This window comes from Hippoglossus stenolepis, chromosome 3 (assembly GCF_022539355.2).
Source record: "Hippoglossus stenolepis isolate QCI-W04-F060 chromosome 3, HSTE1.2, whole genome shotgun sequence".
Taxonomy (NCBI): Eukaryota; Metazoa; Chordata; class Actinopteri; order Pleuronectiformes; family Pleuronectidae; genus Hippoglossus; species Hippoglossus stenolepis.
Genome location: NC_061485.1, coordinates 6,111,710 through 6,395,006, shown reverse-complemented (window position 1 = coordinate 6,395,006; position 283,297 = coordinate 6,111,710). Strand labels below are relative to the sequence as shown.

Genomic DNA, 283,297 nt, shown 5'->3' with positions numbered 1-283,297 from the left:
AGATGAGCATTGTTTTATTTTGTCTGGGAAAAAACTTTCATTATCTTAAAGAATGTTTATTCAAAGACATTTTGACCTGCTTTATAAAAGTGTGGCTCTTGTTCACCATCTAGTGGTAGACACGCAGCGTTGCACCGTGTCTCGTGTTCTCTGTCGTCACGTTATCAGGTCAAGTCAATTTTATTGATGTGACCCAGATTAGTTGCACAGGACGTCACAGTCTGAACGCTCTCTGTTCTCATACCTGCAGTTCACATGAGGAGAAACTCTCCACACAGGGAAACTGATGATGTTAAGTGATTTAACATATATAAAGAAACTGGATCTGAGAAGATGTCACACATCAGTTTGGACCTGGGAGACTAAAACATTCCTCAGCCTCTAGTGACCCCCAGTTGTGTGAGATGGTTTTATTTCAATTCAGTTTTATTTGTAAAGGGAATTTACATGGTGACGTGGAGACGAGACAATATGACGGGAAGAAATAAAAGAGTAGAGAAAAGAAAAACGTCTCAGGAAGAAACCTCCAATAAACCAGACTCAGGACTGGTGAGAGGATAAAGATGGAGCCAAGAGAGGGAGGAGAAAAGGGAGAAAGGGGGAGAGAGGATGTGAGGGGACACAAGCATCTATTATCTGAAGCAAAGAAAACACAAAACTTAACTGGTTCAGTTTCTCAAATGTGAATATTTGGTTGATTCTTCATTTCCTCACCTGATCTCCTCAACGTTTAACCTCAGTGTCGTCGACTGACCTGAACCTTTGTGTCGTAACTCAACCGGCAGTCACTTTGGATAGAAATCAAATTAAACCAAATAACTTCTAAATATATATATGTGATTCCAGTTTTCCATGATCATTAACTTTCAGGGTTTTGTTGGTCAGATTTTAAAAAAAAAATCTGAATCAACTTTAGGAAATAAGCATTTTTCCCTCTTATTCTTATTCCTGTTTTTCCCTTCGCTTCAACTTTAATCAGCTACATAAAAGAATTGCCTGGTCTACAGATATAATAAAAACAATCCGTGTGTGCAGTCTTGCATTACTGCTGTGATGGAATAACTTCACACAGTGAAACATTAAGACATAACTCATAAATGATTATAAAACACAACTTAGTAAGAAATGTGTTCAACATTTAAGGTCTTAAAACTAGATTTTACAGAAACGTGATCAACAGAAACAAGTTTTTTGGTTTAATAGGTTTTTACAGGTGAAACATTTCTCTGATATTGAACAGGAGGAAAACGCCACAGTTATAAATAAAGGTTTTCCAGTCTGCAGCACAGTGAAAGATGTTTAATCCATAAAGGGAAGGTCACCTGTCAGAGTTAGAACATGTGACTGGCGGCTCCATGAGGCTCAGGAAACCGTCCTCGTCAAACACAAGTTCTCACAGCGAATGAAGCATCGGAAATAAATCCTGAGTTTAATTTCATTTTATTTTTATTTCATGTAGAACAACAGGGAAAGTGCTGCTGTGTAAAAGAAGGAAAATGTTCATTTATGAATTTAGGGAAAGAAACTACCGACCCAGTGCTGAGAATTTATTCATAATTCAGTCACAAACACTTATATAAACGAAAAAATTTAAAATTGTTGTGATTTTTTTCATACACAAAAACACACATTTAACTAACGGTCTGAAATTATGTGGATTTTATATTTGTAGTTATTTCCTTTTTATTTAATTTGCATTTTTAACCTTTGAAGTGTCTTTAAATAAAATACATTATCAATATATTATTATTACTGTTAACAGAAGCCTCAGAAGCAGTAACACGAACAAAAATAATAACAGAAATGTATAAAATCCTTTGAGCGGATCCCAAAACAAATAAAGAAATAAAGAGGAAAAAGAAAATACAGAAAAAGAAGATACGATTAAATGTAATATAACAGTTTCAAACACATTCCTTTCAATAAAATAAGATAGAATAGAAACAGTGATATTCTCTCACTTCTCCTGATGGAGTTTAAAATGTAGCTGCTGGTAATTCACTTTGCATGTTACTGCCCCCTGGTGGTAACATTTGATACAAGGTTAAATCTTTCTGCTATTCAAAATGATCCTCAATTAAATGTACGTACAATAAACACTTTAGGTTCTTTTGCTTCACATTATATGTAAAAAAAAAAACTTAAATTAAAATATATCCAGTTACATTATCACCACATGCTTTAAACACAACTGAGCTGTAAGTATGTTCAGTTGTTCTGTTGCTTTGACGCTTTTCTGCTTTGGGATATTTCTGCTCTTCATTCATAACTGGAACCGAATTTCACTTCATTTCTCTTGAATCCAGACTTTGTCAGGATCTGTTTTCTTTTGTTTCGTGCCAGCGAAAACATATGATCTGTTTTTAATCTGTTTGTATCATCTCGATCAGTCGTGTTCATCTCAACATGGTTAGAAACCACAGAACTCAGTTTCAAATCTAAATGGAAATCGCATGAATTTCACATGAGTGTCACACGTGGACACATGTTTTTCACATGTGACCACATGTTCCAACAGATGGAGCACATGTGGTGTGTAGTGCACATGCTATCACATGGGTGTCTTCAGGTGCTTCACACATTTTACCAATGAAATGTTCCAAAACAAACAGAAATTCATTTTTTATTCATTCATTCAAAGTTTAGATTTAATTTGGAGAAATGTGTCTAAAAATATGTGAAACATCCCCAATAATCCATCTGACAGTTTCATCAATTAGTTAACAAAAAAACATTTGAATATTTCACATTATTTTAAACATCAAATAACTTCTTTAATGGAAAGCAGAATATTGCTAAAATGGAAATATAAAGAATAACAGAAATAAACGAATACATGTATAGATAGATACATAAATAAATAAGGTTGATAATATGTTAATAAACAGACAAATATGTAATAAAAGACGTAGAATTATCTATTTTAAATAAATAGATAAATACATTGACAAAAATATAACTATTAAATAGATGATTGTAGAAATACAGACATAAATAAATAAATAAACAAACTTTAGAAATAACTGTAGAAATATAGAAATAGTATTTTTAAATCACCAAATAATATCTATTTATTTACCATATATTTCATAGTTATTTTTTCATTTACTTATTTATACTCATGTCATTTATTTGTCCTTCATCTGAGCAAACTTCCCACTGACAGAGAATATTCTGCTGCACAATGGAGCCCTTTGTCCACAGGGGGGCAGTGTTTGACAGCTGGTGGGCCTGTGTCACGCTCCAGAGGACAAATGTCCCTCCAAGGTCTCAGCCTGTCTAGACAAGGAGACAATTCTCCTCTCTTTCCTGAGAGAGAGAGGGAGAGAGAGAGGGAGAGAGGGAGAGAGAGAGGGAGAGAACATCTCAGACGATTTACAGCTCGTCCACGTTTGTCTTTTTCTGAGCTGATGAAAATTGTCAACAAACAAAGTGGAGCTGAAATTGGGCGACGGGCCTCTGAGCCCTCGTTCAGACTGAGCTGATAAATGTCAGCGGTGTAATATCTCATGTCTCCGTCTCTCTGGTCGAGCAGAGACGCCCCAGGAATGTTTTAAGATGCAGCACCCCCCGCCCCCAGTCTCAGCAGATTACCGGGTCTGCCTGTAATCCAGGAAAGGTCACGGCGCACGTTTAATCTCCTCCCATGTGACGCCACACAAGCCGCCATCTCTACACCTCCTGAAGTGATTGATTGGAGGACGTTATTAACATGGCTGACACGCCGTCCCCTCTGTTCACCGTCGTCCCACGGACGAAGACGAGGCCCAGGATTTGATTCACTGACTCTCTGGGAAACCTTCATCTTATTTATTTGTATCGAAGGTGTGAGCTGAATTGCAAATGTTTCCAACGAGCTGCTTCACACGTGTTGTGGCCACAGTGTAGAGACAGGAGCTGCAGTGGAGACGCTGCTTTAACGTGAGACAAGTTCCGTACAAGTGAACCAGGAGACGTGTGTTTACTGAACCAGACGTTTGGACCCTCAAGGTCTTTCTCAGGCAAAGATCCACAACAACAAAAAGCTGCTGTTTACAGACAAGGTCAGAACATCTGTGCTGCTTCACCTTCCCTGACGTTGATGTTCACTCTACACACAAACACACAGCACACGGCGCCTGAGCCTTTCAAGAAAAACGTACATGTCTTAAAACCACGAAGGTGAACGGATGAAAGGAAGCTGCTCAGCTGAGGGACGTCCTCCGTCGTCCTCTGCATCCGACGCTGTGATACTTCCTCTGTTCTACTCTGTTCATCATCAGATCTCACGAGTTCCCAGGTGAGAGAAAGTCCCTGAGATGAAACCTGAAGCTGGGACCTGCTGGTGTCTGATCATCAGACTGAAGGGAGATGTGTCTCTCACCTTCTGGAACATTCAGGGGATTCGAGCTAAAGTTATTATGAATTAATGCTGAGGAGACGAACATTGTTCAAAACCTTTGTCCCCTGTTTATTAGCCAGATTGTGGTTTTGGACAATTTCACTGATTCTCAGGGAATAATTTATGGACCTTGATGAAAAATAAGATTGAATTTAAGTTATGTGTTCTGCTAAATATCCTTCTAGTTATTATCCTGATCCAAGCGAGGTCTCTCAGCAAAACAGTGACCTTAGCGGAGGTAAGTGTTCTTCAAGTGTTTCTTTCTAGTTTTAAATGCTGGTATTAATATTTACAAAGAATTTAAATGTGTTTTGGCGAAAATTCATTAAAAAGACATTTGATGGAGGCTACTTAATGGAAAAATATACATCTTATCAAGTTTAGATAAGTATAAACCAAGAGGACCCAAGAAATGTTTTTGAAGCTCACTCATCTTTGAATATATGAAGATCCAGGATTGTTAACTTTTAACTTCTCTTCACACAGACAGACCCGGTGGAGACATCATCTGGATCTGTGTGGATCTGGTGGATTTCCATGTGGTTTCCTGAGGGAACCAACAGGTGGAGGTGTTTGCTTTACTTCTCTCATGTTTACATTCGAGTGGATCCAGATAAACATCCAGACACGTTTTCACTCTTCCTCTAAAATGAGGAAATGGGACCTTGACCTTGTCTCCAAACGTCCTCCAGTCACATTCTGTGTTTCTAAATGTCCCCGACATCTGCTGCCTCAACACAATTATTACAAAGACATGTTTCCAAAGTGTCTCTGCTTCTTTCGTGGAGCTGGAATAAACAGCGAGTGGAGTTCATCCATCACACTCAGGATGTCAGAGAGACGAGTGAGGAGAGGAGGAGGAGGAGGAGGAGGAGGAAGGAGGGAACTGCTTTGACTAATATGGACGAAGGGAGATGTTTGACAGTATCTGTCCCCTCCACCCTCACGACGCTGCACACACACACACACACACACACACACACACACACACACACTGCTGAGCCTATGACATGCTGACACTTTACAGACAGGAAGGTGTTCAGACTGAGAGGAGAAGGAGGTTTGAGTGATCGTGAAACTCCTCAGAGACGTTTGAGTATTTTCCTCAAATCATGGAGACTCTTGGAGGAAGGAGCAGCAGCAGCAGCAGAGGGGGGAGGGGGGGGGGGATGTTTCCTGTCCTGTCCTCTCAGCCATGTGCGTCTTCAATGACCCGTCTCTCTCCTGTCCTCTGTCCCGTCCTTGTGATGTCGCGTCCTCCGTGACACTTTCTGTCACGCCGCGTCTTTGTGCATTCGTAATCAGAAAATCTTTTGTGGACGCTCATCATTGTTTTTCACGTTCACTTGGTGGAAAATGCAACTTTGCGTTTTTTCAAATGTGTCTCATCTGCAGTTTGTATATTTGACGACAGGCAGTCGAACTCAGTGTCTGTCCAACATTCTTCTAAAGTTATCACCTCCGTCACAGAGGTTATGTTTTCACCTCTGTCCATTGGATTCTTTGTTTTATGTTTTATATTTAAGTCTTTTTCCCGACTTATCGAACAGTCCAAGTCCCATTCACCCATTCACGCACACATTCATACGGTACATTCACTGTATATACTGTTATTTTCTATTGCTCAGGTTAGCAGTCGTGTCTCTACCCTCGAGCCACAGCCAGTTGGTTTATTTGTCAGTAGAATTATGCAAAAACTACAAAACAAATGTACAGGAAACTTGGTGGGAGGATGGAACATGGGTCAGGAAAGAAACACATACAATTTGGGGCTGTTCCAAGAATTCGACTTTATTCAACTTTTTCAAGGATTTGCCAGAGAAAACTTTTCCCAGGGACATTTAGGGAACTGGTTATTATGAGTGTGTGTAGTTTGGTGCAACTGTTTGAAGTAGTCAGTAGCCACAACTATTAATATACAGATGTTTATACATCATTTTGAGGCTTGTGTGAATTTGGATTAACGTACTTCAGCATGTAACCTCCCATTTCCGCTAAACTTAGTGGAACCAATAAAATGTTGATACGATCAGGGGACAGATCCAGGAATATTTTTTGGGATATTTTCCCCATTTTCCCAGGGAACACTTCATGGATCTTGTTGAAAAAATAAACAGGCATCTTTAGGGAACTAATATCTACGAGTGTGTGAAAGTTGGTGCAGCTTGATTTAATGAAATTGACTCTTGGGCCTCGGTGGAGGTTGAACATGTGAGACCGACAGCTAGGGTTCTATTATTAATGTGAAAAACAATAAAGTAGAATTATTCACTTGAAACACGTAAAAAAAGCCATTAAAAACAAAATTATAAAAGCAGGTTGTATTGTGTGTGTGTATTGTGTGTGTGTGTGTGTGTGTGTGTGTGTGTGTGTGTGTGTGTGTGTGTGTGTGTGTTGTTGTGTGTGTTTATGCTCAGAGTGACATGTGTCGACTGCACATCCTCGACACTTGCTGACTGACGAGATGTGAGCGGAGGAGGGGACATGTCTTTGGTGAGCGTCACACGTGAAGCCGTGACTTTGACGGTGATCTTGGAGGGAGAGAGGAGAACAAGCGAGGCCCCCCCCCCCCTCACCTACGTCTCCCTGGTGATGGTGATGGTGGAGCTGGGACATGATGTCTGACGCTGCAGGAGGGACGGACTCCAGTGAGGAGAGGAGGCAGGAATACTAAATGACAGAAAGAAGGAAAAAAAAAAATAACCATGACGCAGAAGTCACACCTCACGGGACTTATCTCCGTGGCAACAATCCCCCCCCCCGCCTCAACTCGCACCAGTTGAAACAGTCTCTGTGTTTCCACCTCTCATCGGCAAAGTTAATGTGCCTTTGACTGGAATTATGAATTCTGTCTGAGAGGCCCTGTGTCGTTCCGTCCTCCTTTAGACGGACGTGGAGCAGATAAATCACGGAGCTTCCAACACAAACATTGTTGACCTTGGACTTCAACACCCCCCCCCCGCCGCCTCCTTGGACACGAGCGATGAGATGCGACAGCGCTCCACCGCCAGACTCCATCTGACGGCAAAGTGCGAGATGGAGAACGCTAGCATGTTTTCCGACGGCCCGGGCAGAAATGAACACTGGTGTTATTTTTGTCCTGCCCACCCCGCGGTGCCCCCCCCGCGCGCCCTCTGCCTGTCACCACGCTGCCCGGTGGCACTGCGCTAACGATGTCATCATTTTAAGCCATTTCTCTCCGCTGGACCTCTTGACCCCCCTGAGCTTGTGCCGGACACACATTAGTGCTGATGTGAGCTGTGCAGCTGTGGACACGACACAACACGGCTGCAGATGTTTGAGGATGTCAGAAATCCTCTCGACTGGTTTGAAAAGATCGTCGTTATCTCCGAGTTCGTGCGGATTCGTGTCGACAGGCCTGCGAATACAAAAACCCTGAAACCCCGACGGACTGAGCTCAACCCCGAGATCAGGGAAAACGGCTTCACGTTTTCAGCTGTAGAGAGAAATCACAACACGTCTGGTGATTCATGTTTGGGGTTCGAAGACGCAGTAACTTACACGCTGCCCTCTGGTGGACGTGACCTCTGCCTCCTCTAATAGCTTTGTCATAACAAAACAAAAACATGGTGGCTTCCTGTGACGACTCGTCCACGTCCTCACATTCTCCGTGATAATGAAATCTGCTCCTTGTTTCCGTCCAGAGGAGCCGTTACTTTCAGCTGCCGGGGTCGAGGCGGCAGCTGTCAGAGAGAAAGAGCCGTCAATCAAGCCGTCCCTCCGGCAGCTGACAAGGTCATTAGGCTTCGTGTGACTTTCACGTCCCCGCATCAGCAGATTGGAATCCATTCAGCTTTGTTTACGCGTCTTCATAAACTCTGGAAGCCTCATGTAGTGTCTTGGCTGTCATGTGTCTCCCTGCACCACACACACACACACACACACACACACACACACACACACACACACACACACACACACAGAGCGTTCACTCAGATTGAGCCTCACTCACCAACTGCTCTTAAGAGGAAATATCTTAAAATCCACTTGTGCCGTTTTTACAAAAATCTCTGTGCACTCAGAAAACTCATTTCTCTTTTCCTTTTTCCATCTCTCTGACAATATTTGTTCAACTTCAGATCTGAGATCAAACCACTTTTTTTTTTTACGTCGACTCTTTTTTCTTTCTTCCTTCTCTGACTGTGCATCTACTTCCCCATGTAAAGTTATTTTCTGTTTTCCTGTTTCACATACTTTTTTCTCACAATTAAATCTTATTCAACCCTTTGTATTTCACACTGATGAGCAACAGGACCAAGAACTAAATTAGAGCAATAAAGTCTTAATAAAGAGAAAAAGGAAAAAGATATGAAACAACCACACATGTAACATGTAATGTTTTGATGTGCAAAGTGGGAAATGCACCTTTTCCAATTCACTGGTCACATTTTAGGATTTTAAACTAAAGTGAAGAACATGCAAAGAGTCAACGATCCAGATCAAATCAATAATTAAATGAATAATTTAAAGTTTTATTTAAATCATGACCAATCTGTAGGGTTAGGATTTTACTTCAGTCAAATTTCTTCACGTATGAAAGGATATGTCCAAATTTCTGAGATGTGTGTGTGTGTGTGTGCACGTGGTGCTGCAGTCTCATGCACTTTTATGGACATTGACTGGGTGTTGATTTTTAGCATTATACTAATAACTGGCACCTGCTTTCAATTTATAAAGACGATAGCTCTTATCAACATAACAACACAGTGTGAACTGTTCTGCAGTTAAAGAAAACTTCATGAATCTGACGTTGACTTCGGAGAAAACTCAACATCATCACTTTTCACTCTCTGAATTTTCGACATCTGCCTCTCAGCTGTCAGTGGACGTCCCTGGTTTGTCTCAGCCCGTCGATCACAGTAGATCTGTTTCAGGTCTGTCGTCACTCACTGCTCCAAATATGAGACACACTTCATGTCTCTGCACTGTTTCTGTGGAGGATTGAAAACCCACAGATCCTCAGCTGCATGAAACTAATGAGCTCAAACCGTTTCCGAAGCACTGATGTAGATGGTGACTGCATTATTCATAATGTGGTAAATAGTCTGTATTTATATAGAGATCTTCTAGTCTTGATCACCACTCAAAGCTTTACTGACATTCACCCATTTACACACAAATTCATACAGTGCATCTATGGGCAACACTTTTTCTATGAGGGGAAATTTGGGGTTCAGACCTGGTCAGATTTAGTTTTTCCATTTTGTAACATGCACGAAGCCTAATTTAAATACATATCAAATTTTATGGTTATAAAAAATTATTGTTATGAAAAGGGGGGGGCACATGTGACAAAACTTTAAAACATGAAACACAAACATGATTTACAGCATAAACCGATTCAAACTGAATGTAACTGAATATTACAGCAAACTGCCTCATACAATATTATTGACCTGTCACTGCATCAATCAACTCTTGCACCTAATCAATAATAAACCCCAAGAACTCATTCATTTCTTTATTATCAATATTTTCTACCACTGAATGGTTTTGCGATGTAAACAGTTCCTCCAGCTGATCATTGATCCACTGCCTCTTTTGGCCTCATGCTTTGTTTTGACCGTCTCTGTTTATGAAGCCTTTTCGCTCTGCAGACAGAAATATCACGACTGATAAGAGAAAATACGAAGCACAGAGAAGCAATAAAACATACAAACAAATCTATCGATTACAATGTGGACAAGTAATGGTTAAAATGAACAAGTTTAAGAAGCTTTGGATCAATATTTTGAAAATTGCAGATATATTCTTCTTAAAGATCAGACGGTCATCTATTCAAATATATTTTATACATATAAAAGGCAACATGTAGAAAGATGCTAGTGAACACATTAGATCATAAAAGTTGTTTTCCTGTCCTCCAAACTGTTTCTTATAACTCATCTTATTTAGCAGAGCAGCCGCAGTGAGGAACACTATTAAACTAATGTTGCATAACTGATGCCCGACTTGAAGGTGATGCTGCGTAATGATGCTGCTACTCAGGCATGTGACTGACAGAGGACAAAAGAAGCAGCACACACACACACACACACACACACACACACACACACAATATGACACATCTTTCCCAAAATATAAGAGGGCCACGATTTCACTCCATGTAAGTGCTGCCCAGAATCTGTCCTGATTATTTATGTTTTATAGAGCTATAATTACAAAGGTAAATCCATTAACATAAAAAAGTCTTCATTCCCCACGACATGAAACAGATAAGAACGAATTACGATACAAGATAGAAGAAGAAGAGAACAATAAGAAAAAGTAAATGTTTTTTATAGTTATAGTGAAACTACATATTTACCATAGTGGTTTGTTCTTTTACCAGTAAATAGTCAGCACCATCAAGGAAGGTCATCTAAAGCTGCCAGGTAGTGTTGACGCTGCTTGGAATTAAAAATTTAAAATCCTATAGTGGACAGATATATACAGTATGTGTATAAATATGTGTATATATACATATATATGCTGTTCAGCCACAGTCTTCATAGGGATTCAAAGCTCAGGTTCTACAACAGCAGAGCAGCGATCTCTTTGTTTCCAGTTACATGACAAACAGATGTTGTTCTAATCTGAGGCTCATGGCTCCGTCTGTGCCTCCTGTCGTTGTGTCTGCCGTCACGAGCAGCACTTATATTTCTGCTTTCCGTCCCCAACACGCGCTCGGCAGCCAGACTGAGGGCAAAGGCAGAGACTTCACTCTGAAAGCCAGTCACGGTGCCCTTTCCTCTGCTCCGCTCAGCCGGAGGGCTGCAGGGTGTGAGAGGCTGCCCTTGTTTTCTGCTCCTCTGCAGATCCATTGTGTGTTTGTGTGTCTCTGTGTGCGTGTGTGTGTGTGTGTGTCAGAGTGTGCAGACAGACGGAGACAATACATGACTGATAGTGTTGTGACGCTGTAGCATGGTCAATCATCTCAGTGTCCCAAAATTCAAAGCGGTGTAGATACATGGAAAGGAAAGATGAAACTCCCAGAATAGAGATGATTGTTATTAGTGTTATTATTAACACTCAGTCTCGTTTGAGCTCTGTTCTGCTCTCAACCGGCTCCTGAGGGAAATGTGTGCTCAGCTTTCTGATGACCACTTCTCTGTACCACTAACTCTGTCTTTCTGTTGTTGTACGAATGTTTTTCATTTCTGTTCATTACTTTATATATTCACTCCTGAAAGCAGCCGCACGTTGTGGCTAAGAATGAGGCTGATGAGAGTGGGACCGGGAAATAAAATGATACGGAAATAATTATCGCCACATTGTTTTCACCAATAGCAATAAAACATTAGTCCAACATCTATTGATCTAATGCTGAGGCAGTGTGTGATCACAGTGAGGAGGTGAAACACTCAGAGTTCAAAACCACAACCTTCACTCAGGAGCTAAAATCTGTCTCCAAACTTAAAAGAAACAACAAAGTGACATTTATCTTGATAATTATTGACATCGCCTGAAATAACATGTTTATCTTGATTTAATATTTGGCCTTATCATGGAGCCCCAGCTGTCAGGAGTGAAGCTGAACAGTAGAATCTGGTGATAACAGATTGTTTGTCACCATGGCAACACATCCAGTGGTTTGATGCATTATTGATGGGTAAATATTGATTAGTGGATTAGCTCTGAAGGATTTAAATCCACTGTGTGTAGACTTTGAATATTACTTACCAACATAACGTGTGTTTAAAATGTGCTTCATAACTTCTGTATGTGCTGAGAACGTGGAACATTTAATTTAGAAATGCAAGTCAGAGCATATTCACAATTAAGAACCCAATTAAATCGCACCCAGTTCGATTCCAAGGACGTGAACCCGATTGGGTGTTAACACTTAGTTAAGGTAAGAAATATCTGATGACACCTTTCAGACGTCGGCTAAATCCGGTGGCGAGAAACTAACATGAATTGCGGCATGTGTGGCCGTAGTTAAAACTCTGGTTGCCACATAAACACGTCCCTCTATGAGAGATCTAGCTTCTCTCCCCCGTTGCAAGAGGGTAATACAAACCCTCGGAGAGAGATCAGCCGACCATCTCATCCGCCCTGGCAGTTGGCACGGCGAGGGAGGTGTGTGCTGGCGCTTGACGAGTCCGGGGAGAGTCCCGGGTTGACAGGGCACACTCCTCGTCAAGTGGCGGACCACGTGAGGGGAGGGAGGCGAAGGAGAAGTGGTGACAAACGTGTGTGTCCCTGGGTTTATTCTCCTTTAATCGCGGAGCTGCAGCTATATTTAGGATTACATCTCTTTCTCAGTCTTGATCCTCTTTTTTTAAATATTTTTCTTTCAACATTCACTCTTCTGCGTTTCATCTTCTCTCTGCCTCTTTGTGTCTTGTTTCTTTCTCTCACCTGCTCTTCCTCACGCTGGGAGATGACACAGTTAGGATGCCGTGGTTAATCAGGGCGGAGGGATGTTACCGCCATGTTTCCCTTCAGTCATGATTTCCACTCGCTTCATCGTGACAAGGCCTGCAGGCCGAGAAGGAAGGAAGGAAGGAAGGAAGGAAGGAAGGAAGGAAGGATAGACAGACAGACAGACAGACAGACAGACGACAGATAGTAGATAGATAGATAGATAGATAGATAGATAGACAGATAGATAGATAGATAGATAGATAGATAGATAGATAGATGGATGATACAGATAATAGAGAGTGATACGAGTGAAATATTCTCCGATATTCACTCTTGTTCAGTTTCTTACTTCCTCTCTTCCTCTTCGCTTCGTTTGACGATGTCCTCTTCGTTTTCTTTGGGGCCATTATGTCCTCACAGATGACGGCGACTAGCTATGTCTCTTACTCCTCGCTGCTAGCTCTGGTTGTTGGTTTGTGACGTTTGCTATAACGCACGTCGTTCCAGCACGGTGCACCAGAGTTACATAGTGTAGTTCCGGGCCTCCAGGGGGCGCTGTGGCAATGATATACATACCATGCTGCCTATTATAAGCTTGTGTTGCGTCAAAATCATTTTGAAGTTGTTATTTTCACATGTAAAAACTACCTAGTGATGCTTTAATGCTATTAGTGTTCAAATGAAATTGTCATTGCATGTGTTTACATGATCATAACTTGATTTTTGAATATGAATCCTTGGAACACTGATAACTAACAGTGGATTTGGATTCTCTGTGTGTTTAGTTTTTCTAATATCCTCATCATTGCCATTAAACTTGACAGTGTCCCCGACTGTCAATCAAGGGCACAGAGCAATGATCCGGTTTGTGCAGCTCCGTCCTGGTCGTGTTCCCTCTGGTGCTCAGACAGAGACCAGCTGACCGGAGCAACAAGGAGCGGTGACGGCTCAGATCTCCCAGAGACACTTCATCCCTGTGAACAGACTGTAGCAGCTGCCTCCAGCTCTCCAGGTGTGGACAGACATGGAGGAGGAGGCTGTGCAGGGATTATCCTCACTGAGTTACCAGAAGAACTGTACCGCAGGGCAGACATGGGGGACATTAAGGTCCCTGTAAGAAATGCATCTCAGATTATTTGGATAAAATGACAAATGCAGTAATTAGTTGATAATAAAATAATAAGTGAGTCCTGATTTCTAAGAGAGGAGGATTCAGGGAAAACAGTTTTCACTCAGCATATTCCAATACAAGTTATTACTGTACACAACCAAACTATGGAGTAAGGAGGGACAACTCTTTTACAAGATGAGGGAAGGCTGTAGGGGGAAAAGTGGGTTATCCACAGCTAAGAAAGTCGGTGGTTCGATCCCTGGTTCCTTCGGTCTGCATTTTGAAGTGTCCGAAAGAATTGTAGCACTGTATAAATCTGAATGACACCAAGAATACATAGTTTTACTATTTTTTCCCTTTTCCCAGCTATGATCATAATATGTTATTATTCTTAAATAATGCTCATATATATAAGTCATAGCTTTTGTTCTATTTAAATGTTGCCAACAGGTTTTAAAGAAGTAGTTTTTTATAACGAAGTATTACAGTAAATGTGTATTTGTGTACTGGGAGTAAAATAGTATTAATTGTGGCCTAGATGAGTATTTTTCGATCTAAATATCAGTTTCTATGAAATGAAAGTGTTTACCAGGATTATTCATTTGGGGGAAAACTACCTTGTAGATGGAAAACAAGCTTTTTTGAGGATCTATCATAGCACAAGATCTGTTATGGCCATAAAACACTGAATACTGATGTAATAGTGAGTTTAGTATATTTTGTACGACCATCAGCTCCGTTGTTTTGCGTTCTCAAAGGCCCTGAAGCGTACATCTGGCCGTCTCTTGTATTATTCTGCACCGATCACACAGCTGATGTTTTCGTGTTTTGGACTTTGAGACAAACGCAGAACGACATCAGAGCGGATGTCAGGCGAAGGGAACATTGCTTCTGTACCTGTGGCTCCTCCGCTGCAGCTCTTTGTGACTGACTGCTTTTGTTTTTAAGGAACAATATTGTTGTTTTTATTTTACTTTGACCAATAACTATAAGTTTGAATGTGGCTGTGACAAGCGCCAGAGGCAGAGAGCGTTACTGAAAATAGCTCTAATCTGTGGGACAGTCAGTTTTCTGCTGCGCCACCATGTTTCTCTCCGCAGCTCATTTCTTTCTCTCTGGATGAAGGAATCCTCTTGACACATGGCTCTGATGGATTTCACTCATATTCTGCGGCACAGTACTAATGGCTTCTGCTGAGAGGGAATGAGATCATGTCACTCTTAAGTCTAAAATATTACTGAGACCTCAGAAAGTGGAAATGTCAAAGTTTGGATTTATTATTATTATTATTCTCAGTAATCACCCGGTTGAGTGCGAAGAGACAAGATGAAGTAGAGGGTGAGACTTTCTGTACTAGATTGGAAAACACATGTTTAAAGCTCATTTTGTCGGGGGGGCGGAGTAACTGTACCTTAGACAACACACAGACAGGTCCTGCAACAATAACAACTGTGACTCATCTCCTTCACCTCCAGCTGGTAAAATTGGCAAAAGGAGGAAAACCTTCCCACGACTTTGTTAGATTCTGCGAGTCATGGAACAGTGATATCACCACTGTTGGTTTGTGGCACAGTCAAATAAACAGAACTAAAACACAGTAATGTGGGAGACACATGTCATCTGAGGACAGGAAATATATCTCGCAGTGAAAAGCTGTTGCTCTTATTTATAAAGGCACATTATCATTATAGTGAGAGGTGAGAAAACCATTTCCTCCTCTGTTACTACCCTTATAATAGCAATCGGCCAATGTGCGAGTGAACCCGGCTTGTAAAGGGAACCGGAGATGGCCTCTGATTGGTTTATTGTATTCTGCACCAAGCACAACCATGAATAATTAAGAGACTCAATTCAATCTTTTTGAAAAATGTGCCTGGTGCTGGAAACTTTTTACCAGTTCAAGTAGCAAAAATGTCTCTGGAGCCAAGTGCTTGAGATCATAACTCTGGAACCCGCTGGTGTTACTTTGTCAACTTGTTCTCAGATGTTCTGCACTTTTCTTTAACCTTTGGAAAGTTGTGAGATGAAAGAAGAAAACAACGTGTTAAGTTACTGATACTGTTCGGTGCCACTGTGATGAAGCCCGGGATCAACCTGAGCCAACCCTTCCACTGTGCCCTTGGCTGATAGAGAACACCCCTCGTCCCTCATCCGGCTTCCTGTGCCGGACCGGGGCCGACTGCCCAGAATCCCAAATGTCATCGGATGGCTTAAGAAATGACAGCTGCCGCTGCATCTTGAATGTCCACCGCCACATTCCAAGAAGTGTTGAAAGGGACGAAGTGACATTTGCAGCAGGGTCCTCTGAACATCCCCTTGTTTCCTCTCTCTGTGTTTCCACATTCCCTGTTTCCTGCCCTGCTGTGACCATGGATCTGCGTAGGTTACTCGTCTGCTTACCAGGCCAAACATCACGCTGTGCTTGACATTCATCATTTATTGATGGGCCGTTCTTTAATTGCAGCGGGAGAGTGCTTAGCTTCCCCGCTCTCACACTGGCCGATCCACGGGGAGGGCCCTCCTACTGGGGGCCCACATTTAACAAGCACACTGGGAGCACCACTGTTGACTTATATTGGTTGTGACACACAAAAAATAACCTGCAGGGATGTTTTTCTCTCTTCGTTTCACTTTGTTCGCTCTCTGCTTACACTTCTTCCGTTCTCGCGCCGAGCTCAGACCATAGGTGGGTTCGGGGGCTTTAGAGAACTGACCACTAAGAGGAAGTGGAGCCACAGAGGGAATGAGAGACCCTTCACCCGGATAAACAATTATCTGCAGTGTATAAACTACGGAGATATATGCGGGACTGGAAATCCAAATGATAATCTGTGCTGATAAAATTGAAAATCTTCAAGATGTGTCTTATACAATTGGAGTTGTGTCAAGATTAGTTTTCTGATTGCTGCTGTGTAAACCTTAAACTAATCCCCCCCCCTATGTCCTTTTGTCCTGCATCCTGGTGCTTTTTCTTGCATTTGCAACCACACACACACACACACACACACACACACACACACACACACACACACACACACACACACACAACGATCCCCTCCTCATCTAATCTCAATCGGGTTCTGGGATTAATTTGCCTCCATGTGCAGCGGCAGTTGGACATTTGGTTAATTTTGGCTGCAGCAGGACAGAGATTGAATTGTGCCACTTTGACTGGTTGGATGACAGACTCCAGTTCAGTGATACACGATGCATGGGAAACAGCAAACCTCAATGTATAGTTTGCCCAAGTCATGATCTGCTTGGACTCCCTGTTTTATTTTGAAAATCTCCTTTCTTCCTATATGTCTCATACGTCAATTAGCCTTCAGTGTATTTATGACTGTGATTCCACCTTTCAACTGTCATATTTATTTATTGTGCCACTGCCTACTTCTGTTTTCTACTCTCTTGTACTTTGACTTTTTAATTTGGTCCACGTCCTCCCCATTAAAATGGAGGAGGCAGGATTTATGACCCGTACTACATCCAGCCACCGGGTGGTGTTCAAGACGCTTTGGCTTCACTTCTGGGGAGCGATCAAGTCGTCCATCTTTATGAACGACAGCATTGAGAAACAGGGAGAGGATAAAAATGGGTTTTTATAGGGAACAAATGCTCAATGTGGACATTTAAAGCCACTAAAATGTCTCCCTATCAAATTAGCTTTACAACTAAAGTCAGTCAGCAGACTCCAACAGCAGAAACTAGCAGCAGCACCAACATTAGCTTAGTTGAATATGAACAAACTTCAGAAATGTTTTTATTTCATCACATTTCTCATGCAGCAAAAGTCTCATTTCCCACTTTAAAATGAGTGCTTATCCCGGATGATAACCTGAGGACACGTCAGGAGATGTGGACAGATGCTGCGTCTCCCCTGACAAGGCCACTAAACCCTCCAGCTCTGTCCCCTCTCTCGTGTTACACCATTAACGCTTCTGCTGCAGAGACGTGGACATCCGTTTGTGCAACAGTCCCACCCCCATTCCTCTTGTGGACACTCAATATAATTGTTTTCCTCAGGCTTCCGAGGCCACGTCGAAAAAAAAAAAGGAATTTTCAATCTTCCCTCCTCTGGAGCCAAACATTATTACTAAAACATGGATAAAAATATAGCTCGACGTTGTGTTGAAACTCGTTTTTCTCTGTCCTGAAGTTGTGTGTCAGACATAAATTGTTCTGTATCTCTTAGGGATTCAAGCCACATATTTTAACGTTTTAAACCAAATCGGACGAATACCGCTTGAAAAACTTATCTCATAAATGTCTTCATGTCGTATAGGAATGTCAATTAAAAGAATATAATCATAATTACATTTTAATTACAGACAATGCACTTTATTTGACAATACTATTATTTTTCATTATGTGATTTAAATTAGTCAGTTTTAGCCAATGGGATGTATTTATTTTTTATCCAGATTAACTAGGGTCATACAGATGCTGTGCACGCAGTGATGCCACAACACATTGCTCATAAAACTTCTGTAAATTTAAGCCCTAGTAATTAAACTAGATGCATAAAGTTTACTGTAGCAGAATCAAATCGCTGTGGCTCTATTATCAGCTGCGTCCCGAGTGAAAGCAGCGAAAGCATTAATGAGGCGTAAACTGTTGGTGGAAAATAAACATGAACTTTCTGAGGACGACGACTGAGACAGTAAAATTTAATTTTGAATAATCTTTATTTCAAACTGTAGCTTCCTGCCTCGTTTCAGACGAGAAGATCATTAACTTTATTTAGAATCAGAGTCAAAGGTTTTGATTCTTTTTCAGTGTTGAGGAAATTAATTGGAGGTGAATGAAAAAGATCTGATTTGGACACCAGGGGCCAAAATGAACCTCCCATCTCCCGCCGATTAATGTTCGTCCCATTTAATTATTCCTTCCACCTCCAAAACCCTCCCTAACCTTATTTATATAGTTGTGATTAAAAAGTTGTGGTTCAACAGATTAGATGCTCACATACATCCAGTGCTGCCAGTTGCATTAAAATAAGAAATTAAAATGATTTAATAACTAATAAAGCAAAGTAAATTTAAGTATCATTATTTGGCTAAGCACAAAAATCTGCTATAAGCTAACACTACAAATAACATTGAATTGAATTGAATTACAGTATTTTGTCTGATCAATGTCCGTATCAAATAAACTAAATATTGTCGTTTCAAATATATACAAGCAAAGCCAAATGAATGAGAAGTTGCAAAAGTGGAATTTTTCAAAGCTAAATTAAAGTGATTGTTAACACACCTCAAATTTGCCACAATTACAAATTTACTAACAGACAAAAAAAGGTTTGTTTCATACAAACACGTCCTCCGGCCTTTTAATACGGACACATTGTTGTCATGAGTCGTTTGTTATCACTTTTGGGGATTGGACATCTGCATGAGGACCCTCAGCAACAGAGTGGCCATCGTTAACTGCCAGTGTCGGGGGCGCTCGTTGCATTTCAATGTGAGCCATCTCCATTTTAAGTATGTGTGCGTCCATTTTATCTGAACCACTTTGCAATTCATCAACTGACGGAAACCGTTCAGAGGAGACTTGTCATCTTGTTTAACATTTACCTCTAAGACAAAACGTGTAGCTACAAGTAAAACAGGGAAGTCCAAAGTAAAACAGATGCAATAAATGTTGGAACACTGCCTCTAAATGTCAGCTGGGGTTGCAAAAAAATATCTTGTTTTAGAATATTGTACAAACTTTACTGTAAAAATTGACAACGGGAGACGGATGAATCTCTTCAGCAGCATCAGTCATGTGAGGTTAAAGTTATGAGAGGAGTGAGATATGTCCTCTTCTGTCGAGGTTATCTCACTAAACTGCCCCCGAGGCAACAAATATCTAAGTCAGGGCCGGGGAACCTTTTTCCCATCAAGGCCCATTTCCATTTCCACACCATCCTCTGAGGGTCATAGCAAATTATTGAACCCATATATCACACCAGCCTCTTCGGTTCGATGGCCGGAGCTGCTTCCTGTTGAAGACGTTAGGAAGCGCTGGTGATTGAGCGGAATTGAGTCTTTGCAATTATCCCGTTTTGAAAAGAACTGCTCACAGCTGCAGGTCGTTCCCAAACGGAGATGAGAACTTCAGTGCATGTTGCCTCAGGACGCGCAGTTCGTAGAAGTCGAGCAGAGGGAGGTGGTTGCACCGACCGGAGCTCTGAGCTTGTTGTTGCTTTTACAGCTCAATGAGTTTGTGTTGCAGTACATCATCAGGTGCTTGTTGGGCAGTGTTCACTTCATACAACTCATCCAGTTTTGCTGAACGATGCTTGACGTCCTTTCTCCTTCATGTGAGCACATCCCTGCACAAACTGGTTTGTCTTCTACTTCAGCAAAAAAAAGAGAAGTTTAATCTACTTTTCATTCCCTGATTTATTCTCTAAACTGAATTATCATGGTGACGTGTACATTTGAAATGTGTTTACATGGAACCGGCTGAAGTTGCCTCAGCTTTAAGTGTCTTTCAGCTAATATATGCTGACTGTGATTAAAATCTCCCTTTGTGATGAAAGTGCTCCTCTTCTCCCCGTGGCACGAAGTCAACCTCACGCTGCAGACTCATCTGACTTCAGTGAGCGCCGTGAGCAAGGAGCGGTATTATTAGATTACCTGTGATGAAGTGAGTTGGATTCTGTTGCCAACTGTCTGCTTGTTATGAGGCGCGGATGTGTGTATTTGTAATTCCATCCCCGTGTGTGCACTCATGAAAAACGCGCGTGAACTTATTAATGTATTGAATTGAACATCCTCTGCTTGGATTTTACACAATTAACCATCCATGACAATGCTGCTTTCTTGGAAATTTCATGCCGCCTCATCTCCACGGATCTAATTCACCGGCCTCCTGCAACAACCTTGGTCTGATTTCATTTGCCCGTTAGAGCAAATCCCATTTGGTGAAATTCAATACACTTTCTGAATCTGTTGTTTTATGGTCTTAGACTCGCTGCACCTCTGTTTTACTGTCCAAAATATTGAGGTCATGAAAATAAAGGCATGACAAATGGAGAGGAATGTTTTTTTCTAATTGGACAGGTGATATGCTGGGGATTTCTTTTATTTCGTACACCAAAACTCCATGCATGGCATTGTGGGAAATAGATAAGTACATAAAAGTTAATGCTGTGTAATTAAAAAGGTTGCATATCTCGGTGCGACATCCTCTGTTCTTCACCCTCAACAAGTCAGGAAAAACTACCAAAAAAACCTTTTAATATGGGAATAATCTTAGAAACTTCAGAGAGAGGAACATGTGAGGATCTCTCTCCCAGGACGGACGACGCCGTGTGTAACCGAACACATCAACACAAACCTGTTGGAGGTAATCAAGAGGACAGACTGTTCAATTCATAAAACCATTAAAACAATGAGGCTTACAAAAGCAAGGCAAGTTTATTTGTACAGAACATTTTAACAGCAGGGCAAACCAGAGGGATTTTCATAAAATATAAAAGGCATCAGGACAAATTGTAAAGCAACCAACAATGCAATAAAAAAAAAAAAATGAATGAAATAAGAAATAAAAGTGTAAAGGTAACAAAAAACAAGTAAGTATATGATTCAACCAGCGGTGCGGGCCCCACTAGGCACCCATAATAAAAGGCTGTAGCAAACAGGAAGGTCTCATTATTATTTTAAAGAGTTGCGGACCTGTTGCAGTTCTCTGGGTACGGCTCAGGGCTGTTTCACACCTGTGGAGCATGAAGTCTGTTTTGACTCCGGCTGCAGACGACGTCCTGGATGGTTCATAATTTATCAGTAGATCAGAAATGTAAACTGTTCCTTGCTTTATAAACCAACAGCAGTATTTTGAGGTCAGTTCTCTGTCGGACGGGGAGTAAATATAAATATATTAAAGCAAAGGAAAACATCAAATATCTTCCTATACTTTGCCTCAATATTCCTTCATGTTTTCATTTTTTTTTTTTTTTGCAGATACAACTGATCATATCACTTCTCCACACTGTAGGAAGTGACATCACAGTGTTGACAGTGTGGTTCAGGCACGCCTCCCTGGAAACGAGCAGAGGGGGAGAGGGCATGAGATAAACCATGGTAGATTCAGAGGCAGACATTGGACTGGCATGGCTGTGTGCAGCTCACTGCGCTCGACATCCACCAGGCTCCTTCCTGGACTTTGGGATTCTCCCTCCTCAGCCTGGCAGCTTTGACACGCCGCTGGATAGCGTAACATTGAGCTGTGCCGTGTTTTCACAGCATGTTGCAGGGCATTGGGAGATAGAGAGGGAATAATCCAGGAGGGGGCTGGGGTGGGGGGGGGGCACCTTACCACACTTGAGCGAGGGTCCGCGGGCTTCCTCTCTCTCTCCGTTCATATCGTCTGCCTTATCTGCACAGAGACCTGGGAATAATGGAGGGATGCATCGGGGTTGCTCTTCGCCTGTCATGCTTGAATCACAGCTCCATTTATCCTTTTGTGTCACAGACCTTATTGCCTTTGTCTGTCACCTCCGCCAGATCAACTGTGGGGTAGCGTGGCGGACGGAGCCTCCTCCTCCTCGTCCCCCCGCTCCCTCGTCTGTGCCCCTGGCTTCTCATCACTCCCGGCTCGCTCGTGTCTCTTCACCTCTCGTGAGCCGCCCTCCCCTCTCTGTTGAGCTCCGTCTTTCTTGCTCTCCCGCTCTCTCCTCCTGCTTTACTATCTCCCTCTCTTTGCTCTCTCAAAGCAGGCGGTCTGCTGCTCTACCCAGGCAGCTTGCTACATGATCTCCTGGAGAACAGTTCTCACCGCTGCTCTGCCGCCTCACAGTTCCTGAGACGATTTTCATCTCCACAACGGCAGGATGCTCCTTAACGAGGATTGATCCCCGTTCGCCCCCTTTCACTTTCCCCTTCCCTTCCCTTGTCCTGATCTCCTGCCCTCTGACCCTCACCCTCTTGTTCTCTACCCCCACCTTCACCTCGTCACCCTGACCCGAGCCTCTTTCCCTCCTAATCCACCCACCCCCCTTGACCATGTTGCCATGTGTCTGCTGGCTCCAACCTATCCTCATCTTGTTGTCCTCTGTCTTATGGACCCGGGGGGAAAACTGCCCAGCAACCTGCATGTGCCCGGATCCTCACACCGTGGACTGCAGCGGCCGCGGGTTGACCCGACTCCCCAATGAGATCCCCCTGGATGTACGCAGGCTTTTGCTGGCGGACAACTGGATACCCCGCATCCCCTCGGACTTCCTGGTTCTGTACAGCGACCTGGTGTACCTGGACCTCCGGAACAACTCGCTCTCCCTCATAGAACCGGGGACACTCAGCACCTCTTCCAGGCTGGTGTTCTTGGATCTGGGCAGCAACAATCTGACTGAGATCCCCAAGGGGACGTTTGGGGAGTCCCGTAGCCTCATCAAACTACGACTGGGCAACAACCCGTATCTGAGCATGGTGAGTGAGGATGCTTTCCTGGGCCTCACCTCTCTGAGGGAACTGGAGCTGGAGCGTAATGCGCTGTCTACCCTAAAGGTGGGGGCACTGAGTCAGCTGCCCTCCCTGCGGGCGGTGAGGCTGGAGGGCAACCCCTGGGTGTGCAACTGCAACTTTGCCAGCCTGTTTGCGTGGCTGATGGAGAACAGTCACAAGCTTCCAAATGGTGAGTAGCATCATCCGAGAAGCGTTTGCTCTCCATGCGTTTGACCCAAATAAAAGCGTATCTGAGCACAACACACAACAGAATTATGGCAAATCCATTGGCATCACACTTCTCTGGTGTATTTATATTTTCCCTGTAGGAGAGGGAACCCCCTCCGCCCCCTCCTCCTCCCCTGTTCTAATTTTGGTCTCATTCGCCGTCCACCCCCATAGCTCATCATGTGTGAGACAGTGTGTGTAATATGAGACAATAGCACTCGTTTGAAAGTGGAAATTTGGATATTTGGATATTTCTTTACGTATTTGATTCATTTTGAAAGTCAAAAACCAGGATCTGACTCAAAATGCAGCGTTAACCAATAAATGATGTGAACCAACTCACATCAGGAATCTGTGCTCGGAGTTTGTTGTTTTTTTGGTTTCCACATTTCAGCATAAAAACCAAGCTTTGACCTCTATCTTGCGTGGTAGTCGAATCGATCAATTTGCGGCTTATATTTATATAATACTTATATAATACTTTGCTGGACAATGTAATTCAACGATATTCTCAAGAATTTCTTGCCTTTTTCCAATGGAAGTCAAAGCCTCTCATTCCTCTGTCCACGTGAAGCTGTGGGCCCCGTACGAGTCTATCACTGTGAATCAGCCTGGAGGCTCGAGTTAAATAACAGGGCTGAAATTTGAGTGTGTTTCAGTGCACGAGGCAAATCTCTGTGTGAATGCATAAGTGAACCACAACAAAAAGACAAAGGGGGATTGCCATGTCCCCGTGGAATTATCATGTGGGTGAGATCCGGTTACTTGCAGCCTAATTAGCTCAAGCAGCATCTAAAGCTACAGGAGGTAAAATAAAACGCAAAGAATTACAATTGTTTCAACCTCTGTTAATATCATGTGGTTCGGTAAAATATCTGCCTGACGCCACTTATCCTCTTTCTGCTCAGAGGGAACCAGAAATGCTTTTCTTTTAAGGTCAGTCGTTTGTTTATTACTATAAATGTCCTCACAAAGGACACAGACAGCAGTTATCTCATAAGTGTGAGCCAACACGTGGGAGCCGAGGAGGCAAAAATAAACAGAACTGACAGCTCAGCCGCACATGACTAGTAACTTGCGCTGTTATCATATTTACATTGGCTCATTTGGCAGAAGCTTTCATCCGAAGTGACTTACGACTGGGAGACAACACTGGAGCTGCAGTACAGTGGGAGACCTTGAATTAAGAACTACATCTGTTGTCAGGTGAAGAAAAGCAGCAGAAATAAGAGTTATTACGTTGCATTAATGTCAGTGTTTATAGCTTTGATGTTATTTGGGCTTATTCTGACTCCAGAGGTTTGTGTTGTTTGCCTGGGCCCATGTACAACGTGTATTTTAAAATCCTGATGTAGTTTATAAATAAAGTACACAATGTTCAGGGTGTTGTATGAACGGAACAAGAGCTGGAGACATTTATTTCTGTCACTGTTCCAAGGTTGTTGCAGGTGAGAAATGTTGATATCTGCAGTGCATAGAAAGAATAGTTTGTTGTTCGAAGCATTGGCCCAAAATCTTCCCACTCGATATGTGATTTTTTGAGACGTGAGAATGATGTGCATCGGATATGAAACCAAACATTCATGGGAACTGGCATCAACCCACGTGAAACTGATAAGGCCAAGCCTCTTTGAATGGATTTCCTTAATTATATTATAGATCTCCTCACAGAATTGCCTGTTTTTCCATTTGCAAAAATAAATTGAAAATCCAATTTAAATTCTAATTGTGATCTGGCTGGAAAGAGGTTTAATTCAGCTCCCCTAAAAGAAAACTAGCTGACGGTTTGCAAACTGCTGACACTTTCACGAAAGCCCACAATGAGGCCACGGTGTGCTATTGATACTGCTTCTCCTTCCCCCTCTGGTCTTCCTACATCCGCCCGAAAAACGCACAAGTTTGGGCCCGCGAGGAGGCAAAGTTGATAAACTAGCAGGAAAAACTAATTCCCTTCAGTTCAAGGCTGCAAATGCATGAATCACGAGGTCTAAGCGTTGTCAGCTGCAAGGCGTAATGAAGTGCGTTAGCAATGCCGGCCAGGCAGACATCAACAACAGGAAGACACCAAGGGCCTAGCCAAGCCCCTGGTATGGCTGCCAACTGGCCCCAGCCTATACACACTCTCAAATTGAGTTAGTAAGGCATATCCCACCTCACATGCAGCTCTTATATCCCCATCAGTAGGTGCTTGCTTTATGAACCTCAGAGATGAGTCCACTAGCTTGGGAAATGCACATACATGCGATTTTGCATGGAACACCTTACGTCGTCTGGAAGGTACTTTTTTAATGCTAAAAGTGCTGGGAAACTAGACGACAAATAACATTTTAGCAGAGGGAATAATAAGTATATTTTATCACAGGCCCTTCTCTTCATAATGCATATCCTTTAACAGGTCAGAGAGGACAAAGAGTAGTTTTGCAGAACTAATAATGTCCCCAGAAACAAGACTTCTTTCCTTTCCTTGTTTTTCATAGTACAACACTTTAAATTCAAGGGTGACATACACATGCCAATAAAACAGCATGTAGTTAAGAATTGGAGACGTTGTGGTTGCATGTGTGTGTCTGTATCCTACCTGTGAGTGAGTTTCAGAGGAGAACTCTGCTGTCAGGGCCACAGGATGTTCCACGAATCCTTCAAGTTGCAACCTACGTTATCAAAATCCACAACACGCCCCTCTGAGCTGCCAGTTGTGACATTTGATGCTTGTTTGCTGTGGACATTTCCCTTTCTCTGAACTTGATGTTGAGTGCAGTTGTGTCACCCTGAGTCTCCGTGGATCCCAGAATCTACTGCTGAACAAACACAAACTGGCAGGGGCGGCTTTACAGTGAGACGGATTTACAAACACGGCAAGTTCACACGTGCGAGCATCATCACGCCAGACCTAATTAACGTAATGGCTGGGTTCACTGTCATGGAAAGAAAAAAAAAATGAACTGGATTCCTGCATCAGAAGTGGTTACACAATAACAGATGGGCACTCATTAGTGAATGAGGTCGAACTTGATAAGCTTTTCAATATGTAGCAACTCCAACGACGAGCGGTGGGTGTTTCAACTTAATATCTCATTCATCATAGAGGAAAATCAATTACCGAGACAGAAATGACTCTTTACGCTGCAGATGAGTGTGATCCTTCCATCGGTGTGGGTGATGCATCCTCATGTCGGGTTCATCATATAACTGGAATGTCACTCAGCTGAGCGCAAAGCTCCACCACCAACAGCCCCCTTGAATTCAAATGAGCCGTAGCAGACAGCACTTACAGTTATAATTTCCCTAAATGGGTCTTATTTCTTTCAAGATCTATGCATTATTTGCTTTGAAATTGGTGAAAGTGTCAAAAAAAATGCTCTGAATCTTATCCCTCTCTTTGCCCCAAAATGCAATGGCCCATATCCAATCTTCTGATATACAAACCAACAGACAGGGTGAAACCATAACCTCCTTGGTGGCGGTAACTATGGTGAGACACTCCTAGCAGAGGCAGACAAAGCCGAGCGCACGGTATTTAATCTTCAACAAATATTTGCATGAGTAATTAAAGTCTGAGTCAGAGTGCTCCTTCACCTAAATAAAATAACTCCATAAAAACAGTAATGAAGAATGAATATATGCAACAGAAAGACGGTGAAAGGCTGGTTTGACTCAAGGGATCCTCGGTTGTCTTCTTAAAAGGCTTCAGCAGATGAATGTAAATCAATAGGAAGAGGATGTCATCCGGTTGAAGTCTGAATCACATCATTCAAATAACAACAGTACATAGAACTAAATGAATTGACCTTTTTGACAGGACATGACAGGAAAATAAGGACGAAGGAAGAAATGAAAATAATGAAAATTAGCTAGAAAGGTTTGCTCTTTCCTGCTTTTGGTTTGTGACCTATTCATTAAAGTTAATCACAAACTGTATTTAGCAAAGCGTAAATATATATTATACTTTAAAAATTGACAAAACATCATGGCCAAAAAACGCACTCGTATTGAAGAGAAGTCACCCAGAGAGCTCTGTGGTTCTTTCACCGGTGGCCTGCATACGGTAGCAGCTGCGGAGAGCCGGTGCTGTAAAACCCAATTCCCATTCCATTTTTCACATCTTGATTTCCCCTGTGATTTCTGAGTTCACGACGCAGCACACTTTTCTGTTTGCATAACTTTGATTACTGCAGGTCAGCATGATGAGTGGGAGGAAGATGCTGAAATCCAGGACTTTTCTTTTTTGGATAAGGGAAAAGCAGAGCGCTTGGCTTGTGGCTGTATAGCTCGTCTCCTATATGTGCGCCACAGGGTACGATGGTTTCAAAGCCTTATCTGACAGAATACCTTCACAGAAGTATTAATACTGGAGGAACATTTCACTGCTTCTTTGATTGTTGTTTTTTATTTGGTACCAATTATATTTTTGGGGGGGTTTAGCCACCAATCAGGCTCATGAATGTTTTAATTGGGGGATGAGTGTAAACACGATCCACTGCTGTCTCCACTGCTCTTGGGTTAAGGATGAACAAAGGCCATGTATAATTCAGAGTGACACAGTTCTACGGCACATTGGCCGGGGTAATTGGAGCCAGAGCCTCCTACAGGGCAGAGCAGGCCGACTCCCCGGAGACACTGAGGCTGGAGCTCATCGTGGCATCGCCGTCAACACCAGTCTTGACCTGAACAGTTTCAATACAAAGTACCAGTTCATGTGACAGGGTCCAAAGTCTGAATTTTCCTTCACAGCCTATCAGGTTGCTCCCAGGAGACCTGTTAGCGCCCCCGGGCACAATCAGCTCTGAAAACATGATGCCGCTGACCAGCACACACTCGAACACCCCACATGACATTACTTGCTATCTTCACCACTCATGGGCAAGAGATGAGGAAATGTCTATTCCATTAACGCAGGCTGGCAGCTTCTTTTAACTTGGCCTAATTTAATGTTTATTTAAAGTCGGGATGTGAGTGAGATGGAGCCGGAGAGAGGGAGAGCAGAGTGTGAAAAGGTGGACGGAATTACATCAGCTGCTGCGTGTACAGAGGCAGAAAGGGATAATCTGCCAGTGTCAGATATAAAAGGTGAAAAGGCAAAAAGCTTTAGTTTCGCTGGCAGAGTGCAGCACAATGCATGATGGATAATTCCCTCTGTGCCAGCGTCTGGTTAAGTGTGAAGCACAGAGTGCTGAGACCTGCACATTTAGCTGTTCCATCATTATGAATTGTAGTCACTATTCCAAACTGCTTCCTCTCGTCATGGAAAAACAGACGGTGCGAGACTTGACATCTCTTATATTTAGGAATAACAAGAAATCTGTGTGTGAGCATTGGGGCTTTTGTGGTGAGGCATTTTGAACATGCCCGTGGTACAGTGATGTCAGCGAGTCTCCACGCAGAAGGAATCCCCTCCTGAATGAGTCACCCTCGCCCCGCTGTCACATCACTGCTCATCATTTAGTGCATTCATTTCACACATTCTCCACTCGGTTCCTCTCCCAGCTCCTACTCCTGCTCTCTTCCCGTATGAATGTCCCACCGTTTGTTTCATACTCTGAACCGAACTGAATAATGGTTCTTTTTTAGATCTACTGAGCATCGAACTCCAGTGGCACATTCGTCTCATTTAATAAAGTAGGGTAGAGACAGTTTTTGCGAGTCATTATCAGAGCTGGATTATTTACGGGGAGTGTCTAGACACCAGTGGCGACTTGAGCGTTAATGCCAACTCTGCGTGTTTGTAAGATTGTGGTGATTTTTGCCTTCACTAGTGGTGCAGAGATCAATCTGGACAGACACTGAGAGAGGGAGGACAAATAAGCCTCCAATACCGGTCTGTCACAGGAAGGTAGATCAATCACGGCCGGGACAGCAGATAGCCTATCCCCTCGGCTGGCTGTAATCCTGAATGTAATCCATCAACTGTCTGCGCCAGGAATGTAACATAGCTGTGCGGGCCGACATACCTGATAGTGTAAGGCAACGATTTGTGTTAAATTATTGCACAGGGGCCTGCTCCTCACTGTGATCATATTTGTCTCTGGGGACTTATACGAACTCTATCAGTTTACTCATTTGCAAAGCTCATATTCACGATCTGTTGGCGTTATTAAAAAGACATTTGTTGAACTCGTAAAAAAAACCTTTTCAAATAATGTAATGCTTTTCTTTCACATATGTTCTTTTAGTGCCTGCGTCCATGTCCTCTGCCTCTGAACGGTGTGCGGTAACAGTTAAATAAAAAGAAACTCGGTTATACGTCCTAATGGAGGGATGCTCCTTTCAGGGAAAACCACTCTGCTGTGAAAGCACATGTTCAACCTGTTATTTATCAGTTTATATAATCCATGGACATCAAATCACGCCAGAGATGTTCAAACAGAGACACCGGCATCGTAAATACTTCTGATGCTGCCGGAAAATTCAGGGTCGGGCATCAGCGAGTGTGCGAATGTATACAGATCCAATATCACATCTTTAGGTATATTTCCACCCAGATAAAACTGCAAGTAGCTACAAGTGCTTGTTTGGAGGTAGTAAATGTTTTAGCATTTTAGCTTGTAAACATCAGCTCCAGTTAGCATTGTTTGCTACCTTGCTTTGGTTCTTCCTGTGTGTGGCAGCTGTTACTGGGATTCATTCAAGTGAATATTATATTTGGAAAAGAACTACGTTGTAAGAAGGAAAACATCCCTGTGGTGAAGTGCGCTGTGTAGAGCTGGTTAGCTACGTAAAATGTCAGACAACCAAATGTATTTTGCAGTGTTCTGTGATGCAGAAGTTAGCCTTTTAGCTGATGTTTTGTTTTACATATGGTCGTTAACAAGTGAAACCAGATACTAGCTAACAAAATTAAGATATCTCCTTTTTCAGCTTAATTGATAGTTTGTAAAAAAAGACTTAATTGCTGTCGTTTTAAAGCCAGTTTGTTTCGTAGCTTTCTTTGCCAAGTGTCAGATATGTCAAACAAATTAACATTTTCACAGCCATCAGTTTTGTTAGCTGTTAGGCTATGTCTGTTAGCAGAATTTAGTTTGACATGAAGCGGCCCACAGTCAGATTTCTGTAAACATGGCAGCGCTTCCACGTCGGCCTCAGGCCTCCTCGGGTTTCTTGCATCTCGGATTCGAGGCCCCGTGTTCACTGTAAATCTGGGAATCCTCTCTCCGTGGAAGCTGTGCATGTTTAGTCGCAGACAATGTGATTCTGAGGAACTATTATTATGGTGGTTGTTCCAGAACATTCTGCTCTGGGCCAAATAGAACAGCGTTTCAGTAATTCCTCTTTTTGTCAGGCAGGGGAATAAGTCTGAGCCTTGTTGGGTCGTTTTAGTTCTTAACGGCACCATTGTAATTTCAGAGGAAAGCTGCACTATCCCTCAAAGATTTGTACATTTTTCTTCGTATTTGTATTAAACTAAATGATAATTAGAATATTGATTTCAGACGTGCAAAGTTTAACTTTTGATACTTTCTCAACTGGTCTTATTTAGACTTATATAAAACTTTAAAATCTGTAGAAAGAACACAAATAATTCAACTGACCTTTTTGCTAACTCTGGTCTGCTCATGATAAATGTGATAGTGCTGTAAATCCTGCAGCGCCACGTGTTCACCGGGATAATTTCATTCTCAGCGGTTATTAATCAAGTACTCAGGACAGGCAAGACCAGACAGAACTGTCTCCAAGGCAAAGGCTGAGTCTCTGAGGTGATGGGTTACTTTACTTTACTACAAGTGCACTGTGAATATGAATATAATACATTCATCTGAGGCACAAAAACAGACAGGACAGACTCTCCAATATATCGGATTTTCAGATGTGGTTAAACTTGTTGTCTTTAGTAAGTTTTGTGGCATTAAAGGTGAATTTTGTGTGTGACTGCAACTCTCCCAACCCCTGATATAGCAACTACGGAAATAAATAATTGCAAATATTACAAAATTGTTTTATTGTGAAGGAAAAAAACTGCTTGTATAATTTATACAACACAAGGCCAAATTACCACCGTTCATAACGAGCTGTGAGAGACTTTGGAAACGATGCAGTAAACAAATAACAAAAATAGAGAAAAAGAGAAAAACAAACAGACAAATGGATAAAAAGCCCTGTTGAGTAAAACCAGAACTTGGAAACAGAACTGATGCTTTTAAAGTGTGAGCCATATGGTTAGTTACACAGCACAATTCTCCCGATATCAGATTTTTAAAAAACACAACAAATCATAAGTTAACGTCTTTAGCTCATAGACGTCAAACGGACATTAGCCATCTCTAGAAGTCTTGTGCACTTCTTCGTGTGTCCTGCAGGTCAGCGTCGCTCACACAGTTTTCACTGAGCAATGTCCTCACACGCGTTTTGGGCTGTGAGTTTGTTTTCATCTGTGATTCCCCCCCGACATACGGCACACAGGCCTCAATAATCCTGCCAGGAACCAGTGGGCTCCTCTCTGGCTCCATCAGGATTGTTGGTCCTGGCTCCTCGTCAGTTTGGAGCCACTTCTTTCTTGATGCTGACTCACTTGATCTGAAGCCGATCCAAAGCTACTTCAGTTTTCTGTGGAGTTCGTCCAGTTAGCTCTTGGATGCTTGTTCCAGTTAGCTCTTGGATGCACGCTGTGAGAGAAGCTATGGGAGAAAACATTATGATAAACAAGTTGCATAAAATGAGGTGCAAATCATACTTTTAAACAAAATGACTAAAGCTGGACTTGAACATGACATTTGAACAATTTTAATTTAAAGGTTAACGCTTTGATACACAACGCGGGTCAGAAGTGACCCGACTCAGTTTATATTTTCTATATCTTTGCAGTAAATTTATTTTGTCATTCAGTATTTCAGGTATTCCTCAATTAACTTGTTTCTGATCATCACAAATCCTTATTTAAATGTTTCCTTTCTTACTTTTTGAATAGAAATCCATTTTGTATCACTACCCTTCTAATGCACAACATGGGTCAAAAATGGCCAGTATTCATTTCCTATATTATTTCATGCATGGTGTTTCTTTGCTATATCTTTGAAAAATATGTATTTCATTATTTAATATTTCATTTAATATCTTGTTTTTGATTAACACAAATCTTCTTGCTCTTCCTGCAGCATCTTTATGACCAGATGCTGATCACTCTTATCTGTCCTCATGCATGCTTGTAGTGAACCCGGTATATTTAACTTTTAGCGTTAATAATTATATCCTGGACAGGGAGACAGATATTTGATATATATACCTCCTGTCCTCAGTGAACTGAATGTTAAGGGAAATGTGAGAATCTGTATCTTGTATTGAGGGATTAGTGTCACTAAGTTTTATCAAGCTCCTTAGGAGTTCAGTTACAAACCTAATTAATAGTGTAGAGAGTCAATGAGAGGAGCATGGAAACCAATTCCATGCCATCCCTGATTTCCATCATGTCTTTTTCCATTGCCACCAAACACGTTTGAACTGGTTTCACATGATTATCTTGCCAATTATTTATACAAATATAACAAAGTTTTATCATATTAATACATCAAGTATGTAATTTCCTCATTCTTTCATTGTTAGACGTTCAACAGTTCATTTTCTATTTAAATTGTAAAAAAAAACATGGAACAATTATGTCTGATATCTGATATCCACAGGAATCATAGATCTTAAGGCTGAATTAAGGTATTTTGATGAATGATTGTATCCAGTCATAAGAAAAGCTGCTCAGTTCTGTTGTAGCGAAGCTGTAAATTGTGCTGAATGTTGAGCAAAGACCCAGAATTTATGTACTGCCAGGTTTTTACATTTGCATGTGCAGCATCGGTGGAAAGTAGCCACCCACATTGCGATGCTTTATTTTCCTCCCACCTTATAAAGCTCACATTCACATCAATATGTCTAGTTTTTTCCTAAAGTACATTGGCAGTATGAAGATGAAATGTAGATGATCATCTAAAGTGTTTTCAGTGTTGGGAGTATGTATAATTCACTGGCCTGGAGCAGTGCATGATTTAGCTCTGGTATCCAATGATATTCAAAGTTTAATAAAGTTGTCAGTAAAACCAAATGAACGTGAACACCGTCTGCTGTAGTTATGAGGTCTCACGAGAGTTAAAACTGGCCTTAATGATCCGCTGCCGTCTCATCGTGAGTTGGAAACAGAGACTCACTGGAGGACCTGTACCCTTGAAATCCAATAATCCGACGTCATTGTCCTTTTCTATTTAAATGATGTCTTAACGATAAACTACGTGAGCGTGGCAGACGTGCGGAGAGAGCGGCACTCGACTGATTTATCACGCTCTCATCTTGAGATGGGGTTTGGTCAAGGTGCCCCTGTCTCAGCGGGTGTCCTTTTACTCAGGCACGGTAAATGTTTGCGATGTATCGGAGTCATATTTTATGAGGACGTGTTATAGGGGTTAGGTTTTGTGTGGCTGAGCGATAAAAAGAAAAATGGTTTTATCTTGTGTTTATTCCAGTCTCCAAACTCTGATGCAGAAGGAGGCGTTACTGTCGGACAGTTGATATTAACTGTAGACTGCACATACTGTGTCACTCTGCTCCTCGGTTTCTTATTTTGACTTCATCCTGCAGTCATGCTGTGTGGGGGTGTACTTGTACACACGGTGCATCCTTCCTCTCACAAGTGAAGCCTTCTGATAAACCTTACACTTATTAGATCAGCGCCCTTTCTGGGGCAGAGCACCACACCGCCCTGTCGAGTGCAGATCTTTTACAACACAACACTGTTAGAATGGAAACGCTGTGGAACAACAACACACCTTGAAGTGACTGTGCTTTGTCTTTCTCCAGTAATTTCAAAACCTCTGGGCGAGTGTGGGTCGTGTGAATTATATAGGACAGGGAGCTGGGTAAACTAGAAAAGAAGTGGAGTTAAAAGCCAGCTGTGATAAGAGAGGGGAAACTTTTTGAAAGTGCGGAGGAAGACATTCCTAGTGTTGCCCTTAAAAGAGACACAAGTTCAAAGCCAGCGTCGTTTTTCACCCGTGCACAGCTGGACCCTCACGGCATGAAGTGGGTGTGAATGTCAGATCATCAGTTTTTTGGAGAGTTACAGAAGTGGTCGGGCAGCGCTTCACTAATCCAATGTTAGGAAGGTGTGGGGTTTCTGTATAAAAGTGATAAGTCGTAACCGACACTGTCCACACGGCTCTACCCGTCTTTTCTGGGAAGGACAAACATGGCGATAGTGGAGGTCGGAGCTTGGGATAATGTTCCTCTTAAGAAAGGGGCAAATGTTTTTTTTCCCTGTGTTCAGATATAGCAGCACCACAGATGCTTGTTGTTTAAGTTCTGCCAATGTTGAAATTTCTCCCTCGTGTCTTATGATTGTCTCACTTTAACTATTGGTTACGATTTCTGGTGGTACTGCCTTGGTAGCAGCTATGAATGTTATATTCCTAAATACACAAAACCGACCTTTTACGACTTAACTGCACTGATATGATGTAATTTCTAAATGGCCGTTTTGGTAAATCTGACTAATCTGGTTTCCTGTTTCCGGTGCAGGGGTGGAAGGCATGGAGTGCTCCCTCCCTATGGACGGCAGACGCGTGTCGCTGACCCAGCTCTCGCAGGACAGCTTCCGGGAGTGCCAGGCCAACCTGACTCTAACAGACCTGCTCATCATCATCTTCTCCGGCATCTCAGTGTCGGTGGTGGCCATCATGACGAGCTTCTTCCTGGCGTCAACTGTCCACTGCTTCCAGCGCTGGAGCAAAGGCACCAAAGGGGACGAGGAAGAGAGTGAAGAGTGAGGAGGATTTTACTCGTGTTTTTCGCGCCTCCCCCACCGTGGGACGGGCACTTCAAACAATGAGGGGATTGAACCGCAGAAAGTGCAACATGTGACAAGTATCATGCTGCTTCTGGTGATGAGGATCTCGCCCCTGGTACGGTTGAGAGTTGTTGTCTTTGCACATGGAGAAGTCTGAAATATGGGAAACGAAAGGACCTTCCCAAGGAATGAGCCAAAAATTAGTGAGGCCCAGCTCCACGGCACAGGTGTGAGAGTGTGTGGTTATACTTTATGGCTACTGGCTCAGTATTATAGGCCTACACAGATAGAATAAGGCTAAATCCTTTATATTGACAGAGTTAAAGTTTTTTGAGAAGTGTTGCTGCAGTGCTTGCAGAGCTGTTGCTTTAGTCTTAATAAGCCAATAACTTATCTTATCACACAAACGTCCAACAGTAGAGTCTGAATACTGTAACGTGACATCAGAGTTTAGTAAATCAGTTTATTGACCCTTTAAGAAAAAGGATGTCACACCGACCAGCAACCTCAGTGTTTAACTGCCTATTACATGATATGCTGGCATATCCTGCCATTCACAGTGTCTTTTTCTGGACAGATTCACTCACCGATATTCAAAAGTCTTTCCCCAGCACCGAGCAGGCAAAATGCTGTTGAAGGGAAGAGATGTTTGGTAGCTGATTTACCGTAGACAGGTCGAGTTGGTGTCTACACGCAGTATATTCACTATGTAATCCAAAACGTATGTACCTAAAGAAAACAATGTACAGTCAAACAAATATATAAATCAAAAGGATATACTGTATGTTCCTTAGGCTGATTACAGTGAACTGTGTAGAAAGAAGATCACAAAATGTTATATTGAAAGTTATGGCAAATATACGATTTTAAACTAGAATCTATATGTAGAACTTGTGTCAAACAACGCACTTTAAATGGTGAACCTAATTTTTGGCAAGCCCCGAAAAAACACCACGTAGACTGGTGTTGTTGTCACCTGCCAAAGATTAGGTTTCAGCGAAGGAGAGATTGGTTGTGAGGACTTTGTTGTGGGTGAAGTTTGTATTTAGAGGGTAGGGGACATAGCTCCTGAATAGAAGGCAGCGCTACAGCCAAAATCACACTCTGTACACTCACATTGTTCTCATGCTCTCCAAAGCTTTACATTCTCTCCTCGTCGGTCTGAGACTGAGCCAGCTGTCGTACTCAGCGTCTTTCTTCCTCATTTTACAACACATAGTTAAGTACTGTATGATTAAGGTTGGGTACCGTTCACATTTTAATCAATTTGATACCTGGGTTCTGGTATTGGTATCCGACGGCAACGAGGATTTGCTCTCTGCAATACCAGAAAATGTAATTCCAGCCGTCACAGTAAATAGCTTTTAGAAAACACCGGTATAGTAGATGGTGGTATGCACCTACAAGTTGTTTGTGATCTGCTGGAAAAAAAGAAAATGCTAAACCAAAGTACAAGCAAACCAACAGTGAACAAGAACGTTTTCTCCGGCCATGACGCATCCAAATGGCAAATTAAGTACGTGGAGTCTACGTCGATGACGCTGTCAAACAAGGGTTCAGCTTCTTTGTCGCTGGCTGCAGGCGCGATGCTAACGTTAGCTGCAGCTGCTGCCAGGTACTCGACTTTCAGGCTTTTAAACACGATGCACTTTTTAGCTTTTAGATGCGTCTCGTGTTGACTGGGTGTCTCGTCAGGTTAGATGTGTTGCCATGGCCAGCTTCGCATTTCTCTATACAAATACTGCAGTTACCAACACTAGAGCCTGATGCACACCGCCTCAGCAATGTAGCATCACTTGATACGCAGGCACATTAACGCACTAGTATAAATATGTAGGCCACTTGCAGAGGCTCTCCACGGATTCTACTTGCTCTCGCAACCAGATGATTTGACTTGCTGTCTTGCAGACGGACTTAACGTGAATCAGTGCTCAGTTTTAGAAAAGCACGGTACCCAACCGTATGTGTGACTGTGGCTAGCAAGAGATTAGTTTCTTGAGGAGTAAATAATTGTCTATCGTTGTATTTGAGACATAATCAATATGTAGCCGACATCATGGACTCTTTGGGCTTTTTTTGTGATTTTACTAAAGATCTTCCGATATCTAAAGCTGCTGATGTCATATCCTTGAGAAGTCTCATAACACTGTATCCACATCTGCATTCACAAGAGCGACACTTCAGTAAAATTAAATAAACACAGTGCCCTGGATTTTTACAGGTTTCTGTTTGTTATTTGCCTCCTTTATATTTAAATCCTCCGTGATTTGGAACGCACATAGCTGAAATCTTTGGATTTTTCTTTCCCCCCCCCCCTAAAGCTAAGGTATGTTGCATTGCTTCTCCATTTGCTTCATGTAAGGCATGACTAATTCGGCGGAATTGAGATATGAAGCAGAAAGAATGTCAAGCCTTCTAAATGCAAACAAGCGGAGGATAGAAGAATAAAAAGAGCCGTGGACAAATACTCATCGTTCCCGTGTGCTTGACGACAAAAAAAAGGAAATCCAAAATGCTTATGTCCCGTTAGAGCAAGTCATAACCCTGAGTGTGCTGCCTCCCCGAGCACATTTTGCAGAGATGACAATAAATAAATGTGGCCTTATTTTTTAGTTTTTTTTCGTTGTTGTTTTCATCATTAGCATCAATAAAAGCACAATGATTTCACATGTAATAAACGCGACCCTAGGTCACTTTAAAGGATGTGTCACATCACATGTTGGTTCCAGCCTGTATTGTCACAGTATGTTTTCATTAATGTGAGTCGTCACACGTTGTGCTGAAAGTGCCACATCCCTTATAAACAGAGTTAAGAATTGTACCGTGTAGATGTTATGTATTTGCCAGAATTCAAACCATGCGGGACACTTCCAGGACACATTATTAATTAACAAATGATTAATCATTCATACGAGCCGGCTGACCTTTCTCCAACCCCCCCACCCCCTCGTAACCGTGACTCAGTGTATATGGGCAGGCCTGTCAAGATTTTAGATTTCTCCATTTCAATTCTAGCATCAGATAAAGTGTGATCTTTTAAAGGAGACGTGTTCTGCTCATGTTCAGAAAACACATCACAGTCCTCAAACTGTCCATCGCTGCTGCTCCTCTTTTCAGCCTCTGTCTGAAACAATTGGTTTTAGCTCCTGTGTCTTTAAGGCCCCCCTCCCACTAGCCGCTGGGCCTGCGTTATGGAAATGTGGAGTGTTGTGGTGTCACGTGACATCACGATGATGCGGGAGTGACAACGAGAAACTTCAGGAGCTTCAGGAGCTGTGTTTTCTTTCGAGGCTTTTTTTTTACCTTTGTAGAACTTTTGCAGGACCACCAGAAAACACAAGGCAACCCATAAAACACACTGGAGGAAAGTGATACTCCCTAATTCGTCTCCTTTAAAGGGGAATGGCAGAGAATTTCATATTTAAACTCAACCATTTGTCTCTTAGTTTTATTTAATTGCTCATCGTCAGAGGACAGACGCCCGGAGCAGAGAGAACAGAGGGTTTGGCTTTTAGGAACTCGACTCCCATTGAGCAGAAAGTGAGTTTCCAGTTGGTGAAATGACAAAAAGCAGGTCGTTGTGTTCAGAAGACAAACCTTCGACGGCATAATACCTCAAGAGTAGCTGGACGAATTATATGTGTTTTTGAGAGTTTTCCCCTTGAACAGAGGAGAAGCTGGCTAGCTGCTATGTGGAGGTTGCAGGCCTGAGTCCAGGAATCAGAGTTTTTATACATATCATTATCATTTCCAACTACTGTGTAGTTACTGTATATTAACAAACTATTCTGTTCGCTTAGCTGTTAGCTTGACGCATATGTTAGCATGACATTTTCATTTCTCTTTCTCATTTTATTAAGTAACAAATATCCGCACATTAGAGCATGCACCTTTGAGTTACCTGCAGTATAAAGCTCAGATTCATGTCTATTTTTCTATTAAACCTTTCACAATAAAGCATTTATTTACTCTGTCATTTTTATTTCGGCCCGGAGAGCAGAGACACGGGCGACTGCTTTTTCCTACGTTTCGTCCTGACATTGCTAAAGAAAAAGAAAAATCCATGTTATGTTTTGTCAGATAAATGTCAGAATTACTCGGTTCTAAATTAAGTGACAGAGGAGTGTGATGTTGTTGCTGCAGCTAAATGCATTTCCAAATGTCAAACAGACACCGTCCAACAGACCATATGTGTAGCTGTATATTGATGTTTGGTACAAAAAAATAAATACATTTTTCTGTCCTCTGGTCTACGTTTGTACAGAATCAGTGTGTGAATACAGATGCTGCAGGTTATGTTGCCACCTCTGTCCCTTGGTTTGTTTGTTTGTCGGCAGAATTACGCACGAAACTATAGAACCGATTTTTCATGAAACTTGGTAGAAGATCCAGAATTGTTTTTGTCTTTCTTTAACATTGCGAAACACTGCTTTTAAACATCTTTTACATTGATTCCCTAGGAAATAATTCATGGATCTTCATGAACTGACATCGATGAATGTGTGTAATTGGGCGCACCTCGATTGACACGTTGGGCCTCGGCGATGGTGGTGGACAGTTTGGCCTTTTGAAACCACTTTGAAATTAACTAGATATGAATTTCAAATTTGAATCTGCCCCAAATTGCACAAACTCCTAAATATCAGTCCCCTAAAAAAGCAATTCTTTTTTCTCTGAGAAATTAATGACAATGTTGAGAAACGCCATATCTTGTGATGTAAAAGAAAGTGTAAAACAAATCCACCAAAATGTGTGGACCTCTTCCCTGACCATTACTGAATCCTTCTACCGAATTTCATGGTTTTCTGTTTAGTTGTTTTTGCGTAACACGAAGTAAACTATGTCAACATACATCGTGAATGAAGAACAAGGCAGGAAAACATTATTTAAGGTCAACAATCAGCAATATTCACCTTTAAATCAGTGCTTCCTGCAGTAAATGAGAAAACAGCAGCACAGCGATATCTCCTCTTAATAACGACGCATGAATAACGGTGAATCTCAGATTTTTCCCGAGCTGACAGATTTCGTCTCGTCACGGCAGCAGATGACGGAGCCTCATCTGCAAACACTTCGCAGTGCGTTATTTCTCACGGCCCCGTTATCACACTGCAGGTATGCAAATGGAGGCACTATTTTTGGAAAAGGGTGTTCGAGAAATTGGAGATCTTGACAGAAAAGAAAATCAGACACCATCCCCTTGCATAACAGCTCCCCAGGCTGTTAGAGGACGATTTCTTTCGTTCAGAGCCGGGAGCATTTGGACAATCTCTGCGCCTCGTGATGAGAGGATAAACAAGTCAGAGGGAAATGAATAGAAATGCAATTGCAATCTCATTGCAGCCAGGCATTCTCCTGCCCGTCTTTCTGCATTGTCAAGTTCCTCAGCTCGCATGAGGCTCTGCATGGAGGAGTTGCTTCTTGGTCTTTTTCTTTTTCCAGCCCTCGTGCCGATGATTCATTTCCCCACACTTTGTCCCAGCATGTGCCTTTGTTAAGTGCTATTATGAGACTTTAAGAGGTGGTTTAACATGATAGCTCACTTTCCGGAAGAAATCTGAAGTCGGCGAATCGTAGAGATGAAAATATCCCTCGGCCTCGGGGCATTTAACGCCGGCTAGAGACGACAGCAGAGAACAATGAGCGAAGAATAATTTATGGAGATATTTGTGATTCTGAAGAGGCTCTGCTGCGATGGACTGGGAATAACATGCAAGACAGACTTGCACATGTTACATCTGTGCGCGGCTGAAAAGAGTCCTGTGAGGGTGGTGGTCGTGATGAGGGTTCTCCTGCAACCATTTACCTCATTTGGTTGTCATGGCTACACAGCCGGAGGCCCGAGCTCTTGGACGCCGAGGCGGGAACATGTAGAGAGAGAGAGAGAGAGAGAGAGAGGGATGCTGGGAAGCATGGCCCTCAGTGTGGCTGCCTCGCCTCTTTCTCCATGCATCAACTAACTGGACCTGGCATTTAAGAAGAAAAAAAACAAAAGTCCACAGCCGTGTGAACCCCGTGAACCAATCTGTGACTTTCACATCCTTCCTCAGTGTTTGAATTGTTCAGAAAAGACAATGTGACGGGTCACATGAGGACATCCTTCATTAATGGTGTCAAATACAGGAGCGTCGTCTGCTTCTGCAGAGCTGAATACGTTAAAATATTATGTACAAGGTCTTGAATACGTTTCGGTAATTCTTGGTTATGTTGATGTTCATTTAAGGCTACTTCTGTTATTTAGATTTCTGAGAGATTTTTTTTTGTCTGTCACCTTATCTTCAATTATGAGGAAGTGTAGGTGATGTTGTGACTCTGATGTTCCTTCATATCTGTGACCTTAAATGTGATCTTAAATTTCGTTCATTAATGTCTCAAAGATCTTAAATTTAACCTGTGAAACTAGCTGCGTCTTAGCATTGGTCAAAATGTCCCACTGTGTTGAGAGAAAGTAAATAATCAACACTTATGAACTCTATTTAAAGACCGTATGAAGATTTCAGAATATTGGTTTAGATAAAACATCAAGTAATAACACTTAGATTTAGAAAATAGGTGAATTGTGTTTAGGAAAAGCTGCGTTTATTTGTCTCTGTATTTATTCGTTGAATCCATCGTTTGCTTACCGCCTGTCTCTCATTACTGTCAGCTCCTGACCTACAGAGACAGGAAGTGAGCAGGACACAGAGGAGGGTAAGACAAGCCTCCGAGAGGAAGCGTTGAATGAATAATGGCCTGGTGCTTTACAGTGGGATCAGGGTTTGGGGGGGGGCAGAGGGCTCAGGTTGCAAAGGAGCCACACCTGATGCTTCTCTCTGTGTGAACCATGACTTCAGGGATGGTGGGGGGGTTATTTCTTCTTCTTCCCATGCACCATCTTCTCTTTCTCTGCTTGTCGTCGTGAAACACTTTCCACACATCAGCACTTCCTGGTCGTCTGTGATCAAAGGGATTTCATGGCTGCACTAATTGGTGGACTCACAAGAGGCCGATTGACCAAAAGGTTAAAATGTGAGACACCCTCTAATCCCCTGGTGATGTCATGTGGGTTTTTTTTTTTTTTTAAACTGTGGAAAGCTCCTTTCAGAGCAAGAGAACACGTTATATAACTGTATTACAAGCGGAGAGGACGTATTTTTTTGATAAATACACTGAATTTGATTCGGAATATTGGGGAAATCCTAAATGAAAATGAGTAGAATGTGATAATTTCTGACTTTGGCGTACCACAGCGGGGAATATACTTATATTATACTTACAATATTACATTTAATATGCCCTAAATTTCACCAAACAGCCACAAATGTGCCACCAGAATTAGCCACTGTCTCATTTTCCTCTGTGTTACTGAGCTAATTCCACGGAGGAAGATGAAGATGCACGTTTGCCAACGCCCGGTCACTTTATTGTGGGCAGCACCATGGAAATAGCCTTCAAAGCGAGGAGGGTGAGAGGTGAACCGGGGACGCGGCGGCCGTGGGTAGCCACGAACATCAATGCATGCTTCTGGCAAACTGCTCATCCATTGCATCAAAACACAGGCTGGCAGGCTGGCGGAGTCAATTACCCTCAAATTGCATTTCCTTCATACGCACACACACAGAAAAAACTAGCAACCAATATACGTCTGAAGATGGATGTGGAAATAAGTGTAATAAAATAAGTGATGATAGCAACAAAATCTGCCTTGTTCATCAAGAGCACGGGTCTTTAACGCGGCGTCGTTCAGGTCATGTGAGTTAATGTACGTCAGAGTCTGATTAGGACAGTGATTTATGTTGCATTAGGGAAAAGCATTAGTTTCCACTTTCTGTCCTTGCAGTCAGGAGACAGATGCTGTAGCTCAGAGTTCAGCTCGTCCACAGAACGTTTGATTAACTTTAACATAGAATATTACTGCTTGTGTGTTTTATTAAATCCCTGTGACTCCCAAGATTATCAATTTATTTTTCAAGTGAGAGAGAGATTTTATTTATGCAATAAACTTTTATAGAGAATTATCATTTACCTGCAGCTGATATTTCTCAATCCTGAGAATTGAATCCAGCAACGATCGATGTTTGAAGTTTTTCAGCAGCTCGGTAAGAAGCAACCCGATTCCTACATAAGTGTTTCAGCTTAGAAAAACAAAAGTGTTTATTATAATCGCCCAGTGGGAGTCAAACACCCAGTGGGAGTCAATCACCCCACCCCCCCCCACCCCGTGATGGATGTGTGTTGAATGGGTGAATTACTCCAGCGCAGCAGACCCAGAGGAAGTGGCAGGAGGGGGACGGATCTGAGCGTTGCTCATACACTGTCGCACTCCAGGGCCTAATGAGGTCAATACATTCCACATTCATCAGGTTTTCAGCAAAGTGACACATTTGCACAAAGCACCAGTGATATTACGTAAACAGTTATTAATTACAGTGAAACGATGGCATCGGGACACACGGTGGAATTCAGTGATGGTGGCAACATCTGGAAGCATCTGTGCGAACTCATTCGTCATGTTCGTGCTCCAGTAATGATCCTGAAGGACGGTTTTAAGGGTTTTAGACATTTTCTGTTTAATGCAGCTTTTCGCAGTTAGAGCTTTATTATGTAACATTTTATTTAACATTTATAATAATAGTTTTTTTTCAAGACAAGTACTCACAGCATGAATCAAACTTAAGGGTCGCGAGGAGCTGCAGCCAATCCCAGCAGAGGAGAATCGGGGTTCACCCTGGACAGATTGCCAGTGTACTGTATCATGGGGCCGACATAACAAAACCATTCGCTCTCACACCTACACAAACTTCAAATTTGAATTTACAATATCTGCTCTTTCAACTCCTGAGCCAGAATCAATCCTGCATTGGCTGAAATCTGCAACTGACAGCGAGAGAGAGAGAGAGAGAAGGAAAAAAAACTGTGATAAACTATGTACGAATCGCAGAGAGAACATTTTATTTTGGTGATGTTCTATAAATAAGTATAAGCTTCCATACGGCCTACTTTAACTTGAGAGATGAGTTGAATTGAGGCGGCCGCAAGCAAAGTAAATGGAACAAAAGAAGACTGGGGACAGGTCACATTTGTTCTACTCTGCGCTTCACTCAGTGGAACATCCTCCCTGTTTACACTTCTCTCCGGCAGCGTCATAAATGTCAAGGTAAACTCTCAGCTGTGACAGTATCTCAAACACGGCGTCGGCTGCCTGTCCCGCGCTCTGACGACAGGGCACGTCCACCTTTTTTTTTTTTAAAACCACTTTACCTCGTGATGAATTGCTGCTGATGGATGAAAAGATAAAGCCTCGGCCTCATCCTTCAAAGTTTTTCGAGCCGGGCCCGGGAAGCTCATTCACAGCGCTGCCAAGAGGACGGAGGGAAAGTGTTATGTGTAGTCACCTGGAAAAGGTCGGCCTTGTTTGTCCTCCTTTACTACGTCCTTGTGTCTGGAACAATTAATACGAGCGAAGGTGACGGACAGACGAGGAGATAAAACCTAAAGGACTGTGTCTGTTTACGCCTCTCTGGTAAATCACATCAGAGGTGATTATGCACATTGATCTGAATCAATATCCATCTTCTGTCAAAATGTTCTCGACACTAAACAATCGACTTGTAGTTTAATACGTCAAACAAGAAGATGTCCAAGTGTCCAAACCATAGACTGTAAATAAAGATGGACGACACATGTCCACTTCCTCCCTTTGTATAAAAAAAGAAGCCAAAATAACCCCGGATGTGGGCGCCGCCATCTTGTGCTTTATATCATTTAGAGTCTGCAACGGACGAGATGATAAAGATCATCAGTGATACAGTCAAAAGTTCCAGAACAAGAAAGTAAGTATGTCGACCTTGAGTTAACATTGATTTTCTTAAAGTATAATACAACTGTGATTAAAAGTTTTTGGAATTATTTTACACACATATTTAGTAATATAACAAATTTAATCACAAATTTTAACATTGAATGATCAATTTGAAACGTTTTTTTCTTTAGATAATAACCCAAAATAATATAATTTAAACATTTTTTGGGGGGAATATTTTTGTATTACTTGATAACAGTTCACTACCAATGGGTGAAATAAGTATATAGTGGTACACACACCAGACTACACCGAAATAAACACGAGGAAAGAAGATGTTCTTTCTTAAACCATTTTTTTATGTAACTTTAATCAGTTTCCTTGATTTTATAGAAAATACAAAGACCTGGGATCATTACAATCCACATTAAGCATTTGACAAATAAAAAGTACCACAACGCTTGACTTGAGATCAGTGTAATCTCCGGCCCATCCCCGGTTCCGACACTGATATATTAAGACCGTGAGGCTTGATGACGGGCTGTTAAATCCTCGCCGCTCTCTCGGCTCCAGTGATGGAGAGCGAATACAGAGGGGATGTAAAAACGAGGAGGACGAGAGGAGGGGCCGGCCGGGCTCCAGATGTGGAGGTTTGCCCCGTCTCAAACAGAGAGCCGGAGCAGAGCAGATGGTGCACTCTGCCGTCACAGGCTGAGATTAGATGATGTGAACGGGGCCACAGCGCTGATGGAGGATGAGGGAAGTCCACATCTGTTTGGATTATCCGAGCAGGAGGAGGAGGAGGCCGTGCATCTCTCACAGGAGACAGGAATACAAAAAAAAAACAGGATTTACACCAATACACTCGACAAAAAAAGGGGAAAGGGAATTCAACGTTTTAGTTTGAATCTTGAATTTCAGACAGACTGGAGACCGAAGCCAAAGATAGCAGGACCGCCGTGACTCGCTCTGACTCGCTCTGACTCACATGCCCAAAGTAGAGAGGAAGATGTCAAATGTTAACTCACAGGTTCAAACCCTTTTCCCCTCGACGCTCGTGCTAAAAGGATGATTCCCACTCAGGGCAACAGTTCGGCTAATTGTGACCAGTTAATATGAGACAGTGCACGCTTGCTCAGCGATCACTGCCAGTTATCCCACAGCGGGGAGGACGTGATGTCCTGCAGGAGCAAAGGGGGGGGGGGGCTGCTAATGAGAATGGAATTGACACCGTGCACAGGTTCTGCTGCCGTGACGCACTTCACTGTCAAATATGTGGAAAGCGACATGTGATTTATTTATTCTTTTTGCAACTGAAGAGTAGATGATTAGATTGTAGGTTTAAATGATTGTTTCAGATATCGTGCTTCTTTTCCATATTAACAAACAGAACTTCAACCAAAAACTACAAAAACAAGTAAATGAACAAATTTAAACAAAGGACCAAAAAGACAAAAACACACATTCTGTTGGTTGCCAGTTTCTCTCAGTCTTTTAACTTGTCTTTGATAATAAAACGGATTCTCTCCAGGTAAAGTGTGTTCATTAGCTCTTGTCCCTGTTGGTACTTCATGTGTTTCTTTGCAGGAATAAATCAACATGTCTGGATGCATTGTTGTCATTCTAGTAGGAAGCGTGTTAAGCAGCTGAGGTTCAGGATGTAGAGACGGTCGTGCACTGACCAGAAGGTCGGTGGTTCGAAACTGAATCCTGGAGTTTCCTTGGGCAAGATACTGAACCTCAAATTGTGCCTGAAGACTTTTGTGAACAGGCTTAAAACAAGAAAATAAAAGAATGGAGAATAATTATAGAAAATAAAAAAGTTTAACATCATCAACAACATTTGAGAGTTAAAGTGGGTTTTAAGTAATGATTTAAGTATTTCCAGGGTCTGAGTGGTTCGCACATGAAGCTGTAAACTGTTCCTCAGCCGCAGACACAGCAAAGACCTGCTCTCCTCTATTCATGAGCCGAGATCTGGGGACGTCCAGGAGCATCAGCTGGGTCGACCTCAGTGATCTGGACGACGAAGGTGCAGAAGTTCAACTAACTACGGTGGTTTTTAACATTTCAAACCTTAAAATCAAGCCGTCGAATCGAGGTGAGTTTCTGAAGAGGTTGAATGTGACTTGTGCTGTTAAACGCTTCGAGTGGCCGATAAAACTGGAAACGCTCTGAATGCAAATCTGACATATCGTCATATCTTGAAACTCCTGATGCTCCGTCAATCTGTGTCGCTCCTTCATGACTTGTTCCTACAACAGTTCATAACCACCATGATTATGTAGGGCATGCTAGTCCCATCATTTATTCATGTGCTGTGTGCTATGCATGCAGGCCCCCGGCCTCGCTTTGCCTTTAACTCATCTCTGCTAATTAGAGAGTGAATCTGAATGCCGTTCAGACTGTGTGCCTGACTGTGTTTTTTTTACAGTCAGGGACGAACCGAGTGTCATTCAGACGCTGGGTATCGAGCTGGAACACGTTCACTACAGATCGTTTTGTGGAGCGATGCTCGATGATGAAGCAGTGCTCAAAAACCCAATCGTCACCTGAGAGGATTCTCTAGTGATTCCAACCTGCAGAGAAGCAGAAGGTGCGAGAGAGAGAGAATCCAGCCGGTGTGACGCCGAGCTGCTCACTCAACTGATGAGATGCAGAAAACCTGACAAACACAACAAACTGTGTGTGGGAGCAGGGACGTCTGTGCAGCTCGATCAAAGGGGAGGAGCCTTTGTGAAAGGTTGTTAAATCTGAGGCGACCAGTGACTCAACCGCAGCTGAAACACATCTTCATCACGATCTGACAAACTCTAAAAACTCCATCACCACCAGCAGAGCGAAGGTTGTGAGGCTGTGGTGGGTTTTCATGTGTTTACCTTGATGCAGATGATGTTGTGTTTTCATCTGTGTTGGTTTGTTATTTCGCAGGATTACGTCAAAACTACCCAAATGATTTACGTGACATTTTGTGAAGGGGTGAAGGTCCTAGATTTATGTTTCACCTTCACTTTGTTTCAATAATCACATTATTCACACTCATGTCACTTAAGGTTGAATTTATTTTGGTACAGTTAGTAATTCTTCAAGTTTTTCAGCGTAAAAAGGATTTCATCATAAATTAAACCTTTTAATAGATTACCATTTGCACAATCGTATTGGACTGTGATAAAATATTCAGAATTAATCTCTTGACCTTCACCAGGGAGGTTGTGGACTCAATCCAGTTTTGTTTGTTTGTTTGTTTGTTTGTTTGTTTTTATGTTTGTTTGTAAGCAAGAATAAATGGTTTTGGGGGTTTATATTTGGTGCAGATCAAGGACATGTTTTCCTAAATTTGACGATTATTGCACTGAAAATACTTTGCAACAAAACCAAGCAGACAAACACACGCTGCAAATATGCACAAGACAAACTGCAAATCCAATGCTTTGAAGATATCAAAGCCATCTTGTCAGTGAAAAGAGAGGAACTCAGCTTGGTAACTTGCATTATGTTCTGAGATCCGCCTTCTCCTGCCTCTGATTGGCTCAACCTGATGTTCTTACCCTAATCAATCATTAATCTTTGCCCACCTCGGGTGAGGAATTAATATATGTTTTGTATATATTTCTGTTTATTGCTCTTTTATAAAATATGCTTGTGTGCACTGATCTCTCAGGGTCACCATATGGATAGAATTATATTTAATATACTTGTTAAATGTGTCCAAAATCACAATTAACAATCTTCAACCTCGATTTGCAGACGTAAAATCCTCCCGATATAAGAACTGTGACTTCAGTTCAGTGACAGGTTCATAACGGTGACATAATTCCTGAATGAATCATCACCTGTAGCAGCAGCATTACACATTCATGTGCCACAATGTGACAGCGAGCTTCAGGAGCTAAAGGTCTTCATGAGCTTTAATGACGGCTCCTTTATCTCCTTTGTGATTGTGTCAGGAATACGTCATCGGAGAATTAAACTTTCATGGTCAATGTGGCACATGAATAAATAAACAGGTTGGAGCAGTCAACACGGCGAGAATATATGATCCTACAGTACATAATACCTTACGTAATACACACATAACATAGGATCCGGCTGATGGATGATGTACTTGTGTTATTGATAGAAAAGTTCCATTAAAAAGGTTATTATCATAAATTACAGGAGCTGTCAGAATATATATAAAAACAATGGACATAGCAATTAACTCAATAAAATAGTGTGAAAGTTCAGATACAATCTATAATTCATAATGTGATGAATATTTTATTTTGCACATTATTAACTAATTTATATCAGTAATTGGGGACTTTTATTCTGAAAGGCTCATAATTTGAATCTGGTCTTTCAGTGAGAGATTTTCTCTGTAATCGTTTCTCTTGAACTCACAATATCAACTTTAATAACTTCTCTGATGTCACTTTATGTCTAATGTGATCATTTGGTTAAATAATCTGAAAGAATGTTGTTAATTAATCCACTGAGATGAAGGCACTGAGTCAGCTCAGGACTGCCACCTAGTGACGGATCCGGGTCACTGCACCTGCCCTCTATTTATGCTGAATACTAAAAAGGTCGATTTAAAGGCTCTTTTAAACCTGATAAAGATATAAGAATAAACGTTTTCATTGATTCTGAATGTTTTAGAATATAGGTCTCACTTTGTAGAGCCTGCCTTTTAAAGGGTGGTTACTCATATTAGAATTTTCAAATCCTGTCCCCTATTGAATAGTTTGTTTATTATACATTATGTGCTTTGCTTTTATTGGAAAAGGTGACTTAGAGGAAACATTTTATCAAACAAGCAAAAACGTATGAAATTAAAACTAAAAAAGATGCTGTACACTGACTTTTCAATCTGTAATTTATTGCACATAATTCATTTAATTGTATTTATTTAATTATGTTTTTAATTGTATAACATAGTTTTCTTGCTTGCTTCTTAATGTGCTTCATCTCCCCCTGGTTTTCTTTGTCATGCACCAAACTCCAAAGCAGATTCTCTGCCTGTTGGAAACCTGCACGACAAAGAGTCTGAATCTGATGTGAAAGACATGTTCGTGGGGCCTGAGCTCGGCTCCGGTGCAGGAGATGTTATTTCAGTGTTTATATAAGTCAGAGGTTACTGCAGTTCAAGTGTGTGACGTGAGCAGGGAGAATGAGGCTGTTGCAGCTCCTGCCAGTGACCAGCAGGGGGCAGAGGTGGGTTTAAAAGCCCAGTAAAGTGTAAGTAAAGTTTATTTGTAAAGAACCTGAACAACAAGTTTTATCCTTAGATGTGAAAAGCTTAAGACGGGAGCAATATTTCTCTTTTTAAACTTTGTTAATACAGATTCAGAGACATGTGTGAAATTACCATAAATCCCTCTATTCTTTTTTAAAGGTATTTATTGATATTTATTGCTTTATTTTTATTATTTGACTATTTTGAAAAGGTTACAAAGAATAATGGAATAGGATCATCAACCTAAATTATCCTAAACATACTTGTTCTTTTATCTATTCTTCTCTGAGCAGGTTTGTTTTCCTCCAATCTTCTCTCACATCAGAACGTTCAGTCGGGGAGCTGCGGTTGCCAGGTTGAATGCCATAATCCCCCCTTTTCTTTCCTTTCAATGTGCCCTTTAACTCAATCGAGATCCATCTGAGATTAAAGTATTATCCGTCTCCATCAACCCACAACCTTGCGCTGAGTGGGTTTGGACAGCAAAGTTTTTCCTTTATCTTGTTACACATTGACATTTTTTACTTGTAATAATCATAAAATTCACAACAACAACTTCAACTAAGAACCTTTAGTCATGTCTATTTTAATTTAGGGCCTATGTTTGACTAGTTAGAGCAATTATTTGATTTATTTGACTGCACTAAATTACGATCCTAAACTATTTTGTTAGTTAGTTGCATGGTATGAATGTTTATTTCCAAGATTACACAATAACTACAGGACGGATCGTCACTAAACTTGCAAGATAGAGTGTTTTCCATCATTCTTGATTTCTCAGAGAATAATTCATGGGTCTTTATGAAAAAAATCAAGCATTTTAAGATATTTACGAGTCTGAAAGTTGGTGCGGATCCAAATAAAATCTGGATCCAGTGAATTTAAATGTGGATTCATAAGGGCACTGTTGGGCCTTGGTGGAATTATGCACTCTGCGTTCTCTTGCATTTTCTTAAGCTTAATTTTGTTCCCGTCCAATACATAGAAAAACAAAACAAAGCCAAGAATCACTCATCCAAAAATAAAAAGATATTAAATTATATCCTCTGTAAATATTCATGAACAAACCTGTTTTTTGTTTTTTTTAAAGTGACGACCCAGAGGGATAAAAACTGAGCTTTAATAAATTGGAAAGTGGACGATAAAAGAATCTGTGAGAGCACACGCTTTTTAATCCACACAGCTATAAGGAAACATTTTCCTGTTCACTGGTGCAAACAATTGTAGAATCAAATTCATTTTCATACAAAAGCTCAAATATGCTGCGAGTCTTTAAAAAAAATGCGGTCCCGGGTTATTGTTAATGCAGCGGCGCCGTATTCTACATCTCTGTGTCAGCTCGGTGACAAGCACATGGTGGTTTCTAGCCCTTTGAATAAAAGCCACTTTCTCTCAGATGCACCGTGTTTGACACCAAGTCGAGATGTGGTTCTCAAAGGAAATCAGATCAAATGAAGAATGTTTCTTTCTGCTTTTCATAACTTCATCAGCCGCTGCAAAGAGTCGAGTCAAGTTAGTGTGAATGTTCCCAGAGGGCTTCGCCGAATAAGCACTTGGGAAATAAATAAATAAAAATCACCAATAGATCATGAGAGAGAGAACTGCTCCCATGACAACCACGATGGATCCAGTGCCCGTTAGCAAATGTGTAACGACACAAATGCACCACATGGGGGTGCAGAGGCATCACTCTTTTCTGATAAACTCAGAGTGTGTGAATAATCCTGATGTGTTTCCTGCTGCTGTCACTCAGATGCTTTTGGTTTGCTTCTCTGGGAGCTGATGCTAACTCTGAAACAAACGCCTGATTTGCATTCAAATGAATCCTACAGCAAAAAACTGAGTCCGATACATGAACACACTTTCAGGTTCACGCCCACGAACTCCAAGAGGGAAACAAGACTGGTTCTTCCCCACAGCGTCCAATAAAGATCCAGTTTTCAATTTGCATTCCTGCAGCTACAGATGGTGAAATAGACGCTGGACTACTGAGGTGAGGATATTGACTGTTATTGACTCTATTATGTAAAAAATCATGGCAGAAGTCTGGAGCTCTCAGTCTGTGTGTAGCTCCAGTGCTAATGTCTGGTTCCCCCGCCAGCTGCTCTGGCTCAGCTCAGTGGAGGAGTCAGTCAGTGGAGAGTCAGGAGCAGAAGATTTGAGTTTTTCATTAGAGTTTAACTTTCGACATCGGACTCAGTGTTTCGAGGAACTCCTGGAAAAAAAAGAGAGAAGCGGCAATAAATTTCCCATTTTACTGCGTCTTGTAAAAAGTAGATGCTCTGTCTGATTGTGCTGCTGTAGGTCCAAACCACTGATAGTAAAGGATATATGGTGAGATTTGATAGAGCAGCTTTATCCTCTTTCTCTGCAATTATCTTCTGCAACAATGATGCAACGTGTCCGATCCCTATCTTGTTACATAATCACAGGAGAGTTGTCATGTTTTTACAAAACTACACACACACAATGAGGGATTGGTGCACGAATGTCACTCAGTAGAGTTCATATCTCCACCAAGGCCCGACAGCCCCCTCGACTTCTCTTTAACTGCACCGATTGCTGAACCAGTTGCAGGATCAACTTCTGAACCAGCCTGATTTAGTTTCAACAAGATCCAGGAATTATTCTCTGAGGAATCTGAGGAAAATGTCAAGAAACGCTCTTTCTGTATATCTGTACTGTGAAGAAACGAGATCTGTGCAGATCTGGGCCTTTGTCCTGATCCGTGCTTAACTTCAAATGGATTCTTTCTTGGCCCACGTCCCGTCCTTTCTGTGGAAATCCATTCAGTGGGTTTTGTGTAATCCTGTCGACAAACAAACAAACACACAAACAAACATACAAACAACCGATAAACAAATGGACGGGGGGTGAAAACATAACCTGCAGAGGGTTTTAACATCTTTTAGCATCTTTTAGCTCATTTAGCTTTGATTTGGTTCTGGCCTGCGTCGACCTCAGTTCCAGCAGCGGGAGGCAAATGTTTAAAGCCAAATGTAAAACACTCAAATAACCCAGATTCTCCATAAGCAACCTAAGAGTCTTATCATGGTCGGGATCAGCGACAGACTCCCTCTATCTTTCTCTCTTTGATTCAAAAGTGCAAAAACCTACACGACGAGGGCACAATAAACTCCTCGTCTCCGACACTTTGGGATGACAGGTGTAAAGAGGAGGAAGCATGTGAAGCCATAAACTTGAAAGGCCTTTCCTCTTTCTGAGCTGAGCAAGAAGAATTAACTAGGTGACTCTGTGCAGGAGGGGGAGGAAAGGAGGATGGGAGGCAGGAAGGGGGCTGGGGGGGGGGGAGATACTTCTCTGGAAAATGTATTGGTCTAGTTGGAATAACAGGTCCCAAAAAAAAGAGAAAAGAGAAAAGCAGGGAAATTTAGGGTGAGGGGAACCGGAGCTGTGGCCTGCGGATGAACCCATCGGGGACTTTGCTTGGAGGGGTCATTCCAAGTTCAGGTCTTTCCCTCGCTGACTCTGCGAGAGCGGAGGAGCTGTCCGTGGCTGAAGGGGCCTGCTCTTGACGGCCTCCAGCCCCTGCTGCGAGCCTCCCAGGGGCCCTGTAACACAAACCCGTTTCCAGCAGGAGTTCTGTGGGGCGTGCGGGGAACGGGGGGCATGCCCTGGGTAAACGGAGGTCATACCGGGGGTGGGGGAGGGTGAAGATAGCCACCTTCGCCAATAAATATTTTCCTGACAGTCAGATGAAGGTTTGTTTTCAAAGCTCTCGTCCCCGTGTGTCTTTGTGAGGGCTTGTGTTACTATTCTCACTGGACGCAGAAACAGCTCTGCGGTGTGAAAACTGAACCACGCAGAGAAAACACGCTCGTCAGTGAAAGTGAAATCAAGCGCTATAAAAGAAACCGAAGGCACTTTATTTTTCCGGGCATTAAAAAGCTCTTTATTGCACCACTCAGCAACGACAAACAACGGCAGCGCCAGGTGGAGCGTTGTGCACACGGAGCATGCAGGCGCACATAAAGGCTTTTGAAAGAGACAAATGAGGGACAATCTATCATTTGACACTCACAGACCCAACAGCAAGTCAGGGGTGGCCAACTAATCAGGCAGTTTGCACAGGCAGCACAGCATGGGTCCTTTGAGTGGATAAGTGGTCCCTCCCATAATGTCAAGAGTAAAGCCTGTACCAGGGGTTAGGGAGAGGTTGGCAGGGAGTTAATGAGATGACTGGTGGGGTGATCAGGGAGAGGGGTTTGAAGACCTATGACACCGCACGGCACAAGGCCCACATTGATAGAGATGGAATACTTTGGAGATTTATGAAGTGTTTGTTTATCGGCCCTCACATCAGGCGGCCGCGAGGACGTACGACCTGCAGCAACGGCCTGTTTCCACTCCCCGCACTCATTTAGACGACATCTTAATGGCTCCTCTCATTGTATAGCTTGCGACTTTAAACCAAACAAACCTGAAATATTAAGTCATAGGTCAGCGTGTGCACGATACTGAAACACACACTGAATCATCATATTTCCCTGCGCGGGCTACGTGAGCGAGATCACTGAGGGCTATGTTGAAATTGCCCGTGACTCATTGAGTGGGGGAAAAAAACAGTGTAATGTTATCCAGAGCAGATCAAGTCAACATCAGGACTTGTGCTCTTTGCTTGGAGAAGCATAACAACCATTCACTGCTAGTGAGGAGTTATCCCTATTTACATTTGGGCTGATAATATTTAATGAAAAGTGCAAATCTTGATTTACGGTAAAGCGTCGTGTTTTATTCAGGTCTGAAAGTTTTTTCTGAACTAGATAAAGCTCGAGGAACTTTATAAACCACTTCTACCACATATATCCTATCTTGCTACATCATGCATGGACATGTGCCCTGAACTCAGGAGAGGAAAACTCTGGTGCATCTGCAGATCCACTGAATTTCATATATAAGCTATATCTCAGCAGCCACTGCAGCAATCTTACAATTCAATCTTATAATTTAAGTAACAGTGCATAAATATATTTAAGTACAAGTAACTCAAACTTGGTTGAAACCTACTCATTGTGCAGAAAGATGATTTTTTTATGTTACTGGATCCTTAGTTCAATATATCCCACTGAAATCATGTGGAGCACAAGAAGTAGCGTACAATAAAAAACACTCCGGTAAAGTATCTAAAAATTGCAGATACTCCATCACTGAATTAAATACTAAGCAAAAATACAACCAAATAAACCATATTTTTTTAATCTTTTAGAGGTATTTTATTTTCTTTAAATTCCCAATGTGAATCCATCCCGTTGTCCTGAAAACCGCCACTTCTGAGTCAAGGAATATTTGTGTTATCCACAAAGGGAGCTCATTCCACACGCCTGATAAGGACGTTAAGAGAGTCTGTTATTTAAAGGCATTTTGTCTCCATTGGCAGGTCTGCAGGACCTGTCTCAGATGCCGGCAGACAGTTTCTGTCTTGTTGACAACAGTGTGATAGAAATAGAGGGAGAAGGGAAAGCAGGAGGGGTTGTGAAAAAACACAGCATGAAGGCTGAGAGACTGAGAGAAGTTGAGAGGAGAGAGGGAGGGAGGGAGGGCAGAGCGGAGAGAGAGGTGAAGGAGGGTGCAGGGGGAACCGAGAGGGGAGAGAGAGAGAGAGAGGTGGGAGTGGGAGGCGGGGGTGGCTGTGCGTGAGTAGAGGACCTCCCCGTGAACTGTGTAGTCGCGAGCCGGGTCATTGGGGCGAGGTTGTCAGAGCGTGCCTGAAACAGTACACCCAGGGGTTCAGCCAGAGTTCACACACTCAGTGTGCAAGATCCATGTCCCTCAGTCAGAGCTCGCCAGCCATATACACAGCAAGACGGGGGAAAAGCTCATGTGTACCGTCTCACACACGCATGCACCGAGGCCCCGTCCACAGCAACAACACACAAACACAGGTGCACTCGGCGAAGACACACGTGGGGACGTTTAAAGTATGATCAATCTCTTTGAGCCCGGACCGATTGGGGGATTCACACAGATGAGTAAACAGTGGAGAGCCTCACGGAGCGTCTCTATACGCTCTGTGACATATTGTTTTCAGATCAGCGCACGAGAAGTTCACCCAGAGGAGACGCGTGCAGGGTAAACACGTGGGAGGACGAGAGCGGAGAGATTTAGTGAAGCACCGAGACGGTTGCTGATAGTGTCCGTGGCCGGCAACAACAGCAGCAGCAGCGGTCGGGTTCGAACCTGGTCGAACAGTGAGAGAGATTTTCTTTAATTCCAGTCAGTGTGGTTTAAATAGGAGAGGCCACTAAGCCAGAATCCCCTCTGTGTGACTGAGCTCTTTGTGGGAAAGCTGTCTGCTTTACTTCCATTGAAGACTGGTTGGCCCATTGTCAAACCCAGAGCTTGACCTGGTGTTGAACCCAATTGTCAAACTTGCAGTGTAGTGTGGGACCTTGATGGGGGGGGGGCAGCCAGAGTGTGGTTTAGCTGACTGAGGCAAGCGTTTGTCATCTCTGCGTAATGATTTCATCTGCCTCCGCTAATGTAGTAAAAAGCTGTGAAAAGTGGAATTTCCCGTCCAAGCCTCCCCCCCCCCCGATATAATTAATGTGCTGATTTAGGCCCTAATGCATATTCTCACATTTCATCCCAGCCCCTCCAGTCCTGCGGTGACCACCCCGATCTCCCTCCCGATTCTCACGCTGCGCGGGGATAACTCCGTCTTGTGTGTCACATGAGGCTTTGACAGACAGGCCCAGCTGTGGCAGTCAGGCGCCAGAGCACCACGCCCTCCGAGTCCGAGGCAGACGAGGCCCAAAACCCCGAACAATTCACTCTTTGTGGATCTACTGGAAACCAGCAACTGCATCCAAATGACCGTAAGCTTTAGATACAAGCCAGATGTTGGAATTCCTCGGCTCAGTTCAATCTCAGTCCAGTCTGGCTCATCCAAGCCCGGCAGCAGAGCGGTGGCAGGAGAGGGGGGAGGGTAGTTCTGATCGCTGGGTTATATGAAACGCGGCCTGATCGCGCAGGAGACGTGCGTTTCAGCCGTGTACGGTAGAACCGTCTAATTGAACAATTGTGCAAAACTGCAGCTTTCTTACTTGGGGCTTTGTGACAATTGAAAACAGGTTGCCGTGAAGTTTTCATCATTTTGCTGAAATGCTTTACAATGAACCAAACCCAGTCGCGTCTCACGAGGGCAGCTGTGTTGCACATTACTTTATGTATAATTCCCTCTTTCAAACCAAATGAACCCCAGATGCCCTCGTCGAGATTAGTTAGACTCTATGGAACGACTCTGCGGAGCACTGAAACCTATTTGAACTGATTTTGCCCACCCGAGGCTGCCTGAATAAATAGCTGCTTGTCTGTGGGTGTTAGATAACTTCTTGTGCAGCGCTCGGAACGCCAGATCGAAGCCGCGCGTTCGCTACGACCGCTCCCCCAAGGAATTTCCATTCTCATTTCAAAAGCAGCCTATCGTGTAATCGGGCTCCTCAGAAGGCCGCGATAATATCTTGCAAGGTCCAGATCTGACGTGCCCACAGCGATCTTGCGGGAGCCTCATTTGTCCTTTTGTAGGCTAATTACAGCAGGCTGTGCGACCACCCCCACACACACACACATTCCCCGCCAACCTTTCACCTCCGAGGTGTTGAGCAGGCAATTACTCTTCTTGGCTTCTGTGTGAAGGGTACAAACACAAACTGGCTCATTTCTCCCGTCGACTCTCCTTACAGTGTTCACGGTGCTTGGACAACACGCACTCATCAGCAGGTTCAGCGGCGTGTCATGTGTGGGAGGACAGCCTCGGTGGTTCTGCCTCCCACATCCTCTCTCGCTCGCTTCCTACCTGAGCTGTGTGGGGATGTTTTGGTTAAAGAAGCCTCGGTTGTAAGAGCGTCGAAATACCTTCAGCTTTCAGAGGAAAAACACGGCTGGAGGGAATTTACAGTGCTGCACGATTGTACTGATTCGATTTTCAGTTGGAGGTGTAATTATTCTTCGTTCCTCCGACCTCTGTGTGATCAAATATGATATATGAAAGCAGCCCGTATAGTTAAAAACATGAAAACCAGTTTAACGATGGGCCCATTAGGCAGAACCCCGTTTAATACAGCAAAGAATTAGGTGCAAGCTGTACTCCTGCGACGTGAGGTTTCTTCGAGTGCGATTTCTGCTCAGAAATATAACTAAGCCCCGTGCTGACTCGCTCGTTGAGGAAAGTTCTTGTGCGGCTCTCCTGCGCCGCTTGATAAGCCACATCCTCTCCCCTCAAAACCCACAGTAACAGCTCTCCAGAGGGATGCTTTCATCCTGACGCACACTGTGTGTTTGGTCTGTTTCCATTTAGCTAAGTTCAGGTGTAGTTCACAGAGGCCGACCAACTCTGGTCACATGACTTGCATGCAGGCTGTGGGCTTGGGAGCCTTTGTTTGTGTAATATAGCCCCGTGATAGATCGAGAGCTTCTGTGCCAAGAGAACCGAGAGCGAGTGTCTTAACTGTCAGCTGTTTTAAATAAGCCGAGGAAATATGCTTGATATTCCATCTATTTTTGTTCCTGTCAGTTTTATCAGTGTTTCTGCTGGTTTTGTCTCCGTTGGACACGCGGAGGGCAACGGCGCGTTCAAAAGGTTGCCTCACCTTTTCGATATCTGCTCAGTTCTCCCCTGATGAGGGCGCCGAGAGGACAGTGCCCTCCATCTGACCCACATCTGATTCACCTTGAGCAAGGCAGGCAGGCTGCTGGCAACGGACGCCGAGCCACAGAGTTCACTCGTGCTGCGACGCCGTTGTGTAACCTGCGAGGAAGCTGCTCTGCAATAAATAAATCTGGCTGAAACGGTCCATCTGGGAACAACATTTTTCAGCCGAGCTCTCCTGACGTGATGCCTGGTGGGCTTTATAAATATCCTGAGCCCATCCGCGCAATGTGAACTGTGTTTCACCTCCCACACCCTTCCCCTCGGAGTGTTTGCCTTCTGCTCGCAGTGAAAAGCAGGCTTTACTTTGCTTTGTTTGTCCCTCAGCGCTTACCTCCCACTTTCTCCCTGTTAACTGTCAGCGTTCAAAAGCAGAACACTGGGAACCACATGTGAAAGAGAACTCTCTTGGCTCCACAGTATAGGTGAATGACCCAGAGGGATTTTTATATGGGAGCTCAGGATGACAAAATTGCTCCTTTCAAAATCACTGGTCGGTTCTGTAACTTCCACATTTTATATAAGATCAGGATAAAAGAAACAGCCACAACAAAAGCAGACCGAGAAAAAAACAGTTTCACACTTGTCCCTTCCTGAACACGTCCAATTGGCAAGAGGCTCCAGAAACAAACCTTAATGAACAACGTGCGATAGCAGAGACAAAGTGTTCCTCTTACCCTGCAGAGATCTGCATATAGATATTCCACTCTTCCCTGCACGGAGCAGATAGCGCTGGCAGCAAGCGATGAACAGAATTTATGGAGAGTTATGCCCCAACTACCAAGTGCTTGACCTTGTTTTGTAGAGCTACACCTCCATCCACCCGATGCATATGGATGAGGCATCTACCTGTAACGTCTGCATTCTCTAAACAGCCACCTCTGCCTTCAAGCTGCAAATGTTCAAAGTTATTTTACGTCAAAAATCACATCTGCTGTTCCCCTTTTACCTGCAGAAACGTGATAACAGTGTGGGATCCACGCTGCAGACAGAAACACTCGTGCGCCACACATTCGATTCCCGACGTGTCCCCTCTGAGTTGAGCGTCTCAGAGAATTCGCTCATTCATGAACTGCAGCTCATTCCCCCACATTTATCTCCCGAGCCCTGTTTGTCCGTGTGAGTGTGTTTTTGAGGACTGACACCCTCTGTGCTTGCTGCTCCCTTTGACCTTTAACACCACAGTGTATAATAACTCTTGCGGTTTGACAGGTCAACTGAGGCGTCACGGCTGGCTCCTTGCTGTGGGTTAGGGCTGAACCTTTTTATCATACTAGCTACCCTGTGATGGATGAACCCGGCCACAAACTGGCGAGAGGGCTAACAGTATTGTTGGGAGAAAGCGGATAAGGCGTTGTAACAAATAGCGCCTCGCTGAACTCCACTCCTTTACCTTCCTCGTTGCCCCTGGCCTCAGGCTCATTCAGCTATTTGCCTTGGGCAGCATCTACTGGTTCACAAAGCACACAGATTTATGGGCTTTATTACAGGTAATAGTCCACCGCTCACACAGCTGGTTTCTGATAGTACCTGTTTTGAGTGTGCAAGAGGATTTATTAGGAGCTTTAGTGCAAATGTGGGGAATTCTGCATTTTGACCTACTGCACGTGAATGACAAAAATGTGATATTTATAAAAGAGAGCACTTGACAAACATTTTGCACAGTTTGCAGATATAAAAACATGAACAATGAGCGAACGTGGAAAGACAGTGTGTTGGAATGCATGTGTCATACGCTGCAGAGCCTCGCTGAGCTTCAAAGTCACAGTGAGCCATCTGCCAGGAAACAGGGAGTCACAGAATCCGTACGTGTATGTGATGTGAATAATGACAGAATCCTGCACTGGCTGAGGCTTTACATGCATTCAGCATCACTGCACAACAAGCCAAATGGACTCCAGATCCGGGCGCCTATAATATATTTAACGGATCATTGGACTTTCCGAGCCCCTGCGTTGGGATTACGAATCGTTGGACTGCATATAGGAAAAATACACTCAGGCTTGTTGCTCTCTGTTAGAGTTTAGAGGGAGATTCTGTGGTGCTCAATGATGGGTCATGATGCCTGATAATAATTTAATAAACTTCTATGTGGTCAGTGTCAAAGGGGATGAATCAGTCTTTTCAAATGAACCACACGGGTAAGAAAAAAAAAAAAGCTTGTCAACTTCCTGTGACGCATTTGAGTTCGTAGAACAAAATAAAGCTGAACACAACTGACACGTCCAGCACAGACACCTGGGAATGTGGCCACAGCTGAGACAGCTACACCCTCTGATTTCTCCCCACGAGTCCTGTGCTTCCACCTGCGCTTGGTCAGTCACCCTGGAGCGGACCACCTTCAGCAGGGAGAGGGCCGTCCAATCCCCCTTTGATTTATTCAGTATTTGGCTAACCTTGCTCTGAACCTGCCCCATGAGATCTCTAAGCATTCTAGCCCTCCTCTTCCAGCATACGTGCACTACATGCCTCCTTGACCTAGTTCCATCCCAACATGCTTCTTCTCCCTCCGCTTTCACAACAGCCCACTCAGAGAATGAGAAACAGGCCCTTGAAGGAGGCTGGGGTTCAATCCTGTCAATAAGCTCGTCCCCCTCCCCTCCCAGTGCGGGTCACCTACTGATCACAATGTGCGGCCCTATCGTGAGCGCACAGGAGGGCATTTATGGTTCGCTGGGATTCAAATGAATGTTTATGAGCCTTGTCAGGCAGCCAAAGGGCAGCCGCTATCCCAGCTTTTACAGCCACTCATGGGTTCCGCCGTTGGTTAAGTGTGCTTGCTTTGACTTGTGCTCAGATGTGGGGTGTCTGCGTCTGTGATCTTCAGATCCCTTCACGTGTTTATTAGTGGAGGTTGAAGAAGAAGAACTCCCAAGGAAGTAAGGGTAACGTTCTTCGGGAATGTACTGTAAAGCCTTTCACACATTCTCCTTTCACACAACACAGATATCGATTTCTCCTGGATTTCTACGGCTTTATACTAAGAGGCCAGGTGGATGAAGGCCGCAGAAACTGCAGAGCGTCTGTGTGTTTGTAAGAAGTTTGTACAGCCAGCACACCTGCTCCAGACAACACAACCCACCTGCCAGTATGATTAACACCATGCCAACAACATCATGGAAAACCGAGATGAATGTCCCTGGGCAAGTAGCAAGAGATGTAAGACACCTGCTTGCTAATTGGAATTAACTATAATAAACATTAGCAAACATGGCAAAGCCAAACTGACCGAGTGACTCTGTGAAACAAAACTAACGATCCCCACATGTCAAACAGAAACAGATCAGGCATCTGTCCTCATGCATTTCATCTCTGGGCATAGTGGGACAATCCATTGGGAGAGATTCTGGTGGGCCCCCACATCGATGGGTCGTCAACCCTCCAGCAGCTTTGCCGGGTCGGTGGAATCGTAGTTTTATCGGTCACGTACTGACCCTCTCTCTGTGCCTGTCATTTTTGCCCCAGTCCATCCAGGCTCAGATCTCTCCATCGCTGCAAAGACTCACTGATGTCAACGTCATTTCGTTCTGACCTTCTCCTGTGTGGCTGTTTTTCTCGACCGTCTCCCCCAGCAGCTTTTTAGCATGAGCCAGATTCACCATCTCTCTCTCTCCCAGTGCCCCTTTCCCCAAACTCCCCTCTTCTTCTATCCCCAGCTCCATATGCACGAGCACGGACGCCCCATGTTCTCTAGTATTCAGTCTTGTTTGTTTTCCCATTTAACGAGCCAGGGCTGTGTGTGTGTGTGTGCGACATAATTTTCAGCACATATACTAAGAGGACAGATATTTGCTGAATTTGACAAAAAGAGTCACATTTTACTCGTGTGTCTCTTCAGTATGAGCTGGTTTTAAGCATTTAGTAAATTTGCATCTGCGTTTATTCTTATGCTGCACATATACCCACATTAAGAGTACTGGCCTCATGATTAATCTCACAGCCAGGAAGGAAACAGTAATGCCTACAGATAAGACAAATGTGCACTTGGTTGCATTTTTACTGAACATTGCTCTTTTCCTCCTGATCTAAATTTACGAGTTACAGTCTCGGGCAGAAGCACCATAATTTGTCAGCAAACGGGGAGAATTAAATTATTGTGACCTGCTGCAGGTCTGTGGAAAGGAAAGTACTTTATATGTTGATTTGACAAGTCATCACATATCCAATGTATCTGTTTCACGTGTCGTAGTTTTTTTTTAAATAACATGGCATGCTGAAGGGGATTTTTACTGGAGACGGATGATCGTTTTACCAAATGCAACACAGCAGTAACATCATAGACTGTGGTAGTTCTGAATGATGCATTATTGTTGTTTCATCTGAAAAAGCCATTCTCCAGCAGCTGAAAGGACAGTTCCTCAGGTCCAGGCCAGTTCAAGTTGATTTATATCTGTATGTTTTCCCAATTCAAACATGGACAGCGAAGACCATGATGCTCAGTTTATTAAAAATGAGACTGTGGTATTTTCAGCCCCTTCTTTCACTGTGATCGACGTCACTGTGGTCGGGTGAGTTCAGATTTACTCTCTTCCATCTATGATGCGAAAAAGAGCACAAACTGTACAGTTGTTTCATTCCACCTCATGATTCAACAGCTGACTAATCTCAGAATTACAGGGGCCACACACATAACTGCAAGGACAGCAGCTTCTCACCAGGCCGGCTTTGTCTGGTTACACACACACACGGGTCTCTTAGTCACTAAATAACTCATACGGTGTTGTGTAAGTGAGATTCAACGATACACAACAAGAGAAAATACTGCTGAGGTGTCTCTGCTCTATCCAGGATTACATAGTCTTGAATAAAATGTCAAGTGGTCCTTGACATGTAAACCGCAAACACACCACACAAGCAGGACAACAAACTTTCTGACACCATTACCTCACTGCATGATACTCACCTCCTTGCAAATTCCCTTTGGCTACAGACCAGTGTTGAATTAAGGTCTAATCTTTATCTCTTCTTTGCTTTTCTCGTTTGTAAATGATATCCTCGGTGAAGAGGTAATTATGAGACTGGTATTAATAAATCTCATTTTCTGTAGATAAAGCCCAAGAGCATGATCAGATTCACATGCAACTCAAATGAAATTCAGAGAGCACGTACGGTACCTTCGCCAAGACCCAGCAGTGTCCTTATGAAAGCACATTTAAATTCACCAGATCCAGACTTTTATTTGGATCTGCACCAAATTACACACACACACTCATAAATATCAGTCCCCTAAATATGCAGGATTTTTTTCACCAAGTTCCATGAATTGTAATCGGAGAAGTCAACGAAATGTGTTATACGAAAGTTAAAAACAGTTCTTGGATACATTTTCTGAACGTAACTTTACGGTGAGTCACCGCACCACCACGAAATTTCACGGGAATCGGTTGGGCAGTTTCTTGCGTAGTCCTTCTAACAAACAAACAAAAACACAACCTCTTTGGCGGATGTGTAATAAAGTGAAGGAGGCATCATATTGTCCCAATTCCGTTCCTGGAATACGTCTCTAAAAAGGTTTTACGAACACAAACGTGGAGCAGCTGAAGCTGAAGCTAATAAAAACCTTCATGACAAACAGTTTACATGTTTTTTTAGGAGTGTTCTCTAAACCGTCGTAATTGAGGCCTCAAGATAACCCATGTTCGCTGAATCGGGGTGGGGGGGTGGACAACTCTGGATGTGGGAGGTCCTGACCAACAAGTTCATTATGTTTATGGAGAATTGCACCATCCCCCTGCACCATTTACCGACAGCATAGAACAAACAGGAATACACATGCCCCCACCTCCAACTGTGTGTTTTATGTTTTGACAACATCGTCTGTCACAGTCAGTGATCTCATGCTCGGAATAAATCAAAGGTGTTATCACGCTGCCATGGGAGTCGAGATCCAGACACAAAACAACGTCTACCTCCCAAGGATTGTGTCCCCCTTTCTATTTTCGTCATGCACAAAGAAACACAGTGTGTCTCTAAAACTCCATTTTATTACTTTGCTTTGATTCAAAGACACATTAAAAAAAAAAAGGCAGATAAAAAAAAAAAAAAGTGTAAAAACAGACTAAAAGTGTCACAAAATCTCCCAGAATAACTACTGGTACACACCTAAGCATGGCTTCTGTTCAATGTGAGAATGGCATTCAGTCCTCCATACTATACAGATATGCACTCACACTTATAAAATGGGACCAGAGGGTATCCTGCAGTTTATCGATTAATTCTACCTGCAGGAGTGAAAACCCTTGTGAACATCCCCTAAGTATTTCTCTTCACACTATCATGGGGCCTCCTGCACCTCCAGATGTCTTTAGGTCCATATTCCCTTCATTGTGCCCCGGAGACGTCGAGGTCACCCTCACGTTCTGTGAAGTCCAGGTTCATGTCCTCCCTTTGAATGTGTTCATGCAGGTATAACTCCCAGAAAACCGGTGGATTTCTTCCAGTGCAACTTGTGGCATGAAGCTGAAAAGAAAGACAAGAGACAGAATGTTAAGCACAAGGCACAAATTATGTTGAGAGACGAGACAAAAAACTAAACTAAGGAAAAGTTAAATGTGAGTCGTTTACCTTTTTAGAAGGACGAGAGCGTGCATGGTCCAGGGCAGGTAGAGGAAGGCCTTGTCAGCTCTGACCGCTTCCACCGTCCTCTGGGCAACCACCTCCGGTTTGAGAGGAGGAAAGAGCTGAGGAAACCTACGGGAGAAAGTAGTCCGTGGTTAGAGATAAAGTGATGATCGGTCGGATCGGATTAAATTAAAAATGCATTTTCAAGGGGAATCCACTTCCCACTTCTTTGGTTGAGATTTTCACTTGAAATAACGGTGTAAACAAAGCCTTCGTAGCATCGTGTGCTTTTTTATGGCGGCATTGCAAACTAATTATTCACTCAATTAGCACTTTATGAGCAGCACCATGCTAATTGTGGGTAGTGGTCCTCTCTTCTTAGTTCTGCATGGTGCATCTTGGCTGTAAGTAGCCATTAGAAGATGGGAAATGTAAGCCACAAATGGATGCACGTGGTCAGCCACTAAACTCAGATCAAACGATGATTGATTGGTTCTGAGGGGCCAGAAACACCACAACATCTCATCACCGGCAGCCTGGACTGTTGACACAAGGCCGGTTGGCTTCATGGATTCATGCTAATCACACCAAATTCTCAGGCTTTTTTTTGTCCCTCAGCAGAAATCAACACCAGGCTACATTTTCCCAAGTCTCTAACTTTCCAAGCTCCATCAAGTCTGCTCTCACTGCAGCTCCACATTTACACTTGGTTGACATGAGGGGAATCAGACGTGGTCTTCTGCAGTTTCCGCCCACCTACCTCAAAGTGGTAATGTGTTCCAAGAAGCTTATCTGCTCACCACAGTTGTAAATGGTGGTTATCTGAGTTACTGGAGCCTTTTGACAGCTTGAACCAGTCTGGCCATTCTCCCCTGACCCCCTCTCATTCACATTAAGACTGTATTTACTGTAGTCACTGAGATCACACAGCCCCCTTTGCTTTGTTAGATATGAACATTAACTGAACTTCCTGAACTGCTGCCACACGTCTGACTGTACATTTGCATAAATAAGCAGATGTGCAGGTGCTCCAGAAAAAGGTGTGTTCCAGGTGTTTCAAAGGCTATTACATAACAATGTGAAAGGTAGCGTGTGCTTATCCAGTTGTACGAGAACACTCTGTGACATAGATGCCTAACGCCGGAGTTCAGCTGCTTGAGAAAGGTCCAAAAGTCAAAGCAGACTGTCTTCATTAAGGACCTAAAACGGCCACTAGGGGGCAGACAGACTGGCCTTCTGAGGTGCTACTATCTTTGACTTGTTTTAAACTCACCTAAGGGCGAGTTGAGCAAGAATATTTTGAGTTTTGTTACAACTAAACCATGAGGGAAGGAATCTGCAAAGTGCTGGTAGGTTGTACAAAGCATTCTAATGTCCTTTGGAGGTTCCCTAGTCAGTAGGGTTGATCCTGAAGGGACTTTTAGAGTACAACTTATGGCAATTTAAATTGTTATTCAGTCAGAAGCTAAGTGATGGACTTAATAACCTGAGGACCAACATTACAACCCCTACAATCATGTATGGAGCATGTGTCCTAAAATCTCAGATCGTCGAGGAGGATACACCTTCACTTCCTACTTCTAGGTGCGTTCTCACCTGACTCTCATTCCTTGGAACATCTCTGTGTTGGTGTGGAAGGGAAGCACCGTGGTGCAGCCAACACCGGGGCAGTCCAGCAGGCCCAGCGTCAGGCTCTCCATGAAGGCCAGCGACGAGGCCTTGGAGGTGCAGTAATCTATGGCCCCAGGAATGGGCGACTGGGACAGAATGGAGTTTATGCAGACCACATGGCCGTGCTGCAGCTCCAGCATTCGAGGCAGGAAGGCCTTTGTAGTCTGAGACACGAGGGAAGACAAATAAGAGGAGAATGAAGGAGTGAATAAAGACAAAATGGAAAGAGGACTGGTAATAGAAGGTGAAATGGTTCCAGCAGCGTAAAAAAAGACGAGCAGACACGATAAACAGGCCCACAATGGAACCACAGGTTAAATTTCCATTTCCATTTAGTTGATAATTGCATTTCTGTCTGCTTATAGAAGAGTCTTTTGATCTCCTTTCAAAATAAAAATGCCATTAAACCCTTCTCACGTTTCACAGGCTGAGAAGCAATTTGGAAATACCCCACTTAACCTGCCATAATAACGACAGCAGACGGGATTGGCATGTCTGGCGTTGCCTACTGTGTATCCCTGTCGTGCTATAATCAAAATATGAACATGATAAGGCTCATTTGTTTGGAATTCCCCCACATCTGCATGTGAGCTGCGAGGCCTCACTGCTACAAACTGCTCCTAAGACAAAAGTCTTACCCAGAACTGTCCCAAGGTGTTGATGTGTTGGGATTTCAGAAGGGCGTCGTCGTCGCTGTCCATCAGACTTTTGCCGTGGACCACAGCTGCGTTGTTCACTAATATCGTAACATCTCCCACCTGAGATTAAAAAGCACATCAGTTAGAAAAAGAGGGGGAGAGCACTGGCAATCGTATTATGCGTTTTTCTGTCTGCTTTCATGAGATGATGCAGTTGTTCTGCACCAGAGCTGTCAGGAATATTCCCCGCTCTTATACAGATATTTCAGATGAAGTGTAATCTATACACCAGATGGGAGACAGAGTGGCTCGGAGCCAATACATTACGGAGGAGACAGCGAGGCATCCAGGGGAAATATTTTATGATGTGTTGCTCTGTGTGTGCGCAGAAAGACATTTCTCGTATACGTTCAAGTAGAAAAATATCTTTATAAATATGAAACTGCACGGCGTACCTTTTCTCGAACCACCTTGGCCTGCTTGTAAACCTCCTCCCGATTGGCCACGTCACACAGGAAGTAATGGCACTCGGTTCCTGAGAGAGAAATCTCTTCACTCGTTTCTTTGAGGCATTTTTCCGTCCGGCCCCACAAGATCACCTGGTGAAAGAAAAACATTTGCAAAGGTTAGAGAGAAACATGGAGAATCTTCTGTGATGAAATCAGGAGCAAATCAGAGGGAGCTGTTGCTTATAAATGGAACAAAAACCGTCCGTCATCAACAAAACATTACACGTGTTTTTGTGCAAATTCTTTTCTGGCAAGGAGACGTGAAGATCTGTGCTCAGCACTGCTCTTTTCATTCAGAGAACAGAGAGGCCATTTTCACTCCAACAAATAGTTCTCGAGCAAGATTAAAGGCTCGGGGGGCTGCTGTGTGAATGAATTGTCTCTTCATCCACCCGGAGACTAAATGAAGGCTGGTCATTTGAGCAGGGAACACGGGGGTTTGGACGGAGGGGGTGGGGGGGTAGTGATTGGGCAATTAGATCTGTCAGTCTCTGGGGTCAGAGAAAGGTAATGAAATCAGGGGATGAGCCCTCCTCGTCCCTCAAACACAAATTCTCAAAGAGATTACACGGCCTGTTGGGCAGATGAGCCCCGTCACTTCTGGTCAGGGAGTCTGAAAACATAGCGTGTGTGAAGTGCTGAGAACGCCAGTGTGGGATTTGGCCGGTCGCCCGTGACCAAGGTTAATATTTGAGCAAAAAGTCCTCTGGAAAGTGATCTTGTGTATCGGAGAGACAGCGAGCGAGACTACCGTGTGTGCACGTACACACACACACACACACACACACACACACGTGTCTGTCTGTTAGCCCACGAATCATCAGAGTCCTTCCCATTGTTTTATACCAGTGTTATACATAAATCTACTCAATGGGCAGCATGGATTTTAAATGATCTATTAATCATGACGAGAAAGATGAGGTGAAAATAAAGTACATGTGCATGTAGAATACTGTGCTGCACATCCTCTGCCTTTAGGGATGATGAACTGAATCTGTAGGAGAACTTTTACTCAGCAGCACTTTCAGCAAGCCTGCAGGATTTTGTGCATTAGCCACTCTTAAGGGATCCATTGCATCAAATGATCTCTAATTTGCTTTTGCATTGAACATGCAGATTTTTTCCGACACAGACAATCTTTCAAAACGTAATCTGCTGTATTTAGCACTGAAACTGTTATTTAGTGTTAAATTATTGTGGTTTGGGTTTGGTTTCATTGATGCAATTCTGTCGTTTGGATTTGTTTCGTGTATATGTTAAACAGTTAACAGTTTAATATGTTAAATTTAAACTTCTAATGTGCCTCAGCAAAAATAAAGTCGTTCGAGTATCGGTTCCAAGTATCTGGAAATGTTTAGGCACCGGTACCGTTTTTAAAAGTATCGATTTAGCACCGATATCAGAAAAAACCCAAACGATGCCCAACCCTACTCTGCACACAAACATAAACATACTGGCAAACACAGTGTAATTGCTAAAATCCTTAAAAAACAACCGGATTGCTGCATTGCTATACGTTTGAAGCCATGGTAACAATGACAGAAGTGAACCACAGATAGAGCCCTGACACTGTTAAGCTCCAGGGACGTCACAGATTACAGGCCGGGATGTGTTCTTTACTTCTTTATCAGATCCGGAACAGTACTTCCTCTGTAAACGGCCCTTGTTTGACTTGCTGGTGATTGGTTTTTTTTGTTTGCTTCATTTGCAAGCCCATTTAAGTAATCAGCGAAGGCAGACAGGTCTTGATAAATAACTGAAAGCTTTTAATAGGATTTGAAGCCTTACAAACAAAGCTGACAGCTCTCATTAAAAGGCGGCACTCAAACTGTGCTCTCTCCCGTTACAATGTTATTTAATTCATTAGGTTTATCACCCGTCACAACACACAGGACCCTCAGAGCAAACAAGCACCGGCCAAATTGCAATGTGGATGGAAACGGTAAGAAAACAGGTTTTTAAATTGACCTTGCACAAGCCCCCTTCACTATCAGCGATAAATCTGTGATGGTTCTAACTATAGGGATCCCCGACAAGACTCGACGTCAACACGTGCTGCGAGTAAAAGATCCCCAATCGACAAATTCATGTTGCAAAGCTTGAAACGAGGCCAAGGGGAGAGGAAGAGTGCAGATGCCGCTCGATACCGAGATGTGCTGTACGTCTCCGTGACCCCGGTAGCTGCAGCTGAATTACAGTGATACGCTGATACTCTATCTCTGGAGGTCTGAATGTATGGGTGGGTAGGAACCCTCCTTTTCACACCCATTGTACGGGCCAGCGGAGAGGCAGCACACAGAGGGGGCAGCAGGAGTTCAGGAGGCAGTCGCCTGCCGCTGTCTAATTACTGCAGAGACAGCAAGGTCAGCTGCAGGGCAATACCCAGCTGGGAGTGGTGTGCTTCCCGCCTCCAGCACAACACACACACACACACACACACACACACTCACACACACACACACACACTCACGCATGCACACACAAACCTGTTGTCAGTGTCTGGTTCGTCTAAAGTGATCTCTTTACGCAATGTTAACAACCACATAAAAACCGGGGCTTTATGCAAGCTTGCTGTTTTTTGCACTGAAAAGAAAAAATACTCGGAGAAACAAGCTTTGAAGAAACATGTTGTTTAAAGTTGCAAACCATTTCCAGGGATCGCCCTCTCGCAGCGCCCTGAACTTGGATGTTTGAGAATGCTTTGGTTCAGGTTTATTGTTTTCAGAGCTTATTGTTTTCAGAGTTTTCAGACCCCCCCCGTGTCCCCGGCTCTCCAATCTCACCGGATTCTTCTTTTAAAATCAAAGCCACAGTTAGTCTTCCTAGCACCGTGAAAACACCAAAGCCCGAGCAGAGGGGAAAAGGAAATTCCAGCTGCCAATCACAAAGCGGCTCGAACCAGGGGTGAGCACAAGTTCACGGAGGTTATTTCATAATTGCCGTCCCATTTCCTTTTAGCATCTCTTCAGGCAGGGAGTAATTGTCATACACGTTACCACAGGTGTTGTTTTCAAAGCCTTCACACCTTGATAATACCCAACAATGGGGTGCTGAAAAGCACGGTGACATCCTTTGTTGTGCAGCTGCAGAGTAAAGCTTTTAAAACCCACCGGTTTCTTCTTGCTCGCTCCCCGAGGAGATGGCATTGAAAGACAGGGGCAGGCAGTTAGTGTTTCATTGAGCTTTTAGCAATGTTTTCAAGCTGCTAAAATTGCGCCTTAAGAGAGGGCGAGCATCCAAGATGTGGAGTGCATGTCGCCCCCGAACAGATAATTACTACCGGCAGCCTTTCAGCTGGGCGGCTCAGTGGCTTCCTAGCGGGGGAAATTACTTACATTTTCTTCCATGTGTAATGATGACTCCCATCTGAGGGTGATAAAAAAATACGGCGGCTCTGTATTAACATGTTACCGCTAAAAGGGACACCGGTGGCCCATCAGGCACTCGGCTATGTAATGTTCACCCACCGGATCGGTTAGAGTAACGGTGGACGGAGATGATGATGGGAACGGAGGTGAGGCTGATCTGCAGGGATGAGGAGCTGTGGGGGCAGTTCAGGCCCAAGTGATGGCTCCTTGTTAGGGGGAGAAGGATGATCGGGGGGTGAAGGATGATCGGGAGGGTGGAGGGGTGGAGGGGTTCTCTGAGAGACTGGACACATTACATCTGCAAAGAATATGGATTTGAAATTAAAGAATTTTGCAAGCATGGCATGGATTGATAGATCTAGTTTCTGGATCCCCCGACTTTTAAGATCCACAGATCACGATTTTAAACCTCATTCGACTGAATATTAAAAACATGAGTTTGTAATGACGTCAGTTTCACAGTAAAAGTGACCACTCATCATATTTCTGAGCTCATCAGCCTGTGCCGTGTGTTCCTGTGCGAGATAAGAACTTCTACCTTTGTATTACACTCACTCAAGATAAAGTAATCTGTTTTCCACCATGACTCTTTTGTGTTGGGATCACTTTGTTTCGCACAAACTCCAGCATCTGAAAAAGGATTATGCAACATTTTGTTGTGTTGTTAAATTGCCAGATTTAACAGAACAGTGCAAAGGCTCAAATATGGCAATAAACTATCAGAGAAGTTATTATGAGAATGAGCTTTGAAGCAGTTTCAGTGCAGCTTTGTGCGCATAGTAACATCCCCCCACCCCCAATAAATGGGTTTATCATGTGCTGATTATACACGTTTTATCCATGTCAGTCACACCAGACTCACTCCAGACCTCAGCAGAATAAATGCGAGCCCATCGTGCGTAATCACATTCATCAGCCATAAGAAATATCCAGACCTGTCCTCTGGTTGACCTGTGCTGTTGTGCAATACTTAAACACACACACACACACACGCACACACACACACACACACACACACACACACACACACACACACACACACACACACACACACACACACACACACACACACACACACACACACACACACACACACACACACACACACACACACACACACACACAATACATCTGAGGGCTGTGTCTCCAGTCTCACTGAACACAAACTAGGCCAGTTGCATGTCCTGATCAGTGCATCTCTTTTTAAAAACACATGGAACAAGTTAAGGGAGGGGGGGGGGGGCTGCCCAGGTTACCTGAGGCTGCAGGAGGGAGGAGGCAGCCCCCCCCCCAACTATACAGCTGCTTGTGACACAAACTGAACCCGTGCCGTGCCAAAACAACCGCAACGATTCCCTGGTGTGCGTCTGTGGAGAAGAGTTGGCGCAACAAGTTGGTCTGAAGTGAGGTGAAATTACCTTTCTGGCTCCCTGCTTGGCAAACTCTTTGGCCAGATGACGTCCGATGCCGCGTCCTCCCCCGGTGATCAATACCACCTCCTTGCCCAGGTCCTTCTTTCTGCTCGGCAACAGCGAGGACAAACTCGCCTTGGCTAAATAGTACAACATCTGAACCGGGAAAAGCAGCATGCGACACGCGCTCTTCAGCTCCATGTCGGAGACGGTGCTCGCGGGCGCAGCAGCCGCGACAAGTCTGTGATGTTTTACGCTGCAACTTTTACGCGCAGTCTAGCCTGGACACAGATACGCGAGCACTTCACAAACACCGACCCGAGAGCTGCTGCAAGTTTGTCCGCATGCACACAACAACAAAAATGATCATCTGCAGCCTGGGGAGGTGTTGCAGGAGTAATCCACTGGAGAGGAGGTCGGACAGCGGAACCGTGCCACCACCGCGAGGAGCTCTGACATGTCCTGGTCGACATGCATCAGGATCTGGGAACGTGTGAGTGATCACTCATCACGCCTGGCTGTCAACTGCTGGTGGAGACGTGAAGCACAAGTCCAGACGACGCTCCGTGCCGTGCGCTCCGCTGCGCTCTGGCGTCGTGTTGCCGTCCTGCCTTATATCACCGCCTCTGCTCTGCCCCTGGCTGCGGCGCTTCCACCACTGAGAGGACCCGGGTGAACCTAAAGGGGAGGTTTGCACGGGCATTAATCCTGATTGACGTGATAAGTGGGGATGAATACTTTGCTCCAGTGCCAGTCTGCGCACTCGCACTCTCCCCCACCCCCATTTGTCCACAGCGGTGGTTCCCAATCTGTGGTCCTGGGTCCCCCACAGCCATCGCCCCACTGTGCCCCATGGCGGGGTGCCCCAATGCATAATTTGATCAACTGGAATTGAACCTGTGTGCTCTGCATAGAGAATAACACTGGTGTCACAATCACACTGACAGTTATAAGTCAAACAAATGTATTCTCATATAAGAGCTGGTGTTTCACAACTTCACCCAAATGACTGAGAGCTCCACTCATCCTCAGTCCAGCCCCTTAATTAATGAAGTAAAACAAACAAACAATCACAGCAAATTACTGAGCAAACACAACTGAGAAAAGACAAATGAAATCCAAACACCCAAATGATTAACTATAGACAGATGGATAGATAGAGAGATAGATAGAGAGATAGAGAGATAGATAGTCAGATAGAGAGAGAGAGAGAGAGAGAGAGAGAGAGAGAGAGAGAGAGAGAGAGAGAGAGAGAGAGAGAGAGAGAGAGGATACCTCTTTAACACCTAAATTAGTGGGTTTAAGTGGGCAAACCATTAAAAAAGCTGATTGACTCCTTTTCCATGGCCAGTAGAGGAGTTTGCCTCTACTGTTTTTTCCCCCAGTGAGTCCAGTTCGATGTCCCACACATGTCAGAGGCTCATGTCTCTTGCATAGTATGAAGGAAAAATCACTTTTGCATGTTGTTCCCAAGATGTAAAAAAGTATGAAAACCTACATGGACATTTACTGTATTATTTATGTGCGTCATAAGGCCTTGCAGAAAAAGTGAAGCGGAGAGACCGCCAAAACAAACAAGAAGGAGAAATTAGCACATTCACCTGGGTGTAATGTTTTCATAGCTGCGGATCGGCGCCAGGGCTGAAAACATTGTCCACTACAGGTTGGTGGTTTGATCCCAGCTCCTCCTGCCAGTGTGTCCTTGGGCAAGATACTGAGCCCTGAATTGTTCTGGACTCCTGTGCCGACAGTGTGTGAATGGTGAGTCACAGAAAAAGTGCTGAGCTGTATGAACGTGAGTGTGAACGGGTGAATGTAACTTTGAGTGGTTGATACAACTGGGAAATCGCTTTATAAACACAGTCCATTTATCATAGATAGATAGAGACTTCTTTTCAAAATAAAAGATACTGGGAAAAAGTTTTCTTTGAAGTCATTACCTTTCTGTAAGAGAACCTGGACTCAATCCTCATAATGACAACCACAGCTGCTGATGTGCCCTTGAGCCCCTCTGCTCTCTTTTCTCTCCATATTAAATTTTATGACATTGAAAAGCCTGAAAGAAATTTGCAGCCTCATGATTCACAAGTCCGGGCGCCTCACTGAAGCAGGCAAGCTCACATAATAAACACACAGTAAACACCACCTTCAGGTTTAGCATGGTAGAGTTTTCTAATCCTGCTCATTGAGAAAGTCTTTGCTGATTTGTGGATGTGTGCCATTGGTTGTTTGCACCTGATTTCTCGTGGTGACGGTGTTTCTGCGGCAGGGCCACATCTTTCTGGGCAGTTTGGGGAACTAGGTCACAGAAGCTGGTCAGGGTGACACACTGAAAACTGCATGAATGCCTCCCAAACGTGTCCTGTGTGAATTCATGGGCCTCAGACAAGATTCCAGTCTGTGATTTTTGGCCCTGGCGCTGTGATTTCTACTCGCTATCGCTGAATGCTGAGCTCTTTTTCAGCGACTGGGGGAAGAGTTTAAAGAGCAGCCTCACAATGGTGGCTTTGTGCTGCGGCTCAGCTACTGAGGGTCGGTGGAGAGGCTCTCGGAGACTGCTAACAACTCCAGGACAACATGACTCCAAACGCTGTCTTCATGTAGGGACATTTCTGGGATTTACAAATTGTAAATCCAAAGTCAAGTTGGTCTGGGAACTCTTATACCTGTGCATTTCCAGCTGTAGTAAAATAATAAAGAAATAACTTGTTAGATTTGCCAAAAAAAACTGACAAAAGATTGAATATATGATTTGCAGGGAGCTGCAAATGGCTTCAGGTTGCAATGCAAAATGCAAAAAATGTAAATAATACATTTGAGAAGGCAGTGTTTATTTATGCTCATGCTATCACTGCCATCTACAGATCGGCAATGAAAGTTCAGATGAGGGTGTCCTTGGTCAGCCTTCACTAAAATCTCACTACATTTGCTTTTCATTAGACACCGGGCGACAGGAGCGTGACTCTGAGCCTCGTGCAGCTGTAAGCAGGAGACATTTCCTCCATAAAACCACAACATCCCTCAAATATTTGTAAAAACCATTGCTCGGGCAACGAATGAGTAATTAAAAAGCTGCTGCCATTAACATAAAATGTTTTGTGAGTTATTTTGGAATAGCTTGGTTTCTTAGGGAAACATGTAGTTAATTTGATTACATGTCCATAAAATATGTTGCAGGATATAATTAGTTCTTTATTTCCACGGGCAACAGGCAGCCAAGCATGTCATTAAGTGAAACCAAGGTCAGAATGCGTTGCATGCAGATGTGGGAGGGGTAGAAAGGCTGAAAGCAGGTAGATAAAACATTTGCCCGTAATGATTCACCTTGAGCAGGGCAGAGCGGCAGCACCATGGACATCGGCTTTGCAATTTTAATAATTGGCTTCGCTGCTCTAGTTGCAGCCTTCTTCCTTCTGGTAATTGGACTTGTGTTCTCGGAGCTGACGAATTCAGACATTCCTCGTGGGGTTGCAAATGGGTGGAAACTGCACGCGGTTCATGGCTTGTTTGTTGGCATAGCAATTGTGGTGAGTAACTACAACATCAGCGGAATCATTAGTGCTTATTATTTTATGTTTTCTGCATGTTTCTGCATCTGTTACAAGTAAGTTTTTTTTTTTTCCATTACTACTTTAACTTCTCCCTGAGTGTAATGGAAAAAAAGCCTCTGCCAGGGCAATATTTTAAAAACTCAAGTAGAATGTTTTAGGCTCTTGTCAGCCGTCCTTTCTTTGTCCTTCAGCATCTGATAAAGCTCAGATCAGAGAATTCTCAGATAAGAAATCAAGTCGAACAAAGGTGCGAGAAAAGCAAGGTCGTGTGTTCTCCGTCTTTGATGTTGTCATGGTAAATATAGTTTCTCAGAGAGAATAACTTTTGCTTTGCTTTGCTTTGAAGAACAGACTTTTCTTTTTCTTTTTTTGACTTGACTCCGACTCGTGGTAATTCTGGTGATTCCTCTCAGGGCCGGATCCTGCATCGTCTGGGCATTTGCAATCAGGTCGGCTACATCCGATGGTTCACGGCCTGGTTTCTGACTCGCTTAAAACCGGTTCCTGCGGGTCTGCGAGTGAAGGACCTGACGTTTTCTGAGGTGCCGGTGCGAGTCTACGAAGCCACCGCTGTTTGCGACGGCTTGAGAAGAGGCCTCGTGTATTTCCACGGAGGAGGATGGGTGCTGGGCAGTATAGGTAAACAATGTACACATCACTTCAAGTAAAATCAAATAAAAACTCAATTAACAAGTAAGAGTCGTTCATGCCAAACCACAGTGGGAAGTTATATGAACATATTGTTGTCTTGTTCTTCCATTAAATACAAATCCGAATCCATTTGGATCCTATATTGGTTCAAGAAATGGAAAGGAGTTGTGTATGTTGTCCATAATTTGTATATAATATGAAGGCTGCGTCATCTTCTTCGCCTCATTGTACAAAACACTTGAACAAACATCAGTGTGACGAGAACTTCCTCTTCTCCGATGGTTGAACTAACATGCTCTTTGACTTTTTAATTTGGTCCACATCCCATTCCACTAACATGAAGGAGTCGGGTTTGATTTCCCTATACTGCAGACAGCCACCAGGGGGCGATTTAGAAGAATGGCTTCACTTTTGGGGAACTCTCATGTCGTCCATCTTTAAATACAGTCACAACCTATACATGTTTGTTTGTTTTTCCTGTAATATACTTTATTTGAATGTATTGTGTCCAGTTGGTGCTCAAGTTTTACTACTTTATATAAAATTTCTTTGGGCAACTTGATCGTTAACAGTTCGTCTCATTCTTTAGAATATATTTGAAAGTTAAGTGTGAACCTGCACAGTAACCTGACCAGAAATATAACATTTTCATTTGAAAGTGATTAATAGAAATCTTTCAATAAATACTTAAATAAATAAACTACAGGATTTATTTAAAGTATAAATCACTTCCCATCCCTGAATATAAGTTAATATTAATAAATCATACAAACCTCTTAAATATGCTGCCTGAATAGAGAAAAGAGGATTAGTGTCAGTAGAGAGAAGAATAGAAAATGTTTTGTCTGAGATATTTCTGCTACAATAAGACGACACAACCCAGCTCGTATTAACTGTGACGTGATTCTGCTCCTGAACAGATTCTGTTGATGAAGTCTGTCGGCACATCGCCATGAAGTCTGACACCACAGTCGTCTCTGTTGGGTACGTGAACATTTCCACAGTGCACAGAAACTCTGTAATTTCTCAACTAAATCACCAGAATTCAACATATTGTCCCCCCTTGTCTTCGCTCTCACCCCCCTTAGGTACCGATTAGCCCCTGAGCACAGGTACCCCGCCCAGCTGGACGACTGCGAGGCGGCAACGTGTCACTTCCTGTCTGTTGCCGAGGCCGAGTTCAGCGTGGACTCTCGCAGAGTGGCAGTCGGGGGGGACAGCACTGGGGCTAACCTGGCAGCAGCACTGTGCCAAAGGCTGGCGAGGAGAGAGGACGGACATCTGCCGTCCCCCTGCGCCCAGGTCCTCATCTACCCGGCCCTGCAGATGGCAGATTTCAACCTGCCCTCGTACCAGCAAAATCACGCAGTGCCCATATTGTTTCGTGCCCGGATGGCTTTCTACTTCCTGCAGTACCTCAGTGGAGACATGTCCGTGTGCCAAGATGTGCTGGAGGGCATCCACGTCCCCACTGAGGTGAGGCCGCGCTACAAGGAGTGGCTCTCCCCGTCCAACTTACCCCCGGAGTGCCTCGCCCGGGGCTTCACCGAGAAACCGACCCCAGACTACGACGGGCAGGTGTATCACGCCATCAAAGCCGGTTTGGAGCCCGAGGTCTCACCTCTACTGGCAGACGATGCCGACATTGAGAAATCCCCGCCCACCTTCATTCTCACCTGTGAGTTCGATGTCCTGAGGGATGAAGGGATTCTTTACAGGAAGCGGCTGCTGGACCTGAAAAGAGACGTCACCTGGCAACACCTCACCGATGGTTTCCACGGCGTGATTAACTTTTTCAACCAGGGCTGGTTCAGCTTCCCCTCCGCTCTGCTGGCTGTGGACGGCGTCGTTCACTATGTGAAAACACTGTGAAGTTCATAAATAGGATCGTGATTGTACTTTATCTACTTTCTCTTTTGTTTTACAGTTTAATAAACAAAACTTGCCTCCAGTGGCAGAGTGTTCTTCTTTATTAAAACTATACTGTTCACAGAAGACACCCCCCACCCACCCATCCACAAAAACCAATAAACAAAACCCTTTTTATTCTAAAAGTGAAAAGTTGCCGGAGGACACAAAGTCTGGAGACGATTCCTGGCACCGTTTTAACAATATATAGAGAATACTGCTAAAAGCTAAATGTCATGCCCTGGCCTTAAGGAGTGTATTTTCTTTTGAACACAGATGTGAGCCGTCTCCTATTTGCTTTCAGGATACTCCGCTCGCCTTCAGTGTTTGCTGTATCCATGGCAACAGAGCTCCTCCAGTTCTCCTCCGCTGCCTCTTCCATTAAGGCGGTCAGGTGAATGCACCTACATGTTTTCTGTTTGACCAGCTAACCATGTTCTGACGGCGCTGCAGATTTAACCTGGTTGGGGCGTGTTTGACACCTGGTAAACTATGAAGCAGAGAGAGAAGCTGGAGGAGAAATGGGCCCAGACTGGATGGAGACTAGAGCAGAAGTATGGAAACAAGGTGCTGGTGGGAAACTGGGCTGAAGAAAGACTCCAGGTAGGACATTTGTACTTTAGTTTGTAGTTTATTCTAAGGCCGTGGCTGTATGTATGAACGGCAGCTTGTTTTAGTCAAGTATATGGTGCATTTAAAAACAACTGCATCGACCCAAGTGTTGTACAATATAAAGAGACACGCTGCGAAACAAAAAGAAAATAATAAAATAACATAAAAAATGCAATGATGTGGATAAAAACATCTTCAGGACGAGTCTTTAGTTTATATTTTATAATCCAAGCTGTGGGGCGTCTACAGCCTCGACCAACGAAAACCAGCAGCAACATGATCAGAGGGATCAGTTAGTGGAAAGGGGGCAGAGAGGCTCAGCTATGTTTTCAGGGCAAGAGTGATAATAATGATAGATGCTTTCATTAAACACACACACACACACGCACACACACACATCTGTAAACTCAGACTGACTCAAAACAACACGGTTCGGTCTTAACTAACACAAAAGACGTACGTGTTGAGACGTTGTATCACAGGTTGGATCACACGAGGTCACAGGAGACACGTTCAGGACGTATTTTAATGGCCACTTGTGATGGGATCTCTCAGGATGGATGTTAGCACCAGGTGTGTACGGGCCCGTCGTCTGCCAAATGTTTTGTAGCACCTCAGTATATAATCAAATCTATAGCAAGGTGATTAGGAAGCCTCGGTTCAGCTACATCAGCACAGCCTCTTAGTGGCAGAGGCCTGAGCCGGAGACTAATTGCACCAGCGGCAGGTTCGGCCATGGGCTGCCGGTTCAGGATCAGGCAGGAGAAATGACCTAAGAAATACTGTACAACAGCGCGGATCGATAGTGAAGTGTGAGCTTTGCTGATCCCGGCACCAGCCTCATTGCTCAAGTCCCTGCACACACCGCCCCCCCCTCCTCCTCATCTCCTCTTTGCGATGTCTGTTTATTCTGTTCGACACAGTTCACTCGGGAGCCAAAGACGGCCGAGAGCACCAATCGGGCGGACTACCGGCCCCACTGGGACTTCAAGCCAGACGTCTCCAGGAGAGGATATGCCCTGCTGAGAGCTGAGGTCAGCCTTTAACTGCTCATTCATGGCATTAACACCAATTGAATGCCTGTCACAACCCTGCAAGTCAGGGCTTTCTCCTCCAGATTGTGGCCACTTCTGCATAATATTGAGCGCCAAGATAAAGGCCTGTGATAAAACGGTATGAAAGCAAGATTCTGCTCGGACTCAGCGGTCGTGAAAAAATGTGTGAAATCATCAGTCCTGGTGGGCACTTGAATTAGAGCAATTTGCCGCTGTCACATGGCGAGCCCCTTGAAGATTATTGGAAAAGAATAGGCCGTGTCCTCTATATCTTAATCCAGCAAAGGCCAATGCACATTGTCTTCCAGGGGCTTCCATCCAAGCAGCTGTTTGGCCATTGCCGTCCAGCATCCTCTCATTACTTGGTCACACAGTATGGAGACAGCTACGGCAGAGAGCACACCAACACTTTGCCCGCTCTGCAACCCGGGAGTCCAGGAGGCTCGACGTGGCAGCCCGATAGGTCAGATCAGCCAATTCCTGGTAAGACAACACGTTAAAGTGCCATAAGCGCCCAAAGGTTTAGAATTATACACGGGGGGAGCTCCAGGCATTATTCAGCACGTTTAATTTTGTATGGATAAGCAGTTGTGCTCATGAACAATTAAATGTGTGTGGCCCCGGATGCCTCTTATTGTTGAAAATCAGTCACCAGTGTAATTAATGGCCACACTAACCTGGCTGTTAACTCTCCCTTTCTCCCTGTTCCCTTCCAGACCTCCCCACCGACTTTGGCTTTCCGTGGTCCGCGAGGCGTCGTTTGGAGAAGCAGCAGTCGCACCTCCCGTCAATGACTGTGTACAGGTCAGCGTACCAGAGTCACCCACTTAGCGCCTTCTGCCAGGGCCGCTTTGCCAGGGCCTCCCGCGCGCTCTCCAGCCACCTCCACGCAGCCAATCACGACAACAAGGACCTGGATCTGAGGCGCCGCTCGCTGCTGCAGGTCCCCGATCATCGTTTGAGTCGACGTCAGCCGTCACAACAGACACAGAGACGGAGCTTTTGAACTACCTCACATGCTGGTTGATAATTTAGAAGCCCTGCTCAAAGTGGCGCTGCTTTGTGGTTCCTCTGTTTTATTTGTCAGCTGCGTGAAAAAAACATAATAGAGTGGACCATTTGGGAAATTAAGATATTAAAAAAATGTAACATTATTCTCGTTATGTTGCTGAAAGGACTACTCACTGTGTTTTTGTGTGGCGAGTACTTTTACTGTTTATATACATGAGTGTGTGTCTGTGTGCAGAAGACTGAGCAGAAGGGAGCGGGCTGTGAATTAGTATGTTCAGCCTTCCAGAGGATAATTACATGCAAATTCTCTCCGCACACTTAATATCTGAAACCCAGGAAGGCCTGTCAAGCTTTTCCCTGGACACTCGGTGGAGAAAACAGAAAAGAACAGAAAGACGGATTAAAAAAGGGGATAAAACAAGTGTTGATGCCAGAGCTGACCCGAGTGTTGAGGCACAGCAGAAGCCCTGAAGCTTCCAAGGCAGCGTCTGAGGGGACGTGTCTAACTCCCATTCCATTAGGTGTTTAATTACAGGGAATCAAAGTGTTTAATTAGGAAGAATCAAAGACGCTTATGTTTGATGGTCAACCATCTGCGTCGGCCTCCCTGTCTTCCCGCCCGCCTGCTGCCTTCCAGTGCAGCTGAAGCCCCTTCGCTTCACCCACTGTTAGAGAGTCACTCCACTGTGCTGCTGAGGCCTGCCACAGTCACATGACACCTCTGTGTTCGACAAGGCACCGGTGCGTTCGCCGCCCGGGCCACATGATGGCGCTATAGCAGCACGTCACTCTCTCAAAGCTGTCAGTGTGTCTCTGAAGCCCTGAGTGTTCCAGTGTTCAGTGAGAGGTTGCAAATGTAACAAAAACGACGAAGGAGTCAGTATTTTTTCATTGTTAATGTAATTTCTCAACACTTCAAGAATACAAAATATACATTTGGCTTTAATATTCTTTATATTAATATGCAATGAACAGCAAAGTCATATATTTCCCCCAAAACAAAAGCATTTCGTTTTATACAGTGAACAAAGAATAGGCTCAGTCAAGATTAGAACAAATACACATTTTTCATTCAAGGACAGTGATGAAAAGTCTTTTAAAAGTTGCGACAAACGCTTGTAGAAAACCACGTATTTATATTGTGTGGCACCCCATTTACATCCTGTCATGTTTAAAGAGCAACTGTAGATAATTGCATTGGATCCAGGCCACTGTGTAAGTTATATTTGTGCCCTACATGCTGCAGAGTGATAGATTATGACTACAATGCCCAATCTCTGTAATGTGTTAGAGTTGAATGAACTCATTTACTGTGAGACACACTTATGAATTATCTCTGCAGAGGAGAGAGAGAGAGAGAAGAGAGAGAGAGAGGTTAAGCATCTGGACTGATATAAAACTAACTTAATGGAAGGAAAGAGTGGCAAATCAAAGAAGCAAACAATTTACATGGCAGCACAGCCTGCGTAAATTTAAACAAATAGCAGTTTGACTACCGTAATGTGTGTAATACTTCACACGTACTGTCAGGAGGCCAAGGCATGATAAACACACATTCATTTGTGAAATGCAAAATTCAAATAGACGACAATTTGAGATGCAAAACCTTTGTACACACCTGAAGGAAATGAGAACAGTGGTCACGATAACATTTGAAGCCCAAAAAAACCCTCAGTCAACAAGGAAGTTGATGTAAAGCCTCTGCAGGGATAGTCCATCATCACCTAATCTTATCATCAACAGAAAACTGAATTCTTGCTACACACTGGTCTGCCGAGGCTTCTTATCAGGGAGCGAGAGGACAAAGGGGAAAAGTATGCCCTTGGCTGCAGAGAGGACACTCAAATCCTCATCTGTGAAACCAGGAGAGATCTCATCAGCCTCGAACTTCATGGTGAACTGGCGGCTGACACAATAAATCAAGTCATCCATCGTGACGCACTGAAAGACGGGGCAGTGCAGGAGCCGTCTCGAGCTGCACTCGTACCACAGTCGAGCCACTGTATGGTAGCGGTACACACTGAGGCCCAGCAGGGGGTTAACATCAAACCGATACAGAAATCTCCCCACGGCCACCATATCTGTGGTTCTGTCTCTGCTGCCAACCGACAGACTTGGCCTCCAGGTGTTTGTTTTGGGGCTGTAGCGCAGCAGCATATATCTCAGAGTCCCCCCAGAAACAAAAAGCTCTCCGTTGCTCACGGTGACGTGATGTGCCACAGCAAATGTATCATTAGGCAGTGGAGCCACAAATGTCCATCTGTCCGATCGTGGGTCATAGCGCTCCACTGAGGAGAGGCACTCCCCTCCTATGGCGTAGATGTAGCCCTCCAGAGCTGCCAGTTTGCAACGTGGTCTGGCCTCATTCATGGGACTGATCTCCTTCCAAATGGATGTCAGAGGATTGTAGCAAAACACTCGCTTTGAGGGTGTCATTTCCCTGTCTACGCCTTGGCAGCCCACCGCCACAAATAAGTAGTTATCCATTGTGCACATGGCGCAGGCATTTGAGATGACTTCCTGTGGGATCAGGCCGAGGGTTTGCCAGCAGTCTTTGTTGTCATCATAATAGTAGAGCGCACTGGACGTCCTCCTCTGCTCTGTCTCCGCTCTCTGCTCTCCTGTGTCCCTCGTCCAATCTTGAGGGTCCATATCTGCCACCATGATGAATCTTCTCCCCCCTTTTCTTTGCTTCTGGATTTGTTCCCGCTCACCAGCCATTAGTCGCCCATAAATGGTGGGGTCTCTGAGCACCTGGAGGTAGTTGTCTGACATGACCCCCAGGGCTGCTTGCTGCACAGAGGTCTGGCCGTGTTTTTTGGCCAGGTACAGCGTCTCCAAACAGTTACCCAGATCAAGTGTGCTCTTCAAGCTTTCCAAATCTGTGCCATCGAGGGTTTTTGCTGGAAGGTGTGAAAGTGGAGCCCCTGTTACAGTCTCCAGATCAGCCTCCTTACTCACACAAGGGCCTCTGCTGTCTGTAGAGGAACTGATCATAGCGGGAACAGAGACGGGCTCCTTGCTCGTTGAGGCCAGAGAGTGAATCATTGGAGTTGAAGCAGTTGAAGTTACAAAGGGGACGGAAAGCTCACACTGCTCTGCTGCAGACAGATAGCTCTCATTGCGTGGGAGTGGAGGCCTTGCAGGGTGCCATAGCTGACGGCCTCCTGGTGACGAGAGATCCTCAACAGGGCTTTGTGGGAAAACCAGATCACGCATAACGATGGGGCTCAGAGAGGAAGGAGATTCTGTCAGACTGCTGCCACGGCTTCCAAACTCCACTGGCTCCGGCTCAGAGCTCCTCTCATACTGACCCGGCACGGTGTTTGAATCAGTAACAGAGTGAGAGGAAGACTCCACGTAGTAATCATATATCTTTCCGCGCACAATCTGCTGTCCTGTTCCTTCCAGCATCACGTTAGCATCCTCCACTTTGATCTCTGCCTTGGAGAGGAAGCTGGAATAGGCACCCTGGTGCTCCGAGTCCTGCCTCAACTCCCTGCCCACACCCACACTGCCCTGCAGCTTCTGCAAAAAGCACGGGGAACGGCGCCCTGTTGCACTGGCCGTCCCACTCTCTGTTGGATCAGGAATGTTCAAAGCAGATCCAAATGAAATATTACTGGTGGCAACCTTTGTTGGCTTCTGATTAGCGATTGTCTCTGCTTTGATGCTGATCTCGTGGTCATTATACGACGTACGAGCTGCATCTCCCGTCGTTGCGTGGTGTGTACAGCTCTCTGCTGCCGTTTCCTCTGGGCTGTGAGATGTCAGGTGATCAGTGGCCGAGTCTCTGGGCGAGGGCCTGGGCCGCTTGTCCCCGTCATCGGTGTCACGTTGTGGCGAGCTTTGACATCGCAGTGTTGTCTTGCAGTTTTGGCAGGTTTCTTTTTGTGCCCCCTTGCTGTCTTTGGAGTAGAGCTTAATTTTCTTGGCATCCCTGGAGCTGTAGAACCTGAAGGCCCAGGAAACAAGCAGCACCGCAGCCACAGAGAAACCCAGCTTCAACAGCAGCTGCATGTCGATCTGGACCCCCAAAAGCTCTGCAATGGGCATAGCTGTAGCAGGGAGGATGGCGACAATCGGTTGACTGATCCTTTTCAAAGTTGTTGTCGATGCATCTCAGCCGAACGGAGCACGCTGTGTGGTTCTCATTGTATGAGCTGCTGTGATCTGATGACTGCTCCTGTGTAAAATGATACCTGCAGGGCTACTATTTGCATCCCTTGCTCCGAAGAGGCGGGGCACTTGTCACGCACCGCCTGTTCAAAAACACTACCCTGACACAGAATATGGAAATACCCAGTAGATCAATATTTGGTTATGAAAATTTGCTGACTCACGCCAGCTTTTCCCACGACCATCCAAAACACCGTCTAAGAACTCTGCGATTATAGGAACTCTCTTTTGCTCGGCGTAAACAAGACGGGTTCGGGGGGGTCATAAAATTTGTTGGGGAAAATGTCCATAAAATTGTTATGACAGATCCTGCTCCTTAACTCGCTCAAACACACGGCCGGAGGTGCAGGAGGAAAAACATTGGTTTGAACAAAGGGTGTGGTTGGAAGATAGGTGCCATTTAACAAATACTTAATAAACAGGATACATCTGTTTGCACAACCGTGGCTCAGATCAAAGTTTCCTTTTCTGTGCCGGTGCAGACGCCTGAATTGCTCTCACTTAAAAGGAGCTGAGGACGGCTCTCGGACAACTAAATGGCCCTTGGTATTATAAACACACACATGGCACTGTAAATAATACAAAGCAGTCTGAAGGATGTCAGATGGAAAGAGCATCTACAGAAAAATACCCTGACACTGTTATTCATTTCCAACGCGCTCCGCCGAGATGCAGACATACATCTCTGACACATGGGAGCCGTGTCATCTCAGTCACCGCTGTCAGGCTGTCATTTGTGTTCGCTGATAACACACCCGAGCGAATCCTGTGGTCAACAGCAGAGCAGTGTTGGTTTTAACAACACTCTGCGGGGGCATTTTGGAGTTGCATCACGCGGAGAGGCTTACAGAGGGTGTGTCAGGTGTCCTCGCTGACACAGGCGCTGTGTAGTCATCTGGTAACTGAGCCCGCAGACGACATAAAGGAAACTGGATTCTGCAGGCCCGGTTGACTCGTGAATAATTCACAGATGGGCCATAGAGGCAGCTTCTTCGTATCCTCGCTATTGCGCCCCGGCTCATGTGAACTATTCAGAACAGCACGGGGAAAGAAAATCATGATTTTCAACCGTGTGCTTTATTGTGTAGAGGCCCCTTCTTATTTTTTTGCTTGTGCCATCCGTGATGTTTGCAGCGTGTAACTGAACAAGAGAAAAAAGCACAAGCGACACTTTTTTTTGGGACATATTTCCATCTTTCAGTAACAACCGTGGAGATGGCTGAGGAAACATGAAGTCAGTTAAACAGAATAAATACCATTTTATAGTTTGAGACCGTCATCTGTTTTGTGTCATTCATTTTGTTACCAATTATAATAAAAAAACAATATTAAGGTGCTAATACACAAACAAAAACCTATGATGTACTTCTTCTTTTTACATCCTCTGATGCATTCAGAAACAGACGTGTTTTTCCTCTCTTGAATGCGAAGTGAGTGATAAAAGCACAGAAGAGCCTCTTGAATCAGAATTAAAATGCGAGCTGAGTTGCTTTACAGTTGCTGGACAAGAATTCGTGCCCTTTGCCTCCCTGACTCGAAAAATAAAAATAAATAAACACCATTCAGTGTGTGTGACTGTTAATGTTTGTGCTGTGCAGCTCTCATCTCTGGAATACAGGAATATGGATTGTACTTTGGCAAGGTGAGCCGCTATCCCAAACGAATAGGTCTGTCCTTTCTATTCGCTTAAGCTTTGAAAATCTCTGCTCTTACCTCCCACCTGGTTTAAACCGTAATCCCTTAATACACGTTGTGTCCTCAGAATGGCTCCAATTGAAATTCTTGTAAAGTCCCAAAAAATGAAGGATTACTTTGCATCAAGCTACTCTTCACTGTGTGTGTGAGTGAGTCTGAACTGCAGAGGGTGAAAAGCAGCGTCTGAATCTCCTTCAACAGCCTCGTCAGGGTCACAACGATCAGAAATATATAAAAACCAAGTCATTTGGGGAATTTGCCTGTTTAGCAAAGTTTACGGACTGATTGTCTTTCAAATTCCAGGTGTGAACAATTTCAGAGACTATATTACGAGAGTATTTGGAGTATATTGAATAAATCATTTTGAAGTTTGGAGAATAATGTAATATGAGAATAAAGAAAGTCATAATATTACGAAAAAAATAAAAGTGTAATTCAAGAAGAAAACAGTAATAATATTACAACAATAAGTTAATAACTAAATGAGATAGAAGTCATAATATCACGAGAATGAAAGTTGTAAATTAACAAGAAAAAGTCATAATATTCTCTTATTTATACACCCTCAAACAAACAGTTTGTCAAAGCAAGAGGACTTTAATCTGATCCCGGTGTGAATCCATCGTCCTGGTTCAAGTTTTTTTTATTTTATAAGTTTTTTGGTTTCATAAGGGGGCCTCGGCAGAGCTATGCACTTTACTGAGTAACGTTATAGTTTCTACTGTATTGTACTGTGATATAAACTCAATCAAGTATGTTTTGATTTAAGTAGTAAAAAGTTAAATAATCAGAATAAAGTTGTCATTCAATGGGGGGAAAGTCATAATGTTACAAGAATTAAATCATAAGAGAAAAACGTTATAATATTAAAGGAATAAAGAAAAACTAAGTTTCTTAGGAGATAAGCAACAAGGAGAACCGGTTTTCGACCGCAGTTAAACTCTGCTGGATCCAAAATGTTGAACCGAAACATTTGTCAGTTTCCTACTTTACTCTTGTTTTACTACAACTTTTTCCTCTTAATCTGTTTCCCCCCCTTTAAGTGTCCCTAACACGTTCTAGTACATTCCCTGTACCCAACATTAAACTGCAGGAAGATGCAGATCTGCGACTGAACATGTCAAACACAGTGTTTGAAGTAAAGCCAAGGCGTGTGAGTTTCGTCATCTCTCCATTTTAATACAGGTGAAATGAAACAAATGCAACAACCCTGTTTACACACGCTGCCTCGGGTGAGCTCGTCCCTGGGATGGCGGCTAAAAATGATCCGACTACTGTAAATGTGTGGGTAAGAGTTACGTATTGTACACAATGTAGGTCACTCAAGATAGTATGTCACAAGTAAATAACTGGATTACAGGCCAGTGACAATGAGTTGCAGTGCTGTCGATTGCAACACACCAAAAGGAGAAAGAATCCTCAAACATCACATGCACCACAACCCCAAAACAGCAGACATATGTTGGATCTTCTTTTTTTTTACTCTGGCCTCGGAGACCTGCCATATAGATATAAAAAAAAGCCCAAATGAGAAACAGAAAGTCTGTTAATGTTTCTGTCCTTTCAGCCAAGAATCATCGTCGAAAAACAGTGTTGAATGACGCAACAAACAAAGGTGGAGGAGTGAGGTGGAGAACTCCGAACTATCTCAGCAACCATTCCTCACCGTAACCCATATAACCTCTGTAATTATTTTCAATATTTACACGGATGTACACAAAATACACTCAAAAAAGGAGAATTTCTTCACTAGTTTCTCAATGCAGATAAATCCTCTTGTACATTCCGAGCCATCAGGGAAAAAAAGGGGAGATACCTGTATATTCATAAAAAAACAACGTTCTCTGGGAGCATCTGTGTTTGTTCTCCTGTGGTTTGTCAGCGTGTCGCTAATCAGGTTCATCCCAGGACATGTAACAGACAGGTGGTTGGTGGATGTGGTGGCGCAGCCGGAGCCAGTTTCCACTTTTTCCAGTCAAACACCAATAATGACATTTGGGACCCATCAAAAATAAAATCCAAAATTCTTTTTTCTTTTTCGGTTTCAAAACCAACGGATTTTATTGATCAACAGGCAGACGTGGGACAAGAAACAAAAAGAAGGTGTAACTGGGCAGGGCTATATAGGAGGTGGCTATTGTAATGTTCATCACGTTTTTTGTTCTTTTGATATCATTTATCTTGGTTACATTTTCTTACAAAAACAGTGGAGCGCCATCCTGTGGCGGCGCTGTTTCCTGATCGACTGACGCATGGAGGGTCTGTAGATGACTGGAGAAGGCTTGCAGGATTGTGGGAAGTGTGTGTGTGTGTGCATGTGTGAATATGTTGTGTAAGAAGGGGGGGGCGCATGTGTGTGTGTGTGTGTGTGCGAGTGTCTTGCATGAGCGGTTTCACGTCAGTTCCACTGTCACTGTGAGGACAAGAGCCATCCACGTTAGTCCGAGCACGTCCTGTCGGCCGGCTCCATCTGCAAACACCAAAGAAGCAGTCGATCAAACGGACACATTCCCTCAGTCTCCGATTCATCACACGAGCAACATCCCATTTAAAACAAACAAACAACCTTGTATTACATTAATCCCATTTCTCATGCATTATAACCCTGTTCAAATTGAGTGTGAAGTCACCTGGTAGTTTTTTTAATGGTTGTAAATGTGTGTTTACTCCATTCACTGCATCTTTAATATTGTCTTGTGCTTATCGTGGCCAAATATGTTTTATAGTAAAATACGACAATAGTCTTTGATATATAAATTCATTTTAAAGTTATTCTTAAGTAAGTGCTTTAATTCTATTGTTTTTTTATCACGTCATTATCAAGACAACATTTTATTGCTATATAATTTGGGTATTAGTCAATAAGGTCATAATAAAAATATATAAAATTAAATGTGTAAACTAAACTACAGTCGTTTTCACAAACTCCGCGAATGTTGTCGTCTTTCCAAGTTGACGTCTGTGTCGATGTCTTCTACTTTCATGACTCCTCTTTCATTTGTTTTCTTCCAGTTTCATGTGTTTAGAAAAGTCAGTCACATTTTCCTGCCGTGTCATTTTTCCGGATATTTTACCCGGAAGAGAAGTTCAAGGAAAATTTCCACAGAAAAATCTTCGAACATCCTGATTAAATGTCAGGACAATGTCACAAAGCAGCTAATGTGACAGATGTTAACTGCGCTTCAGTGTTTGAATTGTGTGTATTGGCTCCGTGTCATATTTGTATTGCACCTGTATCTTGAAGTCACTGTACAACAAATTGCCCCTCGGGGATAATAAAGATGTCTTCACTTGACAGCTGCTTCTCGGATCAGACGTCAGGTGACTTGATGGACGCCGTGCACCGAGAGGATAATTAAACTGTTCTGATGTATAGGATATATTCATTAATGTAAAGTCTGCTCTGCGGGGTTCTTTGAAGTGCACCATAATGATATACAGTACAGTGCTGCCACTACGCCAGCAACCCAAAAAAAGTCCCCACATAGCCTTTGGTGCAGTTTAGTCAAACACAAAGAAATTCACTCTTTTCCCAATATTTGAAGAATCTCCAGATATATATAAAAAAAATACAAAAACTGGAGCAGAGAGGAGTGAAGCCTCTTCTTTTTATCTATTTTATTTTCTGTTTTGAACTTGTTGTTGTGAGGCCCACAGCAGGGACACTGGATTACAGAGGAGAGATCAGCAGGGACGGCAGCTTTATGCCGTCTCTGTTTTCTGCTGCTCCCTTATGGACACGTTAGAGGAGAGAGAGGACTGTGGAAGTGGAGCTGCTGCTGCGGTGGCAGCGATGTGAGCGACTGGGTGGGGCTGTGCTGACATAACCAACTATTTGTCTGGATTGCGGCTCCGGCGGCAATCACAAGATGAGCCTGAGCACATGTTGGTGTGGCTGGACTCATTGAAGTCAATATTTGATCCGAGCGAGGTTAGACACGATGAGTAACGCGGTCCAGCATGACGCAGGAGAAAAATGGGTTGTGTTGGATCACACGGAAAATAATCACACGTTTTTTTGAGGGATTGTTTGAACGATCAAGGTTTCCTGCACGTAAATCTCCCCGGAACAACATGATTGTGATATTTTTTTTTCGCCCTCCAAGGAGCTAATGATTTCGTCTGTGTGTGTTTTGTTTGTTTAGGAGGACGATGCAAAAAACAAATCAATCTATTTCCATGAATGTTTGTCAAAGGGGTGGGGCATGACCCAAATAAGAACATCATTTGTTTCCTCAAGGCGTCTGTGGCTCAGGACGTGAACCAGGTCCAACGAGCAGAATGTGTCTCATGAAATGTACACAGAGGTTTATTACAGATTACAGCTTTTATACCCTTTGATAAGCAATATTCTTTCCAGTGCTGACGTGGATGCGTCCATGTTTCCTTTCCTGCAAGTCCTTACTTGAAGTGTATGTGGAGTGCTCGTATTGTGTGTGTGTGTGTGTGTGTGTGTGTGTGTGTGTGGTTCAATTCCCATCTCCCCCATTTCACATGCTCTAGTACCCTTGGGCAAGATACTTAACCCCAAATTGCCCTTGATGGCTTTTCCGGCAAAAAGATCTATATAAGTACAGAACATTTCACTTTCTTTAACATTACGAGTTATGGCATCTAGCAACAATTTCCCTGATTTTGCAGCAAATATTAAATGGATCTCGATGTCGAGGGGACAGAGATTCACGAGTGTGTGCAATGTGGTGCAGATCCTAATAAAACCCCCGGATCTATTGAATTTAAATGTGATTTCATAAGGAAACCGTTGAGCCTTTCTAGTTTTATTTATTTATTTTATAATCAGTTTTACAACAAGAGATAACGAGTGGTTCTTTCTCAATAAGTACTTCATTTCATTCCGTAATGGGCTCATCCAACCATAAGATCATCATCTGAGGTCCCCTTCCAGTCCACAATCAGAGATGCAAGTCGCCCAGCCATCTGTTTGCCTGTTTTTGGCTCAGACCTCAATGCATTTCTGCCAACTTGATCTTTTTTTAGACGACTGGGACTGATTTCTGTGGCAACATGCTCTTTTTTAAAAATTTTTATAAAGGCCGACTCTACCTCAGGTGTGCTGGACCTAAAACGCCGGCTGAAAACACAACACTTTGTTTTTGTTTTGTGTTTTAAAACACGACTACTTTGACTCCGCCGATGGGGTAAAATCGAGTTTTTCATTGAGCTTGGACACGTCTGGTTCCTGTCGCTGATCTGACCTCGGTTCTACTCGAGGATTTCAATTAGAGTTTTCATGGCGCGGTGGAAAAAAAAAATGACAGATGCAGCATGTCTGCCAAAAAGAATTAAAAATGCAGATTGCTTCGTTTCTGGCTCTTATGGTATTGTTGTTCTTGACTCAACGAACGCAGTCCATCCGTTGAGACTTTGTTAGATGTAATGAATTTTGCCTTGTGATTGCATTTTCCCACAATAAGACGACAACCCCCAAACTTTTGACACTTCCACCCGCCGAGGCTGACAGCTGCAATATTATGAGGTTAAACAAAAACATGTAGCATTTTTCTCCTCAGTTTCACTCATCTCTTAAATTCACTTCACAGTGCACCTTGTCTGCGAGATTGAAATCTGACAGAGATTGATGGATGGGACTCCTCACGGGAAGCGTGGTTTTCTCCCCCCCCCGCCGCCCCCGACTGACCGACAGGTGCTGTCTTTCCCGTTCGCACCCGGAAGAGAAGTCTTGGTATTCAGCCGTTAAGCAAATGGGCTTGTGTGCGGCGGTGACCTGTTGGGGGCCGCGATGTACAGTGATTTGACTCCCATGCAAGCCGTGCGTGTGTATCAACGCTGGCCCGATTCTGTCCTCGCTGTGACACACCTGCTCCTGCACTTACCATAGCATTTGCATCTTCACTTTTGCATCCCTATGCTACGACGAGGAGAGATGGGGAAGATAGAGGGAGGGAGGGATGAGAGGGGGCGGCGGGGGTAAAGAGCGAGAGGAAAAAGCGATTCACTGAGTGTGGGAGAGGACGAGGGACAAAATTATTGGACATTTTTTTGAAGACGGAAACGCGTGAAAAAGAGCGGCGCCCGCGCGTCAAACCACACGACTGTTGAATTCTCGTCTGACTGGGGCCGTTCAGCTTAATGACAGCTCCGCTCGCCATCTGCCTGGGAAGCTGTTCACACTCTGCGCTGGGACAAACATGGGCGTCACACATATGCACTGGGGATTATATACCATCCAATTATACCATTCAACTACATTTTCCAGTTCATCAACAGCAGCTCACCGCAGAGCCGTGCTACAGTGCATGTGTTTTATTGATTGAAGTCATATTTTGCAATAAGTGCACATTGTAATGATATATTTTATATAGAATCACTGAGGTTTATTTACATAAAAATGTAAAAATGTATCTATATATGCTGAACAGCTTTTTATGTCTCTTTCTATATGGTCACATTCTGATTTCAGGGTTGATGAGTTCAGGAGCCAATTTAACAAGCTTCCAAACCACAATTGAACCTTTTTACCATTTCAGAATAATCTACACTGATCATAAAGCTTAAGTGTCTGAACGCCAGAGATTTTGAGCTGCAGCTGAAGAGGAAAAGTAGGAAATATAAATATGATGGAAGGCACGGGGGGGGTCGAGGGGACAAAATAAACGAAAACAGGGGGGAAACGGATGAAATGGGAAGAGGTGTCGGCACCGGGAGGTGGAAAGAGAGTCGGAGCGGAGGAGAGGAAAAGGCAGACGGTGAGATTGAGGTAGAAAGAGAGAGGGAGTGGCAGAAAAGAGGGAGAGATGGAGAGGTGGTTGTCACGGTCCCGAGGCTTCTCCCGACAATCCCTCATCTTTACATATGATAATCTGAGGAGCCGCAAATGAGCCACCACTGCACATACGAAACACCAATAATCTCACACTCAACCCAAAGTGACAGGCTCCGTTAGTCACTGGGAAGAGGCTCGTCGCGCGGCTGCTCCTCAACGTCGGCAAAGATGAATCGTGACTGAAACGCCGCCGCGCCGACTATCTGGGGCAAAGCGTTCAGGACAGAATGAGAAACATCCACCTGTCAATACCTTGAACGTTAAAACCACAGCCTCCCGGAGAATCCGCCTCACTGATCAGTGCCAGATTTATGCACATTTTTTCCTTTCTTTTCCCCGCCGAACAGACTGCGGTGTCACATTTTGTTGTCATATTACATGCAGCGTCTGTGGAAATATGATGATCTGGTGATACAGCGGGAGTCGTGAGATGAATCACAATGAAAAACACAAAGCTGGATATACTCACTGTTCTGGTTCTGTGTGTTTTTCATCATGCTCGGATTCTCTGCAGGAGACAAAGGGAGAGAGAGAGAGAGAGATCACCAGTGAGTCGTGGCTGTTACTGAGAAAGTGAATGAATCAGTGGATGAAGGAGACGAGACGACTTCATCCATAGTAGTACGATTTATTTTGAAAAACGTCCAAAATGTGGCGTCCACAGCACTCTGGACAAGCTATGATTCTGTTTAAACCTGCACACGCATGCCCAGTGTACATGATTGGTCACGTGATATGATTTATAGGTGTGTTAGTATCAACGGGGATTAAAACCCATACCCATACAAAGCACTTGCGTCATTTTTTAGTTTGAAAAGGCCGTTTACAAATGAAACAGTGTGAGCGTGGATGTAGCCTGAGGAGGACGACAGAGACACGGAAGAGAGAGTGATCTCTGACAGAGGTTGAGGCTTTTAATGAAGCTGAACTCCTGAACTCTGGAGTTTCCTGAACCACGCGCTAAATGTCTCATCCCCAGTGAGAGAGACTGGGCCTGGTAATGGAATTGGGAACACGGAGCGCCGCACCAGAGCAGCCAGCAGCCACTTTAAAGCCATAGCGAGAGCAGGCAACTACAGCAGCACCCAGACAGGGTGGGGAAAAGGCGTTGGAGAGAAATCGACTCCACCTTTAATAAGTCTCCCCGGCACAACACACCCTGACAATGTATTTCCATTCCGGAGCTCTCACAGGGATAAAGTAATTGCAAAGCAAGAAGCAGGAGAGCATGAAGAGACTTAGCAACACCCCCTAAATTCCACTCTGCCAGCTATTTTGGGATGTTAGTCTTGACATATGAGAACGTGGAAGCTTCATGTACAGCGCAACGTGAAACTTTTTTTCATCTCGCTGGTCTGTCTCTGGTCTCATGGCAACCATTACCATAGCAGCTCATCGGAGAACGCCAGAGAAATTAGTGTGAGCACTTTGCATATGCACACTTGTGTTAGCCTGCCCCTGGAAATTTGCATGTGTGTGCACTTTGGGTATCTGCTTGTGTGTGAGTGTGTGTCTCTGCCCGGCTCCTTGGTGCTGACTCACTCCACAGTAATCTCAGAGGGTATTATCATCGAGGGTGGCTAAAGACGTACATCATCAAGACGTGAGCGCTGCTCATCGTCACTGTGTCTCCATACCAGTCATTATACTCTATTATTCCTGATGATGTATATCGGAACACTTTGCATGGCAAGCAGAGTCCTGGAATGCGTCCGTCTCTACGCCCCCCCCCCCGGGAGAGAGGGACGAGTCTCATCTCAAGGCCACGCGGGACAGTACCAAGGTCACTTAATCACCATTTACTCCCCCTGAGCGTGAGTGGAAGCAATCTACAAGGCGAGAGGCAGACAGATGGGCCGTACCAGGCACGTAGATACCTGAGGGTGCATCAGGGTGTTAAATAGACATTAGTGCTCTTCCTAGCAAAACGCCTCCCAAGGTAACGCCTCCCTAAAGTGGCACTTTCCCCTTATAGTGGGTTCTTATTAGACCCGCCCAGTAATTTGTACATTTGGGACATACTTTATTAAATCCTGCCCACAGAACTGTTTCAGGCAGGAGGATAGAAATAAAGATGGATACAATATTCTATGTGGCATGGTCGATCAAGTATGAAAATTGCGTTGACATGATTTATGTTAAAACGGCACTGAAGTGCATACCCCCCCCGTTTCACTCGTTTCTCTTACGTGACTTGACTTCTGTGAGGTGCAAGAGTCAAAGGGCCGGACTGCGCCAGATTTAAATCTATCTACAGTTACATCATCCGGACTTTCACACGTACTTCTACTGTTACATAAATGTTTCATGACGCTCTAACATGACAGAGCCATCATGGATAGAGCTGCGATGCTCGCACGATATTTGGGATCTGTTATGCAAGAGCGATTGGAAGCACAGCTGAGGGACAATGGTAGAAAGTAATGGCATGAAGGAAAACATGCATGACAGATTAGAAAAATATTATGTGGAAGTTAAAACATTAATCGATTCTACTATGAAGGGCCTTTTTAATTTCGATAACATCCTCTGAGGGCCATACTCAAGGGCTAAACTATTGTATGCATATGTCATGATAACATCTTTAATGTGAAGGCTGGAGAGGCTTTTCATTGCCGAGGGGTCTGATGTCAGATGGAAGTGATGGTGATGCTACTCCCAACGCAGGGCTGATCTCACGCACATTAACGACATAAAATATTGTCCTTTGTGGCTTGAGAGTGCATGTGTCCTTTATCACTGTGAGTACATCTCCACAAACAAGGCACGCTGGCTTGTCTTTTCCTTAGACAACGAAATTATAATTTGTCCATTTCTCAACCATATATCTTTTGTATTTATGAATTGTTGTGCACCAGAGAAAAACTGTCGGGCCGCACACAGCCCGGAGGCCGGAGGTTTACCACCCCTGCCTTAATCAATGTGAGTGCAGAGGGAGGCTCACTCCTGCTTGTCACTGTCCTCTAATCATCTTAATGCATACGTAATAATAATTTAATAATAATGACCAAAAGAGACTCGAGGGCTTCGACAGACTCGTCAAGTTGCCATCACATTTACAAATGCGCGTCTGAAGAAGCCAACAGACATTTAGCCACAGTGTCGTAGAACTCATTTGATTAAATCAGCCTCCGGTATTCCTGAATGAGCCCAGAACAGCAGATCCCATTGTTCCCAGAGCATCCAGGGTAAACAGATCCACAGACACAACAGAGCCTGTGAGCCATCCAGCTCCCACATCAACACCAGTACATGAACCACCTCCAGGTTCCGATTGACCATGTTACCTCGGTTTGGCCACTGAACAAAGTGTTGCTCTAACACCGTCAAACACAACGGTCCTTTGATTCCATCGGAGCCTTTGAAAGCAGTGTTGGCAGTTGGTGTTTGGGGCGAGAGCGGCACACGACGACGTGCCACCGACGGAAGCGTCACTAACTCCCTCGCGAGAGAATAGTTATCCTCACTAAGTGCAGGCTTAAAAGGAATGTGTTGTTGAGCCAATTAGGGACACGATCTCTTATTAATCACACACTTAGCTGCATTAATGATTCATACCTAAAAAGCAGTCACACAAATCTCCCAAGTATTTTTTCAAAGATATTGTAGATACATGGAGTGAATTTTGTAGAATTATATAATTTTCTGTGACATTTAACTGTGTAATTATATAAGTGTTCCAGATCATTCTTGTGGAGCCAAGTCGTACAGCCGCAAAATGTTTCATATTCATCATCTTCTAAATAATGAATCAAACTTAAACGCGATTTCTGTTTAACTGCCAGTGTAATGGCCGCTGCAGAACGGGGCCAGAGCGTGTTGCGAGGCAGGCGCACATGCATACGTACCAAAGACTATGAGGCGGGTGTGCGTATCTGTGGAGCCTAGAGGATTCTGGGCCGTGCAGCGATACATGGAGCCGTTGAGCTCGGCTGGCACCCTCTCCAGAATCAGCTCCCTCCCCTCGCGCTCGGCGCTGCCATCTAGCAGGCGGCCCCCCACCCGCGTCCAGGTGAGCAGGGGCTCCGGGAACACCTCATTCTATCAACACCCAGCACCCGGGTGGTGGTGGTGGTGGTGGTGGTGGGATGGAGAGGAAGAAATAAAGGGAGGAGAGAAAGGGGGCAGAAAAGAGGAGATAAAGAGGAACAAGTGTAAGTCTGAGCCAAGATATTAAGCGCAAAGGATACATGAATAATACAAACTCCAATTTTCCCCCTAATGCAACGACAAGTTAACAACATGCATTAATAATCAACACTTCACTTTACAACAGTTTCTCCCCTCACACTTTGGAGCCGTCCAGAGAAGAAAAAAAAAACTCCCCCCCCCACACAGACACACATTTCCAATTTAAAAATGTAACCCTCCATGAAGCAGTATTTCATTCATATCCGTGGGTTGAAGTGTTCATAGATAATAAGAGGACACAAAAAGAGGGCGAATCTCTTGTATGATTCCACCGCCGAGCTGTTGCTTCTTCTTCTTCTTCACACAACAATCTCTCCTTGAAACACACACTGCACCACACACACACCCACACACACAAGGGCAGACACACAATATATCTTCTCTGCCATCCATTTTGTAGACTTTTGGAATAAAAAAAACCCCAGAGCTTTTAAATGCAGAAATTGGTTTCCAGTGCTCTCACGTCAAAGGAAAGCCAATGACATTGGGACAGCAGAGGTACCTGACATGTGACAAGACAGAGGGATATATCTGTTCCCCAAGAAATGAGCAATTTAAGATTTGGAGGTCTGACCTCATCTTTACTGACATGCACAGAAAATGGAGTCAGAGTAATGGTAAATGGACGTGTTTTATATAATGGTCTGTATTTATATTGCACTTTTTTTGTCCTGATGACCACTCACAGCACTTTATAGTTTTACATTCACCCATTCACACACACACACATTGCATCTATGTGCAGCACTCTCTCTACGAATTGGGGCAATTTCGGTTATTAAGGTAAAATCAGGCAAAATAACAAAAGTGCGGGGAATCGAATCAGTGCCAAACTAGAAATAAGGCACTGCGGTTTTATGCCTCCACCAACCACTGCAGTTTTCTAGACTCATATGAGGTCATGTGACCTTAACCTTTAACCGCTGAAATCCAATAAATTCAAATTTGACTCATAGTGATAACTGGTCAAAATTTAAAGGCATTACCAAATGTTCACGAGGTCAAAAACATATTCAGTGAGGCCACTGTGTCCTTGACCTTTGACCTTTGACAACCCACATCTACTGAGTTAGTCTGTGAGACCGAGTGAACATTTGTGCCAAATTTGAAATATTTTTCTCAAGGCGTTTTTAACATAATGCGTTCACAAGGTAAAAGGGTTTTATGAGGTCAACACCTTATTTAAATTAGTTCACCCCTGAGTCCAAGTGAACGTTTGTGACAATATTGAAGGCGTTCTTGAGATATCTTGTTCATAAGAATAACAACTTTCACTAACACGTGTCCAACAAAGTAAAACATGCATAAAGAAAGAGTTGTGTACGAATATCACCACAGACAGTTCACTCTTCCTCTGTGGTTTCTGAGGCACATGGGACCACTTACTATCAGATGTCAACATCCCTCACCACTGACTCAAATCTGTGCCTCTTGGAATCCTTCCCCGAAGCAAGCGATGCTGGTTCACTTGTTTGGCATCTGCCCACATTCAGATGACATCATTCTCTCAACCAGACACCATAAACTGCTGTAAACACGCTAATCACGAAAGTGCCCTCTACAGTATGAAGTGATCTACCTCAACTTACTGGGTTGTTTTTGCGATGAAGTTAATGTTAATGCTCATATAAGACTTCTCCGATCTCTGTGTTTAAATCATTACTGAGGTTAAATTAGTTTTGAGACGGACTCCTGGGAAAAGGTCACATAGATGAAAAAAAACAAACGCCACAATAAGTGAGACGTTCCTGCCAAATTAAAACTATGATCCGTGCACTGTGCCGCAGAAACCATTGTTGTCCTATCTAATACACACGTCACACACAAAGCAAGAACAACAACAAGAAAAAAGGCAATTCAACAGAAAAAACCACACTGTCGGGTGATTATCTCTAAAATATTTCTCAAACACTGAACCAGAGGCGAAACTGGCATCTTGCGAGAGGCCAAATTATTGATCTTGATGCACAATCATATCTTCTCGTGAAACCCTGGAGCCTGAGGTCCAGTGAAGGGAATTTACTTTCTGATGAATCTGATGCCTGCTCTGCCAAAGGGCCCGAAAAGGCTGTATGCTGAAGATTATTAGCACCAAGTTTTAACACTGTTCAATGAAAAAAAAGAGAATATCATGGTCTTCGAGAAGATATGGACACGTGCAGATGTCTTTGCAGTCAGTGAGGAGCACAAAAACTAAAACCTAACCCTGCAAGAAGGTGAAATAAAAATAAATCAAAGAAATCTGACGTGTGATAGAGATTCCTGAAGCAGTAGCTAAGAACAAAGGCGGTTTGTGCCGTTAGCCTTTAGCATGTCGCTATGTCAGGATGAGTCGTCTCCTCTTCACCTGACTCCAGCTGCCCGGCTTCAACGTGTCACTCCCGTCAGAGCGATCGGGACCATCCGCTGGCGACTCACACCAGGGACTTTGGTTTTTATTTCTTTATCAGGGGGACGACTGTGACATAAAGTCTAAGAGCAGGGACGTTTACAGTGACGAGCAGAGCTGTGGGGAATGAATAACTTGGACATCAGGCAATTCAGAGACGTCGATTTCTTTGACTGTTTATTTTAGTGTAGAATTTCATTGCCTGAGGCTTTATGGCAGAAACCGCCTGAAAATATTGCAGTGTTTATTATTTCACGGCCTACATGCCTAATCCAAAATGTTGCAGAGGGAATACACACTTTTGACCAGACAATCTGCACGCTCTATGAATGCATCACACCCAACAGAGTGGTCTAACTTAACAGGCTTAACAATATGCACCAACATAGGCCCATATTGGCCTTTCATTTTCTCAACGCCCCATGCACTTACCCCAGGCGATCCTACCTGGAATCCTTGGACGGTGATGCGCACCGTGTCCCCCACCTTTGCCCGAGTGGGGGACATCAAGAGTTTAGGGCCCTTAGGAGCGGCTGCAATGAGAAAAACAGAGAAAAGGAGACAAAGGGACAAAGGTCATCGTACTGAGCATGGAGACCAAATCCTGCCGGACACCTGTTTTGTCACAGAGGGAGAGAGACAAATACAATTTCCTGTCAATTAAGGTCACGGGGCAAGAGGCGAGGGACCTGCGGGCTCTTTCATCCGAAGGACTGTGCTGGATTCATTCCTCCTCGGAGAGAAGGGGAACTAAATTGGGTAGGTAGTCATTACAGGAGGAGAATGAGAGTGTATCGGGCGGAGTGTGGAGGAGGCAAGATAAGGGACACTCCGAGAGCTAATTCCCTCGTCTTGGTGTGGACAGCATCCTCCCGATGGCTTCCATTTGGACCCTCTAAAACAATGGGGTGCAAGCAGCAAGGGGGGGGGGGGCAGGCCCAGGCTAATGTTCTGAGATTGCGAGGGGCCGGCGATTGTCCCGTGTATGTAGTGTCAAGATAAAGTGATTTGCATAACGTGGCTAAACAGCACACTTTACTGCGTTAGGCCAATGGAAGCAGGTTCTGCACCATTTGAGATGACTAACAATTCCCCCGTAAATATAAGTGCTTCACACGCTGTGCAGTTCCATATGTTGGACAAATGCACTGAGCAGCACATGCAATGAGTTCTCACAGCTGCAGGCGTCCTATCAATAACGCCCCGTGGAAGTCCACCCCAGGAATCCCTCAATTAAGTTATAAATAAATCACACCACCGGGTGCTTGTTTTCATTGATGAGTTAAACTAAAGGATAAATAAATAAAAAAGACAAATGACCTCAATTTTCCGCCATTAATCTGGCAACAAACTGTCCACTGTGGCTAATGAAGCGCTGCCTTTTCTTAGGCAGCAATTGACTACGAGCCTTCATCAGACTAATGGATTAGGACTTACGCAGTCATATCTGTAAATAGGATTGAGCATGTGGCATCGGCCATGCTCCGCGTTTCACATTGAGGGATCTTGTTATGAAACAGAAACAAACGCGCTGCACGAAGTGGTTGGAGGGAATTCAAGCGACGCTGAGGGGGGGCGGGGGGGACAGGCAGATATTCAAATTTTTGGAAAGATTTCCCCATCACCAGGCAGCTTGTTATTCTGTATAAACAAATTTGTTTGTCCCCGGAAAAAATCAGTGCAAACTGGTGCAAAGTCCAAGAAGAATTCAGTAACTTTTTTTCCAAAGATGAGATAAAAACATCCCGAGCTGGCAGCGCCCGCCGCAGACATCATGTGAGCAGTTTGACATGGATGAATGTCTCATGTCGACGATGGATGGCTTTTCACAGGCTAGCTTTGGCATGTCAGTGTGAAGCATCTTTCCACCACCCACACACTGACGGAATGGTATTTTTAAATACTGGTGTCGTGGCGTCACGCGGAGCTTGCAAGGCATATGGCCGGGGAAGATGATGGCCGATTTTCTGGGATTTGCTCCAACGTGACAGTTGGTGTCCTACGTCAGCACCTTTGATTAGTGCAGCATGCGGTGTGATTGACACAGCACAGCCTCCCTCTGAGGGTGAGGGTGAGGGTGGCGTTCGTCACCCGCGAGACCAAACTTCTGCAGTTTTGCGAGAATTAATTTTCCTCGCGTCAGAGAGGAGAGGGTGGAAGGAGGCAGAGAATTAACATGCCCTCCGGAGGGAACTACCCCGCGCCCTGCATCAGGTGGGCTTTATACCCAAGCCAAAACATCAACAGGTCGGCCCAGCTGCGCAGCAGACTCAAGGAGTTGAAGGGAACCTGTCGCATTAGCTGGGTGACTGGCTCTGCTAAGAGAGAGAAGCTGGGCCGGCACGCAACTGCATTTAAAAGAGCCTGAGTGACTGCAGGGGCGGCTGCAGCGTGGAGAGGTCAGTGAGCGCTGTGTCTTTGACGAATTCAACTTACACACAGGACGAGGTGAAGGGAGAGGAGACAGATTTCAGAATGTGGAACAGAACAGATACAAACCACATACAAGAAACACAGGACAAACCTTTATTCACACACACAAACACTCAGGCATTAACATACAGAAAACCATATTGTATATATTCCCACACACACACACACACACACACACACAATCCGCCAAAAAATACACACATACGCACACACACACAAATCACAGCCGCCTTCCTTAAACTGAGCATCTGCTCTTTTATTATCACAGTCTGGCAAAGCAATGACTGGGAAATGTGAGGACGCCCGGATCTGTGTGAAGCTGCATGAAATGAGAAGCACACCACTTGTCTAATAATGCTGAATAATAAACACCTTCGCTCATCTACAACCGAAGCAAAGAACTGCTTTTAATTATTAAGCTGCAGCGTGTTCATGAATCCAGGAGCGCAGGATATAGACCTCTGCCTCACGGTCTCGGAGAAGTGCAGCACCTTTTTTTTTTTTTTCTGGCGCCAGCTTCAGGTTCATTTGTATGGCGAGCACGGAGCCCCCCCCATGAATATTCATGAAGTGTAATACAACATTGGTCGATTGTCAGACTGTCGCTCTGTCTCATGTGGCAATATTAAATCTCTGAAAGATTTATTACTTATGGGTACTGCGAGGACCTCCTTTTCATTTCCTGGCCAAACACACCTGAGAGAACCAGGAGAGATAGAGTGTGTGTGTGTGTGTGTGTGTGTGTGTGTGTGCACGGTGAGACGGAGCCAACGCAATTATACACTTAGAGCTGCGTAATATAAATGTGCTAAGATGAATCCACGCGTGCTTCTTCTCCTTTTCTATCTTCCTCTCTTGAGATGATGTCGGCTGATGCTCCCTCCGTCTCCTTAAAAGAACAAAAGTGGCGCCGAATTAAAGACTTGCCGACACGGAGCCAGAGAGAGAGGCTTGTCAAAATATTAGCACCTGTGACAATTAGCAGCAGTTTCACAGGACGCGTCCCCCTCAGGGTGTGTCACCATCAACATGTGAACGAGGAGAGGAGCTGTTAGACTCCTTACCGCAACACTTTGTCTGGAGGAGACAGCTCGTGTCATTATACCTCCTACTGCTGCTGCTGCTGCCTCCGCCGCGCACGTGAGACTCTGCTACTTTATTTCCATCCACTTGCGATGGCGCGCTGACAGTTATTACATTTTAAAAAAGACAATTTTCTGCTATGAGCTTCTTTTCCCATTTGCGAAAGAAAAAACTAATCTATACCAAATGAAAGCATTGTGTTTGAATAAAGGACAAAATGCATCGTCTCATCTCCTCGGATATGATTGAATTATTGAAAGCATAAGCTGCACGGAAAATCTTCATTCTTCTCATCATCGACAAATCTAATGTGCGGATCAAAGCAAACAATAAACTGATTCCACAAACGACTCTGACACTCAGAGAGCGCACGTCTAACAGTGCCCATGTGAAACCGCATTTAAATTCTCTAGATCGGGATTTTTTATTTGGATCTGCACCAAATAGCTCATTAATATCGGTTCACAAACTTATGTCACAATGTTAAAGAAAGTGAAATAAACAGCCCCCTGATCCAAATCTGCACCAAAGTGGGAATGCGTGAGTTCATAGGCGGAAACACAACCTCCTTGGCAGCAGTGTGAAATGTCTTCTTGCAACAGACCCCCACTGTTTACACAAAGTATTAAAAACACTACATCGCTGCACTACACAGTCTGTCACCGCAATTTAAGATGCTGTATTATTTTATATCTTCCGTCTTTGAATTTAGATTTTGCGGTTTATCATTTGCTGTATGTGATTTTAAACGGCGTAACGTTTTGCATCCTCGTTTTTTATTCGTCCTCTTTGTGAAGCACTTTGTGACGGCGGTTTTGAAAGGTGCTATAAAAATAAAGTTACCTCTATTACTTTCTATTTTAATACACATGTACATTTTTGCTCCCATAATATCCTCAGTAGAAAACACTGGACTTGAAGCTGCATATTGTCGAGTTTAGATCTTTTCCTCGGATGTGCCGACGGAGAGAAACACACAGACTGACGGCAGCATTGTCCTTTGAGTTATCCTGCACGAGATCTTCATCTGGAAAGCGACTGTGCACTCCTCCTCTCAGTCTGAACTGAAGAGGGGTTGATTGAAGAGCTACATCATAAAGGAGTGTCCCTTCCTCACTAATTGAGACCCTGTAGATTCACCCTATTTACCCAGATACCGTTTGCATATGGGCTCTGGCAGGAAATCGTCTTGGCAAACTGCAAAAGCACAAGAATTTAAATTAAAACAAAATACAAAACTTTCCTCTTTTTTCTCAAGCTGCAAGTGCACCATCAGAAGAAAGCTGGACTAATGATGAAGATTTGCTGCTACTTCCAAGTTATTGAAGTTCAAATCCAAGGAGTCCTCATAATGCAATTTTATACATTTCAAAAAGTGAGTGAGCTTTACTGTAAAAAATGTATTTATATCATTAAAATGTACTAATTACTTTTAGTTTTCACCCGTGTTCGTGGGTTTGTTTGTGAGCGTGATGACGCAAAATTGACAGAACGGATTGTCACAAAACTTGGTGGAAGGATAAAACATGGGCCAAGAAAGAACCTATTAAATTTCGGAGATGACCGAGACAAAGGGGCAGATCCAGGAAATGTTCTTTCACTCTCTTTAACATCGGAAGATAATTCTACCGATTTTCTTCTTCGTACGGCAACCGGGCTACAAACTCTTTCCTCCAGTGTGAGAAATAGACATCGGCAACTACCACCAGTGTTTGGCTGAAATAACGTAACGTTGCTTTGGCTATTAAATATGATTTTGGAGCATATCTGCATAAATGGGCGGATCCAGGGATTTTCTTTCTCTTTCTGCAATCAGGCGAGATGCATTGGCAGAGATTTGTTTTCTGTCCGTGGAGTCATGACACATGATAACGGACTCTAGTTAAGGCAGGAAGAGGCTTTGATGTTCTTTGTTTGTTAACACCTACTTGACATTTTATAAACCTATTAAAGACTGAAGACAGATTCCATACGTCGGCTGCAAGTGACCACAGCCGCTCGGCCCCGCCACAGTAAGAGGGACACTTCTAATTAAACCGAAAGTGGTAATGTGCGATAAAACGCTGACAGCGACACACAAAGCAGCAAGCAAACATGTAGCTGCCACAGCCCCCTTCCTCCTCCCGCCTTTCAATCACCGCTCGCATCTCGTGGAAGATAACGTCTCTGTTTATTGTGGCAGGATTACGTGGCTCGTCTCCACGACGACCAGGCCGACTTATTACCTTCGAAGCGTTAATGGGTTCTGCTGGAAGCCATCTTTGAGTTTGGATTAAAAGAGAATTAAAATAATCAGACAGGGTGTTTGTCTCTTCTGGATCACACACACACACTAAAAGGTAAAGTTTGTCTTTCTGAGCTCTGTATCTACGTCACTGCTTTTTTTCTGCTTGGATAGTTTGCTGATGAACAAATAAGAAACCTCATAGTGTTTCTCTCCTTGAAATGAAAGGTAAAGTCATTTATACTCCTCCTTAAAGGGACTAAAGTGCCAGACTGAAGAGCTTAGAAGCTCATTGAGGTTTGAAGGAGGCCGACGTCTCTGAGATCGTCTCTCCTCTGATATCCCGTTGGTCAGCGTCTCTGGCTTCTCATTTGACTCCTCTAATTCAGGTTGACTCTTTCAATAACGCCGCTGAGTTAACTCAATCTAGCAACAGACAGCTCCATGAATTGCCCTGTCACTCACTCAAGAGTTTTTTGCATTTGCCACTAAACTCGCAATCTGCTCCGATGTAACACAATTAAGTGGCGTCAAATGAAAATCAGTGTTGTTCTGAGTACATTTGCAAGGGACGCATAAGGGGACCCAGTGGGTTTGCAAGTGCGGCAAAGGGGGTACAGGGAGACAGGGAAAGAAAAGAGTGCATCTAGGTGCTTCTGGGTAGGAATAGAGGACAGATGAGAGGAGGGCTGATAGAGATACCATGGGAAAGCAGTGAGTCCGTGTGAAAGCTACTCACCCAGGGTGACCTCTGTCTGCATGGGCATGGACAGCGCCGGGTGCTTGACCTCGCAGCTGAACAGGGCGTCGTTATCCAGCTGAGGATTGAGGGTCCAGGTGAGCCGGGCCTGCACCACCACCGAGCCGTCGCTCTGCGGGATGTGAGTGTGGCTGAAGTAGTAGAGCGGGTCCGTGCTGTGCACCCAGCGGGGGAACTCCCGGCTCACCACCGTCTCCGGGATGACCTCCGTGGCCGGGCTGGGCTCGGAGGCCTGCTGGCCCTGGGTGTGCACGCGCTGGGGGATCTCCGTGTAGAGACGGGCCGCTCGCCCCTCCGGGTCCAGGAGGGAGAGGGAGCGCTGCAGCTTGGTATCATCCAGGTCCCTGCTGATGAGCGGCCTGGCCCCTCTCACCCCCGCCGAGCCGCCGCCCTGCTCGGTGGAGGAGGGCAGGGTGTAGGAGATCACCTCGATCAGCTCGCCGTCCCGCTTGAAGTACACCTGAGAAAGAACGAGGAGCAGTTTAGAGAAAAAGACGGAGAGGAGAACAAGAGGGAAAGCTAAGTTTTATAACACTTTGTAAGGCTGCTTTCAGACATGGACCGAATCATCTCCTGAAATCATACAGAGTGAACGATGTGAGATTCTCCGGAGCTTTTCCTGCCTCCTCATGAGAACTCAAGTGAGTGGGCGTGTCGATGATTTTTCTAACATGAGACCCAGTTTTCTGGACAATTTCTCATCTCTAAAAATGGCTTAAATTTGCCGTGGTAGAATCTGGGACTGTAGAAAGCAAAGACACACAAATTGGCACATTACGTCCGACAGTGACTCTTTTCTTTTGTTCTTTCTCAAACTCTTGAGCACGATAAACGTCTCGGCGGCTACAAAATTAGTGGTAGCAGGTTAGTGAACAGTGGGTTTTAACAGGGCTTCTCATTTTGAAAACAGACACCTGTTTCCATTATCGAACCAACACTACAGAAAAGTGCTGAAAAACGCAGCCCCACGCAGAGAAGAATATGCCAGACCATAAACGTATTGATCAGCGCAGCTTTAGAGGATGATTTCAGAATTGGCTCATCTGCTGTGTCGGTCCTGCAGCAGCGTGCGCTTCCGCTTTCAGGCTTTTTTCCCAGAATATTACAGGAATTTCTTCATCATTTCACGAGTCTATCAACAATCTCTCACTGGGAGGAATTCACCGCTTCCCTTTCAGCACATGACCTGCAGATATTAGCGTTGGAAAATAAGGTTTGTATCATCGGAGCCTGCAGTGTTGATATTTTAGAAACAAATATGTCTTCTCTCTTTTAGTTTTTCACTGCTGAAGATAAAGTGGGGGGAAAACTAAACCCACATTTCTTTCAGAGCAACCATTGGACATTTGAATTCAATTTGCCAAAGATCAGAGAGTCATTATTGTAAACACAGCGTTTCCCTGTATTGTGTGAGGTTTTTTCCGTGAGGAGGTGGTTGCAGCTCGCTTTGATACCGTGCCACCTCTAGGGCCTGGGCCTCCAGTGGGTAAACAGCACTAATGAGTATAAACAAATCAGGATAAGGCCGGGCCCCCGAGGAGTAACTCCAAATGATATTTTTATATTTTGCAATCTGGATGGATTCTTTAATCCGTGGACCACAATACATATTTACAATGTCGAGCTCCTCACAGGGGGAAAAAAAATAATTCACCTTTAAAATGAAGAGACGTGTTCTTTCCTCAATTCGACAAACAAATGAAATTATCAGCTCATCTAGGAAAAGAGGGATTTACTCTTTTAAAACGCACAGATTCATCAGTTTGATTCAATCCCAACTTTATTCTAACAACTTTATTTTTAAATGGCTGATGGATGGGAGCTGTCTGTCTGTGCCGGCGCCTCGCCGTTGCTGCGGCGATGTTTGCCGCGACAGATGCAACATCATTATATTACAAGCTGCGTTGTGCTGCCGGGTTGTATCGCAGTATTTATAGCCGACTCTAAAAAGCGCCTAATGCTTGCCATCAGAGCAGGCTGCTGCACCATCCACCGCACGGGGGCTGGGCACCTTGCTCAAAGGCATTCAGGGTTGTTGTCGGTAAACGTGGCTTAAAAATAAATGGAGAAAATAAAAAAAAAATAAAAAAGATAAAATCTTTAACGACTCCTAAAGAACCCGGCGCTCCTATATACCTGTGAGGCTCCCGCTGCTCTGTGGCCCCATCTATCTGCAGTGCACTTCCTGTACAGACACTTTACACGTGCGTGTTGCCCGTGTTGGGATGTGACTGCGGAGGTTGGATGCACAACAGTATTTTCCCTTTTTTATTGCAATAGATTTTCATTAAATTTAATCAGCTTCCGTGTTCCATTAGGGAATAACCGGAATTAGTACCTGAAGTTTTCTCTTTTTTTCTCCACTGTGCCCATCAAGGCTGATAATAAATGACCCTGGTAGGGAAGATTCCGAGGCCTCACACTGGCGCAGTCTGTTGTTAAAAGATGACTAATGACTGTGCCTACAAGTACAACCTTAGATTTTAATTAGTGGACTTACTGGACTGCACACACACACACACACACACACACACACACACACTCACTCACTCATATGCGACACTTATAAAATACAAACCAAAGGGTAAGTGCTTCCACTCTAATTGACCTGAATGCTCGGACAGAGTTGAGGGGTGATGCTTCACTCGGATTTAAATTTCAAGGCTCATGTTCGGTGTGCCAGGAAAACAGCATTTTATCACGTGAACATTATTGTCTCAGTAGTGAGGTCATTTCTCTCTCTGAGTATCAGAACAGTAACAGTTTGGTTACTTGTTGGTTTTTGTTGTTTATTTCAGATTATTTTATTAGTTGACGAGGCGCTGGATGGACCAACACCTGACTACTCATCAGAAATGTCCCCTCAGATCCTCTGGTTCTTCTGCTTCCAGATATTAACGCTCTGAGTTGCTAGAACAATTTTTTGATATTTTTAAAATGTAAATTCAAAACCCACCTATTTAGTTTGGCTTTTAAGAAAGTGTTTTATAATATGATGGTTTATTATCTAAATTGTATCATTATTATGCATCTTATTCTATTTTGTTTTTGCTAAACTTGGGTGAGGATTATATTTTCTATCATTATTGTCTTTTCTATTATTGATTGCTTTACTATGCAATAGTTTTTAAATTTGAATGTTTTCTGGATTTCAATTTACTTCATTTTAATATAATTTACCATCCTCAATAACTTATAAAACACTTAGACTTGAATTTGAATAGTTTGAAAGATGCTATATGGATAAAGTTTGATTGATTTATTGATTTCAAATTAGCTGTGGGTGGTCGTGTCAGGTATTCGTACAAACTTGTGCCGTTATACTGCAATCAAACTCAGACATGTCACCGTGTCCATGGTAACAGAGCTTCTCTTTTGTCATTCATTTCGACATCTACAGTTTCTACCTGTCAACGTTTGGAACTAACAGTCCTCTAACTGTGTGACTCAATACCATTATTCCATAGGGCAGTTATTACTATTGAATTTCACCACGAGAGAGCTTTAAATACCCGGGACCCTTAATCTGCATTTACCTCGTGTTCGCTCAGCGGAGCCCGACTCTGAAATCCAATAATGCACCGAGAAGTAGAAACATCAACGTCAGATCCACAATGACCCCATTGCGTCTGCACCTCTCAACTCCTGCGAGTGACTCGACAACTTGCAGAGCCAAGAAGCTTTTTTTGTCGCCTGCGCATTAAAACACGTCATTAATTATCGCAGCAGGTGGAGGGGACGGCGGCGCGGCTTGGAACGATCCGCACACCTGCTCCGTACTGTTTGTTCGGACAAAATGGCGCGGGTGCACAAAAACACCTGCGTTGGTATAATTGGGAATTAATTCCGTGAGCCCACATAGCTGATTTGTTTCTATAAATATCAACAGGCAAGTTAATTCACGGGCATAAAGGAAAATATTGATTAAACGTGCGCGTGCTGTGGCTGAGTCAGAAATAAAACCTTTTTATTCAGTTGTTGGCTCCGGCAGAACATCAGGCACCGGTTTACCCGCTCATAGAGATCTCATCGTGACTCAATAGGATTCTCACGCCATCTGTCTGCCTGAGCTATAGGGAAAGGAATCAATGAAGGTATCATCAAAGACGAATGGGATGACTGATACGTTGCTGAGGGCGAGTGAGTGAAGTTGGATTTCAGCGTCTTTACGCCGCAGTTCTGCGCCTTGTTTCATTTCCCCTCTCATTGCTAAGAACAGGTCACTTAAAGTGATGGAAATACTCGAGTCACAGATACAGACACGTATAGAAATTAGAGTATTCGAGGGGTTGAGCGATCGGCTGCAGTCGGTGTTGAATATGATTTCTGAGCCACTCGCCCTCCGTGTCTCCTCAGAAGTGTCTGGGACTGATGCAGCAGTAAAACACACAGCAAGTGCGAGGTGTGCTACCGTCCTGATGACCACTCAGAGCTCCTCACGGTACAGTTTGGACTCTCACCCACTCAGGACACCTCAGCACGTGCACAGGAGGAGCTGGGGATCGAACCACCGACCCTCTGTTTAGTGGACAACCCCCCTTTATCTCCTGAGCCTCTCAGCGTCTTGAGCCTGCAAGCGTCTCATTTTTTTTAAATTGCCGTTGAATTTGTGTTGCTGACTTTCTTTGACGTAAAGTAGTTCAACTCTGTATATATAGATTTTTAATGAAACATACAAAGATACTACTTTGGCAACAATTCACCTTTATTTATGACACTAGACATGTGAAGAATCCTTTTCTATCTTTGGAAAAAAACATCTCCTGGTGAATTTTCTATTGGAATTATCACATACGTACACTTATTGGATTCCTCCACTTATTGGTGTCATTGTCCATGTAGAAAAAAGGGAATTAGAAATATTCGGCCGTTTAAACATTTTATTTTCAACCAAATACTGTTGAATTTTATATGTGATCTTATATTTTGTATTTTTCTATGGATATTTATTATGATATCTACTATGATATGTCGGAACTCGAAACGACATCGGCAGATAAATCCTTTAGCCTTAGGTTTGTGTATTTTCTCTTTTTCTAACATTTTATGTTTTGTCCGTCCAGCTCGCATCAAAAGATTCTTACTGGATGTGCTTGTTCCAACTTTTGAACGTCCAATTATTTCCCAACTAAAAGATTCAAACGATTTGCCTGAGTGGAACGAAGTTTCAAAAGTTATAAAAGGTGCTTTGAAATGATTTGTGTGGCATTTGCGAATGTCCTGGACAGTTTAGAGCAGCCTCACACAAAGAAAGAGAGCGAGAGAGAGAGAGAGAGAGTCCACGCTGTGCACAAAAACAAAATGAGCCTATCAATCCACAATTCATCTTAAAATCTGAGCACAAATACGGCGACATCTGTCGTCGCTTTAAACTCGCTCTGTATTCCTCTGAGCTACCTAATAATTTGCTAAAAATCTAATTCAACACATGTCCTTGTTTGACAGGCAGAGATAACAGAAAAAACATCACTTCTTTCATTCTGATTAAATGGCGGAGCAAAGACTGATTAATTTTTCCAAAAGTGATTACAAAGCTGCCAAGACCAACGCTGAGGACGTCTCTCAGTGTGAGACATGTCTCCAGTAAACGGCTGCGTTTCACAAAGTGACATGGGCACTTGGGTTCTGCCTCGAGTTGCCTTTCATCCGTTTATCCGAGTATTGACAAAAGAGGATTTTTCCCCGATGCTCCACAACAAACTAAAAGGCTTATCGAGCAGCACACTGACCCACATCAAACCACTGCTCGACCTCTAACATGGCCTGGAACGCAATCTGGAAATATTCAAATATATTCTCTCGGGAGGAAAAGTGTATTTGTAGTTTTTTGAGGATGCATGAGAGGTTGCGAAATTGTCTTTAATCAACAAATTGGCCTGTTAGTTTCTACATGCTGCCGCGGCCGGACTTGGAAAGTGCTGCTCGCTCTCATGTAAAAAGGGGATTTTTGAGCGTTTCTGGCACGGCTGTCATATTGTTCTCTTACAGACAGTGGAGCTGCACGGAGTAAAGTGATTATCAATCACGCCTCTGTAATAAATCCCAAAATACTCCATTGTCCAATGTGTGCAGACAATGAAACCAGCACTTACTTCCTGCTGTAATGAAAGAAGAGAGATGTAATTCTGAGCAGTGGGCCCCGCGCACAATGCCCTGGCAGCGGTGACATTAAGCTGGGATGGCATGTGATGGGGGGGGGTTTTGCATGTTTGTCTGTGAATAGACGGCGATGGGAGCACCTGCACTCTGCATACTGCCAAGCCTCCCGCACCTCACCCACCTAGAGCTCAAAACCCTGCCTTTGAAAAACTTAACAATCGCGCAACGGTCCACACACACACACCTATATGTGCAGCTGCAATTAATCACGGCGGTGTCAAAGGGACAAGGTGGTAATTTTCACGGTGACAGAGTGATTTCAATGAAAGAGAAGGAGCGAGAGAACGAGGGCAGAGAGAGGAGAGAGAGAGAGAGAGGCAGCCTGAACCATCCCGGCCATGACTTAATCAGCTTTCCTTCGTATTATTAACTGTCATTATCTTCCCTCTTTTCAATCAGTGCTTGCTTGTACTCTGAGGATGTTCTAATGAGTGGCACTGGGAAGCTATTACCGATATGTCAGCGGCGTGCTCGAGTGGCGTCAGATGCAGACACGTCTCCAAACATAATACCAGACACTTTTTCTCCACACATGCAGTCCATTGTACATCCAGCTCTCTCCAAAGTGCACCAGGGGAGTTTGGCAAGTTGGGCTTCTCCAAAAAGTTAGTGAGAGATAAATGCTTCTGACAAATCTGATGTGAAGACACAGAAATTGAGATTATGTAATAAAAGTAAACTTAACACAACATGATCATGACTATGGTGAATCTGCGTTATGTGACAAAAGAAATTAGAGCAAAGGATGAAAGATAAACTTCCATATTTCTCTTCTACATGACCAAGTCAGCATTAATACCAGCATGAAAAATGAGACATACTTGGATGATTTGAGGCGAATTAAAGAATGCAGGGTCGTGGAAAATGCATGTTTCTCAAAATCATACATCACAAACACTTCAAACCAGATGTGCAAAGTGTCGTAGTCTGCCTCAGACAGGAAGTAACCATCAGCGGGATGATGTTGATACCGTTTGTTTGTTTGTTGGCAGGATTGTGCATAAACTAGGTTAAACTTAATTCAATTGATTATTGTTTTTTAGAATACTTTCTTCGTTACAGCCTCTTCCTTTGTTAGGAAATAAAAAAACAAATAAACAAACAAAAAGAGCAAACATACCCATGCAGCCACGTTGGCTGTGCTCACTGTGCATATGTTTATTTTGTATTCATCCTGATGTGACATTTAAGGATCAAAGGAACATGATGAACCAGAAGAGCGAACTGTTCTAAAACCGGTTTTGATATTAGTACGAGCAGACATGCAGCAGCAGCAGAGTTGGATGAACTTCAACACTTTCAAATGTCTACGTTGGGCAGGAATGAATCGTCAGACATTACACTGGATGCTGGAAGGATGCAAAGGGATGTTGCATAGCAACAGGGAACATTTTGTCTTTGTGGGGAGCCAAAGCAAATTTATCTAAACAAACACAAAGCTCATGTCTCTGTTTAGTGTAAAAAAGACATGACGCAGTAAATGTTGCGTGAAAGCTCTCGTGTTTCCTTTGTTCACGGAGGTGAAGTTAACGCTGTAGTGATCTGAGACAACAAGGTTCCAACACAGCGGTGCCAAAACCCTGACAGCTTGATGTTCACATGTGTACACGAAGAACAAAGCCCGAGGTCGGACTCACAGTCCAGAGCTCAGGTCCACATGATAAACGAGAGTCTGACACACAGATGCAGATTTTCCTCTCTCACTTTTCTCCCTCTACTACACAACCTTTTTGATGTCGGCTCATTATTTTTCATTCCCAACACATATTTTTAGATATTAAAATGCAACAGGTAAAAATAGAGAATTTAGAAATACATGTGCGAAATATGTGACGGTAAAAATATAATTTACAGCACAAAGATTGTGTTGCCTCAGCGGCTGTTTTGTTTTAATTACTTGAAAGGATTCTAGCTGATCTGCAGCATAATGAGCGGCTCTCATCTTCCTACCTATTTTCTCTCTCTTCCCTTTCTATTAACTGCAGCGATATTCTAAGCCGCGCTGAAGATGAGAATCTGCATCGTTGTATTTTCTAGAATCAGGAAACAAAGCAACTTTTTTTTAATGTCTGTGAAGATGCAGCGTGAAGAAACGCTAACATGACCAAATCCTTAAATAGTCATCCATGTTTTATCTGTTCAGCTTTTCCTCTGAGGGTCGCGGGGGGGCTGAAGCCCAGCTGACACTCGGCCAGACGCGGTTACACCCTGGTTTCCACTTCATTGCAGTGCTGACACATAGAGACAAACCATCCACACTCACATCGACACCTAAGGGCAATTAAGAGTCTCCAATTAACATCAATCTGCATGTGTTTGGTGTGTGGGTGGACGACGGAGCGCCCAGAGAAAACCCACACACACACTCATCCACCTTTTCTGAGTCAGTCTGAGCTGTCAATCAGGACATTTCACGCCCATCAAACTTTAAACATTTACACTTGAACATACATCACTGTGATAAAAACTACCTAAACTGACAGAAATCGTCTTTAAGCAATTACTTGACGTGTACTTTGACTTTTTATTTTGGTCAATGTCTTATCCACTAACATGGAGGAGGCTGGATTCATGACCTGTACTGCAGCCAGCCACCAGGGGGCGAGATGATCAAGATGATTTGGCTTCACTTTTGGGTTCTATCATGTTTTTTGGTTTTATACACAGACTATGGTACAACATTGTTTACAACATTGACCAACTGATAAATGCAGGTTTAATAAATCTTTATGACTATTTATTGATTTATTGTCAGTTTCCTGATTTCCATACAGAACGACTCATGACCCAAAACATAATGATATTCTATCCAGGACAAAACACACAGCAGATAAATTCATGTACATGCGTCACATGATCGATAAATGTTTATATTCAGTTCATTGAGGAGCTGATTAATTTCACTAATAAAAAACCTAAGGTGTTCAGTGTGAGAATTGCCAGAGAATGTTTAGCAGCGGTTAAACGCTGGCTGGATGAATCAGGCCAGTTTTCTGTGCGGGTACAGTCGGCCGCTGCTGAGACCGGGCTCGCAATGATATGACATTGAAAATAGAGCTGACAACAGCTCATTCTGCAACAAGCCTCGGGGCAGCGGCGCCGACAAAGACTAAATGAGTTTCATCAAGGAGGAAAGGCAGCCGTTTGAAGTTTGCAGTCACATAACTGGAGCAGCGACGTTCAGGCAAATACTTACAAACAGGACAATAATGAGGTTTTTTGTTTTTTGCAGCGTGACCACAGACAACAGCGTAAAGAGAACAAATGGTCACAGTTAAGAGTTGTACAAACGTAATCATATATAGATAACAATTAAGAAAGATGTCACAGTGTTTTTATTTCTCTATCATACAACCGTCCTTTTTATGAATTTTTGCATTTATTAGCTATTTTACAACATCTGCCACCTGGCAGGTCATCGCTTGACAAGTCGTCTGACTACATTAAATTACAGTTTGCTACAGAGTGAAGCTGCTGTGATGCAACAGGGAAACTTTAGACAACCTTTCACTGAGGATAAACCAAACAAAAACATGAGAGCAAGCTTTACCTCTCAATTAGAAATTAATATTTCCTGCTACATGGAATCAGATCTCGAAGGAGATTAAAGAGATGTTTGCAGGACTGAGGGAGTCTGGGCTTCTGAAATCCATCCATGAAACCTGTCAGAGTTTGTTTACTGAGTTTTGATTTAGTCCAACAGTGTAACGCAACTTTGACAGGCCATGGTCAACTCCCCACAGATGCAAAGTAACTTTAGAGTTGGAAGTGTTTTCCTTCTCACTTTCTCAAAGATTGGCAAGACTTTGCTTCATTTCTTGCATCATGTCAGTGTAAACACTGTCTGTTTGCCTATAGGATCCAGAACAAGTTTAGTCTTCATCCAAGCACGAGGAGCGAGATGCGTCAGCTCGAGTCCTCAGATGCTTTTCTAGCTAATGAATCACACTCATGATTTTAGCAAATACTTTTAATGCTTTTAGCACAACGAACATTAAACACCCTTCACACTGGTGTTTCTACTTGTGTCAGAGTAAACCTCTTCACAGGACTGTGTGAGTGCGTGTGCACACTGGGCTTGACTCTCTCTGATGACGACATTATTGACAGGCGTTGAGCTCCCATCACGAGACATCGTATGTCCCAGTCCAGGGGCTGCTTACAACGAAGGCCGTCCTCGGGCGACGCAAAGATCTCGAAGGCTGAACTGAAATGAGTCAGTCTGGGCTCAAGAGGATTTCCTTGATCGGCGTCACCAGCTTGTTCCGCCCTTACTGCTGCTGCCTTTAGCATCAGAGCTGCAGTTGGACATAATCAGAAAGATACGATAACCCTTGGTTTTTTAATATATGAACCGTCAGCTGTTATCGGATGTTTCATCGCTTGACGGCATAAATCACCTCGGTTTGTCACTGAAGTGCAATGAATCCTGGGATAGTTTGACCGGAGAATGATCCACCCGTTGTTTTCCAGGGATGAGAGGACCGGAGAAGCCTTTGAAATTGTCCCGCTTGTCAGCTCCTGAATGGAGACACAGCTATTGTCTGTAGTTTTTACCTAAAGTTTCAGAGTAGATGGGAATGATGGGGAGGGCGATGGTCTATTTTCTACTTCAAACCTCTCTACTTCCAGTGTCCTCGCTCAGACAACACCTGCCTTCATCTCCACTACACACCTGGAAAGTTTCGAGGCGGCACGGCTGTGATGCTATTAGGGCAGGGAAAAAAATGTCACCACAGACAGACACCACCTGCCCTGCTGCTACGGGAGACGTCTCCAGGAACACACTTTGTCACAATGACACACACACGTAACACACACACACACACAACCCCTCTGTCACAGCTGGTATTCATCAACAATGTGACTTGGCCAGTGACACAGAGACAGTCCGGGTCCTCTCCGACCAGCTGAAACCTCTCAGATCTCTTTTCCTCCATTAAGCCTTGGGGGGAAAAAAAGGATGTGGCAGTTCTGAGCTTTAATGGCTTAAGGCTCCCTGTGAAATCACAGCAGGGGGTGGGGGGGGGGGAGAAGCTCACTCCGCACACCATCTACCAGGAAGTACTTGGGAGACGGAAATCATATTCACCTTGTCTTCACCTCTCACTGGGCTCATAATTGCATGAGATAGGCGTGCTCAGGGTCTGGAGTCCATTACCGTGCACCCGTGGACAATGATTAATGACCCAGTGGGAACAAACAGCGAGAGACTGCTCTCAAACAGCGTTCGTAAGCTCATATACCACAAAACGGAGAAACACACGCCTCGCATATCTGCAAGACCTTGCTTTTCTTACAAGTTGAGAATAAAAAGGTGCATGTGGTATGTGTGCCTCTGTGTGTGTGTGTGTGTGTACTTGTCCGTGCATGACTGCATGTGCATGCTGGCGTGTTTCTGCAAGAGAGTGTAAAGCGACAATATTGTGTGTGCGATCATTACTATCATGTCGCCGTGATTAGATGAATCACTCTGAATGTGACCATCAATAACAACACTAATGTCTCTGTTTCCTAAATCTGAATCTACCTTTTTAATGACTACATTTCCACGACTAAATTAGTGCTGCTAATCAATCACAAGTCAATCTGCAAGGAAGGAAACAGCCACACTGGTGACAGCTTCTTTAAACGACTGCAGGGATACACTGGGGGTGTGTGTGTGTGTGTGTGTGTGTGGCATGTTGTGAGCAGAATCCATGTGCATTTAATGATGATGTATAGATTAAGGATCGAGCTGTTGTCTCGGCCATTTAGAAATTCTCTTAAAGCGACACAAGGTCGTTTTTATACCTTGAAACAACAAAATTGATGGTACACAAAGAGCGAATCTTTGCATTGCTTTAGAAGAGGACTTGGCAGGAAAATGGAAAAACATGTGAGTGCCGATATCTCAAAAACCCTGAGAAAAGAACATGTTAACAACATCCACTTCAGGTTCTTCCCCCAGTGGACAAGCAGCATTGTGTATCGTCAGTGTAGCAACTCACCGATGGGGCCGGCTTCCCTCCCTTCGCAGTGCAGACCAGGGTGAAATTCTGGGCTTGGTATCGACTGAACATGGCCGGAGTATTCTCTGCCACCACTGATATGTTGTTCGGAGGTGCTGCGGAGGACAGGACAAGAAAGCTTTCGTCAAACAATATTCCAACAGACACACAAAATGCAAACCTCTCCCACCTGCTCCGTGCATTCCAGGGTTTACTCTGTGACGGCGTGTCATCTTTGGGTTAATCATATAGGTGGAGCACCGGTGACAGCGACAGCAGCGCGAGAGCAGGATGTGTGCCGTGCTCAGATGTTTAAAATAAAAACCGACTCAAACAAATCCTCAGACCTGCTTCATCCTATCCACCTCTATTTTTTATAAGAATGCAGGAACCTGCTGAGAGAATCTCCACTTAAAATGGTAACTGAACGGTTCGGGACGGGATGTTCAAACTCCCCACGGCTCTTGTGAGTCAGATGAGGCAAATAAGGTAGAAAATCTCATACATATCATGTCACCAACCCTGTGTGTGAATCTCTGGAGGGATCCCACCACATATGTCACGGCAGTGTAAAGAGAAAACATGTGATCGGGGCTTCACAGCGTTATAGAGGAGCGCGGGGGGGGGAGGAGGAGGAGGGGGAGGAGGAGGTAAGGAATGGAAAACCTCCGACATCCACCCAGAAAATCGTCTGTTCAACATGCAGCACTCTGCTCCTCGTACAGCGGCTTAAATATGAATGTGAATACTTCATAGACCACGTTGATGCCGGCTCCGGGACGTATCAACACGCAGATTTGAACTGACGCCACTGCAGCAGATGAATTTCCAGCTGCACATAAGGACCAGTTGAATTTTGATGAGCATCACCGGCGCTTTTCGCACTTACCATCAGCTGAGGAGGTTTTTTAAGATGCAGAGTATTACCTGTGTTCTGTATATTCGACTGAAACTTCCACCTCAGCTCTAATCAGAGCAAGACGCCTTTTTTTTGTTGCATAAAAGGAATAAAGTCACAATTTCAGGATCCATGAGTCGCGCTTTAAGACGGGGAGGGGGGGAACGAGAGGGGTCACGCAGGGTGCACTGGCTTTTTCACGTGTCACTTTTATGTGTAAATCCATCAAGCGGTTTTAAACAGACATGTCACAGCAATTAATTGATTAAAGGGAGTAGGAGGGGGGGCTGGTGGGGGGGATTTAGCTCCTGGCCTGGGCGCCTCTGTGTTTCCACACCTCTTAATTGCTTATTGATGGGATTCATATGGTTGTAAATTAACCTTAGAACACCCCATTAGCTCACTGACAAGCTTGTCTCAACCTGGCATATGATAAGCTGTCAGAGGTGTCTGTTCCTGACCAATCAGGCTCAAGTGCTCAACACGGGAGCAGTGTCAAGTGAAGTGGCTCAGAGTGTGAGGACACTAATATGCGGAGAATATAATCAGAGCAGTAAAAAAAAACAACAGTTCCACTGATTGCTTTATTCCATAAAGCAGCGGAATTGTGTAAAAGACTGGCAGTAAACACAGAACATCTCTAATTTCTTGCAAAGTGCCTCCGTGCAGATATTCTCGGCAGTTGTACAAATATGATTACATTTTCCCATATTAGCAGCGGCAGATGAAAACTCTCCAAAACACCAAAACCCACACACGTTCAATTCAGACAAAGATAATCTCAGGGAAATCCCATCACGAGATAAAAAAAGAATGAGTGTCAAATTGCACGTTTACGCTCGACTGATCGGTATCGATAACCTCCCGAACAAACACTTCTCTAAAGCTGTCGATGGCTCTGTTAAGTTTGGATAAAATCGCTAACACAACCATGTACACGCCGGGATAAATTATTCCTCACTCCAGTCGAGTTAGTTCAGGGGGAAGCTGCGTATCGATCCCGATGCTCCATTGTTTTCTGCCCTGTGGGGTGGGGGGGAGGAGGGCGCCTAATGGGAGTTCAGGCAAAAAGCAGGGATAAACCTTGGCAAAATATTTAACATGATTGGAACCAAGACCTACAGGCGCAAAGCTGCAAACACAACAACCCCGTGCAGGATTAAGATGGTTGTCTGCGATGATGGAGTTTAAGCCTTTCATACCTCGATTAATTGCAGCGCTGTCTTCGCCCACTTGTTAAAGGTTGAGCGTAAAAAAAAAAATCCCTTTTTTTTTTTTTTGTGCGGCAGGATGAGTGTGTTAAATGGGGGCATCTGCATCTCGGTGCAAACTGAGGCCTGCATACCAATCATTTCATCAAAAAACAGCATATAAATCATTAAATTTCCCTCTTGACGATGTCGAGTATGTCGACGCTGATTTAGTGCTCGTACAAAACAGGCTGAGAGAAACTCCTGCATTGAAATGTAGTCACTGCATAGTTTGATGGACAAAATGTGGAAGTCCTAGGGAAGAAGATCAAAAGAAACTAGTAACAGTAAAAGATTTGTTACCAACTTAAGAAATAACATCAATTAGTAAGACAAAAATAATTGTAATTGCAGTTTGTATGAGAATAATCTGTTCAATTTAAGTTGCACCTAACTCAATGAATTGTGCCTCATCAATTAAAGTAATTTTTTTAAGTTGGTCCATCAATTTTTCTTTTCTTTGTCTCCACCAACCAGACACGTTTCAAGAAACACGGTCACTCTCTCCCCTCCTCCGCCTGAGTTATGGCGTCGAATAATGACCACAAATCTGTTTTTGCAGAACATTATGATGTCACGGTGAAGTTGACCGCGTTTTGATGTGAAATGTCATCACTTCATCATTTTTTATCCAATCAGACATTTGTGTTAAATTGCTAAAGAGCCGATGAATTCTGGAGTTATGGCTACAAGTGTTTAACGAGGGGCCACGGCGGCCTCGACCTTTGACCAGCAAATTCTAAATCAGTTTGAGACAAAGTGAAAGTTAAGGCAGAAATAACGTGGGAACAACTCGTCGTAAATTACCAATAAGAGATTATTAAGACATAAATCTGCAGGAAAACTAATAAAAACAAGTGTTTGTTATGCCGTTGGTGACCATAAGGACATACTCAGGATTATACCCACAGAATCAGGTATAATTGAACGTCTGGATGTCAATGAACACAGACACGGTAGAAAATGGAGGTTTGATGATTTGGCCGTTTCGGCGGAGGAAAGAGCAGAGCAGTGGAAGGAAGGCTGAGCAGTGAGCGGGGGTTGAGTGACTGGCCGACACGCGGGAGAATGATCTGAGGAGCAGACTGACGTCGCAGGGGGTTGAGTGAAGCTGGGGACCGGCGCAGATGAGTTGGGTACGGAGCGATGCTTCGTGTGGCAGGCGTGGAAGACAGAGCGCCGGGAGAGAAAAACCAGGCAAACGTGAGGAAATGAAAAGTTACTGAGGGGAAATGACAAACAAGCCGCCATGTAACCGGAATCTTTTCTTTCAAGGCTGTTTTTACTTTCTTCCCAACACAACAACAAGTGATGACGAATTACATCTTCTTTGGGCTCCTGTCTGGACCCTCACAAGTTTATGTTTCCTTCCAAAGGTTATTGGAATAAAGATTTATCGAGCTACGCAACTTCCCCGACACTTTGCCGGTTTTCACCTTGACATTAAAACATTTTAATCTGAAGAAGAAAATCCTGAAACACCTTTGCCTCGCGGTGCCAAAAACCCCCGCTGTATGAACTGCTGGCTATATTCCATAACATTATTGAAAGCAGGACAGTGCAAATGGGTGTAAATGGGAGGCCCTGTAGTCCCACGAGCCGCCCAGTACTTCCTCCCATTGTTCAGAGCGCACTCGCACACGGCCGCGCTAAAAGCAGCATTTACCTCCTTTTGTCCGCGGTAGTGCTGCTGTGCCAGTTGCAACAATAACGATCTGTCCCTCCGTCTCTCGTATGTCACCTCCTTTTTTGTTCCATATCCCCAAGCGTCGTTACCCTGCTATCGTTCCACAGCGGCGATAAATAAATAAATAAATGAAACCACCCCCTGTAAATGGGATTGGTGAATGTGCAGAACAGGAGCATGTTTAATGCTCCCGAGAGACGGCGCTCCCTGGCCTCGTAATTAAGGGATTTAGAGCTCGGGAGACAGCTGGACTCACAAGAAACACTCCCAGCATCCCCTTGTACTAAGCACCCTGGCCTCCGGTCCACGTCTCTGAGGGTTTGTTTATATTGCAGGGAGGGGGGGGCCTGTATGGGCAGGATGGCAAGGAAAGGGCACCAAGGTCGTCCTCGGGCCTGTAACTTCCACCGACAGTAATTAAGCGATAAGTATTTGATGAGGCCGTACGTTTCTATTGTGAAGCCGAGACTCCCGAAGTAATCGTTCTGAATTTAGAGAGGTTTCAAATAAATGATACTGTACATTCTTAGCACAGCGGAGGGTTATTTGTTAAGTTTTAGTTAAATCATGTGCATAACAGGAAGTGGAATTAATGATCCTGGTGCAGTGGCTGTTCTGAACCTGCCTGTTCGGAACTGTCGCAGGTTGCAGCTTTTCTTCCCGACACTGTAAAAGTCACCAGCAGTGATTGAGCCCCGGTGAGTAAAGACCTGCTGCTGCACAAAGAGCTGTTCACCTGTTTTTCGCTGAAGCAGAAACACAGGATGACCATTAGCTGTTGTGATCCACAACGGCACTTGCGCGGATGAATCACAGCCACTGCTGCTCCGGAGCTGCTGGTCGCCTGTTTATTAAAGTGTAATAATGGTTATTTAGTGCTTTTCTAGTCTTGATGGCCACTCAGAGCGCACACACACATTCATAGAGTGCATCTATTTGCAGCACATTTTCTGTGACACACAGCCATCAGGGGCAAAGTGGGGATCTCGCCCAAGGACACTTGGTCATACGAAATTTGGAAGATCGAATTGCTGACCTTCTGGTTAGAGGACGACCCGCTCTACCGCCTGAGCCACAGCCGCCCCGAATGCTGAATGTCTCGTGTGTCCAAATTGCACCAAATACAACAGCGAGCTTCCTTTGGAACTCTGAATGTACCCTGTGGATTTATCTGGGCTAAGCCCCAGTCCCACTGTGGGACCTAAACAGAACCAGTGGGTACAGCAAAAAGAGATGAAACAAAATATAGTTTCAATGTACAGCCCTCACCTTAATTTGTTGTTCATTCATTTTCAAATGACCCGACTCCTCGACAGGTGAACGCTGGCGAACCTGAGCAGCAGCTAATCTTTGTCCCAAAACGAAAACCAGGAGTCGATTTGAATAGCAATCACGACGGGAACATTAATGTAGTCGTTCAGCCACAGTTTTCCATTTGAGACAGCTCGCTACTGCTGCTTTTTTTCTTTGTTTACTGCATATTAGCTTTTATGCATGACTTGTGCTCGAGTCACCAACTCTTTCTATGTGGATGCATGCGATTTAGTCACGAAAGAACATTGGTTGTGAATGCTCCGCTGCAGAGATGTGCCTTTTTTTTTTTTAACAAAGCTAATTTCCCCTTCACATGGTTTTATTTTCACAATTAAAAAAGGCACGATTTGATTTGACGTCTTTGAGGCAGGTACAGGGAACGCACTGAACGCCATTTCGTCATGTATTCTGGACACATGGTCGTAGGTCTGGAAGGAAAGAGGGACTTGTGGTGGCACGGTGTCATCAATATGCAAAACAATTTCATGTCGGAAATTTGGAGAGGTCCTTTAGAGTTGAAATTGGAAATTATAATGCACAGACAAAAAGAGGCAGAAGTGGACCCCGAAGAACTTGCAAAAAAATATTTCCTTCCTCTTTGGGCCATTGAAAGAAAAGAGAATCAGTGTCTCTGAAACACAGATCTGTAACGAAAGGCAGAGAGAGAATACAGAGGGAGAGAAGAGGCTGGGAAACACGATGTGGAAAGGTGAGCTGGGGGAATTTACAAGATTCTGTCTCATGCATCTCTTGGTGGAATCTTATTTATCAGCTCTTAGGCTTCATCCACACTAACGCATTTACATTTTAAACCACTTTTCCAACTGGCATCCACACTAAGTCGTAGTTTCTGAGACTTTTGGAAACGCTGCTGACCCTGTTTCAGTCGGAAAACTCCCTGATTGGGTCGAATGAGTCATGATTCAAGTGTTGCTAAATCCCTGGTTGTACTTTTTGCCGTTGCTGTTCCTCTGTGTGCTGGTTAGCGCCTCACAACAAGAAGGTTCCTGGTTTTAAATGTCTTTCTTTCCGAGTAATGTCTGCATGTTCTCCATGTGTGTGATGTAGTCCGGCTTCATCCCAGAGACTCTCAACTCACTGTGAATATGAGCATGAATGGTTCCCTGCACGTTGGCCCCGTGTTCCCCACCTCTCGCCTAATGTCGTCCGGGATTCGCTCCAGCTCCTCTGCGACCCTCGAGGGAGAAGTGGTATAGATAATGGTTCTGTTCCTCGTTTGTAATATTTTCTGCAACTTCGCAACCAATTATCTACATGCGACCAACTACAACTACTGTGTGTGTGTGTGTGTGTGTGAGAGAGTGAATGCTGATGTTGTATTTCATGTATGGTTGTTAGTTTATTGGTGTGCAGTATCTAGATGTACTTTCTATCTCGTGTATTTTCTACGTTTTGCTGTAAAGCACATTGAATCTGTATGAAATGTGTCGTACACGTTGAAATTGTAAACCTAAAACTGCAGAATTGACAGTTCCTGTTCACTCCAGCATGCACATGCACATGAACTGTCACACGATAGATGTTATCAGGTACGTGAGCTGGAGCTGAGGTTATTTCTGACACGGAGAAAACACGTCAGCTTGCCGAGGGAACAGCAGCTGCTAATGTTAAAGCTGAGAAATAATATTTATTTGAACCCGTTGGCTCCAGCTGAAGAACAGTGTCACCCCCGCCCTGCAGACTAACATGTTGTGTTCCTACAAATTGTTCAACTTATTCAGTTGTCTATGTCTCTGTTCCAATGCCAACCACACTAATTAAATTGTGTTTATTGCAACATTTAATTAATTGTTCAAGATAGTAAAAAAACATTTTTCAGAAATTAAACACTTGAGAGTGAAGCTGCACATTAACTCAGCCGCTCCTGAATTAAATGTGCAACTGGTCCCACACACAAAGTCACGAGTCGAAGCACGAGTCGGGGAAACGGAGATGCTCGCGCCAGATTGCTGCAAAATTCAGCAACTGGAAATTCTAAATGTCACTTTAATTGACTCTTTCACCTAATACCCCATCCCAGTGGAGTCTGGAACGGAAGTTAATTGGTCCGTTCCCGAGCCAGTCCTGTGATCAGCGTATGATTCTGGCATCCCGAAAAAAAAAAAATCAAAAACAAATTTTCCCACTGCCAGCTCTTGGCAATGCACACAACATATGCCCCACAGCTACTTTATCCCCGCTCAAAGGCGAAAGATTGTTCCCGGGAGAGAGAATGTGCATTTATGTCTGTGTAAAGAAAACCACTCCTTTCACATGCGTGTGTGTGTGTGTGTGTAATTACTTCTTTTGAGTGGTGGGGGAGACATGCAGCGGGGTCCAAAAGTCTGAGACCACTTTACATTCCCCGGAATTAGTTAAGCCGAGTGAAACGCAGCACACTGCCAATGTGCTTGTATCCCGTATTTTTCTGTACAAGTCACCCAGTTGGATGGGCTGTGATTGTGGAAGTGGGGAAGATAGAAGGCAGCCTGAAAAACAATCAAAGCTAAGTCCTCTCGAGAGGGGGAGAGACAGACATGTTGAAATGAGCACTGGCAACATTCCCTAATACCTAAGTCTGCCGCTTCTGAACGCCCGTATTCCCCAGCACGAGCAGCGCCACCAGATAAAAGACACTGAAATGCTTTTTAATCACTTTTCTATTGTGCGTTCGGAAATTTGCATTTTACACCCCACCCGTTTAATTTGCATGGGTTATTGCTGCGGTGTCAGCTCGTATCGCGTCCTCCCGCCCCAGCCAACCAGCCGGCAGCCGCTGGTACAGAAGAGAGAGAGGGAGACTCTGGTGGCTGTCAGGAAGAGGAAGAGGATGACACACTGAGACAAAAGCTTGTGTCACACTGAACAAGTTCCCCAGTTCTGAAGCCCATTAATCAGAGCGGCGTCGTTGAAACTGCAGCGAGCACAGACACCGCGTACCTGTGTGCTCCGTGCGTTTAAGAGAGGGGAGAAATTTCGTTTAAGTGTCGGGGGGGGGGACGTGTGTTTTTGTTAATGCGTCGCAGAGTAATGGCAGTTTTCTCGCGAATGTCAGAAGGAAAATTACGACGATTTAGGCGCTTATAGACACAATTGGGCTTTTATTTTATTTTTTTCCTCCGTCGCTCTGTTGCCATATGACAGGAAATATGGGATGTAATGGCTCTATATGGTTTTCCCCAGCCTCTCACCAGGCCTCCGCACTCTGTGGGTAAACTCGGCTCGGACGTGGTGTTTATAATGAGGACAAGGGGGACAGCAGAGAGGATCCCTGCCAGCACAGTTTGAAGGCTCAGTTGAGACAGGACAAAAGGCAAAGCTTGGTTTTTTTTTTTGTCTCCCAAATAGCAGACGCTGGCAGATGGGACTTACCCTGAACCCAGCCCAGCATCAATTAAGCTGTGACTGGCACCCTCATCCCTAAAGTCCATTTTTTTTGCTTGAGGGCAAGGGTTGAGGTTTGGCAATCTGTTACAATTTGGCCCCCTATTACCTCCCGCCCCCCCACACACACTTTTGGCACCATCGTAATTCACAAGACACTGACATGGATGCACCTTTAAGGTCCCCGGGGGCCTTGAGCGTCCCGGACAAATTCCTTGATCAGCGCGGCTGTGAGGCTCGGTGGGTTTTTTCCTTTTCCGTTTCTTTTCTTTTTTATGACACCTAATTTACAGACCAAAGGGGTAAAGTGAGGCCGTAGAGTTATACGAGACCAAAGAGAGCCACTCGAGGTGGAGAAGAATCCATCATTCAATTTACAGTTTTGGCCTCAATACGAACAATCCCCCAAAGAAGTCTTTTGTGAAAATCTACATCACGCGCCTGCAGCCGGGCGGCGGACAGATCCACAAATGTCAATAAAGCATACAAGAGCATTCAGGGGCAGGGAGGAGAATTCATATTTCAAGCTGACATATGCAAGGGTCGCTGATGGGCCAGTTGTGACCGGGACAAATGCATCGAGGGTTCTTCTTTTTTTAAACGTGCAACAATATGACAGAAGGGCATTCTTTACGTATTCAAACTGTTAGGGACACTAAGTCGATTTTTAGCTAAATAAATACAAGTACTAATAGATAGTGAAATAGATAAATACTTTCTATGTTGGGCATCACAGTTTGAAATATGTTTTACTGATGGAATGATGAAACCCTCTGCTTTTCACACCGGCTTGTTGGAAATTCCGTGTTCAAGTTCACTTAAAACTAATGCACTGGTAAGAGGAAGTATAAATAATAACAGGTAAATAATTCATGGCTCCTTATAAGTGAGTAATAACATTAATGTTGTATCCTGACCGCACAAAGTGGCATTGATTTATTTCACTTTTGTGTTGTTCGTTCACTTTACTGAAGTGTGATTGTTGTATTTGACTTTTTGCAAATCAGAAGATGTGTATTTAGGCTTGAATTACAGGTTATCACCCAAAATACTCTGGTTTGTCTCATACATTCACAAATGGAGTATTTTAAATCCACATTTACTCACCGGATGCTTCCGTGTTTTCACTCAAAATATATGTTTTCTGCATGTGTTTCTAAATTGCTGCTAAATTTCAACATATGTACGTGTCTGTGGATGCGATGACTTCGTAACACTTCCTCCCTGAGCTTCTGTCTGTGTGTCTGAGACAATGGACGTTCGTCAACAATGTGCTTGTGCAGTGAAATGCTGCAGCACACTTGTTAAAATAGAGCTCAAAAAGTAGCTTGGCAGCACCTTTTGTGTTCGTATGATCTTCTTCCGTCTCGCAGAACACAGACGCTGCCAAATGTTTTGTTTCAAACATAAAAGAGAAGCACGGTGGGTCATGTTAAACCCGGGTTTTGGATGGGGCTTAAATCAGACTCCAGATTTTCTTGGTTATGCCAAACAGTATTCTATTATGATTCTCTCACTTCTGTCCTGTGTTTTATCGTTCCCCTGGTTCAGCAGCCAACAGTTTAACAAACTCAAACGTGCTCCATCTGGGCTGCAGCGCCCGTTCCCAACTCTTTTTGGCTGTGGAGAAGGTAGTTTCCCCGAAGCCACTGCACCAATCACCTGCTGACTTACACTGTCACCACCAACTCACGGCACACATGGAATCGCACCTATAAAGAGAAATACTTATATTTTTCATGTTTGTCTGCCCTTTTACAGCCTCTGTATGGGTCATAAATCCTGCCTCCCCCATGTTAGTGGATGGGCCAAACTAAAAAGTAAAGTACACATGAAATTGCACTTTTCTCAAAGATGATTTCCATCATTTTAGGTTGTTTTATTTCATAGTGATGTCCAAGTGTTGATTTCTCCACTAAGTTTGATTCTAATTTAGTTGCTTTAATTTAATTACATTTTTAAGTTTGTACGTATTGCTTGTATGTGTCGACTATAACAAGTAATTTCATTTGAAGGTTTCAGGCTGTGTTTGTAGAACCAGGATATTTAATTTGACTTCTGGATGGTGGGAGGAAGTGGAAGCGAGTCGTCCATCTTATATTTCAATGTGTGATTATGATGTGTGGTGCATATTTATTGTCATTAGTTTTTTTGTAATCCTGTAAAGTAAGTTTGAGCCACTATACAAATAGAAAATAGAATGCTGATTTATAATAGCTACATGGTTTAAAACAACAGTCAGTACAAACTCAACCTTAATTCAATCCTTCACGTTGCATAAATTAATCGACGATACATTCGGACGATGCCATTCAAACCCTGACAAATCAGCTCACTCCATTGTGACAGTCGTTATTAACTCCACCACAGTCTCTGTGCTGACCACAGGTACAAACGGATGGAAGGCTTCAAACCCGGGTCAGTAATTGTTTAACACCAAGTTCCCGAACTGAAAGACATTTAGTGGAGAAAGAAAAACGAACAGTGTCTGGAAAGCGTGTTCTCCATAGTGTCACTCAGTCCCTTAAGGAGCTGGATGGGAGGGTACGCATGAACTTCACACATCAGGGACATAAAAAGGTTCAGTCAAGTGTGAATAATGTCCCTTGTGTTGCACTTGATTGATGGGTTCTTCCTGCTCTGAGAAGAATGGGAACACGGTGTATAGCTAATGGCATGTTTCAACAATGTCCATTTAAGTGTGCAGAGCGTTAAAGATGTTAATGTGGCCGCTCTTTTCTTTAACAGTTATATACATACGCTACAATGAGTGAGCACTACATGTTTCATAATGACGAGAGCTGTGTGCTGTCATTGTAACTTCATGGTTGTAGTGTATTGTGTTTAGCTGCTCTTAAGGATCGTGTGTTGTAAGAGCTAAATCAAGATCACGACTCTCTGCGTGTGTTTTCCTCTGCAGTGGGACGAACGTTCTCCAATGATCGATGGATAAACTGCAGCTAAATTGCTGAATTATTCCTTGTTAGACTTTGCAAAAAAAATGTGTTTTCGTTAAAAACCTGCTGCAGCTCATGTTTTATAATACTCTACCGAAAAATGTGTTATTTTGAAAAATGATAATTTAATTAAAAAACTTTGTGGAGAGCATTTTGAATCAAAAGGCCCTAAAAACAAGTTGTTTGTAGCTTCTTCCTGTGAGTGATGGGCTCCTACATGAAACCAATTTTCTGCCAAGAACAGTTTTTGTCATTTCACTCGAGATATTTCTGTGTTCCTCTTTTATCTCGTGCTTCTCTCACTGGTTTGAAATCGACAGGGCTCTGCTCCTGCTGCTGCTTAAAAAAAAAAGATTCCACAAAGAAAATTCACATACTGAGTTTACTGATAAATATTAAGTGACATTTGATGTGAGGTTGTTTCCTCATGTTGTCAGACCAGTCGGTCAAATGTGATGAAACACGTCCACACAGAGTTTTTGAGAGTTGAATTCCTAACGAACAGCACAGACGGGGGGATGTGTGGATCTGAGATTTTTCTGCTCTGAAAAGTTTTCATCGTTCTTGACTCGACTATGAGCCCATAGAAAAATGAATGAATAAAATTCACCAGGGCTTTTACTGCTTCAAGTAACAAGGAATTATTCCTTTGTCAGAACACAAAGCACATCCTGTTATTGTGACTCCAAGTGCACTTTCCACCCATTTATACAATTCCTTTTTAACTAGACATATCCTGCTCATGTTCCAGTTTATGGTTTTAATCTGAGTTATTACTTCAAAAGGTTCTAAGGTTCACTTTCCTCCGTCTGTCTGTGCTGCAGCACCTCTTTTCAGCCTCTGTCTGAAACCCTTAACTCCTGTCTCTTTAAGGCCCCACCTCCCGATGAAGCCCAGTCCGCTCTGATTGGTCAGCCGGCCCACTCTGTTGTGATTGGTCAACCGCTTCAAGCGCGAGCAGGAAGCGTCGGCTGCCGCTTTCACTTTACCTATAGTTTCGTTAAGGGGGCGAGCCAGAGCTGCCAGGTGTGCAAACCGCAAATGTTGCATCACGGTAGAATGGAAGTATCGGCCCGACGCTAGGCTTTTTAACTTTGCAGAACTTTTACAAACAAACAAAAAAAACTAAAGTACAAACTAGAAGAAAGAAAAACTGAAAGAAAACGTAAGTCTCTGTTAAGACAGTGTAGTTCTGGAGGGAGTCCAGCCTGCTGTTCACAGAGCTGCACCTGTACTTGCTGCACCTGCATTTCCTCCATAACTGTGGTGCATCTATCAATATTTACCGGGGCGCAGCAAATATTGTGACTGACGTTCTCACTCCTCCTCAAGAAAACAAGATGAAAATCCACAAAACCAAAGTTGATTTAATTTCTCAGAGGACTAAAACAGGCCCGCTGATCCAAGCTCCCTCCTCCTGCTTTGTCTCGTCATACAACAGTTTTGTTTGTCTTATCTTTTTGTTTGTTTGTTCTTCTGCTTCACAGGCGATTACACGAAGCACCAGGACGACTCAAACGGGAAGCTCAAGATAAATACGCCTTATTTGCAGTGAATTACACTCTGGGAAGGTTTCATAAAAAAGGATTTTGTCAAACCAGATACGAGTAATCAGTTTGCAGAACTGGTTCAGAACTTTTCTTTCTTTCCGAAAGAGAAGAAAAACGGTTTTGTAAACCTTCCACACTTGACATTTAAAGACTGTTTCTAACATCATCAAACCAGTCAGCGTCCGTTGCTGCTGCTGCTTCTTTCAAACCAACTTACGCTCAAGAACGATGTCCCAAAGTTGATCAATGAAACATTTGTGCTGGGGAAGAAGAACTGACTGAGTTTACCGTGCACCGCTCAGCTTCTTCCATCTGCAACACAAATGGAAATCCACCATTTGCATGGAAATGACATTTGATTACTTCAATGGGGAAATGTTACATCTTCAATTTCTAATATTCATGAATGCACTGGTGCTGATTTTGGGGCGTAGAAAAATATTGGATTTGCGCAGGAGCTGAAAACGTCTTTCATTTTAAATGTAAATTGAACTCTCATGGAGCTGCAGCTCTTTTCCTCCTCCTCTGCCATAAAGAAACCGGTTTCCAGCTTCCCACTTCTAAACTTTTGCTTATTAATTCAAAATACTGTAAAAAAAAACCTATGGAAATAAAAGCTAAATGATTGGGCAGTGCTGCACATGTACACTTAAGTTTATATCCTCTGCATCTTTTGCGACACTGAAGAATGATTCCTGAACCGTATTTCTCTTTTTTTCCATTTTGACAATTGAATCTTTGAACATGGCAGTTTCAGAGAATGTGTCACAACATCCCATGGCAGCCAAATCCGTCATGAGGCCGCAGCCAGAAATCCTATTTTCTACTCGAGTTATTTCAAACTCAGCAGATTGTCAAACGTTCCTCAATTAAATGTGAATCTTTCGCTTCGAGACGTGCCGGCTTTTGTTTCAGGGATTCCTTTAATTGCTAAACTAGTGAGAAATTTCATTGACATTCCGAGGGTGATGACAGTCATTGCACTGACGAGCATTTCACCACTGGGAGAAATGTGCACAAACAATTATGAAAGTGAAAACGACAAAATAAAAGCCTTATCAAGAGTTTACGCATGGCCTGCTCTGTACCTGCATGGTTTATCCATAAAGATCATGTGTTATATTCCATTCAGGCTCATATTATGTCGTAAAATGGAAGTAAAACGAGGGGGAAAAAATGGGATGAACTATAAAGTCATGGTCTGCCGTTTGATTTATGCGTCGTGGCCCTTGTTAAAGGCAGGTTAAGCAATTGTGCCACGCTGCACTACACCTGCTGCTTGAGATTCTTTGTGTAATCATCATGTACCTTCCATGGCGTCTTCGGCAATACGAGGAGCCGTGGAGGCAGAAAAAGACCCGAGCCGACCTCGTGGCTGCTGCACTCTGCATTCAAGGGTCATGAATTTGCAGTTTCATGTCTTCATATTAACTGCACGTGTAGAGAGCCACTACATCACAGCCCCCTGCCGCCTGGAGTTTTGATTGCAGTCGCCCTCCCCCCCCCCACCCCAGAGTACTTTACCAGTTTCCCCGTGCAGCACGCGGTAATGTTGGAAGACCAGATTGCTCTGATTTACCCCGAGTTTCGTCTGCGCTTTTTGTTTTTCGAATTTGTGGGTGTGATTGTTTTTTGTGTGAATGTGCGTGTGCGTGGCTTTGTTTTCATCTGGATTTGCATGAATCCATATGCACCATGCACGTATGTACTCGATATGCTCGTGTATGTAAATGCATATGATTGACTGCCTGTATGCACGTATATAAATGCATATATATTCTCAGGCTCAGATCTCCCCTCTCGGATTTTCCTGCCAAAACAAATTGAGAGAAGCAGGATTTCTTTCCCGAAATCAGGAATTAAATTTGCTCTTGATCAAAAATAAAGATAATAAAGACTGAATATGGGTCGTCACTAAGATGCCATGTTTGCTTCACTTTTTTTAGGCCGCCCTTTTCTCATGCAAGTATTTATATTATATCACAGACTGAAAACAGTTGTGAAAACAGATGGAGCCCTTCAGAAGAGGACGAGAGACCCTGGACCTGTTATTCAGAGACCAAACTAATGTTTAAAACACTAAACACACTCCAGCTTCTGACCCTTCAAGACATGTGACTCAAAATAATTCAGTGTATTCAATAATGAAGTGCTGCAATCAGGGGGCTTCAAGTCGCTCATGTCAACAAACCAGACAGAAAAAACACCCCCTTCTCATAAAAGCACCATTTTCATTATCATTTTTTTTGTGGACACAAATTATTAACGGAACATGAGAGTCACTTCTTTCCCGTTTGACATCAGTGTGAGTGAAAGATGAGAGGATCTGTCACGACCTTGTTATGAAGAGAAATGAGCAGAGCTTCATTAGTAGTTTGGTTTAAATATGAAGGTGTTTAACATGTAGCCCAGTGACTAAGATTTATCCTCAATAAATATCTCTTCTTCATCTTATTTCCAGTGTTGTTGCTCTTCTTCTATATTTACAGCTGCACTGACACGAGCATCGCCAAAGTCAGTCCAGGTTAGGATAGTTTCAGAACAAGAATTCACACGACAAAACTATGAAATGAACTGAGCCCTGATCAAATGTATTCTTAATGAGGACTATTTTAAAACTACAATGGGCACTCAGTAGAGTGCAAGCGTCTGCCAAGAATTAGAATCGAGATTGGTCTTTGGTCTGTGAGTCTTTCATCAAGCCCAGATGAGGAAATATTCCTACTTGGGGTTTTTAAATGAGCTACTTCACGTGTTAAAGCACACAAAGTATTGTATTTGATAAACGCTCAGACTCTCAGACATCCCGACGGAACTGTGGAGGTTTTTTGTTCAGACCAAAGTTAACCTGAAGGAGCCACAGCACCACATCTCCCCCAGTGTAATATCTCAAAGGGAAAACTCAAAGCTCAAGTTGACAATTGTCTTGACAGATGTGCACATGCAAACCACTGACATTTTTATAAAGTCTATATAGTTTCACTTTTATCGTTGATATCGAGATGATTTATTTACTATTCAACCGAGGAACACTCTCCCAAATCTTCTCTCCAACATGATGCACAGCCTCCGATATCTCCTCTTTCAAAAGTACGATCATACACAACGACTGAAACCCGCAAATTAAGTTATTTTACACTGGGTTCATTTGCAATGATAGGAGAGCGCGAGATTGACAGACCCATCAACACATTACCAGTGGCGGCTCCGCGGTAATACGCATGATCAATCTGCCGGTTATTGACTGCTGAGTAATTTGGAATTTCACATTTAACTCTCTAATGTGACATTGACAGAAACTTCTATATAAAAGGCGCAGCAGTCAAAACAATGATGGCTTCATGGGCCGCTCAACCCCGTGTTAAAAATAGACTGACACTGATTCATTGGAGCCTCAAATGTTTGAGATTAGTGCTGCACAAGCCGCGACTTCTTTCTAACGTTGGCTATTATCATGTTAATGCCGCGTGTATGACTGTGGTCCGGGCATTAAAAAATATGGCTCTTAAAAGGAGCTTAAAAAAAAAAAGCACAAGGGCAATGTATTACATAATTAGATGTCAAAAAACTATGACAGAGATTCATGGTTCCTGGGGTGAACAGTAGAAAGAGGAATTAAACTGTACATTCATCCAACGGAGACGTATAAGGCGTTAAACTGCTGCTGCACTTGTGGCCACAACCCAGAGTTTCATGCCACTGCAGGTTTTTACCGTAAACATCATCTGCTCAATCCGAAACTCTGTGGGACAAAACATGAAGCTGTGGTTCAAACTGAAATGTAAGATGACCAGGTTTCTAACATGGGCTGTAGCTATGTTGTGCGGTGGCTCGATAAAGTACAGCTCACACTTTATACTGTATATTAGGTTGCAGCCAACAGGCGTTCTCTTACTGAATGTCCAAGCACTGGGTTTGTGTTACGCTGTCACACAACTGTTACTACCAGGGTCACAACTTGCGTGTGTTTACCTTAAGTACACAAGTTCGGGCGCATTGTAAACGGCCAAAATACATTGATTTATATACATACATTTTTTAAGTATAGCAAGGAAAATTGTTTGTCAAACGTCACCAGAGCTGATCCAAACTCAAACATCTGAATTTGTTGAAGCTGGGGTCTGTATTGGTGGCTTTGATTTGATCAGTAGGAGCATCACAGCAGTAGAGGCACTGAACTTTCATTATCATGGTGACAATAATAAATACAGTGTTAATGCTATGGAACGGTGAGTTTTGCTGGGTTAAGGTTAAAAACACCATTTGATTTGGTTTCAGAGAATATTTTTGGTGTCCTGGTTGTTAGTGAGGTAAAGGACCTTCGTCATCATGGGTACAATTGTTAAAATGCTTTGAATTGTCACAAAGGAAAGAAACAGGAGACTCTTATGTGATAGTTTTGTGTTTCTGCTACGATATGAACCATCCAGGCCCCTCAGGTCGTCTGGAACAGGTCGGCTTTCTGTCCCCAGAGGACAAAACCAAACATGAAGAAGCAGCGATCGGTGTCGGTGCTCCATTTGTGGAACGAGCTTCCTGCAGGTCCGCTGCAACTCTTTTAAAATCGATGCTGAAGACTTTCCGGTTTTGCCACGGCCTTTTATTAAATCACATAATTACTCATTTCTTACACTTTTCACTGTTTTATTTCTGGTTTTAATCTATTTATTTGTATTGTCTTATGTTGTCATGACGCCTTTGTATGTTTTATGTACAGCACTTTGAATTGCCTGGTTGTTGAAATGTGCTAATAACCTGCCTGTTGACATCCACCCACACCAACCTCCTCCGAACGCTCTACACCACCTCACCTAACTTCCTCCTTTGCTCCCGTCATAATACCTGCCTGCACAGATTACTACCCCCCTTTTCACGAACCTCTGGCCACACTTCCCAGGATATCACAGTAATTGTTGGAACACAAGCAGATTATTTTAAATTCCTTTGTCCTTTCATTCCGAAGCCAGTCGGCATATTTACTTGAGACACATCACCACAGTTCCTGTTATTCATCGCAGCCCAGCAGACTTTCATTTAGCTACAATGAGTTGTACCACAAAATTGATACATTCAATACATTCTTGGTTGCATTCGGAAATTGAGGAAACAATGAGCTGTATACGAGCAGTGTCCGATCCAGTATGACTCAGAGTAGATTTGCAATTGAGTTTTACGCTTCCCTGAAATGAGGGGAGAAGAGAAAACATTTTTATATCAACGTTCACGCAAACATTTTGAAAGGAAAACAGGGTAAATTTGAGTTAACAAATCTGTCTGTTTGTCCTCGTATCAGTGGAGCAGAAACACGGGGGCAGAGACAACCTCTTGCACACTGACAGAAATAGCTCAGCTATAACTGTAAGTCAGGTTGTGAGCCCGTTTCCATTCCACAGTCATTCAGTCACAATAGCAGAGAACAAGTGAGAATATGCTCTCGGGCAAAGTCACCGGCAGCAGCAGCGGCAGCAGGAGCAGCTGAAACAGTCTTCATTATATGGAACAAGGAATCATTTATGGAGCACTGTTGCTCTCTTCAGGGGCAATCTGACAAACATATTGACTTTGGCACACATGGAGTTGCAGATATCTCTGCACCCACTTTCCATTATTGCATAATTTGATTTAGGTGGAGCCTCGGCTCTGTAGCAAGCTCTCGTTCTGGCACCTCATAAAATGTTGGGTCACGCATTTCAAAAGGATATTTACTTTCCATGGTCAGAATAAATGATTATCAATACAGTGCAATGTGAATCACCTCTCTCCTGGAAATGCAAAGTGTGATATACATTAAGGTTTTTTTTTTATGTATCATCCTATCACCAGCGCTCACATAATGAGATTACGAGAGACTCCTCGAACATGCATTATTCAATAAATTTCCTCAGCTGATTTCGTGTCATCTCTGGCAGCAAAGCTACTGCAGTGAACAATTTGCTGCCTGGTTTGTCTCTTTGGTTTCAAAGACACAATCCACCAGCCCACATGAAGATTTTATTTCGGTTTCCAACCCAAATCTGCTTTTGGCCCGTGGCCACTTGAACAATTTGCTCTGTAACAGATTGAATTATTCAAGATCAGAACAGAGATTGAGGCTACCTCCAGATCTTAAATCTCCACTAATTCCATGGCCAAAAACAGCCCACATCCATCAATCTGTAAATCCGCGATGGCAACAATGCACAGAATGTGCAGCACACCCATTGTAAAATAATACAGAATCTGTTTATTAAGACAAAGCTCCGAGCAAGCACACGGGCTCCAAGCTTCCCTGCAAATTTACAGATTGCATCATTTTGTGAGGGAGCCTGACTCCATCAGAGGAAGCTAAACTGTGGGCTGAATGCCTAAAGAGTCCATTATGTGTACTGAGCGGTATTCAACTGATATTCAATGAATATGGATCTCTGGCAAAAAGCATGTTGTGCAATGCACATTCACTTATCAGGTCAGAGATATTGGACGGCCTACCTGCCTCTGTCGTGAGTCACAATATACAGAAGGTCCAACAGGGGATTCATATCAACTGTTTCATAAATGCTCTACAGCTTTCTGAGGGAATCTGTTTCTACAAAAACCGTCAAATACCTTTTATTGTGAATGCTGCATACTCAACATGTCAAAAAGCAAGTTAAGGATTGATTTCCTTCAAGGAGCAGTGGGTTTAAGTTAGTTTCACCTCCCTCTGACAATAAGGTTGAAGACACTTGGAACTATCTTTCATATGTGTAATCCACAACCGTGTACATTGAATCCTTCAATCCTACTTTATTCTACCAGATGTATGACACTGCCATGTGGCTCAGTGCAGATTATGAAATCCCTGTGTACTTGTAATTACATTGTCACACAAACATAATGCGCAATAATAAATGGTAATAATAAAATTAACAGATACTCATCAGGGAGATGGATTTCCTGCGTCAAACAAGTTTAAAGGTCCTGCGATTATAATTCTATAGAAATAAATAAATCAGAGAAAATATATATGTAACCGGGAGCTTGAATGAAATTATGTTATGCTTTGGAAAATAATGATACTTGAGAAAAATCTAAGTTGGAGTAAAGGAGCTAAAATGTGCCAAAAGGTGAGTCTTAGTTACGGCTGCTATTTATATATGTTTCTATCAACAGTGAACACAACTGACAAACCTGTAATTTATGTGAGTGGTAATAAATAACAGCCTATATTATTATGGTATGCAGACTCATGGACCATCACACCGGACATACAGAACAGACCTCATCTCTTACTTATGTTATTGGATGAAACTGACAGTCTTGATATCATCTACCTGAAATCACAACAAATAAAAAATGATTTCAGGAAGTTTCATCATCTGGTCGTTAAGCTTCTTTCTATGCTGATCACATCCAAATGTATGTATCTGTTGACCCTGATGGTTGTATTCCCTTTATTCCCATTTTTTGGGGTCAGGAAAGAAAAGAAAATTGAATGTGCTCAACATTAACGGCATCATTTTAGTACATTTCATCACTGGGTCTGTGATTAGGATTTTAAACCTAAGGTGCATAGCAAGATGTAAAAGATCCCTTTTTTTTATTTAAGGAAAAGTAAAAAATATCTTTCTCTGTGGCAAAGATACAGGAACGTTTGTGGATTTGTTTCTTAGAAGTAGGTTGGACAAGAACCAAGTTTCTCACAAACGTCTATGAATCATCTGCGGCTCATCCAGACTTCTGGCCCAAGGCTTCAAGCAGAACAAAGACGAGAGCTCACATTACCCCTGTTGTCAATCCTGCTTCTAAAGTATCTGCACTTGCTTCCAATTAGTCTCAGTATAGATTTTGAAGAATACTTTTGTCTTTTAATCCATGCATGGATTGCACCTTTCACTCATATGCTGCCAAGACAAGAGTGGTGGAGTCCCCAGATGCAGTCTCCGCTTTATACAGTGAAGACATATTCTCTAGTTGCACACCCACGTCTGCGAGGTGTTAATCAATAAAGCTTTTTAAAGTTCTACCATTTTGAGTCTTCATTTTGTCTGATGTTGCAGCCCAGTGTATGGCGGATGAAAAGCGGAATCATAAAGCTTAAAAGAAGCTAATTATCATATATATCACTTCTTTATCGCTCCTCTCGGAGGCTGGAAATCTAGTTTTGGAACCAGATTCCAGGTCTTTATGCTCCCACACAGGCAACACCTGTCCACTGGCGCCCATGCCAGTGCCACATGTCGTGCCACCAGGGCTTGAAATTAACATTCACCAACCCGCCAAGAAGGGGCAAAAAAAACTGGCAGGCGCTGTGTCGTTTTCCACTGGCCGCTGTGGCAGGTGAGCTTTTTTTGATCTGGGTTCTCCGTGAACATAAAGCTTCACTAATACTTCGACGGCTGTGGGTTCCTTCTTGCTTCCTGTATTTCAGAATCAAATTTTTTTTTTTTTTACTGACGGCTAATTTGCCTCGAATAGCATTCCTCCCTGGTGTGCTGGGACTGCGGAGACGGCAGCCGAGTAAAGACCGTCGTCCACCTGGAAAAAGCGAGGCCATAGGTTGCCCGTGCCGCCACACTCCCACTCCCAGAGAAGCCATGATCGGATTAGAGGAGGTTATAAGGTGATGTTGTGTATTAAGTACAACACAGTCCACGTCAGGAGGAGACTCCGGGGGGGGTGGATGTATGGATCAGCACAACACAGGACTTTGACATGAAAACCCACGGCAACAACATGTTTATTACTGTAGCCATGACGATGAAGGTGGAACCAAGTAACATCACTGGCCTTGAGAGAACAGAGGTTAGATTAGTTACATGTATACCATTCAACGTCTTAATCCAGTTGCCATAGATTCAACTCTTCTTTAAAAACCCTCTGCAGCCGTTCAGTAAATGTGAGTAAAACATGGACAGACTCAGTTCAGTCATCCTCTTTCTATCAGAGCTGTACTGAAACCTCAACGCTGCCTGATATATAGTTCATCACATCATACAACCAACTCCTTTCCACCTGCACATAGCCTCTGTGTGATGTATGATAGCTTTGGTGTCAAGGTGAATGTAGCATAATAAAACCGAGCAGTATTTACATATGTTTTTCACTGTGTCTGGGGGGGTTTGTCGGTGGGATTTCGATCAGTGGATTTACGAATATCTCACACAGGAGGATATGTTATCCATCCCTGTATGAAATCCTCTGGTGGAGCTGAAGAAGCTGAAATCTTTGAGGGTCAGATCCCTCTTGTACAATTACTGCTACCAAAATAAGACGTAGAAGAAGAGGGAGTGAAATAAAGGGGTGTGTCAACTAGTGAGGACCAATTAAATTAAGAAATAGAAAAAAACTGAATCATCAAATTGGCTCTTGTGAAGATTTCACCTTCAACGTGTTCACTTTAATTTCTACTTTCTTACTTTTTGGATGCTTTTGTAAATTTGCAATTAATCCAGCAAACACATTTCTTTCAAGAATAAAAGGCCTATTGGGCCCAAACCTTCCCATGTGCCCACACAGTGTGAAGGTTCTAACGTGACGCATTTATCAGGTCGGGTTTCTCATTTATTTTTTCTTGAGTGAAAATCCCCAAAACAACTTTGTCATATCCCCGACTCCCCTTAATTTGATGGATTCTGACAGGACAGAATAAGACTCCCGATACGATATGAATTTCCCATTTCAATTTTCCCTTCAGCTTCCCCTCCTCTTGTTTCCTATTCAAGTTTGGAAAAATGTGCACACTGAGAAGAAATCCATTTGATCCATGCCCACCGGCTGCTTTCAGGGGCTCCTAAACCTGTATTTCTTCTCTCCCCATCAATTTATCGCCTGTCTCACAGCCCTTTGTGCAGCAGGAAAAAGATGAGTGTCAAATCTCAAAGAGCTAAGACCACTGTGAAAGGTGCTCAGCACAACGTCTGGAAACATTAGTCACTTTCTAAACTGAACAAGATCAACTGAACTGAAGGACGGTCGCAAACCTCATCTGGGCTGGAGATGCTTAGACCTGACATAAAAACAGACAAAGATAAAGTGGTATTTATTACTATTTAACTTCATTTTAAAATGATAAGTGAGATGATAAGTGGAGACATTTGACGCTGCTTTCAGGCACTGAACTCCAGAGATTCTCCAGAAGTTATAGTTATGCCTGTCAGCCCGTAGTAAAATATCCGGAGATTGAATACAGCAGCGAAATGTCAGAAGAATTCACTGGAGGCAAGTGGGCGAGTTGATGACGTTTCTAACATGTGAGGGATGTAAAACTGAAGAAAAGAACAAACAAAGAATATGAAAAAGAGGAGCCCTACATGTAACACTGAGGACACTGAAGATGTCACATTGGAAAGACGAGACGGAAATCGAGAGGTTTTGCTGATAAAGAGGAAAGAGGAAGAAGAAGACTGTGTGAAAGTAAAGTCACAGTCATGTTCAAACTACATTTGACAAGAAGGATCGTGTGTTAGAAGTCTCTCAACCACACTGAGTACTGATCTCATTTGCCAAATATACCATATATGTCACAGTTATCTTTTCTCGTCGATGTCTTCTTGTGAAAGTCTAAAAAGAAACGAAAAAGTCATCTGCTCCGGGTTCTTGGGGGGGAGGTGGGGGGGTGCTTGATGTTATAAAAGACCCCTCCTGGTGAGCTATGCATCAAAACAGTCGACGTGCTGAAACATGTTGATGGAGAGAACACATGGGGGGGATAGACCGTAGGCCCCCGAATACTTAAAGAAAATTCATCACAGAATAAATGTTATGAGAACAAAGCAAATAGGCTATAAATAACAGACAGGTGATCTCACATCTATGTATTTCCCTGTAGTTACATTAAAATCCTATCGTCGCGGTGGGCCGAGCCTAAAATAAATCAAATCATATATTAACGCCACGGGGCTGGAATGATATGGCAGACGTGGGGAGGGGCTCGGCTCTTCATATCCTGTCTGGGTTGTTTTTTCCGTTGACCTTTTCTCACGTTACAGATGCCCTTGGGTTAGTCTTTTGAGAAATTAATTAGTTAAACAACGCGTAAACCTCCCTGAGTGGATGAGTCGATATCCTTTACACAGGAAAAGGAAACATTTTACTCGTAAGTTTTGCCGAACTTGCTAAAAAAAAAAACACCCGCCCTGTGAAGCCAGAAACTATATTTAGGCGGATCACTTGGTATAGGAAAGGAGACTTATCAAGCAAGGTGATATTGAGCTAAAAGACAGAGCGACAAAGAGGTTTTCTCATCCTTTGGTACAATCAGCAGCGCGTCTCTGGGGAGGCAGAGCTGTTTCTCCTCTGTCGCCTCCTCACTCATCCACACTCAAAAGGAGGGACCTTGGTGGAGAGCAGAGCGCAGCAAGAGATGAAGACATCCTCAGCGAGGGAGGGAGGGAGGGAGGGGGGGTGACGGAGGAAGGAATGATGGAGACTGCGCCACAAGGGTTGAAACCTGCACTTCACAGCGTACAGAGAACCACGCGGAGACATCAGGGAAGGCTCCGTGTTCGGGATCAGACACGCACGTCTCAGGATGAAGGAAGGAAGGAACGCTGCCCAAGGAAACAATGAGGGGCGGAATCATGAAAGACATCACAAGGTTATTGCAAAGCGGTTTAAAGACTCTTGGATCTATTTGAAGACGTATACTTCTGCCTTTTAGTGAGGGGCTTTGAAAAAAAAAAAAAAAAAAAATGCTGATTTGCTGAAAGTTTCCCCCCCTCATCAAAACACTGGGTCCATGTAACTTATACAACAACCTTGACTTGACCATTATTTGATGGCATTCATTGACTTCAATGGCCTCGTTCTCCATAAGTACGTATAGACGAGAGAGACTGATCTTTGCATGATGCCCCCCCCCCGCTGTTGATGCTCCGCCATGACTGTGATTATGTACCGCGGGGGGGAGGGGCATTCCTAAATGATTAATGCACGACCGGCAGGAGATGCTGCGTCTGACGGGGGTTTAATAAACATCCCTCCATGTCGCGATGGTGTTTTTGTGTTCCTTGCAGCAGCGTAGTACAATGAGCACAGCTCTCGTTTGTGCTCTTTAACAACTGCACCATACGGTGATGGAAGCAGCGGGGTCCACTCAGGACATGCCTACATTGGGAGTGAGAAGCCAAACTTTTAATGTGCATGCAGAGTCCCTTGCCATGAAGTGGGTGTAGTGAGGAGAAGAAAAATGGATAATGTACTTAAGCACAGAGCGGATTTCCAAACCAAAATAAAACCATGAAGTCTATTCTAGAGTATGAGCAGACAATATGATATTAAGGGTAGTGCTGTGGTGCAAATTAGCCGAGAGGGCTTGATCCTGACGGCCGTCCAGGGCGTGCGTGGGTTTTCTCAGGGTGCTTCGGCTTCCTCCTACGTCCAAAGACGTGCAGGTTAATTGGAGAGTTGAAATTGCCCTCAGGGTTGAACATGAGTGTGAATGGTTGCTTGTCTCTATATGGTTGTTTGTCTTTATGCCTCTGCCCTGCGATGTGCTGGCAACTCGTCCAGAGTGCATCCTGCCTCCCGCCCAATGACGGCCGGGATTGTCTCCAGCCCCTCGTTGACCCTCACAGGATAAGTGGTATAGACTATAGACAGATGGGAGGATATAAACATATAGGAGTATATAAACCTCTTCTATAGAGCTCACTGTACATAATTATTTGTATCTCTGTGGCTACTTCATGCCCACCGGACTTCAACTGAGGATTTGCCAGCAATCCGTGGATCGTTGGTGGCTTCTACTTGGCTTAACTTTCCTTCTATATGGCATCATGCATGTTAATGCCGAAATCTCCTGCATTGAGGGAATCCAGGTCTTTACTGATAAACAACTTCTCTGGCCAAAATATGCCCCCTGCGGAGTCTTTGAGTGGACAGAATATGAGCAGGCGATGATCAGATGCTCGTATTTGGTTTGCTGTGTGAAATCTCATGGCTTACGCATGAGGCTGCAGCCTTGGCACGTATCGACTGTCCCGCTGATGTGTGTCTCGAGAATGTCAACTGAACGAGGCAGTGGACGGGCTGCGGGGAAAGAAATGGCCTGTCGTTACTGCAAACCTCACATTAGATGCAATGTGGCTGCAAATATGATTTGAAGTTTATGCCGTAAAACCCAATTGAAGCTTGAAAAACTTTTGTTTTTTTAAATAAACTACAAACCACCGTGTGATGGGATCACCGCAGCCACGACGCCTGGTCCGACCTATCAGAGCTCAGTGTCATGGGTCATACCACACCCATCTTCAAGCATTCATTTTGATTTCAAGTACACATCTATAAAGTTTTATGACTGCATTTTGCACAAAGAACAAAGAAATGGAGCCATATTTCTTTCCATACTAAAACACACACACACAAGGTGAAAACAATTCCAACCCTGCTTGTCTGGGCTGTTTAGAATCACACAGAAATTCTTTAGCATAGCAGTGATGCACAGACCCCAACAGTTCAGTGCTAGGTAGAGAAATCCTTGAGGAAGCCCATGGGTTGTTTATTTTTGCCTCGATTATCACCCCAGGGCTTCGCTCAAAGACAGACATTTAATAATTCATCTGCTCTTTGAATTCATTTCATTCTTTTTTTCCCAACCCGCTCCAATCGGCTCCAGGCCAACGTGTTGCTGCTGCTGCTCCCATTCAGCAAAACTGACTGGGATGAAGTGGGAGGGGATAACGCAACATCCTTAAAATAGAAGGAGCTGTTCCTTTCCATATAAAATTAGCAAGCTGTGTCTTGTTAATGAAAATCATTGGCATTCCTGAATTTTGAGAACATAATTTAGGATATCCGATTCAAATGAACCAAATTTGCATTAGCACAATAGTTAATCAAATATTTAAAAACTGAATTTAAATTAATTAAAATGTGTTACTTAAACAAAATAAAAAAATAAATAAAACTCATTTCTACTTTCATGCTCACGTGACCTGAGACTTATCAGAGAAATATGAAAAAAGAATATTCCAAAAACTAAAAGGCTATCACCACAGATCTTGGAATCCGTGTTCTAACAGTTTAAATATCATAAGGGAAGTTTCACAGTGATAAGACTGAACCAGGATGCGGCGCTAAGAAGAAAGAAAGTTGTTATCGATTGTGGAAAAAGATTAAAACAAAGAGCTCCAGGCAGATCTGGAACAATCTGGAGTTGTGGTTTCGGCTGCGCACTAAACCCGGCAGAGCAATGTGGGCCAAGTCCAATAAAGACGCCAGGATTGAAAGAAAAGCACAAAAAGGTGTTTTCAAAAAACGTTCCTAGATAAGCCACAGTCTTAAAGTGGTGCCGTTTTATGGATGGATGAAACCAAAGTAGAGCTCTTTGGGCGTAAAGTGCATCAAGAAGAGAAAAATACACTCCAGTAAAACAGGCTGGAGGTTGTGTCATGCTGTGGGTCTGATTCGCCACCTCTTATGCTGGAAGAGTGTATCAAAGGAGTGATGAAATCAGAAAGCCATTTCAGAGTGAAATGTGTTGCCCAGTGTCGGAAAACTAAGGTTTGAGGGAAAAAAAGGTTTTCACTCTTTCAGGCAAGACGACCTACAGCACACGTGCAGCACCACAAAGAGAGGTTGAAAAGGAAAAAGCTGCAATGGTCTTAACCGAAACACCATTGAAAACTCTCAGAGAAAGCTGGAATCTCCCAATGTGAAAAATTACACCTGCGAAACTTGAAACTACCAGCAGACGAGTGCAAGAAGCATCGAAAGTGGCCACGAGAAATATTTACAGGTGGTGATTGATTGATGCCGAGAGTTCTACAAGCAAATATTAGTGAATGGAGCCAATTGTTGCGTCTACGGGTCACTTTTGTGTTTGTATTGAGTCTCACACAAGTTCTGGTTCTACACAAGTGGCTCATTTATTTCTGAGGATATTTCTGAGTCACGTCCTTGAAAAATCAGTGGCTTTGACCGAGACTGTACCACAAGATACTCCTTATTCCGTGTAGCTGAAGCACCATTTTGTCGCAGAATTAAACAGAGAATAATGTCGCCCTCTGCAAGAAGCATGGTGGCACACTTTAGGACATTGAAGTGTGATGAGCCAGAAGGTGACACAGAGGATAAATGAGAGAGTAATAGAGAATCACATGGAGGACTCTCCAACGATCCCCACGGTGGCCTCATGCATGCTAAAAGACGGCACGGCAAACACTTCAGGACCCAACTGATGCTTCTGACAAAATTGGCATCTTCTCTGAGAGCTGAGAACCGAGGGGGGGGGGGAGGCCGCTGTGTTTGAGTCACTTTATGTGTCGACTCTGGCCAAGATGTTCTCTCCACTTCGCAAACAAGTACAGGACACAGAGGGATCGGCCGCTCCCGAGCAATCCATCAAACGCCACCACCCCAAACACAAGCCTCTCCACACACCAGCGGGCAAACTCGCATGCACGAAGTCCCACACATTCACTAAACTCTTTCCTACTAGTGGCATCAAACTGCTGTGTCTGCAGGCGTTGCCGTCTTCGGGCTTGGGCTGGTGCGCCATTAATCCGACTCATTTATAAACGAGCACCTAAATATACACAGCGCTTAATTAAAGTTTGGCATCCATTATTGAAGCGAATCCTAGTTTTATGGGATGAGAAGGTAATTAGTCCCTCTACACCTTAGCGCTCATCTCCCCTTTCCTTGGGGTTATAAATACCAGCCCTGCTGCCTCGTGACGGGGATCCTTTAAGTTACAACCTCTCGCTTGGCAAAAGGCGAGAAGACGGGATTTCTGGAACTCGGTGACGTGAGATGAGATTAAGTTCTTCTACGCAGCCCAGTGGTCACCTGACGCAGACACGTCAACATCGTGTTTGACACTACGTGCAGCTCAACCTGTTTTTATATAAATCCAGTGTCTTTGCTAAGAGACAATATCTCAAAGAATGTGAGCAGACGATACGACCCAACAGTTAGAGGTTGTTTTTTTCGTCTGCTGTGTGAAATCTCTCCGTCTGAATCTAGGCTTACTCCTGAGGCTGCAGCCTTGGCACGTAGCAATCTGCCCCCTGCTGCCGTGTGTCTGACACTTGTGTGTCTGCCTCTGCCGCTGCAAAATGTGCATATATCCAGCTGCCAGGTGTTGGTACCGGCCACCGAGCGCACCGGGAGTCACTGGGCGGCCACTAAGTGCAACCTGCTGAAAGAACTCCTAGTGGCAGCACCGTCAAACCGAGAGCTGGCTTCCCAAGGTCATGATCTGTTCTGAGGAGACAAATAACCTTTCCTTGTTATCTTTGGGACGTCGCGTATATAGGAATCAGTTTGGGTAATAACAAATAATGACCCTATCTCCACCATTGGGAAAAGAGCTATTGATTTCTTTTAGCTGCCAAAGACTGAAATTATGACCTTAGCTTTACAGGGATGGATATGTCACTGTTTGCAGAATGAAATATCTGTTGTATTTGATCGGTGCTGGGTCAGAAGTCCATCCCCAGACATTTTTGGAATTACAATATACTGAAAATATTACACTGTAATAACGTCACATATCTTGCGCTCTAAAATGTCAGCTGCTTTCCAGTCCTCTGCTTCACAAATAAAATGAGATGCATTGAAAGTATTTATTGAAAAGATGTAAAAAAATTAAAATATGAGTCTTCTGAAACTTTAACAACCATTTTCGAATGCGGAATCTGAACCATTGACTGGATCCAAACTATTCATTTAAAGTCAGTCATTCGAAACTTGCACTTGAACCAATGTTGTTTTTGTTAAAATGAAGAACAAATGCAAGTCAGACGACGAAGCTTATTATCTGTTGGTCACATTTCGTGTTGCCACGTGCGATTAACAGAACATGTGTTTGCAGCCTCGTTAGAAGAAGCCGTTGGAACTTTTAGCAAATAAAAATCTCTCCAACACTCATCAGAGTTGCTCTTAATGTCGCATGTAGAACATACATTTGTATGAACTTGAGCATGTAACACTGGGCTGGGGATATTGAATATAAAACAACCAGTGATTTACAACTTTGAAACATATTTCTCCAGTTTCTACTTTGGTGTCAGACCCACAGTCTTCATCACCAAGACGTGGTTAATATAGAAACGACGTACTAAGTATTAATGAGGTTCTGTTCACAGTCCTTTGTGACTTTTATGCATTTTGTTAAGAACAAATGACAAATTCCGTTACATTTTTCTTTGCACCAAAGAACTGGACGTTTAGTTCTGTGACGCTCTTCAGCCGAGGCCCCTTCACTCAAACTGCAACGCGGAGGGAGGAGGTCAAAAGGCCAAACTCTATTACCTCGTCAGTTTTCCGCCCTGCGTGTATTAACATCTCGTTGGATGAACCCCGTGTGGACTGAGAGGGAAAAGGACTTGACAGGAAAATTCTACAGCCTAATAAGGATATTTCAGCGTTTTCTCTCACAGCAAACGTCTCGTCCACAACGTTTTTCAGCTCAGATGCAGATTTTAAGCTGAAAGTCTCGTCATAAATTATCATACTGTTGTGAACCCAATAATTACATTTACAGGCAGGGAGCGCCACAGCAGCTCATTCAGGTTAAGGGCTAAAATGTTGCTAACACAGTACATAATAAATTGCTCTCGTTATGAGCATGTACTGGTGCTTCATCCTATTCATGTTCCTCATTATCAGGATAAAAAGCTTGTTGGTGCCATTGTACAAGGGACATACATTAAAAAAACAAAAAAACAAGCCTAAACAAAGAGAAAGAACTACTCCCTATTACTTTTTACATCGCCTGCTTGTAAATGTGGAAAACATTATGCGTTACACTTCTCCTTTAGCTCCAGGAATCACTAGATAATAATGATTTATTGAATTCATTACTGGATATAGCTTGAGCTTAATTGGTCGTCATAGCAAGACAATGCCGGCCATTTGGGCGAGAGATCCTTCGTGCCCTCAGGCTCCATAAAGCCAACATATGCCTGTGCAATGGGAGAAGGGAAGCAACGACTTTTCCAACTTTCCCCGAGTGAAGGACAGCGGCGCAGGTACCCAGAGTTCAGGGTTTAGCCTTTTAAAACTGGATGATTGAATTCCTTGGCAGGGGATTCATTAAAATGGTAATTCTTATTTATGAAGCCCTTTAAAAAATTAAAATACTCTCCGTGTACCGCTTCCTATTAATTAACTTTTTTCCCTCTCATTTTATTTCTTTCTCCTCTCTACTTTTTTCTTTACTTCCCACTGAACTTGACACTCTAATAGGTTATGAATAATTCTGTTTCAGTTTAGACGGCAATTAGCCACAATGCCAGGGGCCATTCGTCTTCCTCTTTTGTGGAGTGATGATTTAAGACCCAGCTGAGTTAGGGGGTGCTCCAACTATCCCGCGACTACATCACTCACCTCTTCTCACCCGGCGCTGAGACAAGAAACGGTTAACTGGGTAATCCCCTCCCACCGATATGTATAAAGACTTTCACTGACGTCAGCGGACGAATCGCTCGATCATCAAATTGAGCAGAAAACAGTCGAGGGCTTAATCAAAGAGAAAGAAATGTCTAAATTAAAGGAGAGGAAAAAAAAAGAAACATGGAAACCAGAGGCGGTTCTCGGAGGCACAGAATGTGGTAACGGAGTAATATTGTCACACGGCGTCTCTCTCCTGTGTTCCACTGCAAAGTTTCATTACTGCTAATTAGCCACAGGACCATATGGAGGAGCGCATGTCTTTGCTGCTGGAACTTTGAGGGGACTTGAATACGACAATTACAGCACGGGCTCGACAATGGGCTACAGGCACACAACCTTCTCTGGTGATTGAATTGGAATAATGGGTAATAGCATTACAACGGGCGCGAGAGGCAAAGCGAGGCAAAATTCATCGGTGTTAAATCAAATATGATCTAGAAGATAGGCAGAGAGAGAGAGAGAAAGAGAACAAAGTGTGCGTTGAATGTAAAGTCTGGAAAAGTGGGGGGGCACTGAGCACTTCTCCACATTTCGCTGTTGCAGCAGAAAGACATTGTTCCCATCAATTTCTTGACCCCCCGATAAAATATCCTCAGGATTTGGAATCAAGTCAATTTCTGGTCGTTTCATAGATGGAGCAATAACCTGATTCTAGATCCGCGTCCCGGCTAAAATGTTGTTCTTGCAGCCCGAGGCCCATCCGTCTGCAAGATTTCAAGGAAATGTGTTCATTAACTCGTGTTGTCATTCAGACAGTCACGACCACGGGACATAAGAAACACACAACAAGCATCGGCCGTGGAGGAGGTGAATGTGAATAATAATAACAACAAATACTGTATCAACCTGAGAAATCACCTCTGTGTAAAATATCTGTGCTATTCATTGGGCAAAGGGGCGATTAATCCACTTGTTGCCTGGAGTGCCATTGTTTTCATCTGTGAGCCAACATCCATCCCGAGTGGCACGTCGTTTTTCAAATGTGTTCGCTCAGAAGCCTCGACACGCAGCACAAAGGGCTGATGGATGTTCCTCCACTTCACACCAGGCTGCTGTGGAGCAACTCATCACTGGTATTAGGAAGTTATCAACCTAACTACACATTTTTAAATACCAACTCAACTGCGGTCGAGTTTCTCCTGCTTCATTCCACAAATGGGAGAAAACAGAGCTTTTTTGTCATTGCACATTGGCGAATGTTGCAGAGTGCAGGGGATAAAAGAGATGCTCTCATAATCAAAAAGATTGTTGTGAAGAGCTGACCCATCCACATTCTTTATGCAAGGCAGTGAATCTCCACCTGCTCACTGCAGATACGAGCATCAGCTTTAAAAAAGAAGCTACTCGCATTATTTGACACAAAATATACATCAGACTATAATTGTTTCGACCAGAATCCTTTCTTTCGTGTGGGAAAACAGCGAATCCAACACACACACAGTATCAGTTTTAAAACATCCTCCCTCCGGCGGCCGCACACGAAACTTGAAAACCTCACACTTTCTGTAGTGATCAAGAGGGTTCGGCTGCTGCCTGCAGGCCTGCACCGCTTCCTGTTTGTCAGTCTGTGTCACACCGTCCAGCCTGCTGACTTTGAACGGTTCCTCCGCCTGTACTCCACGTCCCGCCCCAGCATCCAGCTTTTTTTAAAGCAGAAAAACCTTGAATACTGAATGCATGTGTTCCCTTGGTTTTTAAGTGCAGCAGTTGGTACTCACACATAACAGTAAGAAAAACATTCCCTGAAGCCAGGACCACCTTCTCCCTCGTCGCCCGGTCGTAGATGCCCACGTGGCATTCGTAAGGCCCGTTGTCCGAGATCCGCACCTCCGGGAGCCTGTGAAGTACAAGAATCACCCTGTGAGTTCAAATCTTTGCATTTAAAAACTAATGTCGCAGCAATGCACAGAGAAAACATCCAGATAAGGAGAGATTAAGATAATACATGTTAACTTTCACAGATATGAAGTTATAAATGATGAAAGACAAATGTTTCCATTGTCACGGTGGAATTTAAAAACTTTATATTAATGGGTTTTCATTAGTAACAACATTATTATACGTGTCAATGCTCTTTACGTGTTTGTTGTTATCTGCTTGTTAAGTAGTGAGAGTCAGAAAAAACATTTCTACACATATAGCAGAGGCTTTGTTCTATTTACTGGTTTTAAACTGGCTCACACCAAAATATATTATAATAAAATGCAATAACACTATAAATTAATTAAAATTATAATTAGAGTGTTAATGCTAACTTCTTTTTTAAACACTGCATCCCAATTCCAATATTGAACAGGGGTCCTTGATGAATTAATTATGAACTGATGTGAAATTAAGGAAAAGTTCATTATATTTAATAATTTAGCAGTTTTAGGCCTAAACTAATTATTGTTACCGAATTAGTGCATCATTACTAATGATGATTATTATTTAATAATGATTTGCAGCATTTTACATGTAAAAACTTCCCAAGGTCCTTTAAAGATGACCAAACAAGTAATCTGCATAATATTGTGTTAATAACTATACGAAATTAGATGATATTAGTAAAAAGTTATTCATCAGTTATTGTAGTTAACAGGTTTTTAAGATTAGTTAAGTATTTTACTACTTTCACAGGTTTGTTAAGTTTCATTTCACGTTTTTAAGCTTCTGGTTCCACAAAGACAGAAATTATAGTAATTATTTCCCTTCCTTTTTCCCTCCTATAATTTTTGCGTATCATTCTGCAAAGAAACAACAAACCAACAGTTGTGAGTCAGTGACGGCAGATTCACCGAAAGAGCAAAAGGAGCACAATCTGTATTCTGCACTCGGCTAATGTGTCAACAATGATAATCAAAGTGAGACACTGCTGGTCACATTTAGCCTCTGTGATTTATTCCCACAGAACAGGAACGATTGTCCTTGCCGCCCGGGTGTTTCTGACGGGGACCTCTGTTGGTACAGCAGCAGGGCGCTCGCAGCACCCGGCCGCTAATGAGTTCAGCTGCGGTAGTGAGTGTGTGTGTGTCTGCGTGTGTGTGTAGCGAATTAAGTACATCGTGCTTTTGGAGAGCAGTCAAAATTTGTGTGTGTCGTGTAAAGTATATTCTTTCCTCACCCAGCAGCTGTCTTTGAGCTGCCCTTGAGCAAGGCACTTTAACCTGAAATAAAAAAAGCTTAAAGGATAACACTGGCTTTAGCTGGTTTCTATTCTTAGCATTTCCAATAAAGTCCTAATCCACACATGTATTAATGTACTTTAGTTTGACCTTTTGTATTTGTAAGAATCATTTTATTTCTTCCATCTTTTATTTATACAGCTTAATCCTTATTGGTGGGATGGAGCCAGGACCATTTAAAGGGATTTGATGGGCAAACGGGACCCGGGGGCCCCTATCTTGAACACATGATGCATGATAGAAATTCTCCTTCAAGCAAACCTTCATAATTACCAGAAGCTTCGTAAAGGGCCTCGTTGGGGTGTTTCTAACGGTGGAATAGTCAAAGAATTCAAGATGGTTCTCGCAGAAATTGTCATCAACCATTCTCGGATTGGACGAAAGGCGGGATGCACCATGGACAGGTTGTCGGTCCAGGACAGATCTAACAATCAGTTCCTTTCAGTCAATTTAGAGTCTTATCCTCACCCCAATCTGTTTGTATTTGGGCGGTGGGAGGACCCTGAAGTGGCCCTGCAGTGCTTGGGCTGGGAAGGGATTATTTGAAATCCTAAAATATTAAACAGAACCTAATAAAATGTGTTTCGAGAGTTAAACCACTATCTGCCCATTGGTATCCCGACCTGGGTCTCAATAGAAATGACCACGTTTGACCGAGACTATAATGGATGGACCAGGTGCCGAGAAAGTAAAGTTGAAACACTGAACTTTAAACTGAGAAGGGAAAGTTTTTGCTGCACGACCAAAATGTTTGGCAAAGTGTATTTGAAAAACTGTGAGCATCTCGGGATCTAAAGTGCGTTGGTCTCCACCGGCGCTTCCTTGAGGGATAAGCATGAAATAAGTCTTTTCCTCGCCACATGGTAAAACGATAAGGCACAGCGAGTCTCTCGGCGGTGGCAGCGGGGAGGTAATTGGCTTTGTCTTGGCTGGTATGCTGTTACAGTAAACGCTGATGTGGCCCATTGCTTTGTTTTTTTGTTTTTTTTTTACAAACAAAGCCAGAGTCCCGGTCCACAGTCCTGACTCCTGCAATCGTGGATCCATACAGGCGCGGGGAAAAAGAACCGAACAGAGATAAGACGATTCAAAGCGTGGAAGCGTTCGCCACACAAAGAAAACCCCCGACCACAGCAGTTCTCAGGGGGCCGCCTGCTCCTGAAGTTTGACAGCGAGACGTGTCCATCAGAATTACAGGAGCAGGGAACAGAGGAAAGATTTAACACCTAACATTGAGGCTCCTGTTAAATATTAAGACTGGTGGAATGAATCTTTCAGCACGCCCTCTAATCTTTGATGTCAGGCGTTTCAGAAGTGCCACAAAAAAACCCCCACGTGACTCAAACACTCCTTTCCTTTCCACTGCTGTGGGTCGTTCGTCAGCTAATGTTTAAAATCTGAATAATAACGAAATCACCATTTAAATGGAACAATGGTAAAATAACTAATCATGATCACATCAGTAGATTTAATTCGTGGATTTTGTTAAAACCCTGATTATTGCTCTGCTGAGAAGACGTCTAATAACCTTTTGTCTTTAAAAAGCAGCAGTCACTGAAGCTCTCAGCAGGCGAGTGGCAAGAAACTTACCTTCTTTAATCCGTTTTAATAAACTTTTAACCGGTGGCCTGAGTCCTGCCTGTTGTAAGTAAAGTAAAGCAGCAGTGGATTTATCGGTGCAGCGCGAGTGCGTGACTTCAGCCCACCTCCTGTTCACCGTTCTCATTTTACCAGACAATACGCTCTGTATCTTCCATTAACTCTTCGCTCTGGGCCCAGAAGCCTTTCTCGTTAAAGAGTCTCTCTCCTCTCGTCGTCTTCTTCTTCTTCTTTTATCACTTTTTCATGTTTCATTGTTTGCTTTCATGGGTTCTTTTGTCCTTTACTTTGTTTCCAAATCACGCACCTCATTAATCAGTGACTTATAAAAAAAAGCTTATTAGCGGTGACACAAGCCGAGGTGGATGCTGCCCGCAGCCTTGCACACAGAAATGAGTATTATCACTTAAATATGGTGAATGAGCAACCGAGAGCAGAGGTGATTGAATGAACAGACTTTTCTTTTTTTAAACACACTACAAAATCTGCCCCTGTACACCAAAGAAAACCTGCACATACACGGACGGAGATCGATAGGAACGGGCCCCCACGGAGGAGCAGCAAAAAAAAAAAAACAGCACACCGCAAAGAGAGATCGATTGTCCCCGAGGAGTTGCATCTGAAAGCTCTTTCCTGTTATGTAGGCTCTTCCTCCCGAACTCCTCCTGCCTACAAATGCAAGCAAATGCAACCGCTGAGATGGGAGAGTGAAAAAGGAGCTCTCTTGACGGAGCGGTTGGCTGAGAGCTCGTCCAGGCCAATCTCCGCATCAGATTAACTAGCACCTTTGTCAGATATTCCTTCTGGCCCGAGCCACGTTGGGCGAATGGGTGAGGACTCTCGACTGTAGCCGAGTGTTCACTTGGTGGAAAGCAGAGGTAAATTGCCTAGAGGACGGCATGCAAAGAAAGGTGTGTAATCACCCACGTTTCCTTAAGGAATGAGCATGAAAGAAAAGGAGGAAAATGATGCTGTGAGTCTCCGCGTGCCAAGGGGAGGTGTGATTGACTTTGTGCTGGCTGGTTACATTACAGGAAGTGCTGATGTAGCTCGATGTCTCTGTTTTTTATCCAACACAAAGCCGCGGTGCTGTTGTTTGCCGTCCTAAGCGCCGCATTCATGGATTCAAACCCACACAGATGCAGGGAGGGGAGCTCAGCGATAAAACGGTAGAAAGCACAGAGGCTTTGCTGAAAGAAGAAGAAACCTTGGAGTAACTCCTGAATGATTACAGTCATTCTAAAGCCCTGTTCAATAAAATAGGTTATGCATTACTTATCATTCATTACCAATTTATGAAGAAAATCATTTACTTACCCCTCTTAAGAATATTTATTATGCACCACATGAATAAACTTGGTGAGAAAATCCTTTAATACTTTTAACTAGAATTACCACACTGCGGTTGTATGCCTCTTCCAACCAGGTGTTCCTGACATTATGCATTTTACAATAACATTATGTTGCTGTGACCACTGACCACTAAAATCGAATCAGTCAATCTGTGAGTCTAAGTCAACTATTGTGCCAAATTTAAATTCATTATCAGGAGGTATTCTTAGGATAACGCGTTCACAAGGCCAACAAGGTTTTTGTGAGGCTACAGTGACCTTGACCTTTGACCACCAAGATCTAATCTGCTCTTCTTTCAGTCCAACTGAACATTTTAACCAAATTTGAAGAAATTCCCTTCAGGCATGTTAGAGATACTGTGTACACAAGAATAAGATGAACGGATGGAACAACTGGCCAATTGGATGTTGCCGGAGTGGAGGAATAAAACGGTGCTTTGACATATTTTCATTTTCATCGTGAACATCGTCTATTTTGTCATCCTTTGCCAAATCAAATCACAATACTGTTGCAACACTGAAAACTTCAGAGGTAAATTCTGTCTCTTTCACGTCGGAAACCTCAGTGGACACCACACTCACCTTTAGCCTAAGATTGGGGGAGGAAGATTTCACGGGAACATTTTTTAATATGTAACTCTAATCGAATGAGACAACCTTGATACAACTTCCCACAGGAAATATTTATCAATTATTGAAACACCTTCCTGAGCTCTGGTCCCTCCTGAAGTTGCCGGAACAAAAGCGAGGGGTTTGTCCATTAGAGTGAGTGTGAGTGGTGAAATAACACACGGGTCCAGAAGTGTTTCTCTAATGAGGTAAAAACTGAATAAATTCATTTTTTGATCACCTTCAACCTGTCAAACTCCCCTTAGTAATAGAAACTACTCAAAAGGCAATTTGAAGGAGACAAGACATGTTTATTTACTCTTTGTGTTTGGACGGATGCTGCAAATTGAGATATTTGCATATGGACATTTGGGACATGTGCCTCTCAGAGTCAAGTACTGGAATTTATTTAGTCGTTTCTCAAATTCTCACATGACTGGTGTCAATTTAACATAATTTGTCAGTGCCGTTACAGATTCCTTCTGAAAATCTGTTTTACATTATAACTGTATAGTTACTATTAGCACAAAAAGGAGATGGTAGGTTTAAGTAAAGATGATTTTTTTTTGTGTTACATTAAGAGAAACGTTCTGGTCTGAGTTACAATACTTTAGGTTAGAGAAGCGTCGTCATCATGGCGACGATAAGAAATGTGGTTACTCATTACAGATTTGCTTGCTTTTTTATATTTAATTGCACTCCATGAAGTAGAGCAGTGCAATATAACCAAGATAGGTTAATTAATATCCATAGAATTACATAATAATAATTATCTGCATCTCTTAGTAGCTGCAACATCAACCATTTTCATCTTGGTGATTCTCTGCCATGTGAGTTTCTTTGGCAACATCCCAGTCTGGGTTTTGTTTTGATCACCTTTGAGGCTCTCATCCGCTGACATTCTTTCGTCTGTTTGGCATGATTCATGCGTGGGTGGTTTAAGAGGTGAGTGTTGTTTGAGCCTGTCACAGTGACCATTCTGCAACTGTAATAACGATGTTCTCCTTTTTTCGGTTTTAACCCTGTTCTGTGTCACGCTCACTCCTTCTTTGTTTGAGTTGCCTTCATGCAATTTCCCTGCAAAGCACCATACACATAATGAAAAATACTGCTGCAAAGAATGTGAGTTGTGCTGTAACCAATAGAACTTAATATGAAAAAACTTTTCTTGTGCTATATAATAGATTCTGCGTGGCCTTAATTTGAAGGTTTTCCAAAGTATTTTGCTGCCGCTTTTACTTTTTCTTCAAATTACTCTGAATTTCCTGTGGTGGCCTCTGATTTCAGTGGTTTGCTTTTTTTTGGCTCCTGCATCTGACTTCTTTCGCTGGAAATGTGTGAAACCAGTTCTTGATTGGACACTGGAACAGCATCAGTGGGAAAGAGCTGGGATTGGTCTGAAGGACGATGCTCACTCAAACACTTGAGAGGGGAATGGCTCTGATGCCAGGCTGTTCAATGAGAGTGGGCTCCCTTTGACAGAGCCTGGACAGATTAGGACGTGTTTTAGAGCAAATTTCAACGAGACATATTAAAAAGAAATCTTCATACATGTATTTTTTCAGACATCATTTAAATTGTAAATAGGCCACGGCGAACGACAGTCCTCGTACAAGCAACACAATAATCTGTTTGTCGTTTTATTTCCTAAAATATTCACTGAAATGTTCCAAAAAAATATTCACAAGAAAGTTACCTCCTTCCACCTCTTACTTTGAAAGTCATGGCCATTGTTAAAAGAAACCAAACTGTTGGCAGGAGACGTAATGTGGACTCATCAGAAAGATTTCATGCCCAAAAAACATTTCGCTTCTTCTTCAAAAGTGGATTTAAAGCCAACGGCAAGGGAGAGGAAAATAAAAGACACCGGAAAAACATTTAAAGAAATATATCCCACTGGTTAAGACCAAACCTCCGCTGACCTTGATTTGTGCTACTTTCATCTTTTGTGACTAAAAACCGAGGATCTTTAGACGGGAGAGAAACGCAGACGCGCCGCTCTCACGGTTTCAGCTTGAATGCTGTCGGTCCTTCAAATCCAAAGTGTCATCAGCCACATGCAAGATCCATCATTTGTCGACTCTGTGCACTGGCACTTGAATGCAGAGCAAGTAACAGCTGTTTCCATTCTGCGAGAGACGATGACTAATAGTCGTCAAAGGCAGATAAAACCAGGCAAACTGAGATGGAGTCAATATCAGTGTCATTTCTGAAACTTTCTCATAATTGAAAGATGGCATGTGCGGAGTAAAACCATCCTCTATTATTGCTGCTCTATTACAGCGCAATAATCAATATTGCTGTGAGGAGAAATGTGTTCTACAAGAGGTTTGGGTGGGGAGCTGAAAATATAATTTCTCTAACAAAAATGCTGAGTTTATAAAAGATACAGAATATTGAGGCATTCATTTAGGTTGTACAAATGGATTTGTCAGACTGCTCCGGCTTTGTGCAGAAGATTTAACATTCTCAGGTGGAAACGGGAGATTATACAGAGTAAAAATGCCGCTTTTTGCATTTCTTAGCCGAGCTGAGCTTCTCCGTTACACCATGAAAGTGGGATTGTGTTTTTTTTTTCTGACTGGAGGAACGGTGAGACTGTGGCAGGGGGGAGCGTGCGATTCTCTCAGGTCGACGAACACAGGCTTAGCATTGTGATACATGATCTGGATGCAGGTCAGCGCAGGTAGCTCACAACTGTCTCTGAAGCTGGTTCATCGGAAAACATTCCTCCCCTTGGGTGCGTTGTGTTGGACTGACTCTCACTTCCGCTTTGTGTGTGTGTGTGTGTGTGTGTGTGTGTGTGTGTGTGTGTCCAGGCATGGGGGTTGAGTTGATGTTTTCTGTTTGTGTATGAGGCCATGTTTCCCTGTCTGTGAGCATGTACGTGTGTGCACCATTTCATTGTGATGATGCCTATTCTCCCAAAGGGATGGTCGGATTGTCCGGATAAATTACCCTCAGCTGGGCAGCGACATCACACACGAGAAAAGAGAGGGAGAGAAAGAGGGAGGGAGGAAAAAAACACAATGAGGTTGGAATGCACATGAGCAGAATCAAAGAGAAGCAGCGGGGACAAAGATGAGATGAAAGCGAGCGATGAAAGCTGGAATCAGCACAAAAGGCTTCAAAGTGTGACGCATTACAGTTTTAAATGAAGTCGTAGGTGCGACGCATGGGCTGGCACTTCCTTTGTGTTGTGGTACAATAAGAGAGTGGATATCTGCAGCGAGCGCCAGAGCACGAGGAGCGAGAGACGAGGAGAGGGGGCAGACATCTGCAGCCATACTGTCGGGGCCTGCGGTAAAAAGGAGACGGTCCCCAGGACGCCTTAAACGTGTAATCAAGCCAAGCACAGCCAGATGACTCCCCACCTCCTACTACTACGCTCTCTCTCCATTTCCTGTCCTCTCTTGCAGTAAAAACCTGTTAATGCATACACAGTGGGGGGGGGGGTTGGTGCACTCACTGGATTACAGAGGCCAGAGAGACGTGTGCGTGTTCACCTCTATGCCTCCGTACACACCTGGTATTAACATGTGGTTTTCAGGATCCAATCACAATTAAGACCTGGTTTTAAAACGTGGCCCCACATGCGTCTCGTGATCGGATCTCAGCTCCCGGCTCTGTACAAACGCACACGTACGTTATTTCTGTTCACGAAGACCAAGTTATGTTGTTTTGTACACACGTGTGTCCGAGGTCAGTTTGTGTCAGAGGCACAGAGACGAGTCAGGAGAGTCTGAATGAATCTCGTGAGGCTGCGAAGAAAGATTTTACCGATTTAATTATCAATCATTGTGTGTTGATCAGTGTTGAGAAGAGAATACGTTTGAAACCGCAGCGGCTCGGAGGCCGTCAGCTTCACATGTGGCCCAGACCACCTCCGGACATCCCATCTGAGCACCTGTATTTAGAGCCGTCAACTAGAGATGGAATCACAAAACCCACCTGTTAGTCCCAGGTGTGTATGCTAATGCACCTGAGCTGGGTGGAGCTAGCTTTGATATATGCACCGCTGCAGCTGGAGTAAGACCCAGCCCCGGGCCAGATGTTGCCCAAATCTGTAACATTGAACGTCTTATCCTCAGAGTTGCTGATTAGATTTGTGCCACTGCCTCCTGTCCTCATGTAATAATGCAGTGACCCCTTCGCCACGGTCACTCCAGCCTGGCCCCGTCTGACCAAGAGCAGATGGCTGGGAATGAAGTAGTGTAGCGCCGAGCAGGAGAGGTCACCTCGGTGCATAGAGCATCAGGAGTGATTATATAGTGGGCTTAGAGTTTGGCAGATCACGGATACAGAGTCACAGAGATGAGTCGTCTTGTTTTTAAAATGAAAGTTTGAGGCTCACCTGACAGTGGATTGGTACACAAGGTCCTCACGTCTGCGGTAATCCTCCATGTGAGAGTAATTAGTATTAAACATAGCGTCATAGGTGAAGATCTTCTGCTTGATGGTCCCTCCATCTGTGACCTGCGAAAGCAAAAAAAGAAAGACAAGAGCCTTAATGGATGTTTCCTCTAATGATGGATGGGACAGGGCCGTGCCTGTCTGCCCCCGGAGCTTCTCCTACATATAAACTGTTGTTTCATGGCCTGGAGAGGAGATAGCGCTCCTGCCTTCAATTATCTCAGTGCGGCCGTGATAAGCTCATTGCTTATAAAGCACGAGCGCAGGGGGATTGAACATGATAACATGATAACATCAGTCTCGCAGACAGCTGCCCGTCTGTTTCCGTGCACATGGTTAAGTCTTAATGAAGACTGACACAGTGCGGTGTTGGGAATGTGTCAAGCCGCCTGATTTCTGCAGAGGTAATGGCTTGTGACGAGATACTGCAGAGGTAGGGGGGGGGGGGAAACGGATATTCAACAACACTGGTCTCATCATTTTTTTTTTATCTGGGCATGGTAGATGATGGAGCACTTCTTCCCCTTCCTAATATTCACAGGAGAGTTAAAGTCACTTAGCATTTGAATGACTGTGATTTCTTCTCTCCTCAGAAGCCACAGACAGCCATAAAAAAAAAAAAAAAAGAAGGTGACAGGATTTTAATGGAGCCACTAATGCTGCTTTGAAGAAGGAAATTGTTGGTGGGCCGGGGATTCTCCTTTCATTTCGCGGCGAAGATGCTATCGTTCTGATCCGATCCAATCCCCCCGGTGAGGTAAACAACGTCAGAGCGATTCATTATAAGTCCGTACAATGTATAAATGTATACATTACCTCGCGGAGAGACAAAACTAAATTGTATTTATATGAGTAAGCAACTGTTCCCTGTGAATGTGGGGGAACTCTCGTAACCTCTCGCCTCTAGAGAGCGCGCATTGCTTCAGGCTACGTTTGCCAAGTGGCACTGCACAGGGAGTTGACTGCACTCAAACAACCAAAAGCACGGTTGTGAGTATAAATTACCTTTGTCACCTATAAATAATAAGGGGGCGTTTAAATACTTTTATAGATTTAAAATATTAAAGGTCAAGCCACTTGTTTGCAAGACTTTTGTTTTATACAGCGCTCTTCCACTTGAGCAAATGATTTCAGACGTGTGTGAGGCCACCGGGCTGATAAAAGTTTTGTCACCCTTGTCAAGGAGCTGAGAGAGAGCTGTGGACACGCAGGCGTTTTCAATATCAGTTCGGAGATGTGGACACCGAGCAATGATTTGGCTTTGTTTGAGTCACAGAACAGGGAGACACATGGGGAAAGGTCAGCCTCTAAAAGCAAAGCCGTGTCTGAAAATTGTGCTTTTTTCGACCAGCCAGACTTGTGCCACCGGTGCAGTTACAGTAATGGACCTTTTAAAAACATCACCATAGGGATCCAGGAGACATTTCTGTCTGACATGGCTGTAAAACACCTGATGCGAGAGCAGTTCTGCAGAGTTTAAAAATAATACCACACTCAACTTCCCTTCTCTTTTATATCCATAATGGAAACTGGGGGGGAAAAGGCTACACATGTGCACTATGGATCAATAATGAGACATATGTGATATAAACTGCAGAGTACTAAAGCATGAGAGACGTATATTTATAACTGTCAATGGAATTGGCTCATTTCTTCTATATTTGTTGGAATGGTGCTTAGGCGAAATAACTGCATCCATACTTTGAACTCCACAATAACATTTCCCTCTTGTCTATTTGCAATGTTTAAAAAAACATCTTCAAAATACTTTGCGACCATTAACAATTTAAGTCAGACAACATGAAAAATCTTCTTTTTTTATTAATGCTCATTATCTCCTTGCTTGTTTTCCTATATTCCATAACACTAGGTTTGTGCATCACGAAGACCACATCAAAGAAGGAGAATCAGGAAAACAGTCAGAAGAGAATCATCGCAAAAGCAGCGTTTTCGCAGCAGGACATCGAACACGTGGAATCTCAAAGGTTGAAGGAAGTTTGAAAAGATGGATGATTTCTTGTAAATACCAGAAATCAACAAGTCAACAGTTGCGTTGTCACTATCTGTTCTTGCAAATATTATACGCCTATGAAGAGTAAGTGGTCGCACACCATGACATCATATAACGAGCTTCTCTATTGGTCAGATATTTAAACCTCCACCTTACGATTGTTTTGCGCCTTTGGTCCGACATGTGCTGCAAGAGAGAAAAGGTGAAACTCTGAATAGCTGCTTTCAAACATGCACTGAACTCTGGATAATCTGCTGAAATTATCCAGAAGAGCTGAATGCTACAATGCAAATGTGGAGTTTCTCCTGCCAGCACCCTCGTAACAACTCCTGTTATTATCCAAATGAGCACATGTAAGAATACAGCAGGAGGAGGATTGACTGCAAGTGGCTGCATTGATGACGTTTCTAACAAATAAGACAAAGCCTAAAGTCAACAAATATAACTCAACCGTAACATTTTCCATCATGGGATGCTGCACATACTGTAAATGTGCATGCATGCGTGTTTGTGTGTGTGTGTGTGGGCAAGCAGACACTCAACAAATCAACAGCAGCCCTTCAAGTGACCTAAAGCAGCCAGTGAAGTGTTCAGCCCTCGGGCAGTAGAGGCTGTGAAACAAGCGACAGCGTGATTTTACACATGGCGCTGAAATATTTAATCAGGTCGGACAAATTCCAGCTCGTTAGCAACTAACTGTAGCTCCCCTTGTTAGCATGTCAGCTGTGCTTATACGTTTAGCACCGATACATTCTGGGCGAAGAGACAAAGAACGGAAACACACAAGGGGCGACTCTCCAACCGACCTTAATAAACATAATATACTTATTTATACCAGGTGCATCACTTCTGTTGCAGTTACAGTAAATATCTGGGTTAGCAGTAACATGATGGCCTGAAGGATGTTGTTTCAAAGTCCTGATGTGGGAGTAGTTCCGGTCTAAGATGTGTTTGTGAGCTTAATGGGACTTAATGCAATGGCCTTGTCACTTTTTACAGCTTTTATACCACTATCGCACACCTCAGAGGAGATTTCTTTAAAAAGCACAACTGACGACATAGTGCGAGAGTAGTTTCATGGATAGATACTTTAAATCGAGGTAAGTGAACCTTTGTCCAAAGACGGAAATAGAACTGGATAGTTAGCGTGAGCAGCAATAACCTCCGCTAGCATGAAAGCTGGGAAAGAAACAGGATTCCGCAAACAGCATCTCAAACATTATAATCACAGCCTGAGGGAAAAAGTCGCCAGGTGGAAAAACACCGTAGCAACGAAGAAATGCAAAAAGATCCACATGCTTGTTGATTCTCTCTTCAAAAGGAATTCTATAGCTGTAGTTTTTTAAGATTTCATTGATCATTTGTTCCATGAATCATCAGCTCTGATTAGACGTGACACACCAAAGACTCAGTGACATTCACATCGTCGGTATTTCAAAGTTATTTACTGTATTTTCACGGCTGCACTTATTCACAGATTTCCGTTTACCTGAGATCTACAAAGCTTCAGAGGCTGATGCAAACATCCTCTAACCCAGAAGTACTGAGATGAGTTGGAGACATTCAAACTGGTTCCAGCGTCCCCCTGAAAAACCTGGCGGATAATGCAGGTGTCTGATATCTGGCTGTGTGGAAGCCATGAGGAGATTTCTGCCTCAGACAGGTCATCTCTGTGGCACTCGCTCTTTATCTATCCCCCCTTAATGATTTCACCTCTTAATTAAGACTGACCTGTACACCCCTGCGTAATAAATCTGAAAAATCCTGCCCATCAGCGGATGGCTCCCTATCCCCAGAGATCTGTTTGTGGCATGAGCCACTGACTACAGAAGGGATAGAACAGTGAGAATGGAGGGAGTGGGAGGAAGAGGAAAAAAGGAAAACCCACTCTGTGCCAAAATGGCTGTACAAGAGGGAGAGCAAGAGTGAGATGAATACTCTTCGCTGTAATCAAAGGGTATTCAAAGTAGCGTCGGTGAAGCGAAGCTTTGCTACAACGGCCTCGTTGAATCCAGGCCACGGGATGCATATGAAGCACAGAGGCACAAAACCTCTCCAACACTCGGCCATCTGGAGATATGAAAAGACAGACATGGGTGTGGGAGAGTCACCTACCCCTCCCCTGTCTGCATTGTGGCAGATAGCGGAGGTTGGCTGAGGGAACAGCCAGCGGGCAAAAGAAAAGTCGGCGACAGGTATACAATGGGGTTTGAAGGTGCTCAAAACCGGGTCGTGTGCCTATCGTGAGACGTGATAATGCCAAGACAATCTCCCGACTCCGGCATCCTTCCTGCCGAGCTGACTCTAATGATGCAGGGGTCAGATTAGGACTGGATCTCAGGGGTTAACCAAAGCCCTCCTCCCGCTGCCTGTCTGGGTTGGGCCTATTTATAGGCTGCAGCTGCATCAGAAGCCACTGGAGAAAATTCAGCTAACACACTGCAGGCCAACTGTGAGAGATTTAACCTGAATCCTGCCTCATAATTTCAGGCACTAGTCAGAAAATCACTACAGCCAAGTCTCTTTTTGTCACATTTTTCAAACTGGATATTCTAATCTCCACCCACAAAGATATCAGGGCCCTCGTGGACTTTAATGTTATGCTAAGATAGGGTTTGAGTAATAAAACCTTCACTTTGGGTCTTAAAGGTAGATGATAATGCTTTTTTTCAAGAGAAGTTAATTCATATTCCACTTATGTATGTCTTTGTGATCTGAATCTATCAGTCTCACGCGCTGTGAGATGGGAAGCAGCATCGCTCTCAAATAATGTCTTAATGAGATTAATTCCCATTCAGTCTCTCATTTAAAGACTTAGACAAGCAGCAACAAAGGAGACGATCAGAGCATTGTCGTGAACCAGCTTGGCACTTTTCTTCATATCCATGCTAATTTGCCTAATATTATTATTCAACAAAGTGTCTTTTGGAAACGGGGCTGAAGCGTTGGGAGACATTGTCCTTCTTGTAAAATAATTGCTGTACGCAAGAGAAACATTAATAATGAGAGATTCAGAGGGGACGTGGTTACCCTGTGTGCTGATACACCACAATGAGTAATACCTGTTTTTATATTGTAAGTGTCATTTCATGACGTCACTGTTAATTACCGAGTCTGTGGGAGAGACCACAGTTTTTATTATGACTCTAACAACATAAAATATCTCTAACTTAGTGTTAGGAGCTGTTGCCTTATTGTCTATACTCTCTCTCTCTCTCTCTCTCTCTCTCTCTCTCTCTCTCTCTCTCTCTCTCTCTCTCTCTCTCTCTCTCTCATGTTCAGACAAAGCAAGAAATCCTGCCCTTCTCTGTGGCTCGTTAAAACATGCATAAAGTTTTTACCTTCCTCAGCAGGCGGCCTGGATTCAGCACAGGTTTGATGGATACTGCTTTGGATGTGCGATGTGCCACAGGCAAAGAAACTTTGTAAACATAGCCCGGATTTATTATGTGCCCTCCCAATAACTATACTGACATATTCACATTTCTTATTTCTTACCTCATTTCTTATCTGTGTATTATAGTTTATGTACTTTCCAGTGAGTTAGTGATGTAATTCCTGAGTAGGTACTTTTTTGGCCTATTTAAAATGAAGTTACTTTTACTTAATTTAGGATAATATGGAAATTCTTCGATAATATTTTGTTTATTATTGCTGCTGTCTATTTCTCTGTGTCAGCCGATTCTCGTACCGTTCATGTAATGAGTATTCTCCCAGGTTTTATCTATATGACTGCTTGTGGGTGGATGCAGAGGGGACATAAAAATAACAGAGAATTGATATTTATCATATAATATGTCATAGTTTATGCCCTGAACCACACGGGATGGACACTACGATAGCCTGCAAACATCCAAGAATTCGCCGTTATCGGTGAAAGTGTTACATACTTAATTTATTATAATATGTTATTATTTCACTATAATACTTTTGTTCATCATTTGTAATATATTGTCAACCATTTATGATTTGTCAGGTCTTGTCAGGATCATATACAAAATCAAATGATGCATCTCAAGGGACCTATCTTTTCAATGGTAATACACGTAGTTGTGTGATAATAACACACACAGCAGAGAAAAATACAAGTTTTGGATTATAAATGGAGACATCGGGTGGAACAGCAGGGACTTACTGTTCAATTGAAAGGCACAGAAAGCTGCAGGCTCTCTGAACCTTGGAGTATGAGCTACTGTAACAAACAGGTAAACAACAGCCCTGTCCAGTTCTCTATGTGAGGTAAGAGAGTGCTAAGGTCTTATAATAATGCACTGTGCCCCAGCGACGTAAGAGATTCTTTGTCAATGCTTTTATGGAGCACAGAGCGTGATAGACCAGTGACAAGCCAGACAAAAGTGTTACACATGTGTTGCACTTAATAAAAGTATATTTAGCCAAAGAAAATACAATGCAGCAGGATAAGAGTGCATCATGTAATAACGTTATTATTCTGCAGCCCTCAGAGCTGCCAGGTTAAAGGGGGTGCTGAGGTGTTCCTGCAGAACAATGAGTGAGTCATGTTGATCTTCACTCAGATCTGGTGCACCGCCTCGGTGGCCCTTCCTCTTAACCTGTGCGTTTACCGCCCTGCATGCTGTGCTTCAATCCGGGCTGCTGAGTGACAGAGGACCTGGTTAAAGGGATTTCATGCTTCAAGCTACAGACTCCTCTCCTCCCCTCTGTCTTTCACGACTCTCAGCGGGAAAGCGTGGCTAACACAGGCTGGTAGCTACCTGACGGTGTAAACATGTTCATCACCATCCGTGCACTGATTGGCTTGTCATGCAATATTATGTTATTTTGGAATGGATGTCAGATTAGAAGGAAAAGAGTTGGGTGATACCTCCAGAGGGAAACTGCTTCGAAACTTGTAAACAGACGTCTCTGATCATCTTTTTTTTGTTACTGCCTGAAATCTCTAGAATATAGTTTAAGGTTTAAATGAATCTGTCAATATAACAATTTTCAGTTCAGTGGCAATACCTGCCAATCAGGAGGCTTTGTGTGTCCATGTCGGGGTCTTCGGTAAGACACGCTTTCAATCAGTGCCTTTCTCTACATGCACACACACAAGCTAAAGCAGGGACAACATCATTAGAGTAGATTTTGTTTTTTTCTCCCTGGCCTGCCACACGCTCCCCGCTCTGCTGTCGGGCATTTTCATTCCAATGGTACAGAGCACAAACAGGTTGTGATTGGCCGCTGCTGGAACTGCCAGATTACATACACGGATTAGAGCCGGGGCCTCGTGAAAATGGTGCCACCGACAGGAAGAGACCAGCTGCATTCAGCTGCACCCTGGAGGGAGCGGGGTGAGGGTCAGGCACAGCGCGGGTATAAATTCAGGCAGTTAAGCGTTATGCAAGCGTGTTATCTAAAGCTCTCGGAGACAAGGCCATCCAGAGTTGGTTATTATGGCTGTCATTCTGAGGGAGGCAGGATGTTTGCGGGATGACACTGACGAGATGATGAGTTCACAACGGGTCAGACTTGTTGGAGACTGACGATCTAAACTGTACTGTTATTTAGTTACAACATTGAATTCAAGACAGAAAGTACAGAACAAGGCCGAGAAAGAGAAGAATTGCAGAATAAAACTGGATGCAATGCGTGACTGTCAGAGGACGTGTTCATATTTCAGCAGCAGCAGGGATAATCAGGGCAAGAAATCACTCATCCACCTCAACAATTACCATTGAGCTGCCCTTAAGCAAAGCACTTCTAACCAAATTGCTCAGTGAAGCTGATTAGCTAACAATAGCAAACTGGGTGTTCTGGGCAGCTCGCTGTAAATGTTAACCATTTTATAATTACCACAGGAAATGCCCCATGCTGATAAATGAAGTAGATGCTCTTCGGCTCCAAATATTGTTATATTACTATTTGCTATGTGTCTTTATTGGAAGGTGGAGCTTTACAAATACATCCGATCGCTTGAATCTGCAGCAAAGCGGGTGTTAAACCTGAAACTGAATAAAACAAATCTGATCATTTTAAAGTTTTAAAGAGCAAGGGGAGGATTGCATAACCAGCAATTAGTGGCACATTATGTAATATGGTGACTTCGGCTACATATCAAAGGATTCCATCAAGGGCGGGCAGGTAATGAGATGCAGCGCCGAGCGAGGAACATCATTGTGGGCACTTGTCCTTAATCTGTTTGATCAATGTGCTGTAAGTGACTCCATGTTCCCACCTCCCTTTGACAGGGTCTTTATTCTGCCCGAACATCGGCTGGAGGACGCAAAGAGGAGAAATGAAGGGAGATTTGAAAATGCATGGATTAGAGGAAGTGCAATAGAATATTAAAAAACTGCTCCCGTTCCTCCCCAAGCCACTGAGAAGTTCTTAAATTTGATTATGAAATAAGAAAGAAATATATACTTCACTCAACTGTATTGGATCTGACCCCAGACAGCGATTGTGCATAATTAGATTTTAAAGGAATTAAGATGACGCTTTCATCAACTGTAAATCACACAGCAGGTCCCGGACAAATAGGGTTTAGAAAACAAAATGTGCTTTTGGTGGATATTGCATGGATTCGCTTTGCTTTATGGATTCGCAACCAATGGTTTCTAACAAGTCCATTTGCTTTTCTCCTCTGATTCTATTCAAACTCCTATTTAAACCACATGATAACTATCCCTCCATTATCGTTACTGCTTGTCCTTTAAGGCTTGCAGGGCTGGAGCAGAAAGGCACAGAAAGGCCAAGTTTCACCAGGATGCAAACAAATGCCCTTCTCTCTAACATGCCAGAGATGAAAGCTAGTGTTACCTTATTTACTTTCTTTTAAATAAATGCACATGGATCATGGAGTTTTTCTTTAAATGCTGCTGAAATGTCTGTGCATTCACATGCTCCTCAGAAAAGTTCCAATTTCCCAAGTTGTGAAGTCATTGTTTCATCCCTGGTGTTCATTTGCTGTGAAGCCAGAATTCAGGAAAAAAAACATGGACACTGCAAACACAATGTGTTGTTTTTGTGTTAAGAGCGTTTAAACGACACCTTGACACCTCTGTCCAATAAGTGCAGGAAAACAAAGAGCAAATGAATCCAATAAAACCTTTGCATTGGCTCTATATGGTGGTGAGTGCTTATCAGAGATCAGGACATGCAGTTTACAAGTGACAAAAGTGTAATATAGGCTCTGACAAGTTAGTATTTAACGGTACTATTTAAAGCTACCTAAAATTAGGTTAATCTCCAGCAACTAACCAAAATTTGTTGGACGCACATTACCTTTATTGCAGGTTTTCAAAAATTCAGTCCAACTTTGTGGCATGTTTCACTACATGTGCCTCTATTGAACTAATCTACTCTACATGTATTCTGTTCCATTCCTCAAAGTTCCCACTCTTCCCTCCTCTCTCTTCCCGCCTGTTCTCACTGTCTGAATCACCCTTCACCCGTTTGACCTCCAGGCTTCTGCACTTAACCTTCATTACTGCAAGTGCACGTTGCTTCACGATGCAAATCGCAATTACCAATAAGATTGTCTGCACTTCAAATGTACCAAATGTATAGTTAAAGCTTACATAAGCGGGGCATGCAAGACGTGTGGCAGCTTGTAATTAGGTGGCTGCATATGTGAGTTACGGATGTTAAATGTGGGCTCGATGGGAGTTCGAGGTCTGGAGAAGCAGAATGAGTCTGAACAATGAACTGAACACATAATTGCTGAGTGGAAGTTGTCAGCAGGCGTCTCTAGCTCTGGCAGCAGCGCGCGGCTAATACAAGGAGATGTGTGAAACTCCTTCAGGCCGTTTCTGCACATCAGCGTGCGATCGGTCAACAAGATGGTTACTGGAATGCTGCTGTTCCACTTAGGATGTGGGTGATCTGCTCAAAATTTGCAAATCAATAAACATGCCAGCAAAGTGTGACTGGTGACCGTCTTGAGAGGCATCCCCCCCCCACCCCGTATCTAACTAATGATGCAGTTTTGTCCACCAAGCCGATGTCCAACAACATTTTCTGCCACTTTCTTCTTTACATCACAGATGGGGTTTGGCTCACAAGGGCGCTCAAGTTGGAAAACAGATGGTGTTAAAAGACATCAGGGCCACAGTGGACGTAACGAGTCTGCATATGTTTGCAGCTTCACACTTTTTCCTCCTCCCCTGCTTTTTTATTTCTCATCCTTACAGATTACTGGGAGCCACCATCTGCATCCGCCGGTTGATGGATATATGGGGAGTGTTATTCAACGCATAAATCATATCGCAGGTCGTGAACACAACAGAATGCTGAATTTGGCAGAATGCTAAAACAGACAAAAGGGTTTTTTAGTTGTTTTGTTTTTTGCTTTCTTTTTTACGAGTTAGTTTATTATGATAAAGCATTTTGTGTCTTCACGCTGTGAGAAGATTTATCACTGGAACAGCCTTCACAAAGTTAATGTCAGCACTGATCCCTGTATGGAAAAAGCACTTCAGACAATCTGTTCAATCTTGTTTTACCTGTTCTGATTTGCTGCCCCGTGCGATGAAGTGTTAAATCAGGTTATGAGCTGGATTCATGTAGAACTGATGCTTCAAACGTTTCATGCACATCCACATAACATGCATCTGTGCTGGATGCAGCATAGGCCTCATTTCATACTCAAATACAAATTCCTAACCCTTAATGTAGCATGGACTCATTTTTAATAAGCCACACTGGAGTTAGAGTGAAGAAGCAGACAGTGGCTGGTGTTATTTACTCCTCATGCTTGTTTCCAGGGTGACTTTGTCTCCTCATTCAACTACGCTAAGTACTGAGGAACAAAAATCCTAATTTAATATTTAATGCTTCTATTTCCTCTCATTTGCGCTACATGACTAATCTCATGTTCCGCTGCTTTATCTCTTTGTCTCGATGTGTCTACGGTGCAGACAGGATTTGATGGTGGCATGATACTTTTATTGTGCTGCGGCTCTAAATTTAGATCCTAACTTAAATATAACAACGGCACAAAACGAACGTCTAACTTCACCGTAGGTTTTGGCTGAAGTGTCTCTCTCCCTGGAAATTAAAAACAAACACCAGCCCACCCTCCATCTCCCTCCATCTCCCTCTCTCTCTCTCCACCACACACACAGTCACAGCACACACACACTTTTGCAACACAAATGTCTGTAGTGGAGTTTTCCTGACAGCCAGGACCACAGTCACTGTTCGAACCCCCGGCACAGGCGGCCAGGGCCGAGACAGCCGAGGCTAAACCACGTCTGAGGAGCACGGTCGTCCCGAGCCGTCTGAAGAGCTCGCACAGACGACAGCATTTTTTTTTAGATGTGCGTGTGTGTGTGTGTGGAACAGACGAGGATGAACCAACGTCTCTGAGGACATGGAGGGACAGGAGCAGATGGGGGACATCTCCAAATGGTGGTTGTTTAGGGGTTTAGTTTCAGCAGAGTTTTAAAAATGAGCGCAGCCGTCTAGATGTCGCTGGTAGCTTGGGGACGTCCACCTTTGATTAGAGTGTGTTATATAAATGTCCTGACATAGACATAAGCATCGGCCGTAGATATTTTTCTACAATTTGATAATTTGAAAATAAAAACCAGCATTAATGTGTTTTCATCAAAAAACAATGACATACTTTAGTTTACAGCTCAAGGAACACATTTCAGTCTTCAGTATCTGTAATTAAGCACCAACACTGTTAATATCTGCATCACGAGGACAGAACGTCTTTCCAAACATCTGCTGCGCCGCCTCCAGTGACTCGAGTTGATTTACGATATTACAAACAACAAGTCTTTAATTAAAGTGAATCCATTCTCTGTGATAGTTTTAACAACCTCTAATCTGTCCAGTTTACGTCCAGCAGCGGGGGGAGACATCCAAAACTCGCCCCCCCCCCCAAGTGTCTTGCCTGGAGATATAGTTAAAGCCTTCCACTTCAAAAATGGTGACCTGACGATTCTCAAATCAGCTGCTAATGAGCAACACTGGCAGCGAGAAGAAGGCAGAGCAAATACAAAACCCCAGAGATGCTCCTTTTTAGCCAAATGTGATTAATACATGTAATCAAATGAAGTCTCATCGCATCGCAGCCACGTGTTTCCTATGATGCAGCTGCGTCTAAAGTTAGTTCGGGGACGTCGGGGAATAGAAAACGTTTCTATGCAAAACAACAACTCGCTGATTAGGGGAAAATAAATCCAATCTTAATGTTACCTCGACGTAAACAGAAGGTCAAATGGATGAGCAGCGCAGGAAATTAAATATAATGTGTCTGTTAGCAGGACCACCATGCACTCACAACAGAGGCCAATTATTTGCTGGAGTCCTGCAGACGAGTCTGTGCTATAACACGCACGCACACACACACACACACACACGCATCCTAACAGGCACACACTCACACACTTCAGCCAGAGATAAATGTCTCTCAAGCCATTTGAATTAAGAGTTATTATCATATCCAAATACCATTAGCAGTAATAATTATAATCTAAAATTATTCCCCAGAGGGAAATGTTGACTCCAGCTCTGTTGACATGAAATGGCCTCCAAAGTGATAAGAGTTTTCCTTTTGAAGCATCACATCCGTTTCCACATGTCCCTGGTGAGGTGGCGTCCGACGGCGAACGGGTAGATCTGATTATAAATTCGCTCCAAGGGTGAAATATCGAATCCTCTGGGCGAAGGGAAGAAGAAAAACAAACTCACGTGGTTAAGGACAGTTCGCTGATATCATTTTGTGACTTCTGCTCCCTGAAAACCAACCAAACAACTCGTCCCGTGATCCATTATCACTCATTGCATAATGATTACAGCCACATGAGGCACGCTGATATCTTCCCCGGATTTATTTGCATAAATGTCAGAGGCTTGAAGAGGTAAAATTATCAACTTATTCATAAGGCGACAGCTAAAAATTAGAGGAATGTTTGAAAAGAAATGTGTAATTTTTGAGTAGCATTTATCTTTTTGGATGAGAAGATGCATTATACAGATTGATATCACAGTATTTCTGATTTCTTATTGCAATTTATAAATACAAATGGAGATAAACACATTCAAATACATGATATGGCAAAAACTATTGAAATCTTTGAATCATCTCATGATATCTAATTAGTGCAGTGTCTGTTCTAACCCTGCTTGTTTGTTTGGCCTGTGGTGATGCTGGTTGCAGCTTTTCTTTCTGAATTCACAGTTTCAGTAATTGAGCCGCGGCGGGTGAAGACCGGCTGTTGCACTCGGTCCACAGAACCCTGAAACTTTGCCACCGCTGCTGCACACAGACCTGTTAGCCTGTTTATCCAAAGTTCAGTGAAGCTCGACTCTGAACCCTGAACCGGAGAATCAGTTGCCGTTGTCGTGATCAACACACATTTAATAATATTGAACGTATCATGTGTCCAAATTTGCACTTTCCTTGGTTCCTTAACAGTCCACATATCAACTGTGAAGATGAACGGTTCTCCAGATGTGCAAACCATATAGGCTACAGTCAGAGATTTCTGTAACTAGTAGATAGATACAGTTTATCCTCACATTTCCAAGCACTTCATTCCACCACAGTGTTCCAAGAAAGTCCAATTTAAACACGCAGACACTTTGGATTTGCCTGCTGAGTTATGTTCACCACAAGCCGAGGCCAGCCGGCTCCTCTGTGGCTTGAGCTTCATGGCAACATCTGTGAAACCACTGAAATCTCATCGCTGGCTTCCTATTGGACCAGGTGGCAAAGCAAACCTCTGGCCGTGATCAGTTGGCTTGTGATGTGTGGTGCTCAGTGGACGTCGAGAGTACGGGAAATGATGGCCGCCGGGTGCCAAAACGTGTATGTCATTGCCTTGCATCACTCTTGGTGCCGATATGGACACTCGAGCCGGACCCAGTGTGCCGCCACAGTGCGAGGCATCTGGTCAGAACCACTAATCAGACAAGACTTGAGATACAAGCTGCCCCATTTGATCTCCGTCCTTTTCCTCCCGGGCACATTCTGCGCACAATGAGCCATCAGCCGGCCCTAATGACGACCACCGAATGCATCGCAGCTCGGCAGCGCAGCGCGAGGCACTTTGCAGGGCGGAGTGTCCCTCACAAGCTGCGCCACCTCAGCGCCTGTGCAACTCGCTGCCGTCCAATGATTTGTCGGCAGCGTTCATCAGGAAAGGAGCCGGTCTTCACGGTCACCAAAGACACTGGTTTCCCGTTCGAGTAAAGCAGCAATGTGTCAGGGTGTAAATGTTTACTTGCAAGCTTTGCAAAAGATAAAAGGGGGATCGAGTGCTGGTGAGCCAATGAGACCTTGTTATCATCTGGGGACGGAAGCAATATCAAGCACGTTTAAAGGTTCCGGTCATCTGGTGAGAGCTGAGGGACGGGAAGGCTGCGTGACGGAGCAGCACGGGCTAATGAAGCAGCAGACAATAATAACACGACAAAGCGGGAGCCGGGTGCAGCAGAAAGGAATCCGTCTCATCTTTCTCTCCCTCTCCCCCTTCCATAAATCTCCTCTCATTAGTTTGTTTCCTTGTGTTGTGCACATCGCTTGAAGTTTGCTGCGAGCAAGAGCTGTCAAATGCATGTGTGTGTGTGTGTGTGTGTGTGTGTGGGGGGCATTGTTTCCTCACTGAGAGAAAGGCCTTGGGAAAATATCCTGGTGTACAGTGATGTTGCAGACGGAAAAACACACGAGATACATCTGGGAAAATAAAACTGAGACGTGTTTTTGTCTTATCACACATAGGTGGTAAGAGCTGGTGTCCTACAACTGACATGTGTTTCCTGTGTGAGTGTTGATTGTGCGTTGGAGGCTCAAGGAATTTATGTGATAAATTGGTTTTACAGAGCTCGCCGAGAAAATGTCTGCAATTTGTTAATCGTATACACACAAGCCACTTGAAATGGCTTGTGGCTGAAGTTACTCTCAGATCCCTGTGATGGTTCTGTAGTGGAAGAAGGAAAATAAAAAGCTGTGCTCATTTGATGCTCCAGTTAAATGTCTGCAGGTACGAGACGTATCTAAGCATCCTAAATTAAACTGGCCATTTGACTTTGTGATGGTGTTATTGAGAGAAAACAGGCTTTTTGTTGACAGCCCCTTGCACCTGAATACAGAAAGGGAAGCGAAGGCTTTCAACATCCTGCCTTTTCTCTGGCATTACAGATTTCTGACCTTTGTCAGCAGAAAGAGAAATGTATCGCTGTGTTGCTAGGCTGTGAAAGCAAAGGAAATAAATCTCCCCTTCCACTGTGGGTTTCTATAATAGAGGCCCAATGTTTTTTTCTTTTTTTTCCAGCCACACAAGGTTTGATGAGTAAAAATGTGAAACAAAGGAAGAGCCGCAGGATATCAGTGTGTGAGAGAGGTGCCCACACAGCCACCTACTTCCACTGAGCAGCAGCAGCACGGTTTTCCACACGCACGTTGCGGACGGCACATTTTCTTTAAAAGTACATAAATGTTTCAATCAAATGCAAGACGGCCGAGGAGACTCGCGGGGGGTTGAGTCTGCGTTTAAGTCACATTGACGGATCCAGTCATATTTTTTATCTTTTAAAAATTGTCCCACTGGAAATGTTTGCAGAGGGCTGCGAGCGTCGGAGCGCTCCATTAATGCATCGCAGCTGCTTTACAAATTCAGTTTATCTCTGTCACTGTTCTCAACTCAATTTATCTGCGAGTTTGTTTGAGCTGTACATTCGCTGCTTGCTCTTCTGATACTGGGAGAAAATGGCTTGCCACAGAGATGTCTTAACAGCGTTTCAAAAGATACATAAAGAAACGCGCTGACAGATTTATCTGATGCCGTAAATTCCAACAGGTTTTTATGTATCCCCGCCTTTTATGTGCCCATTTGAACGGTGTAATTGAACCAGTAAACAACACGACATTTTAAATACCTGTTATGCACTGGCAGGGCACTGGGCCGCATGTGAATCAAGTTGTCACCAGGTAATTTTAAATCAAAACGATGCGTTTATTTGCTGGAATTGAGTGAAGTCATACACACTTTTATGTGCTCAAATAAGGCTTATGCACATATTTTTCCTTGCAAAACACACCGTGGTTACAAGGCTGCAAATTAACTGTGAATCATACTTTCAAAATCTGTTTTTCTGCTCACAACACAAAATAAACACGCTGATGTATCTGCTGCTTGGTTTGAAATTGCAGTAAAACTCTTTATGGTCTTTATATTCGCTGTGCATGTTGTATCTTGCCGCACCGAGAGTAATTTGGATCCAGGTTCTCGCAGTCGACCGTCAAGGGGAGTCCATCCGAGAGCGATTTGCTCGAGTGTACATGTCAGCGCGGCGACGTCAGGGCTGCTTCAGACATGATTAGAACATGTAGCTTTTAATTGAGAATGCTCCGGCGAAGACGTCCACACAGACGCATCATAAACACAACACACGCCAGTGAGTTAAGAAATGAAGTGAATCTGACATGCCGTGCTTAGACGTGCTTATCACCGGATCATGTTGTATATCAAATTGTTTTTTAAAAATTGAGCTCCCCTGAAGTTACCACATAACAGGACACAGGCACAGACTCGTATGAATTATTTAAGAACCGCAAAAACACAACATGAATAGAGACCGTGGTCAGTAAAACTGTTTCACCGCCAGGAACATTTTGGCTTTGATCTCTGCAGTCTTTGCACCTGTGGCCGTGCTCACTCTGCTGTGACCTGGTCAACAGGGGTGAGCTTCAATAAGCCTTTTTGTTCACAAATTAAAGCAAAATGCAAATAATCTTTTTTTTTTTAAAGGAAGGGAAATGAAGGATTTAATTTTGCATGATGCAACCTGGCTCAGGGAGTCAGAATGCCTCAGTCATTATTTTGGTGAGGAGAAAGGGTTTACCCCGACCGTGGTAAATCCCAGCTAAGACGCAGGCCTCCCAATGCGGTCCAGCATCACAGCTTTCTCTACAATCATAAGGAAGACGCTAGATGAAAGGGAGCTATCTGACTTTTCGCACATTTCAAAGCAAAACACCTGTGACATTTAAAAGGAAAATACGCTTTTGCTTGACTTCTATTAAGGATAAACGGTCACAATGGCCCAATGCCCAAAACAAAGATAATTGTTCAGCTTTTGTTGTGGCACAGAGAGCTAATTATCTCAGTCACGACTAATGAAAGCACTTGTTGTGATAACCCATCTTATTTACTTTAATACGCACCTTTCTGTGGCTGTCGTCACCAAAGTATGTTTAATATTTGAAGTGTCTTGCAGAACAATGTGTTGGAGGGGAGGACAGGCCCAGTCAGAGGGACTGTTTCCTCTGTGTGCGTCATCCACACCCTGACAAGTTCATTAACATTATAAAATGCATCAGTTGGCAATGTCCTGAAGCCTCTTCCTCCTCTGAAAGAAAGCAAAGCTCGGAGGACGTACTGGCATTTAACTGAACTGTATTTTACAGTTGATTGGTGCAGTGAATTAGCAAACGTGAAATAAATAAATGTCTAGCATTCTTTAATGCCAAGGAGACTCGAGGGATGTGTACCACTAACACCGTGTGGTGCGGTGTGAACTACACACTCCTGCTCCGACAGCCGCTCTCGGTACCACATAGTTTGAGATTCGGGCTCGTAGCAGGTTTCTGACGAGGGTAACAACCTGTAAAATCAAACTGTAAAAACGGAAATCTAAATATGTACACTGGATATGAAAGATGCAACCTGTGTCACGCGCCTGTAAAGCAGCAATAATCTACCAGGCTCTGCTTCTTTATGCAGTTCTGGTCCAATAAAGAGGGAGAAGGAGAGAAAAAGCAAAACTTCCCACAGTTTGGCGAATGTAAAATCAAGGCATTAAAACGAGCTTTTATCTTAACTAGGTCACCTCAAAGTAGTTTTGCTCTATGGGGTATGAACTTCACTTTAACACCAGGATTTGTCGTCTTTATTCATGCCACGGTTTTCCCACCTTAAGCCAACAAAGTCTTTCCTCTCAGGTATGTGCACGAGCGGAAACAAACATTTCTATACCCGCAGATTGCTGCAAAAGCCTGTAGATATTCTCACGTTCTACATCTGCAAACATGTGAAACACACAGCGAGCTCGACATTTTCCTTCTGATGAATTGCACTGCTTTGATCTCGTCTGTGTTCCTGATGCAGGTTGGTGCAGATCACAGTGTTGCTCACTAACGCTTTCTCCTTTGTGTCTTTTCATTTAACACCTAATTAATTAAGACTCATTTGCACTCACAGTTAAAAGGAGCCTTCTTTCCATACTTGTCCATATTTGTGCACGTCTTCGGAAACAATATGGACACAACGGAGCAGTGCCACTGGAAACCGTGGGGGGGGGGGGGCAGTGTTGCTAATAGTTAAAGCAACATGATCATAGGAAGCAAAGAACCAGTTTCAACAACAGTGGAACCTTTTGAGGAGCGATGATGAGACACTTTGCCCGGTGACAGGGACAAACTATCACCACGTTTGTCGTTTTCAGAAACTCTTCTAGTGGATGTCCTGCTTAACGACCAGGCCAATGTCAAGGATGCATGGAAGTTTGTGTTATATCTGTTTTCGTACCTAAAGGAAACATGACCAACCCTCGACTGTTACAAATTTGGACTCTTTCAAAAATCCATTATCCATCTACCTATCATTCATCTGTACTGAAAGGATGGATTCAATTCAAACAACTTAGCAATTAAGCTTCACAATCTACCAATCACCAAAAAAAAGACAAAAACAAACACAATCAGCGGCAGCATTCAGACGTCGACACCCACATGCCAGTGACGACAAATCAATGAACGGGCCGACAGAGCAGAGCCGGGGAAAATACAGGAGGTAGCGTGATGAAGGTATAAGAACAAAACCAAATACAGAACCGTGAGACCATGACTCCAGGAGGGAAATAATAAATAAATAAATAATAAGCCTGTGAATCAGTCAATTTCTGTGCTGCATTATCAAGGAAACAGTCTAAAGCAGCCATGGCTTCACCAACTATAGTCCAATCCATAGCAACGTCAGCCTCTAGAGGGAGCATATGTGAGTGGCTCTCTCAATACTGCTGTTTGTTTAATGGGACCAGGGACGTAACACTTTGCCTCCGTGGCCGATCAATGGAGATCCAGCGCACACGTGCTGCATCAGCAGGAGAGGCAGCGGCTGTGCAGACCCACATTACACACACATCTCCGTCGGCTTTTGATTCTAAATGGTTGGATCACATTAGGATAAAAGGGGGATTAAACAAAGTGTTTAATTTGTAAATCAGAAGGTATTGGAGCACAAAGTGTGTGTGAGAGGCGGGTGGGTGTGTGTGTGTGTGTGGGGGGGTGGTGGGTGCTACTGGAGTGTGTCTCGGCTGATAAAACAACACAATGCAGCCGACGCACTGTAAAGACGTCGCTATGCAGACAAATCACATTCACATTACTACTTCAAAGCAGAGACTCAAGTGTATATACACATGAATACAGTCTTCTCTCGTATTACTGTCCCCACTTGTGTTAGGTTGTAGTGCGGAAGAGGTGTAAAATGAAAAGGTTTCTTATGTGCAGCAGCTGGCAGGAACATCCAATAACTAACTGCCATGGCCCATTTAGTTCTGTAGATGTAGATACAGTCCGCCGAGTTATAGAAATGTGAAGTGAAGTGGACATCAACCTTTGCACAAATCACTTCCTGCAGACACTTTGTGTAAACAGTTAATTACCCGGAAGAGATTGACCGGCCGCTACGACAACATTTCCCCCATTACAACATTTACCAACCTCGTAAGTCCTCGTAAAAAAGCAGCGTTGGGCTATTCTGCTTGATAACTGGAGTTTTGCATATTATAGATGAAACTGTGCCTGACACAGACTTTGCCGACTGTCACAGGAGATTTTCACTTATTAAAAATCTAAATCTCAACGGAAGCAAAGTTGGTAGATTCCTTGTGGTCACATGTTCTCAGTCGTGAAATATGAGACAATAACCATATTCATGGAGGATATACATTGTTATTGGTTCCTCGTCACTGCTCCCATCAGTCTGCAGAAAACAAATACAGTGCGTTTGTTAACTCTTATACAAGGTTAAACCTCATTAAGATGTGAACACATCCGTACCTTTAAAATCCATATGGCAAATTAGTTATAAATCGATTATGCACACGTCCAGAAGTGATCATAACATTTGGCTTTGATTTGGACTCATAGTTCTGACCACCTGATGAATGTAAGTCCTAAATTCACTCACTTTTAACTCGTTGTCTGGTCTCATAAAAAGATAACTGGAAAAAACCTAACTCCTCAGCTGCAAAATGCTCGAGAATGTTCTCAAGCTAAATGCTAGTTTGTCTGCTGTTTAGTGCAGAGAGGGTAGAACCTGAGCATCGAGGGTTGAACATACTCTACGCATTCCATGTCCACTGAGAGTTGGATGGCGAAATTTACGTCACAGGACGATAGCGAACGCAAGCGGACTGGCGGATGTGGAAATTATGAATTCACCTTTACCAAAACAGTAAAGTCGCAGCTCCATACAGATTCTCCCCCTTTCACATTGTCTGCCATCATTTTGAGCTGATACCGTAGCTGTGCTCTCCCAGGGTTCGGTAGCAAAGATTTATTCAAGCCGTAGACAAATGTAATGTACGAATAGATCAATTTTATCTACATGGTTCCACACTTGCATGAAGACCGATCGTAAACAAAACACTCCCAGAAAACATGTCTCCTTGTCTCTTCTCCGGTTGCATTAGAAAGTCGTGTGAGCTTTATGCTAATGTCGCGTCTGTCTGCCAGGACGTGAGCGTTGAGAAATACGAAATGGCAGATAAGGCTTAAGGGTTACGTGATTAATATGTAATATTTGCACTTCAGAGAGGTTTTGTGTGGGGGTGGGGGGTGGCACGAGCATTGTCAGGACCCCCACAGAGTTTGATACATGTGCTAAAGGTGAACGTGCAGAACACCCACACACACTGGACACAAGTTCACCGATTCCAGATGGCAACAGGCCAACGATGACTTGAGTCAAATATTCAGAATATAATTTAAACCAAGTAAAAAAAGCAGCATTTTTGATTACCTTTGGGTTTGAGGATAAACTCGGCGAAAACATGGTGAGCATGTGGGCGACTCCTTGCACTTGATTAATGTCGGTGGGAATACAGTAACGTAAATGTGCAGAATGTAAAAAGGCTAAATCATTTGTTTTCTAAACAGTCCGTAGCATTAGCATTAAATTGCATTTAAATATTTACATGCCGTCTTACTGAGAATGTCAATAGACAAATTACTGCACAGAGCCCAGTCTGCGGTAAGTTGAACGAAAAGGACGATTTAACAAACATCATCTGTTCTCCATTAAACACAAGGAGCCTTTGTTCTGGAACAGATTCAAGCACAAAGTCATTATTTGGATTTAATCAATCATAAGAATTAATCAGAGAAATTAATACAGAGCCATTTTAAAGTATAAAACATAGAAACAGATGTAAAGACTGAGGACATATAACACAGATAATTTCACACACACAACTCATATGCCAAAAAAAAAACCCTGAGCAACTATCAGCTCACATGTAAGAAAATCCAGATTTCATTTTTGATGAAAAGGTATAAAATGGTGACGCTCAGACACAGTCGGTGGTATTATAATGGTCCATTAAGGTAAAAAGAACAAAGAGATTGAACTTAAAGTGCAGACAAAATTTAAACGTACAATATCACAGCCGGACCAGCTGCTACAGATGATGGGGACGAAGTATTTTTTCACATTCCAGGAGTTTTACTTTCACAAGTTTAACACAAAGCAGTTCAGACTAAAAGTAAAATTAAGTGAATATATTTTAATAATGAACAACGGGGAATGATTTTAATGTAAATGGTGAAATGACAAATAGTCATGAAAGTATATTTTTGAGAATAGGAAGAGCAGCAGCAGCAAATATGAAATCGTCTGATATACGTTTGCAGGGTCAGGTTCATTTTATTCAGGAAAATTACAGACTAATATGTGAAGAAAACACATTTCCTGCCAACAAGGGCTCAGGGTTTGGTTTTATCTGGTTTTATCAGACGGCCAAAATAATATGTGCACTTCTCTATCTTCTCCATCTCGCTCTTATCATTCAAATGCACATGAGTGTGCACATGTACACACACACGAGCCCGAGTCTGCAGGAAGTTTACTTGAAATGAATATGTGTTTGCTGATAAAACTGGAAAACTGGACTTGTATTGTGATTTATTTTTATTATTTTTATACATAATCAACAGGTGAGCTGCCGCTTCTGCTGATGGGATTTTCAAAATAAAACGATACTTGGCATTAACAAGCAAACTCAACTGGTGCAGTTCATAACCTGCCTGTCACATTTGGAGAATCAGTTTAAAGTAACTACGTCTACTTCTAACAGATCCATGTTCCCTTTGTTGATAATCCCGATACCTGTAGATGTGATAAGACTTTTCCAACGTGCAGAGTTTATAGGGTTTTTATACGCCCCTGGTGTCAACAGGCAAATAAAAATGTTTTTTCTTCTCTAAACGAGACCTGACAATCTTGTTATTAATCTATAAATCTGACAGTGATATCTCAACAGCTTCACAGAGGCTGAACGAGCCGGTGTCAACTACCTGGGTCTCATGGCATTTAAAAAAAGAACGAACTTGAGAGAACTTGATTGCATAGATGCAATCTCGACTGAATACCCTCGGAGGCTCTCTGCTGATAACTACCACGAGGAGTAGCTGTCATGGCTGGTAGTGTGACTCACACCAGGCACCAGAATGATGTCCTGGATGAATACCCTTTAGCCCCACTGGGAGTGGGCCGTCCCGCTCTTCTGATGTCTTTGAGTGTCTTGGACCTAGAGGTCAGCATCTCATTTTACACGGACAAAAATCTATTTCAAAACCTATCTCTCTCTGCACTTGCGTTAAAGCCGCGGGGGAAGAGCAGCTTTTCTCTAATTGTTTTCCTTGGCTGTGGAGCTGGACTGGTTATCAGCGAACCGAGTCCATTTTATCGCCCCGATTGGTGAGCGGGTCATTCACACCCATCAGTTAAACATTGCTCTGTACAGTATGGTATTATTCATACTGTCTTTTAATGTGGAAATACTGTGGCTGCGCATCAGCATGACACCATTCTAATGCCTGTGTAGTACAAGGTGCTGTACAAATACAGTTTTAATCTGAATGTATATGATGGTAGTGAGTGAGTGGTTCGCACAGCAAGGAGGTTGTTGGTTTGAATCCCGGTTTCTCTGTGAATTTTGCCTGTTCACCCTGTGTCTGCGTGGTTTTCCTCTCGGTGCTCCCCCCTCCTCCCACAGTCCAAACACATGGAATTGTTCTTAGGTTATTTGGGGACTTTAGAGTGTGAATGTGAGTGTAAATGGTTGTTTTTCTCTGTTGTCCCTCCGATACGCTGGCGATCTGTCCCGGGTGTAAGACGCCTATCTTCCTGGGATCAGCGTTTCCAGATAGGAAATGTTGAAGTACTACAACGGATAATAAGTCTCACAAAAGGATCAAATCATCGTACATCACGCTTTATTGCTCGTACGTCGTACATGTAAATCGTACATCTGGCAACACTGGCTGGGATTTGCTCTTATTTACACAAACTCTTTAAAAGCGAATACATTTTCATCTGATTAAATTACTCTATTGTTGATTGTGTAAAAAGAAAAGATCGCTTTTCAGAAAGTTAAACTTTAACGATGGTGGCTGTGTTTCAATGTATGGCCACACTTTTTTTTACATTTGTCAATGCTAAGGACAATATGTGCCTCATTTACATTACAACAGTTTCGTAGTCAGCATGTTCTTTAACTATTCTTAGCTCTTTTATTCCCACATAAAGACCAGGGTAGAAGGTCAGGGAACAAAGGCCTGTGCTGAGAAGCCTCCTCCTTGAGGAAGAAGACATCGTACGCCCACGTTGGAAGAAAACACTTTGGTCAACTTCTCATCCTTTTGTACACTGAAGCTGTTACCTTGCCTGCTCACGAGCATTTCTGCTCTGCGAGCACGTGGCTGAGACGAGCGTGAACTCGCTCCTTCCTTGTACGCGCCTGAACCTCCCAACACCGCCCGACAGTCGCTTGAACTTTTTAGAATTTGGAGGCGGGGACAGTGACTGATGCTCCCTCCTTTGATTTGTCCCTTTGAACTCTGCGGTCCCCGGCCTATCTCTGATCTTCTAACACCCTTCCTCCCAGAATCGTCAAGCATACGTCAAGGAAATCTCAGAGTCGGAGAAAAAAAGGTACATTGATCCAGCAACTTCTATAAAGCTCTTAACACAAGTAAATATTGCATAAACAACATGGAATATAGTTTTTTTTCTTTACTGTTCTGTGCACTCATGTCAAAATCAGGGGCGCGCCTTTGGAAACTAAATAAACGTCACAGCCGTGGACTCTGAAATCATTAATTCTACCAATTCATTCATTCCCCGATTCCAGATTTCAAGATTCATATCAAACCAATTTAAACTGTATTTATTAACCATCTTGTGTTCTGTGTACAGATCCCGGCCTGTACTTGAAAACCTAACGTCTACTAGTCAAGTGTCACACTGAAGCAGCAGCATCTTGTTATAGTTCAACGAGGAAAGAGCATCAAGGGAGAGTGATGTGTGTGGTGGCGATAAGTGATTCTCATTTCCAAGTAAAGAGCAGAGCTGTATCCATGAAGTACAATAGTTAAGTTTGACTATCTTGTTCAGTACATTATGTTGTATTCAGAATGTTTGCGATTCTTGGATAATTTGCACTACAGAATACGGTGAATATAAAACACTGTGGTTTAGTGTCCTTACATGTCCCCCATTTCTCAACCACACCTCCTCCACCATGTGCTGTATAATTTCCAGGGATGCAGAATGTGCACGGGCACTCAGACACGAAGAGGAGCAGCTTTATTCTCTACTACATTATCTCCCACACAGTGAACGGAAGCTCTCTTGAAATCATCCGGTATTTTCAAAACAAGTTAGTGATTTCTCGGTGCAAAGGGCAAATCCTTCACTTAAACAAACAATTTCGCAGCCGCAAATGGATGTTGTTATTATCAGCATAATGTCAACACGCTGGTGATTAACAGAATATGGCAGGTTGCAAAATGCTGAAAGTCACAGTGTCTGTAAAAATGTTCACCGAGTACGAGTTTCATTTGTTTTCTGTCAAAATATTCGATCTTTCCGTGCAATATCGGATTTTGGCAGTTGAGGCAGTTTTAATGTTGTTCTTTCGGGTTGATGTCTCCGATTGAAAAAAAAATATTGTGGTCTGGGTTTAATTCAGAAACTTTCTGCTGACACTGGAAGAAAAGGAGGGAACCACAGACTGTAAATAAAGATGGACGGCACATATCCACTTCCTTGCGGATAAGTAAACAGCCATCTTGCACTGGTGACGTCATTCGGAATCGGATTCTATGCTGTTATGATTCGGGGATGAAGCGGTTTGTCCGGATCTGTGCCAGAATAAAAATGCACTGGGGCCCAGATTTTGACCAGTTCTACTTAATGTGGTTCTTGGTTGACATGTGGTGTTACTATGGCTTACGTGTGGCCCAGATCTGGCAAACAGGAGCTGCCCAAGTGCCAATATTCCAATTGGTAGGTGGGCCAGATGGCAGCGTTTGGTCCATGTCCCATTCACTCATGTGGTGGAGGCAGAGTTTAGGACCTACACTGCAGCCAAACAGCAGGGGGCGATCACGACATTTTGGCTTGACTTTAAGGGAGCTGTCATGTCATTGAAACCAATCTTTACCTTAACTCCTTCACCACACACTTTTGTATTTATACATACCAAAATGTAAATGTGTATATGAACATAATTTATAGGAGATAGATTTGAAGCGGTTATGCAGCATTTGCAAATTTCACACAGGATATGTTGTATTTTCTGAAAACCTTATTTAAAAGTTATCATGGGACTTCTCAGCAGCAATGAACAGCACACTTAATATTTTATTGACACATTAATCCATTTAACTGGGTTGGGCTCCAACTGTATAAAAGCTACAGTATTTCTTGATTTCAAATCCCTGTTTGTTTTTTTTCAAATTGCCTAATGCTGTTAAATGTTCATTTGAGGATAAGAACAATGCCTGGAGTTGTTGTGTGGAACCGAATAACAATGTAGACGATTTATTATGGATCGCCAACGAGAATCAGTTTTACGGACAGAGAGGGTTTTGTGCAGGGACCGTTTGGCCCCGGGCTCCTGTTCAATGGGGTCAAAGCTTCGTTTGAAGGGATCAACGAAAAAACTCCTCTACACGCTGACCTCGTCATTTAGTGGGAACACAATAAAAAAAAAGTGAAGGTTACCGCAGTTCCCATCATAGTTGGGGGTGTTTTGTAACGGAGCAAATAAATAATTTCCTTTATAGTCAATTACATTCATGTATCATTTCATTTATCATGGGCAGGGACGTGTCACTCAAGATTAGAGACTTCTGAGCATTTTTGTCTAAATCTCACTTGCTCATATTGGGTGTATCCAAGTAGTTAGTGTATGCAGGCCTACAGTACAACCTTGAAGGTTATATGTAGTATAAGAATATGTATAATATAATATAATATATAAGAATATATACAAATTTATGTAATTTTTTTAAACCTTGCACCCAATGACTATTTTCAATGTAGAGATATAGACACGGCGAGGTATGGCTATGATAACAATGCTAGCCATGTTAAATAATAATATTAATTTGTGTCGGCCCAAGATGCTCATCACACATGAAGTGACACAGGTAATTATTGTACCTTTAACCTTTAATCACAACTTACTAACTCCAGGTCTCTTTTAAGTGCAAACAACTGGTGCTGCAATTAGCCCCATGACAAATGGGCGACACATTCCGGTTGTGTCTTCGCTGTTTGTTTAACACTTGCCGGACCCTGGACCCTGAATAAATCAAAAAAATAAACAGAATCAAAAATGTAGGATGATAACTGCAGAGTGATGATGTGTAAATGTGCAGATAACAATCAATCATTTCAAACCGATCCGCTCATTAGCAAAGCATAAGCTAATTTAGATAGTGTCAATCAGTGGATAATTAGGTTATCGTCATCCCGTGTTTATTTGTTTGTATAATTTCTGTGAAGGTTGCGCGGATAAGAAACGGCTCACGTTCCCAAATATCGCCGTAATGACCTATTTCTATATAATGTGCAATGTGATATGAATGGTTACTGCTCCCACACAGATGTTGCATCACGGACTATTAATATTCCATCTGAATGTAATCGCACCGAAGGAAGCGGCCAACACGCATTACATACATCCAGCTGTACATGTGGAAAATTTAAAGTGGCTGTCACATGATGTTACGGCGAGGCGCACGGTGTGTCACCACAGCCACACAAAGCTTCTGCAGTGGGTCAGGACGAGCGGAAATATAATTATCTTCGCTAATAAAAACAAGAGGCGACATGTCACCTTCACAACTGCAGCTTCTCGGCTTCAGGGTCACCTTCATGCGGCGTCGCTGACCGACTGAGCAGCGATGATCTGTTCGTCTGACAGGTTGTCACAAGAAAAATAAACCTCACAGGTTTTGATACATTAATCATCGGCTCTATTCATTTGACGCGTGACAATCTGAAAAAATAAAAACACGAAAAAATATCCCTGACATTACTGAATTACTACTTGACAAACTGCAGTGATGTCATAATAATAATAATAATAAAACTGTATTTCTATAGCACTTGTCTAAACAGGGTCACACAGTTCTTTCAGAATGCAATACACGGGAATAAAACAACACTGAGCGTGACCGGAATACGAAATATAACGTAAAAGAAAAATGTTTAAAAGCCCAACCACAATGGATTTTTGAGGCCAATGCCAATAAGTCTCCTTAGATTTCATCAACCCTTACAACAAAGAAATGTAACAGTCTGGATATTTTACAGTCTAAGCACCGACTGTATTATAAGTAAGCAAAATGAAAACACAAAGATAAGACCTTGAATTAAGAAAATACACTTTTTTCACATGGAATATTGTCGTCTTTTTCTGCATTTATTCTGTAAATTAAAGTTTTAATGTTGGTGCATATCGGCACAAACGACTAATTCATACCGATGCAGCGATCATGTGATTTTGTGACGTCTCACATGGACTTTCAACTTTCTGCAGAATTTATACGAGGGGGCCAAGTGTAGAAAGTCTGCAGAAACTCGTACTCATTTGTGAGTGCTACTACTACTAATACTACTACTACTACTACTAATAGTACTACTACTACTACTACTACTACTCCTCACACGGTTCAGTTCATTGCTGGTTTGGGTATTTTCATGGGATAAGAAATATAAGAACAAATACTGATGGACCTGGAGTTTATGACTTTGCAACTTGAAAGAATTAAATGAGTTAATTCAATCAAGGGGATCACATTATGTAATTTGTTGGTATGCGGGTGTTTTCTCGCCATTTAGGAGTTCATCTCATCACAGCCTATCCAAATAAACAAGCAATGAAGTAAACAAGTAAATAAATATATAAAGAGCTAAATACGTAATTGTTCTGCCTGCTCCGTGGCCCGGGAGGACCTCTCGGTGTGCTGGGCCGCCGACTGCTAAGACTCTTCTGGCATAGAAATGACTTCCTCTTCTTATGCAAATGTTACGGAGAGACTCTGATCCACTCCTAATCGCCAAGTAATCACTTTCTGGTGTTATCCTTCTGTGGTGGGAAGAATGGGTTTCAAAAATCTGCTGTGATTATGGTCAGGAGATTATACAATTTCAGGACATGTTGAATTTGAAGATTTCAGACACGCGATGATTTTAGCTTCAGAATTAAATTCTTTATCTGCCAGATGGCCATTGTTAATGAAACGTAATGAAGGAAACATTTTGAAATATACATCGTCAACTATTATTTATTAAGATGTTTCATTATTCTGCAGAATCTGCTGCAATATGTGAGCACCACTGTCCCTGTTATCTAACCGGCTCCTGCTTTAGAAAAGTAAACAAACAGATTGAAAAATAAATGTACCATGCAACACTAATTGTGATGCGTGAATAATAAACCCTGATGCTCACATTTACCATGAAGAGGAAAAAAGTTCTGCAGCCATTAGGATGTATTTAACCCTTTGTCGTGGAGAGAAAATGACTCGGTGGGGAAAAAGGCAAATGATCTCATGGAGAGTTTTTCCCATATAATCATTTGTTGAATAGCCTAATTAATTAGATACAGACTATGCTTTTGATAGATACCTGCGGATCTCTGGGAGATGCTCACAATGAGCAGCCATTATTCATCCGCTGCAGCGTTGGAGACAAAATATCCCATTGTAATCTCTCGTCAGCGGCATTAGCAACACGCGCTCTCAGACAGGCACAACAATGATGAGTCCCTTTGTTGCTATTAGCATTCGTGGATAAAAAGGGGACTCATCTAGTAGTTTGCTGACATGAAGTGTATAATTATCATTCCATGTATAACAGGCTGCTTATTTGCCCCAGTGACATCCTCAAAGGGGAAGGTTGCAGTGCAGTGATCCATATCCCCTTATCTCTCATTCCCCCCGGGGCACCGAATTCAGCGTAGAGCAGCAGGCTAATAAAGATGACAGAGGTTGGAGCCACTGTTTAAAGGGACAGACCACTTTGTTTGTTTTTTTTAACCTACAGAACAGGGAGTGCATCTTTGAAATGAAACATAATAGAAATGTGTCTAGGTTTCCTGACAGCTGCGTGTCCCCCGTGGAGAACGTCACTCACAGTGAAAGGGGCTTTATGTGTTTTTTACATAACGAAAGCAGTAAACCCGAGCTTCATTGTGTGTGGAATGAATGTAAAGCATGAAATGAACTTCTGCAGCTCTACTATGAATATAGCGTGATAGGCCTTGGTGGTGAAATCGCCCCCACGATGACATTCAAGGGCAGATATCCGGAGAAAATAATGACCACAACAATGACTCCAGAGTTCATCCTTGGAACTTGAATTATATTACACACATGCTACATTATATATTTATCTGAATATGTCACATTTACGTGTTCACGCTCCGACGCCACATCCAGACACAAATCTCCCGACGTCTTTCAACTCGCTTTGTGAGACTGTTTCCGGTGTTTAGCGAAGGGCTGTTTCCGAGGGGGCCGCACAAATGTGGAGCTACTCCTTCTGATGGACTTATAATCAGGGGCGGAAACCCAGAGCAAAGTCAAGAAGACAGGGGAATGTTCAGTCTGTCGTTTTAATGATGCTGCAGTCGAACGAGCAGTCTGCGGACGACAGCAACACACTCCACTGCCAAGTAGGGCACACTAACTGAATAACTCAGTGAGCACGAGCCCTAATAACAGAGCAAAGGGAAAAGCAAATAGTTATCACACTAAATGTTTCCTACGCTGAAACTAAAGTTATGTGAAAGGCTGAAGCAGGCGGACTCCAGAATGTTCCAGACAGGGAAGGTTTAGGGAAATGAGCAGCGCGCAGCATTGTTTATTACGCAGGTTAATTCTCATTATCCTGTGGGAAGATGATGGCGGCGATGCGAAGATGCCGCGGGAGCCGGAGCAACGCGATGGTCAGAGGCCGGAGACGCCCTTTTAGCACAAACCTGAGCTGCACCTTCGCTAACGGAGCTGATAGTGATCTACCCATGGTCCCTTCTGTCGATAAGAGGCTGTGGTAATGTGGGGTTTGTGCATTTCTCCGCTCACTGAGGCTGAACTGAGACCAGAGATGAATAAAGTGAGAAAAAACCACTGTACTGGGTTAAGTGTTGTGGAAAATTATCAGATGAACCCAGAGTTTTTTCTCATTTTGTTTGTTAAATTTAAACTGCAGGATACACGACGATGTAAATATCTGTTATTGCACGGACCGGTTTGTACCACAGACTTTATATAGAGATGGACAATTAATGTGGGGCCAAAAACATCTTGATCTCCCCCTGGTGGCTTGTGTAGTATAGTTTAAAAATCCTGCCTCCACCATGTTAGCAGATGGGACATTAACCTTACTAAAACATCAAAATACACACATGGTTTCTGTAATTTTAGCTAGTTGTCACACACATGTATGTATGTTCATGCTTCTGGTAGATGTGGTTATATTTAGTCATTTGATGCTATAAAACGTCATGATTGACAGCTGACTCACGACTGGATGGAATGTGTTTATCGACGGGGGTTCGATACCACGGCTCCATCTCTCGATCACTAAATGTGCAGACGCTGAATGATGTCACGGGTGCGAGATGACAGCGTCTGTATCTGGGATATTTTGGCTTCTGGATAGCGAGAGGAAGCGGAGACGTGTCGTCCACCTTTATATACAAAACAACTATTTAGCCGGCCACCAGTCTCTCAGACATTATCTAACTCGATGATAAAATCTAAGCTCCAAATTGAAAATGTTTCCAAAGAGATATAATAATTCTGATAAAGAACATTGCTATGTTTTTTCCAAAAGAACGTTGCAGCCGTTCAGACAGCGAGTCGGCAGCAGTATGACTATTCGCCACAATGGAGCAGAACAGACAAGATTTTTTCTGCACCTACACAATTACACTAGTGGATTAAACAGCAGGAAGTTGGACACCCGGAATCCTCACAGGAGTGAGCTGTGTGTGTACGTTCTCGGCGAGCTTTTCCTCTGTGCTCACAGATTCCAGTTGCCCAGGCAACCCCGTCTTGAAGATTTTAAACTCGGATTTAACATACGACGCCTCCTGTGTCTCTCCACAGTCAAGAAACAGGATTACGGGGCTGGAAAAAACACTCCACTTTCCGGTCGAGTATCCGGTAACATCTCTCTGCCGTTTGCATTTGAAGGGAACATATGGCCGGGCAAAAAAAAAAAAAGGGAAACAGTAAATCCAGTGACACACTGCCCTCAGGTAATGCACTCCTATATTTCTTGGCAGACTGTGACAAGAGAAAAAGTCATTTGCATAGCTGTTATATTGTGCTTTGACACTGTCAACAGCTTTAATGGGATTTGTCAAAATGTGGGCCACAAGTAAATCTGAGTAACACGACCGGAGGCACTGTGAGAGTTTGGGGTATTAGACGAAGGAATGAGGTCCAGAGTGTGTGTGTGTGTGGGGGCTCTCGAGTGTCTCACTCTAATCCCAGAATAAGTTTCTTCTCTGGAAGTTGACGGTATACAGTCGCAGGCAGGTCGGTGGTTTATGTGCCGAGCTATCGTCACGTTTCCAAATATAAACATCGTGTTCTCCTCAAGCAACTGAGGCAGCTGGACCTTGTCCAAGCACAGCTGGCAAACACCTAAGTACACGTGTACAGTGCTGAGGTGCTGCTAACATCATGTCAATACGTCGAGAGGGAGGAGCTGTGCACTGCTGTCTGAGGTGTGAGCCCTGGGTTTAGATTGGTCCTCACATTGAGCCCAACTGACACTAACAGTGATATGTCGTTAAGATGTCGTTATCAACCCCTCTGACAAAGAAATGCACTTGAGGCTTGATATTTAAATACATTTAATACAGTAGTTATATGCAATAATAAACCCAATAACGTTGTGTCTGCTCATCTCGACGTATTATGATCAGCCATCTGATAAATATTGATCTGGCTATTTTCTCACTTCTTGAATAACTGAATTAAAGTAGAATGGAATGATTTTTATTGTCAGTACAAAACAAATAAATAAAGGCAAAAGTTAAATTATTAAGAAAGTTTTTGAACTTTTAGAGACCTGTGTTCCAACTTTTCTAGAACTTTTATAAACACACAAACTGCAAACGCACAACACAACCGAATAACCCGCAGGTCGTATTAATTGTAAAAGTGCTTCTGAGCAGCTAAGACACATAATCCTTCTTCAATTTTAGATTTTATCGAGGTTAAATGAGCTAAAATGTCACACAGTCACTTTCTGTTTCCTCCCCTTCTCCATTGTTGTGTGTTTTACTTCCAGCATGTTCCTGTATTAGATTTTGTTGTGTGCTGTCAATATGATGAAGGTGTTTTCTTTGCACGTTGCAGTGCACAGAGCTCCGTATTAAAATGCCTTTCTCATCTTATGTTTAGCAGCATAGATTTAATCAGTTCTCTTCCTGCCACGTATTATTATTCTCTAATGGAACTCATACTTGTTGATTCCTATTTGTTCTACATCAACGACTAATTGTCCCTGAAGTTGTTGCGATACTAAATACTGAAAGTTGTGGGGCGGGGCCTGGGAGGTCGGGTGTGACGGTTAAATTTAACCAAACTAATTGTCAATTACAAGACAGGAAACGGCAAAGGTCCCCAGGTGGTGTTGAAATCATGCAACATAAATAAAACAGCTGACCCAATAACAGTGAAATCTCTAAACATCGAAATGACTTCACTGAAATGTACAGTCGGATGTGAGGCTCCTGCAGAAAATGATGAATTTGTAGGTAAAGAAATGTACGTTTTAACGCACAAATATAAAAAAATTTTTGCCTATTTACTGTGGCACATTAAACTAACGCTCTCCAACTGATATGTCGAGGCTGTAAAGCTAATCTGACTTGTGATGTTCTGAGTAGAATCTGTTGAGGCAGATGGCTTCATTAAATTTTGACAAGCTTTCAATGGTGCCGAGCTGATGATTGAGATTTACGACTGTCTTTGGTCATTGTCCTTTCTGCAACTATTGATCTGGTTGTGTTCCACCGCAGACACCAGCACGCCCACACGGGAGGAGAGAGAGAATCCACCACGCGTGATATATAGGCTTAAATATACCATGATGTCTTTCTCCCATGTATATTGAGCGACTCATCCTCGACGATTCCCAGGAAACGGTTGGTGAGCTTTTCAGAAACAAGCCGGGAAGCTGATGTTTCAATATTCCTCAAGCTAATTATACTTGAAACCACTTTGTCGTGTGCGCTGCGTCTTAAGACTTTTCAGATTGGATGATTACTGCTTTCTGTGATTCGCTTGCTTTTGATTGTTGTCCTTTAAAAAAAAAAAAATCAAAGCTCTCCACACACACAGGAGCTGAAATTCTACCTCGCAAAAAAAACACAACCACAGACAAGATATATTATTTAAGTGAATGTGTAGCCAAGTGGAGCATGTAGGAGTTATTTAGAGAGTGTGTCACAGCACAGTCACACTCATTTATTTTCCAGGAAGGGAATGAAAATAGTCAAAGTGAAAGACATTCTTATAGCTCATTAGAAAAGGAACTAAGATCAAATCTAATAAAATCAAAATGTGGATTTTCAGACAGCTTTTTTTTTTTTGCATTTTCCTCTTTATCTTCAGCTGTTGATGCGTCCTTGTAAATCACATGTATCCTCACACTGCAGCACTCAATTCAGCAGAGAGCAGGATTATAAATACAGGTGAATTTGACTCATAATAATGAAATGGACCGAGGTGGACACGGCTGAATGATGGGGGAGAAGCTGCTCGGCTGCAGCGCAGAGGCCAGTGGTAAATTAGTTGTGTCTTGTATAGGGGAGACACTCGGTGAGAGAGAGAGGGATCCCAGAAGAGTTATGTCGGGGGGGAGGATGGAGGAATTCTGTAATGGGGACACAGAGAGAGAGAGAGAGAGAGAGAACGAGCGGCGGGAGGGGGGGGGAGTAGAACAGGAGAGCAGAGCCGGTTGATCCAGTGATTAAAATTAAGCGTAGTGCGGAGTGGCACTCGTCAGGGAGGCCGCTGGGCGCCACCGCCGTCGGATGGCGTACCTTGTTTCCCGTTGGGAGGGGTCCCGCATGTATATATTCATTAGAATGAGGTGAATTCAAATGAGCGCGGCGTGAGACGAGCTCGTGTGCGAGGAGCTTTGAGGAGCAGAGGACATTCTTCTCCCAAACAGGCAGCGCATTAGCACCCGTCCCATCAAATGATCCATCATTACTATTTGGTGTGCTATTAAAGCGGAGAGGACAGCTTGATGGCATTACACATCCATAGGGCTTAATCCACGGCCTCGCCAGCGTTCGCCGCCCACTGAAAACAGTCATGTGGCCTGTAGTGCAGTATCGCACACACTCAAGAGGCTTTCATTTATTTGCTCTTGAAGCATTAGCTGCGGGGCGATGCAGCATCCATTACCGAGGACTGCTCTCATCCACTCCCTGTCTCTCTGCTAATCTTGTGTCATCTTCCCGTGAACTAAAGCGAGAGGCATCATAAGTGATTCATGCATCATCCACTTGGACCACAATGGATCCAGGAGGTAGACATTTTACGTATATCTGATCTACACCTGCTGTATATGAAAAGTGAACCGGTGTCTGATCCGGCCGAATAAAACCTGACTTGACTTTGTGGATTATTTTTCAGTATGATTGACAAATGACGCATTAAGCTGCTAGAATGACCCGAATCACAAATGAGGGCACGTCACTCACAGAGTCACCACATCACTGTAGCTCTCTGCTGATGCTGTTAACCCCAACGACCTGAGCACAGTCTATAACTTTGTTTTATCGCCTCAATACTTCAGCCACTTTAAATCATAGCAGGCATTTTCTGCCCGTATTCAGGTTCATCTTTTTTATTTTGGGTCACTACTTGAAAAATTGAAAACACATCACTGTCCTCAGTCTTGTCTGTGGCTGCAGCTCCTCCTTTCAGCCTCTGTCTGAAACACTTGGTTTTAGCTCCTGTCTCTTAAAGACCCCCCCCTAGTAAATTTGCAGAGTAGTAAATGGACTATGCTAGTACAGATGTATCGGGCAGATTAATGATGAGGCTTCTCAGGAGCTTCAGTTCTCTCTTAGTGGAGAAAAGCTCCCTTCAACGCCTTCTTTTAACCTTTTAACAGAACTGCTACACCTGCAATTGGTGTTTGCAAAGCTCGTCTATGCCACTTTCTCTTATTGAAAGTTAAGGAAAGTTTGCTCATAAGAACTCTAAATATTGTTTCCCCGATTTATAACAAGCAATATAATTAAAAAGAAGAGTTAAATTTGTCAAGAAGTGATTCACAGTTGTGAGGAAAAGTGGCCGATGTGAAAGTCAAGCTCACCACTCATCGCTTTAGTCTTAGGTTAATTCAATGATTAGTGGAGGTGCCGTATGGAACATTTATATCAAATGATATGGAAAGGTCGAGTGAGCGTTTTAATGAAAAGGGCAAGTGTGGCTTTAACGCCAAAATACCATAACCCCCCCCCCCACACCTGGAGATAATATCTGCCAATTCGATGAAAATAACTTTTTCACAATTTAGGTAGATAAAAGAAAATAGTTAATGTTATAATATAATAAGAAAAAACCAAGGGGGACTCAAACCAAGTCCATTACTTTTATCTGCGGTTTGGAATATGCTGTGATATAGGATTTGAGTAAGTGTGAAAGGTTCTCTAAAATGATCGGATTTATCTTTAGTACATCCTAAAACGTGCTAATTCTGACTCCGCTCTGGAAGTGTTCGACATTAATAAATCCTCAAAGAGAATATTTCAGGATCTAGGAGCACAGTTGAGCGGCTGCTGAAATATTCAGCGCATTCTGCCCCCTGTCTTATTGGCCAAGTTTCGATTAGATACGAGGATTCCCCAGGTGAGTATCAACCCCAGTTCCATTTGAACAGGAGGTAAAATGAGAAGTCAACAGTATTTAGTCAAATAAAAAGGCAGAGATTAAAGAAACTTTGGCAGCAGAGTGTCAGTAATTGATTTATAATTTATCAACGGTTGTGCTGAGCAGTGGCCACCGGAGAGATGGGGCCCGATTTCTGTTACAACCTCCTTCCTTTCCTCGTGAGAACACTTAATATGGGCAGCTCTATTCTCGGAGTGGTTATTTAAACTACAGCTATCAATAGACGCTGCAGGATCCTGACAGAATATAAGCAAAACAACACTCTCCAATCCCTGCCTGATTAAATGAAATTGTCACGGCAATGAAAATGATCTATGGCGCTAAGGTGAATGTGTAAAGTGCCATAAATCTCTTTTTTGTCCCACCTTGAAAGGTCAGCATTTGCTAAGATGAGTCCAGAGACACAGTTTTATTTCACAATAATAAAAGTGAGAAAGCAGAAGCTACTCTGAAGACAGAGTTCCTGCCTGAGCGATAAACCGCCACTGGCTCATTAATGAACAGTGCCTCAGCGCATGGTGGAGGGTGAAGGCGAAGTGAATGTCACCACCTTGTTGTGTTATCTCCATTCACAATCATCAAATCCTGTACACGTATTCATTAACTGTGATGAAGAGGTTCGAACATGTTACCACGACGATGCAGTAAAAACAACGTGCAAAGGTCAATTTACATCCTGAATAAACACAATCAGAATATGAAGATTTCGAATAACACGAAATCTAAACACAGCACACAAACGTGAATTGTATTGATTTTGTCTCTTGCGCAGTATTTCGGAAATGTGGCCATTGGCTGTTTGACACCTTCCATATTTGGAGGAGCGGGGTGGGGGTGGAGCCTGACTGAGAGCTCGAGGACAGCGCACCAATTGGATGGGACTAGCTGCCACTCACAAAATCAATGCCATAATTTGAATTGGGACCGTAATATACAGAATGAACTTCATGCTGTATTGAAGCCGACTTTGAACTACAGATTGAGATTATAAACTCCTTCAGAAAAGGTTTACTGACGTTATAAAGTGAAAGGTAGAGTCATTTGGTTTTTGCTGCTGGTCATTGAGAGAACACAGGTTTCACCTTCCGGACCCTTTCTGTTTTTATATACAGTTTATGGAATATTTAGACATTTAAAGTCTGAAGACTCAAACAGACACGGTTAAAGTTGATGCAGCACAGGCTGAGACATTTGAGTCTAGCATGGGACAAGCTAGAGAAAGACCTGAGCCTACATGTCCCATAATGCAATGCAATTAAATCTTCCGCCTGGTAGCATCGTCAGGATTACTTTCATCATACTTTAGAAAGTTTCCTCCAGAGCGAAGAGAGGACATGATGCTTCTGTTCACACAGGTAGAAGAGTAGGCTCCTTCCAGGGGTAAAGCATCATCTATCGTACAGGAAGTCAGAATCTGCAGCGCCACTGATGTTCACTCGTTTGTCCCGGAAACCCATGACTCATTATGTTATATAAATTCATCCCAGCCCGACAACATCGACAACACAGCGGAGGAACGAGAGAGAGAGAGAGAGAGCGTTTCACAGAAGAGCCATAAGCTCCGATGATAACATTCCAGTGCCTGTACCACATTATACAAATCCAATCACCACTCAGCGACTCGGTGTCAAATGAGTCAAACAATTTCACAAAGCAGATCTGCACAGCTCAAGACTTATTGGGGAGGTTTGGGGGTTTTTTTTGGGGGGTGAAAACAAACGGTCAGACGAGGACGTGATAGCAGCAGCTGCCACTGTTTCCCAGTTCGAGTGCTTATCGCTGACTCTCTTCAAAGGAAACAAAGTTCTCCTCTGTGAACTGTAGCATTTTACTTTCATGGAAAACTTGCCAGTTTTTATGGATCACACAGCAGCTCCTAAAAATCCTAAAAGACACACCACCATTTATTTTGTTTATCTGTTTGTTTTTTTTCTCCTTGAACACGTAATTTAATTATTGGCAGCACTTACGCAGCGTCGCGCGCCAACGTGGGAATTTTAATAACTGATAAGTGTTGAGTCGACCAGCTGTGAAACTATTAAGAAATAATGGTGATGACCAGCAGATTGAGAAATCAATTTGCCAAGCAACAGCCACTGACGCCTCCCATACAGCTGTCCCGCATCGCAGCGCGTCTCCTAACAAGTGCAGATTGGCAGAACGTGGCTGTTCTCCTAACGCGGCCATAAACATGTGATGTGACCTCCTTCAGTCGCCCAACAAGCACAAGTGAAAGCTCTGGAGCGCGCAGGGGGCTCGATGAACTCTACTCACCCTGTACCACACGATCTCTCGAAGCCTTCCGTCAGTTTTGAAGTTACACTTCAGTGTGACAGTCTCTCCCACCACAACAGGCGGCAGCGGCTCGATGGTAACTGTCAAATATCCTGGAGGAACAAAAAAAAACAAGATGGAAGAGTTTTGTTAGAATAGAAACACTTTGCATGAACGATTCATATATATATGTTTTTGTGCCGCGACAAAAGAGTAAGGAATCGTTTGAATGAACCACGATTCAAGCTCACTCTCCCACATGGGGTTGAAGTATCTTGGTGAATAGCACTTCAGTGGTAGTTACTGAACGAGGCCAGAGAATTCATTTTGCATTGACCCTGCACAACTTCTTCGGCTGGTTTGGAGATGTAAACCGTGTGACATGCACAATTCTTATGTGTTTATTATGTTGACCTCTAATTTCATTTTCCTTACAAGAGAAAACTTTCTCACATTACTTTCTCCTGCATTGTATAAAAACTTGGAAAAACCTTCCACCGGTTGTTATCGGAGGCCTCTGCGCGCTACTAACAATTGTCAGCAATTATCCATAATGACAAATGTCCGAATCAACAAAACAGAAGTCGTGAGGTTTATGACAAGAATGTATTTCAAAGGGGAAACGCTGCCGTCGCTTGTTACAAGGGTTTCGCTGTCATAATCTGCATTTTTTTTTTAAAACACACATCTTTTTCTTACACTTAGAAATCAGAGGATTTGCTGTCAAATATGTGTCTTTCTCTATTCGGCCCGGAGCGTCCTCATTTCCAAATAATTGAAAAACACATTTTTTCCACCGGGACTTTACAGGTGATGGTTTTGTGGTGACAAGCATAAACAGCAGGCATCACACCTTGCCTTCGTCAATGAAAGCTACAGACAGAAGGTGAAAGACACAAAAGGGAGACGTGTCAGACGCAAGGACAAAGCGCCGGTGACGACAGGCACACATTTAAAAAACCAGAGTCCCTGGTGGATTCCTGACCTCGCTACACTTAGCCTGATCATCAGCGCTTTGATTAACCATGTACAACTACTGCTAATATTACTTCACACAAACCTTGAGGTGTTGTCCCAATGCACACACACACTGACATAAATGAGATGGTAATTGGAGAGAATATCAGCGTATGCTTGCGAATCTATCTGGCAAATAAATGCTGGTGGATACAAAGGATCATGAGGAAACATGAGCAGTGGAATGAAAACTGGATGGACACACATTCAGATGAAAGGTAACGGGTAACTTAAGATCTGACGGAGCTCAATGTGGTGTCAAAAATACATTTATATTTCTATGAAAGCAAGTATAAAACATGTAGTTCAGAAGAAGGGAAAAAAAGCATCTCTTTTGTGGTTAGAGCGGAGTGAGCCGGCGATGGTGCGTGGGCTGACAGAGAACCCTCCGCCCGACACTTCAGCAGTTTAATAGTAACAGATGGATTTTATAATAAATATATAGTAAATGAGTAAAAACAGAGCTAAATTGGAACCTTGTGACCAATTAAAGTGTTGAAACCGTGCGAGGGAAACAATATCTCACGGAGGGCGTCCCCTGGTAAGAAAGGGAGGGTATAGAAGGTTTAGTTTAGAAAAGATTAAATCCCAGGAAGATTTGTAAGATCCCTGCTGTTTTTTTAATAAAATAAACTGTATAGAAATTATGAAATTGAAGCGATGGAACAAACCAGTAGGAGTTTGATACAGAATGAAAAGGTTTTACTCTTAGAATTCATTAGAAAAATGCTCTCACAGCGTGCACATGACTGCTAAGCAACAGGTCCCTCTACCTCTGTAACCCCTTTGCACTTTACTTAAAGAAAAGTGCCTCATCGGGTCGACTGCTGAGTCTCTAAGTGTATTTCACTAAAGTTTTCCTTTCAAATATGACTCAACCGAGTGCTCGTCTTTTCCTTACTGATGACACGACGTGACTGTAAAAGACACAACCGACAAAATGCGGTCGACAAAAGCCACACAACGGAAACCCAATCGCAAATGAGGTGTTACGGTACAGCTCCCAGGATTAAGTAGAATTGATTGCGTCCTTCCTTTTTGAGCGCTCCAGGCACCTGTACCGCAAACAACTCAAATAGACAAGACTCACGTTTTAGGCGGGGACCGGTTTGTCTTGGTTTTCACAAACACTGGCTCACTTGACCACAGCGAGCGTCTCGGCTCGCTTCCCTGTCAACACCCGGTGTCGCTCACTTCCGTTGGGATTTGGGTTTTCCATTATGTGGCTGTGTTCTCACTTTGCTGTCAAAGTTGTGTTGTGGCTTCTGCCTTCGTGTTTTCCTCACTTAAAAAAATAATATAGCGAATTATGTTTTGGCCGTAAGCCTCGAAAAAACGTAGACTTTGTCCATCTGTCTCGACACTCTCTACTGTGTGCGTCACGATGCAAACTGACAATTATGTGTTAAATCTTGTTGCTTTTCACAGCTGCAACATGCACCATCCATCCAGCATATCGCTTATCCTTTATTTGAGGGTCTCGTGGGGAGCGAGAGTCAATCCCCGCTGACACTGGGCGAGAGGCAGCGTACACCCAGCGAATCACAGAGCCAACATGCAGAGACAACCAATCACACCGACTGACAATCCAGAATCTTAGTATCCACAGAAACCCCCACACACAGGTAGATACAAACTGAAAACAACTTCTAAACATGTTTATTGAGGTTTCTCTCATGCAGAGTTTGTATCAAAGGCAAATTACCTGACATGAAAGCTGCGAAATGGGTTGAAAGAGTTTGAAAAGGTTCCGTTCAATGTCAGAGTTAAAAAAGGACACGGTGACGTGGTGGTTTTTTTTGCGTAAAACCCCCTTGGAAATCTTTACAACAAATTGCTCTTCTCCCTTTGACTGATGTTGGTGATTCAACCCCCCTATAGTGAGCTTCTCCTCCCACGGAGCTGCAGTAATGTTAGAGGTTATTGGTACAGTAAAAAAATAACATAACATAAAGAGCTTAAGGAAAACGCTACGGTGCATCGAACAATCCCCTCGTGTCCTGTGTCTTTCAGAAAAAGAGGGTGTTTAATATTAGCCACTCACGTCCATTCCGACATTCAGTCACTCATTTTTGGCTTGTCTGGCTCTTTGTGTCAATTAGTACACAGTATATCTACAGATGTCACACTGAACCAGAGGAAGGACACGGTGAAGAGACAATTAGTCCTTTGGAAGACCTTCAGTCCAAGAATATATGTGTCTAGATAGTTTACTTTATCGCCGTGCCACAAAAGGTTGATGGATCTAAAATACTGCGTCACGTAGAACGGGGCTTGACTGAATAATTCAAAAGTATACATAGCAGTAGTAAACGGAACGTAAAAGGAAATGAAAAGCTGCACAAGGTGAACTTTGTATTCCAGAATATGACTATACACGGTACAGCTGTGGAGCCGTGCGGCACAGCAGGTGACAAATTGCAGAAAAAGACGTGAATAATCACCAGTGAAGTGCTACGTAACCCGGGAGGAGAAAGAAAAAGAAGAGATTGCGCTGCAGAAATGAAGTGTTACTCGCCCTTAAAACAGATCGTCTGGGGTTTCTGGGTTGGTAGACGCAGATCAGCATGTCTCTCGTGTCAGTGCACCTAGATATGCTTATTAAAGAATCTTAATTTAATCAGCAGGCTGAAGAGATCCCCTCTCTGGAGTCAAATTGAATGGATAAACCTTTCCGGAGACTGCATGCCATTAACACAGAGCTGATGCTCTTAGAGAAAATCCGAACCACTTACTACGAAACCCACAAGAGGAGCAGCCGGGCCTTATGAATGTCTCTCTGAGAGTTTGCCACAGAGGTGGTGGAAACTGGAAATGTATATTACAAGAAATAAAGAGACGTCTACAGACTCTGTGGAATACAGTGTTATTCACACGCCTTTACATAACGCCCAATACCTGAACATAATAATTATACGCCGTAGCTAGCAGTTAGCGCACAGCATTCACACAATGCAGCATAATGTAAAAGAAGCTAGGTGGTCTCCTTGTGTGGTTGCAGGGATTAATTGTGAACAAGTCATTGACTATGTGGCACAGAGCGAAATGCAGCATGGCCGATGACAGAGAAACGCTCCGGAGCGTGCAGGGAGGGATGAGGAAATTTTAAAAGAGCAAATTACATGGGTTATGCACTTGTGCCAGAGAAGTTCACATTTCATATAATCCCTATGAGAAACTGGAGCAGTTGCCGGCTGCACATACCAAGACACGAGGGCATAATTCCCACACAATTCAATATCCATCGGATGCCAATTAAATGACTCCATAAATTAGACAATTTTTTTTTTTTTGCCAATTCTCTGTTGAAAGCGTTCCAATGCAGCAGGATCTGATGTTATGCTTGCTTGTTAGAACACAGGCTGATATGGGCCATACTCAAGCAGCGGAAACGCAGCAGTGTCAATTCAACCCGGAGCATAAAAATCAACACTGTGAAAGTGTTAATGAAAATCTTCATCCACTTGCGATGATTCAACACTTGTGATGGTTCAGACGGCTCAACTCGAGATACTGAAAACCAACCTCGTATTTCTTGTGCAGGCTCTTACAAATATTACAGTTATTTTCTTCAACCGACCGAGAAGCTCCTTAAGTTCAACGGAAATCACACAACACAATTATTCTGCTGATACTGAATGTGTTTAAACCTGGATCACAACTAAAAAAGACGATATCACAGCTTCTAGTAGCCTTCACGTCGTTATCTCCTGCAATAAAATTAAAGGACACATACGATGGTTTTTCATGGTTCTTTCCTCCTGTTTGTTATATACATTTTTTCAATGTAAAAGATCTGCAAAGTTACAAAGCTCCTCTCAACTCCAGAAAACACAGCTCCTGAAGCTCCTGAAGCTCCTGAAACCTCCAGAAACCCCTGAAGCTTCTGAGGCTCCTGAAGCTCCTGAAGCCCCTGAAACACCTGAAACACCTGAAGCTACCGAGGCTCCTTAAGCTCCTGAAACACCTGAAGCTACCGAGGCTCCTTAAGCTCCTGAAACACCTGAAGCTACCGAGGCTCCTTAAGCTCCTGAAACACCTGAAGCTCCCGAAGCTCCTGAAACACCTGAAGCTCCTGAAGCTCCTGAAACTCCTGAAACACCTGAAACACCTGAAGCTACCGAAGCTCCTGAAACACCTGAAGCTACCGAAGCTCCTGAAACACCTGAAGCTCCTGAAGCTCCTGAAACACCTGAAACACCTGAAGCTCCTTAAGCACCTGAAACACCTGAAGCTCCTTAAGCTCCTGAAGCTCCTGAAACCAGCCAATACCTCGGCACCATTATGATGTCACAATGTCTCTCTTTTGTGTACACCGACCTTTCCCACAAGACCTATCACAACAGAGGGGGCCAGCTGACCAATCAGAGCAAACCAGCCTCGAAGAGACAGTGGCTGAAAAGAGGATCCGCAGCAATACGCAGTATGAGGAAAGCAATGTGCTTTATGGAAATTAGAGCATGTAAAGCTCTTAAATAAAATCGATGAACCCGAGTATGAGCATAATATGTCTTCTTTGAAACAAACTATCGAATAACGCGTTAACCCGGTCACCGTTAATCCACCGTGCTCAGGCTGTACGGAAGCTAAAAGCCTCAATTTACATGTACATCTTTTAATCAACTTCAATGTGTTAGAGCAAATATCCCGCCCTCTCAAGATTAAACCCATGAATCAATAAAGACCCATCTTAATTTATACGGCAGGGTCTTTTCTCTTTTAAATGGGAAGTAGGACAGTATGCAAACCAACATGTTCCAATCCCAACAACACAGAGGACCTGATGTTGAGCCTCTTGAGAAAATGAAAGTGTAGCGTCTCTTTATCGGAGCTTACATTCAGCATAGAACTCCATTCTAGGTCCATGCTAGTGTTGCACAATATGGACCCTGCCTGTGTTAAGACTGTATGTGACGGAGGCCCCAGGTATGTTTGTATAGTGCTCACAGCCACCCTACCGATAAGCTCCTTCTGCACGAATCAGCCAGTCTGCTCGGCTGACGCTACCTTGAATTCTAACACTAACACAGCTGTGACTCTCACATGGGGAGCAGAGGCAGCAGCGCTCACCGAGGAGAGGAATTTAAAGAGGATGAAGATTTAAAATACGCTCAATCAAAAGAAAAAACATTCTGCATCCTCAGAAAAGAAACTGCTCTAAAGGGAGGTAATATGTTGTCGTGAAATGTTAAGGGTATATAATTATATATAATAAACTTTATTTACGAAGCACTTTTGACAAAGTTAGAGCGAAAAGAACAGAGGGAATTAAAAAAGCATCAATTAAAAAACAAAGCAGGGATCATAAAACAGAGGGGAATAAAAATGAAGGTAGAGGAAAATATTAAATTTGAGTAAAGGTGGATGATAAAACACAGCAAATAAAACATATTCATAAAAGCTATCCATTAAAAAAAAATGTTTAGAGATGAGTCTTAAAAGACAATAAAAGATGTTGCCTGCCTGATTTTGATATGTACACTGCTCCACAGTTTGGAGGCGCTAACAGCAAAAGCATAGTCACGCTGTAAATCGTGTTTCCACTTCCTCCCACTGTACAAATGGAGCGTAAATATTTGAAGTGTTTTAAGCCAGAAACACTTTAAAATAAATAAGTATGGTAAAAAACTATCTACCGTCTTTGACAAAAACTCAATTAAAGTGTTTTCTGACTTTTTGGTATGACCCATATCCCATCGGCTAACATGGAGGAGGTGGGGTTTACGACATGTACTGCAGTCAGCCACCAGGGGGTGAGCCAGATCACTTGGCTTCACTTTTGCAGAGCTGTCATGTTTGAGCTCCATCCTCCGATCTAACGCCCTGCAGTGCACACATGGGGTTAATGTGCCCTTGATATAATTTGGAGCCGATTTATTTGTTTTAGATTTTAATAAAAATCCATGTGGAGTGTAACAGGCCGCCAGTGCAAGACGTCATGTTCAGGAGTAATGTGGTCATGATATTCCTCAGTTAAGCCTATGGTTCTGCAGCAAATCCTTGAAATAATTCAACTTGTCTTGAAACTAAAAGTCATTTAGCGGGGAGGCAGAGCACTTGGATATCATTACATGAGCGCAGGGGCTAGTGTGGAGTGACCAGAGAGTGCATAGCATTTAATTGGCTCATATTAGGTGGTTGTGGAGGCAGACAAGGCCTCCGGCTTGTCTTCATCCATCAGAGGCGCTGTTGGAACAACATCTAATGAGGGGTGCAAACTATGCTTTCTTCCATTAATAACAGCAATTTGCCAAGATGCAATGAGAAAACAAAACACAGCCAATGATGGACCGGCCCAAAATGTGCCTGTTATTGTGCTCTTTGATTTATGGCTGTGGCCTACCTTTGCTTAGACGTCAGTGCGGCTAAATGCATGAGAAAAATGGACGGCCGAGTTTCTTCTGCTCTCTTCCTCTGAGCAGTGAGTAAACAAACAGCTGATTTGAGCATCATCACATCCAGAGGAGGTGTTTTCGAGGAAAAGATGGAACCTCTTGTTTTAAAAAGTGATAAAAAGCACATATAGGATGAATGTAGGAGATGTTGAACCATTTCTACTGTAATGAAGATATCTTGTCTTTTAACAAAAAGAGGATATGATGAATCTTTGTTCTTTGTTTTATAAAACGCATGTAATACAATGAGCAATTTGACGGTTTGTCCTCAACTGTACGAAGCTTTAGCGTTACGATCAATAAATTAAGTTAATAACTTTACATCTATTAAAAGAAAGGGAGCGATTTGATGGCAGGAGCTTACGGCAAGTGAGATGTGCTTTTAATGGTAAAGGGTGAGATCGGGGGTGGCGGGTGAGGTGGGTGTGCGACATATTAATGCTTTACATGTTTTGGCAGAGCTAATCTCTCCATTTGTAATCATAGCATTTAGTCGATGTTCCGCGGGTCCCATCTGAGAAACGCTGAAGTACAGAGCCTAAGGCAAACAGGGCTATAGATTTTGCGAACGGTCATGTTATATATCTTATTCACATTATTCCCCATAAAAAAAATATTCACTAAGTGGGGAACTTAGTGGCCATTAAAGCTCTCGCGGAGCCGGACAGGTATCATGTAGCTAAGTACCTTTACTGCCTCGTCCTTTTTTTATTTCTCAGAACGTGAATAAAAATGAATGAAGATGAAGAGACTTTCTAAATGAAATTTTATATTACATGAAAGTTGGAAGCAGCAGAAAAGAGCAGCAGGTTTTTGAGCAAAACATTGAGCAGGAGGGGGGTGGTCTCAAGGAGCTGTGAGGGTCCTGACAGCGACAGGAACTAGACCCAATAGAGTGCAAACTAATGCCAGGAGCCAATAATCCCCTTTAACTCTGCAGCACCTACTTGAACACATTCACATTCAACATGTCTGATTTCTTTCCATCAAGGTGAATGAATTATTCCCCAGGAAATTAGTGAAATCTCTCTCTCTCTCTCAAGAAAATAGTGTCTAGGCCCATGTCCCATGTGAGCCTGTCTCTGAATCTGTTGCACATGAGAACCACCTTCATACGACATGAATACACCCCCCACGATACCCGATATGAATTCTATGGAAACAAACTCCACCCATTTATTCAGATGCACACCAAACTTTGTATGAGCTCTTTCCACACTCATATCGTATCCTTCCACCAAGTATTGTGTTCATCTCTCTGGTAGTTTTTGAGTAATGCTTCAAAAACTAAACATAACCTCCTTGAGGGAGATAAATCAGACCTCTGATTATTATTAAATACATCTATTTGATTTGACTTTAATTGTTACTGTATGTTGTGAATGAAGGAGAACACACTCTGCCTCTCACTGAAAGCTCCTCTTAACACCAAGTGTGAACAGGCCGCTGTGAAATGCAGTAAATCCTGAAAAAACAACAACTTCTTCCTCACACACAACCAGCTCCTCCCAGTCAGGACATGTCTTTGTCTCCTCCCTTCACAGGCGTGTAAGTGTAAGGACCAGTGAACAACAAGCCTTGAACTGTGGGAGATGAGTCACTGCAGGGAGTGAACGAGAGGGGGAGGAGCAGAGATCTGTTTCTGCTCAGAGGAAGTGAAACTGTTCTACAGTCACTGGCACCAGCTGAAATGGCGCAGCAAGAAAATCAACTAGACAGAGAAAGATTCTGCTGTTCGATCTGTCTGGATCCACTGAGGGATCCGGGGACTACTGTCTGTGGACACAGCTACTGTCTGAGCTGTATTAACACCCACTGGGACAAAGAGGAGGAGAGAGGAAGCTACAGCTGCCCTCAGTGTAGACAGACCTTCACACCGAGGCCTGTCCTGGAGAAAAACACCATGTTAGCTGATTCACTGGAGGAGCTGAAGAAGACTGGACTCCAAGCTGCTCCTGCTGATCACTGCTATGCTGGATCTGAAGATGTGGCCTGTGATTTCTGCACTGGGAGAAAACTGAAAGCTCTCAAGTCCTGTTTGGTTTGTTTGGTCTCTTATTGTGAAAAACACCTCCAGCCTCATTTTCAGTCACCTCCATTTAAGAAGCACAAGTTGGTGGAGCCCTCGGAGAAGCTCCAGGAGAACATCTGCTCTCATCACGATGAGGTGATGAAGATGTTCTGCCGCACTGATCAGCAGTGTATCTGTTATCTCTGCTCTGTGGATGAACATAAAGACCACGACACAGTGTCAGCTGCAGCAGAAAGGACTGAGAGGCAGAGAGAGCTCGGGCTGAGGAGACAAACAATCCAGCAGAGAGTCCAGGACACAGAGAAAGATGTGAAGCTGCTTCAACAGGAGGAGGAGGCCGTCAATGGCTCTGCTGATAAAGCAGTGAAGGACAGTGAGAAGATCTTCACTGAGCTGATCCGTCTGCTGGAGAAAAGAAGCTCTGATGTGAAGCAGCAGATCAGATCCCAGCAGCAAACTGAAGTGAGTCGAGTCAGAGAGCTTCAGGAGAGACTGGAGCAGGAGATCACTGAGCTGAAGAGGAAAGACCGTGAACTGAAGCAGCTCGCAGACACAGAGGATCACACCCAGTTTCTACACAACTACCCCTCACTGTCACCACTCAGTGAATCTACACACTCATCCAGCATCAGGATCCGTCCTCTGAGGTACTTTGAGGACGTGACAGCAGCTGTGTCACAGGTCAGAGGTCGACTACAGGACATTCTGAGTGAGACAGAGATTTTACAGATTGTGTCTCAAGTGGATGTTTTACTGCCACAACCAGAGCCAGGGACCAGAGCTGACTTCTTAAAATATTCACAGGAAATCACACTGGATCCAAACACAGCAAACAGACGTCTGCTATTATCTGAGGGAAACAGAAAAGTAACATTTATAAGAGAAGAACAGTCTTATTCTGATCACCCAGACAGATTCACTGGTTGGTATCAGGTCCTGAGTAGAGAGAGTCTGACTGGACGTTGTTACTGGGAGGTGGAGGTGAAGGTGGGGGTGAGAGGAGGAGGTGGTGTAGCAGTCACATACGAGAATATCAGCAGAGCAGGAAACTCAGGTGAATGTAGATTTGGATTCAATGATAAATCTTGGTTGTTATATTGTGATGTAAACAGTTATAAACTTTATTACAACAGGATCAACACTCCAGTGTCAGGTCCTCGGTCCTCCAGAGTAGGAGTGTACCTGGATCACAGTGCAGGTGTTCTGTCCTTCTACAGCGTCTCTGACACCATGACTCTCCTCCACAGAGTCCAGACCACATTCACTCAGCCTCTCTATGCTGGAGTTAGGGTTTCTCATGGAGACACAGTTGAGTTCTGTAAACTCAAATAGACTGATGTTTTATAACGTGTGTTGATCCTGATCCTCATCAATGAGCTGATTATTTGTTCTTTTCTTTTCCACATGTGAGATGGGGGTGAAACAAACTGATTGTGTGTCCATGAACTCACTGAACAAGAGTCACTGAACAGACTTTACTGATGAAATTATCAATAAACTCGTCAACATGTCCAACAGATCGACTTCACTTTGTTTTGATTCACAGTCCATCAGTGTTATGGGATGTTTGGTCTCATTGTAAATGTGGAACCTGGTTTGTTTTTATTCCGGCTCATCTCTGTAAAGTGTGAATCCACTCGTCCTCATTGTATTTACATATTTAGTGAACGGGCATATTTATCTGCTGCTGCGTAGGTTTCTGTTCTTTTTTATTTTCATGATCTGAACTAGCAGTTCCATTGGAGAGTGTCCTGATCGAGTCCCTCTGAGGGTCTTTGCTGCAGCTCTCATCACGTGTGTTTCTAAACTTGGTCTTTTTATTTGATATTCTTATCTTCATCCCTTTCAGTTTTCAATGCAATTTTGCTTAATTGCTGAGATGTGGCCATGTGGCATCTCTGACAGCCGGAGCTTCACAGGCGCAGCACAAGCAATTCCTTTGACAGCTTACTGGTGGCTGTTGTGAAACTGTATCTACCTGTGATGCTGCGTCCTCACGTCTAACAAATGTCAGGGTGGTAACCAAAGATGACGACAGGTAGGCGTGTCCCCATATGTACAAAAACTACATCAATATGTTATTAATAGATTATCTGACATTTCTTTAAAATGTTTGCTCGATATTCTCGAATGCCAGGAGCCAATAATCCCCTTTAACTCTGCAGCACCTATTTGAACAAGTTCACATTCAACATGTCTGATTTCTTTCCATCAAGGTGAATAAATTATTCCCCAGGAAATTAGTGAAAATCTCTCTCTCAAGAAAATAGTGTCTAGGCCCATGTCCCATGTGAGCCTGTCTCTGAATCTGTTGCACATGAGAACCACCTTCATACGACATGAATACACCCCCCACGATACCCGATATGAATTCTATGGAAACAAACTCCACCCATTTATTCAGATGTGCACCAAACTTTGTATGAGCTCTTTCCACACTCATATCATATCCTTCCACCAAGTATTGTGTTCATCTGTCTGCCAGTTTTTGAGTAATGCTTCAAAAACTAAACATAACCTCCTTGAGGGAGATAAATCAGACCTCTGATTATTATTAAATACATCTATTTGATTTGACTTTAATTGTTACTGTATGTTGTGAATGAAGGAGAACACACTCTGCCTCTCACTGAAAGCTCCTCTTAACACCAGGTGTGAACAGGCCGCTGTGAAATGCAGTAAATCCTGAAAAAACAACAACTTCTTCCTCACACACAACCAGCTCCTCCCAGTCAGGACATGTCTTTGTCTCCTCCCTTCACAGGCGTGTAAGTGTAAGGACCAGTGAACAACAAGCCTTGAACTGTGGGAGATGAGTCACTGCAGGGAGTGAACGAGAGGGGGAGGAGCAGAGATCTGTTTCTGCTCAGAGGAAGTGAAACTGTTCTACAGTCACTGGCACCAGCTGAAATGGCGCAGCAAGAAAATCAACTAGACAGAGAAAGATTCTGCTGTTCGATCTGTCTGGATCCACTGAGGGATCCGGGGACTACTGTCTGTGGACACAGCTACTGTCTGAGCTGTATTAACACCCACTGGGACAAACAGGAGGAGAGAGGAAGCTACAGCTGCCCTCAGTGTAGACAGACCTTCACACCGAGGCCTGTCCTGGGGAAAAACACCATGTTAGCTGATACACTGGAGGAGCTGAAGAAGACTGGACTCCAAGTTGCTCCTGCTGATCACTGCTATGCTGGATCTGAAGATGTGGCCTGTGATTTCTGCACTGGGAGAAAACTGAAAGCTCTCAAGTCCTGTTTGGTTTGTTTGGTCTCTTATTGTGAAAAACACCTCCAGCCTCATCTTCAGTCACCTCCATTTAAGAAGCACAAGCTGGTGGAGCCCTCGGAGAAGCTCCAGGAGAACATCTGCTCTCATCACGATGAGGTGATGAAGATGTTCTGCCGCACTGATCAGCAGTGTATCTGTTATCTCTGCTCTGTGGATGAACATAAAGACCACGACACAGTGTCAGCTGCAGCAGAAAGGACTGAGAGGCAGAGAGAGCTCGGGCTGAGGAGACAAACAATCCAGCAGAGAGTCCAGGACACCGAGAAAGATGTGAAGCTGCTTCAACAGGAGGAGGAGGCCGTCAATGGCTCTGCTGATAAAGCAGTGAAGGACAGTGAGAAGATCTTCACTGAGCTGATCCGTCTGCTGGAGAAAAGAAGCTCTGATGTGAAGCAGCAGATCAGATCCCAGCAGCAAACTGAAGTGAGTCGAGTCAGAGAGCTTCAGGAGAGACTGGAGCAGGAGATCACTGAGCTGAAGAGGAAAGACCAGGAACTGAAGCAGCTCTCAGACACAGAGGATCACAACCAGTTTCTACACAACTACCCCTCACTGTCACCACTCAGTGAATCTACACACTCATCCAGCATCAGGATCCGTCCTCTGAGGTACTTTGAGGACGTGACAGCAGCTGTGTCACAGGTCAGAGGTCGACTACAGGACATTCTGAGTGAGACAGAGACAAAGATTTTACAGATTGTGTCTCAAGTGGATGTTTTACTGCCACAACCAGAGCCAGGGACCAGAGCTGACTTCTTAAAATATTCACAGGAAATCACACTGGATCCAAACACAGCAAAAAAACATCTGCTATTATCTGAGGGAAACAGAAAAGTAACATTTATAAGAGAAGAACAGTCTTATTCTGATCACCCAGACAGATTCACTGGTTGGTATCAGGTCCTGAGTAGAGAGAGTCTGACTGGACGTTGTTACTGGGAGGTGGAGTTGGGGGTGGGGGTGAGAGGAGGAGGTGGTGTAGCAGTCACATACAAGAATATCAGCAGAGCAGGAAAGTCACATGAATGTAGCTTTGGATTCAATGATAAATCTTGGATGTTACGTTGTCTTGGAAACAGTTATAACTTTTTTTACAACAGCATCAACACTCCAGTGTCAGGTCCTCGGTCCTCCAGAGTAGGAGTGTACCTGGATCACCGTGCAGGTGTTCTGTCCTTCTACAGCGTCTCTGACACCATGACTCTCCTCCACAGAGTCCAGACCACATTCACTCAGCCTCTCTATGCTGGAGTTAGGGTTTATTTTGGAGACACAGTTGAGTTCCGTAAACTCAAATAGACTCGATTCATTAAAAGCAGTGATTTAGATTCTGTGTTTAAATCTTTAACTTCTTTTGTTTCCATGTTTGTTGCTCAAAGTTCGTCATCGTGACGTTTCTGCTCCGCACAGAGATCAGCTGTCAATCAAACACTGACCTTCCTTTATCACACATATTTACTTCTCACTTTGTAAAGACAGAAATCTATAATTACACTGACATGAATGTGTGTGAAAGAACTAATGTTGCTGTTGTTTTCTAAATCAATGTAGAAATAAGGTTCTGTGATGTTTTATAACGTGTGTTGATCCTGATCCTCATCAATGAGCTGATTATTTGTTCTTTTCTTTTCCACATGTGAGATGGAGGTGAAACAAACTGATTGTGTGTCCATGAACTCACTGAACAAGAGTCACTGAACAGACTTTACTGATGAAATTATCAATAAACTCGTCAACATGTCCAACAGATCGACTTCACTTTGTTTTGAGTCACAGTCCATCAGTGTTATGGGATGTTTGGTCTCATTGTAAATGTGGAACCTGGTTTGTTTTCATCACGGCTCATCTCTGTAAAGCGTGAATCCACTCGTCCTCATTGTATTTACATATTTAGTGAACGGGCATATTTATCTGCTGCTGTGTAGGTTTCTGTTCTTTTTGATTTTCATGATCTGAACTAGAGCCTCAGAGTCGACACGTCGCAGGTTAGTGATTTGTTACTGTACATGCAAGCTGAGCTCAGGAAGTGTTGCGTGGAGGGAGAGTCCGGATGACTGGCCGTTGATTTATTCTGGCCGAGAACACAATCTGCGCCTGCGGAGAAGGTCTTCTTTTGTAAACAGAAAGCTGGTGAGCTGATGCGTTTTTTCAATCAGAGTGATTTACTGTTTAATGACACGCTTCGGCTTCAAGAGTGTCAGCGGCCGTCCGCTGTAATCCACCGCCCCCCCACGAGCCCACGGTGCAGCAGTGGATAGCAATCACGAGGAACCCTATCAGTGGGTCCTCATTCTGAAGGGGCCTTAGGCGTGTGGAATTATCACGTCACTGGTGAGAAGAGTCGGAGCCTGAGATGAAACACAGCCAGCCTGCCCACGTGGAGTTAGTCAGATGCAGCGGTGTGTGTGTGTGTGTGTGTGTGTGTGTGTCACTGCCTCAGTTAGCTGGCCTAGAAAGCGGCGAACCTCTGCTCCTTCCGTGTTCCACTTCTTCTCCGTCTGTGCATGACTGTACCTCGATGTACAACTGTAAACCACGGGCGGACGTCTGTCCTTTAATCACACAATTGACAAATCCTGTTGCAACTCCACTCCCAGGTAAACTGTCCATTCAACCTGGAGGCCGCAGCAAAAGGGTGAACACCGTTTTTGAGGTTGAGCGTGCCCCAGGATGTGTGTGTGTGCAGTGAGGAGTGAATTGCCTCGTGGTGCAGTATTGTGCGTTGTGCCCTGAGGGGGTGTAATCCCTGTACTGGGTGGTGCAGCTTGGCAAAATGCCCCTTCACCTGCTCAGACTGTGTCCGATGTACGTGTGTGCAGGGTTTTCTGATCTATGACATCTTTTCAAAATCAAGAACCGTACTTTCTGTTACTCCTCAGCCTGCAGGATTTACAGGTTTCTAGCAGGGAGCTTGCAAATTGGAACCAACTGAATATCCCGTCTACTGCAACGTAGAGACCAGTTTTGACTTCAAAACGCAAGACAAAATTTGACCGAACACAGATTCACGGAGTTCATTGCATTCACGGAAATTTGAACGCACACCTGGCTTTGCTATCTCTCCCCTGACACTGAAGCTGAGGGGCGCCCGGTGGTCTCTGTCTCATTCGATGTTATCTCCCACACCTATAATGTATTCCTCTTGTTGATCAATGTCTTCACAATCATTTAGGCCTGATTTATCCTCGTTGGCGTCGTTCTGCCATCTAAATCTTCCTGAATGTCTCTAAGTGGTTTACCGCGGCGGTGACAGGGCCCATTATACCGTTACAGCAGCGGTTGCATACTTTACAGCCAACTACTGCCTTTGTTGTAAAATAATTTGTTGTTTAAGCTGTTTTCACGTCCGCTGATACATCACACCTACGGTGCTTTCTGCTGCAGAACCGTACCAACAGAGAAGGGTGAGGCTTCTCCTCATTTCTATGCAAAAATGGCGATTCAGTTTTTTAATTAAGGGAATTGCTTGGATTATTTCTGGCCTAAATTATCACATCCATCAGGCTGATAATGCGTCGAAGCTGCAGTCCAAAAAGACACCGTTTTTTTTTGTGTGAACCAACTTGAATCTTCGGGGATTCAGAGGACTGGACCCTCCTCGGCCACACCAGGAAGAATACATGATACACGCAGCCATGTGTGGTGAAGATTATCAAACCGGGAACTTGTATGTCCACGGAAATGTGCCATTAGCTTGTGTGTGTCCTCTGGAGATTTGTAAAGACTGATATAATCTGTGTGAATGCACACGCATGCATTTGTTCATTCATATTCCTGGAGTGAAATATATATTTGTTTTAATTGTTTAAATTTAAGAATTGCAGATGCTGTGGTCTCAGCAGCAGCAGCAGCTGAAGTCTTGTCCAGGCTTCTCTGCAGAGCTCTGCATTTTATCACTGAGGTAAGATTACAACAGGCATATTTGATGGTACAGTGAAATTTTCACTTTGTGGCTGTGAGATTCCAGCGAAGGCCCTAAAACATAAAACTCAGGGGCGGACAGGTACAGGTTTTTTACAGCAGTGGTTGAAAAAAAAAAAGAAGAGAATTTTGAATAGAGGAGAATAATGTGTTTGGCATGACAACCAAATAAAAACTTTACTTGTTGGACAATGAGACATGAAACGATGCTGACGTGCAGGCAATTACATTAATGTGTTTTTATGAGCAACAGATATGTTTGTGTCGTCCTAACGTCGACAAGCGTTTGGATCAATACACATGAAACTATGACACGTGTGTGGTGCCGCACATTAAACCCATCTCCCTGCCTGGTTGAAGACTTTCATTACAATGACATACCTGGTAAGTTTTATAGATACAGAGCTAACCTTATAAAACGTCAGAGGAGGTAAATCTTTCGCTTGAATATTGAAACTCTGCACTTCTCCACCTGCCTACATCTGATCCGTCTGTATCGAATATATAAATTCTCTCCAGCAGCTGGAAATGGTTTGAAATCATTGTGATGTGGCTGCCAAACTATTTACAGAGAAACTGTCCGACTTCTGCTGCGTCTCTGCTTTTTGACAAAAGATGTAGGTACTCAGAAAGTTATACATCTGTGTGAAGATGTTACTTTAAGAAGTATGTGGTGCTCACACAAAACACAGGCTACATACATACTGATATGTTTCTGTTTTAAAATCTGTTTTCAAAACTAAAAACACAAATCACAAGACCATTCACATACAATGGACACGCGTGTTCCAGTGTAAACAGGAAGCAGCTGCAGAACTTATTATAAACAAGGAACAGAAATGGTGACGATTAAGTAAGAAGTGAAAAGGTGATTTTACTCAAGCAAGCAAGTGGGGATGACTGTTGACTGTTTTTAAACTAAAACACCGCCCCCTAGTTTTCAATAGTAGTAAAGTATTTTGGAGTAGTGTGGATGACGGGTTACTGTAGCAACATGTGCTTTCAAAATAAAACTTAGTGGTCTGGATGAATTCCTCAACTTCTGTGCCCCTTCATGGCCTTTGAGCAACACTTTCAATTTATGTACTCTTGAAGTAATGTAATGTAATGTCAGCCATTATCTTCTTGTCCTATTATCTGTCATCTCCAGGAGTTGATGAACAAGTGACGAAACCATGTCCCTGCTGTGAAGGAAGCCTGCACATCTTGTACATTTAGACTGAGGAGACTCAGGGTGGTGCAGTACAGTGAGGAGGCAGAACCTTCTGGCAAAGTGCTGCAGGGCAAACATCACTGCAAGAAATTCTGTTCATGTACAACTAAACTGTTCGAGTAAAACACATTTTTTCATCATTGGAAAGTCACAAAAAAAGTGTATTTAACATTTGTTTTCCACCAAACTATTCAACAAACACTTCCAATGACTTTGTTGCTTAAGTTCAGAGTTTGTTTCGGTTTAAGACTCAATATGTTTATGTGGTGGAAGGAGATTTTCATGCGTGTGCACCTGTGATGCACTTCAGCCCGGCTTCGTTCATTTAAAACAAAACCGTTGCCTTTGACAATAATCTATAGCCACAGATCACATTTGCTTCTGTAGGTTTATCTCTATAGAAACATGATTTCCAGGCTGCGGGTTTATGCAGTTTGTATCGTGTACTGATCTGTCAGTGTAAATATAGGAGATAATGTGTTTTTTCCCAGTTTATGGTGCAGTTGTATTGGTTTTTTATTACACTAGTCTCTTGTATTTGAAAGGGCCACAGGAGCAACTCGAATGTTTGCTTGGTGCTTGTGTGAATTTCACTGCAGTTTAAACAAACTCGTGACAAATGCCTGAATGAACTGTTCCCCGGATTATAGAGAGCAGCGACTGAGCAGAGAATAATACAGAGAGGTGGTCTGAAGTGACTCATACTATCCCATCCAGTGTATCTGCTGTAAGTGAATCAGCTGCAAGACAAGAGCCGAGGTGGGAAGTGGCCGAAGTGTCCGCTCTGCTCACTAGTGTTTACTTTGGCTGGAAACATTGAGCGGACACCTGCGGCAGAAACACAGAACACGCTTCTCAAATCCAAACGAGTCTTACCTCTCGGAGTAAGTCATGTTTTTCAAATGACATGGTGGAATTTTTCAACTTTGTTATTTATTCCCAATTTCCATAAAAGCTTGTGGAAATGTGAGTGTGGGTGTTTTTACATGAAGTAAACACATTTATAGTTGAAGAGGAGTCACAGTCCAGTTTATAATAACACGCACACGCACACACATGCACACACACGCACACACACACACACACACACTACAAAGTTTTCACCCCCCGTCCCTTTGTTTGTTGGTTCGTTTGTTTGTAGGCAAGATTACACAAAAACAACTGGACAGATTTCCACAAAACTTGTTGGAAGGATACGACGATGTGTCAGAAAACAAACCATTACATTTTGGGGCGGATCCAGGATTTTTGTTTCTTTCTTTAACATTGCGATGAAGAATAGTTTGTGGATCTTGGTAAAAAAAACTAATCTGGCTCATTCAGGGGACTGATATTAATAAGTGTGTGAAATTTGGTGGAATTGAAGGAGACTGTTGTCGACTGAATAATGTTCGAGTGCCATTTTAATTCAAAATGAAGTCGGGCCATGAAAAGGGATCATGTGACTGCAACAACACATGTGCTACCTTTTCAAAATTAACATTAATTAATACGTGAAACATAACATAAAGGAAACAGGGTGATGTCCTTATTAATGTAAAACCATAAAAGAATATTCTTGAATGCATCAGCTCCACAAACTGTTCCGAGCTTTTTCCCTTAAAACGACCAGGCAGCTTTTTTTGCATTTTCCCATTACTTAGTTATAAATACAGCAAATCTAGAGCTGGGAGGAATGACATGTCACACGGGACCCGGGTGTCGCATTAATAAAGGCCTCAAAAGAAGTCATGATGCTGTTACCAAGGAAGCAAGTCGTCCTGGTAACCCAGAGACGGACACACTGGGTTATCAATCACTGTTTGTGCATTCAATCTGTGGAACCTCTGCATCACCGCAGGTCATGAGCAATGGCAGGGAACAAGGGACGAGACGGGGGCCGGTGTGGACAAATGGCCGCTCTGAATGTCAAACGCCGAGATTTGAGGAACGCATCAGGCGCACGGGGAACATAAACTGCAGAGTCAATTCATCACGGCGGAATCGTGGCCGTTACACCAGAGCTATTTCATGTTGTTTCACTGACTATTCACAACATCTTTCTTTGCCCCAGTCAACCACACCACAAAATGGAATTTCCAGCCGGCACAGTTCATTCAAACCATTTTAGTGTCGAGGCCAAAAGAAAAGAGGAGAAATCCAGTTTGTGTTCTCCAAAAGGAGAACAAACGGCGAGAGAGGAAAGAAATATTGTCAAAAATGACCTTAATATAAGATACTGGGGATTGTTTTCATAGAAATGTACAAGTTTCTGTGAATTTCTGGAATTTAATTATATATTTCTTTTACCTAACGGCCTTCAAAATGATTCACCGCTACTTCAAACTCATCTTCTTTAAATTTATATCTAAGTATAGAACTCCCTCTAAAAATCAGTCAATGGTAATAACGACACAAAGCAGAGATTCTGCCATTGTTATAACTTCTTGTAAGAGGCGTCACGTTGTAATATAGAGATTGTTGGATAACATTTTTCCTTCCCCAGACTTATTCTGATACTTGGACTTTGTGTATCAGCAGATACGAATACTAATCTGTTACTTAAAGAGTTAAAGGGGACATAGCATGCAAATTCCACTTTGTTAGTGCTTCTACAGGTTAATGTGGGTATCTGGCATGTCTACCAACCCAAAAACTCTGGGAAAAAACACTCGCGCGTTTGTTATAGTTCCTCTAAGTCAGAAACGTCATGCTTGAGCGACTTCGATTGCGCTTCCTGGGTATTGTGTCGTAACAATACACTGGAAGTCTCCTACATGGTCTTGCCCCCGTCCCGTCCGTCCCGTCCCCCACACTCGTTACTTCGGGTTTACACCGGAGGCTGCGAGGCAGCGCAGCGCCGTTCCCAACCACGCAGCCGGGCTGTTCACGACGGGACGAGGCATTCTCCGCTGGTCAGCCCGCGATTCACTCACATGTGGCATTTGTCTGGATCGTTGGGACTGGGAGGCTGCAGCAGCTGCTCGGGAGCGACCGCTCGCTCTCCCGTGCGTGAGCTGGAATTTGTGTCAGCGCCACACAGCAGCAGTGTGGAGGACTTCCGCAGTGTTCAGCGCTACTGTAACCCCCGAACCCCGACATTCAACGGGTACAACAACAAGCGGAGAAAGCAGAATCGCGGGCTGACCTTATATATACAGTCTATGGGGCTGACCAGCGGAGAAATGCTCGTCCCGTGTGAACAGCCAGGCGGCTGCGCGCTTGAGAACGGCGCTGCGCTGCTCGCGAGCGGTCTTCCACACTGCCAGCTGTGTGGAAGACTTCGCAGTGTTCAGCTCTACTGTATGCCGGGTACAGTAGTTCCGCCGGGTTACAGTAGTTCCGCCGGTTACAGTAGTTCCACTGGTTACAGTAGTTCCGCCGGGTTACAGTAGTTCCGCCGGGTTACAGTAGTTCCGTCGGTTACAGTAGTTCCGCCGTACACCGAGCGAAGTGCGCCGCGAGGCAGCGCAGCGCCGTTCTGCCTGCGCAGCCGCCTGGCTGTTCACACGGGACGAGCATTTCTCCGCTGGTCAGCCCCATAGACTGTATATATAAGGTCAGCCCGCGATTCTGCTTTCTCCGCTTGTTGTTGTACCCGTTGAATGTCGGGGTTCGGGGTAAATGATGGTCTTCATAGCCCCCCACTCCTCTTCTTTCTAATATATTTATGTGAAATATTTTTTACAGCTGTATCTGGTTATCTGGGTGAAACTAAAATGAAACCAGCATTTTAGCTTTTGAGTATTGGCGGCATTTCCGATGCTGATAATATTAAATTCATATTTATTTGTATAGCACCAAATGGCAACACACATTATCTTGAGGCACTTTGCATAGAGAGGTTGAGACCTCACAAAGTTAAAGAGAAACCCGACAGTTCCCACGACGAACAAGCACTGGGGAAATATAATGTAAAACTGGGTTTATACTTTTCTAACTTATATATCTTAGAGGAGAGAAGGATCAGTTACTAAAGGGACAAAACCTACAGGAAATAAAAAAGTTTTTTTCCCATCTTACTTTTGAGGTTTATGTAACGTACAAGTTGTGACCCTAACCAAAAAAAAAAAACGCCCCAGAGTGAGAAGATGTAAAAGAAGCAAAGATGAAGAGCGACAGAAACTCATCACTGTATGTACTGTATCGCCGAAAGTTCAAAGAGTGGCACGCGCATAAGCACATAATCGTTTTGGGAGATTCACAGCGAGGAACTGTGTTCGTGGGATCCAGCCAGTGAACCGGCGGATAATTGAAAGGAAACTTCTGCCTCGTCTCGCTCCTTCTCCCTCTTTCTCTCGGATGTATCAAGCTCAATTTCAAGTCGTACACTGCGGCTCCCTCATCCATTGTAGTCCATTTACAAGGCGAGAATTACCTGCACGCACGGCATCAGCTGCACCGCGCTCCTCTCCTCTCCCCCCCGGTGATCTGACGGCTCTGCCTGAGAGCTCACCGGACTCTAAGACCCTCCACCTGTTGCCCATGGGCCTCAGCACCGATCTGGCCCCGGCGCAGGGGCCGTAATCCATTGGTTGGATATTACATCAAAAGGGCCTCAAAGGCGAGTGGGGGTTTGTTCATCACTCAAGAGCAAACCGGTGAGGGGGATAAAAATGAAACTCGCATGCCGATTTATCAGCGCTGCGGTGAGGATTAAAGGACTGCCAGCCCCCTGCCTGCATCGCCAACCCGCTGCCTGCATGCTTTGTTTCAGCAGCTTTCAAACCCCCTTCTGTCTCTCAAGATGTGCTGCATCACTTCAATGGAATCGCAGGCTTCGTCTGACCAACGCGCCACAAAGACGCCGCCGCCGCCACGCTCCTCCACTCGTTGATACTGTTCACCTCCGTGTGGCTGGAGGTGAGGTAGGCATCCTTTCATGGTTCAACCTTTACCGTCAAAACAAAAGGAGAGAGGGGACACACCCCAAACCCAATTACAAGCTTTGTTTCGTGTCGAAGGCTGAGGAGGAGGAGGAGGAGGAGGAGGAGGAGGAGGAGGCCACATGACTGCTGATAAAGACGAAAACAAAACAACACACATGTCCACCCCCACCCACTTTCATTTCCTCTACCTTCCCCGACACAACCGCGCAGGCACTACCTTGCTTTTGTGCGACGTGGAATTGCATCCACCTTCTTTATTTTTTGGGACTAACATCCACATAAAGTAACTACTCAGCTCAGCGGCAGAATTATTCATCGCGGAGTAGGGGGGTGGGTGGGTGGGGGGGTGGCGAGCAGACCTGTATTAAAAACTGCCAGAAGAGGAGACAGCTGTCCCAGCCCACGTTCTTATGTGATCTCTGCTTAGGGAGCAGGCTGGTATTCCAAAGCCCCATCTGAAAACAAATTAAAGAGGATTAGAGGCTGCCGCTGCAGCTCCTCTCCTCTGTGTTCTGGGGGAATATGTGTCCTGCTGGCCAAAATGGTGACCTTCCCATTGACTTCCTGTCCCGTGTTCACATGCACCGCGGCAGATATTAAGGTCATCGTATGGATTTGGGGAAAAAAAAAAACGCCAGCGCGACTACATTGAAAGCAGAAGGGTCCAAATAAGATTCCATAACAAGCTGAATAAACAGGTGAGTGCAGCTTCTATAAATAATCAGATTCAATGCGGTCGATAGGAATTTGTATTCCTGCACAGTGGGTTTGTACGACGGGTCATAAGGAAAATCTGAGATTTGAGAATAATATAACAAGTAATATTACAATAATAAATTCGGAATTGAGAATAAAAGGTTTAATATTATGAGACTGAAGTCGTAACTGAGAAGAAAGTCGTAATATCTTTCTTCAGAATAGTTCCTTAAACAATCTTTTCAAAGTCATCTTATGATTTATGATGAGCCCAAAGATCTTTATTTGTGAAACTAAGGTATAACTTAACAGGATGCCACACATTCCTGAGGCTGATCTTGTTGTATCCCTCCTCTAAAATTACACCTAAAGTTATGAATTTATTCTCATAATATTATGAATTTAGTCTAGTAAATTTATGACTAGATGTCCCTACTATTCGTATTATCATCGTATATTTAAAATGAAACCATGACAATGAAGTTAAATCACTAAACCTCCGCATTATCCACACGATCCTCACTGGTCGATTCTCTCCCAGGCCTTTGCCGCAGCCATCTTCGTGTCACGCCTGTTTTGGAGGCTCTTGTTTTCTTCAGCGTGGCCTTTAGCCAACACAACAGTTGCTCCTGTGGATTTAGGTCAGGCGACCGACGAGTCCAGACGAGAACATGCCACAATCTGGTCGTTAAATAACCTCCTTGGCTGCCTCGTCTGAGTGTTCGGGATCTGAATTAACCTAAAATTAGTGGGGCAACGCGGGCGATAAAATGAGCCATGAAAACGACAGCGTTCACCTCAAACGCCCTTTATGATGAAGGTGAGCGACTCATCCTCACAGTGAAGCGAGTGGTGTCGGGTCTGATGCGGTGGGCGAGGCAAAAGCAGAACCTGCGCACTTTACATTTCCATAATCACCTTTTTAACTTTAGCTGTCGTGGCTGCAGTAACTAATAACAACCTATTGTGTGATTATTTTGATTTTCCTTTTAGATGAATCACATTTTTTTTAAACATCATCAAAAGAAAACCTTGAAAGCTTGTGTCTGTGCAAACAAATTCGTCAGTGAAACGTCTCAACATCGCCTGGATGATATCAGACACGTAGTCAGAACCGCTCCATCCATCATTTTATCACTTTACTTTGTGTTGGAAAGTGTGTTTTTCGTGGTAGGTCACCGTCAGTCCCCGTCCGAGCCTGTTTGCCGTCATCTTCGACTGAACCAAGGGTATTTCCACTAATTACACAGACACTGGTTTGATCATCTTTCAACATTGCTCCCCCGCGGCTGCACATACACGTAGCATTAATCGGTCTTCATTAACTCTGGTGTCACACGTGTAGCGCTGCTGTCTTTTCACCTGCCCCGCGTCTACGTCCCCCTCCGACGGCCGGCGAGTGGCAGGCAGGACGAGTCAAAGCAGCCACGTTTTTTTTTTTCTGTCCTGCGGCTACATCCCTGTACTCGCTTTCAGATCTGGCTGGAAATGTGGAGTCATGGAGTCGGCGGGAGGGAGGGAGGGAGGGGGGGGGGGAGGGGGAGATGAGCGTCAGGATCTGACCAGATGAAACATATTTTTGTATTTTTTTAAAGCACAAAATAAAACGACGGAAGTTACAGGAAATCGGTGTGATTCCGTCCGTCTGTTGCAATGTCAAGCGAGTATGTGGAACGCAACTTAACGCTACTGCTGTCGCCCTGCATCTCATGTATTTTGAAATTCTCCTACCCAGAGGTGTGGCCAAATATGGAGGAACAACTCAACTATAACTAACAGGACCTTTTCTTAATGGGGAAGAGCAATCGCTTGCAGGCAGGAAGGAAATTAAATGGAATTTCGTTTACATTTTCCCTCAAATTGCACGAGACTGAATGGGGATTTTTTAGCGATTTTCCCAAATTATACAAATTCATCCATTCTCACCTCCATTGTGTCTCTCAATAATTCCTCTAATCGCGCACTCCTGCATTTTCTAAATGGGCTCCATTTCCTCATCTCCCTCTCTCTGAGCCGACGTGTTTATGTAGCCGAGTGAAAGAAACGTGGCAGCGCGAGGAAAAGAAAAGCGAGAAACGGAGTGAGAGAGAGAGCTATCACTCGTCTTGAGAGAGGGGAAGTGGAAGGAATTGGTATTCACAGCAGTCCCTCCATTTTGGATCTCGTTGGGTGCTTGGCTGTGGCCAACTGCAGCTCTGACACATGCACATCTCCCCCTCGCACTGTTAGTAAAAGAGCTACTGTGTTAATTGGGCTAAACTGTGTTAGGGACGGGAGGGGAAATTAATGCACGGCTGTAAACAGGCACGGGTGAATCACATCTGTCAGGTTTATGAGATGAGGTGTGTCTCTAGCTTTTTATTCCCTGTGCACATCTGCTAGACTGCAAAACATGAAAAGAAGCCAAATGAAAATCACTATTTTTACTATAAATACATATTTATTGCAAATTACACCTTTACTAGTATGTAGAGTGGTTTCAGTGTTGCTGAGTGAAATACACAGGAAGTCTGTTTCAAAACTAGGAGGAAGAAAAACTACATTGAAGGACCTGAGGATACTTCACTTAACAAACTGCTGTGGTGTTTATAATCCATATCACGCTTTGCTCAGAGAGTAATTACCTCCAACGAGGAGGGTTTCTGAGTCTGTCTGTTGAATGAAAAGATTCAGTCATGTTTAGGGGACTGATATTTATGAGTGTGTGCAATTTGGTGCAGATCCAAATTCAAATCTATAGTGAATGTGCATGTGGTTTCACAAGGGGAGTGTTGGTCCCTTCTAGTGATTCAAGTAATTCTCAACATTTGCAACATGTTCAGAGTGGCACCACCAGAAGTTGCAGCTGTGATCAAACAGCTGCAACTATTGCTTGTATATAAATATATAATTGCCTGTTGCAGAGCAGGTACCTGATCCTCAGTAAAGCCAAGTTGAAGTGCTCTGTCAAACACTACAGAAGACAGATCAATAAGTCATATGAAAGCCATCCAGACAGCTTTACTTTCCCTGTGGCCACGCAACAATCTCACACGGCTGCAGTGTTACAGGATTTTTACTTGTGTTGTCTACTCACACACACACACACACACACACACACACACACACACACACACACACACACACACACAACACACACAGGTAAAGTAAATAAAAATCAGTTTTTACCATTTCATTTTTTAGGGTTAATTCTGTTACTGCATGTTAAATAACCGATTCCCCCTCTCCCAGGATGTGTCTCTGTAAAAATCTGAACTATGCAGATGCGGCGCTGAAGAGGTTGAGCCGTGTGCGGCGCCACATGTCTGATGCTGCGAGGCTGTACAAGAAACACGGCGTCCCTCGGGGGGGAGAAGAAGAAACGACGAGCAAACTGTTGCCTACGAAGTGTCAAACTGTGAGGTGTGAAATGTTCTCTGTTCTGGCTCCTTGAGATGAATTCACTTGTTGTGAATGATGCTATGCTGCATCGTAGTTATATTTATATATATATATAAAAAGTAACACCGAGCTATATACAGTCTATACCTTTATTCATTCACAATAGGTTATTCTTGCAGATATTTTAAGACACAACACACAAAACGGTCCGGTGGCTGCGAGACGACCTGGATTCAATAATTGTGTGATGGTGTGATAAAAATGAAAATCATCACACAGAGTTGACAGCTTAAACTGCGACTGTCCCATACTCGGGTGAGTGTGGCTCCAAACTGGTCAATAGAAAATAGCTTAAAAGTTTTCTCCACAACAACTTCAAAAGACAATATTATTTCTGACAGCTCCTTTCACGCCTCCAGAGAGGCAATAATTGTGTGTAGCGAGCGCGATGAGGGACTTTGGGCGGCGGAGGACAGGTACATGTGTCACACAGATAGAGGCGGCGGAACGCTTGGATACTTCTCCTGGTTACTCTCCCGCTATTTTATTCGACTTGTGTTTGTTCAAACAATTATTTATCTGGTTTTTTTTGTCTCCTTCTTCTTCTCTTGCGCGTCAAAAATAATTGAATTTGTTTCAAAGGCTACGCTAAACATACCTGCCAGAGGTAAGAACTAAATATTAGTCCCTCTAAATAACCACTGGCATGCACGCGAGCAAATCCGCGACCATACTAATTGCGGGGAAGGTCGAGATGTCAGCTTCCTGCTCAGCATCGCTATGTTTTAGTGCCATGTGTGCCCGTTACTCATCGCTGTGACGGACAGGCGCTGCCCCCCCCGCAAACCAGATGGTGCAGCAACAGTCAAAGCAGCTCGTGATTCATATAAATTCACAACATGACCATCAGCGTAACTGGACAGAGGCAGAACGTATGTGAAATATTTCTTTCAACTGCACATTCATTTACAATGCACAGAACGCGGAACGCCCTCAAGCTATTTAAAGGCACGTGTCTTATCTCTCGCTGTTGCAGGGATCACGATTGCGTGCATTGTATGATATTGTGCGTCACTGCCGCATGTGCATGCCGCTGATCTATCTTCACTGTAAATCTCTTGGAGTAACAGAAAGTGGGATTGTTTAATCAGAAGCCAGTAGGGGTGGGAAGGATGAGAGAGCAGCGGAGGCATAAAGCTAAATGATGGAAATCCCTGCTGTCACCCAGGGTCCCGGCAGCATGTTCACTCAGGATGCTCATCCGTCTCAGTTCCCCACTTTAGCAAAGCCGTCTAAATAAGGAACACGCGAGGCATCCTTGGCAAAACCCTGAACCTGTCCACAAGGTCAGCTATCCCACCGGGGCCCTGGGATGCCATCACGAGGGGGGGGGGAGCTGGGGCAATCGGGTGTGAACATTTGCTCTGAGGGAGCGTCCGCTTTCCGCTCGGCTCCGGCTCCACGGGCACTGACAATTGCAAAAGCTGATAGTCAAGAGTCAGATGAGGGAAACAATGTATTACAAGAAGAAAACACAACTCTGTATGAATCCAGCGCTGACCTTCCCCGTGCAAAGAAACCAACATACTAAACATCATGTCGCTGAAAAGCTCCGACAATATCATTTATTGCCACACGGCTGCAAGAGGCAAGATTTACAGAAACCAGCAGCGAGCCTGGACCACGAGGACCATCTCCAGTGGAGCTCTGTCCAGTTTCCGGCGATACACCACGTTTGCACAAATGAGGCATGGCAACGGATATTTCTTGCCCGAACTGAGGAAACTTTTTCACTTAAAGTTAAATACAAATTTCCAAAGCAGCTGTTAGTGCGCCGCGAAGAGAAGGATTGGGTTCATGTTGCCATTATGAAGCTGTAAGTGTTTGAGTTATTTCGAGCAGGTGTTTAACTGCCTACACAGTTAGATTCATACAAATCAGCAGCTCAAACTCTCTGTCTTTAATTTACTTTCTGAAAATACACCGTGTTTGCACAAATGAGACATGGCAACAAGGTGGAAATGAGTTTTTCTCTGAGTTACTTAGTGTCAGAGAAAGAATCATGCCGCCATTTTGTAGCTGCACCTTTTTAACTGCCAATCGCTGTTAGATTCAGGCACAGGTGGAGGAAGGAAGAATAAACAGACAAAAATAGAAAATGGTCTGGTTCGGTATCTTGCCCAAGGACACTTTGGCAGTCAGATGGGGAAGACTGGGATCGAAACTGCAGCGCCAACCTTCTAGTTCGAGGACAACCGCTCTACCCCCTCAGCCACATTAACCATTTTACCATTTTAAAAGTAAATTACTTGCTTTTAAATAGACTTTAGGGATTAAATGTGGGTGAAGCCTGTTCCCTGATGCAAAGGTCTTGGCGGTGGCGTCTTCTGATTTCTTTCTACGTGTTTCTTCTTCACCAGTCATGCTGCTGCTGCTCTGGTCTAATGTTACCTGCCTGCTCTGACTGGATCAGTGGACAAATTCTCCAATGAGACTAAGTATTACACTGGTTTGCAAAGTAAAGTACGGATATTTCCTGATGCATGTAGTCGAAAGTGAAAAGTACAGATACATGAAAGATCTACTTATAACTTTGTTACTGCCCACCTACTCAGGTAAACACCCCGTGTGGAGGGCGACAGAATTACATCAGCTATCAGCTTTTTAATGCATATGCAGACAGCCGTAAAAAAGAGATTAGACAAAATGTCATAAATAAAATCAATACAAGTCCCACATGCATTATCCCGTTACTATCACTTCACATTTAAATCTAAAACAACAAAACAGCATCGCACCTTCGAATCCTCCTCATTCTCAATTCCTGCCACGAGCAGTGCCGCTCTGTGGAAGGTGTGCAGCTGTGTGCGCTCGGTGACGGTTGCCGCGGTGCAGCAGGAGAAGAAGAAACACAGGCCCTGTCACACGCCGCCCTTTGTTCTCAACCTGTTTCTTTCCCCGAGTTGTTCTGCTTGTCTGCAAAGTCACAGTTCACATGCAGCCGCCTGAATAAAAAATGGCGCCGCATTTCCAAGTCTCTCTTCTTATTTCACTTATTCATTAGATTTTTTTCCGTGTGATTATTATTCGATGAGGGCCCCCACTCTCCCAGTGACAGGTGATATCCTGTGTCCCAAATATCTATTTCACTGTTGTTCCCCAGCAGCAAACCCATCACAGTGACTCGTGGGTTTTAATAGATTACTTTGTGAGCTGTCAAGTCCAGGGCCTATAATAATGTGATGATGGCTCATTGACTTTTAATAGGAAGCAATTTGAGCTGAAAATCTGTGTTTAGAGCAGCAAAGAGGGAGAAGACGGCAGAATGATGCCCCCCCCCCCCGATTCCCTCAAAGTGAGGTTTCCTGGAGTTTTAAACGTGCATCGGAGAAAGAGAAACCGTCAACGGGGCTGCAAATCCGCACAAGACACCAAAGACGGGAGCGAGCATCGTCTCTCTTTGACTCTCTAATGCAGGAGCGAGGCTTCAAAGTCGTCCAGTGACGAGAAGACAGATGCAGTGAATATTAGCTTTGAGTGGCATGTGATGTGGGATGATGACACGGCGCCGTCCGATACGGCTGTCGCTCAGTCGCAGATCCAGTTTGTAAATGCCGTATGTGACCCGAGAATGAACTGAGGAGTTTATTCTGCCTGGATGAGGGAGAAAATGACAAAGGGGTTGTTGATGTTGGATGGGGGGGGGGAGGCGCAGAGGGGCGGGAGGAGAACTTGACCATTCTGACATTGCCTTTACTGACATTCATAATGCTCAAAGGACGCGGTGAGCACCCAGCGTCCTCCTCCCTGTCGTTTTATGACGAGCTCAGACACTCCACAATCTGGTGGCGCCCAGGTACCATCACTCCGGTCATTATCTCACTAAACCCATTCCGTTTGACCTCTGCGGTTGATGCGCATTATTCACGATAAGAGGAGCTCCCTACGTACACTTCGGCCCCGGTGAAGGAGACACGGGAGCGAACGAGAGCGCGAGTGAGTGGATGACAAAAAAGAAGGATGGAGTCAGAGAGAGAGAGAGAGAGAGAGAGAGACGGGGTGAGAGTCAAGACAGAGCCAGACACAAAGGAGACAATAAGTCTAAAGCGACAAAGCGAATTAAGAGTTGAAGAACTCAGGGGAGACAGATCACATGCTGGGAGTGGTGCACCTCCATTAAATACCGTGGTCACCTTCAAACTAAAATAAAATGACCGCTGCGTGTCTCCACCCCTCGGCCAACACCCCCCCTGCTTCCTCATTAGAGCGTGAGTAGCGCTCTAATGAGCTGGGAAAAGCCTGTGTTGTTGGTATGATGGATGAACGAAGAGGCTGCCACACATCCCTCTGCCTGCCGCTGGACGCCGTCTCCATCTCTGCGCTCCATAGGAGGGATGCTTCCGGTGAGTCCTTCAGGGCCAAAGGGCCCTAAGAGGCCCCTGATTACATCCGTCAGCTCAGTATCCACAATTGTCTTGGATAGCTCTTTAGTCTGGGTGAGTAGAGACCTTAAGGAAAGATGTCGTGAGTAGAATGAAGGCCTTGGAGCAGATTTGTTGATGCACTGTGCAAACAGGTTGGATCCCCTCCTTTATCTCTTTGTGCTGTGAAAATACTTTTGTTTCCAAGATATTTTACCAGTGCAGCGAAGTGAGCGACAGTGTTCACGCAGCCCGCTCCTGAGCAGCGTATTATATCGAGAGGTCTGAGACACCTCCTGGCAGCCTGTGATATTTAGACCTGTCACTCTGCAATACCACACCTGATATCTGAAATAGGTTTCTCTCTCCGACTGGCATCATGAAAGGGCTCGTAGCCGCAGTCGGGGCATTACTGGTTTAACATAATTCAGTTAGGTGTCAAACGTTGAAGAGGGATGAACACAGCACTGCCTCGCTTATGAAGCTATTTCAACGGTATTTCCGAATGGTACAACCTTTCATCTGGCACGTGGTGTCATCGCTTCTGTCAAGTCTGTGTCTGACCACTGCTGAATAAAGAGCCGATATTTCAAAACACTGAGCAAAACACTGGATCATTTTATTTGAACGGCGCCAAATGATAACGTTTTTGTCGAGGCACTTTACAGGAAACGGTTGAGAAATCCAACGTTTCCCACAACGAGCAAGAACTTGTCAATGTCAACGTTATTTCTGTAGCACATTTAAAACAACTTGGTTGACCAAAGGGCTTTACAAAGTAAAAGGGACAACAAGAAAACAGCAATATGTAAAAATATCAAAATACTAATGACAATAAAATAAAATCTGCCGGGATAATCTGTGATAATAACCTAAAGAGAAGAGATGTGTCTTTAACAATGATTTGACGTGTGCGAGAGACGGTTTCTACAGTAGTTTGGACATTTTGGGCTGTGAGGTCAAACTGAACCCTGTAGTTGGAGTTGACACGTGTAAACCCTGCACAAGGAAGACAAGCGTTTTGGATTCGGACACTTTTCCTTTCATTTAAGGGAGCAACCCACTGAACAGCTCCAACCAACCACGCCAGCCTCACTGTGCATATCACAATCTAAAAGTTGCAAGGCGCAGCAGAAAGGATCTCTGAAGACGGCACAAACACAATTTGTGTCGGTGAAAAAGAGACTCATCCTTTGCAACGCTGGTTTTCTTGCAAATCAAAGACTAAAGCAAAAAAAAAAACCTTTATGTGTTGCATTGGAAAATCCGCCCATCTCGCAGCGATCTGTCTGTCGCCAGCGTGAGACAGAAACAACGTGTGACAACGAGGATTATAAAACAAGAGTATTACACAAGTTTTGCAGATTGCAGTTGGATTAGATACTGGCGTGAAAAAATGATGCAGTGTTAAAAGTTATTGTCTTTGCATGAGCCGTGAATCTGTGTTGTGGGGAACAGCTGTTGCTTTTCACCGCTCCGTCGTTAGGAGAAGATTCTTTACCGGAGGCCACGACGATAAAAAAAAAGGCCTGCGGAGTGAGAGGATCCAACATCGGAGGCAGTAAGTTATGAGTCCCGCAGAAAAGGTGGTATAGATTCATCAAGGCCGGCAGAAAACTAGAGGAAGAGAGTGGGTTGCTTGAACTCAGTGACGGATTAAGCTGTCAGACGCTCCTCATGACTCATATAGAATAATCATCATTTGGAGCAGCAGTGTATATATACGACATTACAGTTGCATCCTGGAAAAAATTGCTAATAGAGTGCGGAAGATTCGGCGGAAGATTATTAAATTCATCCACAACCATCTTAAGTTGTGGTTACGTTCTTCAGGGAGGAAGCTGGTGACAACATACTGTGAAGATATCAAAAGAATGAGCTCAGCAAGTCGCCTCTGTTCAAAATGTCATGACATGATCCCAGACGCAGCATTTTGAAGGCGTCAGCTTTAAAACCCTGTGCCCTGGCTCGGGTTAGAGTAGCTGTAATTCAGTTTTTTTTTGGGGGGGGCTCAGCACATTTAAAATACCATCAGGCCCGCCCCGGTGTGCACAGGGTTTACACTGCGCTAGACAAATGAATGTAATGAGGGGGATAACAGATCATTGAAGCTCAGCTCACTAACAGCCACTATCTCTAACAGCATCTGAGGATCTCGTGTTTGCGGAGCAGCCAGTCAGAAACAACGATGCAATGCATTACCGGCCACTCAGCATTCCCTGAAACTGTCCCCCCCCCCCAACACGTGTTCAGGAGGTCTCTTATAATAACCTGTTCAGGATATCACAGACCATGTAGCGAGGGCTCAGATAACCCTGACGCGCTGCTGGCAGAGCTTAATGGACCCTTAGTGCATGCAGAGAATCACTTCTTGCTGTAATTGGGACTCCTCCTGTTGCATTTCAAGGTGTGAAAGTAAATGTAATGAAAAACAGCAGGAGCGCTATGATAAAAAACTAAATACTCCAAATGCTGTCAATCTGGCACTGGGATTGATTAATTGAGGCATTTGACATGCCTGCACGCTCGGTTGCCAAAAAAGCTGCTTTTCCAACCGTCTCCAAGGACGTCACTCTCAACGACTGGCTAATCGGCCGGACCACTTTGCCGTTAGTGGTATGAGACCACACGTAAAGATCTGCCCGTCAATCAGATCGTGTCCTGCCCAGGCCCGAAACGTGGTTCATGGCTGCAGGCGCTGACGTGTCCTGACAAGCCTCGGTCAAGATGCGATCGTTCCTATAAGGGTCAGCATGGCGTAAGCATCCCCCACACACACACAACCCCACCCCACCCCAGTCCAAACTGGGCGACAGTCACAGCGAGACAGGATGCCAACACAAGCACAAATTACGCCCTCGTGTGCACTTCATGTGTACGTCGGCCATGACAGCCGCTCCGCTTACATGGTCTAACGAGGTGAGTGAACAGCAGCGTGTGACACATGCTGGATAACAATGAGCACCGAGGCGTTCGTGGCATTTCTCCAGACTTTTCACGTTTTTTGTCACAGATTTTTTGGAAGGGTGTGCATGTCTCAGATGGATTGTGCAAATTTGGTTTTGAAAAATACTGCAAGTGTGTGTTCATGCAGCTTTAACGTATCTAAAGTTCACTGTCCTCCTTCTATTCAGCCTGTAAGATCAGCCACGTAGAAGTGGAGACATTTGTCCAATCTGTGACATATCGTCTTCCTGAGGACACACATTGTTTATATTTACTGCAAGTTTCATCAAATTTTGGGGAAAATTGATATCAACAGTACAAGGGTCAATTCATTACCAACAAAATAAAACAATGTTGTGTATTTTTAGGGAGACAGGGAAAAAGATGCAAGTGAGGACACGGAAAAATACTATGAATATATGAATTGTTGACTCGTGTTGTCGGAGAACGTGGACACAGAGAAGAAGATATCTTCAAGTACCTCCAATTGTAAGGGTGCTTTAGAAAACACATTTATTTTGTATTTTTCAGTCTAAAAAAAGCCGTGGGGCTGGTGTCGGTGAATAACCTTCTGAAAGGTTACACTCATCCTGCCTGGCTTCGTATGGGTTTAAACCTGGTTATCAGGAATCAGCCTATTTAGTGCTATTTCATTCCAGCTGCAGAGACGAGCGGCGAGTGGAGCTGCTATATATTCCGAGTGAGTGGCCTGAGCTTGACCACTGTGCATCCATAAATGAGGAAGTATCCTTGAGCAAGATACTTAGCCCCTCGCTGATGCATTACGGGCTCTGCAGGCATATGGTGAAAAGGGAGTTTCATCCTTGGGTCACTACACACTAAAAATATATGTATAAAAAGAGGTCTTATTTAAAGAGGTCGGTTTTCAAATTTGCAGAGCTCGTGTAAATCTTACATATTTCTCTTATTTCCTGCAACTTAAAATGTTCCGGCGTTGTTTCTCGTGAATAACGTGTGCGGTGCAGCTCCAGTGACCTCATGGAACCTCCATGTGAACCATTTCCCCTTTTCTCTTCACGCAGCGTTTGGAAAGTTCTTTGCTCAGGTCGGCCCGGTTTCGACCTCGTCCCTCTGTGATTGTTGTTGAAGGGAATTAAAAAGCTTTGTGGCTCCAATCAGCAGCATTGATGTTAAAAAATGAAATAAAGCTGGTGAGTCATATTATGATGCTCTACGGGGATAATGTTATGCAACGGATCACAAAGAAGCGTTTGTGTTTTTCTCTGATCATCGACAAGAGCTGCTCACTCCCACTGTATCGTTCAGATTAATTCAACAGAAAGATCGTTTTACAGACCGTCGCCACATACTCGTGGAAATAGCTGCTTGTGAATTTTTTCAAATACTCAATGGACCTTTGTAATGGGCACAAACACAATTTTAAGCCTAAGAACATGAGGGGAGTTTCTTAACCAGCTAAACTCTCCGGCTGTAGCTGAATGCAGTTAAATGTTCTTCCCTCCGATGAACCAAACCACAAATGTAAAAAGTGATTGCTACCAGTCACCAGTATGACCAGTTCTAGTACAAACACTGAACCTTGTCAGGACCAGTAGTCCTCATGGAGACCAGGTCCTGGCCCTATGAGGACAAAGCCTAAAACCTATGAGGCTAAACCTCCTTTCTGAGGTCCTGGGTGAGGTTGGTGGTAACATGTAAATTGTGGTTAGGCTGAAGTTTGGGTTATATGCATGAATTGGTCCTGGTCAGGGATAAGGTTTTGGTTACTTTGGTTAACTTTGCAATGGTAAATGAGGACTCGTATTTTGAAGCAGTAATGAGTGCAGAGTACTCGGTCCTGCCCAGTGAGTCAGAACCTCCACGTGTCCGTGTCAAGGTCATTTCAAAGGTCATGGCATGAAGAACATTCAAAACCAGTTTGTTGTCCTTGACTCAGAGATGTGCAGATAAAAGATTACGTAACGCAGCAGTCGGTCCCGAATTCATCTCCCGTTAAATCCCACAGTCCACCTGCAGCGTAAAAAAACTTTGTGAACTTGTGATGAATCACATCTTCAGGCTATCTGCACTAGCGCGGAGGTCATTTTAATTACAGCACATTAGAGGCTAATTTGAACAAGAAAGTACTGTATTTTGCAAATCAATTTTCAAAGCAACACTAAATCACTGTCTCTCTTGACATTTTCCGCCGAGAGACCCAGAGGAATTAAGTGTGTGACCTGAAATGCGATTCTCCTCACCACCGGTAACAGTCTTTCTTAAAAATGAAATAAAAATCTTAATGCACCTTTATTAGAAAACAGGGCCAAATTATAAAGTGGGCTAAATGAGAAAATTTGTCTCTGAAAAATACATGATATCCATATGATTTGTACTTGTATCCTAATGAGTTAAGGAAGCCCCATGTTTGTGCAGTCAACTAATTTATTAAACTAATTAAACAAATGTATTCATTAGTTACCAATTAACTAAATGATTAATGAACAAATGTAATTCAATTGTAGTCTTTTAATTTAAGATACTAATATGTCCACAAAATCTGCAGTAAAATAGTAAGTTTGGGTGATTCCAGTAGCGTACGTGTGGAATCTATACATTAAAATATACCCGACATACTGCAGTTATACGCCAATTTGTCACACGTTCGCTCGAGCAGTCGCTGCCACAGAAAAGCAAATCGCCTGCTTTTCTCTTAAGGGAGGAAATGTCCCACTTCCAGTATTATTCCGTCCCTAACTGAGGTAGAGTGAGTCCTTCACCTCTCCATTCTCAACACCCCATTGGAAAAGTGTTTCACTGTGTTGAAGCGCAGCTCATTAATACATCTGTATGGCGATAAGCATCATTTGCTGATCCAAGTACCAGTGCTCGAGAGACGGATGGCCGCTGGTTTCATTAGTTCTATTATGCTACCAGTGCAGCTCTAGTGCCGACCTTAGTCATGAACTGAAGCGCTGGTTTTACTTCAACATGGCTCCTGAATGACTTGGTAATATTCCCCATTGATTAAAAGGACCCAGAATGTGCGTCTGGGTTTTTTTTACCTTTCAATCAGTGTCATCGAGCTTTTCTGTGAATGTAGAAGTTACAAAGGCTCAGTGTCAGCAGCAAAGGGAGTCCAACTCTCCAACATAGAATAACACACCTCTCCCACAGTGACTACAATTACTTTCCATGGATGTTATTCATTCCTAAAATATCCACATTACCAAGTATCAAGTGCAATTATGAATAGAGGCGGCTCCATTTGGGTGTTTTGAGGCTGATGCTCATATAGATGTTAGGGAGTAAAACCTTTCAGATACCGATATAGCAGCTGATATACATTTTTTATATATATATATTTTATTCATGTATTTTTAAAAATCAATCTCTCATGACAAAGAAATGTAATTGAGGCTTGATATTTTACAATTTTTAGAATAACTATAAATTAAGTACATGTAAATATATAGACTTTATATGAGTATGTAAAATGTTAAAATTAATGTACATATTTTCTGCATTGTTAATTCTGTAAAATTAAAGGTTGTAAAAGGGTCATGTCAGCCAATATTGTACAGGCCAACAGATATTTTGGTCTGGTTTTAATAATTAATCAAATGTTTCCATATGAAAAATAAGAGCAACAAAATAAAATGTGGTCCGTCAATGTCTTACTCAAAGTGGTACGTCAGATATATAATAATATACGATAAAAAGTTATGGTAAAAATACATTTCTATAGAGTTTTTCTTCACTCAAAGTGCTTTAAACTACAAGTCACATTCATGCAAACGTTCATACAGGCCTGTATTCTGAGTTTAGGGTTCAGTGTCTTGCCCAAGAGCACTTCAGCATGCAGGCTGGATGAACAAGGGATCAAACCACCGACATCAACTATAGTGGACAACCCGCTCTACCGCTGGAGCCACGGCTGCCCGACAAAACAACCAAAACACGGGCGCTTTAATCTCTGCAGGCTCTCACTCATTAAGTATATTTTTTTTTTCACGCACTTCATCACATAAATATTCACAGGATGTAGAATTTCGTTGAGAAATCGAGCTCTAAGAGTTGCAGCAGATTTGCAAGCGTACAAACCGCCGCACTAATATTTAATAAGATTCCAAAGTAACACTAGCTCGGAGATATATAAACATTTGTTAGCTCTCCGAACCACACACACACACACACACACACACACACACACACACACACACACACACACGCTCGCATATTTGCTAACAAACATTCACACCTGGAAACTAGACACACAGCAGCGAGCCCGCACCTCATCCTCGCCGCTTGCATTACAAATTATGTTTATGCCTTCAGCACTGGGTTCATAGCGTTTTAGTAAATATAGATTGTTTATGGCTGGTGCATTACGGAGTCCCAGGTGCCTCTGCTGGGAGACAGAGGGCAGGAACCTCAGATAGTGTCTCCTTGTTTGTGCGGGAGTTACAAAAAAAAAAAAGATTTGCAAATGAAAAAAAGTTTATCTTGGGGGGGGATTAACTTTTGGGGGATGAATGATGGATTTCACCGAGTTATTGGCTGCTTGCTGTCAAGGTTGCCCGCTTGTCTCCGGCAATTTTATTCAACTGGCAACAGCCACCGAGAGAGTTCATATTAAATATCTGCTCTCCTTATTATTCTAATGATCACTGTCAATCTTGATGGATTAGTGTATGCATTATCGACCTGGCAATATGACGGGGAGACAGGCTCAGCACGCATCGCTGAAGGTACAGTTTGGTTTTATGGGCAAACCCATTAGGCGCGTTAATCAGGATAAAATGTCTATCTCATCTATTTTCAGTGGCTGACCGCAATAATGAGTCATTAAACATTGTATTTCACAGAAATCCATCTCCATCCCGGCCCCACACATACTCTCCGGCTAAGCAAAAGCATGGGGTTCAAATTTTAAAGACGTCGGCAGAAGAAAGTGGACAAAGATTCAATAAATCAAATATAGTGTATTATTTAAAAAAAAAAGGTTAATCAGGAGGTAAGGATTCACACTCAGCCCCAAAGCTTGAGGAATCATCCTCTACAAAGTTTTTGTGCAGAGCCAAAACTTTCATCTCAAGAAATACAGCAAAATTTGGTGTATTATTGATGTATAGGTATCATGCATTGTTGGTTTTAATGTTCTGCTTCAGATTTATTTAAGAGTTTAAAACAAATCTTCCCTCTAAAAAATAGTTATGTCACATTCAGTGGGATACTTAGACTGATATGAAGACATGAAGACATGAAAACATTTCCTGGCCCTATGACCCGGCCCTAGTTTAACCATATAGCATGTTATGAAAATAACAACAAATAAAAAGAGAACAAATAAACTAAAAATATAAAGAACCTGAATTAAAATGTGTTAAAATATAAAAATAATTACAAATGATGTCATTACATTTTCATCAAAGTTTTCATATCACACATATAAAAGAAAAAAAGAAATTATGAAAGGCAACAAAATATGAAAAACCCATAATTACATTGAGTGACAGCCGCCCAGAGGTGAGAATAAATCAACATTCATGTAAACTGTGGGAGGCCATGTTGATTTAAAACCTTTTGAAAATATAACCTGGAATAACAAATTAATCAAAGCATAAAAATCAAAACAAGGGTGAAACATTATCCACCGAGGCTGCACCTCCTCGAAGCCGACACGCAGACGACAGAATGTGACGACCACAGCCTGGGAAACATATCGATTCAGTAAATGAAAGGATTTCCTATTGGTGTAGCTGCACCGGGGGAGCTGAGCTCATCACATTTCCTTGTCTTTGCATGCAATTGCTCAAGACCACATAATGAAAGCTAATGACTCTCCACACATCCTCGGCAGGAGCGATGCTGTGTGGCTCATTACAGCAGGTGGTGCGAAGGAGAAGGAGAAAGAAAAAGGGAAGAGCAGGCGTTGACAAACAGCCAATCAGAGCACTTAGCATTAAAAAGCAGGGGTAATGGAAATCAAACATGCAGAATGGGATCCAGACTAAGATAATGAGACAGGACTGACAACGGCGATGTCACAAATTACCTCTGATGAATCTCGGAAAAGCTTTTAAAAAAGTGTTTCACTGCTTTCATGTCATTGTCGGACAAGATTCACTGAAAAGGGGCCAATTGTTATTCATTCCCAGGTCTTTTGCTTCTGTTTTACATTTTTCAACAGGACCTGTTGAGCATTCAGCATTTTAAAATCTCATCGTTCGAATATGAACCCTTTATTTTTGCGTGGGAATGCTAACTTTTATTTCGCCCGAGGTTAGCATCACTATATGCAGGCCGTGTATTTATTCATATAACGGGTTAGCAGGGTTCCCCGGCGTCTGCCGAACATAGAAAGTGTGTCATGGCAGAGAGAAGGTTGGGAAACGCTGCCAGAGGCTGTGGACTCGCTGTGAACTCTGAAAACTGTGATCCTCAAACAGCTTCGACCGAGCTACAGGACCCTGACAGGTTCTCAAAGCTCATTGGTTCATATGTAGGATCCATCAGTGAGGTTCTGCATAGAACTATTTCAGATGGAACAATCAATAGAACCCTGAACTGCTCTTTTTTTATTATTATTCTATCTATATCTATAAAGAGCTTTTCTAGTCTTGTTGACCACTCAAAGTGCTTTACACTACAGTTTGCATTCACACAGTGCATCTATTACCAGCACTTTATGTTCATGAGCGACCGCTCACCCCTGCACCCAATTATCATTAGAATCATTAGAATTATCATTACAGAACTTAATTGGGCTTTTACTTGATTGTGTTTGCTGTTATGTTTCCTTCATCCTTTTTGTTTTGGCATTAAGTTTAAATGATGCATTCATTTATCTGCTGTCTTTGAAATCAAATGACTTTGTACTAATTTGCTTCTTGTCGATGATATTTTGCATTCTTGTTTTTAATTGTGAAACACTTTGTAATGGTAATTGTAATAAGTAATTATTGTTATAGGATTTAAATAGAATAAAATAGACAATATCCTATAATAATAATAATAATAAACATTCGGCTACATGATATAAATAAGCAGCTATATTAATAGCACATAATAGTATTAAAATAAAATAGCCCATGCATATATTGATCAAAATGTATGATATGAAAGTTCAATTTCAAAATCAGTTGGGATTAAAATATTTTTGGAAAATCATCAACATGTTGAAAAACAATTAAATAGTGAATATTTGCAACATGGATTAAATTAACCAGCAAAAACAAATGAGCATTTCATGGGCTGTTCCATCCGAGTACAGATACAGAAACCAATTTCTTGCCATTTCCTATTAAAAACAAATATTGCCTGTGTTTGAGGTAATTTACAGACAAACAGGAAATACACCTGGAGCAGAGCCGGTGGCATTATCCATTTCTCCACTTGTGACGGAGGCTCCATCCATCTTAATGGATGCTCTCACAGTGAAGGAGGCGATTCACAGCATCGGGATGATGGTTGTGAATGATTAATGAACTCCTATAGGCCACTATATTTATAATAGGAGAGTGGTGGTGGTGGTATCCTGACTGGCAGAGAACCAGTATAAATTACAGGTTTAACTGTAACCAGGGTAAAATATATATATCACTCGATGGAGATTGATACGTGTGACAACAGAGAAACTGTAGCCGCTTATTTTCTGCCACTTTGCTGCTCCAGCGTCATAAAGCACTGAAAGGAAATCTAGATATCTTGCCTCTATGTTTTGTGAGAATCAGAATTGTTATTGGTTAACAGAGAAATACAAAATCTAAGCAAGTTTAATTATGTAAAAGAGGGAAAGTGACCTCATGAAATCAAATGTTGTGAATAGAATCATAAAAAACTAAAATCTAAATACTGGAATCTTTCATTTTTGAGAGAAAACTTCTACTACAATATTCCAAAGAGTAAAAAAGTAATGGTTTATTAATTTTAGCTGCAGAGCGTTCAAGTTATACAACGTTTTTTTAAAGTAAGAAATCCAATTGGAGTCCATTGAGTCAAAACTGTATTTGACTAACAGTGAAATTTCCTTTAACAAACATAGAAAAGATTTTTGTAGTTCTGTGTGGATTAATATTCGTGTAACAACGTGTCATTTCACCAAGCTAACGAAGTTATGTTGTTGAGAATTGACAGTAGGTTAACGTTAGGTAAACTAAAATCAATAGCTACAGTAGCTAGTTCAACTAACAGCTGATAGAAGTTATCATTAGTTTACAATAAGCCAGGGTAGAGTGAATGTAGATTAACGAGACTTGACACTTAAACGCTGATGGGAAAAAAAATAGTATTTATCAATAAATATTACATTTACTTATAAAAATCTGTTAGACTTTGAAAAATTGCTCCACAGTTACCGACTCCGTGTTGTCAAAATACTTACAAGTTCGTGACTGGCACTGGAGTCAAGTGGTGCATTAAAGTTTTGTGTGATCCACAATAAATAAGACTTGCAGACCTTGGACCAGCCATTTACGTCAATGAAAAGTTAGCAGATAAATGGGAGGCAACTTTCCTGTGTCCCACTTTGTGGTCAACAACACTGAGCCACCGATCAGCCATGTCATATTTATATTGATCAGACATATTGACCGTACACAACCTGCCGATTGGGAGCTTTCCAGTATTAATGACACTTTTCTGTGGCCTCCTCCACTTTGCAGACAAACACAGCACTGAATCATCATTTAAACACCCATCCATCCATCTATAGACACATTTATCTACCCTCTACATACACATATTCATACTGTATATATATCATATGTAGTTTATTGCAATTTATTTTGTTGTCTGAAACAAGACATTCATTTTATTGCCCGTATGTGTTTATTTCGATAACAATAAAAACAAATAAAATTGTAATGAGTTTAGCAACATTTTATTATCTTACAGAATTCTTTTTTTATGGAACCTTTACTAAACAGATTGGTCTTTGGTCGATGATATAGAACCTTGGGGATCCATATAGATACGTGATGTTTTGTATAGAACTCTAATGAAGACGTTTTATCCCTCGTCAGGTATGTTGTAGAATAATAAAAAAGGAATTTGCACATGTTCGCTGTGTGTGGATACGTAGCTGTGCCCTGGAATTAAACCGATTTTGTTTGTGTATGTGCGTGTGGGGATGTTTATAAACTATATGGTTCATGCATACTCAGAGTTTGTGTGTATGAATATGCATTGGGAAGATTGCGTGTGTGTGTGTGTGTGTGTGTGTGTGTGTGTGTGTGTGTGAGAAAGGATGCACATGAGGCAATAATCTACGAAACAAGTTCATTTGCATATGTTTTTAAATTAGGCTGCCAGACTCCACCACCTAGTGTTTAATCAACCATTTAATCAATTCACGGCGTATATAGCTGCGTCGAGACCTTATTTCACCCCCCCCACCGATGGTCGTATCCGCCCCCGGCAAACAGACCCGCGACATGTTTTCCGACGATCACTCACACACGAGTAGCAACATAACTCATCCGAGCTCATAATATATTGTTGTCAAGCTGCCCCCCCCCACCCCTGCCACATGATTCAGCCTACGACCAGTTTATGAAAGACCTCGTAAGTATATAATTAGAGAACAAACACAGAACAGCACAACAACAAGGAAAACATAATAAAGCAGTGTGAATTATTTCCAATGTGGCCCTGAGGAGAAGTACATCAAGAACTCGCCTCATTGAGCTACGCAGGGAAATTCATGCTGCTCTTATACTCGTTAACGAACCTGAGAGAGCAGCCCAAGTCTCTCCGGCCATTTGTACAGTCGAGTGACAGCGGTGATGTCCCGCACCGACGCCTGGGAAAAGTTCTCCTGTGAATCTCTATTGATTACCTATTGCTGACTCTTAGCCGCAGAGCACTTGGCAAGAGCTTGGTTTTGTCTGGGTGCTGCTCAAAGCAGAAATACATCTGGTGATGGAGGAGCTTTTTAGGGAGGGGTGGGGGGCATTTTCCAGTGACACGAAGCCAAAGCAGGAGAGAGCTTTGGCTGGAGACCAGAGTGTTCCCTGTACTCAGAGCACATCATTCCAAGTAACACTTGTTCTTCTCCCTTATGCAATTTTCCTAAAGAATATCCAACATCAAGAACGTGCGCTGATTTCAAAAGGAGGCTGAATGCTAGACCTGCTCTTTTTTCTCTAGATAACACCACTGGCATCGCGGTTTTCCTTTCAATAGTGCGACCACATTGACGTGGATGGCATTCAATGAGGCATCGCCTGTTCTAAGGCAGCGAGGTCCTGCCAAGGTCAGTGAAAAACCAATTAATAAAGCCACAGGGAAAAACCACTTAAATGACAAAAATCTGGATTCCAAACAGTTCACGTCACATCCAAGTCAATACTGTGGTAAACGCTGCTGCCTGGCAAAGTCTAATACATGCACGTATTAGAGGAAGTGTTCAGTTAATAAAACATCAGATAATTCCGACATTACTCTAAGGACGGACTGTTTTCATTGTATATTGTCCCCTCAGTGACTGAACTGCAAGGGCGTTTACTACTCACTCAGGTCAGTCTGAAGCCGAGCCTCCTGAATATAAAACAGGCTGCAGCTCCGTCACCTGCCCTTTTCTCTGCCAGTGACTTCATACATCACAGTGTTGTCTGGGCACAGCCCTTGGAACATGGAATTTATATGAGATTACAGTTTTACAGGCTCTGACTGTGTTGTCAGCACAGGGACACACGGATTCCTACGTTCACAACAACAGCAACAACTGGTTTTTAAACCGTCTGGTCGATAATACCAATAACCAATTTCAAATAATGATACTAATTCCACATTTTCAGATGAGGAGCGTAGTAGAAATGTTATAATTGCAACGATAACAATAATAATAGTAGAAACTAAATCAATAATACATTCTGTTCTTCTTAATAAAGCCATTAATCATGATCGCTTCAACGCTGCCAATTCAGTATGGACTCCTTACAGTAAATTAACCACTTTGTAGCTTGCATCACGCTGAGTGAGCCGTGTGAGCAGCTTCAGAAGAGGCTCAGATGAAAGAGCACTGGGTACGGACTAATTATTTCTGCTTACTTGATAAGGATAACTCACCGTGACCACAGGGCTCGCCCAAAGTCTGGCTGTGTGACAACTGCAGCCGCTGATGTGAGAGCGAGGCAGCGCGCACGTCCAGAGGAATCCAGAGCAGGTGGAAGAACGTGGATCAAGAGAAAGTACAAATTAAACCACATTGATTTTTTTATCAACGCAGAGAAGGAAGGGAGCGTGAGTGTGGGCAGCTGAGCAGCCTGGATCACACAGGTTTCACTGGCAGATGACGGCTGCTTCGCTCGGAGAAGCTAAAGGATTTGCTTTCAAAAAGTTAAATGCAACGTAAGGCCGTCCAGCCATATAAGATTTTCAAGAAATTATTATCATAGTCAAAAGAATTCACAATAAAGATCTTATCAAGTTTGAATATAATAATACTACTAACCACACTAATATGATCCCTACGTGCCAACACTAACTCGATGTATTAATACTAACATTGGGTTGTGCAGATAGATATGATATCAATGAGGACCGGAGCAATCATAGAGCAATTTTCCCATTAATTATAAAATGATTATTAATCTCCATGGCAGCAGCATTAAATTGAAATCTAAATTAATTTAGTTTCACGTCTGCACCTCCCACATACATCGTGTGCGATTCAACATGGGCGCACACACACATTCCTGTACTTCTATTTTAGTTTGGACACTTATTGGCGTAATGCATTATTCCCCAGTCCCGTAGCCGAACCTTAACCATCACAACCAAATGCCTAAATCTAACCCTACCATCACCTCAACTGAATTTATAATCCTAACCCTCGAAGCAAGTCTCATTTCATGAGGAGCATCATTTGCCCGTGTGCTCAAATATGTTGCCATAAACTATTGAATGGATTAGATGGATGCAGCAAAGCAAAAAAATGTAAACGTTGAAAAAGCAAATAATTACCAACATTGATTCAATGCTATATAGCTTTGAACATTAAATGATGAGACTGATGGAATTTTAACATTGAGTCAATGTCCCCGTGCTTTCTGGGAAACCCTTTAACGGCCTGTTGAAAAGTGAGGACGGACAAAAATGTCCTCACTTTCCCCAAAATGTCCCCATTCTGGAATTTGTCCTCACAAAGATTTAAGTACAAGTACACACACACACACACACGGCGCTCTGACTGCTCTGTTTGTGTGTTTGTGTCCCACTGATAAAGAAATGGAGCGAACAAGTTCAGACACAGAAAATCAGTTTCTGGTTGATTTTCATTTTCCGTGGTTGATAAACGAAAACTTTGAGTCTCAACTGTGAACAGCGAACGGAGGATATTTTGTTGATGTCTTCTGTCTTCGCCGACATTTACAGATTTACAGTTTTCCGTTCTGACATCACCAACACAGGAGCTCTGTGGATGTTTTGTGTTCATGGCCTCACAACCACAATCAACTTCCACCATGAAAATCTACATATATAAACGAAGACACGTCACAGACCTTGTTGTGAGCAGATTAGCTGAGAAACAGTTTCAACCGAAACACTCCCATCAAAAGGTCCCTGCACAAAGTGTGTGTGACGCCACCGGTGCAGATGGAGCCAGATGAAGGAGGAGATTACGGAACATGAGAGATGAAACTGTACTGTGCCCATGTGCCCACGGTGTGTCAAAGAATTTGCATCTAATTTATCAAGGCAGCGTCTAATTAAACTAAAAGACTTTTCCCTCTGAGTCACGGCTCGAACACATCGTAGTGGAGGAATCTACCAAAGAGGAAACATCAACCAGAGAATCAGTTTAGTGAGGCTGAAATATCAAAGATAAAACACTCGACTGGGAATTAGCAATTGGGGGAAACTCCATTTCTGAAAACTGAAATAATTCAAAAGTGAATCCAGGCAAATTGCTGGCGATGGTAGATTCAACAGAATGCATCATCACGCAGGTTGATTAAATTTCATCCCACCATTTTTTGCAAAAAAGGAAGGAGGCACACTTCGCTAATTACACGAAAGGCCGAGGTGCACCCCCGATGACAGGCCCAGTGTTCCTGCAGCTGATGCGCCTGTTTGATAGATGACTTGCTCATCTCCGAGAGCTGCAGGCCCTGTGAGCGTGGCCTGCTCTTCACGGGGGATAACACACTCTGCTTTCTCCTTCCGTCTGTGGCCACACAATGTTCTGTCCCCCTGTTGTGCAGAGGGACACAATTTTCCAAACTGGGCACTGCATGCTCACCCCCCCCACCCACCCCCCACCCCACCCTCCCTTACCTCTAACACAAACAAGGTTAATTTCAAATGAGCTCTCTGCCGTTATCCTTCAACTGACACAGATGGAGTCTCTTAGCCACGTCCTTATCCAGTGTTATAGACCCACCCATCAGGTCAGGCAACATGAACTCAATGGGATTATGAAGCACGAAAAGGTCAAGTCAGATATAAAGAAGAACATTCAAATTACTGCCGTGTATCCAGTATTTCATCTTGAGACAATAGAGAGGGAAAATGGAACAGATCAAATGATTCTTAACAGAGAACAGTAGAAGCCTCAGGGTTGTGAGACAGCCACACATTTTCCAGATGTTGGCAGGTTCTTTAACAAAGTGTTTAGGTTGAAACTAAAGTAATAAACAAAGCATATAAAGTGAAAACTAGCGTAGCAATCAGTAGAACGCAAACATCCACCAAGGCCCAATAGTCCCCTGAAATTCAATCAAGTCACAAAGTTGCACACACAAGACTTCAGTTCCCCGACTCTGTCTGATTTTTATCTTCGAGATCCAGAAATTACTCCCTGGGAAAACAGTACAAATGCTGTTTTATATTGTTATAGAAAGATTCTGGATCTGATTTGCATACTTTGACTCATACTCAACTTTACCCGAACTGCGTTGTGTTCCATCCAAAAGTTTTTGCATGATTAAACAAAATCTGACTAACCATGAAACAAACAAAACAGTTTTTACTAGTGTTGGACACATTACAACCTCTGCATGCAATAGATCAACACTTATAAACATCCAGCTACATTCTGCAGCGTGACTCGAGGAATGAAACAGTTATGACCTCAGTTTCTCTGGCCCGCTCCTTACACCCAAAGTATTGATCTAAAACCAGTGCTTGGTAATCACATCACTTTGATGGTCGGACTGGTCCTTGGTCATACTGGGACGTTTCCCTGAGCGTATGTCAAGCATGTCCGGAAATGACAATAAACCTGAAAGGTCACGGTTAATGGTTAAGTATTATAAATGAATACCAGTGCTGATCTTGGTCCCTTTGACCGGGATGAAGTAACATCACATAGAAACCAGAAGTTCCCCAACAAATCTTTAAGTCTCTCCTCAAAACGTTCAGCCATTGATGAAATTCCTTCCTCGTGTCTTATGGTAATCCCAGTTGAACCATTGGCTACACTGCCCCACCAGGATTTCTCCCTGCCCTGCTCCATTTCTGTCCATATCCGTACGTTTTCAGAGGATGCAGACAAAATGAACGCAGATTACTAAGAGGAGGCTCTGTCCGTTTCCATGTACGTATCTAACGTTGAGCATCAATGGATGTGGATCAACAACCCAACACTTTTTTCTTGAGCACAAAATAACACAAAAGAGAAAATCAGTCTGTGTGTGTGGCATCTATTCCAATCAAGAGGTCCTCCTCCAAACATAATGACAAATATGTTGTTGTTCCCTCAATTTTTATATCAGTGCTTTCCAAAATTGTGACGAACCACTGTCACGAAATGACTCAACATTCTTGCAGTACTGTTACTAGATGAGGTTTGAGGAGGTTTAAGAATAAAAATGACTTGCTCATTGCTGAGGAGAGATCAAGTATTGAGTTAAAGTAAGTGCCTGGTTATTTTAGGGATCCTTAGTCATTGTGGGTAAAATAAACCAACGCTGACAGTCAAGAGGAAATGGGAACATTAAGAATATTGAATAAAAACTATTTTTCTCCAATGCAAACTGCAGAAATGGCATCGTACACATAAAGACATGAAATATACCAAACTTATTCTTATTCAGTCTTCCAAATAATAATCTTTTGTAAAAAAAGAAATGAACAAAAGCTTGTTTGTTAAATCGGCTCTGATGCTTCTGCTTTGAGTTTAGTTCCTCTGCGACTGAGGCGTCTCATTCCCCCCAAACCCCTTTTGTGAAGAGGCATGAGAAATGTCATGAACAATTACGCCCTAAGCTTATTTTCCATAATAAATCCGACCCCAGTATTTGTGGTAATTGTTGTCATTATAATGTTCTGTTCACATGTAATGAATGTGTGACGGCTGCTTCAGCACAGTCGGCTCAGAGAGAGGGACAGAGCCTGTTTCGTTGGGATGATAACTGACCATTAATGACGCGCACACTTCAGGACGTTTTCACACCTCAGAGACTTTGTGTGTCGTTTACTTTTTGATCCACATAGTTTTGGAATTGAGGGAGCGTCCAGTCATCATCTCCTCCGTGCGCTGCATCGACCTGTTCTTGACATTGATTGGTTTGTAGACGGGCGTCGGCCTGACATTGACGGTGAAATCAATTATTTGTCGGCTTTCCATTTGAATGGAGAAAAAAACAAATGACTGAACAGCTCATTTTGCTTCTTTTCGCTGCAGCTTTAATATCATCACCAAGTTTTTGACATTAGATCTGAATGGGCTGAATGAACGCACTCGTCATTCCAACATCATATCGTTGGAGGCAAAGACTGCGAGCGATCATGATAGTCAGAAATCCAAACTATCCAAAAACCGTGCTTTCAGATTGCAAGCGAATCGAACCGTGGTTGTTTGCTCCATACCGAGACGACCTCTTTTGATCTGAACACATTTTGGTCGTGACCGGGATCCGAGGCGTCTTTTCACACCTTCTACTTTGTTTGGGACTAAACTCAGTCTGAAGTTCTGGAGCTCGGCCGATGTTACAGCCCACTTTACACCAGCGGCACTTTAACACTGAACACATCATATCACTGGAGCAGTCTGGAGTACACTCTCTATGTTCAAAGTGATGCTCTGTTCCATTTGCTAATGTACATTAGATTAGCTCTCCAGCTATTTGCTTTTACTGTTTCAATGTGATGAATAAATTAATCGAATAGGAATTCTCATTTTAAAAAAGTAAATATGCAGATACTCTAAATGTGCAATTGTAGTGCGAGCGGTATAAATTATAGTTTTTCACGTTTACACGGTTACACACATAATATTTGCTATTTAATTAAACAATTAAAAAACATATGACACTGTTATTTTATCAAATATTTTCTCCTGCTAGGACAGAAAACATCAGTGGGTTCCGCACGGCGATGAAACAAACACTCATTAACCTTGACGCAAGATTACTTTTGCAGAAGTGGCCTTTTAGAGGAACCTTGTCGTGTACGAAGAAACTCACAAAGCTCGTTTTGTTTTATGAGAACGTGGAGGAGTGGAGATGAAGTCACAGCCTTCACTGCTCTCCTCATAATTACACCCACTTATTATTTTTTTTCCCCCATCTCTTCACTTTATGTCCTTGACAACCTCTCAGTTTTTTAATCTACTGTAGGATTTAACCCTCTTCACTGGGCCGTGAACGCCCGGTCACATGTTGTAATCCTGCCCCTTCCAGCGCTTATCGCTCCTGCTCCCCCTGTACTTACACTCCGACACCCTCTGCTGTCATATCGACCTTCTCTGGGCTTTTTAGGAATGACAGACACAAGTTGACATCACGTTATTACTGTGGCCTCGAAGTGCAAGTCACAAAATGCAACAATAAAATCGAAATCACGATAGTAATAACTTCTAATGGAGGAGGTTGGTACTTTCTCTTGACAAGGCTTGTCTCTGATTGGATGTGTGCACTCCACGTGATGGTTGGTTGTGGGTTTCTTATTTGTGATTGTGTTTTTTCGGTTTTGTTGTTGTGTTATTTACCCTTCTGTTGTTCTTTGCCGTTGTGTTTTCATATTTGCCGTTTTGGTCTAGACTTTGTTGTTGTGTTTTAGTTTTTTGTGTGTTTTCTTAACTGTGGTTTTCTGATTTGCCCTTTTGTTCTTCTTTGCTGTTGTGTTTTCTGATTTGCCGTTGTTTTTTTTTGTTTTTTTGTGTGTTTTCAGTTTTCTTGTTTTCTTATTTGCTCTTTTGTTCTTCTTTGCTGTTGTGTTTTGAGATTTGCTCTTGTGATTTGCACTTCAGGGCCACCGTGTTCACACTGTAAACATTTTGGCAGTAACTAGTTGCAGGAAGAAATTTGTTGTAAAGAAATTGAATTATCTTCAATGTTAAAGGTTGATAGAAACTTCACAGGATCAACTGTGACAGACCCCGGAGTCACATGCGTGTAACTGAAGCTGCTCATTATAATTCTCCTCTGCCTCCCATCATAGCCTTTGGGGACTTTGCACTTAAATGAATTATAAAAAGCCATTAAGAAGGAACTGAAATTAACAGAAGAATAACAGTTTGACTCGTGAACTCATTACTTCCACTGAAGAGTTTCCACCGCTGTCTGTTGCTTTGTTTGTGCATTTGTCAGCAGGATTACACAAAAAGCACTAAAGCTAATTCGTGCCCAACTTGGTGGAGGGCTGGGGAATGGGCCGAGGAAGAAGCCGTTACATGTTGTTGCAGATCTGGTGAAAGTATTGGACCCGGAATTTATTTATTTTTTCCCGGCTTTCCTTTACACTGCAATCATTTTTGGACATTTCTGTCAATTTCTCAGGAAATAACGATTGGAAATTAAAACTGCTTCTATTTCAAACAAGTAAATACTTTCATATGCACATTTTTCTTTCTTTCTTTGCCTCCTTCAACTACATGATTAAGTGTGATAGGCCTGCATGTCCCTGCAATACGTGATTATACCAGGGACTGTGTTTACTGCAGCTTCAGTTCGTCTTTGAGATTTTAAACGGAGGCAGAATGTGGATTTAATCTGAGCAGGTGTTGTTTACATCTCCAGTGTGTGTATCATTATCATTCAGGGTTATTTTAACTTCCTGTCCCGCAAGTGCACGATCATGAACACAAGAATGGACGTGTTGTTTCAGCCAGATCTTTTTCTGGCTCAGTGGGTATAATCCTTTCATCAGCTGATGCCTTTCCTCATGGGTGGAGCTTAAACAATAGGATTAATATTAACCAGTGTGTTGCCTCAGATGAAATGGTAAAGAGCAGGAATTATGAATAGTCCGGCCCCTGCAACTGGCACGATTCCTTTTACTCTTTATTCTGAGATTAATATCCTGAAACAACTGATAGCAGCCACGTACGGTCCCACCAGGAGAGTGGCTGAATGGGATGGAGAGGACGGATAGAGGGGATGAGACGTACGTCCGTCTCTGGAGGGTGACAGATGTCTACTTCACAATACCATTTAATTCTAAGAGTCTAATTCCAGAAAGAAAAAAAAAAAGTCATCTCCCCATCTCATAGAAGCGATCGTGGCAGAAGGAGATGATTTACATATTGTATTGTGGTGGTCAGCGGAAACGGGTTTTCAATGGCCCAGAGGCGATATTGAGATCTCGAGAGTCGGGTACCAATATGTAATTCTTATTTTATATTCTGGATTAATAATGTTTTATTATATAAAAAATGCACAATACTAATAATAAGAATAATAAGAAAATAATGGTAAGAATAATACTGAACTGAAACGTTTTTTTCAAATGTCTGCAGATGTGCCGACTTACATTATTTTGTTAATTATCACAAAATGAAAGATACAGACCAACGACTTCTGTATAGACTGCAAATTATGTTTATTTTGTATATGTTATCGCAATATATATGATATGATATTGTACAAATATAAACCCTAATGATCTTCCTCCCCTGCTTCCAACCGACAGTGTCACACTAATAATAATAATCTCCCATTAACTTGTGCCCGGCTGCTACAATATGTAGAACACTGCCCTCTTTGTTTTGATCATTATTTAATTATTTTTTAATTACATAACATCTGTTTTGCTGTTGAGGCATCAGATGTCCAGCATCTGATATCAAGGACGTTTCACTGAATTCTGATGAAGCTGAAGTGCACTGAAAATTTAACCTCTTTTTTTTTCATCTCTGTGCAAAATTGTTGAAGAGAAAACATCTAAAAGATAAAATTACAAACAGCACTGATGATATAATATTTAATCCACAATCTGCATCCAACCACTGGCGTTTCCTGTCCTCGTGTTAGGACATGATGGAGGTCTCACTATCCTGCAGCCTGATGTTCATTCAGCTGTGACGACCACTAACGTGAGCGTCCTCGTACATTCGACTTCCTGTGGAGGCGTCAGCCCACACGAGGAGGCTGAGCAGCTGAACTGACGGGGAAGCCACTCAGTTCACCTTCGCCACTGCACAACCAACACTTAAAGAAATACAAGTGAACCACATAAATACAGAGTTGAACAAAGTGAAGGGAGCATTAACCTTAGGGGCCAGGAGCCGGAGCTAAATTGGTGAAATGGACATAATTGGAATTGTTGAGAAAGGTCAAATTGGACGACATGACCGCTGCCCCCTGGTGCGAGCTGCAGTATAGGTCATAGTATAGGCCTCCTCCGTGTTAGCAGATGGGACATGGATCAAAGCAAAAGGTTAAAGCAGACATTTAGTTTTTCTCAAATATGGTTTCTGTCATTTCAGTATGTCCACGTGTTATTTGTCTTTTTCTTATGAGTTTGTTTTTTGTTTGTTATCTGATGCTATAAAAGTGTAATGATTGACAGCTGAGACTGATTCCCGATTGGTCGTGAACGCATAAGATGGCGTCGCCCATATCTGGGACTTTTTGGCTTCGTTTTGTACAATGGGGGGGAAATGGAAAGACATCATCCATCTTTATTCCCAGTCTTTGTTCAGAACCGACTCCATCTATTAGGATCCAATCATTTCCACAATCCCATACCAGGTTTTCTTTATATTAATAATATTCAAGAATCTGCCAGTATAGTTAAATATACACTCAGTTCCTAAGGTTTGTCTTTTTTTCACCCTGGTATGTAGCACAGCTGCACAGCTTAAGTATACCTACACAGCAGAGTTCCCTGTGGTGTTTTATGTAACATCCATTGAAAGATGGAGTTGAGAGTCTGAGGCAGGAAGGTTTGAAAAAAAGCTTCTTTTCCTTCCCCTGCATGAACAAAAATTACTGAGGTTCAAAAGGAATCCTCGACTGTAAGTGGGACCTTTCACCTGCAAAGCTTGTTCAATAATAAATATGAATTGATTTTGGACTGTTTCCACATTCGCTTGTTGTCGTACGCTGTGTATATCAAGTGATGCAAAATTCTCATCCATTTGTTTAGCTGTGTAGTTTCCTCATGCACAAAGCAAATCAGGCTGTATCTGTAAAAAAAAACTAAAAAACAAAGCTTGATTTGTAGCAGTCAGGAACACGTCGGAGTGGGACATCCTCATACACAGGATGTAGAAGAACACGCTGCAGACCCTCGGCAAATCACAATCAGCGTCCGGAGCATTTATTTATCTGTCAGCAGCAACCTCGGCTTAGTCACGAGTTTAGTTTTTAGTCCATTCCCAGTATGCCAATCTACTTATTACACACTTAAAGTGCACAACTCTCCAGGCTGTTTTCCTCCTACTACCGTTCGCCATTACCATCAGTTCCCCATGCTGCTCTCCAAGTCTGATTAAGCACAATCCAGTGGGGGTGTTTTAGCACAGACTTGATCCATGGCCGAGGGCTGACTTTACTCTGCTACGTCAGAGCCAAGGATTTTTTTTTCCAGTCCCCTATTCCCACCTCGTATTCATCACTTTCATCACAGTCTGGACGTGGAGGATTCAGACCTAGCGACAGCTCCACTAATGCACAGTAGCTACAAATGAGTTTTCTCGGGCTGTTGGACTTTGCCACACGTTGTCTGGGGACAAGCAGCACATGGGAAACGAGATTATATAATTCACAACACTTTGCTCCACAGGAAAAGACAAACCCAGCAGGACTTCACTCTCTGGAGGATTTCTTTTTGATTTTATTGCCAACTATATAATTTCAAAGTCCTTGTGCGTGCTATATATAAAGTCCAATCAGGCAGTGCTCACTCTTTCATGTTGAACAACGTAGGACGTTATTATCCTTTCATAAAATATTGTTCAACCAATATAATCTTTTGGTCGTTTCTATGTAATTTTCAGATTTTTTTTCTTGATGTAACTTTACATATGATGAAAAAACATGTTTTTATGGACCATATTTTTGTTGACTTTAACTTTGACCAATCACCTCCAAAAGTTAATCCTCTGGAGATCCCCTCCCAAGATGTACTCCCACAACATTCGGTGAAACTCTGTCCATGCATTGTTGAGTTATTTAGTTACACACACGCACACACACACACACACACACGCACACAAATCAATACTGAACTACTTATTTGTTTTTTTATGGTGGCTGGTAAACAACTTCTAGAGAATTAGCGCCACCTTCTGAGCAGGAGTGTGGAAAACATTCAAAAACCAAACTGCAGACAGCTGATATTTACGATTCGACATCAGGAGGCTCCTTCTCAATCGGTAGCATTAAGATTATTTTGTAAACCCCTTCACACTAATCGGCACAGAGTGACCTCCAGTCGGGAACAAATCAGGTCTAAAATCATCCTGATTATCCTCCAGTGTGCAGCAGACTTTACTCAGTTCAGCTCATGAGAAGGTGACAGTGTCATCAGGAGCGGCTGTAAATATTTTTGGAAAGAACAGCAACAGTAAAGCAAAATAGAAAGTCATTTAACAGACGTGTGTACGGCAGATTGGTGGAAGAGACTAGTGAGTATTAAGAACTTTGTTTCAGATACAATAACTTCACTCGGAGAGAGTTCCCTTATTACTTTGGAGTTAAACACCTTCCGACCGCATGGGAATGAGACGCATGAAGGTCAGTTCTATGGCTCGAATAACGGAGGAGTATGAATCATCATGAAATAATAGCTTGTGGTAAAATGAGCCAGACTGAATCCAATTCTATGATTTAGAAATTATTAACATCCGCAGGAGGCCCCGTGTGTTGTTACGAGAAAGCCGGGCACCTGTCAGATAAAGCATTAGAAGATGATTACTGAATAATTGAAAAAGTATTTATTTACGATAAATGAAAGGAGATGGAACTGCTAAAATGCCCCCAAGCTGCACTTCCTCTCAAGAACAGAAACACCTTATTAGACTTGGATAACACACCACACGTGATATTTAGTGACACGGTTGTCTCTCTGCATTGTTTCCCTTTTGTTCCACCGAACAACGTGATGAGCGATGACGACAGAGCTCCGACAGTAATGTGACACGTCCGGAGGTTCACGATTCATCAGGCCCGCGAAAAATAAAAAAACCTTCGCAAGAGACGCAGCAGCTGGTTTCTATATCTGTGCCCTGCCACGGGAACGTGCACGGTAACATTTTATGTAAAGTGTTTTGACGGAGCAACACACTGTAGGACTCGTACCGGCGGATAGTTATGGCTGAACATAAAAGAGGAGCACAAGAGCTCGTTCCCCCGTACCTGCCGTCGCACTAAAGCAAAGGCCCGAAGGGTTTACCAACGCTTTCTGCACATTTCACTTAATAAGCTTTCCTAAGCTGAGAGGAAACAACCTTTAAGAGACATATCACGGAGAATTAAGTGTTCGCTGTAGTTTAACCAGCTATCACGGTCCCCGGGGAAGAAAGGAAAACAAACAAATGGCAGATAACCCTGAACGACGAGTGTTGACTCTGCTATGTAAAGGTTAAGCATCAGTGTTTGTAACTGTAAACAGCTTTAAAAATCCATACTTGGATAACGTTATTAAACCGTAACAGACCAGTTTCAGACAAAAGAAACAACCACTTCCAGAGTTGAATGAATCCTGACGGAGTTATAAGGTATGGATTAACTTCAATCATCTGTACTCGATGCCACAAGAATAAATAAATCCCGAGGAAGGAGCGAGCGGCTAAAAGTAGATCGCACTCGCCCGAAAAAGATGACGCAACCTCGCAATATTAAGCTTCATCTCGAGAAAAAAAAAACAGTGAAGTAGAGCAACGATATCAAAGGAGAGGCTGTGATCCATATGCAACAGTGGTCTCCATCATTGTATAATTCATGTCATGTGTTCAGGAGATTAATTCTCTGAAGTTTTGCGGCGGATCAAAAAGGTTTGCAGATAAATGTTATCGTGAATGACAGATGTTAAAAGGAGGAACACGGGGACTTGTCCTATCACATCCGTCTGCGAAACTTCCCCAGGACCTGCTCCTCCTGACTGGAGATTGATGTCTTGATGATTTTTTTTTTTCTTCTGTGGAAAAACGCAGAGAAACGCTGCCCCGAGGGGAAGGAAGTCCCTCTGTGGCTCGTGTGTAGGACGTCGGCGTGCATAAAAGAAAATAATCTGCTGTCATAAGATGCATAGCCCACACAATCCTCCCGTCCTCCCATCTGCACAGCGACAGCCCGTCCAGGGTGACGTCAATGTGCAGATTAGAGCTTCTCCCTCCTCTCTTTTTTCACGCCTAATCTGGATTTTTGTTTTTTTCTCACGAAACCTCTGCGATGCTGCATTCACTGTGCCAGGAAGATGGAAGCGAGCAAATCGAGACGTGAGAAGATGAAAGGATGATTCGGGATATTTGCATTTACTACACACTGAGACAATGTGGAGGTGTGAAAGGGAGGCTTTAAATTAGGAGTAAAATAAAGAGATTCCTGGTCTTTTAAATCAAATCATTGTTCATATTAAGAAGTAAGTCCCACGAGGAAAGATAGAAAGATCCTGGGTTTACATATATATTTAAATAATACATGTAATTACCGGGGTTGGGTCAGTTGCAACAATAAAATCTCTTCATAAAATTGTACATAAACGAAACAGGTACATTAATATTCACTAATGAGCTTTAATTTTACTGTATATTGATTCACCGTTATTTCCCCAGTTATAGGTTTTATCCTTTTTCCAGTGAGCAGCCAAAGTAAATGATCTCTCATCTTTTTAATATTTTACTGCAAGTGCAACTGATGCTGACCCGTCTATGTTTCTGTAATATAGAACCTTGGTAAACTGTACGTATGTATGTTTGCACAGGGAAAAGAAACAGCGTCAGTGTTTTACCTTTTCAAACTGAGGTCAAAGCGATGCTGAAGAATTCCGCTCCTCCAAAACAAATGCCCCCAAACTTCCAAAAGGATGTTGGTATGAAATAAAATCATCATCGCTCAGCGGTGCCACTCCTGGAAGCTTAAGCTCTCCCCCCCCCACACTCCACGATGAACTGTGAATGCCTGAGATAAGTGTCACGTACAGAACACAGGGCTCCTCTCAAGAGTCTTTAACAAGGAGCCTGATGTTAGGGAAACAGTGGAAGAGCAATTGTTATTACTCGGCAGCAGCCATGTTGGAACACGATAAGCAAAATCGCATAATCCACATCGGCTTGTAAGAAACAAGCGAGAGGAGAATGGAGTGAAACTGCTGATAAAGCCCCGTCAAGAAATCCCTGCTTTGGTGGCGGCTAATTTCAGAAGAATAGGGGTTGTGATGTTAAAAGGATATATGCACGAAAACAACACTGTATTGTTCACTGGAGATCTCACACACACACACACACACACACACACACACACACACACACACACACACACACACACACACACACACACACACACACACACACACACACACACACACACACACAGTCTTTGAGTCTTTCTGAGCAAAGTTTCTCCACCTTCTCTCTATCTCTGCAAACCACCAGCTGCTGAGGGAATCAGAGTTAGCTTCGAACTCCCACGCAAGCCAGAGACACGAGCAACGCCGGAGCACATTTGCATACGAAGGACTTCAGGGGCAGAAAAATGAAAGTTACTGTGCTTTCTTTGCCCAACTCTCTTGTCCTGTGCTCATCACATGCTCCGAGATTTTGATCATTTGAGCATCGCCGTAATTCGACGTATTCTTTGATTCTTCCCCTTGTTCAAAGAGAGGACGGGATGTGGTGGCAGTGGGAGGGGATTCTGCTGCGACCCGTTGCCTCATGGGAGACGTTTGCTTTCTATTGAATTTATCCAGGGATTTGGGGCGACGAGCAAACACCAACACCAAAGATCGTGATCGTTAGTTTGTGAGTTACACAGGATTCAGACCATTTCCAAAAGAGCGTAGTTGTGATACATCCCTTTCTCTGATACAACATGAATTCCCACTCTGACCACAGACCATTGGATGTTTCCTACAGGCAATTACATGATGGTTAGTATCGTCACATTGGTTTGACCAGTTTGTTGATTTGTCTTATGATTGATGCAGAATTGTGAATTGTTAGTTTGACAGAGAAGCAGGTGGTGGCATGTGGTTTGCAGACAGTGTGGATTAAATGTTAAATTCAAATTCTTCTCTTGTTTTAGATGACATGAGATCATAATAGAGTTATTTTGAATTATCTCTGTGAACAACATAAATACGAATCACCCATTCATTACGACTGGATGGATGGAGGGATGTTTCAAATTTCAGAATGAGGTCAAATATATTACGCTCCATTCTATAAAGGGTTATGGAATATGAACATTGAACAAACTCCTACAAAGTTGTGTCTGTAACTAAATTCATCTCTGGATTTACATTGATTTAAACCTGATTATGTTCTGTTCACAATAATGAATCCATTCACTTTGTGAGGAGGAGCACTACTCAGGTTTGTTGCTGGTGGAGAATCATGATGCTGTCACAACCAGAGAGGAGGATGATGATGATGATGATGATGATGATGAAAGCTCTGGTAAGTGAAAGTGTTCTACTGCTTTCTCTTTGTATAGTTTAGTGTTGAAAGTGTTCCCTGACTTGTTCCCTGACTTGTTCCCTGACTTGTTCACCTAAATCCCCATTAACTGTGTCGTCTCTCCCTTTGTTTCGTTTTATCCTCTCCAAACTTTATACATGATGAAATGACTTTAGTCCCACAAAACAGCTGGAGACGACTCCAGCACAACTCCAGCTTCAGATAGAGAGGAAACCACAACTCTTATTATTATTTATTTTAGATTTAAAGACTGATTTTTTCCCTCCTGATTAAAGGTTTTGGTTTTAATCTCAAAACACAAATCGGAGGTCGATGAATTATGTGTTATTCCTCCTCACTGGGCTTGCACAAGCATTACAATGATATATATTGAACCTTTTTTGTATTTCTATTGATGAAGAAACTCAATGTGCTTCACATTGAGACAATATATAGACACAGATGTTCAGGCGTATACAAAACAATAACAAATCCAAGAATATTATAAAGTGAAGCATTCATCAAATGCAGCACACGAACCAGTCAGACGTACAACACCCCCACGGTCAATCACAGCAGCTGAACGAGACACACGCACCACAAACAGACTAAATACAGGAACTCAGCCAAAGACCTGAGAGAACAGGAAACGTTTTTGCTTCTGAAAGTCGACAGTGTTGAGTTCAGCAGGAAGCTGGTTCCAGAGAACAGGACGTAGCCGAAGACACCTTCTCCAGACACGGGTGAATCCACAAAAATACAAGTTTTTATTTATTCATCATACCACAAACATGTCGACTCTACAGCGCCTCCTGGTTGAGGAGCAGAGCCGGTATCGTGGTAGCTGGTTCTACGAATCCCTCACCGTCTATCCCCTGCGTGAGGCTCAGTACCGCTGGAGGCCGACCATCCTCAACAGCTCCACATTGCTTTGAGCTCCCTCCACCACACCCACCTGTTTTTTTTTTTGCAATCCAATCAAATCTAGATTCGACTAAATCTCTCTTGTAATTATCTCCCTTCGCCGTATTTAGCAGCACTCAGAAATGCATCATATTACACAGAGTAAGAAGAAAACGCTCTTGTTCTGGAGCAGCAGATGATAAACGTCAGTATTTCTCTGCACTGGAGACCACATCGCACCGCGGAGACCTTTTCGGGTCATTTAGATTTTTTCATTAACAGCCGTTTCACTTTTAGCTCAGAGGTCCAACGTGTACGAGCGGTGGCTGAAGCCCTTTGACAGAAAAGGTCTCGTTTCTGGGTCAGCGACCTGTTTCAAGTTTTAATACGGCTCTTTCATCACATTAAATGGGATTTTAAGTTACAAAAGATCCAGACTAAAGGTTAGTATTAGAGGAATTAGACTTTAATTGACGGTGATCACTGAAGGAGACCGTAGTCGTATACATGGTTTCTACAGAAGTCCTGGACTCTGGATTAGTCTCTTCTTCTTCTTCTTCAGAGAAACTATTAGCTGAAGTCCAGCCACCTTCACGTAGGATTGCTCCCCATACACGGCCTGTGATTGCTGCCTTTATTTCGGTCAAAGCGCTCAGTGAGTGTAAGAGGTCCACCACAGATGTAAAGCAGTTTTTATGTTCCACTCATTGGGTCCAAGTCGGCTGTGCTTTCTTTGCCGCCCCAAAAGCAATTAATGTCATATTTTTTGGACAAATAGCAAACACACACCTCACTGTGTGGAATAATGGCCCCATTGTTAGGAGACATCAGCGGAATACTAAATAAAGATTCTAGACAAAAGGGATCCTGACTTTCTCACTTTATCACAACAGTACTTCTCTGTTTATTAGAGCTGATTTATCGTTTGGCCAATAACAAACGGCCGATGTGAGCCTTTCACAGACAGAACGTTAACCGAGTTTGTTTTCTGATAAGCAGCGATATGTAAACTTTTATTTTGCAGAATAAATAACGCAGAGAAAAACTTGAGTTGCTTATTATTAATATTATCACATTTTTAGATGTTTACAATGATAAATACAATATTTGCAAATGTTACAAAGAGGTGTTCAATGCAGAGAAGATGTGTATTTATGTAAACACTTTACAAAATTATAAAAAATCTGTTTATTTTAAATCAAGTTCTTCATATATTTGGTTTTATTTGTCTTTTCTTTAAGGTCAAACTGTAAAATATCAAACCTCAATACATGGCATTGCTCAATGTTATTACCAATATACATTTCTACGAATATATATGTATTGGACATGTTTTACTCCCTAATATATGTATTGGCATCAACCTGTCACCAGTCTACTGTATATTGAGCGAAGGTTTTACTAGGTGAATCAAAAATAGTATTTAAAATGCATAGTAATGTAATAAATGTAATAAATCTTTGAATAAATCACACCGCTGTATTGTACTTTCACAGTGATCTCCTGCTGTTTACACTACACACTGTAAAAGCAGGTCCTGCAGGAAGAAAGGTGCATATATATATATATATATATGAAGATGTATTTAAAGAGTCACAATGAACGACCAGGCAAACAACAGCCAAACACAACAATGGCGACGGCCCCTAATCTGTGCATAATCATTTTATATAACAGCTGAGAGCTGCAGTGCTGATGCGTCGCCCGCTGATTGTTAGATAGCGGCATAACCACGACCCACTTCCCAGCCAATATCGCTTCTCACTTCCTGGAAGCGAGGACCAGCCGTCGCTGCAGTCACAGTGTCGCACCAGACGCCATCAGATCTAACAGGCGTTCCAGGGTTCTGTGAAAATCCGTCAATAACGCTGTGATCCACAATCCACGGCGTTGAATACTGCGCAGGCGAGACGTGACGTGACACGAGTGCTTTGAACCTGTGGCAGGTTCAAACGTATAGCCTGCAGGACGTCAGCAGCGGACATGCCGTGTCACGTTTAGATCCGTCCCACTCCCACCTGTCGCTGTAATATCACTGATATGTTTACAGCTTTACTCTCTGACTGTGTGTGTGTGCGTGTGCGTGTGCGTGTGTGTGTGTGTGCGACGGTGCTGTTTAAGTCTTTTTCCATAATGCTCGGCTTCTCTCTGACCTCTGACCCCGCGAACATGAGTCCATGAACGTTGATTATTTTACTCCTTATCCTCTAATATTCCAACCAGACTCGACTGGTAGCGAATCACCGGAGGCCGCCCGTTCCATTTCCTAATCTACATGAAATCAGAGCACCTTTTACTTTGCAGCGTGGCTCTTTGAACCCAGATGCAGCTGTTCAGCTCTCAACCTACAGCGGCCCCCACCTGACATTTGCATTTAGCCCAGAACACACAAACGCTGTCACAGAAGGAAAAAAAAACTACATTTAATTTCGCTCCCTGCAAAGCAGATTGTGAAAACGAAATGCATAGCTATCTGAGGGGAGATGCAGGATTGATTGCACAGAGTAAACAATCAGGGATATTATGCATGTGGCTTTCAATAGAAAAAACGTTATTCTCACTCATAATCGTGCAGAATCTAATTTTGCAGTGCGTCACTCCAGCCACAGCTTGCTCCGAAGAAAAGAAACGGGAAATGTGAGACAGTATTAGAGATACTTTGATTTGTATTAGGTGTGACTGATCTTGTAAAATGATCTGTGCTACAGTAAAAAAAAAAAAAGAAAGAGAATTCAACCCAACTGCTCTTGCAAGTATGAAGAAAAAAGAAATTTCTTCAAAAAGCTGCAATTTAATATAATTTCAATTCAATTTCTGAACACTCCAATCTTTAGTTCTTAATCTCTTAGAGAAATCTCTGTGAAGCTCAGTGAAGAGAGTCTGTTCTTCCCTAAACGACTCTGTAAGACGGGGAGTGGAGGCCCTGTGTCCCTGTATCATTACAAAGTTTCCTCTTCCTTGTTTCTGGAGGCTGCGAAGCCACAAGCCCAAAAACAATCAATCAAACCACCTCACACAGCACTAATCAAAGAAAACATGCTCCAACTTCCATGTGAGGTCACAAACGGGACTGCAGAGGAACTCAAAGCCAGGAAATTACCACTGTTTGTTCATTTCAATTCTCATTAATTCAAATTAATATCTCCCCCACAAATCATTTGTATCATTTAGCCAAGGTTAAATCTTTGAGCTCACATGGCGACCTGGAAAAGAAAGAAATCAGTCACGCCCTTGTTTCCCTCTCAACTCGACTACTGCAACTCCCTCTTCAGTGGATCTCACTCAGAAATCGGTCCAACGTGCGGAGTTAGTCCAGAACGCTGCTGTTCGGGTTTCCAACACAATCCAAAAGATGTAACCATATCATCCCTGTTCTAGCATCTGTGCCCTGGCTGCCTGCTTGTTTTAGGATTGGTTTCAAAATAATTGGAGCCAGGACGCAGTCTGAGATCCTCGGTAAAGCGTTGATAGCCATTTTCAAAATCTAGGCTGAAAACTAGAGGAGACAGAGAGTTTCCACTGTGGAACAATCTGCCAGCAGAGATCATCAGTTACCTGTTTTATCTGCATCTTTACAACAATATATTTTATCATTTGAGGTCCATGACTTTCATTATCTGCATCTTAATTATAATTGTGTACGCTGATTGTGAATTTCATATTGTTTGAAAAGTGCGACACAGATAAAGTTAATATTTATCATTATCGTTAGGAATCAACAGTGAACTATAAACTCTCTGTTTGGTACATTTCAGTATCAAGACATCAGATGATCACAGTCGCCGGTTATCTCCTTCACCGCAGAGGTAATGTTTTCAGCCCTGTCCGTTTGTTTATCACCACGAGTCCTGAGCAGATTTCTTGGTGGGAGGACGGGACCCGGGCCAAGATAAAAACCCATTCAATTCTGGCAGGGATCCGGACAAAGAGGCGGATTCATCCTTTTCCTTTTTTTTCCTCCTTTTCTTTTACATTGTGTGATTGCATTTTTTGACCTTTTCTCCCCGTTTCCCGGGAGATAATTCATGGATCTGACTGATATGTATGAAGGGAACTTGGTGCAATTTGGTGCAACTTGATGGAAATGAAGGAAACTACTGGGCCTTGGTGGAGGTGGTGGATTTTACAGGATGTTTGTTTTTGTAAATACAGGCATCTGCTTTTTAAACATGCACCTTTCATTGCAATTAATAACCGTTAATGTGCGATATTACAGCTTTAGAGAAGAAAGCAGACAACATGTAACTGTGCACTCTTCCCTGAATGACCCAAGGATGACTTTGTTATAAAAACCAACAAAACTGTCATCTTTTATTTTTATGTGAAGTTTTACATGACACACTCAAGGTCATGGCTGCTTTGACCTGGTTGGGCTAGAAAATAAATTTTAACATTTATTTTAAATCTTTCCAGTTTGACAACTGGGGCTCCATGTTTTGTTTGAACTGTAACACGCCAGCGGATTCTGTCAAAAAGCAAGAAAAACATCTACCAGCATATCTGAAGTTCGCAAATTTATATATATTCTTATGTGAGTTTATTTCATTGCTGATTCCTCAAGGCTGCCAGTCGACCAGCAAAGACTTCAGATGGTTCCTGTCCTCAGCGTGGAAAGGGTCTGACACATAACCACCTGTAAAACTTCAAGATAACACCTTCACACTTTGATTTTATCAGAATGAAGACGTTAATATTTAAAATATTGACCTGTAGAGGTGCTGGTGGGTGGATTTTGTTTTCTTCCAAAGTTCTGTAGATTATAATGTGATCTTTGTCGATTCAGGAGCTGATGCTCGTTACTTTTCTTAGACTTGATTTCTATATCTGAATGTTTGACCTACAGGCGGAGCACTCTATTGAGATCAATGCTCATAATGGTTTGTCTGCAGTGATGCTGCAAAAGTCAATCAGACGTAACGAGTGCAGTGGAGGTTGAAGACACAGCTGCGGGTTGTGAACGTGGACACACGTGAAGAGAGAGACAGAAGATGCAGGTGCTTTTCTGTAGTACAACACTTATACTTGAGATATTTTTTAAATGTGTGTTATCCTTTAGTCGACATGATTGGAAACACTTATCCTACAGTTTTAGGTCCTGTCTCAATTCAGACTCTGAACCCTTCCACTGAGCCCTTTGTTTTGCACGTGGCCTTGAAGGGGCAGTGTTGTCCCATTCCTCTGTGTCATGTAGGGGTAGTGGTCCTCTCGCCATTTAAATACCCCTTCAGCCGTAGTGTATTCAGGACCCGCCTCAAAACAAGGGGTAGATGGAAATTCTCGAATGAAGTCTCGCAAAAATAACCACAAAATGTTGTTTTTATCCAGCGGAATATCTTAGTTTAATGCAGGTAGCAAATGAAAATGTGATTAAATCGCTGTGACAAGAGTTAACGAGTAACGTTGTATTGACCAACAGATCAATGTGTCCCGTCTGTCCTGCAGGTGTCAGATGTGTCACTGTTATAATGTTCGTTGATAATGATAATAGTTGTTAATATAAAAACGTAAGTCGGCTGCTGATGACGTAGTGAGTGGTTTCCCAATTCCTAGGGGAAGATTTTCCAGCCCTCTCCCTTGTTTCAAAGTAAAAGTAAATCCTGGAGAACAGTCACTGAATATGTTGCCCCGCCCTCTCTTTGGGAATCAAAATAAAAGATTGGCTCACACACTGAAACAGAAAAAACCCTGTTAGAACACACAGGGTGATATTGGTGTGAAATGAAGGTGATAGCAGAGCATCGGTCTATATAAAGAAAAGCACTCAGGGGGGGGAGCGACAGTAAAGGTGGCATCCTGGGGTCGATCCACAGCATAGATGTGCTTTGACTTAAACAGTAGTGGCAACAAAAGCCAACAACAACCGTGCGAGTCACTACAGCTCACATCCTGCCAACGGCCCTGTTATATCGTACCTTTCACTGTTTGTTTACATGCTGATCAATGTTAAATGCAGCCTGGACGATCTCCCAGTCCATCAGCTGCAGTAAATAATGAAACCACAGTCGTCTTTACTGTTGGTAACAAATGAGCACGACTGCATCAAGGAGGTAGAGTCCAAAGATACTCTCCACCGTGCAAAGCCAGTGTGGGTTCCAGCTTAATCTGAGCCAGGCTGACCCACAGGCGTTTTACAACAACTTCATGTTAAGCCCAACTGAAATAATGATTTCCTATATGGGTCAGCGAAGATCAGAAACACTTCAGAACTACAGAGTCCACAGCAAACAGACAAAGGTTAACGGGTTACTCCGGGAGGTGTGCCGCTCTGATGTTGCAGGAAGGAGTGAACTCCCGTCTGGAGTCTTTTTCAAAAAGCCAAAGTGTGAGCAGGAGCCCCAACTCCAGCTGCACGAGGAGGAGCAGCCCTGCTCACACTCGACACCGTCTACATCTTGCCCAGAAATGGGGACCAAGTGCTGGCGATGCAGTCCTGTAATGCGAGCTCCCTAATGATGTGACAGCGCGTGGAGAGCAGCAGCAGCAAGCCCCTGCAGAATGCCACAGGGACCATGTGTGAGGACAAGCAGTATCATAACAGGGAGGTGGCGTGAGTGCATTTCTCCCACCAGCTCCTTATCTGTTGCAAATGTGGGTGATGATTGTGTCTGGCTCTGATTTGCAGTAAAAACCCAGCCCAGAAATAGATGAGGACATAGAAAAAAGGAAGGAAGGACACTCAGAAGACAGCATGAATGTGTAGAGCACTTCCCATCCATTATGTAGAGGAGTTCGAGAGGATCAGTGTTTGTTGCAACGCTCATCCTGTCACATCCAAACGCGGAGGACGGGGGAGAGAGAGAGAGAGAAAACGACACGGACGCCACCGCAGCGCAGAGGAGACCGTGCACAAGGCAGAAATCTGCATCGTAAAGACAAAAAGACGCACTGTGGTGTTGGCTGCAACTTTCATATCTGTTGAGCCCTGGCGCAAACTGGGGACGTGCGCCAGGATGACCGGTGCGCTTCAGCCTGCTCAGAAGCACATGCTGCAATAGCCTATATATATATATATGTACGTTGCATGCAGGGGCGTATATAAGCAGATGAATTAAGACTTTAATTTAAATAAAAGAGATAACGAGGCCTCCTGCAACACCTCCTCTTTACATCCCCCTTTCACCATCGCCGCGCATCGTGCAGCCTCAACTGAATCCCACCATTATTCATTGATCCCTTCCCCTCCACGACTCGTCTTTGGCACAGAGAGAGAGAGAGGAAGAGAGAGAGAGAGAGAGAGAGAGAGAGAGAGAGAGAGAGAGAGAGAGAGAGAGAGAGAGATGAGAGGGGGTAAAGTTGGCATGAGGCGAGCACAAACACCGATCGCCTCCATCTGGCTGTCCTGTTTAATGGCCACTTAGTATTACACTGTCACACATGAATCACTCCACGCGCACTGACAGTTTGGACATTGTTGCGCACACGCATGCATCGGATGTGGCTGCACAGCTTCCCCACCACCACCACCAACCACCACCACCCCGCTGCGTGCGCGCGTTTGGGTTGGGGGGGAGAGAGAGATGTGGATGTGTATGTGTGCACAGGGTCAGACTCACCGACGGCGAAATCCAGCAGATCCGCGCACAGGAGCAAGCACAGCGAGAAGACGGTCATCTTTCCCTTATTTCGCAATAAATCCCAAACTCCATCTGCGTTCACATGCTCCGCGCGTCCCGGCCGTGTAATCCCCACCATTCCAGAGGCAGCAGGCGATGGAGAGGCGCCCCCGAACTCCTCATGATGCAGCCCCCAAGTCTGAGAGGAGAGATCGGGAGAAGTTGACAGTGAATACAGCGGCGGAGGGAATCGAGCACCGGAGAGAGAAGAAGAGAGAGAGGAGGGAGGTAGGGAGGGAGGAGGGGGGGTTGGAAATAAAAAAAATAAAAAAGCCCCAAAAAGCCAACACACACACACACACAAAAAAAAGACTCACAAAGCCGAGTGGTATTTTTTGTGTCCACCTCCCAGTTTAAACAATGGGGAGCTGCGCTGCGCCGAGGAGCAGATCCGGCTCTGGAGGAGACGGAGGTTTGGATGAAAATGTGCTCCTCCGTCACCTCTCTCTCTCTCCCTCCCTCTCTCTCTCCTCTGTATCCCTCCCTCTCTCTCTCTCTCTCTCTCTCTCTCCATCCCTCCCTCCTCTGCACAGACGCACAGTCATTTCCTGATCACTCGCTCTTTTATTTCACACAATTTTCCCTTAATCCCACCCTGGATCCAAACCCCTCTAATTCTGTCCATTAAGCCGATTTATTTCTGTAGAATTATTTCTTTTTTTTTTAAAGTAAAGAATCCTTTCGGTTCTTGCCTATATTACATCTGTGTGATTTCAAACAGCAGCTGGCAGAGCTCGTCCACTTTGTCAAGAAATCAAGTGTTTCATCATCAGAACAGGTTGAACTGACGCCCTGTGGAAAAAAAAAACTCGAAATTATCTGTTATCTGCAAATGAAAAGATGCTTCAACTCAGTTCACCTTTGTACGGAAGCCCGAAGCCACCTCTCGGGTACAAAAGACCCTGCAAGTCAGTTATAATGACAAACTTCCATCGAAATAACGACTCACCAATTTAAACATAACGACAAATACTGGATTGGCGTCTCGGATTTATGATTTAACAAGTCAAAACAACGACTTTCTAATGACTTAAGCTACTGTCTCAAAATCTTTTTTTAAGATACTTATTTTGAGATACTAATTTAATGCAAAACAACGACTTAGTATTTCAAAATAACGAGTTAGCATCGTAAAAAAAAGAGGGAGTTAGAATCCCGAAATAACAATTTAGGATCTCAAAATAACGAGTTAGAATAAATAACGAGTTCGAATAAATAACGAGTTAGAATCTCATAGTATCGTAAGAGTATCTCGCTAATATCTTATAAAAACACGTTTTTTTAAAGAGCCTCTTTGCCAAGTAGCCCGTGTTACAGCTTAAAATGACGACTTAGTGACTCAAAATAAGGAGTTAGAATCACAAAATAACTTTTTTTCTAAAACATGACTTTTTATCTCAAAATAATAACTCACCATCTCATAATCATGACCTAATAAAATGAGTAAGACTTTTTAATTGCATCTTTTTGTCTTGCACTGGCAGAAACAAGCTTCCATACATTTGCTTTACACTCCACTACCTTAAAGACTCGTTGCTACATAATGCATAGTTCAGTCCAAACGTCTGAATGTATGTGAGTGTGAGTGAGTGAGTGAGTGAGTGTGTGTGTGTGTGTTCAGAGAGGGTAAACATATTACGTATAGATATTATTTTCTTGCCACTTGGTTAAAAACACTTATTTGACCTTCATGATTAGCCGTGTAATGGAGCTCATCGGCCAGATTAAACTGCTCTGGTTCAAATTGGCTGTGATCGTCGGTCTCATTAAACAGCGTCTATCATGCAGGCAAGTGTGCATTCAGGTGTTGAGGAGGATTTCACCTCAGAGGGAAGTGACCATCTTTATACTCGGATCATATTTATCACACCACTCAAACACAAAGTGAAATGTTGATATAATCTATCACACTTATCAGTCACTTTACTCCCAGTGGCTGCTCCGTGCAGCCTTGTTACCTTGGCTTGTGTCTGAACTTATATTTTATTGAAGAACTTTATTCTACACGAACTTTGCTTTCATTTATATTTTATTATTTATCTAAAGTTCCTGAAGCTTGCATTTATCTGCAGCATTGTAAAATGACAGCTGAACTAAAAACAATATTACCCACGTGTATTCTTCAAAGTTATACTGACATTCTGAAAATGCCCAATTACAAAACCACTGCTGTCTAGATAAAAGAACAAAGAGCTAATTGTTGTATTGATGACAATTACGGTTTTACTCCAGAATCACAAGAAGCGCTGGAGAGTGACGGGGTCAAAGACATCGTGAAGACTCCCCCTCAAACTTCGACAGGTGCCCGAGGCTGTGTCGTTCTGATCAGCGTCCCCTCAGCGAGGTGGGTCCAGGCTTTGCTCCCCCTCTTTTGCTGTGAAATGATGTTTGCAGCACGAGAAGCCTTTTTGTGAAATGGTCTATGGGTTCTCTTTCAAAGCCCAGGCAATAAGTTATTCAGGGAGACAGCCACCGGCGTGCCAAATCCATTCTCCCAAAAATATGAATTCGCTTGAATGAAGCCATTGGTTTCCCATTTTCAGCAACGCCAACTCAATATATCAAGGCCGTAAACTTGTATTGATTCGAGCAGCAGTGACCCAGTAATACTTTTACCTGTGCAGGGACCATGGGAAAACTTTATTTCATTTTTTTCCTAGCAGGTGGAGATTCGGGGGTCGGAGGACTTTGGGTCGTAATTTGACCTCTTGCTGTGAAGTGCAAATACACCAGCAGGTTCCTCATAAAACAACGAGAAGACAAAATGTTAAAATATCCCTGTAGCTTTTAAGATGTAAAACCTGAGACTCCCACACTCCACTGCTGACGGGGAGGAGAGGAGGTTTCTTTGGTTAAGGGCTGCAGTGCTAATGCACTATCACACATCTCTAGAGGGCAGTGTCAACAACAATTTATTGGGGTAACGGAGCTGAACGTGTTGCTGTCCATATGGCGTCTTACCCTGCTAAGAAGGAAGGGTTCTCCGACTGGGGCGAGTGTACACACTGATTCCGTGTGTTTACCTTTCTCTCTGCACCTCACACACCAATCACTGCACCTTTCTTTAGGCTTTTTTTATTTAGAATCTGAGGAATTGCAAGGAAGAGGAAACCTGACACGCAGACACGGCCGACTCCATCTAAGAGGATTACTCTGTCTCCTTCCATTCTTCTCGTCTGCTTTGCTCTTATCGTTAAGTATTTGTTGCTTTGATTTACACCGTTGTGATGCGGAGACAGTGCTGGGGACTGTGCGACCAGAGATAATCAGTGGTCACTCACTCGTGGGTAAACTGGGCGGGAACGGGTCTTTTGTGTTTGTGTAAAAGCTTCAAACTCTATTAGCTGAGCAGCACCTTGTCTAATTGCATGTTTTCATATATTTAACTGTAGGCTACATTTAACCTGACTCCATGGAATTAATGTTTGAACATACAAATAGTCTGGTTGATTTGTAACATGGGGGGGGGAATACATTAGTGAAAGTGTACAACAGCTAAATCAACAGTTTGTGGCTCTTATTTCAGTTTAATGGTGAATTGACTGTGTTTATATGGAGCGTTTCCAGTTTTAACGACCACTCAGAGCTTTACAGTACAACTCGCATTCACCCGTTCACACGCACATTCATACAGACAGCTCTTTGTATGAGACTCCAGTCATACACTGCAGACACGGCCATTAGAGGCAATTTAGGTTTCATTATCTTGCCCAAGGACACTTCAGAAGGGAGTTCGAACCACCGCTATAGGGATCATACGCACGGACTGTCTAGTTAGTGGACAACCCTCTGTACCTCCTGAGCCACAGCCACCAGTTGTCTGTGTGTTTTGAAGATGATGCAAAATCATGTTTCTTCTGTGCAAAAACTTCATCTCGGCATTTGAGGACAACGAACATCCTCGACCACAAGTACAATCTAATTAGTTAGTCAACCTCTGGCATCACTCACACTTCCCCTGCCGCAACGTTAAAGTGCTTTTATCATAAAGGAATTATTATATAAACAGTTACTTTGCACATCAACATGAATTTACTGCAGTAACTGGATAGAAAAAGATGAGAGCTGAAAACAATGGTGCGGCTTAGATACCGTTTGATCGATGGAATATCTGTTGGCAGTGAAACTTGGCAGAATTAGCATCAAGGAGTTGCACTGCTGTTAATACGTTTTAAAAAATATGTATATCTTTATCCTGCATGAAGTGCTTTAATGCTCCATAAGGTGGATGTGCAATTACTTGCTTACTTGAGGCCAATAGGAAGTTACTTTCACCACAAAAAAATACATGAGCCCAGAATAATGGTGCAGAAGAAAGATTCACAGATGTCATTGATAACTCGATGGGCTCAAAGTTGCAAACTGTCCAGAGTGGATATACTGTATGTTCAGACCAGTTCCAGGCCTTTGATTCCTGCTGATATCAAGCGCCACTCATGGGTCAGGATGGTGATTCAGAAAGTGACACACTCAATTAAGGAGCTAAAGGGAAGAGCGTATTTTTGGGGATGTTTTCTAAATCGTTGTTACAGTCGTAGCTCAGGCACATGGGGGGGGGATTCTTAGGGAATATTTCGACCTCTCGCCTCACTCCTTACAGAAATTACACAATAAACAAAGAAACTGCTGAATTTACAGCCAGTTAATTGAAAATGCAACTATCAGTTAAAATGGCAAATCCTATTGTGAGCACAGTCACAGGATCAGCACCTTGGACAGCGCTTGTTAACTCCATTGATACGTTTGAACTTTCTGAAGTTAAATTCACCTCAAACCTCTGATCCTGAAACATAAAACCCATAAAATCCTATTATTCTGGAACCCCGTCTATCTCCAACTGCAAAAATCACCCCTTGTATTTTGTCGATACCTCATATGACCGATGAACCATTTCCTAAATCAGCTTCACTACCTGTGAAAAATACTTTTCACCCCTGAGCATTGTGGAGCTTTATTTGATTTCCTGATGTATGGTTGAAGAGCTTGTAAAGGTACATAATATGTAAATAGGGATTAGAAACCAATAGAATACGTTGTCAGTGCCTTTCGATGTTGTCCGAGCACCTAATCCACTGATTACACTGCAGTGACTCACAAATATCAGCCCCTCAGTTTCTTTCCATCAAGATCCATGAATTATTCCCTGAGAAATCAACGGAAATGTTGAAAAACGCCCCGTCTCAGGATGTTAATTCCTGGATCCGCCCCCTGATCCGGTTCCACACCTGGATTTAAATGGTTCTTCCCCAGGGTCACGACGCACCCCTGCTCAGAATAACACGGAATATTGGTTGAGTTGTTTCTGTGTAATACAGCTGAAAACATAACTTCATTGGTGGAGTTCAAATATTATTAACAGTATTAATATGAGCAAATACAAGTGATGAACATTCTTCCCTCTGCCTTTCTCCTCAGGGCGAACGCTGCCTATGGCAAATATAGGCATAGAGTGACTTTTACAACATCATATTTAACAGCTTTAGTAATGGTGTCTTAGAGCAAATATCAACTAGGTAATATGGGGCAAATACAATAAAGCAAATATCAACTAGTATACAAACCTTTGAAAATGCTGCCCCTCAGGACAGTGACTGTCAGTTGCAGCATCCATGGCTCCCAGCTCCGAGTGTGGAGCAGCACACGAGGCATCTGTCACTGGGAGCAGCCGCGGCGATGACATGAATCAACTGGCGAAGGCGAGTTGTGTACACAAGCCGGCGATGTGACCTTTGAGTTCGTTCCTCAGTCACACACCTGCACACAGCATTAGTGCAAATCACCCGGGGATTCATGAGGGAACTGTTGCTAAAGACAACTGCCGGCTCTCTGAGCATAAAGAACAGCTGCCATGCAGGAGGAGCGTCAACATGTTCTAGACGGGGGGACTGCAAACAGAGAGAATGGACGCTGAGGTCCACACTGACTCATATTGCCGCGTGTTGTCGTTTTTATGTTGCAACGAGAACAAATTTTTCTTAGTCACTGAGAAATCAATTGTGTGTTTGGGACAACATTGAAGTGAGCACAAGGCTGACCTCAAATCAGTCCTTATTCTGTGTAACGTCTCTAATCTCTAATATGAGTTGATATTCAAGGACGGCCAAGCATCCCGTTGCCTCCCTCGTCCTCTGGAGACGAGGTCTGTATCTTCCTGCAGAAACAGCAGAGGTGGTGAAGGCCCACACTTTGTTTGGAGTCTCTCCTGCCAAAAAAAACATCTCTACATGCACTGTGGTGATTTGAGTCAATTTCTGATGTGAAGTGTCAGTGAATTGGAAGCTTCCTCAATGTCCAAGGTTCTTGCTCGAACAAATCTCTTGTGTGATCAACACAAAGACTCTTGTTTATCTCAGGGGAGTTTACAAATCAGTGTTTGACATTAATAGGCATTAAAAGGATAAGAAACAATAATGAATAGTTATAGTAACGCAAATCTGGTTTCACATAGAGGTGAACAGCTTTTTCCACGGAGCCATCTTTGAATTTCACAATGACATGAATGTCTATTGTTTACAGACCTTCTTCAAAACGTTCTTCAACTTCAATTTGAACATGCAAGAAAGTGTTTAACCCTTTACTGCGCAACACTTTATCACCATGCACCATTTTACCAGATTTTAATGACATTATATAATCATATTACGTGTCTATTATTTTATATTATAACCTTCTGAAGATGTACAGCAAACAATTTTATACCCTATATAGCTCGCTCATCGTTTCCCAGAATGCATCGTGAAAAGTGGTGTAAGGCAGATGGTCACTAACCGAGCAATGTGTACCATCATGCATTGCACCTGTGGCGAAGAGACAAGAGGAGAGACGGCAGCAGAGCAGAGCAGCACAAACTGTGGAAAACAAGTTCATTCTTCATATCCTTCAATGAGCTTTTCATCAAAAAGTATACAAATTAAGTGTAAAACATATTTAATTGTGTGATTTTCCACCAGACAATGTTGTTGTCGTCTTACGTCGTAATCCTGTGACAATGACGTAATTACCGGCGCAGAGAGTAGAGTCTAAAAGTATTTATTAATTGGCCGACAACCATTGATAAGGGCCAATCAGAGCTGATGATCTCGGACTGACCAACTAAAAGTACGGAGGCAACCCAGCGACTCAGCATCAACTTATTCTCAGAGAGCCTCCAAGTCTTTAAGCACGGGAGGGATTCCTTTTTATTAACACGGTAACGATGGATGAACATCAGATATCACAGCCTAACAATGCTCGTCTCTTTTAATACTGCGCATTACTGAAATTATTACTCAATATCTAAATGTGTGGCGAAGGAATTGCCTCTTATCTGAAACCTTGACCTGAATATAAATGCGTCGACCATTAACCGTGTTGCAATTTTGCCCAATTTGATTGCTGAGGTATGATAGATTTTAATTATCTCCATTACTGAATCCAAATGGCTTTCATGTTTAGACTCATGTGTGGAATATTTAATGAGACAATCACATCTGAATATAAACTGCAACATTTCCATTAGTGCAACGTGACAGGCTCCGCACTGTAAAGTAATGAGGGAGAAATATTATCAATATTGCTTTTCTAATTATTAAGAAAAACTGCAGTTTCTCTCGGCCCGAGTCTAAACATTGGAAAGTTGAGTTCACTCTCCACGGACTTCAGCTGCGTCGCCCTGAAACACAACTGCTGCATCGCAAACAGAGATTAAGAGATGTTATCTCTGACAGCTGCGAGTATATCAGGTGGAACTGATGTATGCACAGTTATTGTACGACTGCCGCAGTGTTCATCTTACAAAAAAAAAAATCAGAGGCTCGCAGGTCGAACATGCTCCCCAGCGTTTGCACATCTGTTTTCACTGAAACACCCTTTTAACAAGGCAGACTTGAAAATCCCCCCGCTGGTCGTATGAGAATAAATACAGTACGCATTAAATTGTTAAATGACCGCTGCCACTGTTAATGAGCACATTACGAATCGTTTAGAGTTAAAAATGTTTCCATTAGACCTCTCTGCAGGAAAATAGGGGCGAAAAAAATACCAGACTTGAGGCAGAGATTTTTTTAAATATTAGTTTTTCTGTCATTTCTTCTTCCACCCCCCACCACTCACACTTTTCAGACCCGCAGCTTTGAGGCTCTTACATGTTGCAAATGCTCATTTTCAAAGAGATTACAACACATATCTGTCAGAAGCAGAATTGCATGGATATTATGCACGGGGGACGGCACAGAAGTCTGCCAGTGGGGAACACATTGCAGATGCGCCGGAACCATCACCAGAGATTAGGGGTGACTTCTTAAAATGGGACACAACCCAGCTTGCAGGGTTGACCAGGTTGAAACCAGGAAAAGACTTGCTTTAGCCGCACAATTTCACTTTGTCTGCACCACACGTAGAGAAACAAAGCACACATGTCAGCCACAAGTACTTCCCGAAGCCATTGGCCTCGCGTGACTCACTGAAAAGAGTCGTAGCCTGTGGTGGCTTTGCAGAACACTTGTGGTCATTAATGCAGTAATGTCACACACGACCCTGGATAAACACTTGAAAATTATAAAAGACCCCAACAACGGCTTTGTTGTATAAATGTTCAAATATGATAAAATAATACGATAAATGTTTAATTATATGTGTAAAATCAAGCAAATTTTCAGGTGATGTTGAAATGTTTGAATGAAATTTGCACATTTTGTAATAATAATGCATTTATATTAATACGACTCATTTAGAGATAAATGTAGAGAACTCGTGAAAACACACAATGAAAAGAAAACAAGTAGAAAACCAGAAGCAGGGAATCTATCTCATTAGGAAATGACTCTTTACTTCACTGTAATTTCTGCTCATTGAGAGCATCCAACCCTAAAAATAAAAGCTAATCACTGGTTCACAGTTCATCAAATGTGTTCAACAGTCATGTGCTCGTATGAAAAGTGAATTTTTCCAACCAGTGTTTAAAATATTCCATCCTAATGCATTTTCAGTGTAAGGATCTGGAATCTGGCTTCATCGAATCAAGAGGGTTTCTTCCAAAAACAGTTTTTAGTATGAAACCAGTTCTTTTTCCCAGGGGCAGAATTCCTCTGCTCAGCTGCGGAGGAACAACAGCAGCAAGGGACTGGAAGTAAAAAGACCAACAAACCAACAAACAGATCCACTTCCTTTGTCCAACTCCCGGCGGCTCAAACATGTGGATTTGCTGCTGAAAGACACGCTAACCTAATGTTTGTATGTTGCATGACACGTGTTCCTCACCTGCTTCCTGCTCCGAGGCTGAAAACTGGTAAAAGACTCCATAGCTGATTTCATGTCTATTTATACTTCCTGGTTCTAACATGTCTCAGGAACACGGGGTGGGGGGGTTGTTGCTGTGAAGTGTTTTCCTGAGGCAACAGCTACACAAAAGTTTGGTTTTGTAATTTCTACGTGATGTGTGAGCAGGGTTGTGTATTAATGTTTGCCTGTTTGTTTTTAGAAGGGCAAAGTGTGTCCGGGGAAAGTATGAATAGAGGAACCCCCCCCCCCCCGGGCTGGTGGATTGGACCACTCTGATTAGTGGTCACATGACAAATGGCCACACAAGGGCTAAACTTATCTTTGCCTGATCCTCCTCATTTAAACACAGCTGGCTGTACACATGTTAATATGAGTATCTTGTTGTGGGAAATCTCCCTGAGATACATTTTTCTTTTTAAAGATTTGTTTGTCAGTTTATTGACAGGAGAGCTGACGTGAAAAGGGAAGAGAGAGAGGAGAAGACACACAGTCAGAAGCCAGGTCGGAATCGAACCCGCGCCCAAAGCATGGGACCTCTGTATGTGGCAATGAGATACAATCCACAGATGTATCGTGCAGGTTGAATTTCAAGTGCCAATAAAATCCATGCTGTTCCTCAAACTTTGATACGGACATTAGCTGCGGAGGATCTCACACATGCACGACCCAGCGTACGTTGTATGTGACGTATTATTTCAGCTACTGGGATCACGTGACTTGGTTTACAGCTCATCAAGACCAGCGTCGACTCTGATCATCACTCTAGACACGTTTGTCGGGGTTTGGCTCCGGAGATATTCGTTTTCTTTTAGTTTGTATTTCATGTTTGCCTCTGTCACGTGTTAGAGGTGTCATCAACCCCCCCCCACTCGTACGCAGTGGTGGAGAAGGTTTGAAACTCCGGAGGCTCTTACTCAGACTTCTGTGTTCCCACATCCACCTCCTCCATAGACGTGGAGGATCTCCGTCTGAAAGCAGCCATTGTGTTAACATTCCTTCCCTCGCTTATTTTTTTCATTGCAAAAATTAGGTTATGTTTTGGCAAAATCCCCCAGAACATGTTGGCTAAATCCTGATTATAGGATATTGTCTATGGACGGGTGTGTCTTTGACCCAGATTAAATCATCTCAGCCACTATTTGGTGGAGTTCAAATCCCGTCGGTCGGGGGGATTTGGCGTTTGCATGTTTTAGTTTTCCGAAACACTTAAAAAAAACAATAAAAAGCAAAGCTCTGCACACTCCACATAATTCACACCCTGCCATGGGACACGCTTTGGGGAACGGTCACTTTGGAAAATGGATGTTTTTACAAATTTATCATAAGACGTATTTTCCCTCTGTGATCTCCGGCGCAGCACTGACTCCACATTTCTTCGACACCGAACAAGCAATTCTGTCGAGTCTTTTTTTCCCGGGGTTAAAAAACACTGAAGAATGCTTTCAAGCTATTTCTGCTTCATTTATTTCCCCCGTGGTCGCGGCGCACAGAGCTAACATGAGCCAGCACTATGTGTGGGTTTATCTGGGTTTACTCTGGAGCTGAGCAGCAAACACAGATAGAGACGCACCAACCGCACAACACTGAGGCTACAATCACAACACTTTTAACACGACGCAGGAGCTGTCGAGACTCCGCCTGAGCTTCATAGGACACTTGATGGACGATATTCGCGCTACCTGCTTCGACCTGTACGTCCAAGAAAAACAAAAGTGTGATATACGAAAACATTTAGCCTTAAATTGAACTTCGGACAGTCACAACCTGTGAACAGATTGGTTCCAACCTAATTAGCTTGTGTGGAAGCGAATTCTATTAATCCACGTTGTTTTGTCACAACTGCACGAGAGTCATCAGCGTGCAGGCGTCCCTCTGTGCAGCTGCTAACCGTTGGCAGGCAGACTTTGAGGAAACAACTGTTCCCACTGAGGTCTCTGGGTTATTGTGAGTAACTGTGGCGTGGTTTAAATTGACTTTACTGTACAATCAACAGTCGCTCAGGGAAACGTACTGAATCAGATCATCTTAGCACCGCTGAGGTCGTCTATTGGCCTGTGTATTCTTAAGGGTCCGAGGAAGTCCAGTGTCGATTGTGGTGCGATTTGAACATGTGATGAATTTAGTTTTATTAAACTTTGAGTGAACAGGCGACCAGCGCTCGGACTCATTGACATAAGTGATGTTGTTGATCACGACAACAGAAACGACAACAGATTCTGCACTTTTCTGCGAATAAACTTTGAATAAACCGCTCGTTGTTCAGCAGCGGTGATGCAGCCTCCTTGTTCTATTGACTGAATCCTGCAGAAGGTCACTTTTACAGTTTCAGAAAGATACAGTGAGTAGAAAATAAGATTTGTCCTGTGGAAATCAGCCCTGACGTCACTAGAATCTGATCAACTGATCGTTGAGCCATCAGCCAGACACTTTCATCCAAATCTGCTAAATAACCATCAGCGTATTAAATGAGTTGATACATAAACACGTTGATGAAAGGAAACACAATAAATCAAGTGGAGCAGATGCATCCCCATTTCTCAGCTTGGAGGGTTATGGAGATAATTCAGCTTCTTACACCGATGATCATTTCACTGTTTTTAAGCAACAGAATCGATCAATAAAATCTGAAAGTTGCGGACCACCCTCTGAGTTGGTTCAGTCCACTGCAGTGCAGTGACGGACAGGCTGAGCCGAGCTTTTCCTCACAGCGTGACAGAGTCCGAATTAACAAAGCATTAAACTTTCAGTAACTTATAATTAACTCATATTAAGCAACTTGTTTTGAAAGGTCCAGTTTGCAGGATTTAAGGCTCTATCAGAAGAAAATGGATGTAATCCTGTCTCCATTAGTGTGTAATCACCTTAAACTAAGGATTGGTTCAGTGGGCAGACAACCCCTCTTACTTTTTAGGCTTCATTAAATTGCCATTCTTCTGAAAATCACTTCCTGTCCTCATCCACCTTCGTAGCTCCAACAATCAAACTGATCTGGAGGCTGCTTCTTGATTTAATCTGATGTAGTGGTAATGCAGGAAATCTCCCTCCCTCGCATGCGGCACAATACTTTCACCGTATCGCCGCAGCCGTCTGTTGCAAGTGTCGTCTGAATCATTTGGGCGACGTCTTTCCACAGCATCTGGGTCACTGCTCAAATTAAGAGCAAACCAATCAGGAGGTGGCTGCGGCTCAGGAAGCAAAGCAGGTCAACCGCTGATCAGGGTGATGCCGGTTCAAATCCCACCTCCTCCACTCTGCTTATGGGAGAGACACCAAACCCCACACTGGTAGATATAGGTGTTGGAGCATGGAAGAATTTAAACTGTAATTTAAAGTGCTCTGAGTGGAATTCAGTTAATTTTGTGTGTGTCAAGTTGCTGATGGAGAAATAAAGACAAACTTTTTAATTCTGTTCAACCACAGCAACACTGATAATTATGGCAATTATGCTCTCAGCCCCATAGCTCTCACACACACACACACACACACTCACATATACAGTTGAATTTATTCATACACTATTATTACGTTTATTTATTACTATTTTAACATTTACTCTGCACTAAGTCATACCGAGGTTATCAAAGTTGATATTCAAGACTTTGGCATCTTCCTGCTTGTTGTTGATTAGCTAAATGTGATATTCGCTTCACAACAACAGGATTCAATTTCATGTCCAGCTTCTGTCTTTTCCCACTTTGAGGTTAAAACGAGGGTTGGTCATACTGGAACAGCAACAGCAGCCAATATCCAACCCACCCCCTCCCTCCCATAGGCCGTCTGGTTCGAGCTACACCCCAAAAAACACCACAACACTCAGACGCCTGACAGCTGCCAGAAGCCGACTTTTCCTGCAACTCGCTCGCTAACTTCTGAATATCGTCTCTGCTTCATTCGGAACAGATTCAATGATTGGCCTTGTTGTTTTTTATTCCTCTTTTCAGACGTCTTTACTTGCTGCAGTCGGGACGCAAAGAGGATTTACACAGATCCGATTATAGAGTGATACAGAAACAACGTACCGACCCGAAACCTTTAAGAGCCTAATGGTTGAACGGTTAAAGTTAACTTCTGCGCATTGGTGCGAAGGTGATTTGGCTGAGGCCCCCGCCCGTCCCCTCTCTGCATTCAGAGGCCAATCACGTTCATGCTTGAAAAAACAGTTTTTCTTCACTAAAGTTATTTTCTCCACTATAAACTCCCACTTTGAGGATTAGAAGTTACACAGACAGTCCAATTCCAATAACTCTAGTCGGGGGAGGATCCCCCCACCCACCCACTCACTCATTACTCGGCGATGCCTTTAGTCGGCTTTGATTGCTTGTCTCTATGTCAGATCTCCATTGCTTCATCTCACCCTGCACTTAGGAATGGCATTTCTGACCACCGCTCGCTCTCACTGTATTTTTATTGCGTTACGTTTGTGGCAGCAGTGACACAACTTAACAGTACGACTGCCTCTGGCTCTGTAATGATTGTA

The 283,297-nt window shown here is 43.2% G+C and overlaps 6 protein-coding genes across 7 annotated transcripts; 3 read left to right on the top strand and 3 right to left on the bottom strand.

Moving 5' to 3' along the window:
* Positions 1–21,895: 21,895 nt before the first annotated feature.
* Positions 21,896–39,516, top strand: lrrc38b (leucine rich repeat containing 38b). The gene is made up of 2 exons (XM_035148913.2): positions 21,896–23,480; positions 35,006–39,516. The coding sequence occupies exons 1-2, from the start codon at positions 22,853–22,855 to the stop codon at positions 35,251–35,253; spliced, it is 876 nt and encodes a 291-aa protein (XP_035004804.1). The 5' UTR covers positions 21,896–22,852; the 3' UTR covers positions 35,254–39,516.
* Positions 39,517–64,906: 25,390 nt separating this feature from the next.
* On the bottom strand, positions 64,907–73,759 carry dhrs3b (dehydrogenase/reductase (SDR family) member 3b). Its single transcript, XM_035153326.2, has 6 exons — positions 73,106–73,759; positions 68,266–68,409; positions 67,811–67,930; positions 67,098–67,336; positions 65,505–65,630; positions 64,907–65,399 (listed from the first exon to the last, which is right to left on the bottom strand). The coding sequence occupies exons 1-6, from the start codon at positions 73,298–73,300 to the stop codon at positions 65,315–65,317; spliced, it is 909 nt and encodes a 302-aa protein (XP_035009217.1). The 5' UTR covers positions 73,301–73,759; the 3' UTR covers positions 64,907–65,314.
* Positions 73,760–76,449: 2,690 nt separating this feature from the next.
* On the top strand, positions 76,450–79,173 carry aadacl4 (arylacetamide deacetylase-like 4). The gene is made up of 4 exons (XM_035152594.2): positions 76,450–76,626; positions 77,064–77,289; positions 78,222–78,285; positions 78,390–79,173. Exons 1-4 carry the CDS (start codon positions 76,450–76,452, stop codon positions 79,171–79,173), a joined length of 1,251 nt encoding a protein of 416 aa, XP_035008485.2.
* A 417-nt stretch (positions 79,174–79,590) lies between these two features.
* cfap107 (cilia and flagella associated protein 107) lies at positions 79,591–81,904 on the top strand. The gene is made up of 4 exons (XM_035152778.1): positions 79,591–79,812; positions 80,745–80,855; positions 81,185–81,359; positions 81,593–81,904. The coding sequence occupies exons 1-4, from the start codon at positions 79,702–79,704 to the stop codon at positions 81,880–81,882; spliced, it is 687 nt and encodes a 228-aa protein (XP_035008669.1). The 5' UTR covers positions 79,591–79,701; the 3' UTR covers positions 81,883–81,904.
* Positions 81,905–82,771: 867 nt separating this feature from the next.
* Positions 82,772–86,147, bottom strand: klhdc7a (kelch domain containing 7A). The gene has a single exon (XM_035148086.2). The coding sequence runs from the start codon at positions 85,941–85,943 to the stop codon at positions 83,646–83,648; it is 2,298 nt and encodes a 765-aa protein (XP_035003977.1). The 5' UTR covers positions 85,944–86,147; the 3' UTR covers positions 82,772–83,645.
* Positions 86,148–89,228: 3,081 nt separating this feature from the next.
* Positions 89,229–270,021, bottom strand: igsf21a (immunoglobin superfamily, member 21a). 2 transcript variants are annotated; one of them, XM_035153305.2, is made up of 11 exons: positions 269,880–270,021; positions 269,503–269,701; positions 201,113–201,225; positions 162,274–162,395; positions 152,914–153,032; positions 119,796–119,911; positions 107,626–108,106; positions 101,579–101,679; positions 98,415–98,607; positions 95,036–95,074; positions 89,229–90,231 (listed from the first exon to the last, which is right to left on the bottom strand). In XM_035153305.2, exons 2-11 carry the CDS (start codon positions 269,639–269,641, stop codon positions 90,155–90,157), a joined length of 1,500 nt encoding a protein of 499 aa, XP_035009196.1. In that variant the 5' UTR covers positions 269,642–269,701; positions 269,880–270,021; the 3' UTR covers positions 89,229–90,154. The 2 variants fall into 2 exon arrangements, with proteins under 2 accessions (XP_035009196.1, XP_035009197.1); XM_035153306.2 differs by having other exon boundaries at positions 101,594–101,679.
* Between the last annotated feature and the right edge of the window lie 13,276 nt (positions 270,022–283,297).

Excerpts from the sequence above, each read along its gene's own strand:
- lrrc38b (XM_035148913.2), top strand. The coding sequence starts at position 22,853 with ATGTTGCCATGTGTCTGCTGGCTCCAACCTATCCTCATCTTGTTGTCC. Across the intron at positions 23,481-35,005 it reads CAGTCACAAGCTTCCAAATG|GGGTGGAAGGCATGGAGTGC; the intron begins GTGAGTAGCATC and ends TTTCCGGTGCAG.
- dhrs3b (XM_035153326.2), bottom strand. The coding sequence starts at position 73,300 with ATGGAGCTGAAGAGCGCGTGTCGCATGCTGCTTTTCCCGGTTCAGATG. Across the intron at positions 68,410-73,105 it reads CCAAGCAGGGAGCCAGAAAG|GTGATCTTGTGGGGCCGGAC; the intron begins GTAATTTCACCT and ends TTCTTTCACCAG. Across the intron at positions 67,931-68,265 it reads CCAAGGTGGTTCGAGAAAAG|GTGGGAGATGTTACGATATT; the intron begins GTACGCCGTGCA and ends TTTTAATCTCAG.
- aadacl4 (XM_035152594.2), top strand. The coding sequence starts at position 76,450 with ATGGACATCGGCTTTGCAATTTTAATAATTGGCTTCGCTGCTCTAGTT. Across the intron at positions 77,290-78,221 it reads ATGGGTGCTGGGCAGTATAG|ATTCTGTTGATGAAGTCTGT; the intron begins GTAAACAATGTA and ends GCTCCTGAACAG. Across the intron at positions 78,286-78,389 it reads ACCACAGTCGTCTCTGTTGG|GTACCGATTAGCCCCTGAGC; the intron begins GTACGTGAACAT and ends CACCCCCCTTAG.
- cfap107 (XM_035152778.1), top strand. The coding sequence starts at position 79,702 with ATGAAGCAGAGAGAGAAGCTGGAGGAGAAATGGGCCCAGACTGGATGG. Across the intron at positions 80,856-81,184 it reads ATGCCCTGCTGAGAGCTGAG|GGGCTTCCATCCAAGCAGCT; the intron begins GTCAGCCTTTAA and ends ATTGTCTTCCAG. Across the intron at positions 81,360-81,592 it reads GTCAGATCAGCCAATTCCTG|ACCTCCCCACCGACTTTGGC; the intron begins GTAAGACAACAC and ends GTTCCCTTCCAG.
- klhdc7a (XM_035148086.2), bottom strand. The coding sequence starts at position 85,943 with ATGCCCATTGCAGAGCTTTTGGGGGTCCAGATCGACATGCAGCTGCTG.
- igsf21a (XM_035153305.2), bottom strand. The coding sequence starts at position 269,641 with ATGGTGGGGATTACACGGCCGGGACGCGCGGAGCATGTGAACGCAGAT. Across the intron at positions 162,396-201,112 it reads GAGAGATCGTGTGGTACAGG|GTCACAGATGGAGGGACCAT; the intron begins GTGAGTAGAGTT and ends TTGCTTTCGCAG. Across the intron at positions 98,608-101,578 it reads TCCAGGTAGGATCGCCTGGG|AATGAGGTGTTCCCGGAGCC; the intron begins GTAAGTGCATGG and ends GGGTGTTGATAG.